The sequence below is a fragment of the Dasypus novemcinctus genome, chromosome 1 (genome assembly GCF_030445035.2).
Source record: "Dasypus novemcinctus isolate mDasNov1 chromosome 1, mDasNov1.1.hap2, whole genome shotgun sequence".
NCBI lineage: Eukaryota > Metazoa > Chordata > Mammalia > Cingulata > Dasypodidae > Dasypus > Dasypus novemcinctus.
Genome location: NC_080673.1, coordinates 205,834,886 through 206,096,247, shown reverse-complemented (window position 1 = coordinate 206,096,247; position 261,362 = coordinate 205,834,886). Strand labels below are relative to the sequence as shown.

General features: G+C 57.9%; 3 protein-coding genes and 1 pseudogene across 7 annotated transcripts; all 4 read left to right on the top strand.

The window, feature by feature from the left end:
• The first annotated feature begins 18,660 nt into the window (after window positions 1-18,660).
• Window positions 18,661-194,551, top strand: RGS12 (regulator of G protein signaling 12). Of its 5 annotated transcripts, none has more exons than XM_058301321.2 (18): window positions 18,661-18,759; window positions 54,091-56,061; window positions 78,854-78,970; window positions 120,825-120,846; window positions 178,027-178,196; window positions 178,434-178,526; window positions 179,236-179,379; window positions 179,949-180,128; window positions 180,419-180,557; window positions 181,996-182,072; window positions 184,337-184,537; window positions 184,669-184,742; window positions 185,056-185,182; window positions 186,791-186,887; window positions 187,428-187,498; window positions 187,807-187,960; window positions 188,956-189,468; window positions 194,181-194,551. In XM_058301321.2, exons 2-18 carry the CDS (start codon window positions 54,190-54,192, stop codon window positions 194,402-194,404), a joined length of 4,275 nt encoding a protein of 1,424 aa, XP_058157304.1. In that variant the 5' UTR covers window positions 18,661-18,759; window positions 54,091-54,189; the 3' UTR covers window positions 194,405-194,551. The 5 variants fall into 5 exon arrangements, with proteins under 5 accessions (XP_058157304.1, XP_058157302.1, XP_058157310.1 ...); XM_058301319.2 differs by having other exon boundaries at window positions 184,292-184,537; XM_058301327.1 differs by lacking the exon at window positions 194,181-194,551 and having other exon boundaries at window positions 188,956-190,441.
• LOC101419088 (CCHC-type zinc finger nucleic acid binding protein pseudogene) lies at window positions 113,805-114,616 on the top strand (annotated as a pseudogene).
• Window positions 194,552-196,637: 2,086 nt separating the features above from the next.
• Window positions 196,638-204,770, top strand: HGFAC (HGF activator). Its single transcript, XM_058304376.2, is given in 17 exon segments — window positions 196,638-196,861; window positions 197,255-197,421; window positions 197,494-197,590; window positions 197,761-197,840; window positions 198,516-198,638; window positions 198,729-198,766; window positions 198,768-198,861; window positions 199,100-199,210; window positions 199,303-199,480; window positions 199,662-199,747; window positions 199,906-199,922; window positions 199,924-200,162; window positions 201,496-201,547; window positions 201,549-201,636; window positions 202,456-202,596; window positions 202,712-202,860; window positions 204,506-204,770. Coding segments are annotated over 17 exon segments (2,049 nt in total). The 5' UTR covers window positions 196,638-196,655; the 3' UTR covers window positions 204,689-204,770.
• Window positions 204,771-214,470: 9,700 nt separating this feature from the next.
• On the top strand, window positions 214,471-244,277 carry DOK7 (docking protein 7). Its single transcript, XM_058301315.2, has 7 exons — window positions 214,471-214,585; window positions 214,651-214,696; window positions 221,764-221,994; window positions 224,486-224,686; window positions 239,016-239,135; window positions 240,722-240,832; window positions 242,552-244,277. Exons 1-7 carry the CDS (start codon window positions 214,532-214,534, stop codon window positions 243,304-243,306), a joined length of 1,518 nt encoding a protein of 505 aa, XP_058157298.1. The 5' UTR covers window positions 214,471-214,531; the 3' UTR covers window positions 243,307-244,277.
• Window positions 244,278-261,362: the final 17,085 nt, after the last annotated feature.

The window sequence follows — 261,362 nt, the reverse complement described above, 5'->3', positions numbered from 1 at the left end:
TCACCTGCAGCCGGGCCCCCACGCTGGCCTGCCCGTCCTCTCACCTTTAGAGCGTTTCCGTTCCGCCCTGCCGTGGGCCGCGCCGCTGCCTGCCCCCCAGCCGCGAGCGTTCTACTTCCCAGGGGTCTGTTAAACTTTCAAAAACCAAGTGAGGCGAGTTTAGCCTCATTTACATGCTTCTGAAGGTTGTCAGGTGCAGGGCTGTGACTATGGTGTCGTCCCCGCGGGTGAAGGGAAAGACTCACAAGCTACAATTTTGGCCGGAAACCCAGAAGGCGTCTTTGTCCTGAGGACGGCACGTAGCAAGCATTTGTTGCCGGGACACGTGGCTTTGAGGGTGCCAACAGAGGTGACATGCTTTGGAACATTCACAGAGTGTATCCGATGGTGTTAACAGCTGCCCAAAGACGAGACATCCTGATGAATCTGTCAGAGCTGACCTTACAATCACCCTTAGAACCATAAAAAGAATTCCAATTAGAAGCTGTTAAAGCAATTAGATTTAATTTATACAAGATTCAAGATGCATTAGGAGAGTTAAGTGAAACAGCAGAATATTCTCAAATTGTGGTCTTCAAAGAAACATGAAATTAATTTAAAATTTGCTCTATTCCAGTCATTTGGATGTTGATTGCTCTGTTAGCAAAAACTTATGGAAAGAAAGAAAGAAGACTATCTCATGTTTTAAAAAATTAAAAATATGGTTTTTAACTGGAGAGAAAATAGCTTTTCTCCATCAAAAAAAAAAACTGCATGTGAAATAGACAACAAAAATAGCATTCTAATACAATATAAGGAAATCAGATCAAGGAAATGAAAACATTTGCATGATGGTAAAGGAGATGATTCACATAAAAAATTCTAGATAATGCTGTACAGATTATTTACAGCCATTATAGATTAAAGCAAATTTCAATTGAATATAGATTTGAATAAATTGAGTAATAGCCTGGTATACTAAATATACCTCAGTACTGACACATTTGAAAGAAGGGCTTTAGAAAGAAATATGAATCTACATATTGCTTTGAGAGATGGTGAAAATCTTGATATAAGTCATAGTGATTTCTATGATTAAATTGGTTTTATTTTGTAATATTTTCCGAGGTAATAATGTATCATATGCAACCCTATAACAATGTTTGGACATGATACATAAACTTTGTGGTTCATTTCTGAATGTAAATAAATATTTGTTTTGAAAAGTGTGACAATTATGATTGCTTTAGCCTCAGCAGAAGGAGTCTCTAAATTGAAAATAAAGTGCAAATTACGTGAAAATCTAGATTATAATAGCATAATTAGAGATCTTTTTTTTTTAGGAGGTGCTGGGGAATGAGCCCAGGACCTCGTGCGTGTGAAGCAGGGGCTCAACCCACCGAGCTACCTCCACTTCCCAATGAGACTTGGAGTTTTCATTTGTATGTTTGTTTTTAGGAGGTACTGCGGATCAAACCTGGGACCAAGTCTGTGGGAAGCAGGCGCTCAACTCCCTGAGCTACATCCACTCTCCCATAATTAGAGATTTTGATGAAATAAATGCAGGAAACAAGTTTTTTGAATCAATATGTACTCATTTATAACTATTGTCTGTTGTTACCCATCACCAATCCCCAGACAAGGCAATGATACCATGTTTGATAATTTGCTGTTGTTTGCTCCTGTAAAAACCAAAGCCTTAGCTCTAGTTTTCCATTTTGTGGTTTTAAAGACGTTTTTGCCACGGTGGAAGTGTAGACGGTATTTCACTTGGGATTTTATCGGCTTCGTTTGTATTTATCGGCTATCTGGACACAAGTCTCCATTTGAGCTCTTGCTCTGGGCTCCTGAGTATTGGGGTGCTATCGGAGGGCTGAAGGCTGGGAGGGACCCTGCCCCAGATGCTGAGCGCTCAGGACACTGCCTGCCTGACGATGAGCTACACTGGAGAAGCTGAGTGGCCTGCCTGGGAGGAGGGCGAGCAGGGAGCCCACCCGCCTAGGACACTGGCTTTGAGAACCACAGCTGACCAGCGCCGGGGCCTGGGGCAGCCTCGTGCTGGCAGCTGGGGAAGGGAGGGTGAGGCATCGGGACGCCCTGCGGTCCAGGTGAGCCACCTGCTCCTCCTGGGAACGGGGAGGCCCGGGCTCTGGAGACGGGCACTTGGAGACCACAGGGCCCGTGGCGAGAAGCTTGGACGAGAGAGGCGAGTCACCAGAAGTGGGTTCTCGGTGGGCGGGGAGGGCTTCTACTGTGAAGGAAGGACGGCAAGCTCTCCAGGAGGCCACATCTCTCCCGGGAAGACACGGACGGGCTGGGGGCCCCAATGCCACTGCAGGGCAGGCTGTCCTTGTGACACTGGATACGCCAGAAGGGAGATTTACAAGTTGTCGTTGTTTTCTAAAGGCACGTCTTAATTTGTGCACGGCTTGGGGTGGCAGGAAACTGCTGTTTGAGGTTGTTGATGTCTAACAAAAGCAGTTGGAAGGACAGGGGGTGACCCTAGGGTGAAGGCAGCTTCAGAAGCATTGAGCACTCGTGTCTGTCCATAAACACTGCCCTGGCCCCTGACTGTCTTTTTTTTTAAAGATTTAAAAAAAATTTTTTCTCCCCTTCCCGCCTCCCCCCAGGTGTCTGCTCTCTGTGTCCATTCACTGTGTGTTCTTCCATGACCACTTCTATCCTTATCAGCGGCACAGGAATCTGTGTTTCTTTTTGTTGCGTCATCTTGTTGTGTCAGCTCTCCGTGTGGGCGGCACCACTCCTGGGCAGGCTGCACTTTATTTCGTGCTGGGCGGCTCTCCTTACGGGGCGCAATCCTTGCATGTGGGGCTCCCCTATGTAGGGGACACCCCTGCGTGGCACGGCACTCCTTGCGCGCATCAGCACTGCGCATGGACCAGCTCCACACGGGTCAAGGAGGTCCGGGGTTTGAACCACGGACCTCCCATGTGGTAGACGGATGCCCTAACCACTGGGCCAAGTCCATTTCCCCTGACTGACTGTTACACCGTGTGTGCATGGGGACACTCCAAACGTCACGAGAAAATGCAGGAGCTGGGAGATAAAAAACTGAGTAGAAATTTCAGTTCTTGCCAATTGCAGGGGAGACACGAGTCTGGAGCTCGAGTCCAGTAAAATTAACCTCCTTCTAGAATAAAATCAACACTTTTCGGAGGAACATAACAGAATCCAGAAGCTCTACAATATTTCATTCATTATGTCAAGTATAGAATAAAAATTCATTAGATATATGAAGAAATAGGAAAGCGTGGCCTGTACCCAAGAGAAAATGCAGATGATAGAAACTCACCTCAAGATGGCCCAGATGTTGCAATTAGCACTCAAGGATTTTAAAGCAGCTCTGATAAATATGTTCAAGGACTTAAATGAAAGTAGACTCCTAATGAATGAAAGAGTGGGGAATGTAGGTACAGAAATACAAACTATAAAAAAGAAACAATGAGGATTGTGGAAAGATAGAGTAAGAAGCTTTAGGAATCAGTCCCTCCACCAAAACAATGATTGAATAAGTAGGAACTGAAATCAACTATTTTGAAACTCTGGAGTCTAGTGGAACATTGTGCAGCATCCAGAAAAGAGCTGCAGGAAGAGGCTGGTAAATTGGGGTGAATATCAGTGAATTTCCCCATCTCTGCAGGCCACCAGCCTCCATTTCCAGGCAGCGAGGAGGCTGCAGCTCGGGCTCCTGGTGTGGCTTGCTGGTGCCAGAGTGGACGACAAGAACACGTCCTCCAAAACTCCCCGCGTGTGTCCTGACCATCAAGCGCTGCTTCAGCCACTTCAGATCCTGGGCCTGGCACTAAGTGCAGCCACGGATTCAACCCCTCAGGCAAAAGTGGTGGAGGAGTCGTAAAGAGGAGGTATTCCCCCCCCCCCTTCTCTTTCCATTCATTGTGTGAGAGCAAAATAGTTTGGAAAAATCACAAATTTGATGGCTCCAGCGCCCAACAACGACAATGACAATGACGACAAAAAAACTAGCAGCCCCAGAGGAGTGGGAGGATCAGATTTCCAGAATTATAACACCATAATAGCCAGAATGTCCAGGTCTCAACAAAAATCACAAAATACAAAAACAAACAGGCAAATATGCCACATTCACAGGAGGAAGAAGAGTTTTCCAGAAACCATTTCTGAGGATGCTCAGATTCTGGGCTTGTTAGTCAAATACTTTAAATCGACCATCAAATATGTTCAATGAGCAAAGGAATCCACAGAACTAAAGAAAATCAGGAAAATACTGTGTGAACAAAATAAAGAGTAAATGGGGAAGCGGACTTGGCCCAGTGATTAGGGTGTCCGTCTACCACATGGGAGGTCCCTGGTTCAAACCCCAGGCCTCCTTGACCCATGTGGAGCTGGCCCATGTGCAGTGCTGATGCATGTAATGAGTGTCCCCTGCTCAGGGAAGCCCCACGTGCAAGGAGTGCGCCCCATAAAGAGAACCACCCAGCGCAAAAGAAAGTGCAGCCTGCCCAGGAATGGTGCCGCACACACAGAGAGCTGACACAGCAAGATGACGCAACAAAAAGAAACACAGATTCCCGTGCTGCTGACAACACAGAAGTGGACAAAGAAGACGGTGCAGCAAATAGACACAGAGAGCAGGCAACTGAGGTGGGGGGGGGGAAGGGGAGAGAAATAAATAAATTAATTAAAAAAAAAAAAAGAGTAAATGCACACATCCATGGCCAGTTGAGTTTAACAAGGGCACCAAAATATATCCAAATATTCCAGTCTCCCACCGTTTGATGGGAGGAAGAGCAGCCTCTTCAACATATGGTGCTGGGACAACTAGAAAGCCACATGCAAAAGAATGAAGGTGGACTCGACCTCTCCCCACATACAAGTATTAATTAAAAATGGATCACCAACCTAGATATAAGAACTAATACTATAAAACTCTTACATGAAAACATAGGGAAATAGCCTCAGGACCTTGTGTTTGGCATGGACTTTCAGATTTTATACCAAAAGCACAAGCAACAATAAAAAACATTGACAAAATTGACTTGGTCAAATTTAAGAACTTTGTGCATTAAAGGACATTGTCAAGAAAGTGAAAAGGCCATCCAGAGAGTGGGAGAACAGGTTTGGAAACCATAAATCCAATAAGGGTTCAAGACCTAGAATATAAAAAGAACTTCTACAATTCAACAACAAAAAGAAAAACAAACCAATGGAAAATGGGCCAAGGAATGAATAGACATTTCTCCAGAGAAAACATTCAAATGGCCAATAAACATACGTAAAGAGGCTGAATGTCACTAGCCATTAGAGAAGTGCAAATTGAAATTACAGGGCGATGCCATTTCATACCCTCTAGGATGGCTTCTTCTTTAACAACAGCACATGAGAATGCCGTGTGACCAGGATGTGGAGAAGCAGGAGCTCGTGTGCGTTGTTGGTGGGTGTGGAAACTGGTGCAGCCACGTGCTGGTTTCTCAGAAAGTTAAACACAGAATTATGATACGATTTGGCCACGCCGCTGCTCAGTAGATACCCAGAGCCCCGAAGGCAGGGACACGGACAGATATTTACACCCCGTGTTCATCGCAGCATTAGTCACAATGGCCAAAGTGTGGACGCACCCCAAGTGTCCATCCATGGGTGAAAGGATGCACAAACGCGGTCTGTCCGGCCGATGGAACAGTGTTCGGCTATAAAAAGAAGCAAAGGGCTACGGCAAGAGTGACGCAAGCCAGCCACAAAAGGGCAAGTGTCATATGATTTCTCTTACAGGAAATGCTTAGGATAAGCAAATTCAGAGAGCTAGAAAGTCCATGGGGGAGGCGGCTGTGGCCCAATCAGCTGGGCTCCCCTCTACCACATGGGAGGCCCTGGGTTCGCGTCCCGGGGCCTCCTTGTGAAGGCAAAGCTGGCCCGTGCGCCGCAGAGAGCTGGCACAGCAAGACGACGCAACAAAGGGAGACAAGCAGATACAGAAAACAAACAGACAACATGCAGTGAATGGACACAGGGAAGAGACAAGCAAAAGAAAAGGAACAAGCCGCGAGGGGGAGAATAAATAAATAAATGAATAAATCTTAAAAAAAAAAAGAAAGAAAGTACGATGGTGATTGCAGGGGAGGAGAGGAGGCGGAGGGGAGTTTTGCTCCACGGGTGGGCGTTTCTGCCGGGGACGACCCTTCTGGACCTTGCAAGTGAGGGTGCCGCAGCCTCGCCCATGTGCTCCGTGCCACGGGGTTGCCCGCCTCTGGCCTGGGAGCCCAAGGGGGCGGGGTGGGCTCGGCTCCTCCCCATCCCTGCCTTGCGCTTCTCCTCCCTGTGCCGCCACGCTGGGCCCCAGCCGCCCGCTCTGGGTTATGTGTGTGTGCGTGTGTGTGTGTGTGCACGCGCAGCAGGGACCCGGGATTCGCCCTTGAGGAAGCTTTCGTGGCTGGGCCTGGATGTAGGGTCCACTCTCGTCCCAGCCGTGGCCCTCTGCCCTCGGAGAGGCCGGGCGGGGGTGACGACGGTGCCCCGTGCTGCTGGCCTGCGTGGGCAGCACCCACGGGCACCCCAGGCGTCCTTTGTCCCCACGGTCTCCGGGACCACTGGACCTCCTTGCCGTGGGGGTGTCCCCAGCGTCCGCCCCGCGGTGACGCCCAGCGTGTCCACTCAGGCACTGGGACCTCCCGCAGGCCCGCCCAGGGGGTCACTGGCCAGACCCTCGGCCCCCCCTCTCCCTCCTGGGCCCTCACTGTGCTGAGGCCGAGACTGTGCTGTCACCGGGAGGTGGCCAGATGTGGGGGGCCACGTAGGGCTGTGGTCCCCGAGCGGGTTCAAATCCCAGCCCTGCCCGCTGGCGGGAGGGGACGCTCGCCCTCTGGAGCTCCGGCGCCCTCCCGGTCACAACACCCACCCTATGAGGCTGGTGGGCAAGGACGAGGCCCGGAAAGTGTCCCACGTGGCACCCCTCGGGACAGAGCGCCCGCCAGACCCCTGCCGGGGGGCTGCCCTCCCCGGGGCCTCGTCTTCCTGCGTGCAGAGTGGATGGGGGACTCGGGAGGCCCCGGGGTGGGCGCTGGGCTGCTGGGCCTGGATGTGCGGGACCGCGCGAGCGCGCCGTCGGCTCCCAGGGGCCCGAGACGGGCATGCAGGAGGGCAGCAGGTGGCAGTGGACCATGGCAGAGCTTCCGGGCGCTGGCCAGGCTGCCAGGGGAAGGACGCCCATCCCTGGCAGCGCTGGGGCCTTCGCCGGCGTGGGGGTCGAGGGGCTCGGCTGGTTCACGGCCCGGGTGGCACCTCAGTCAGTCCCTCTCTCCATCCCGCTGCTGCCCACATCCTCCCAGCGCCACGAGCCAGGATGGCAGCTGCCCAGCTCAGCTCCCAGCAGCCTGATGCCACCTGCTGCTCACCTGCTCGCTGACCTACTGTGGCTCCCCACTGCCCCGGGAGGATGCCGCCTCCTCCAGGCAGCCCGGGAGGCGCTGGGCCAGCCTCGCCAGCCTCAGGCCCTCCTGTGCTGGGGCCCGCCGTGGCCACAGATGCCTCCTTCCCTCTGCAGGGCGTGGCCGAGCGGGCCTGGGTCCCAGGCAGAGCGGAGCAGGTGCGTGATGGCCGCTTGTCCCCTCCGGCCAGGCACGTGCTGCCCCCTCTCCCCCGAGTGGCCACGTGCACACAGGGCTTTGCGTGGTGCCCAGGCTCCTGGAGCGCTGTGGCGTGTGGGTGCATGCTGGGAGCACAGAGTCGGGAGGTGCAGGCCAGCCCGCCTGGGCACTGCACGCTCGCTTGGCTCAGCCCCGTCGTGAGCAGCAGGGACGTTTCTGAGGAGACCCCTCCTCGTCCCGAGCCTCAGTTTCCCCGGCAGTAAATGGGCACACGGAGGGTCGTGGCAATCAAACATGCCAAGATGCGGTCAGCGCCCGGTGCCCTCCTGTAGCTGGTGGGTGCCGCCTCCACGGGGCTGCTGGCAGGTCCCGCACGGGGGACCCTGCGCAGGACTGGGAGTGTCCCTTTTTTGTAGGGGAGGGGCGGGGGGCCCAAGAGGATGTGGCTTTGACCTGGGACTTGGTGTGCACACGTTAGGGAGTTATGAAGAGAGAGGGACACCCAGCGTTTTAAAAAAGGAACAGTCCTTTCCTTTAAAAACCTCTGCGGAAGGCTGAGTGCTGACTGCTGCCTGCTCCGCAGTTAGCGGAGAAGTGAAGGGACAGTGGGCAGCGGCTCGCCGCCCAGGAGCAGCACATGTCCCAGGAGCAGCGCGTGGCCCAGGAGCAGCTCTCGGTGCAGGAGCAGCTCATGGCCCAGGAGCAGCTCATGGTTCAGGAGCAGCTCGTGGCCCAAGAGCAGCTTGCAGTCCAGGAGCAGCTCATGGCCTGGGAGCAGCTCGTGGCCCAGGAGCAGCTTGCTGTCCAGGAGCAGCTTGCTGTCCAGGAGCAGCTTGCAGCTCAGGAGCAGCTCGCGGCCTGGGAGCAAGGCGCCTGCGTGGGAAGTGCCACCAGGCATGGGATGCACAAGGCTTCCTAGAGCAGCTCTTAGCTGGTGGAACGCCCGGCTCCCTGCTCTGGGCTGGGGCTTTCTGAGTCACCTCTGAGAGATTTGCAGGTAAGGGAAACACTCCTCTAGGACACATTTTCCCCGAATAGGGCTTTTCTGGGATGGTAGAGCTGTGCTGAGGTGCTTTGCTGAGAGGTGACCTGTCCCAGTCGAGCCTGCGCGGGAGGGGGATGGCCCAGTCCTCCAGGGGCCTTGCTGTCCGCCGACCGCCAGAGCCCGTGAGCGCGTTCCCCCAGGGAGTCCCAGCAGATTCCCTTGGGAACGGGCTCTGGTAGCAGGTGAGCTGTGCTCAGCGCAGGACCAGCTGTGGGTGTGCGCCGTGTGTGACCGTGTACCCAGCAGCCCCGCGCTCTATGAACAACCCGCTCCGCTCGGCTGAATTCCTATGTCCTGCTGGGACAGCGTTTGGCTCCATTCCGTGACTCCCCAAGCAGGGGCAGCCGGGGAGTTGGGGTCATTCAGGGCCCAAGGGGGGGGCCGGGCGAGTGGGCAGAATGTGCCAATGGGGGTGCGGGTGGGGGCCCAGGCCGGGGCCCGAGTGAGCTGCCCCTCATCTGGGGTCCAGTGGGGCGTTCCGGGAGCCCCCAGCCTGGTGGGGCCCTCAGCACCCATCTAACCTCCCGCTCCTCAAGCACTGGGGCTGCCCCCTCCCCAGGCCTGTTCGGCCCCCGGGCACTCTGCTCGGGGGCATCATCCCCGGCCCGGCCCTGCCGCTACCCCCACCCGGCCGGGGCCGGCCCACCTCCTCTCCAGCCCGCTGCCCCCTTCCGGCCGGGGCCGGCCCACCTCCTCTCCAGCCCACTGCCCCTACTGCTGACGTCTCCTGGGCCTGGTCATTGTGCCCGCCGCCCTCCCCCTGTTCCAGCTCACTGCCAACCCCCCCCATCCTCCATTCCCCTCCCCCCCCACCATGCAGTCTCCTGGTGCAGTGCCCAGACCCCCTGCCTGCTGGGAGCCAGCACTCCTGGAGCCTGTGCCCCCCTCTCTGGGGAGCCCTCCCCACCCCCAGCAGGGTGCACGGCCCGCTGGTACCCAGGAGAGTTTGACGAGTGAATAAACAAGGGATGAGCAGCTGGGGGCTGGGTGGGGGGCGTGGAACAAACATCTACCTGACCACCTTTCAGAGATGGGGCGGAGAGGCCCGGGCTGTGGGACCTCGTGCATGCGTGGGAGGGGGCCCATTTGCATCCCGGGGCGGGGCCAACCTGGCTCCACAGGGGACGTGGCCACAATGGAGCTGGGTATTGACAGGGGAGGCTGAAGGGGTAAGGGTGGCAGGCAGGTGAGGGTGGCTGACAGGTGTGGTGGGGTGGCTGCCAGGTGGCTGACATGTAAGGAGCTGATAGGTGAGGGGTGGCTGATGGGTGAGGGTAACAGGTGTAGGGGTGGCTGACAGGTGTGGGGTGGCAAACAGGTGAGGGTGGCTGACAGGTGTGGTGGGGTGGTGGGCAGTTGAGTGGCTAACAGGTAAGGAGCTGGCTGATAGGTAAGGGGTGGCTGACAGGTGTATGGGCAGCTGACACATGTGGGGGACTGACAGGTGAGGAGCTGGCTGACAGGTGAGGCTAAAAGGTGTAGGGTGACATGTGGGCTGAAAGGTGAGGGGTGGCTGACAGGTGAGGGTGGCTGACGGGTGAGGGGTAGCTGACAGGTGTGGGGTGGCTGACAGGTGAGGTGGTTGACAGGTGAAGATGGCTGACAGGTGAGGAGCTGGCTGACAGGTAAGGCTAACAGGTGTAGGGTGACATGTGGGCTGAAAGGTGAGGGGTGGCTGACAGGTAAGGGGTAGCTGACAGGTGTGGGGTGGCTGACAGGTGAGGATGGCTGACAGGTGAGGTGGCTGACAGGTGAAGATGGCAGGTGAAGATGGCTGACAGGTGAGGAGCTGGCTGACAGGTGTGGTGGGGTGGCTGGCTGGTGTGGTGGGGTGACTGACAGGTGAGGATAGCTGACAGGTGACAGTGGCTGACAGGTGTGGTGGGATGGCTGACAGTTATAAGGGTGGTTGACAGGTGGATGGCTGACGGGTGAGGAGCTGGCTGATAGGTGTGGGGTTGCTGACAGGTGAGGAGCTGGCTGACAGGTGTGGTGGGTGGCTGGCAGGTGAGGAGCTGGCTGACAGATGCGGTGGGGTCACTGACAGGTGAGGAGCTGGCTGACAGGTGTGGTGGGGTGGCTGGCTGGTGTGGTGGGGTGACTGACAGGTGAGGATAGCTGACAGGTGACAGTGGCTGACAGGTGTGGTGGGGTGGCTGACAGTTATAAGGGTGGTTGACAGGTGGATGGCTGACAGGTGAGGAGCTGGCTGATAGGTGCGGGGTGGCTGACAGGTGAGGAGCTGGCTGACAGGTGTGGTGGGCGGCTGGCAGGTGAGGAGCTGGCTGACAGATGCGGTGGGGTCACTGACAGGTGAGGAGTTGGCTGACAGGTGTGGTGGGTGGCTGGCAGGTGAGGGGTTGCATTCCCACAGGGGCAGCTGCAGCGGTGGTGACAGCCAGGCCCGGTGGGGAGGTGCTGGCGTGCGGCAGGGCCTCTGGGGAGGTGCTGGCCCTCGGGCCTGGTGTATCCTGCGGTGACTGGGAGCTGCCTGGGGCCCGGGGGGGCCGGGTCCTGCCACCACCCGTGTGATGCCACCCGGCGGGCGGCGGGCATGGGAAGTGGGACTGCAGGAGGGGCTGCGCCTGCTGGGGGAGGCGGCCCTCTGCCCCGCTCTCAGCTGGCACCTTCCCTCCAGGAGCCCTGGCTCTTGTCTGCAAAGCGGGGTTGACAGTGACGGCGCCTGGCTCCCTACAGGCGAGGCAGTGCCATGCTCGGCACCCGGAGCGGGTGGGGAGGGTGTCAGGGGCCCCACGCAGAAGAGGGGTGCTGAGAGGGCGGCGGGCAGTGGGGAGGTGCGGGAGCAGCAGGAGGGAGGCGGGGAGGGGTGTGGCCAGGAGGGTGACCTGTGGGGCCCCCAGTCCAGGGCAGAATGCCCCCCCTAGGGTGGGGGTGCAGCACTGCCTGGAGGGGTCCTCGGAGAGCCAGTGGGCCACGCAGACACAGGACGGGGCTGGAAAGGTGCTGGGTTTGGGCACCCCACAGTCGCCGAGGCAGGGACGTTTCAGTGCCTCGATGGACAGCAGGGAGACGAGGCCCTGGGGCGAGAGTGGTGGGTGGGCCTGGAGGGGCCCTGTGAGCCAGGTCCCCAAGCCTGGCCACAGCAGTTACCTGGTCCCCACACTTTGCCATGCATGGACTCACCTAGGGGTCTTTTTTTTTTTTTAGAGATTTTATTTTAATTTATTTATCCCCTGTTGTTGTGCTTGCTGTCTGCTCTCTGTGTCCATTTGCTGTGTGCTTTCTTTCTTTTTTTGTCTTTGTTTTTTTAATATTACATTAAAAAAATATGAGGTCCCCATATACCCCCCACCCCCCTCCCCCCACCCTCCCCCCATAACAGCAACCTCCTCCATCATCATGAGACATTCCTTGCACTTGGTGAATACATCTCTGAGCACCGCTGCACCTCATGGTCAGTGGTCCACACCATAGCCCACACTCTCCCACAGTCCACCCAGTGGGCCATGGGAGGACATACGATGTCCAGCAACTGTCCCTGCAGCACCACCCAGGACAACTCCAAGTCCCGAAAACACCCCCACACCTCATCTCTTCCTCCCACTCCCTACCCCCAGCAGCCACCATGGCCACTTTCTCCACACCAATGCCACATTTTCTTCAATTACTAATCAAAATAGTTCATGAACAGAATATCAGTAAATCCACTCTAATCCATACTCTAGTCCTCCATCCTGTGGAACTTGGAATGGCCATGTCCACTCCACATCTATATAAAGAGGGGGCTTAGATTCCACATTGATGCAATCCTCCTACTTTCAGTTGTAGGCACTCTTGGCTCTATGGTGTAGTGGTTGACCTTCTTCAACTCAATGTTAGCTGAGTGGGGTAAGTCCAATAAACCAGAGTGTAAGAGCTGAAGTCTGTTGAGACTCAGGGCCTGGCTATCACATGGTCAGTCCAGAGGTTTAGGTCCCCTGGGTATATATTAAACCCCAGCACCAACTACAGTTCTGGTAAAAGTAACAGGAGAGGCTTGTGAACAAAGATCACATCTGAGTCCAGCTCCATCACACAGAAACACAAACTCCAAAGTAGGGCCAACAGACATGGCACTGAATTCCATCTGCCATGGCCATAGAACCTGTGGGTCTCTGTAGCCCTTAGAAGAACCAATACCTGGAGTTGTATCTACTTTATCTGTCTCTGGGACTCTGCTGAGGTGTGCATAAGGGCAACCCCTCTGATAACCTCCCGGCTCTTTTTGGAGACTCATAGCCATATAAACTCATTTGTCCTTTCCATTTCCCCCTTTGATTCAGGTCAAAAAGCCTTTTTAACTCCTGGTATTATATGTAGATTGAGATATTCTGCTGGTCCGAGTTGACCCTTTTATTCACGGTCATTTTCTAGTTACATCATCAGCTGGTACTTGGTAGTGATCCCTCGGTGCCAGGGAGGCTCATCCCCGGGAGTCATGTCCCGCGCTGCGGGGAAGGCAACGCATTTACATGCTGAGTTTGGCTTCGAGACTGGCCACATTTGAGCAACACGGAGGCTCTCAGGAGGTAACTCTTAGGCACCCTGCAGCTCTAGGCCTTGTTCTTATTTCAGGTGCACAGGCTCACAAGCATAGTCATTAGTATCAAGGGCTCATTGTTGGACCTTCGTTCTTTTTTGGTCTTTGCTGTTGCACTTGGGGGATTGTTGCTGTTCCTTTAGGGACTGTGATAGAGCTCCCCTGGCTAGGATCTCAGCACTCCCTCAGTTGTTGTTTTTAATTGTATCCACTATGAAAATATCCAAACATTTTTATGTACCCTGGATATATGCCCTGTTGAACTCCCTACCAAACATGTGTCCCCCTGTCAATAACATCCCACACCAGTATTCCTCCCCTGCCATTGTTGAACCTCTCTGTCTGCTCGTTTTCTCCTTAGTAGGCAGGGAGAACTGAACCTGGGACCTCCCATGTGGGAGAGAGATGCTCAATCACCTGAGCCACCTCAGCTCCCTGCTTTGTTAAGTCTCTCATTATGTTTCCTCTTTGTTGTGTCATCTTGTTGCATCAGCTCAGCTCACTGTGCCAGCCTATTGCATCAGCTTGCTGTCTTGCTTGTCTTCTTCAGGAGGCATCAGAAACCAAACCCTGGGCCTCCTATGTGGTAGGTGGGAGCTCAATTGCTTGAGCCACATCCGCTTCCCCACCTGGGGATCTTGACCAAGAACTGATGTCTGGGGAAGCAGACATGACTCAACGGATAGAGCGTCTGCCTACCATATGGGAGGTCCAGGGTTCAAACCCAGGGCCTCCTGACCTGTGTTGTGACCTGGCCCACGTGGCGCTGCCATGTGCAAGGAGTGCAGTACATGCAGGGGTGTCCCCCAGGTAGGGGAGCCCCATGCACAAGGAGTGCGCCCCACAATAAGCTGCCCAACGTGAGAAAAGCGCAGCCTGCCCAGGAGTGGGGCTGCACACACAGAGAACTGATGCAACAAGGTGACACAACAAAAAGAGACACAGATTCCTGGTGCTGCTGACAAGAATGCAAGTGGACACAGAAGAACACACAGCAAATGGACACAGAGAGCAGACAACGGGGCTGGGGGGAAGGGGGAGAAATAAAAAGTCTTTAAAAAAAAAAAAGAACTGATGTCTGGCTGCCAACCAGACTCCCTGGTGGAGCTGGCGGGGGTGGGACCTGGGCATTGGGATTCTTAAAAGGGGAGAGCGGCCAATCAGGGCCCCACGGAGGAATAGTGCATCTCATGGCTTTCAGCCCAGGCGGGCCGAACGCGGCTGAGTGGTGGCGTGGGGTTCGGCCTGGCTCCAGGGGGTGCCCTGCTCTCTTCTCTCAGCTTGAATCGGCTGAGGGGCTGCCTGGACCCCAAGGAGAGAGGAGGCCTCCAGGCAGCTGTCAGCAGCACGGACCTAGGCTGAGCTCGGGCTGAGCTCCGCAACTCACAAGCCCGCGACGCTGGCGGGTGGCTTTGGCTGAGCTGGGAAAACGGCGCTAGCAATGGCCCAAGCGCCTACTATGTGCAGTCACTGTCCTAGCAACGGCCCAAGCGCCTACTATGTGCAGTCACTGTCCTAGCAACGGCCCAAGTGCCTACTATGCGCAGCCACTGTCCTTGCGTTTATGTCATCCGAGTGATTCACTCCTCACGACAGGCCCATGATTCGGGTCCTCTTGTGGCTTCCCCTTTACAGATGAGGAAACTGAGGCACAGAGTGCTCAAACCTCGGCCAGGGTGAGGTTCCCGCAGAGGGGCAGGACTGATTTAAGCCCCGACACTGGGCCCTGGTGTCTGAGCCCCGCCGCGCCGCGCGACGGAGCCTCTTCGGTGGGGTTTAGAGCTGACTTTGGGGGGACACTTGATCCCCATTATTTGTGGACTCCGTATTTGTGAATTTGTCTACTTGCTAAAATGTATTTGTAACCCCAGATCAGCACTCAGGGCACTTTTGTGGCCATTGAAGAAAGGCAAAAAATTCCAGTCGCCCGACATGCCCCTTCCCGGCTGAGGGCTGAGCCAGGCAACGGCGCTCTGCTTCTTGTTTCAGCTCCCAGACTATCGACAGGTGTCCTTTCTGTGGTATATCGGTGCCACGTGTTTTGCATTTTTGTATTTTTTTTGTTGGCAGTGGTCTCGTTGTTTAAAAAGGCCCCTGAGTGTAGTGCAGAAGTGCTGTCCAGCATTCCTAAGGGCAAGAAGGCTGTGACGTGCCTTACGGAGGAAACACGTGTGCCAGATTAGCTTTGCCCAGGCCTGAGCTCAGAGTTGACGAGTCAGCAATATCTTAACATCACATAAGATGTCTAAAGAGAAACACACCAAGCAAGGTGATACGTGGTTCAGCTGATGAAAGGTGCTCAGTGGCTGCCCCAAGGAGCAGTGGTTCAGCGTTTACTAATTCCGAGTTTGGGACAGCTATTTTTTTTTTAAGACTTATTTATTTCTCTCCCCTTCCCGCCCATCATCTCCTCTCAGTGTCCATTCGCTGTGTGTTCTTCTGTGTCAGCTTGCATTCTTGTCATGTGGCACTGGAAAACGGTGTAGCTTTTTTTGTTGTTGTTGCGTCATCTTGCTGTGTCAGCTCTCTGTGTGTGGGGCACCACTCCTAGGTGGGTTGTGCTTTTTTCCATGCAGGGCAGCTCTCCTTGCAGGGCGCACTCCTTGTGTGGGGGGCTCCCCTACATGGGGACACCCCTGCGTGGCACAGCACTCCCTGTGTGTATCAGCTCTGCGCATGGGCCAGGTCACCACATGGGTCAGGAGGCCCCTGGGGTTAGAACCCTGGACCCTCCATATGGTAGGTGGATGCTCTGTTGAGCCACGTCTGCTTCCTGTGACAGCTTTTTAGAACAGAACTATTGCAAATAACGAGAAGTGGCTGCGTGTATCTAAGCTCATAAACCTGAAGACCCGAGGTGCCCAGACACACACAGCTGCAGCTGCCTGTGCGCCCCTCCCTGCTGGTGAGGTGCAGGCAAAAGGCACCGTTGCCGAAAGGACGAGCTCCCCAACGGGCTCCGGGCCTGGGAACTAACTGAGATCTGCAAACCAGACGAGGGGTTGCAATTTCCCTCTGGGAGAGCAGACAGCAGCCTCCTGCTCCCCAGCTCCCCGTTTTTGTTCTAGGAATGAACTGCCCAGACCCCAGGGCCGAGGCCCCTGAGCCCTCTCCTGCCCTCCGGCCGCCTGGCTGCTCCCTCAGCAACTCCAACCCCCTCTCCCCCAGGAGGATGAGCACGTACCCCGCTTCTGCTCTCCTGGAACCCCACCATCCCTCCATCGGGGAGCCTGGCCCTGGAGGTGGGAGATGGCGAGCTCCTCAGCTTAGCACACAGCTGCAGGCTCTGAGCGTCGTTACCTAATTGATGCTCTTTCCAGAACTGGGACCCGGCCTTCCATTTCCGTCTGTTTTCTCGGCCTGGCGTAGGGCGTCTCTCTCTCTCTCTCTCTCTCTCTCACTTCCTGCTTCCAAGGGCCCTGAAGTATGTAAGATGCACACACTAGTTCAGAGAAGGCAGTGCCTGCCTTTTCCTGAATTGCCAGATCTCCCAAAGGCCACCTTCGTGTCCCCGCTTCTCTGTGGGGTGCACCAGTATGCAGCCTCCCCGGGGAGCTCCTAGGGTCACCCCAGAGGCCCCTCAGATGGGCTGGCCTCCCCCTCCCCAGTATCCCTCACCCGGGTACAGGGGGGCTGGCAGGGGTGGGGGAAGAGCCAAGGGGTGGCCGCCCTCTGGCCCTGAGCCCTCCCACCCTGCATTCCCGGAGGCTGAGCTGGGCTGCCCCCTCCGGCTCGCCTCTGCCTCCCCTTCTGTGGGGCCGTCCCAGGCCCTGCTCCCCGTCGAACGCCCCCTCTTGCGCGGTGTGCTCACGCGCGCTCTCTGAGTCCCCCGGCCACCCTGGTCCTGGCTCCTCGGGCCCTGGAGGTGGTCGCAGGTGTGCCCTCTGCGCTCAGCGGCCCCTGGCTCCAGGCCTTCCTGGCAGCGTCCCCGCTCCCTGCCCACGTGTTCGTGACTAGGAACCTTCCCGGCGTCTCCTCAGGTTACCCCTCTGGAGGACGCCACCCGTTTCCTCCCAGAGCTGCGCTTTTCACACAACACCTGACGAGAGAGAGCAGCGAGAGCAGTCCCGGGGGAGAGGGTGAGGGCTCTTCATGTCAAACCAGGAAGGTGACAGGCTCACGAGGGGAGGAGGCAGGCCGGGCCGCAGCCAGGCTCCAGGGCGCTGGGGCTCCAGGGCGCGTCAGGGGCTCAGAGGGGACAGGCAGGTGGGACTTGCTCAGGGCAAAGGAGGAGGAGGTGGGGGACACGGCACCCCGGGGAGGGCGGCCCCTCCCCATGCCTGGCGCTCGTGTGACAGCTGGCTCCAGGGCCCGGCAGAAGGAGGCTAGCCAGGCGGCCCCCGCGCGCCACGAAGGCTGCAGGTGCCTGGTTTGGAATTGGAAGGTAAGTACTGATAAAAGGCGGGTAGTGAAAGAGCCGTTTTTACTGTAGTTTTGGGAGCACCGGAGGGAATATGAAGCACGAGTTATATTCTGATTTTCATACAACCAGTGCGGGCCTTGAGAACGCCGGTGGATTTCCTCCCACGATGAACACACAGCCCAGGAAGGCTCTCGCCTGGTTTGGGTGGCGTCTGCGTAAGCCGAGGCCCAGCTAGCTGGGATTCCAGGACTTGACTTTTGTCACTTGTAGACTTTACAGCAGAACGCTCAGGGGACTGTTTCCTGAAAATACTTCGGTCCTTTTCTAAGAATAAATGGGAACGGAATTTCCAGAGAAATCGTGGTTGCTGAAGAAGGTGAAAACTGGAGGCGGGGGTGGCGGAGACTGGCGCTCGGCTTTCCCTTCAAGGGTGCCTCCTTGGTGTGAGAAAGGTGTGGTGTTCCGGAAAGGCCAGGAGAGAGGGCAGAGGGAACTGGAACGGCTGCTTCTCCTGGGCAGCGGCGCGGCCCCGGGGTGGGCCCAGCAGGTGCGCCGAGGGCCCGGGCAGGTGCGCGGAGGGCCCGGTAGGTGCAGCGAGGGCCCGGGCAGGTGCGCGGAGGGCCCGGCAGGTGCGCGGAGAGCCCGGCAGGTGCGCCGAGGGCCCGGGCAGGTGCGCGGAGGGCCCGGCAGGTGCGCCGAGGGCCCGGCAGGTGCGCCGAGGGCCCGGCAGGTGCAGCGCCCTCCGCAGGGGAAGCAGGCCGGGCCCGGCTGCAGGACCAGATCACTGAGCTTCTGGCCGGAGGGGAGATCACGCTTTCCATCGCGCTCCCCTCACGTAAAATCACTTCCCAGGTGAAAGACCAAGCTCCACGACAGGGACGAGGCCCACAGGTGGGAGTCCGCAGGTGCAGCCGCGCCAGCCAGGCCTCGGCCGGGAAGGCAGCGGAAGTCCCGCCCCCGGAGCCCCAAGGAGCGGCCCCGCCCCGCCGCCTGCGACCCCGCCCCGGCCTCGCCCCTCCCGCCCCGCAGGCCCCGCCCCATCCCCGAGGCCCCGCCCCGCCACTTGGCTCCGCCCGCAGGCCCCGCCCCGTCGCCTGGCCCCGCCCCCGCCCCGCACCCCCGGCCCCGCCCCGCGGGCCCCCTCCCGCCCGCCCGCCCGAGGCGCTGGCGGCTGCCGTGGCGACCGTTGGCGCGGGGCGCGGGGCGCGGGGCGCGGAGCCGGCGGCCGGCGAGGCGGCGCGAGCGGCGCGGCCCGGTAGGTGCGGGCCGGGGGCGCGGGGCGCGGGGCGGGGGCCGGGCCGCCCCGCCCCCGCCCGTTCTTTCTTCTGGGGCGCGCGCGGGCGCCCTGCGGGGTGCCCCGGCGCCCGGGCGGGGGGCGCGGGGGTCTGTGCGGCCCGGCGCCCTGCGCGTCCTCCCCGAGCTCGGGGCCGCCCCGCCCGGCACTTTCCTTTTGTTCCCAACTCCGGGAACTTGTCCCGGGCGACGCCGCTCCGCCGGGAGGCTGCCGCCGCCGGGGGTCGCCGCGGGGCGCGAGCCTTCCTGCAGAGCGGGGCCCCGGGACCCCCACGGCCGGACCCCCTCCCCCACGGCCGGGCCCCCGCCCCCAACCCCACTCCCCTCCCCCCCGGCCCGACCCCTCCCTCAGACCTCCCGCGGGCCTCGAGGGAAGCCGGCTGGGCCTTGCTCCTCTTGGGGAGCAGGGAGCGGAGGCCGTGTCCCTGGGGGGGCCAGACGGGAGGAAAGGGTCTCCCCAGTCAGGCAGTCGGGGTCCGCGGGCCTCTGCGTGAGCTCACTGCGTCCTGGGGCGCCTCTCCACCAAGGTTTGGGGGGGCAGTGACCCGGGAGCGGGCAGCCCCCCGCGTGGGCAGCCCTGCGTGGGGCTCCCCTGGCCGTGGCACCGTCCCCGGGGTCCTGGCTGTCCAGCTTGGAAACGCCAGGAAGCTGGTCCCCGTGTGATGGGCTGGGGGCCGGAGTTTGGCCATTTCCCCTGGACACTTGGGGCAGAGGGTCTCCGGGGAGTGGGAGTCTCAGCAGGGGGCACCTGGCGGCCTTGGGGGTGCACCCAGGGCTGGCCTAGGGCCCTGGCACCTGCTGCCCGCTTGCCAGGATGTGACCCGGCCTCTTCCCCGGGTGCCCAGGCCAGGCCGCTGTGCCGGACACGAGCTCAAGACCACGGGGGCCTTGGTGGCAGGAGGGGCGGCGGGCGAGGCTGGCGCTAACCCCAGGCAGCGGTGTGGGGCGCGGGAAGGTGTCGGGGCTCAGAGGAGGGTGCTTGGGCTTTTCTCCAGAAAGGTGGGAAGTTGCTTCCCCGGCACTTGGTACGAGTGCCAGGCGCCCGTGCGGGCCTCAGGCTCGGGGGCCCTGCGGAGGGAGCCCCCGCTGGCCCAGGCTGGGGTGTAGGCCAGGGCAGTGGCCAGGGCTGAGCGGGGAGACCCCGGGGAGGTGCCAGGGCCGGACTCAGGACAAGCAGGCGTGTGCCTGCAGGGACCAGCTCTGCCTCTCCTCTGCCCATCTGCCCGTCCATCCTGCTGCCCGTCCGTCCCGCTGCCCGTCTGCCTGTCTGTCCTGCTGCCCATCTGCCCGTCCGTCCCGCTGCCCGTCCATCCCGCTGCCTGTCTGTCCCGCCGCCTGTCCGTCCTGCTGCCCGTCCATCCCGCTGCCTGTCTGTCCCGCCACCCGTCCGTCCCGCTGCCCGTCGGTCCCACTGCCTGTTCATCCTGCTGCCCGTCCGTCCCACTGCCTGTCTGTCCCACTGCCCGTCTGTCCAACCACCATCTTCCTGAGCGGCTTCTTGAGGCTGGGCCTTCCCTCAGGCTGCGCCGAGCTGGTGGCCCTGGTGGCCCTGGTGGCCTGGGTGACTCCTGGACTCCTCTGGGCTGGGGACGAGGGCCCGGCGGCTGGCTCCTGCCGCCGCGGGGTCTCAGCCCGTCTGGCAGCCAGCAGCCCGAGGCCGCGGGGGCGGGCACGGCCCAGCACGGAGCCGGCCTGGCCCCCCCCAGCCCCATCTGCTGTGGGACCGTTCTGTGTCCCTCCTCCTGCTTTTCTCACAGCAGCCCAGGGAGCTTCCTAAGGGGGCACCAGAGACCCCTGGCGTGAGACCCCTGCCGCCCTGGCCCCACTCCAGCCCATGCCCGCCGCGGCCCCTGCCCATGCCCTGGTTGCCCCAGCTGGCAGGCCTCTCCTCCAGGCTGGGTCTCCCACCCTCTCGTGTGCTGCCCCTCTGCTCACGAGGCGGTGGGCTCCGGGAGGACGGGTCTGGGCTGTTTTGCCCCTGGTGCCCTCAGCGTTTGTCCCTGCAGAGGACACGGAGCTGGAGGTGGGGATTGGGTCCTGGGTGGTACTCAGCAGCTAGTGCAGGCCTGGGTCGGAGCTAAGGGGCAGCTGGGCCGGACCCCTGTGGGTCTGGGGGCAAATCTGGGGGCGTGGGCTGAGGAGGGGGATGCGCCCTCCTGAAGCCCTGCCTGCGAAGGGGACCGCGGTGGCCCTGCTGGGGAGGGGTGGTGGATGAAGAGATGGGGGCGGCGGGGTGGGGGTGACGTGTCCTGGTGGCAGAGAGCCCGGGAGGATGGCCGGGTGGCGGGGTGCCGAGGGACCCCTTGATGGGAGGAGGGGGCCAGCCCACGGGGCGCCTGCAACGGGCCTTGGAGGAAGGGGCTGGTGGCCAGGCCAAGGTGACAGCTGGGGGCTGGGAGGGCCCGAGGAGAGGGGCAGCACGTCCAGCGGGCGCTGCTGGCGGGAGCTCGCCAGGAGAGGCACAGGGCGACCCGAGCTGGTGGCCGCAGAACTGTCCTTGGGCACGGTCTTGGTCTGAAAGAGGCGGGACACGCCGCAGCGAGCTCACGGTAGCGTGAAGCCACGGAGCCGCGTGTGGCACGTCTGATTTAGTAGGTGGAATTGCTGTGAGCATTTGTTTCTGATGAGCGTCGGTATGAGTTTCCCGTTGCTGCTGTAACAAGTGACCACGCGTGCAGAGGCTTGAAGCTGCAGAAGTGCGTTCCCTGGTTTGGAGGCCAGATGTCCAGGTGGCTGGCCCGAGGCCACGTGTGGGCAGGCCGCGCCGCCCCGGGGGCTGGGGCTGCCTCGAGGCCCGTGCCACGCGGCCGTTCCTGCCCTGCCCCACACTGCGCCGCTGTCTTCAGACCGTTCTGTGCCCAACTCCCCGCCTCAAGAGCCTGATCCGGTCCTGTCTGCCGAGTCCCCGTTAGAACGAGGGGATGCCCCAGCTCCCTGGGCCCCTCCAGCCTCACAGGGTGCTCCTGACTCTTCTAGAAACGACTGTGGCGCCTCTCTTTTCCCGCTAAGGAGGAGCTGTCTCAGTACCTTCTCCAGCGGGCAGCCAAGGCCCTGCTGTGCTGAAGGGGCAACGCCTCGTTATCCCCTGCCCTGCCCTCGGCGGGCATCCTGCCCTCGGCGGGGGTCCTGGGAAAGGAAGATCAGCGTGCGGGGATGCAGTCCGAATGGCGGGGGCGTCGAGTGGAAGGGTCCACGCCTCCTTGGACAGTCCACAGCGTGCGGGCTCTGCAGAGGCACAAGCAGAGTGGGTGCAGCTCCCCCTGCCTTGCAGGGCCCCGCTCCAAAGCTCACCAGGCCCCTCCACGAACGCGTCTGCTCCACGGGAGGAGCTCCTGTGAGGTCCTGGGTCAGATGAAAGGGGGGAGAAAAGGCACCGCCCGTCCTTGGCTCGCTTCCTCCCGGCCGGCCTCGCGGTGCCCAGGCCCCTGGGCGCACCCGGGCCCTCCCCGCAGGGCCCCTTGCTCGCACAGCCGTTTACACACGCGCTGTCCCACCGGCATGTACATTTTTCTGCATCTTTCTTTCGTCCCTTCACCGTGCTTTTGGCTCTCTTTCCAGGACGGTGGACGAGGTGCCACCCCTCTTGCTTGTTCGCCTGCCCCCACCCCACGCAGTTACACGCCGGCGTCCCGAGACCTGGCCGCTGTCGAAGCCGCACTTGTAAAACTTCCTTTAGCGCTTACCTTGTGATTTCTGTCTAAGGCGGAGAGGAGCCCTTAGCTCTTCTCTCCCCACCTGGGCCTCCTCTCCCCCTTCTCCCCGCCTTCTGCTAGCTTTCTTTTGTTGTCGTTAAGTCCGTAGTCTTTGCTTACTTCCCCCCCGCATCCCGTAACTTAAAAAAAAATTAGATAAGTTATAAATTTATGGAAAAATCATGCATAGAAGAGTTCCCATACGCCGCCCTATCAGCACCTTGCATTAGTGTGGTGCGTTTACTGTTACACAGTTGATTTTTTTTTCTAAGATTTATTTTTTATTTATTCCCCGCCCCCCCTCCCGAGTTGTCTGCTCTCTGTGTCCATTCGCTGCGTGTTCTTCTGTGACCGCTTCTATCCTTATCAGCGGCACCGGGAATCTGTGTTTCTTTTTGTTGTGTGTTGTCGTGTCAGCTCTCCGTGTGTGCGGGGCCATTCCTGGGCAGGCTGCACTTTCTTTCGCGCTGGGCGGCTCTCCTTACGGGGTGCACTCCTTGCGCGTGGGGCTGCCCTACGCGGGGACACCCCTGTGTGGCACGACACTCCTTGCACGCATCAGCAGTGCGCATGGGTCAGCTGCACACGGGTCAAGGAGGCCCGGGGTTTGAACCAGGGACCTCCCATGTGGTAGGTGGACACCCTAATCGCTGGGCCAAGTCCACTTCGCTATACAGTTGACGTTTATACACACTTGTATAACTGCGCACTGACTCCAGTCCCGTGTTTGCTGTGGGGCCTGTGCCGACTTCTTTCTGACCTCGTAGGTGGTGCTCATGCAAAGCCGAGCGTTTACCAGCTCACCACCTGCTCATCCAGCTCTGGGTTTCGCTTGCCTGTCGCCTACTATCAAAAACACCTGTTTTCATTACAGCCAGCACCCCTTTTGCTGTTGGGGGAGCCCTCGCTCCCGGCGTCCTCTGCTCCAGTGCAGGGAGCTGGCGGCACGGCCATCAGCCGGAAAGCGCCTGCTGGTGCCCGCGCCCGGGAGCCCCTCGTGCTGCTGACGCTCGTGCGATCCCTCGGAACCCCGGTTTTGAAAGCACCTTTCTTCGCCCTGCAGTGAACGCCTAGTTTAGCTGGGTATAGAATGCTGCCTGGGCAATTTGTCCTCAGAATTGCCCTGGAGCTCCGGGCGCTTTGGGGAGGTGGGCGCCGTTGTGGTTTGTGCTGTGCCGTGTGGGTGCTGCCTCCTCCAGCACCCCGGAAGCCTGCAGGTGCCTCCCATTAGCCCCAGGGTTCTGGAGCGCCAGGGAGATGCACCTTGGGCGCCTGTTGGCTCTGTTTTGCTGTGTGCACTTTCTGGAACTCTGATTTGGAGGCTGGACCTCCTGGGCTGACCCTGCCATTCTCTTGCCTTTTTTCTCCTCTTGTTAATCTCTTAGATGTTTTGTTCTACTTTTTGGGAGGTTGCCTTGCATTGTCTTCTATCCCTTCCATGAATTGTCTTGTAATCCTTTTTTTTTTTTTTAATTTGCAAGAGTTTTTTATGTTTCAATTTTCCTTTTTTGTTTTTAAAAATAACATCTTGTTCTTCATTTAGGGATGTGAAATCTCTCAGAAAATAATTCAGGCTATTTTGAATTTTAATTGTTTTCCTTTTCCTCTTTTTCCTTATTTTTCACTAGACTTTATCTATAGCAGTTTGATATGGTTATGAATTCCAAAAATAGATATTGGATTGTGTGTGTAATCTGGACTGTACCTGGTCATGATTAAATTATGAATAGGGCTTTGATTGGGCCACGTCATTAGGGTGTTGAGTACCTGACGCATAGAATGAACACCGTAAAGTATTTACCTATTCTATATAATTATTATTATTCTGGGCTCGTGTTCTAGCACTTATGGAGAGAGGGTGTTAAAATCTCCAGCTGTGATTGTAGCTGTGTCTCTTTCTCCCTTTAGTTCTTTCAGTTTTGGCTTCATGCATTTTTTTCTTCCCTTCCCTCCCTCCCTCCCCCCGCCCTGCTGTTTTTGTGGTGTGTGTCTATTCACTGTGTGATCTTCTGCATCTATTTCTCTTTTTGTCTGCTCTTCTCATCTTTCTCTAGGTTTCAACAGGATTCGATCCTGGGGAACTCGGATGTGGAGAGAGGTTCCCTGTCACTTGTGCCCCCTCCATTCCTGGTCTCTGCTGTTGTATCTTTTGTTGCACCATTATCTTGCTGCGTGACTCACATCTACTGCGCGGGCACTCGGCTCGCCATGAGGGCACTTGGCTCACCGCATGGGCACTCGGCTTGCCATGTGGGCACTCAGCTAACCGCGTGGGCACTCAGCTAACCGCGTGGGCACCTACATGAGCACTCAGCTTGCCACGCAGGCACCCACGTGGGCACTCGGCTTGCCGTGCAGGCGCTCGGCTGGCCACACATCACTTGTGTAGGCACCTGGCTCACTGCATGGGCACTCGGCTCACCACGTGGGTACGTGGCTCACTGCATGGGCACCCACATGGGTCTTGGGCTCGCCGTGCGGGTACCCACATGGGCCCTCAGCTCATCGTGCGGGCACTTGGCTCACTGCAGGATCTTGGCTTGTTGTGTGGGCACCCACATGGGCCCTCAGCTCACCGCCTGGGTACTAGGCAAACTGTGTGGGCCCTTGGCTTGCCATGTGGGCGCCCACATGGGCACTCGGCTTGCTGTGCAGGCACTCAGCTCACTGTGCGGGCACTTGGCTCGCCACATGGGCACTGGCTCGCCACGCAGGCTCGCTTTCTCGTCTTCTTCACCAGGAGGCCTCAGGGATTGAACCCAGGTCCTCCCACGCGGTAGGTGAAGGCCTTACCACTTGAGCCACATCCACTTCCCAGCTTCATGCGGTTTGAGGGTCAGCTGTTAGGCCCACGCACGTTTGTGGTTATTAGGTCTTCCTAATGAACTGAGCTTGTATCTTGAAGTCTATTTTGCCTGATATTAAGACAGTTACTCCAGCTTTCCTGTGTTTGCTCTTTGCATGGTAGAGCTGTTTTCATTCTTTTAATCTCAACCTATTTGTGTCCTCATAGTTAAAGCCAGCTTCTTAGAGAAGCTTATAGGTGGGGCCTGCTTTTTGGTTTAGTCTGATAATTTCTTTTTAAATGTGAATGTTTTGTCCATTTACACATTTTAGTTTTTAAATATCCTCCAAATCAAAACCCTTTTTATGAGCTAGTAAATAAAAAGTAAACACAGATTCTTCCAAAGCAACATCAAGGTGTGGTGAGTATAAATAAGATTTGGAATAATCTTAAATCCAGTTTTTTTTTTTTTTTTTTTAATTATTTATTTATTATTTTTTTTAAATTACATTATGAAAAATATGAGGTCCCATTCAACCCCACCGCCCCCGCCCCCCACTCCCCCCACAGCAACACTCTCTCCCATCATCATGACACATCCATTGCACCTGGTAAGTTCATCTCTGAGCATCACTGCACCCCATAGTCAATGGTCCACATCATAGCCCAGACTCTCTCACGTTCCATCCAGTGGGCCCTGGGGGGATCTATAATGTCCCGTAATTGTCCGTGAAGCACTATCCAGGACAACTCCACGTCCCGAAAACGCCTCCACATCTCATCTCTTCCTCCCGTTCCCCACACCCAGCAGCCACCATGGCTACCGTTCCCACACCCATTCCACATTTTCTCTGTGGACATTGGATTGGTTGTGTCCATTGCACATCTATGTCAAGTGAGGGCTTAGATTCCATATGGGTACTGGATGCACTCCTCCCGCTTCCAGTTGTAGACACTCTAGGCTCCATGTTGTGGTGGTTGACCTTCTTCAACTCCATGTTAGCTGAGTGGAGTAAGTCCAATAAATCAAAGTGTAGGAGCTGAAGTCTGTTGAGGCTCTGGGCCTGGGTGTCATATTATCAGTCCAGAGATTCAGATCCCCTACATATATCTTAAACCCAGCACCGACTACAATTCCAATAAAGTAGCATTCAAGTCTTGTGAAAAGAGATCCCCTCTGAGTCCAATTCCATCACGCAGAAACACCAGGTCCAAAAAAGGGCTATCTGTCATGGCAGTGAACCCCTTCTGCCATGACCATAGAACCTGTGGGTCTCTTTATCCCTCAAAAGAACCAATACCTGGGGTTGTATCTACCTTATCTGTCTCTTAGACTCTGTTCAGTTGTACATAGGGGTATTCCTTCTGACAACCTCCAGACTCTTTTTTAGAGACTCACAGCCTTATAATCTCATTTCTCCTTTCCATTTCCCCCTTACATTAGGTCAAACAGCTTCCCGAAGTCATGTTATTATATGTAGACAGGTATATTCTGCTGTTCCGCATTGAATCTTTAATTCAAGGTCTCTTTATAGTTGCTTCTTCAGCTGGTATGTGGTAGTGATCCCTCGGTGCCAGGGAGGCTCATCCCCGGGTGTCATGTCCCACGCTGGGGGGAATGCATCGCATCTACACGCTGAGTTTGGCTGTGAGAGTGGCCACATTTGAGTAACATGCAGGCTGTCAGGAGGAAACCCCCATGCACAATGCTACTCTAGGCCTTGTTCTTATTGCAGGTGTATAGGCTCAAAAGTGTAACCATTAGTATCATGAGCCCCCTGTTGGGCCCTCCTTCCTTCCTCGTTCTTACCGTTGCACCTGGAGGATTGCCGCTGCTCTCCCAGGGCCCACAACAGTGACCCCCCGGCCAGGAGCCCAGTACCCCCCCAGCTGTTGTTTTTGTTTCCACTATGAGTATATATAGACATTACCATATACCCTGGGCATATGCCCTGTATAACTCCCTGTCAACCATATATATCCTGTCAATAACATCCCATATCAGTATTCCTCCGCTGCCATTGTTGAACCACTCTGTTGATCCAAAACTTCCCGTAAAGTGAATCCCAACGTAATGTCAGCTTCAGAAGAGTCTTAGATCACTGAAATTCATATATACAATATACAGTATTTCCCCAGATCCACCATAAAACCTTTTCCCTTGCACAGCAATAATCTTTTAACTTATTCATATCATATTTCCTGAAACTGATGTACAGATTCCAACACTATAGATTTCAAACAAGGTGACATTTGTCTTACTATGTGGTCCATATTTTAGGCTGTACAGTTTTCTAAATTTTTTAGTTATCCTATGTTTTGTCTTATGGTTTTCATTATTAGTCTGTCGTCCCCTATATGTTTTTGGTGTAATATTAGCTGTTTTATATTCATCCTCGTGTACTCTCACATAACTCCTCTTTGCCCCCTTATTTACCTTTGTTCCATCCATTCCACATCCATTTTCCCCTCCCCTTAGGGCCCACAACGCCTGCCAATCTAATACCCTGGGAGCCGTCCTTTCTCACGAGAGATACTGTTCTCTCTATTCGGTGGCATTAGTCTTCCCCAGGATATAGGTCCACCCCACCCAATGGTAGAACCCACCTTGGCAAAATGAGCCTTCAGCTATTCCCTCCGGAGTCCGTCACGCATCAGACCATACCCCCTGAGCGTCCTAACCAGGTAACCCTCCTACTTATACTTTGATACGTTTTACTCAACATTTAGTTCTCAACGAACTTCTGACACTCTCCCATATTCGTATGTTGCCCCTCCCTCCCACCTATTTCTTGGACAATATTACCCCTCTTCCCATCCCCAGCCCCCCTGAAACCCAGAAAACCCCACCCGAAGGTAACCCCTTGCCCCCATTTTGTCCCTTCTTTGTGCTCATACTTACCGCCAGCTCATCACAGATTCCACCCCTGCAGACATTAACTCACATCCTTCCTCCACCCCCCGATTTCCTGTAAGCCACTTTTCCAGACTCTAGCTCTCTGAGGCAGTTAACTTATTTCATATCATTGAGGTCATATAGTATTTGTCCTTCAATGCCTGAGTTGCTTCACTCAACATAAGATTCTCAAGGTTCATCCATGTTATCACGTGCAATTGTAGTGTATTTAAATCCAGTTTTTAAAATGAGTTCATTGTGGGAATTTTTGAATATATACAAATATATACAAAGGACACAAAAATATGTTCACACATGTACCTTTCATAGAGTTTTAACAATTATTAATGTTCTCCTAGTTTCATAGCATTTTAACAATTATTAATGTTCTCTTATTTTTGTTTCCTCTCTGTATACTCCACCTATTTCTTTTTTCTTTCTTTTTTTCCTTTAACTCAAGAATTTTATTGCCAAGGTACAGGAGGAAAACACGAGCTCTAAAATGAACAGTGGCCAGCGTGGGGCCGTGACAGAGACTCCGGTGCGGCGGCTTGCTCGGTCGGTAGAGGTGGGGTCTGGCTGCGGACGAGGGGTCGGTCCCGCTTGGGATGAGGGGTCGGTCCCACCTGGGACGAGGGGTCGGTCCGGCAGCAGACGAGGGATCGGTCTCACAAGGGGTTGCGCGGTTCGGCTGACGGGGTCGCCCGGCGAAGCCGGCGACGAAGGGGTCGCCCGGAGAAGCAGGCGACGAAGGGGTCGCCCGGAGAAGCAGGCGACGAACTGGGGACAAGGGAGGCCAGGCCCTTGTCGGGGGCTCTCAGGACTGGAGGGCGCACGGCAGAAGAACTACCGCGGAGACAAGGTAAACACGCAAGTCCACTTTACTGAGGGAGAGGCAACAGTTTTATAGGGGCTGGGGAAGGCTGATTGGTCGAAGCCACGCCCTGTTCTGATTGGTTGCCGGCAAAAGGTCAGTGGGCGGTACTGGACGGGGGAGGGGTGGTGGTTAGGGATTGGCTGTCGCTGTTGCTGGGGGAAGGGGCAGGGTTTAGGGATTGGTGGCTGCTGTTGCTGGGGTGGAGGGCAGACTTGAGTTTCCCGCCCACGCCTGGCTGTTGCTGCTGTCGGGGGAGGGGAAAAGGGCAGACTGGATTTTTCCGCCCACGCCTGGCTGTTGCTGCTGTCGGGGGAGGGGAAAAGGGCAGACTGGATTTTTCCGCCCACGCCTGGCTGTTGCTGCTGTCGGGGGAAGGGAAAAGGGCAGACTGGAATCTTCCGCCCTGCGCCTGCGCAGGGAGAAAGAAGAAGAAGGGTGCCGCCCTACAAGGCATCGTGTGGCGCTATCCGGGAGGAGGGGCGGCCGCGGAAGCATGGCTGCCGAGAAGGGGAGACCCGAGGGCACTCTGCGCCCATGCCGAGATTCCTTCAGGGGTGGCGGTGAGTCCGACCAGCCACCCTATTATGGGGGCAGCGGCTTGGCCTGCCGCGGCTGCTCCCCCGCCAGGCCAGCAAACCACACTTCAGCCCGAGGGGTGACCGCATTTCCCCCTTCTTTTCAAATAAGGGCCAGGATGGCAGCAGCAAGTAGCTGAGGCCCAAGAGGCAGTAAGCAATGAGGGAAGCGGGGCTGAAGAGGGAGGTGAGTATGACGGGGATATAAATGTACAATTTAGGGGACGGTATCTTGCCGTTGCAAGCAAGGGTGGCCAATGTCCAATTCTTGTTGATCTCGGTGACTATAAGGTCCATGTACTGTTAAAAGTCCAGGATGATAGCGCGTTACAGGTGGTTGATCTCTTCTTGGTGGCGAAGAGCGGCAGAGGCAGACTGTGTGATGGTCTGGAGGATCGCAGTGGTGAGGACAAGTTGCATCAGGGCACCAGCGACGGTGGTGGCGGCAGCGTCGGGAGTGGTGGAGACGTAGGCGAGGACAAGAAGGCCAAGGTCTCCACGGGCCGAGAGAGGCCGATGTTAACGGGGCGGGCCGACATGGGGCGGCCCAATCTGCAATGCAATGGGGGTTCAAGCAAAAAAGGAGGGGGGCGGGGGACGAGAAGGGATGCTTTGGATGGCTGAGAAGAGGAGTGAGGTCGAGACAGGAGGAAGCTCCGCAGAAGTATGGGGAGGCAAAAGCAGAAACGTTATTAGATGCTAGAAAGCAGGCCGCGGGCTGGGGAAAGCGGGTTGCGGGCCGTTTTGCGGGCCTGGAGCTGCTTGAGAGCGATGGTGGCATGGGGGGCCGCGGTTACAGAAGACTTGGGGTTGTTTCAGAGAGATCTTACACCGGTGAGTGTCTAGGAGACCGGCGAGGGCCCGAACTTGCGGGGCTTGCTTAGCAGATAGGATGTTACCCATTGCTAATGGCCTTTTGGAGCTGATAAGAAAAGGGGCCCTTACCTTGAGAGCGCGGCGATGGGAGCCGAGGTGCGCGGTGAGACGAGGGGTCGGAGCCGATGGGACTCCGACGGTGGTCGCAGGCCAAGAGAAGGCCCCGACGAGGGGAGGGCGGGACGACGAGCAGTGGAGCAAGGCAAAGGGGAGCAAGCACGGAGGGGAGGAGGCAGAGGTGAAGGCAGGGGTGGAGGTGCTCAGGCACGCGCTCCTGAGAGTTTTATTGGCGCCTCTTAATCATAGCGGGTCGGTATAAGCCCCCAACATGGAAGGAGAAAGCCATCCAGCGATTCTCCCAGACCGCCGTGGATCGTATGAGGTCGCCAAGGTTCAGGAGCAGCAATGCAGAGCGAAAAGATAGGGGTGAGAAGAGAGGAGAGCGTAGGGCTATGGTAGGGTTACTTCAGATGTGCAAGCGCGTGCTCCCGAGAAATCCAAGGCTCCTCTTAATCATAGCAGGTCGGTATAAGCCCCCGACATGGAAGGAGAAAGCCATCCAGCGATTCTCCCAGACCGCCGTGGATCGTATGAGGTAGCCAAGGCTCAGGTAGCAGCAATGTTGCACGAGAGAAGTCTCAAGGTGAGAAGAGAGGAGGGCGTAGGGCTGTGGTAGGATTACTTCAGACGTGCAAGCGCGCTCTCCCGAGAAATCCAAGGCTCCTCTTAATCATAGCGGGTCGGTATAAGCCCCCGACATGGAAGGAGAAAGCCATCCAGCGATTCTCCCAGACCGCCGTGGATCATATGAGATAGCCAAGGCTCAGGTAGCAGCAATGTTGCACGAGAGAAGTCTCAAGGTGAGAAGAGAGGAGGGCGTAGGGCTGTGGTAGGATTACTTCAGACGTGCAAGCGCGTGCTCCCGAGAAACCCAAGGCTCCTCTTAATCATAGCGGGTCGGTATAAGCCCCCGACATGGAAGGAGAAAGCCATCCAGCGATTCTCCCAGACCACCGTGGATCGTATGAGGTAGCCAAGGCTCAGGTAGCAGCAATGTTGCACGAGAGAAGTCCCAAGGTGAGAAGGGGGGGGGTCTGCCAGGTTATGGAGTGAGACTGTGGTAGAGTTGCCTTGCCCCACGTTGTGCTGTGGTGGGGTTGCCTTGCCCCACGTTGGGCGCCAACTGCAGCGGCTTGCTCGGTTGGTAGAGTTGGGTTCTGGCTGCGGACGAGGGGTCGGTCCCTCTTGGGACGAGGGGTCGGTCCCACCTGGGACAAGGGGTCGGTCCAGCAGCAGACGAGGGATCGGTCTCACAAGGGGTTGCGCGGTTTGGCTGACGGGGTCGCCGAAGCTGGCGACGAAGGGGTCGCCCGGAGAAGCAGGCGACGAACTGGGGACAAGGGAGGCCAGGCCCTTGTCGGGGGCTCTCAGGACTGGAGGGCGCATGGCAGAAGAACTACCGCGGAGACAAGGTAAACACGCAAGTCCACTTTACTGAGGGAGAGGCAACAGTTTTATAGGGGCTGGGGAAGGCTGATTGGTCGAAGCCACGCCCTGTTCTGATTGGTTGCCGGCAAAAGGTCAGTGGGCGGTACTGGATGGGGGAGGGGTGGTGGTTAGGGATTGGCTGTCGCTGTTGCTGGGGGAAGGGGCAGGGTTTAGGGATTGGTGGCTGCTGTTGCTGGGGTGGAGGGCAGACTTGAGTTTCCCGCCCACGCCTGGCTGTTGCTGCTGTCGGGGGAGGGGAAAAGGGCAGACTGGATTTTTCTGCCCACACCTGGCTGTTGCTGCTGTCGGGGGAGGGGAAAAGGGAAGACTGGATTTTTCCGCCCACGCCTGGCTGTTGCTGCTGTTGGGGGAAGGGAAAAGGGCAGACTGGAATCTTCCGCCCTGCGCCTGTGCAGGGAGAAAGAAGAAGAAGGGTGCCGCCCTACAAGGCATCGTGTGGCGCTATCCGGGAGGAGGGGCGGCCGCGGAAGCATGGCTGCCGAGAAGGGGAGACCCGAGGGCACTCTGTGCCCATGCCGAGCTTCCTTCAGGGGTGGCGGTGAGTCCGACCAGCCACCCTATTATGGGGGCAGCGGCTTGGCCTGCCGCAGCCGCTCCCCCGCCAGGCCAGCAAACCACACTTCAGCCCGAGGGGTGACTGCACTCCGGGAGCGTAGTTGGTTCCTTGAGGTGGCTGCGCCTCACCTCCAGCGCCCCCGTTAAGCCTCCCGCCGCCCACCTGCTCCCCGGGAGCTCGCGGGCCCCGCTCGCCTCTGCTCCCTCCGCAGCTGAGCGCCGGGTGCCGTCGCCCGGGAGCGGAGGGCTGAAGGCGCAAGAGGAGCGCACGAGCGGAGACAGAGCGTGGCCGTGCCACAGGGGACCACGCCTCCGCCTCCGCTCTCTACCCCATTACTTGATCGTTCTTCAAGTTGCTCATATTTAATGTGACTCGTGATAGAGCTGATTTCTGGCTACCGCTTCGTTTTCTATTTGTCCAGTTGTTTTTGCTGTTGCTGTTCTCCACTTTCTCCTTTCCTGTCTTCTGTGGGTTAATTGAACGTGTGGGTGTCCTTCTACTTATTTATATGTATTTATATATCTGTATCGATATGCACGTATGTATGTGTATACATACGTGCATATGTATATAAATTCAGTATTCCATCTTAATTCCTTTATTGGCTTTTCTTTTACGTCTCCTTACGTGACTTTTAATAGTCTAAAATGTGTGTCTGAAATTAGTCTATTTAGAGGAAATTTTGTAACACTTAAGATGGAAGAATTTGTAGTAATAAGGTTCAATGCCAGCCCATTCGCTGAACTACCATTTTTGTACGTATCACATTCTACATGTTGTAAGTCACACAATGCAGTGTTCAAATTTTTACTTTCTAGAGTCATATGTATTTTAAATGAATCGAAAGAAGCAGAATAATAGTTTTTTTATATTTACCCGTATGTTTGCTATTTCTGGTGCAGTTCATCCCTTCCTGTAGATTTGAGTTTCTATCTGATATTATTTCTCTTCAGCTTGAAAAATGCCTTTTAAGATTTCTGTTACTGTCAGATTCTCCCCATTCTCATTTATCTGAAATGTCTTTGTTTTGACTTCAATTTTTTAATATATATTTTTTTATTATAAAAGCAATAGGTTTACAGAAAAATCATGCAGAAAATTTAGTTTCCATGTATTCCCCTGCCCCCTATTATTAACACCTTGCGTTAGTTTGGTACCTTTGTTACAATGGATGAAAGAACATAGTGCTGATTTTAATTGTATTATTAACTTAGTCCATGGTTTAAATTAGAGTTCATATTTGTTGTTGTACAGTCCTGTTTTTTTTGAAAAAAAATTTATTCTAGTAACATATACATAACCTAAAAGTTCCCCTTTTAACCACATTCAAATACATAATTCAGTGCTGTTAATTAGATTCACAATCTTGTACTACCATCACCATCATCCGTCACTACAATTTTTCGATCACCCCTTATTCTGGAAAGTCTGTACCAATCAAGTGTTGACTCTCCATTCCCCCCCTCACCCTGATCCCTGGTAACCTGTATTCTCATTGCTGGCTCTATGAATTTGAATTTGCTTATTCTAATTATTTCATATCAGTGAGGTCATACAATATCTGTCCTTTTGTGTCTGGCTTATTTCACTCAACTGATGTCATCAAGGTTCACCCATGTTGTCCCATGTATCAGAAAGCATTCCTTTTTGGGGCTGAATAATGTTCCCTTGTTTGTAGATACCACATTTTGTTTATCCATTCATTGGTTGATGGGCGCTTGGGTTACTTTCATCTTTTATCAATTGAGAATGATGTAGCTGCAAACATTGGTGTGCAAATATCTGTTCAGGTTCTTGTTTTCATTCATTTTGGGTAACCCTGGAAGTGGGATTGCTGGGTCATACGATAATTGTATGTTTAACTTTCTGAGGAATCACTGAACTGTTTTCCACAGTGACCGCACCATTTTACATTCCCACTGACAACGAGCAAGTGTTCATGTTTCTCCACATCCTTTCCACCACTTGTTGTTTTCAATTTTTTGAATAGTATGCATTTATTTATTTTTAAAGATTTATTTTTATTTATTTATTTCTCTTCCCTCTGCCCCCCACCCTGGTTGTCTGTTCTCTGTGTCTATTTGCTGCGTCTTCTTTGTCCACTGCTGTTGTTGTCTGCTGCATGGGAATCTGTGTCTTTTTTTGTTGTGTCATCTTGCTGTGTCAGCTCTCCATGTGGGCGCCATTCCTGGGCAGACTGAACTTTCTTTTGTGCTGGGCGGCTCTCCTTACGGGGTGCACTCCTTGCGCGTGGGGCTCCCCTATGCGGGGGACACCCCTGCGTGGCAGGGCACTCCTTGCATGCATCAGCACTGCATATGGGCCAGCTCCACACGGGTCAAGGAGGCCCGGGGTTTGAACTGCGGACCTCCCCTGTGGTAGATGGACACCTTATCTGTTGGACCAAATCTGCCGCCAGTGTGCATTTTAATGTATGTGAAATGGTACCCCTTGTGGTTTTTATTTGCATTTCCCTAGTGGCTCATGATGTTGAGCATCTTTTCAAGTGTTTTTTGTCTGTTTATGCTTTGGAGATGAGTCAATTCAAGACTTTGCCCATTTTTAATATGGTTGTTTGTCTTCTTGTTGTTCTTTATATTCCCGAATAATAAACTTATTGATACATGGATTCCAAATATTTTCTCCTATTTTATAGTTTGTCTTTTTACTTTTATGATGAAGTCCTTTAATACACAAAAGTTTTTAATTTTGTTGAGGTCTTATGCTTTTTTCCTTTTTTCATTTGTTGCTCGTACTTTTGGTGTAAAGTCTAAGAAATCATTGTATAACGTGAGGTCCTGAAGATGCTTCCCTATGTTTTCTCCTAAGAGTTTTATATTTTTGGTTCCATATTTAAGTATTTTATTGACTTTGAGTTAAACTTTGTATATGGCATGAAGTAGGGGCCATCTTTGTTCTTTAGCCTGTGGATATCCAGCACCCTTTGTCAAAGGAACTTTTCTTTCCCAGTTGAGGGGACTTGGCACCCTTGTCACAAACCAGCAGGCCATAGATGTGATGGTTTATTTCTTAACTCTCAGTTAGATTCTATTGGTCTATATGTCTGTCTTCGTACCATGTTGGTTTGATTACTGTGGCTTTGTCATAAATTTTAAGACCAGGAAGTGTGAGTCTTCCACCTTTGTTCTTTATCAAGATGGCTGTGGCTCTTCAGGGCCCCTTACCCTTCCATATGAATTTGATGATTGGCTTTTTTATTTCTGCAAAGAAGGCTGTTGGAATTTTTGAGATTGCATTGAATCTGTAAATTGCTTTGGGTAGAATTGACATCTTAACAATATTTAGTCTTCCAGTCCATGAACATGGACTGTCCTTCCATTTATTTAGATCTTTTTTGATTTCTTTTAGCAATGTTTTGTAGTTTCTGCATACAAGTCCATTAAATCCTTGGTTAGATTTTCCTGGCTATTTGATTCTTTTTAGTTTCTCTTGTTCATGGGTTTTTCTTGATTCCTATTTCATTTGTTCACTACTAGTGTATAGAAACACTACTTATTTTTTTGTGTGATGATCTGATATTCTGCCACTTTGCTGAATTTGTTATTTCTAGTAGCTTAGTTTTGTATTTTTCAGATTTTTATAAAAGTTATTTATTTAATTTTTACTTATTTTAACTTATCTCCTCCCCTTCCCCCAGGTAGTTCTCTTTTCTGTCTACTCACCGTTTGCTTGCCTTCTCCAGGAGGCACTGGGAACCAAACCTGGGACCTCCGCCTGGGAGGCGAGTGCCCAGTGGCCTGAGCCACGTCTGCTCCACCGCAGGCTGTGGCGTCTGCTGGCTCTGTGGCTTCTGCCCGTTTAGGCCTCTGCTCGTTGCTGCAGGGTGTGGTGTCTAGTTCTTGCTGCAGCAGGTACAGGCGTCTAGCTCTCTTGTGGTGAGGTGTGGGCATCTGTCCATCCTCCCCAGGAGGCAGCAGGACCCAAACCCAGGATGTCCCCTGTTGTAGGTGGGAGCTCAGTTGCTTGAGCCACATCCGCTTCCCAGGATTTTTTATATATAGGATCCTGCCATCTACAAATAGAGTTTCACTTCTTCCCTTTCAATTTGGATGTCTTTTATTTATTTTTCTTGCCTAATTGCTCTGGATAGAACTTCTGGTAGTATTGAAAACAGTGCTGACAGTGGGCATCCTTGTCTTGTTCCTGATCTTAGAGGGAAAGCCTTCAGACTTCCATCGCTGAGTGTGATGTTAGTGGTGGGATTTTCATGCAAGCCTTACGTTATGTGAGGACATTTCCTTCTATTCCTAGTTCTCTGAGTGTTCTTATCAAGAGGGGGTGCTGGATTTTGCCATAAGCCTTTTTCTGATTCAATATTAGACAATCATGTGGATTTCCCCCCTTTGTTCTATTAATGTATATTGCATTGACTGATTTTCTTATGTTGAAACACCCTTGCACACCTGGTGTTTTGATTTTGCTAAAGGCTGCCGAGGCAGCACACCGCAAATGGGCTGGCTTTTACGGTGTACAATTATTAGTTCAAAAGCCTGCAGACAAATGTCTAAGTCGAAGGCTCCATCAGGAGCTGCCTTCTCCCTGAGCTGCACCCGTGGGTGCCAGGCACCTGGCAGGGCCCAGGGGCGGCGAGTGCTGGTCTCTGCTTTCTCCTCCAGGCTCTGTTGCTTTTAGCTTCTGGCTGCGCCGTGCCTTTCTGTGTGTTTCTTTGAGTTTCTCTGTTTCTGCAGCTCCGCCTATTCCAGTTTATAAAGGACTCTGGTAAGAGGCTTAAGGCTCACCCTGGCTTCTGCCGCGGCAGACGTCCAAGGGGCAGCGGGCGTGGCTCTGCGCTACCCGTGGCCATGGGCCTCGACGAGGGCCACGAGGTGACCAGGAACGTGCGCGGGCCGAGGCACAGTCGCTGCCGCGGCGCCTCGCCACGCACACCGTCTTCGTGCGGGCCGTGATCCGAGAGGGGTGCGGTTCGCCCCGCACGGGCGGCCCCCGTGGAGCTGCTCAAGGACTCCAAGGACCAGCGGGCGCTCAGGTTCATCAAGGAAAGGGGGGACACACACCCGTGCCAAGGGGAGGAGAGAGGAGCTGCCACGTCCTGGCCGCCGTGAGGACAGCGGCTGCCAAGACAGACCGAGCCCCTTTCTTCGTGAAATGAAAACTTGGAGGAAAAAAGAAAAAGACTCACCTGGGACTGCGCCTTACTGGAGTAATCTAATCAAACGCCCTTGATGGGATCTAGTCTAATCAAGAGTTCAGGACAGGTTACCACCCACGGAGCAGACTAGCCTAGAACACAATTTTCTGGGGTCCCGAAAAGACTCAAACTACCACACCTGGGATAAATCCCACTTAATCATGGTGTGTCTACGTCTTTTAAAGTGCTGTTGGAATCAGTTTGCTAATACTTTGTTTCAGATTTTTGCGTCTCTATTCGTAAGGATTATTGGTCTTTAATTTTCCTTTCTTGTGGGATCTTTATCTGATTTTGGTGTTAGGGAGTTGGCCTCATAGAATGAGTTAGGGAATGTTCCCTCTTCATTGTTTTTGGAAAAGTTTGAACAAGATTGGCGTTAAGTCTTCTCGGGATGTTTGGTAAAATTCCCTGTGAAGCCATCTGATCCTGGGCTTTTCTTTTTGGGAGGTTTCTGATGACAGAGTCAATCTCTTTACTAGTTACTGAGCTTTCGAGATCTTCTCTTCCTCCTCGGAGTCAGTGTAGGTTGTTTGTGTTTCTAGGAATTTGCCCTTTTCTTCTAGGTTATCTAATTTGTGGAGTATAGTTTTTCATAGTCTCTTTTTATAACCGTTTTTGCACTTTTATGGAGTTGACGGCAATGTACCCACTTTCATTTCTGATTTTAGTTCTTTGTGTCCTCTTTTTTTCTTTGCCATTCTCTAATGGTTTGTTGATTTTGCCGATCTTTCCAAAGTACCAACTTTTGGTTTTGTTGATTTTTTCTATTGTTATTTAATCTCTGTTTCATTTATCTCCACTCTCATCTTTATTTCTCCATCTCTCTGTGATTTACTTTGCTCTTCTTTTTCTAGATCCTTCAGATGTAGTGTTAGGTCTCTGATTTGAAGTTTCTTTTTTTTTCATATAAGCACTTAAAGCTGTAAATTTCCCTCTAGCACTGCCTTGGCTGCATTCCGTAAGTTTTGGTATGTTCTGTTTGCATTTTTATTCACCTCAAGGTATTCCCTAATTTCTTCATGATTTCTTCTCTGACTCATTGGTTGTTTAAGAGTGCACTATTTAATTTCCACGTATTTGTGAATTTTCTAGGTATCTTCCTTGTTACTGATTTCTCACATATCCATTGTGGCCAGATATGGTGCATTGTTGGATTTTGTGTTAGTCAGCCAAAGGGGCGCTGATGCAAAATACCAGAACTTGCTTGGTTTTTATATAGGGTATTTATTTGGGGTAGGAGCTTACAGGTACCAGGCCATAAAGCACAAGTTACTTCCCTCACCAAAGTCTGTTTTCACGTGTTGGAGCAAGACAGCTGCCGACGGCTGTGAGGGCTCAGGCTTCCTGGGTTCCTCTCTTTCTACGTCTTGCCTCTTCCTGGGCTCAGGGTTCCTCTGTTCCTAGGGCTGGCTTCTGCTTCCTCTGTGAGCTTATTTCCATGGGCTCCAGCTTAAGGCTTCAGTCTCAAACTCCAACATCAAAAACCCTCCACTCTCTCCTCTGCCACGCCTTTTATCTGGGAGTCCCCACCCACCAAGGGGCAGGGACTCAATGCCCTAATGATGTGGCCCAGTCAAAGCCCTAGTCATAACTCAATCATGCCCAGGTACAGACCAAATCACAAACATAATCTAATATCTATTTTTGGAATTCATAATGATATCAAACTGCTGCAGATTTCAATATTTTTTATTTTATTAAGAACTTGTTTTGTGACCTAACATATGGTCTACCCTAGAGAATGATCCATGTGCACTTGAGAAGAGTGTGTATCCTGCTGCTGTTGGGTGAAGTGCTCTATGTGTTCTGTTAGGTCTAGTTGGTTTAAAGTATCATTCAAGAGAAGCGGATTTGGCTCACCTGATAGAGCATCCATCTACCATATAGGAGGTTCAGGGTTCAAACCCAGGGCCTCCTGACCTGTGTGGTGAGCTGGCCCATGTGCAGTGCTGATGTGTGCAAGGAGTGCTGTGCCACGTAGGGGTGTCCCCCACATAGGGGAGTCCCATGCTCAAGGAATGCGCCCTGCAAGGGGAGCTGCCCTGTGTGAGAAAAAGTGCAGCCCACCCAGGAATGGCGCTGCACATACGGAGAGCTGATGGAGCAAGATGACGCAACAAGAGACACAGATTCCTGGTGCTGCTGACAAGAATGCAAGTGGACACAGAAGAACACACAGCAAATGGACACAGAGAGCAGACAACTGGGAATGGGGAGAGAAATAAATAAAAAGGAATCTTTAAAAAAAAAGTATCATTCAAATTTTCTATTTCCTTATTGATCTTTTGTCTAGATGGTCTATCCATTATTGAAAATGATGTATTAAAATCTCCTCCTATTAACGTAAAACCGTCTATTTCTGCCTTCAAATCTGTCAATATTTACTTCATATATTTTGGGACTCTGCCATTATAATCGTTATGGTTTTTAAAAAATTGGCCCCTTCATCAGTGTAAAGTGAACTTCTTTGTCCCTCCTAACAGTTTTTGGTTTAAGATCTGTTTTACCTGATGTTAGTATAGCTACTCCAGCTTTCTTTTGTTTACTATTTGCATGGTATATTTTAGCCCCTCCTTTCACTTTCAACCACTTCAATAGTTTACATGTGCACTGTTTGTTCCCCTCTGTCCCCTCACCTTTCTTTTTTGTACTTGTTACAGTTTATATCTTTATACATTGCATTTCTAAAGCCTAGATTGATCGTTGTTTTTACTCACTTGCATGTTGGAGTTTATAAGAAGCAGAGTTACGTAACTGGCGTACGTGAGCGCGTTAGTCCTGGCGCTGATAACCACCCGTATGGAGCCCTTTCTTGGGGGTCTTATTTCTTTACGCTGCTTCCATCTGCTGTCCTGCGTCCTCTCCTTTCCTTCTGAAGAACAACCTTTAGCACTGCTCGTGGGGCAGGTCTGGTGGGAACAGACTACTAAGGCTTTCTGTTTATCTGGGAATGTCTTATTGGCTTTCCAATTTTGAAAGGCAGTCTTGCCAGATATAAAATTCCTGGTGGGCCGTTGTTTTCTCCCGGCTCGTTACTTCATCCCACTGCCTGCCTGCCTCCCTGGCTCCTGATGTGAATCTGGCCCCGAGGCTCCCCGTACAGAGCACGTGCCTTTTCCCTGCCGCTTTCCCGGCTCTTGCCTTGTCCTTGGCATTGGGCGGTTTGGGCGCTGTGTGTCTGGGTGTGGTTCTCTCTGAGTTTGTCTTGTTTGGGTCTCACTGAGCTTCCTGAATGTGCATGCTCGTCTTTCTTTCTGCCCGGGAAGTTTCCTGCCTTTATTTCTGTGTCTTCCTGCTGACCCCTCCCCTTGCTCCCTCCCGGCACTCCCGTGGTGCTTCTTACGGTTCACTCGATGGGGCCCCGCAGGTCTCTTACACTCGGTCACTTTTTAAGATTCCTTTTTCTTTCTGCTCCTCAGCCTGAATCATTTTATTGTCTTGTCTTTGAGTTTGCTAATTCTTTCCTCTGCCAGCTCCAATCTGCTTCTAGGGAATGTTTCACTTCAGTTATTGTGGACTTCAGCTCTAGTAATTTTGTTTAGTTCCTTTAAAAATTTCTGTCTCTTTACTGAGATTTTCATATTGTTCATTCATTATCTCCTTGTATATTGAGTAAAATTTTAAAAAATCAGTTAGCTGGAATGCTCCAAGTGTGTTCCTCTTCATTGGTGGTTTCTGGATTTTTATTGGAACTTAATACCAGGTATTGAACAGTCGCATTTCCTTATGGTGCAGGTGGCAAGATAAATACAGGCGCCCATCAATTTGCATTTCAGAGAAACAGCGAATGATTTTTTAAGTATCGGTATGTCTCAAATACAGCATGGGGCATAATGATACTAACAGATTATTTGCTGTTTATCTGAAATTCAAATTTAACTGGGTGTCTTGTATTTTTTTCTGCCAAATTTGGCAACACCGTTTATCATCACATTTTGCATAGGTTTAAAAACTACCAACAGAAATAAGTAGCAAATGGGGATCAAAGTGGGAGGAAAGTGGAGTTTACTTGATGGTCGGTCCGTCAGGGACTCTGGATTTGGTGTTTGTTTGCAGAACCTGGAAGAGCCCGGCAGCTCGCTGGCCGCGGAGGCCTGTGCGGGAGCGAGGGCGCCCCGCGCCCGGGGGCTCCCCGGGGTGTGCTGGCTCCAGCGCAGCATCCCGAGCCCGCCGCTGGGCTGGGGCAGGCCTGGCCGGCCGCCGCTCCCGTCCCTGGCCCCGGGGGCCTGTCCTGGCGTGTGGCCTGGTGGTCCGGCCGGGGCTCGGCTTCTCCAGGCCCTTTGGAGTCTCCGTTTGGGCTGCGCAGGTGGAGGCTCGTGGGTGTCTGTGTGAACGGAGGGGATTGGCTCGGGGCAGGGGGTTCCGCGGGCGGCCTGCAAGCTGGGGCCTCTCCGGGCGAGGCTGGCCGGCTGCGCAGAGAGGGCCGGTCCCCCGCCTGCTGACGCTGGCAGGTCTCCTTCAAGGCCTTCCCTCACTGCTGGAGGCCGTCTCCTTGTTGACTGTAGATGCAGTCAGCCGTAGATGCAGCCAGGGGCTGTGGTGCAAGTCCCTGTGTCCTGTGTGCCCGGCGCCGTGTGTGGGGCCCGACCTTCGTGGCAGGCCTGACCCTCAGAGTGGAGGGTGCTCAGCACCTCGCAGCGCGCTCTCCTGCAGCCTCCTCCTGCTGCCCGCTGCGTGCACCACGCATCAGACCCTGCGCAGTCTGGGGCCGTGCGCTGCTGCCCTGCAGGGAGCGGGGACGCTGATGAGCGGGGGAGCCCCTTCAGCAGGGCGGCCGTGGGCCGCAGGGTTGGTGGGGATGGAGGGGTTTCTGGGGGTCTCGGCAGTGGAGGGGGCGGGCTGTGTCAGGAGGGGCTTGTCGTAGGTGGGGCTGGTGCTGTGAGTGGGCAGCCCGTGGCCCCCCAGCTGCCTCGGTCAGGTGGTCTACCTGGGGCCGGGGAGGAGCCCCGCAGCAGCGAGTGAATGAATGGACGACCGCAGGACGGTCACGGCCGTGAAGAGGCGGCCCTGGCTGGGGAGGACGCTGACCTAGGGGGGGACAGTGAGGGCCCCGAAGGCTGGGCCCAGTCAGAACCTGGAGGCATGGCGGGCTTTTGAGCTGGGGGTGCTGCGTTGCTTTGGGAAGATGTGTTGGCTGCTTGCCGGAAGGAAGCTGCGGGTGCCAGTTGGGGGGCCGGTGGCCTCGGAGTCCACCCTCCCCCAGAGGGCGCTCTTGTCCACCTGCTCGTTGTCTGCGCACATTCTCCAGGAGGCACCGGGAACCGAACACGGGACCTCCCACATGGGGCGAGTGCCCAACGGCCTGAGCACATCTGCGCCTCATGGGCTGCGGCGTCCGCTGGCCGTGGCATCTGCGTGTTTAGGCATCTGCTCTTTGCTGCAGGGTGCGGTGTCTAGCTCTTGTTGCGGCAATGTGGCATCTGCTCGTCTTCTCCAGGAGGCACCGGGACCTGAACCTGGGGCCTCCTGTGTGGTAGGTGGACGCCCACCTGGTTGAGCCACATCTGCTTCCCTATGAATTTTGTTTGATGCCAACTTTATATTATAAAGGATCAGACTCACTCAGATGTAATATGTTAATATTTTGAACCAGTGGAACAGACCTTTGCAATTGAAAATATTTCTCCCACTGAATCTAGACTTTCCTCTTCATGCTCCAGAAAAAGAACTGTCCAGAGTGAGAGGTACTCCTGGGGCAGGCCTGTCTTTAGGCAGAGGACAGCAGGCGCCTGTGCTCGGGATGCGGGCAGGCGTGCGGCGCCCTGCTCACCTGTGGCCGCTGCGCCCGGGCAGCCGGGCCCTCTTCCCCGTGCGGCTGGCATGGGAGCACGTGCTCGGGGTGCAGGGAGGGAATCGGGCCTGGACGCTAAGCCTGCCCGCGCCGTGACGTGCGCTCCTGGAGAGGGCGCCCGGGGTGGCTGCGGCTGGTCTCCTACGCCTGCCTTAGGACGCGTGCGTTAGCACAGACCCATGACTCTGAGCTCCGCCGCCTCCTCACAGCGGCGTAATATTCGTGTGTGCATTTGGCTCGCGTGCTCTAAGACCTGAAGTGTTCTTCAAGGCGTCAGTCTTGAATTTCCTCCCCACCTTTCTTCATTCTTCTCCCCTTCCCTAATCGCTGATATTTTCCATTCTTCTAATCTTGAGACCTGCGTTCCTCCTCAGAGCAGATAATTTTTGAAGCACCTAATCACTGTGTTGCTGCGATGAATCGACGCTTCTGACGGATGGGGACGAAGGAGGAAGGGGACCTGCTGCGTGAGGATCTAGGCAGGTGGCACGTGTGTCCATCAGGTGGCCTCTTGGGGTCACTGAGCCCCAAGAGTTAAAGCCTCAGAACTACAGAGAAAATTCCCATGAAGCCCTGCTGATAAGAGAACATGGAGGGAAGCTGACATGGCTCAACTGATGGAGCGTCTGCCTACCAGGTGGAGGGGCCAGGGTTCAAACCCAGGGCCTCCTGACCCGTGTGGAGCTGGCCCACGTGCAGCGCTGATGCGCGCAAGGAGTGCCCTGCCACCCGTGTAGGGGAGCCCCACGTGCAAGGAGTGCGCCCCACAAGGAGAGCCGCCCCGTGTGATAAAAGCACAGCCTGCTCAGAAGTGGTGTTGCACACACGGAGAGCTGACGCAGCAAGATGATGCAACAAAAGAGACACAGATTCCCAGTGCCGCAGGATAATGCAAGTGGACACAGAAGAATGCACAGCGAATGGACATGGAGAACAGACAGTGGGGAGAAGGGGAGAGAAATAAATAAAATAAATCTTTAAAAAAGAAAAGAAAAGAAAAAAGTAATTAAAATTAAAAGAAAGAGAGAGGACACGGAGCTCCCTGGGGAGCCCAGGACGGGCTGTCCAGAGGCGAGGCGCGCCGGTGGCTGTGGCGGCGCGGGCCTGCCTCCTGGAGCTGGGGCGCAGCGTTCCCGTGTGGGAGAGGAAGCCCCTGGGGGCCGGTATCGACTCCCGAGGACCAGAGCAGTGAGTTCTGGGAGAGGTGCTGGCAGAGAGGCCGTTTCCTGCCAGGGCTGTGTGAGCCGCTGCTGTGCAGAGGGAGACGGCCGGGCCGTGGCTGGGAGCCTGGGCGGGCGGGTCGGCCCTGGGTTCGAGTCGTGCCGTCGTGGGCAAGGACCCTGCGTCTTGGTTTCCCCATCTGTAAAACAGAGAAATGGAGTAAGCGTGGGAGGTTATTGTGTGTGGGCATCCTCCAGTGCCGGTCATTTCCCTGAGCGTTTTTCCAGTCGTACCGTTTATTCCTTGTGAATTTCTGCCGTGGCCTCATTATGGCTTAGATTTGGGGGAAATGCCCACCCCCACTGCCTCGCTGCCTACAAGGAAATAAATGGTGTGATTTCCACGTACTTAGAGCAGGAGTCGTAAATCCAATGATAGCATTCGTGTGGTGCCGTTGTCCACTGCTGGGTGACAAACAGGCCCCCAGGAGCAGCGCAGGACAACAGGTGTGCGTCCTCCCAGGCTCTGGGCGAGGCCTCGTCGGGTGCCCAGGCCCAGGCCTGCGGCCATCTCCAGGCTTGACCGGTGAGGATGCGCCTGCGTGCCGCGTGCCAGGGCTGGCCTCGGTGTCACTGGTGGCTGTGGCAGGCCGCGGGCCCGTGCCACATGAGACGTTAGGGGGTGCCTTCCCACAGAGCACGGTGGAGGGCGGAGTTCCCACGTGGGGCCCCCTGGGAGGGGCTCGCCCCCTGCGATGCGTCTGCTCCTAGAAGCACCCAAGGGGCGGGCTTGAGTGCCAGGGGCGGGGATCTGGGGACACATGGAGGCTGGTCCCCACCGTCCGGCAGGGCCTCCTGCGCTCCCGCGCTCCCACGCTCCCGCCCTCCGTGGGGCCCTGAGCAGCCCTAGCCTGGCCCCTCACCACCTGCCGCGGCCCAGGTGTGGCGAGGCCTTGGGGGTGGGGCCCCTGGACCTGTGGGGAGGACAGCGGTGTCGGCCCCCCCCAGGGAGCCCCTGGTTCCGGAGGCTCGCCCAGCAGGGGTCCGTCCTCCGGCCACCCTCGTGCCTGCCCTCCCGCCGCCCCGGCTCCAGCCTCCTCGCGCCGAGTCGCTCCGTCTCCATGAATGACAGCACGCGTTGGCCGTCGGGCCGTGTCCCCAGCGGCTTCCTGCTGGCCAGTGGGCCTCTCCTGCCCGGCGGCCTCTGGCCCTCAGCTCAAGCTGGTGGTAGAGGAGCCTCAAAAAATGCGTGGCCTTTGTGTTCAGCCGCCAGAGAAGCACACCGCCGACACGGGCGCCCGAAGGCCAAGGGCAGCTCCGCGAGCTTGCTGGGCCCCTCGTCCAGCGGTGAGGCCGGCAGCGCCGTGAAGCCCTCGGGGCCTGCTGCTCTCTGGTGGCTCGAGGTGCCCTGCAGCAGTGTTTGCTCGGTGCTGCGGGCGCAGGGCTGTGGCTTGGGCCGACGGGACGGCTGGGAGCTGGCCTGCGGCTGGAGCCAGGCCATGGGTGTGCGGGCAGGAGCGTGGGGGTGGGTGCAGGCGGGAGGGCGGGGGCCGGGCACTGAGGCCCACCTGGTGTGGCCGGGCGGTGGGGCCGCCCTCTGCTCCTTGGCCCTCCCTGGCCTTGTCGGAAAGCTCTCGAGGGCCGTTTTCGTCCTTGAAGAGGAGTCGAGTCAGTCTGGCCAGCTTTCGCCCCGTCCCTTAGGCCCTCTGGCCCCTCGGCGGCTTGAGAGTGTCTTGGTCTTGACAGCACAGCTGACCTTGACCGTGGGGCTCCCCACGGCAGGCTTTTGTGTGGGAGCCACGTCGCCTGCACACGCTCAGGAAACAGCTTCTGCTGTCTCGTGCACACGTGGAAGTGCGGGCTCAGGCGGCACTCGGCCAGGGTCACCCAGGCGGCCGCGCTGGGCGCCAGCCTCCAGCACCGTCTGTGGGCTGAGCTGAGTTGCTCAGCTTGACGGCTTGACTCCCCCTCAGCAGTCAGGAGATGTCTCCCCCAGGCGTGCTCCCCCAGGTGTGTTCCCCTAGATGTGCTCCCCCAGGTGTGCTCCCTCAGGTGTGCCCCCAGGTGTGCTCCCCAGGTGTGCTCCCCAGGTGTGCTCTCCCAGGTGTGCTCCCCAGGTGTGCTCCCCAGGTGTACTCCAGGCAGACATCCCTGAGTGGGCTCCCCCAGGTGCTCTCCCAGGTGTGCTCCCCCAGGCGGGCTCCTCCAGGTGTGTTCCCCTGGGCAGACTCTCCCAGGTGTGCTCCCCCAAGTGTGTTTGCCCAGGCAGGCTCTGCTGAGTGGGCTTCCCCAGGCAGGCTCCCCCGAGCAGGCTCCCCCAGGTGTGTTCCCCCAGGCGGGCTTCCCTGGGGGGCTCCCCCAGGTGTGCTCCCCCAGGTGTGCTACTCCAGGTGTACTCCCCCAGGCAGGCTCCCCCAGGGGGCTCCCAAGGGCCTGGTCCCCCAGGTGTACTCCCCCAGGTGTGCTCCCCCAGGTGTACTCCCCCAGGTGTGCTTCCCCAGGTGTGCTCCCCCAGGTGTGCTTCCCCAGGTGTGCTACTCCAGGTGTGCTCCCCCGGGGCTTCCAAGGGTCTGGTCCCCCAGGCAGGCCTCTTGTCCCACTTCCTGGCATAGAAGGTGCCCAGGGACCATCTGTGGAATGGGGGTGGTGGGACAGCTGCTTGTCCCTTGTGTCAGTGAAACTGCCCTGAGCACCCCTGCAGCTTAGGGCGGGGCGGGGCCCTTTTGGGGGGCTCTGCTGAAAGCAGGGGATCTTTCCTGGGTTTGGGCCCCGGCTCACCCCGGTGGGAGGTGCGGGCTGCGGCAGGGGGCGTGGCAGGTGTGTGTTGAAGGCGCGGGAGCCCCGGGTCTTGGGGCTGCCCGGTGCTGGCCTCCGAAGGTGGAGCCGCGGTGATCTGGGCGCGGGCGCCGACGCGGCCCCCCTCACCTCCCTGGTGCAGTTGGCTGAATTCCAGGTGCGGGCGGCTTGAAAGGAGGTGGCTGGGGGCCGCTGCGGATTCGAGGAGGCTGTGTCAGGACCCAGGTGGGCGGTGCCGATGGCCCCTGCACGTCCCCGCGGCACCTGGCGCTCGGGGGGCGGAGCCTGGCGCCCCTTGTGCCCACACGCTGGCCTCGCGGGTGCAGAGCGGCCGCTAGCTGAGGGCGCCCTCCCCTCGGGCCGCTCCTCCAGCCCCGAGCTGACAGCGCCTGCGTGGGCTCAGCTTCACGCCGCAGGACGAGGCGGAAGGCTGTCTCCTCTGGCTGGCTGGCTTTGGAGCCCCGGGATGGGGTTTGGAAATGCCAGCTTACCTACACCAGCCGTCGGGTGGGCCCGGCAGCTCTTGGGGTGAGCAGGTGGGGAGTCTGCCAGCGCGTGCGGCCGCCCCCGACTGCGTCCCCTCCTGTCCCCCAGCCCCTTCGTCCCCTGCCTCTTGCCCTCGGGAGTTGTCGTCGGGGTGCTGGGGGGCGTGCTGGCCACCGTCTGCCCCCAGGGGAGTCGCTCCCAGAGGGTGGGGTCTGCTCCCAGCAGCTGGCCCGCCCGCAGATGCCCGTCCACCCGCTGGCCTGGCCGCCGCGTGCTGGAGGTGAGGCCCTGGCCCCTCTTCGCAGCCCGGGTCCATTCCCGGGTCCCCGTGACAGCCCCGTGGCAGCTCTGTGCGTCCTCAAGGGGGTGCCGCGGCAGCCATGGCAGGTGGCGCCTGGCCCTGCTCTCTGGCTGCAGGACCGAGGGCGGCTTCCGGCCGGCCCAGCGCCTGCCTGGGTCAGAGCCACGGGCTCCCGCCGCGCCTGCTGCTGGGACACGCTGTCGTCCTGCTTCCCGTGAAGTCCCCGCGTGTCGCTGCTGGGTTGGAATCTGGTTTTACTTCGTGAATGTCGGAGCCTTCTCTTGCAGACACGGGAGGGCGCGCGCCACTGCTGTTCCCCTCGAGAGCCGGGTCAGTGCCTTGGACTTGAGCGGAGGGTCTGCAGCATGTGGGTGGGGGGAGGCGTCTGCACGGGCTGCGGGCGTCGTGGCTGGCGGGAGAGGTGCCTTCAGCCCGCGGGGGCCCTGCGTGGTGGCTGCCGCCAGGGTGGGGCGTTGGGGCGCGGCTTCAGGTCCGGCGTGCTCCGGCAGCGCAGCTCCTTGGAGGCTGCTTGTCGAGGCCTCCTGGGAGGCCGCCAGGTCCTTGCTCTTGCCTGGCCGCCGCCCGCCCGGCTTTCCCGCCACCGTCCTGGGGCCCTGGCGGCTCAGGGCTCAGCGCTGCTGCTCCTCGAGTAACCCTTGCTGGGTGGGGGAACCTGCAGCCTCGCCCGGCCGGGGCGGCTTGGCTCTGCCTTGGGCTGAGGGCCGGCTGAGGTGTGGAGGCCCGGCCCCGTGTCCTGCACCTGGGAGGCCTCGAGGTGGCGGCAGGGCGGCCCTGGGGCCCGGCCACGGAAGAGGCGCAGCGTGCACGGCACAAATGTGCGCGGGGGCACGTGTGGAGGGCAGGGTGTTCGGCAGCCTCGGCGCGTCCTGGGGGCGATGCTGGAGCACAGGCTGGACGGAAGGAGGGTTCCAGAAGGGGTGCTGCAGTCTTTGGGGAGGGGGCCGCTTACAGCCTGGTGTCCAGCACAGAGCCCCCCCCCACATGGGTGCTCAGCTGGGGGGGTTTGCTGGTGGTGGGTCAGGCCGGGGGTCGAGGGGGAGTTGGTGGGGAAGGGCTGGGGCGTTCCAGAACCTTCCCAGGTGTGAGGTGGAGCTTAGAGAGGGATGGCCCGAGAGGGCCTGGAGGAGGCACCAGCGGGCAGAGGCCCCCAGCTCACCGTGGCCTGGGGGCACCAGCGGGCAGGGGGCATCAGCGGGCAGGGGGCTCTAGCGGGCAGAAGCTACCAGCTCACCACGGCCTGGGGGCACCAGCGGGCAGGGGCTCCAGCTCACTGCGGCCTGGGGGGGCACCAGTGGGCAGGGGGCTCCAGCGGGCAGGGGGCTCCAGCGGGCAGAAGCTACCAGCTCACCACGGCCTGGGGGCACCAGCGGGCAGGGGGCACCAGCTCACCGCGGCCTGGGGGCACCAGCGGGCAGGGGGCACCAGCTCACCGCGGCCTGGGGGCACCAGCGGGCAGGGGGCACCAGCTCACCGCGGCCTGGGGGCACCAGCGGGCAGGGGGCACCAGCTCACCGCGGCCTGGGGGCACTAGTGGGCAAGGCCCCGCAGGCCCCGTGGTGGGGATGCAGGGGAGCCCTGGGGCGGTTCCCTGGGTCGGGAGGGGCCGGCGCCGGGCCCGGGGCGTTCTGCAGGTCTCAGCGTGGGGCCTGCTGCACGTGCAGCTGCGTGATGGGGCGGGGGGTGTCTGGTCTTTGGGGGTGCTGTCCCTGGCAGGTGGGCGTCGGCGGTCGGAGGCACGATGGCGGCTGGCACCGGGGCCGAGCAGGCGGGCTGTCGGCTCTGGGGCGGTGGCGGCCGACGGGGCCTTGCGCCCCAGCCCGACCTTCTCTGCTTCATGAACTCGCCCCTCTAGGCGGGGCCCAGCCCACCCCGTGCCCCCGGCCGCGGTCTGTGTCCTGGTACAGCCCCCGGCGCCGCTGCTACCTGCTGAGCGGGCCGCGAGAGCGCCCCCCGCGTGGCTGCTGACCACTGCAGGGCGGCGTGCTCCGGCCGAAGTGCCATGAGGCCCCCGCCTCCTTTCCGCTGCCCTCCCCACCACCCAGCCTGCCCCTCGTGCGTGTGTCCATGTGCTGTGCCCTCCAGGTCCTCAGACCCCCGCCCCAGATCGCGTCTCCGTGCCCTGGCACAGGGGGGTCTTACTGCTCGGCCTGTTTTACCTGGAGCGTCCATCACCGTGGTGGCCGGTCACAGAGCGCCGTCCTCACGGCATGTCACCTCTGCCACTTCCCCACGGGCGGGCCGCATGGCGCGGTGACGGGCTCCGGGCGGACGCGGCGCTGTGCGGGCCATCTGCGGAAGCAGCGTCGTGGCACGGCGAGCACCCCTCCACCTGGGCTTCTCTTCTGCAGAGGGGCGGCTAGAGGTCTCGTGTCCCCGCTGCAGGGGTCGTCCCCCAGTCAGTCCCTGGGGGCGGGCCGGGCTCAGGAGGCCGGGGGAGCAGGGCCCGGCAGTTTAGCCAGGGGCCCCTGTTCATGCAAATTCGGGTGGCCGCCGGTGCCTGAGTTTTGAATTAAGGCTTCTGCTCCGGTAGTTTTCTATCAATCGCTCTGATTCAAGGAGAAGCTAATGGCATAAAATGGGATTTCGCTGTTGCCGTGCTCAACAGTTGACTTCCGAGTCGGTGCGGGTTGCGGCACCGGCAACCCCGTCGCCCCGCCTGGCGTGCGCTGCGCCTGACCTCGGCGGGAGGGGAGCCAGCGCCTGGGGCTTTCTGATGCGGAGGAGGCCGTGCAGCCTCCCTGCCCCGCCCTGCGGTGTCCCGGTGGCCAGCACCTGCCGTGACGCTGACAGAGCAGCCGCTGGACATGCCGTGCTGCCATGGGCACTTACGGGGGCCGCGCTGGTGCTGTACGCGGAGACCCTCGCAAAGGGTCGCCGGCCTCGCGCCTGGAAACACCTCGACGTGGTTCTCTCCAGCGCTGCAGCCTAGGTGGGGTCAGCGGCCAGGCTGCTGGCTCAGGTGCCGCGCGATGGCCGTCCTGGGCTTGCGCGCGCCGAGCTGGTGGCCGCTCCTCCTGGCTCGGCAGCGCTCCGGCCGCCGCGGTCCTCGACATCTTGGCTTTCCCGCCCCCAGCGCCGTCCCCTCCTTCCCCTCCCGGTCCCCTGACGTCCACCTTCCGGCTCCTGGGCCGTCCTCGCCTGCTTTTCGGGATTTTTCCTGCTTACACAGGACTCTGCAGCCGGGTCCAGGCCACCCCACTCAGGTGGGGGCAGGAGGCGGCCACGGCCAGGCTGAGGTCAAGGTGTTGGCAGGGCCAGGGGCTCGTGGCCCTCCCCCCAACCCCCGAGCACGTCCCTCTCACCTCCACCTCCCCTGCCTCCCCCAGCCTCTCTCCTACGAGGAGCTGGTGGCACCCTGGGCCCTGTACAACCAGCCGTCACCTGGGTCAGTGTCCTGAATTTTACCGCCTCGGCAGAGTCCCCGCTGGCCACAGGCGCGTCCACAGGTCCTGGGGAGGGGGGCGTGGGTGTGCTTGGCCGCCACACCCCAGGACGCCCCTAAGACAGTCTTCGTGGGCGTGCTCACATGCACGTGCTTATGGACAGGCAGAAGATGGCTCAATGTATGCTCGTAATGCTTAAACATTTAAATCGCTAGTTGAGCACCCCTTGGATGTGACGTAACATAGCGATTTAGAAATCAGTGATCCTTTTATGCTCTTACACGTCCCAGACAGCATCTCCCTCAGCCCGGAGCCGCCCTGCGGGTGGCCTGCCGGTATCCTTCCCACATCCAGGTCTGCAGGTTTTCTCTTTTTGCATTTACATGACTTTGAATCTATTTATAATTCTGTTACTGGAGATTTTATCCCAAGACACAAGAATTTTTTCTATCCACTTCAGAACAGTTCTTTTAAGAGCATATACTCTTTCAAAAACTTACTCTCTCTATTTGGGATCTTCACAACAATTTTACTTTCTGCATTGCTTTTTAAAGTGATCTCCAAGGGTCTTTGGCAGAGAGGAGCTGGCACAGCCACGGAGAGGCCTCTTGCCGGGCCCCAGGCTTGCGCCTGGGCTTCGGGGCTCCCACCGCCCTTGCGGACACGGGGGTCCCTGTGCCTGGGCTCTGGCCAGCTGCGGCTTTGTGCTCACTGCTGTCCTCTGGGAGCTTGGTCTCTGTATGCGCCAGGCAGAGGGCCCCACCTGGGCAGACCCCAGCAGACCCCCTGGGCCTGGGTCTCCAACGAGCTTCCCTGGGGGAAAGCGTCTCAGTCGTGTGTCACACTCACTGGCGGACTCAGTGCGCATCGTGCGGACTGTGGAGACTCACACCTGTGTCCCTGGACTGGGCCCCCTGTGCTTCTTCCCTCCTGCTGCTGCATCCTGTGGGCCTTCCCAGCCAGTCCTCGACCCTGGGGTGGTCCTGGGACCTGGCAGCCGGTGCTTTCCCTCTGAAGCCATGCGCCCTGCGTAGCTGATGAGCATCGAATGCCTCTGCTTGTCGTCCTGCCTCTTCTGTTGGGAGGCCTTGATGGCGTCAGCTGAGCCTGTGTCAGACCACTGCTGTCAAGTAAGAGAGTGGAGAGAGGATATCAGGTGGCTGAGGAGGGGCTTTGGGATCCCACGATCCCATTTGGGCCATTTGGGGGGCCTTTCTACCTAGAGTCTGCCCCTTCAGCCCGCCCCACCCCGTGAGGAGGAGGAGTCAGCTGCTGCCAGTCTCCATCGGGCTCCGTCAGTCTCCACGCGTCTCCGCTGGTCTCTGTTGGTCTCTTCTAGTCTCTGTTGGTCTCCACTGGTCTTCATTGGTCGTCGTTGGTTTCTGCTGGTCCCTGTTGATCTCTGTTGGTCTCTGCTGGTCTCCACTGGTCTCTGTCAGTCTCCGTGGGTCTCTGTGGGTCTCTGCTGGTTCTGCCAGTCTCTCCTGGTCTCTGTTGGTCTCCATTATTCTCCCTTGGTCTCCCTTGGTCTCCTCTGGTCTCTGTTGGTTTCCACGGGTCTCTCTTGTTTGCTGGTCTCTGCTGGTCTCCACTGGTCTCTGTGGGTCTCCATTGGTCTTTGTTGGTCTCCGTTGGTCTTTACTGGTCTCTGTTGATCTCTGTTGGTCTCCATTGTTCTCCGCCGGTCTCCCTTGATCTCCTCTGGTCTCTGTTTTCCACTGGTCTCCATTGTTCTCTGCTGGTCTCCGCCGGTCTCCATTGGTCTCCCTTGGTCTCCTCTGGTCTCTGTTGGTTTCCTTTGGTCTCTGTTGTTCTCTGTTAGTCTCCGTTGGTCTCCATTGGTCTCTGTTGGTCTCCGTTGGTCTCTCTTGGTCTCTGTTGGACTCCATTATTCTCCGTTGGTCTCTCTCAGTCTCCTCTGGTCTCTTTTGGTTTCCACTGGTCTCTGTTGTTCTCTGCTGGTCTCCGCCAGTCTCCATTGGTCTCTGTGGGTCTCTGTTGGTCTCTGTTGGTCTCCGTTGGTCTCCGTTGGTCTCGGCCGGTCTCTGCTGGTCTGCAGGGAGCTGGGGTCTGTGCTTCCAGGCTGTGGTGGCTGTCCTGTGGGCTCCACTCTGAGATGGGGCCTCTAGCTCTCCGTCTTCACCCCATCCAGGCAGGGTGGCAGCAGTGCAGTGCCGAGCACCTGCCCCTCAGCCCAGGGAGGCTGGGACGGGCGCAGCTGCTGGGGACAGGGGCCTTCGTGGCATGGTGTTAAGGGTTATAGCTCCTGGGAATGGTCTTTCCTTCACTTCGATGTTTCAGGGTAACGAGAGAGTCTTATGGTGGTATTTATGATGAATGTCTTTTGATGTTCGGATGTGTTAGGAAACACCAGAAACAGGCCGTCTCAAACAGTGAGCTTTTTCTTTTTCTTCCGTAGGGCATTATTTCAAGAAGTAATATGGTGACATCCAGCATGGCCTGAGCTGCGGACCCCCTGGACGACTAAATATGCCCCTGGGCGTGGGAGCCCGTCACGATGTTGCGAGCAGCTGAGTCAGGCAAGCGCCCGCTGCCCGGGACGGGGCCGCTGCGCGCGAGGAGCGTAGAGGTCGCCAGGGGCAGGGCAGGCTACGGATTCACCCTTTCCGGGCAGGCACCCTGCGTGCTCAGCTGCGTCCTGCGCGGGAGCCCGGCCGACTTCGTGGGCCTCCGCGCCGGAGATCAGATTCTTGCGGTCAACGAAATCAACGTGAAGAAAGCGTCTCACGAGGACGTGGTGAAGTTGGTAGGGAAATGTGCCGGCGTCCTTCGCATGGTTGTCGCCGACGGCGCCGGCCACGTGGAGTCCTGCTCCAGCGACGAGGAGATCGGGTGCTACGAGGGCAAGGGCTGGCGGAAGCCCAGGCTTGACTCCAAAGCGCTGGGCATCAATCGAGCGGAGAGGGTGGTCGAGGAGGTGCAGTCTGGCGGGATCTTCAGCATGATTTTTGAAAACCCTGGCCTTGGTGTGAGTGGGTCAGAGCCCTTGAAGCTGAAGCAGAGGTCCCTCTCGGAGTCGGCTGCGTCTCGATTCGATGTCGGGCGTGAAGGCGCCAGTCACCCAAACCCCAGCGTGCTTTCCAAGGAGGAGGTGGCAAAAGTCATTCACGACGACTCGGTGTTCGGCGTCGGGCTAGAGAATCACGAGGACTTTGGTGTCGACGCGAGCATTTTGAACGTGGCCATGGTCGTGGGCTACCTGGGCTCGATCGAGCTCCCCTCCACCAGCGCCAACCTCGAGTGCGACAGCCTGCAGGCCATCCGTGGCTGCATGCGCCGCCTGCGGGCGGAGCAGAAGATCCACTCGCTGGTCGCCCTGAAGGTCCTGCATGACCGCGTGCAGCTGTGCGCCGACCGGGCCGGCGTGGTGGCTGAGTACCCGGCGGAGAAGCTGGCCTTCAGCGCCGTGTGCCCCGACGACCGGAGGTTCTTCGGGCTGGTGACCATGCAGAGCGGCGACGATGGGGGCCTGGCCGCGGAGGACGAGGGCGCCCCGCGCACCTCCTGCCACGTCTTCATGGTGGACCCGGACTTGTTCCCGCACAAGGTGCACCAGGGCGTGGCCCGGCGCTTCGGCTTTGCGTGCACGGCCGACCCCGACACGGGCGGCTGCCTCGAGTTCCCGGCCTCCTCCCTGCCGGTGCTGCAGTTCGTCTCCGTGCTGTACCGGGACATGGGCGAGCTGGTGGAGGGCCTGCGCGCCCGCGCCTTCCTGGACGGCGAGGCCGACGCCCGCCAGAGCACCAGCACCAGCAGCGACAGCGGCCTCGGCAACTTCACCCAGGAGGACCGCAGCGGCCGCGTCCTGGTGGTGGACCTGGGCGCGCGTGCTGGCAAGCACGCACCCGGGGGCGGCGGCGCGCGGGACGCCGCGGGCGGGAGGGGTGCGCACCCCCGGGGCCCTGCCTGGAGTGGCCCCTTCGGCCATGGCCAGGAGGGGAGCCCCCCGCACGAGGCCGCCCCGCACGCCGACAGGCTCCGCGACTCGGGCGCAGCTCTGGGGCCAGGGGTCGCCGCGGAGGGCCCCCCAGTGTCGGTGCGCGGCTCCGTCCCCGCCCCCGGGAGGAGCGCCCTGGGTGCTGGCTGCGGCCAGCGGTGGCTCCCGGTGCACGTCCTGCAGGAGTGGCAGTGCGGCCACGCCAGTGACCAGGAGTCCTACACGGACTCCACCGACGGCTGGTCGAGCGTCAACTGCGGCACGCTGCCGCCGCCCATGAGTAAGATTCCTGCTGACCGCTACAGGGTGGAGGGCAGCTTCGCGCAGCCGCCGCTGAGCGCCCACAAGAGCGAGTGGTCCAGGAGGGCTTTTGGGATGCAAAACCTCTTTGGTCCTCATCGAAACCTAAGAAAGACCAAGGAGGACAAAAAGGTAAGCCTGCGGCGAGCAGGGAGGGGTGCCCCTGATTTCACAGCGTGGCCAGTCGCCGGCGAGTTGCCGGGCGCGCCGATGGCCAGGTGCGCTGATGGCCAGGTGCACAGCCGGGCTTGCTGTGGCCGGCCCTGTGGCCTGCTGCAGTGGCCCTGGAAGGCTCACCCTGTCTCGGTGCTGGGCTCTGGCCTGGGAGGGACACAGAGCAGCCACGTGGTGACGAGGGGGAGCTGGCTACTGTGGGCGCTGCCCGCCGCCCTCCTGTTCTTTCCAGCCACTCGCCCGGGCGGCGCGCCCCTGGGGCGCGGTGGAGCCCGCCCCACAGCGTGCGTTCTTTGCGGCTTCCTCCTCCAAGATTCCCGCCTGGAGGCAGGACCAGTGGACGTGGGGCCGCGCTCAGGCTGGCCCTGCCTGGCAGCCTGGCGGGCACGGGCGCTGCGGGCCTGGGTCTTCGCTGGAGCCAGGGCCGGGGCACGGTGCGGAAGGGCGAGCCGAGGTGGGCCGCGAAGGGCACCGCCGCACCAGGAGGCCTGGGATGGGGCGCTGCCCCGGGGCCCCAGGGTGGGAGGAGGGCAGCACGCGGCTCGGCTTGCTCCGGAGAAACTTCCCTCGGGACTGCTAGGATTTAACTCGGTGTCTGCTCACGTTCTTGTTGTTGACGCTAACAGTGTTTCAAGAAGAGCCCCCCAAGACCCCAGGCTGGGGGGCAGGGCCGGGCGGCTGGGCACAAGGTGCCCCTCCCCCCACCGTTTTATTGTTTTCCGCTCTACAGCGTTAAAGGAAGTGCAGAGGTGGAGGGGAGACTCGCCTCCCGTGGTCCCCGTGCCCAGGTAACCACCGTGAGGTTGTGAGGACTCAGTGGATCTCTGCATCGTCGTTTTTTAAAACGCTGTAAGCTCACGGGTGTTCAGCCCAGCTCTGAGGCCGGGCACTGCGCGGGGCTGTGTGCCCCCCCTCGCTGGTCCCCGTCAGCTCTGAACCTGGCCGGCGCTCTCAGCGCAGTGCTCCCCGCGCCCTCCCTGTTCCGGCCAGGCTCTCATCTGTTCCCAGTGAGCCCCCGTGGTGCTCTCAGGACCCCTGCTGGCTCCGGAGCCCGGGACCCCTCTGCCTCTGCTGTCCGTGTCGGCGGGGGCTGGGGGCTGGGGGCTGGGCGAGGGGCGGGCCAGGCCCCGGCCCCGGGAAGGTGCGCAGTGATTTGTAATCCACAACTTCAGCCTCTTTTTAACACGCGTAAAAAATGCGTGTTTTCCTTTGCTGTTTGTAAACGAGTAATAGAAGTAAACCGTATTTGCAGGGTGCTTTGTGGGTTGGAGCGCACCGCGCACACCCGCGTTTAGGTGGAGTCATTTATAAATGGGAGGGCACTGAGCTGTCGGTCACTACGGGTCATTCTGGTCCTCGCGGACACCCAGAGGCGGGTGAGGCAGGAAGGAGGCGCCTGGGGACGGCGGGTGCTCCGGGGCAGGCGCGGGGCCGCCGGCAGAAGCAGCTGTGGCAACGCAGAGAGTCAGAGCCAGGCCCGCTGCCCTGGTGGGCGTCGTCCCGGCCGCACAGGGCGGCGTTCACGCACAGCACCCCTCTCGTGTTTGTGGGCTCCGCAGTGGGGGGACCCTGCTCCTACCACACCAGGGACAAGCTCGGCACCCGGGTGTGCGCCAGACGCCCCGAGCACAGCCCCTGCCTAGATCCCGGCCGTCTCCAGTGGGTGCGCCTGTGTGCTCGGGCAGTGGGGTTGGCCAGCGTGGCCTTTGGGCCCCCCGGCCGGCTCACCCCCAGCGCCGGCGGCCGTGCGAGTGGGGGCTTCCAGGGGACCGCCGGGCAGCACGAATGATGAGAATTTCCAGGGCGTCGGAAGGCACTCCAGCCCTGCGCTGTGCCTCCTGCGGGCCGCTAGGCTACTGGGGCGGTGGCAGGAGGGGATGGGCTGGGGCAAGGCCGAGCACGCGCACCCCGCGGTGCTCCTGGAGTGGACACGCCCGGCTGCTGAGGCCGGCGCTGCTTTTCCAGGGCTCTGGGAGAAGCTTCTGCCCATTTTGCCGCCGTTCGTGCTATAATTTAGGGAGGACCTTTTGCAGGGCTGTGCTCCACCGCTTTTTCTTTTTATAACTTTTTTGAAAGTAAGCGCTCCCCTCCCCGCCGCCCTTCCTTGATAGCCTCTGTGCGAGCTTCCATCTCCGTGCCTTGCTCTCTTGCAGCCTCACGAATGCTGTCCTGTTGGGCTCATTCACTGAGCTTGTTTTTAAGGCTCTTCCATGAGCCTTCATCGAAACCTCCTTCTTATGACCAAAAACTCTTCCGTCGTGTGCATCCGCCCCGTTGGTTGTCTGTTCTCTGCGTGGGTCTTGGGCTGCTTCTACCTTGGCTGCTGTGAGTAATGCTGCTGTGAGCGTTGATGTACAGCTCTCTGCTGAGCCTCTTTTCACCTTTCTGTGGCTATTTACCTAGAATTGGAATGGCTGGGTCATATGGTAACTCTATATTTACCTTTGAGGACTTGTTATATTGCGTTCCACAGTGGTTGCCCATTTTACCTTTCTACTTACAGTGTACTAGCTCTTCACTTTACTTGCATCCTCTCCAACATTTATTTTCCATTTTTTTAAAAATACTAGCGATTCTTGTGGGTGTGAAGTGGTATCTCATGGTTTTGAGTTACAGTTCCCAAATGGCTAAGGGTCTTGGACCTCTTTTCATGTACTTGTTGACCATTTGTACATCTTCTTTGGATAAATGTCTATTCAAGTCCTTTCCCCATTTTTAAATTGAGTGTGTTATTGAGTTGTAGGGATTCTTTATATATTCTGGATAGTAAGCCCTTACCCAAGATATAGTTTCAAGCTTTTTCTCCCATTTTGCTGGTTGTCTTTTTACTTTCTTGATAATTTCCTTGGATGTACTAAATTTTAAAAGTGTGATGAAGGCAATGTATGTATTGTTTCTTTGTTGCTTGTGATTTTGGTGTCTAAGAATCAACTGCCTAAGACCAGGTCGTGAAGATTTGCCCCTCTGTCGTTTTCTAACAGGTTATCGTTTCTGGCTCTTACATTTAGGTCCTTGATCCATCTCGACTTGGTTTCTGTATGTGGTGTGAGTTGGGGGCCGCATGTAGGTTTCCGGTTTCCCCAGCACCACTTTGTGAAGAGACCCTGCCTTCCCTGTTGCACAGACTCACAGCCTTGTCGAAAATCACCTGGCCGTGGATGTGCGGGCCTATGTGTGAACTTGGATTTCTGTTCCATTCGTCTGTTTGTCTGTCTTTATCTTGTTACCACTCTGATTATGTTATTGTTGCTTCGTAGTAAGTTCTGAATTTGGGATGTGTGAGTCTGCCAGCTTTGCTCTCCTTTCAGAGCCCTGCAATGTTGCAATATTCCATATGAATTTGAGGATTGGTTTTCCCGTTTCTGCAGAAAAGGCTGCTGGAATTTTGATAGGGATTGCAATATAAAGTCTTCCAAGCCATGAAAATGGTGTACCTTGCCATGCACTCAGGTCCTCTTTAATTTCTTTCAGCTGTGTTTTGTAGTTTTCAGTGTATAAGTCTTTTATATCGTTGGTAAAATTTATCCCTAGATATTTTATTGCTTTGGGTGTTATTCTAAATGGAATTGTTTTCTTAATTTCCTCTTTGGACTGTTCATTGCTACTGTATATCTTATTTTTTGTATATCTTATACTCTGCTACTTTCCTAAACTCATTTATTTGCTCTAATGGTTTTCTTTTGCATTTCTTTGGGTGTTCTATCTATATGATCTTGTCTTCTGCAAATAGAGATCGTTTTCCATTTCTGATGCTGTGCCCTGGAGTTGTTGTACCTGTGCTGACTCTAGTAATTTCTCATCAGGTTCTTGCACTAGTGCCCTGGGCTGTCGTTCCCTAGAGATGGAGTAACCTGCACTGTGCGGTGAGTGTGTCCCCAGAAGGCGTGCTGAAGTCCTGGCTCCCTCGTCCCTGTGCGTGTGGCCTTTTTGGAGACAGGGTCTTGGAAGATGTCATTGAGTTAAGATGAGGTCATACCAGATGAGGGCGGTTCTTGTCTCTATAAGAAAAGGCGGAGGCTGGGGCCCCGAGGTGCGGGGATGGAGGGCATGCACAGGGAGGAGCGCCCGTGAAGCTGGAGTGGAGAAGGCGCGCTGCGTCCACGTGATGACAAGCGCCAGGGCCGGTGGCCGTGGCAGAAGCCGGTGAGGCCGGGAGCGGCTCCCTCCAGGCCTTAGATGGAGCCTGGCGCTGCCGACACCTTGGGCTCCAGAGCTGTGAGACAAGTCTCTGTTGTCTCGTGCCACCCAGCTGTGGTGCCTCTTACGGCAACCACAGAAAACTAGTACCGTCTCCAGCAGACCTGTGGAAAATAGTGCGGCAGCTTGCTCGGTCGGTAGAGGTGGGGTCTGGCTGCGGACGAGGGGTCGGTCCAGCTTTGGACGAGGGATTGGTCCCGCTTGGGACGAGGGGTTGGTCCCGCTTGGGATGAGGGGTCGGTCCCACTTGGGACGAGGGGTCGGTCCGGCAGCAGACGAGGGGTCGGTCTCACAGGGGTTGCGCGGTTTGGCTGACGGGGTCGCCCGGCGAAGCCGGCGACGAAGGGGTCGCCCGGAGAAGCAGGCGACGAACTGGGGACAAGGGAGGCCAGGCCCTTGTCGGGGGTTCTCAGGACTGGAGGGCGCATGGCAGAAAAACTACCGCAGAGACAAGGTAAACACGCAAGTCCACTTTATTGAGGGAGAGGCAACAGTTTTATAGGGCCTGGGGAAGGCTGATTGGTTGAAGCCATGCCCTGTTCTGATTGGTTGCCGGCGAAAGGTCAGTGGGCGGTACTGGACGGGGGAGGGGTGGTGGTTAGGGATTGGCTGTCGCTGTTGCTGGGGGAAGGGGCAGGGTTTAGGGATTGGTGGCTGCTGTTGCTGGGGTGGAGGGCAGACTTGAGTTTCCCGCCCACGCCTGGCTGTTGCTGCTGTCGGGGGGAGGGAAAAGGGCAGACTGGAATTTTCCGCCCTGCGCCTGCGCAGGGAGAAAGAAGAAGAAGGGTGCCGACCCACAAGGCATCGTGCGGCGCCATCCGGGAGGAGGGGCGGCCGCGGAAGCATGGCTGCCGAGAAGGGGAGACCCGAGGGCACTCTGCGCCCATGCCGAGCTCCCTTCAGGGGTGGCGGTGAGTCCGACCAGCCACCCTATTATGGGGGCAGCGGCTTGGCCTGCTGCGGCCGCTCCCCTGCCAGGCCAGCAAACCACGCTTCAGCCCGAGGGGTGACCGCAAAATAGCAAGAGGAGGAAGGCACGAGAAGGTACATCAGTTTCAGTAAATATGGTATGAATATGTTAAAAGATTATTGCTATGGACGGGAAAAGGCTTTATGTTGAATATGTGGGAGTACTGTATATTGTATATATGAATTACTGTGATCTAAAACTCTTGTGAAGATAAGCTTAATAATTAGAAAAAAGAAAAGAAAAAGATAGGATGTAGAATTTTTCCAAATTAATATGTATTCTATATCTAACCTTTGAGCTCATCGCTATGTTCCATTTTGCTGTTAAGGGAACCTGGCAATATATTGGGCTTCACTTTTCAGGAAGTTTTGGATCACAGAGAGGTTCAACAATGGCAGCGGAGGAATACTGGTGTGGGATGTTATTGACAGGGGACACATGGTTGGCAGGGAGTTCTACAGGGCATATATTCAGGGTACATAAAAATGTTTGGATATTCTTATAGTGGAAACAATTAAAAACAACAACTGAGGGAGTGCTGAGATCCTAGCCAGGGGAGCTCTATCACAGTCCCTAAAGGAACAGCAACAATCCCCCAAGTGCAATGGCAAAGACCAAAAAAGAATGAAGGTCCAACAATGAGCCCCTGATACTAATGACTATGCTTGTAAACCTGTGCACCTGAAATAAGAACAAGGCCTAGAGCTGCAGGGTGCCTAAGAGTTACCTCCTGAGAGCCTCTGTGTTGCTCAAATGTGGCCAGTCTCGAAGCCAAACTCAGCATGTAAATGCATTGCCTCCCCCCCAGTGTGGTACATGACTCCCAGGGATGAGCCTCCCTGGTGCCAAGGGATCACTACCAAGTACCAGCTGATGACGTAACTAGAAAATGACCTTGACCAGCAGAATATCTCTGTCTACATATAATAACAGGAGTTAAAAATGCTTTTTGACCTAAATCAAGGGGGAAATAGAAAGGACAAATGAGTTTATATGGCTATGAGTCTCTAAAAAAGAGCCGGGAGGTTATCAGAGGGGTTGCCATTATGCACACCTGAGCGGAGTCCCAGAGACAGATAAAGTAGACACAACCCCAGGTATTGGTTCTTCTGAGTGCTACAGAGACCCACAGGTTCTATGGTCATGGCAGATGGAGTTCACTGCCATGTCAGTTGGCCCTACTTTGGAGTTTGTATTTCTGTGTGATGGAGGTGGACTCAGATGTGATCTCTTTTCACAAGCCTTTCCTGTTACTTTACCAGAATTGTAGTTGGTGCTGGGGTTTAAGATATACCCAGGGGATCTGAATCTCTGGACTGACCATATGATAGCCAGGCCCCAAGCCTCAATAGACTTCAGCTCCTACACTCTGGTTTATTGGACTTACCCCACTCAGCTAACATGGAATTGAAGAATGTCAACCACCACACCATGGAGCCAAGAGTGCCTACAACTGAAAGCAGGAGGATTGCATCCAGTATCCATGTGGAACCTAAGCCCCCTCTTGATATAGAGGTGGAGTGGACACAACCAATCCAAGGTCCACAGGATGAAGGAATAGAATATGGATTAGAGTGGACTTACTGATATTCTATTCATGAACTATTGTGATTAGTAATCAAAGAAAATGTGGCATTGGTGTGGAGAAAGTGGCCATGGTGGCTGCTGGGTGTGGGGAATGGGAGGAAGAGATGAGATTTGGAGGCGTTTTTGGGACTTGGAGTTGTCCTGGGTGGTGCTGCAGGGACAATTACTGGACATTGTAGATCCCCCCATGGCCCACTGGATGGAACGTGGGAGAGTGTGGGCTATGATGTGGACCACTGACCGTGAGGTGCAGCGGTGCTCAGAGATGTATTCACCAAATGCAATGAATGTCTCATGATGATGGAGGAGAATGTTGCTATGGGGGGAGGAGTGGGATGAGGGGGGCGGCGGGTATATGGGGACCTCATATTTTTTTAATGTGATATTAAAAAAATGAATAAATAAATAAATTAAAAAAAATAGTTAATGGATAAGGATGAATGTGACACGTAACCAACAAGGAGCAAATACGGATGCCACCACGGTCCTGGCTCTATACTTGGTGGCGAAACCATCGTAGCTAGGAGGGCCGGCTTCTGCCACTCACTGCGTGTCCTTGCCCTCGGCCGGAGCCTCGCTGGTCCTTTCTGGAAGGGCCCGGTTCTTCAGTGGCACTGACTTACTTGGGTGTCGTAGTACTCCACTCACCTTGGCTACTGAGCGTGGAATCGTGAGAGGTGCTACAGAGATACCCCCAGGTTCCGTTGTGCAGCAGCAGCCCCATTTTTCTCTGGTGGAGCCCCCTTCTTCTGTTGGCTCAGTAGCCCCAGAAGCCCACAGTGGCCTGGTGGCAGTCTGGTCTTCCAGTTCAGGTAAACTATTATTGTGTCTCCTGGTGGCAACTTTCTCTTTCTGGAAACAAAGACCTCCAACCAGCAGAGCTCCAGGTTTCTGGAATGGGAAGCGAAACTTCTGCAGGTGGTTTGCCAGGCACACTAGGGAGAGGAGTCCGTCCCATTCCCACCTGTTCATTCTGAGACGCGTGCGTTTGTCCAGTGTGCTTCTCCAAGTCTGATCATCCAGCCAAACCGCTCTCAACCACCAATGACCAGCGTAGAGCCACACCCCTTCTTCTCAGACCAGATGAAGTGGAGTCAGCTGGCTGCTGGGCGTTCTGCCCTCTGGGAGGATTCTTTGCCACTGTCCACCAGGGCAACCCAAGTGGAGCACCTGCTGCAGCTGCAGAGCCGTCCGTGAACCAGATTCAAGGTGTTTTCTTGCTCAGTCGAGAGATTGTAAGATGCTCCCCGTGGGCCTGTAGTGGTGGACTCGGCGAGAGGAGGCGTGCACCAGGAACTGGGACTGAAGGGCCCGGCCATCCTGGTTTCCTGTGCACCCTCCTCCCTCCATCGTGGACGGCTGCTTCCGGTGCTCGCCTGGGGGCCTGGGGGACCCGATCGGGGGATAGCTCGTGGTTTGTTGTGAGATGCGCAGGCGCATGGTCTCCTGGAGGCCACGGCTGGGGACTCTGCCTCTACCAAGGCCAGGAGCAGCCAGAGAGTGCTTCTCAAAAGGAGACTCGTCAGCAGAAGAGGGCACAGACTGCCACAAAGCCCTGGTGCTCTGCACCGTGAGTCTCCAAGCGGTGCTTGCTGGAGGCTTTGCACAGCACCCACATACGCCCTGGGAACTCCCGGTGTCTCCGAAGCCACCGGGCTGTGAGGGCCAGATGCAGAGCGCGTGCTCACCCTGGACTCACTACAAAGCCTTCCTTTCTCTCGTCTCCACTTGAACTTGGCAGTCTTTTGGGTGACGTGGTAGATGGGTGGAAGTAACATACTCAGATTTTGCCTCCAAAAGCCACAAAGGCCTACCGAGGTGGGCCCCTTTTTTCTTCAAGGTCGTGTGACGTGCAGCCTTAGAGGGGTACGCCAGCATCTCAGAACCGGTAGACCTGGGAAACTTGGCTGCGACGGTGGCCCTGAGGTAGTGTGGGTGGTCTCCCCCTCCTGGTCAGCGTACGTCTTACTAAGGCATGTAGGAGTCCTTGCTCCTTCCTGCTCGTTGAATCGGGTTGGGCTGGTGCTATCAGTGTAGACGGCCGGTAGTGTTCTGGAATGTGACTGTGTGGGTGGTAACGTGGAGAGAGCAGGAGAGAGCTGGCCCTGCCCTGCGGCAAGCCAAGGCCACCTGACTCGGGAACAAGCCACTCTGGCAAGGCAAATGGGAAGGGGCCACGTCTCACCACCCTGCAGCTTCCCAGTTCTGGGTGGGGGACTGGTCTCTGATTGCCGTGCGGACGGGGCGGTCTGCTTCCTCTCGTGGCGGGGAGGCTGCTCCGGGCCTTCCGCTCGCCTTCCCCGCCACAGGGGCGGAGCTGGGGGGCCAGGTGTGTCTCTTCCATCGTGGTCCAGGACCGTGGGCGGGCCTGCGCGCCAGCCGGGCCCTCCGCAGCCGCCCTTGCGCTGTGCCCTCTGTGGCGCTCCCCACCTGCCGGGCGGACACGGTGTGCTTGGACCCCCAGGGGTCCGCGCCAGTCCGGAGCCAGCGCCCGGTGCCCCCACGAGGTGCTGGTGGTCTGGGAGGTGGCGCAGGTTCCTCCGGGGAAGGCGTCCGGTGTATGCTCGTGTCAATTCAGTATCGAGGTTTTGGCTTTGTCTCCAGCCTGGGGAGCCTGGATCTGTGACCTGGCGCATGTGGAAACGGCGAGAGGCTCGTGGCCGCTCAAGTTCCGCGGTTGATCCTGAAGCTTCCGTTTTTCTCTTACGTAGCTCGTTGTCTTCTGGGACGAGGAAACGACCGAAGAGTGTGATTGGCCAAAGAATGTAACGGCGGCACATCCGTCCTGCCCGCCGTGGGAAGTGGCCCCGTCGTCCCAGCGGGGGTGCTGCCCTTTGTCTCCTGCCTCTCTGGGGTCCCAGATGCCTGAGCCCGCGAGGCTCCAGATGGCCCTGCACCCCTGCGCGGACAGGGCGGCAGCGCCCTCGCCGCGGCTCAGCTTCGCCAGCAGAGGGCACAGGAGGGACTGCACGGGCAGGGGCTCGAACCCCGCATTGGGGTTTTCCTTCGTCCTGTGCGAGGGCTGCCAGTGGTTCACGACTGGAAAATCCAGGGGTGCTTTTCTGAACTGCTACCCCCAGAGCGCACAGCACCTCAGCCGCCTACGGGCCCAGGTCGGGGGTTCAGGGCCTCAGCCGCCCCAGGCCCAAGCCAGCCCAGAGCCTGTGTTGCTGCTCCCCCCGCCCCCCCATGCAGATTCCATCCACTCCAAGCCCCTCCTGGCGAGTGGCCCCTGAAGCCCAGGTCCGCTGAGCCTGCCCTGCTGGCCGGGGCCCCGGTGCTCGGGCCCCTTCTGCAGGCCCAGCTGCCCCTGGCCCACCCGCACCCGGGCGGGGGGCTCTTCCCTGTGGCCACGCAGAGGCTCTGGCCGGGGCCAGCACCTGCATCCCTCAGGCGGCTGCGGGCGCTCCCCGGCAGCAGGAGGGCCGGCCCCCAGGAGCTCCCCCTCGGAGCTTCTCTTCACCTGGGAACCTCTTCAGGTTTCTACGCCTGCTAATTGCTTCCTGCCACACTTACCATCTCTCTATACCGAAGCAGCCCTTTCAGATGACTGCACACAGCCTTCCTTAACGCCGTGTGCAGAGGAGAGGCTAGCTGTCGAGGAGGCCCTGAGCGGGATTTCATACTGTTTGTTTCTACTTTCAATGCGTTCTGCATCCAAACTAGCCTGGATTCACCCTTTCCTGTTCCCTGCTAGTGTTTTTGCCACTGCCTCGTTGGCCCTTCTGTCCTCCGCGCTCAATCCAGATCTTGGCTTCCTGTAGCCGTCTCCCTCACAGAAGCCTAGAGAGAAACAACTCCACAGCCGCGGGGAGGAGCGGCCAGTACGAGAGACCTGGGGAGCCTGAGCCCGAACGTGGCAGGGTAGCAAAGGACCGAGCGGACGGAAAAATTAACTTGACTATTTATTTGTAAATACTGGATTAAATGTCTCCTTCAGATGGAATTCAGGCTTTGGGTTAGAAAATAAAATTGGGTCATATGAAATAGAAGTAAATTTTGTTTTAGGAGGTGCTGGGGTCCATCCCGGCACCTCGTACATGCGAAGCAAGTACTCAACTGCTGAACTGCAGCCGCTCTCAGAGGTACATTTTTAAATTAAATTTCCTGTATATCTGAGTTTATTATGAATCTAAATTTCTATTGTTTTAGTTGAGGAAAGAGTGAGAATGTTAATTTTCTTGCCTCTTTGTTTTTTTAATTCTCTTTGCAAGAACACAAATGACAGGATTAAGCCAGCTTCCCAAGAATTAATGATGTTATTGAGAAGAGGGCAGAGTAGATGCTCCAGGAATTGGTTGCTCCACCCAAACCACTACTGAATCACCCATTTTGGGGCCCTGGAGTCCAGCGGAGTACCGTGCAGTCCTTAGGCTGAAGTTAAAGTCCCTAGAGAGTAACTGAGAAGAAATAAACAACACTGGTACAGGTATAGGTGAACTAAAATCCTGTATTGCTGTAATTTTGGTTTGTAACTGCTTTTTCCTCCCTATGTGACTTAAAAGGCAAATATGTAAAACAGCATTTGAACTCCATGCCAACGAGCAGATGCTGTGCAGCCTGCGACAGAGACAGCAGCAGTGCTGAGGGGAGAGCACAGACGTTAGCAGTAGAGGGTTCACTGCTACTGAAACCAGCCTGGTACTTGTTGACCTCGTTGTTATTAAGATGTTCATTGTAATTACTAAGGTAACTACTAAATGAGTAACTAAAAAGTATAGAGGAAAGGAAAGAAGAAGGGAATAAAAATGTGCACTAAACTAAAGCTACTAAATGCAAAAGAAAGTAATAGAGTAACTGAAAGATCACGAATCAGTAAGCTAACTTCCCACCTAAAGAACCTAGAACAAGAAGAGCAAACTAAACCCAAAGTTAGTAGAAGGAAGGAAATAGTAAAGAGTGGAAAAGAGAGAAATGAAATGGAGAGGAGAGAAACAGTAAAGAATATCAACAAAACCAAAGGTTTTTTTTTTTTTATGATCAATAAAATCAACAAACCTCTAGCCAGATTAACAAAGAAGAAAAAGAGGAGACAAATAACTGAAATCAGGAATGAAAGTAGGGGCATTACTACTGGACTTACTCAATAAACAGGATTGTAATAGGGTGGTATGGACAATTATATGCCAAGAAATTAGAAAACCTAGGTGAAATGGACGCATTCTTAGGAACATACAAATTACCTAAACTGATGCAAGAAGAAACAGAAAATCTCAGCAGACCTGCAACAAGTAGAGAGATTGAATCAGGGTATAAAAACTCCCCAACAAAGAGAAGTCCAGGGCCAGGCTTCAGAATTCATTGCTGATATCTGCCAAACATTCGAAGAAGATTTAACACCAGCCCTTCTCCAGCATTTCTAAAAAAGAGAGGAGGGATTACTTCCTAATTCATTCTTTGAGGCCAGCATTACTCTGTACTAAAGTCAGATAAAGGCAGCACAAGGAAAGATTACAGGCCAGTATCCCTCATGAATATAAATGCAAAAATTTTCAACAAAGTACTGGAAAGCGCAATTCTACAGTATGTTAATAGGATTATTTTCCATGATCAAGTGAGATTTGTTCCAGGACTAGATGGATGGCTCATTGTTAAGAAAATCAATCAATTTAAGAGACTCCATTAGTAGAATGAAGGGAAACACCACACGATCATCGCAATTGATGCGGAAAAGGCATTTGACAAAATCCAACGTACTTTCATGATACAACTCCCCAGAAAACTAGGAGTAGAAGAGAGTTCTCTCAACATAATAAAGGGCATTTATGGGAAGCGGATTTGACTCAATGGATAGAGTGTCTGCCTACCACATGGGAGGTCCACGGTTCAAACCCAGGGCCTCCTGACCCGTGTGGAGCTGGCCCATGTGCAGTGCTGATGTGCGCAAGGAATGCCATGCCACGCAGGGGTGACCCCCGCGTAGGGGAGCCCCACGTGCAAGGAGTGCACCCCATAAGGAGAGCTGCCCTGCTTGAAAAAAAGTGCAGCCTGCCCAGGAGTGGCGCTGCACACACGGAGAGCTGACACAAGATGACGCAACAAAAAGAGACACAGATTCCGGGTGCCACTGACAAGAATACAAGTGGACACAGAAGAACACACAGTGAATGGACACAGAGAGCAGACAACTGGGGTGGGGTGGGGAAGGGGAGAGAAATTTAAAAATCTTTAAAAAAAAGGCATTTATGAAAAACCCACAGGAAGTGTCCTCCTCAGTGGTGGAAGGCTGAAGGCTGTCTTCCCTCGTGTCAGGAAGGAGTCAAGGACGCTGCTGTCCCTGTGGTTATCCAACATTGTGCCGGAAGTTGCAGTCAGAGCAGGCAGGCAGGAGAAGGAAGTAAAAGGAGGGGAGGGAAGTCACATTGTCCCTCTTTGCAGATGACATGGTCTTATAGATAGTAAATCCCAAAGAATCCACTAGAAATTTCCTAGAACTAATAAATGACTTCAGCAAAGTTTCAGAACACAAGATAAACATGCAGCAGTCCGTTGGGTTTCCATACACGAGTAAGGAATGATCTGTAAAGGAAATAAAGAAAACAATGCCATTTACAATAGGATCTAAAAGAATAGAATACCTAGGAATGCATTTAACCGAGGGTATGACAGAGCTGTATACTGAAATATGTGAACAATGCTAAAAGACATTAAAGAAGGCCTGCATAAATTTAAAGACATCCCGTATTCATGGATTGGAAGACAATATTGTTAAGGTGGCAATACCATCTAAAGTGATCTACAAATTCAATGCAACCCCTATCAGAATTCCAGCAGCCTTTTTTGCTGAAATGGAAAAACTTATTCTCAAAATTACAGAGTTGCAAGGGACTCAAAATAGCCAAAATTATCTTGGAAAGAAGAACAAAGTTGGAGGGCCCACCTTTCCTGATAAATATAAAGCTGCAGAAATTAAAACAGCGTGGTAATGGTGTAAGGATAAACATACAGACCAATGCAATCGAACTGAGAGTCCAGGGAGAAATCCACGCATCTGTGGCCAGTTACTTTTTGGCAAGGGTGTCAGATCCATTCAGTGGGGAAATAGCGGTCTCTTCAACAAGTGGTGTGGGACAGATGGAAGACCACGTGCCAAAGAATGGATGTGGACCCCGGCCTCTTGCCGCGCGTATGGTCAGGGTGCTCTAGGGAAACTGAGCTGATAGGAGAGAGCTGTAAATGTTACGAGATTTCATAAAAGTGTCTCCCGCAACTTTGGGGATGAATGAGTCCAAGTTCCACAGGACAGGTCACAAGCTGGGAGCTCCAACGAAGGTTTTCAACAAAGGTTTCCAGTGAATTCTGCAGGAGAAGCTGGCTGGTCGACGTCGAGGTGGAAAGTCTTTCTTCTGACCGCGGAAATCCTCGCTTCTGCTTTGAAGGCCGTCAGCTGGCTGGATGAGGGGTCCCTCACTGCTGAAGGCGGGCTCCTCAGTTGGTGGTAGATACAGTCGGCCACGGATGCAATCAACTTGCGATGCTTTAAGTTCACAGAACGTCCTCACATTAACAATTTCCCAGTGCTTGCTTGACCAAACGGCCAGGCACTGTTACCTGGCCAAGTGGACACATGCGCCTCACCATCACCCGTGCAGTTCTACAGGGACCAACGCCCTAAATGTCAGAACTAATACCATAAAACTCTTACAAGAAAACAGAGAAGTATCTTCAGCATCTTATGTTTGGTGATACAGTTTTGTTTTATAAGAAAAGTACAAGCAATAAAATAAAAAAAATAGATAAAATGGACTTCATCAAAATTAAAAAGTTTTGTGCATCAAAGGACATCATCAAGAAAGTGAAAAGAGTCACTTCAGAGTCAGAGAAAATGTTTGGAAACCGTCTATCTGATCAAAGTTTTATATGCAGAATATATAAAGAACGCCTGCAATTCAACAACAAAAAGACAGTCAACTCAATTAGAAAATGGGTCAGGATTTGAACAGCTTTCATCAGAGAAGACACTGAAATGACCAATAATATATGAAAAGATGCTCAGCGTCATTAGCCATTGAAGAAATGCATGTAGAAGCCAAGGAGATACCCCTCAGACCTACAAGGATCACTGTTTTGTGTGAGAAACAACAGCTGAAAGTGACAGGTACTGGCGAGGGTGTGGAGACAAAGGAAACCTCAGAATTGTCTGTGGGGATGTGCCACGGTGCGGTCACTGTGAAATGTGCCACGGTGCAGTCGCTGTGGAATGTGCCACAGTGTGGTCGCTGTGGAACGCAGTTTGGTGGTTTCTCGGGAAGTTTAACAGGAATTACCATATGACCCAGCAACTCCACTGTTAGGGATAGACCCGAAATAACTGAAAGCAAGGAACTGGACAGTCGTTTGTATCCCAGTGTTCAGTGCAGCGTTATTCACAATACCCGAAGGAGGGGGCAGCCGCCCAGGTGCCCGTCAGCAGATGAACGGTAAACCAAATGTGGTGACCCATGCCGGAGACGTCATTCAGCCGCAGAAAGAAGCCAGTGTGGCACACGCCACAACGTGGATGAACGCTGAAGATACCGCGGTTAGTGACAGAAGCAGGCAGAAAAGGCCACATGTGGCGTGATTCTCTTATATGAGATGCTTGTAACAAGCCAGTTCACGGGGATCGAGTGTGAGTGTGGTGACCAGGGGAGCGGGGCGTCGCTGCTGGAGGAGCTCGGGCTTGGGTTGGGACAGCGAATCCAGCCTGGAAGTAGGCGGGGTGGAAGGTACGCGGTGTTGGCACCCTACTTCACGCCAAGGCATCGTCCACTTGAAGTGGCTCAAGTGATTTTCAAGGTAGGTCTACTTACTGCAATCAAAAGTAAATTAATTATGCAAAAACATCTGTTGAGGATCCAGCCTTGGTGACGGTGTCTAGGAATTGTGAGCACTGCAGAAGCAAGAGGCATGCCCGGTCGCGCCGGCTCTTTCTGGCCGCCCCAGGACGTGCCGTGCCACCTAGTGACGCATGTGCTCACATCACGTCCACGCGAGCAAGCCGTGTTGTCGTGATGTGGCACCTTCAAGGGTGCCATGTCCCATAAATCCTAGAATTCCAGGTTTCTTGTTTCAGTCTGTCGAAGGCGGCCCGGAAGTTGAGTGCCTCCCGTTGGTTGCGACCTGGTCCCATGGCCACCGCTCGCTGCGAGGCAGGCTGGCAGATGTGGCCTTGCGCTGGACAGGCCTGTGGCGCTAACAGTGCTGTCACACACAGGGGAGAGGGGCTGCTGTGGGAGGGGCGATCAGCCTCTGTCCAGCTGCGGGGTCTGTGTGACTGATGGGGACGGCTCCCCACACATCAGGGGGCACAGCAGCTCACAGAGTGCTACGTGAGCCCGCCTTCATTGAAAGGTTTTAGCACCCCTCACACAAACCCATTCCATCCACAGTGTGTGTGTTTCCCTGCGGTACAGCAGAACGCGAAGGAGCCCTCCCAGCGTGGCCTCCAGGAGCGGGAGGGGATGACCGGGAAGGAGGCCGCCAGGTTTCCCTCGTGCTCTTTCCACTCACTATTAGGGGAACACGAGCAGACCTTATTTACAAAAACATGAAATTCTTTTGGAGAATAAAAAAACGTACAGGACCAAGTAAGCGGGCGCAGCAGTGGGCAGCCCCGGCGCGCGTCAGGGCCTGACCAGAGGCCGCCGGTCACACCGCGGGCGGCAGATCCTGAGCAGACTCCCGAGTACAACGAGGGCAAGTTTTACAATAGACGGCGTAAAAAGAACCATCGGGAGCAGTGGCACGCGGCCTCGGCAACGGCCCCGCAAACCCCTCCTGGGAAACAGCTGTGGTCATCGTCCTGGAAACCGTGGTCCCGGCCCAGCCTGCACCACTCCCGCGCAGGGACGCCAGGTCGTGAGGGCCCCTCGGCTGGCCCGTGGGCGCAGGCCGAGCCCCGGCTGGCGCCTGTTGCCCTCCAGGAGGCCGGCCGGGCCCCGGGTCTACCCGCCAACCTTATCCAGCCCCACCTCGGGAGGCCCAGGCGCCCTGTGCGCACGTTCGGGGCATCGGGGCCACGCAGCAGGGCTGTCGCAGCGTGGCCGTGTCTTGTCCTCTCCCCGGCTTGCGTGGTTCCCAGGAGGAGCAGCCCCCACGCTCCTCCCGGAACCAGACACGCCGAGAGGGGGAGCCGCGCATGTGTCCGTGACGTGGCTTCCTTTTTGGCTTCTCAAGGGGGCTTCTGACCCCCCACCTGCAGCCTTGGTCGCTGCGGCCCGTGTGACAGCCCACGCGGTGCTGGACGGGCGCCTTCCCTCCCTGGCTGCCTGCCCCCACCCCCGGCCCTCCGCCGTAGCAAGGGCTAGTGGTGCTCAGCCAGGACGCCCGCCCGGGTCTCCAGACGTGCGCAAGAGGCTCGGGAGTCACCAAGGTGCGCCCTGCGGGGAGCAGCGCGGGCGCGGGTTCGAGTGTCTGTGCTGGTTCGCTGTCCCGGGGCCGGGAGGCTGACCACGGCTCCCTTGAGAGCGCCGCCTGCAGGCCGCGGTCCCCACCCCTGCGCCCGTCGGGAGGAAGCCTGGAACGGGTGCCCGCCCTCCTGTGAGCAGCTTCTCCTCTGAGAGGCCAGGGGCAGAATGCTGGTTCCCAGGCCGCCCCCTGCAGCGCAAGCGCGTGTCCCCAGGAGGAGCCAAGACCAGGGCCGGCTCCGGGGCCTCCTTGGCCCCTCGCGCCCCACCCCCAGCCAAACGTCGAGGCGGGTCCCCTCGGGGCCCTCTTGGGTGGGCAGTCGTCCTCCAGGTCTCCGTGAAAGTGCGCAGGGCGCCCTCAGCGCGCAGAAACGTGCCAGTGTCTTCTCTGTCCCCACGCTGGGCATCAGTCGAGGTTGCGCCACGTTCTTGCCAAAACGCGACTCGGGCCGACTGCCACGTCGTTGGCGCCCTCCCGGCTGGGACGCGCCCCTGGCCTGGACGCCTGGCTGCGCGTGTCCACGCCGTGCCCCCCCTCCCCACGCTGGGCCTTGCCCTTCTCAGGCTGCAGGAGTCGGAGCTCCCGGCCCGTGGCTGGTCACGCGGCCTGCACCGGCCCTGCCGGCCGGCCTTGGTCTGTTCCGTTCCTTTCCAGTGTCTTTGGCCAACAGTCGTCCTTAACCTTGGTGTCCGCGTGCCGTGTTCCGTGGTCACACTTCTGGGCCTTGGGTCTAAATTCCTACCGCTCTGAACAGAAAGCCCTTCTCGCCTGTCCCTAAGCGTCTCCGTGAATGGGAGAAGGTGGGAGGAAGGTACTTTTTTTCCGTGTGGATGACCAGCCCCATCACTTGCCCCGGCTCCTCCTTTCCCGTGGCATGTTCCACGTGCTCACGTGTGCGGGCTTTCCCGTTCTCGTCTTTTCTGTTGCCGATCCCTCCAGCAATACTGCACGCTCAGCAACTGCCTGAGGTCTTCAGGCCGATAGGGCCGTTTCCTCCCCGGCCTCTTCTGCGCTTGGGCTTTGCTCTTTTAGGTCAGTTTTAAATCACTTTATAAATTCCCTCACGATGCTGCTGGGTGTTTTTATTGCAATTGTATTTTACTCTGCCAATCAGTTTGGGAGAATTGGCATCTTCAGGGTCTCAAACATTCTTACCTGTGGAAATGGTCCCTCTCTCCATTTAGGTTTTCTTTAATTTTATTTTCAATACAATTTTATAATTTCCTTTGTAAGCATCTTCACATCTTTAGTTAGATTTATTCCTAGGTACCTTTTATGTACTTTTTTTGCTGTTCTGAATGGTATATTTTTGAACAGTATAAATGCTAACTCTGGTGGGATCTGGAAGTGCAGATGATTTATAGCTCTTTATGTCTAGCTTCCCTGCTCCCCTCTTCACATTCTAATTGGCAGTAGCTTCCTTTGGGTTTTCTTTGTAGACAGTCGCACTAGATCTGAGTTTTGAGCTTTCAGTTCGCTCTGCCCAATCCTCGCATGTTTATTTCCTTCAGTGCCCTACTGCTGTGCCAGGACCTTCCGCGGGGCTTGCGTGGCGCAGTGACCCCAAGCAGTGGTTCTTATTTCTAATTCGAAAGGAGTTCACCAGGAAGACTCGTGTTTCCTGAAGGTCCTTGGTCATACCCTTTACTGGGTTAAGTAATTTCCCTTCCATTCCTATTTGTTAATACTTGTTATCATCAGTGGGCGTTGAATTTTAGCTTTTCTTTTTCGTTTTTATTTTTTGGCATTCATTGAAATGATCATACCAGTTTCCTCCTTTAATATGCTAATACGGCAAATTACAATGACAGATTTTCTAATGTTAAATTGTGCTTGCATTCCTGAGATAAACCTAACTTAGCATGATTATCTTTTCATACACTGAAGGATTTGGTTTGCTAGTGTTTTTATAGAATTTTCAAATCTGTATTCATGAGTGAGACTTTTGTAATTTTCCTTCTCTAATTGTCTTTGTCTGGTTTTGCTAACAAAGCCAGACAAAAATCTATGCTAGCCTCACAAAATTTTAAAATTAATATATCCCCTCCTCTTCATCTTCTCCCTCTCTTTCTAGTATGTGACTCTTTTACAATGTATGTAAGGGAGGGATCACTTAGGGATGTCTGTTCTTTTATTAACAGCTGTGCCAGCTTTCTCTGAGTCAGCATTTTCTATCTTTTGTTTCGACTTTTCCATAGCCCCATATTTTAGGATTGTTTCTTTAAGTGATAGTTGGATTTTCTTGCCCTAATCCAATGTCATTCTTTGTACTGCTCCAGAGTAAGATCAGAATAAATGTGCACGTTTACTGGTGTACTGAATACTGGTTTCTCGATGTTACTTTGCACTTTCTGTAATTTACTTTTTCTAGACATTTCTACATTTCCCCTGCTTTCTTGCCTTGGTTCTTTCTTGTTTTACCTGAGGCTCTTTTGGTTGGATTTCCTACGTGGCCTCCCGCGGTTGGTTTGGAGGCTGTGGGCTTTGTCGTCCGTTTAGAGGTCTGGTCGTGGCTGGCTGCTCGCGCCCGTGGGCGCTGACACTGGCGGAGCGTGGATGTTTCCTGGGTTACGTGCCCCTTCCCTGCCCTGGGCTCCGTGCTCTTTCTTCCTTTCTTGAGTGGGAGCCCAGGTGTGCATGCGTGCCCCTCTGCGCCCTGTGAGGCGACTGGCCGCCGGGAGGCCCTTCCTCCGCCGTCACACTCTGTCCCAGCCTCCTCCGTGCGTCTGTCCCGTGTCCCTGTGAAACGGGCCCTGTGGGTTCTGAGCTCCTTTATCAGGGGCTTAGAGCGCTTCCTGGCGTGGAGCGTTTTAGGACAGGAGTTAATCGGTGCTCGCCGGCAGCTGATGTCCTCAGCTCCAAACCTGCCCTCTGGCTGTGGGGCCCCTGGCCGCGGGGCGTCTGGCCCCCGCTGTGCCCGTGGTGGCCTCGAGGCGGCCGGGCGGGAGGACAGCGGCCCCTGGGGGATCCGGTCTCTATTCGAAACCACAGAGTCCTCTTGCTTGGTGTCTGTGTGTGCAGTCAGCGTTTATCGAGCGCCTACTGTGTAGCGGCCCTGTGGGAGGGGCGGGACAGGCGAGGACAGGGCCGGCCGGCGTGCGTGGGCTTGGGCCGCGGCCTTGGGGTGCTGCAGTGCGGGAGGAGAGTGGGCCTGGCGGGCCTGCCCCCAGCGGGGTGGTGGGGGGCCTCTGCTGGCCTCGTCCCGAGTCCGTGAGGAGGAGGCTGGACGGGCCGTATTCCTGGGTGCAGCTAGTGCTGAGCGCAGGCATCTTGGCCTGGGCACCCTGCGTGGTGGGCGGCCCGGCCCTGGGCACCCTGGCAGCGGGCGGCGGGCGGCTCCGTCATGGGCACCCTGGTGGCGGGCAGCCTTGCCCTGGGCACCCTGGGCGGCGGGCGGCTCCATCATGGGCATCCTGGGCGGCGGGCAGCTCTGTCATGGGCACCCTGGCGGCGGGCGGCTCTGTCATGGGCATCCTGGGTGGCGGGCAGCCCGGCCCTGGGCACCCTGGGCGGCGGGCGGCTCCATCATGGGCACCCTGGGCGGCGGGCAGCTCCGTCATGGGCACCCTGGCGGCGGGCGGCTCTGTCATGGGCATCCTGGGTGGCGGGCAGCCCGGCCCTGGGCACCCTGGCGGCGGGCGGCTCTGTCAAGGGCACCCTGGCGGCGGGCGGCTCTGTCATGGGCACCCTGGTGGCGGGCGGCTCTGTCATGGGCACCCTGGCGGCGGGCGGCCCGGCCCTGGGCACCCTGGCGGTGGGCGGCTCTGTCAAGGGCACCCTGGCGGCGGGCGGCTCTGTCATGGGCATCCTGGGTGGCGGGCGGCCCGGCCCTGGGCACCCTGGCGGCGGGCGGCTCTGTTATGGGCACCCTGGGCGGCGGGCGGCGAGGGGCGGCAGGGCCGGCGGCTCCCCCGGGCCTGGCTGCTTCACCTTGAGGGGAACCCGGGCTCCCCAGGGCCTCGTCTGCTGGGGAGGAGCGCGACGGCGCGAGCACGGCGGGCCGGCCCCGGGTGGTCTCGTAGGGCCGGGTCCAAGGAAGGGCCCTGTGCTTCCCCGGAGGCTCCCAGCACCACCGCCCGGCGTCACGGGGCGTGGAGCCGCGGTCCTGCTACAGGTGGGTCTGGCGGAGCTGCGCGCGGGCGCTGCAGCGGTGACAGCGCGGCGGGGCAGTGACAGGGCGGCGGGGCAGTGACAGCGCGGCGGGGCAGTGACATCGTGGCGGGGTGCCCGCAGCCCTCACCCGGCCTGGTGCCCACTCCCCTTCCCTGCGCACTGTCGGGTCACGTTTAGAAACCGGAGCTGACTTTGAAGAAAGCGCTTGTTTTCAGGTCCCGTTGGCCGGCTCCCCGCTGAGGGTCTTGGGGAAGAGGAGGGGGGTTTGGCAGCAGCAGGGCTGCTGGGCCAGCGGGGCCTCCCACCAGGACCCCCCCCCACTGTCCTCCCTTTCTGCTGCTCGCAGCCTCCCAGCAGGGCCGCCCGCTCCAGCCCGCGCTGTTCCCGCGACTCTTGTAAACACACAGCCTCTTTCCCGCCGCGGCCAACGCCCGGCCCCGCTTCCCGCAGCCCCCGCAGCGCAGCCTTGCCTGCCCGCCCCGCTGTATTGCCCTCTGCTCCCGACGGGAGCCCCGCTCTTTCTGAACGTCACCATTCCTGACCCCCCTTCTCTTCTAGAACCACCCGCGTGCTGTGTTTGCGCCCCGCAGCCGCCTGGGGTCCAGCCCCAGGGGGTCCCCAGGTCTTGCCGAGTGAAATTCCGACATAGGTCCCTTGGGTGCCCAGGGTACCCTGCTCGCCGTTGGCGCTCAGCAGATGCGTGCCGGGAACCCTGTGGCAGGGAGCCCGTGGGTGGGGCGGCGCCGTCGGCTCCTGCGGGCCCCGCGGGTGGAGCTGCCCTTCGGGGCGGGGGCACTGGGAGGAGAAGTTTCTTCTTTTTCAAGTGTTTGGCTCTTGGAGCCCCTTGCAATCCTATAGAATTTTGAGGATCAGCCTTTCCACTTCTGAAAAACAGGCTGCCGACAGTTGGCTCGGGTGGCCTTGCGTTTGTAGGTAGCCTTAAGGCTGCGTTGCCATCCCAGCAACACCGGGGCTCCCGGCCCGCGGACGAGGGGCGTCTTTCCATCGGAAGTGCCTGGTCGAGGGCAGGGGTCAGTCACCGGCCCCAGGACTCGTGGGGCGCGGGCACCGTGGCGGGAGCGCGGCGCTCCCCGTGTTCCCTGTGGCTGCTGGCCTCTGCCTCGCACGCCCCCGGACGCTGCCCACTGTCCCCCCGGCCCAAGTGCCCATGGGGCCCGCGGTCCAGAGGGTCTTGTGGTGGGACTGACGCCTGGCGCCCCTGCGCGACGCCTGGCTCCCCTGCCCTGCCGTCTTCCCACGGCCCGGGGGAGCGGCCTTCCGGGGTGGCGTTTCCATCCCGTTCTGAGGTCCCGGAGAGGAGGCAGGAGACGCTGGGCGCTGCGGGCAGGTGGGCCGGCGTGGCGGGCCGGGGCGTCCCTTGGCGTCCTCTTCGGGTGCCCCTCGGCGCCGTCCTGGGTGAGGCCACGGGACAAAACCGAGTGTCTCGTCTCTAGAAGAGAACTTGACTTTTTGAAAATCTTTCTTTGTGTTTAGGGCTCAAAGTTTGGGCGTGGACTTGGCCCCGTTCAGGCTTCTCAGCGCCCCTCAGCTCGGAGGTCCTTCGGGAGAGCCAAGAGGTTCAGCATCGCCCGCTCGCTCGACGACCTCGAGGTGAGTCAGCCGTGGCCACTTCCAGGTTTCCAGAAGTGGAAATCCACCGCACAGAGCCCTGAGACCCCCCTGGCCCCGTGCCTCCCACCCCAGCCACCAGCCCGTTCTCATGGGCAGGGCCCTGGCACCGTCCAGCCACTCCCTGCCCCCCCGCACGTCTGTGACCAGCGGTGTGCCTCATGTCCACGTCCTTGTGCCAGACACGGCCTGGTGCCTCAGGAGCCCCGGGTGGACGGTGCCCCTCCAGGGCTGGCCCCCGACCCCCTAGCGTCATGTCGTGCGTGTTCAGCTTTCCGTCGCCGCAGCCACACTGCGTGTCTCTCCATGCCCCAGCCCCACTGGCCTTGCCGTGTGTGTTTCTTCTGAACGTGCCACGGCTGCTGTCTGTTCCCCTTTAGACGAGGCCTCTCCTGTAAATTGGGGGTGCTCTCCCCAGCGTGAAAGACCTGCTGAGGGGCATGTGAGTGGCGGGGGGCCACTGCGCTCTGTGCCAGCACGTGTGTCCGCTCCACCTCCGTGCTGACCCTTGGTGCCGTCGGACCTGCCGGTGTCTCGGGGGCACGTGCCTGGCTTTGGTTAGCTGCGCCTTCTCGCACGGGTTTCGGCTGCTCAGGCATTTGCCCCTCTTTGCGCTAATCGCCTGCCCTGTTCTTTCTCTGTCGGGTTGTGTCTCTTAGAGAACTTTTAGTAGCACTTGGTGTGCTCTGGAAACTTGTCCTTTTTCAGATAAACGTTTTGAAAATATCTTCTAGGAGGCTTATTTCTAACTTGTGGCCATAGGGGTCTTCAGTTTTATTTTAAAAATTAACTCTCCATAAGGTGATTTCTTGCAGATTATAATAGTAGCCAACTGGAATGGGTTGACTTGGTTGTTTTTCACTTAACCCACCCCTAATGTGTGTTTCGGCGTGGAACTGGACTCGTGCCCGCCAGAGCTGGGGGTGCCCTGGAAACCAGCTCACTTCTCACGTGGGAAAAGCTCGACCCCGGGGGGCTCAGGCGGGGGGCGGGAGAGGAAGAGGGTGGCTGCGGCATGGTGGGCGACGTGGAGCGGGCGTGGGGCCCGCGCCGGCCTGGTCTTGGAGGAGACTCACGGGTGTGGTCAGGCAGTGCGCCGAGTAGGAAGGCGTGTGGCTTCTGCACGTAGTGGGGGTGCGTGTCCTGCTCGTGCGGCCTCAGTGGGCAGGCAGCCGCGAGCAGGGTCTGGCCTGCTGGCCGAGGACATCCGTGTGGCCGTGGCCTGACGGGAAGGTGGCCGGCCGTGCCTGGGCTCTCACGAGGACACGTGCCTGGCCCCGTCTGCGCGTTGTTGGGGGAGAAGGGCTCAGCTGGGCTCAGAGCCACGTGTCCAGAGGCGTCGCCGTGGGCCATGGGGCCCCACATCCTGGTCCTCTCAGCATCAGGGCTGCGTCCTCCTCACTGCGCACGGCCGCCAGGAGATCAGGCGCAGCGTCTCCCACCTCCAGCCTCGGGGTGTCCCCCAGGGCCTTGTTGTTTTCTCCATTCACACAAGAGGAGCACACTCGGCGGTCACGAGCCCCTCTCGGGCCACATGGGCTGTGGGCTGCGGGCTGCAGGCTGCGGGCCGCGGGCTGTGGGCTGGTGGACTGGTGGGCTGTGGGCTGTGGGCTGCAGGCTGTGGGCTGGTGGGCTGGGGCCGGTGGGCTGTGAGCTGGTGGGCTGTGGGCTGGTGGGCTGTGGGCTGTGGGCTGCGGGCTGGTGGGCTGGGGGCTGGGGGCTGGTGGGCTGTGAGCTGGTGGTCTGGGGGCTGTGGGCTGTGGGCTGGTGGGCTGTGGACTGGTGGGCTGTGGTCTGCGGGCTGGGGCCTGTGGGCTGGGGGCTGCAAGCCTTGCCTCCACCCCACCTCTCGCTGTGGCCAGAGTGCCGGCCCAAGCATCCAGGGAGGCCTGTTACTGGGGCCTGATGGAGACACTGTCCGTCTGTCTGTCCCCTGCTGCTCTTCGGCAGGTGTGTGGGGCAGCCCCGGAGGTTGTCCCCAAAGACCTGCACCTCCCGGTGTCACCCCGCGAGCAGGGGCCATCGAGGGAATCACAGAAGTGACTGATCACGGAAGGACAGGCGCGCGTCCTGGTTGCTGAGGCACCCGCAGGGGAGGAGGCGCCGGGGAGCCACGGTGAGCCCCAGGGAGTGACCCACCACAGCCGCCGCCGTCCAGGCGCAGCCCTGGTGCCGCCGGGCCTCACTCGGGGTGGTTCCGCTGACGCGCAAAGCACGAGCCAGAGGGCCCATGGCGGGAGCAGCGCCTGCCCAGGCCTGGCCCCCTCAGGCCGCGAGGGGCCCCGCTCCCCCACGCTCACCTCCAGCACACGGCATGGCCCCCTTGGTCCACGCTGTAGCCACGGGGTGAGGAGAACCCCGAGACGGGCTGCACAGTGGCCAGCGAGAGCCGGAAATGCAAGGGGCCATGTGGTGGCCAGCGAGAGCTGGAAACAGGGTCCCTGAAGGACCACGGCCCGCGTGCCTGGCAGGCCCCATCCCCTGCTCCACGTGGTAAGAGCAGACCTCGACTCCTGAGCAAGGGCCGAGGGCTGGAAAGAGAAGGGGGGAGGCCAGGACCCGGATCTTGGGGTGCAGGCGTTTTACCGGAAGGCCCCCAAGGCGGTGCTGGCCCACCTGGCCCCGTTAGCCTGAGATGGGGGCTGCTGGGACGCTGAGGGTCCCAGGTGTTCCGCTCCTTCCTGACCACTGGTGACCACTGGTGACCACTGGTGACCAGTGCTGGGCCAGGCCTGGCAGGGATGGGAAAGGCTGCCTGCAGGTGGACACGTGCATGTGTGGCCCGAGCAGGAGGGCCCACGCCCGCCACACCCGCCACGCCCACCACGCCCGCGCCCACCGCGGCCACTGGTGTCGGTAGGAACCAGCCTGGGTGTGACTTCGGACACTTTGACTTCTGAAATCTGTCAGGAGGGCTGCCTTAGTTTGCCAGAGGGAAAGTTCCAAAATGGGCTGGCTTTCCTAACGGGCATCTCACAGGGGTAAAAGCTTATTACAGTTCCGAGGCCGTGAAGTGTCCAAATCAAGGCGCAGCAGACGCTTCCCCTCCAGAGTCACCGCTGGGGGCCCTGGTCCTGCCACGGGCAGGCTGCAGCCACCTCTGCCCGGCCCGCCCGCCCTCCAGCATCTGCCTCCCGGAGCTCAGCCGCGGGCACCGGGCCTGGGCTCGCCCTGCGCCAGGAGCTGCTCGGGGGCCAGCCTCTCGGGGCTCCTCGCCTCTGCTCCGGCGGCCAGCGTGCCCCGGCTCCTCTCACGGGGCAGGGCCGAGGGTGGCGCCCCCTTTCTCTCTGTGTCTCCTTTTAGATCAGACCCAGCAAGAGGGCAGAGGCCTGACCTGAGTCACGCCTCCCGGACCACCGTCGCTGTCCAGCCTGAAGGGTCTCGCCCCGAGGCGTGGGTTGGTTCATGCTTGTTCATCTTTTTTGGGCTTTGTCGCATTCAGGCCAGCCCAGCGCTGACCCTGCTTTCCCCCGGCTGCAGCTTTGCTCTCCCTTGGTGGCCTGGGAGGGGCTGGGGCAGGAGCAGGGTCCAGCCTTCCCCGGCCCTGCCCACCTTGTGCTCCCCCCAGCCTCCTAGTGCCCGCAGGGACATGCTGCAGACCAGGCGGTGACCGCCGGGGGGCCGGGATCTCCTGGGAGCTGCCGGGGGCCGGGGGCCGGGGGCCGGGTGAAGGAGCCGGGGCTGCCTCGGGCCCGGGACAGGGTCAGGGCAGACCCCAGTGCCACAAGGCCCGCGAGGCCCGGCCCTGTCCCCGCCCGCGCTCAGGTCTGACGGGACGACCTGCCGGACGGCTGCCGACGATGTCCAGCCCACATGGTGGAGCCCGACGCCTGGGGTCCGCGGTGGCGGCCGTGCCCTTGGGGGCTCCGGGGGGGCTCCCCGAACCCGCTCCCCGGTGGCCAGCCCGCAGCGCTGCTCGGCTCGGAGCCGCCCCTGCAGCCTGGGGCCTCCTTCCCGTGTTTCCTCTCTCCTTGTAACGACCCCCCAGCCCTTGGGGAGGGGGGCCCCCGGTCCAGAGCGACCTCACCTGACTTAGTCACCCCTGCGGAGACCCCAGTTCCTGGCCTGACCGTGTCGGGAGAGCCCGCGGGGCGGGAGGGCCCGCTCGGGCTCTGGCTTCCGTGGGCAGCTGCTCCACGACCTGAGCACGGCGCGGCTCTGCGGGTCCAGCCAGGGCCCCGGCTCGGGGGGCGCCCGATCGTCCACCCGAATCTCCCCGACTCTCCCCTGCGGGCAGCCCGCGAGCTTGCGTCTGGGGGCGCCGTGTCTCCCGAGCCCCTCTGCCGTGCACACCGCGTCTCTGACCACGGAGCGCCACCCTGGCCTCTACCACATCCCCTGCTGTCCTCAGCCCTGCTGTCTGGGGGGGGCCCAGCATTGCCAGGGCGTCTGCTACCCTCGGGCCCGCAGGGAGCCGCCTCCTCGCTCCCCTCCGCGCTCCCCCCGCGCTCCCCCCCGCGCTCCCCCCCGCGCTCCCCTCCGCGCTCCCCCCCGCGCTCCCCTCCACGCTCCCCCCTGCGCTCCCCCCCGCGCTCCCCTCCACGCTCCCCTCCACGCTCCCTCCGCGCCCCCCTCTGCGCTCCCCTCTGTGCTCCCCCCCGCGCTCCCCCCCGCGCTCCCCTCCACGCTCCCCTCCACGCTCCCTCCGCGCTCCCCTCTGCGCTCCCCCCCGCGCTCCCCCCCGCGCTCCCCTCCACGCTCCCCTCCACGCTCCCCTCCACGCTCCCCTCGCTGCGGGCCCTCCTCGGCTCCTTCCCCGGCCTCAGTGGAGGCAGCCTGCCCTCGCATCAGCTCTCGCCTGCCCGCTGCTGCGGCCGCCCACGAGTGCCGGCCTTTCTACTCGCCTTCGTGCCGCCCTCGGCTGCGCTTCCCCCGAGCTTCCCAGGGCTGCCCTAGCAGTTAGTGCCACCGTCCCGCGGCCTGCCCCGGGCACAGGGTGCGTGGCCGACACACCGCTCCCTTCGCGGGCCCAGCGTGGCCGGACACGACCTCCAGCAAGGGGGGGGCACTCTTCCCCACCTGGGGGCGCAGGCCCCTCCCCAGGGCTCAGGGCCCTGTCCTCCTGCGAGGCCCTGTCCATTCGCGCTTCTGGGGGGCTGGCTCGTGCCCCCTCCCCAGCCCCACCGAGCAGGCGCCCTGGCTCTCCTGCTGCGCCTTCACCTGGCGTGTGATGTCTTGGACCCGTAGCAGCGTGGTGGCCCGCGGCGGTCCCGGAAGCCCGCCGGTGCGGGTGGGAGTTTGGTGCCGACCGTCGTAGGCCGGGTTGCCGGTAGACTCAGGTGACAGCTGAGGAGGAGGGTCTCCTGCGAGAAGGGCAGCGGGCAGCAGTGAAGATGGGCAGTGGCCGGGTTGCTGCCGGAAACTGGACAGGGCTTGGTTGGGTTTACGAAACATGTAAAATTAAGGTTCCCACGGCAACGGGACAAGAGCTGGAGGGTGAAGGGGTCCGGGTGCCTCGGAGGAGGCAGAAGTGCAGGGGACGAGATGTCCTGATGAGGCAAGGACCAGTGTCACCTACGGCAGGAAGTAAGGAAGGAGCGCGGTCAGCCAGCAGAAGAAAGAAGTGGAGTGAGGAGATGCTCAGCCCAAGGCAAGGGAGGAGGAAAGGAGAGACCAGGTGCAGAGAGCAGGTCCAACAAAGAGGCAGCACCTGGTAAAAGGGGGGTTTAAACTCAACTATGTCAGTAATTACGGCATTTTTAAATGAACTGAATTTTCCAGTGAAAAAGGAAAAAAATGTCAGACTGCACTAAAAATCCAGTTATGCCATTCACCACAGACACATTTAAAACTTAGGGCGATGGAAAGGAAAGTAAGAGCAGAAAGGACATAGTGTGCAAACACTGACAGAGGAAAGGGGGTGTAGGGCTGTTAATAGCAAAGTAGATTAAAAAAAACAGATTTATTTATTTATTTTTTATTTCTCTCCCCTTCCCCGCCTCCTCCCCCAGTTGTCTGCTCTCTGTCTCCATTCCGCGTGTGTGCTTCTGTGTCCGCTTGTATTCATGTCAGCAGCACCGGGAATCTGTGTCTCTTTTTGTTGCATTATCTTGCTGCGTCACCTTTCCATGTGTGCGGTGCTTTCTTCACACAGGGTGGCTCTCCTTGCAGGGCGCACTCCTTGTGCGTGGGGCTCCCCTATGCGGGCGACACCCCTACATGGCACAGCACTCCTTGCGCGCATCAGCACTGCGCATGGGCCAGCTCCACACGGGTCAAGGAGGCCCGGGGTTTGAGCTGTGGACCTCCCATGTGGTAGGCGGATGCCCTATCTGTTGGGCCAAATCTGCTTCCCTAAATCTGAATTTTTATGCATCCAGTGACATGGCCCCCATGTAGATAAGGCAAAAGCCCATAGAACTCCCAGGAGAAATAGGCCCGTGTAGGCTCACTGCGGGAGGTTTGCCTCTGGCTGAGGATGTGGGAGCTGGAGCAGAGACCGTAAGGCGCCGGCTCTCATCGACTTGCTTAGACTTGCTTAGCGAGTGTGAGCGAGTGGCCTCGCGTGCCCCTGGGCCGGGGGTGCCTTGCTGCTCTGCTTACAGTACCCTGCAGTCTGTGGAGACCCCTCCCACGAGTGCCTTCTCCCATGGCTTGCAGCTCCCTGAGAAACCAGCAACGGGAGCTGGCATCCCGTGTGCTAAGTGATTCGGAGTTCAAGGAAGAGATCGCTGTGGAAGCTAGAAAATACCTTGAACTGCATGGTAATGGAGACACTATGTATCTAAACTTGCGACATAGAGCAAAAAGTGTGCTTAGAGGGAAGCAGACGTGGCTCAAGTAATAGGGCTACCGCCTACCATGTGGGAGGACCTGGGTTTGATCCCTGGGGCCTCCTGGTAAAAAGAAGAAGAGAAAGTGTGCCTGTGCAGTGAGCCAAGTACCCATGCAGTGAGCCGAGTGCCCGCACATGAGCCGGTGCCCGTGCAAGTGAGTCACGCAGCAAGATGATGACGCAACAAAGGAGAGATGAAGGGGAGAGTCAAGGTGAAGCGCAGCAGAGACCAGGAACTGAGGTGGCACAAATGACAGGGAACCTCTCTCCACCTCAGAGGTCTCCAGGATCAAATCCTGATGAATACTAGAGGAGAAAAAATGAAAAAGAGAAGGCAAAAAGAAATAGATACAGAAGATCACACAGCAAATGGACACAGACAGCAAAAACAGCAGGGTGGGGAGGGGGGAGGGGGGAAATAAATAAATCTTTTTTAAAAAGTGTGCTTAGAGGAAAATTTATAGCTTCAAAATCTGTATATTAGAAATGAAGGAAACTGGAAAATCATCTCAAGAAGTTAGAAAAAGAAGAGTGAAACAAATTTAAAAAAAAAGTGGCTAGGCAATAATAAAGATGAAGGCAAAAATTAATGAAATCGAAAACTAACATATAATAGAGAAAATTTAAAAAGCCAAAAGTTAGTTTCTTTTGAAAAGACTGATAAAATTGGTAACTTCCTGGATGAGATTATCAGTACAAAAAAAGAAGGCACAAATAGCTAATTTAAGAATGAAGGGGACATTTTTAAAGCTCCTATAGATATTAAAAATATGATGGGACAATATTAACATTAAGCCTATTAATTTGAAAAACTACATAAAATGGACAAATCCTTGAAAAATAGAATATTTTAAAGCTGATGAAAAGAAGATAGAAGAAATCTGAATAGTTCTGTAACTATCAAAAAATCAAATCAATAATCAGTAATTTCCACCAAACATTTAAGGAAGATACAACATCACCCTTTCACAAAAGAGAAGAGAGAAAGGATGACTTTCCCACTCATTGAGTCCACCATAACCTTGATTCCAAAATCTGACAGAGACATTGGAAAAAAGGAAAATTATAAGCCAAGCTCACTAACAGATACAGGTGTGGATATCCTAACCAGAACATTATCAAGCCGAGTCCAGTTTATGAAAAGGGTAACACGTAATGTTTATTCAAAAACACATTATGTTTATTCAAAAGACAGTTTCTTTTGACATTTAAAAGTAATTGATGTAATTTATTATTGATTTAAATAAAACTTAAATTATTGATTGAAATTCATGTAATTTATAGTAACAGAATAAAGTAGGAAAATCATATATCATATTGATTGAAGCAGGATAAGCACTTAGATAAAATTCAGTATCCACTGAAGGATTTAAAAATAGCACACACACACTTAGCAAAATAGGAGTTGACGTGAACTTTCTTAATCTGACCAGGGTACCAAAACAACAATAACAAAAAGAACCCTGTAGCATGCACCATACTTAAACTTTCCCTTTGAGATCAGGAACAAGAGAAAGATGTGTGCTATGATCATTTTTATTTAAGTTTTTTTAGGAGGTACTGGAGATTGAGCCCAGTGAACCCAGGACTTTGCACATGGGAAGCAGGGGCTTAACCACTGAGCTACACTGCTCCCTCAGTTTAAATTTATATTGGAAGTCCTAGTTAGTTTAGTGAGACAAATAAAAGCAATAAACGTTAAAAGGATTGCAAAGAAGGAATGAAGATGTTATTATTCTTAGACAATACAATTGTGAACACAGAAATCCAAGAGGCTCTATAGCTCAATTGTCAAAATTAATGAGTGAGTTTAGTAAGGTTGCTAGCTATAAGGTCAATATACAAAAATTGTGTATACAGTTAAAATATGATCTATCAATGCAGTTTTAATAAAAATCCCAGCAGGTTTTTTGGGGGGAACTTGAGAAGAGATTCTAAAATTTTCTTGGAAATGCAAAGGACCAAGAGAAGCCGAGATACTCTTGATGAAGAATAAGGTAAGGAGCACCTCCTCTTGCAGCTGTCAGAACGCACAGCTAGAGCAGTGTGAAACCGCGCAAGTGTTGGCTCATCAGTAGACACATGAGCCATGGAATGGAGAGAGCTCACAAGCACAGAAGCACATCTAGCACATGCAGGTGCTCCAATTGTGTGTGCAGCACAGGGACTGAGTGTGTTAGTTCAGTGATTCTGGAATAAATCTCTCTACCTACCTATTTACCTACCTACCTACTTAGCAACCAATCTATCTATCTATCCATCTATCCATCCATTTATGCACCTATCTCTGTTTTAGTTTGCTAAAGGGCTGCTGACACAAAGTACCAGAAATGTGCTGGCTTTTATAAAGGGGATTTATTTGGGGTAAAAGCTTACGGTTCAAAGACCGTGAAAAGTCCGACTCAAGGCACCATAGGAGGTGCTTCCTCGCTAAGGCGGCTGCCTCATGTTGAAGCAAGATGGCGGGCATCTCCACCTGCTCTCTCCTTCCCGACCGGGAGTCCCCTCTCAGGCTCAGCTACTCTGCTTTCTTCCTGCTTTCAGCTGCAAGCTGGCATAGGGCTTGTCTCTTTCCTAGCCTCCTATATCAGTCTCACTGTTCCTCCTCCTTCCTGAGTTCAACTGTGAGTGTGTAGGCATTTAGCAGGGCTGGTCTCCTCTTGAGCTATTTTGTGGGCCCAGCCTCAGGGGAGTTTCGTGCTTAAGCAATCCTCTCTTTTCACATTGCAGAATCAAATATGACAGTTTCCTTGTTTTCCCTCGTCTGTCTGAGTGTCTGATTATATCAGACCCAGCAAGGGGGTGCAGACTCGTCCTGAGAAGCCACAGTCCAGTAGAAAGCCCTAGAGCAATCTCACCTAGTAAACTAATCAGTGGCCTGTCAGCTGAATTCAAGGCAATCAAAGGGTATCACACCCAGAGGAATACATTTTTCTTGTTTGGGGCATCATAATTTCAGACTGCCACACTGTGTATCTATCTATCCATCCAGCTATCATTTATCCATCAATCCATCTATCATCCATCCATCCATCCATCCATCATCCATCATCTAATGAGTCTGTCACGTATACATCTATCTATTCATGTACCTATCCATCTATCATCTGCTTATCTATCTAAGTAGCTAATTAGCTATCTGTCTGTGTGACACCTGATTATTCCCTGAACTATACAAACAAAATTAATTCCATGTGTGTTAGGAATTAAATGTGAAGGGTGGAACAAGAAGATTACCAGAGGGTAATATAGACACATATCTTTATGATGTAGGGGAGGGCAAGACTTTTGAAACAAGACATAAAAAGTACTAACCATAAAGCTAAGATTGATAATTTTGACTAAATGGATATTAAAAACTTGCATTCATCAAAAGACACTGTAACTAGAGTGAAAGGGGAGAAGACATTTGTGCAGAAGACTTACTTACCCAAAGAAATTCTACAAACCCATAAGAAAATGACAGTTTGCAAGAAAATGGCCAAGAGATTCATATAGACATTTTATAAAAGATGATATCCAAATAGCAAATAAACATATGAAAGTATGTTCAGCTACTTTAGTCATCAGGGAAATAAAGCAGTCACCGTGATGTACTCACAGAAGAATGGTGAACATTTCGAAAGACTGATGAAAAGGATTGTGGGAAGATGATGGGGCAGGAAGCTCCAGGAATCAGGCCCATCACCAGAACAGCCGTTGAAGTGTCAGCAAGTGCCTGAGTCAACTGTCTGGGAACCCTGGAGTCTGGGGGAGCACTGGGCAGCACCAGGGCGGAGCGGGAGGCGGCAGCGGGTGACTGCAGTGAATACGGGCAGGGCCTCTCCTCAGGGGTCCCAGCCCCCAGCCCCCCAGCCCCAGCCAGTGGCGGGCAGCGGGGGACAGCCGCTCCTGCGGCAGCTCCTTGGTGCCTGCGCGGGCCGTCGGGAGCTGATCCTCCAGGACTGGGAGAGCGAGGTCTGATCCCCGACCCCTGCCTTGGATCAGCCTTTCAGGTTGTGGGGACCTGGTCTGAGGGTGGCCACAGTTCCAGCCCCCTGGGGCAGGGGTGGCAGAGGCGTCTTAACGACAGTAGGAACCTTTCCTCGAACCACAGAGAACAGGTCAAGGGTGCAGGACTGGGCGGGGACGGAAGGGGCACGTGCGGCTCCGAAGCCCACAGCAGGTGCTCCTGGAGACCCTGCCGGTCCCTCGCGCAGCCCCCCCAAGGCGGGTGGAGCCAGCTTGGGTTCCCGTAGTGGGTCCCCAGCTCCGTTCCAGGGGAGCAGGCGGCCCCTCTGTGCACACTGGGTGCATGTATCTATCAGGGGAAGCCTGGGGGACTGGGCAGGGAATGTGGCTCAAGCTCTGCCCCCAGAGTTGGTCCCAAGGGCAGAAAAGCCCATGGGGACAGCAGGGGCAGCGTAAGGAACACTTCAGCTGCGGTGGCCTGGGGCAAAGAGCCGCCTGCTCTAAGTCACTCCAGAGAGCACCCAGGAGGGAGGAGGTCTATTCTAAAGGGAGTAGAGGGGGCAGTCGCTCAACAGCCCGTAAACGATAAACGGCAAAATTCCCAAGGCCACAAGCAAGCACGAGTCCAGGAAAAGAAGCAGGCACCCTGGCTCCAAGCAGGCTCGATGAGACAGAGAGGACCCTGCACTTCCCGTTTGCCTCGGCTGGTCTTTATAGGAGGGCTGAACTCAAGGATTCCATCAGCCAAAGCAGAGCCAGTTTGCAAAGACAGCGAAAGGTGCTTTTTGCTTTGGTTTATTTGTCTTGATTAGTTCCTGGCATTCAAGATAACCTCTGTCATATCACTAGCTGGATGCAAACTTAAGTAACAGACAACTCAGGGACTAAGTTCCAGAGTTAACACTTAAAAACCAAAGATGTACAGTATGCAACAAAAGAGTACAAGACAAAGAAACAGGAAATGATGGCCCTTTATCAAGAGTCACAGGATGAAGAGGAGTCTCTGGCCAGGCCCCGCGCAGGTCCAACTTCTGCCTTCAGGACCTGTCTCTGAGAGGTGTCTGGGGAAAAGGTCTGCGGAAAATCCAAGGTCTGTACCTCTTCATTGATGATTTCTGGATTTTTGTTTTGTACCTTTGGATGGGCCATCCTTTCCTATTCCTTTGTCTTGTACTCTTTTGTTGCACACTGTGTATTTTAGGTTTTTAAGTGTTAATTCTGGAATTTATTCTCCAGAGACGTTTTAAAGAAACGATCCTCACTGTGCTCAAGGAGATAAAGGAAAACATGGAGAAAGAGCTTAAGACTGTGAGGAAAGCAATGAATGAGCAATATGGGATTCTCTTTGAGATTCTCTATAGGAGCCAAACAGTAACAGAAATGAAAAATTCCCTAGATGGTTTCAACCACAGATTTGAGATGGCAGAAGAAAGAACCACTGATCTCGAAGACAAGACAATTGAAATGATTCAAGCTGAGAAGCAGAAAGAAAAACGAATAAAAAATAGTGAACAGTGCCTAGGAGACCTGTCAAGCGTAACAATATACGCATTGTGCCTGGCCCTCAGGGATCACTACCAAGCACCAGCTGGTGATGCAACTAGAAAGAGACCTTGAATAAAAGGGTCAACTCAGACCAGCAGACTATCTCTGTTGGATCGAGTGTTAAAAACTGCTTTTTGATCTTGAATGAAAGAGGGAAATGGCAACGACAAATGAGTTTATATGGCTGAGAGTCTTCAAAAAGAGTCAGGAGGTCATCAGAGGTGCACTTATGCACACCTCAGCAGGACCCCAGAGACAGCCAAAGTAGACACAACCCTAGGTGCTGGTTCTTCTGAAGGCTATGGAGATCCACAGGGTACATGGTCATGGCAGATGGACTTGGAGCTCTGTGCCATGTCAATGGACCCAACTTTGGAATTTGTGCTCCTGAGTATGATGGGAGTTGGACTCAGATGTGACCTTCCTACACACGCCTCTTCTGTCACTTTTACTGAACCTGTGGTTGGTGCTAGGGGTGGTGCATACTCAGGGGACTTGAATCTCTGGACCGCCCATGTGCCAGCTGGGCCCTGAGCCTCAGCAGAGTGGCGACTCCTACTCTCCAGTTCGTTGGACTTACCCAGGCCAGCTAACAGGGAGGTGAAGATGGTCAACCACCACACCAGGGAGCCAAGAGTGCCTACAACTGTAAGCAGAGGAATTGCATCCATCATCCATGTGGGATCTAAGCCACCTCTTGATCTAGAGGTGGAGAGGACATCAGCATCCCAGGGTCCACAGGATGGAGGAATAAAATATGGATTAGAGTGGACTTACTGATATTCTACTATAAAACTGTTGTGACTAGTACTAGAAGAATTTGTAGCACTGAGGTGGAGAAAGTGACTACGGTAGTTGCTGAGGGCAGGGAGAGGGGAAAAAGAGATGTGATGTGGGGGTATGTTTTGGACTTGGAGTTGTCCTAAATGATATTGCAGGGTCAGATGCTGGACTTTATATATCCTGCCATAACCCACTGAATGTACTAGGGGAGAGTGTGAACTACAGGGTAAACTATTATCCATGTGGTACAGCAGTGCCCCAAAATGTGTTCACTGAGTGTGATGAGTGTGCCACAATGATGGGGGAGGTTGTTAGTGTGGGAGGAGTGGGGTGGGGAGGTGGGGGGTATATGAGAATCTCATGTTTTTTAATGTAACATTTTTTGAGATGTTTGTATCTTCCAAAAAATACAATTTAGAAAAATGATGAGGGTGGGGTGTGGGGAGTGGGTTATATGGGAACCTCTTATGTTTTTTAATGTAATGTTCTTTTTGATCTATTAACTTTAATAAAAAAAAGTGTAACAAAACAAAACAATATATGCATTGTGAGAGTCCAGGAAGAAGAAAGAGCGGCGGGGCTTAAGGAATATTCAGAGAAATAATGGAAGTAAACCTCCCACTTAATGAAAGACACAAATATGCACATTCAAGAAGGCCAACAAATGTCAAACAGGAAAACTCAAAGTGAGCCTTGCCCACATAATAATCTAATTGTCCAGTGCCAAGGAAAAGGAGAGAGTTCTGAAAGCTGCAAGAGAAAAGCAAAAAGTTATGTACAAAAGAATCCCAGTTAGATTAAGTGATGATTTCTCATCAGAAACCATGGCTGCAAGGCATCAGTGGAATGAAATATTTAAAGTGCTGAAAGAAAACAATTGACAACCAAGAATTTTATGTCCAGCGAGACTTTCTTTCAAAAATGAGGTAGAGATGAAGACATACTCAGATATAGAAAAGTTGAAGGAGTTTGTCACCCCAGCCCTGCCCTACAAGCAATGCCAAAGAGAATTCCTTGACTGAAAAGAAAGGACCCTGGACAATGGATCAAAGCCACATAAAGAAGTAAAAACCTTCAGTAAATGTAACCATATGGGTAATTATCAATGCCAGTGCTATTGAATTGCTTCTTATGTAGCTAAACTTCTTACTTCCTATAGGTGCTAGAATGCAAATTCATAAAAAGGACTGATAAATCCATGGTTTTGGACATAGAATATATAAAAATATAATTTGTAACAAGTACCAAAAAAGGTAGAGGGAACAGAGGGGTATAGAAACAGTGTATGTGTATACTATGAAGATAGGTATCAAATCAAATATGATTGTTATAGATTTAAGATGTTCCCCTTGGTGTGATACCACTTGACTGCATTAGATTCAGCTGAGATGTCTGGTTAACTTACGTTAAGACTAGGGCTTTGATTCCACCGCATCGTTTTTGTGTGGCTCAGCGTTGAGTCCCCGCCCCCTTGGTGGGCTTTGTAAAGGGACACTCACTCAAGAGGACACACAGAAGAAGATACACAAAAGGAGAACCTCAAACAGCGTAAGCCCTGATAAGAAAGAAACAAGCTCTCTAGTCTGCAGCTGAGATTGGAAAAGGCTGTGCCCATGGAGCTTTAAGAGGTAGAAGGAAGGAGAGACCAGGCAGAGGCCACCTGCCATCTTGCTTCAGCGTGTGGCAACAGACTTTGGTGAGGAAGTAACCCTGAATTGGACGCTTGAGGTCCTCGTAACTGCAAGCTTCTACCCCAAATACATACCCTTTGTATTAGTTAGCCAAAGGGAGATGATGCAAAATATCAGAAATTAGTTGGTTTTTATAAAGGGTGTTTATTTGGGGTAGGAGCTTACAGTTACCGGACCATAAAGCATAAGTTACCTCCCTCACCAAAGTCTATTTCCACGTGTTGGAGCAAGATGGCTGCCGACATCTGTGAGGGTTCAGGCTTCCTGGGTTCCTATGTTCCTGGGTCTTGCTTCTCTCTGGGTTCAAGTTTCCTCTCTTCCCAGGGTTTGTTTCTTCCTGGGCTCAGGGACCCTCTCTTCCTGAGGCTTGCTTCTCTTTCCTCTGTGAGCTTACTTCCTGGGGCTCTAGCTTAAGGCTTCGGCATCAAACTCCAACATCAAAAACTCCAACATCAAAAACCCTCAACTCTGTCCTTTGCCATGCCTTTTATCTGTGAGTTCCCACCCACCAAGGGATGGGGACTCAACACCCTAATGACATGGCCCAATCAAAACCCTAATCATAACTTAATCATGCCCAGGTACAGGCCAGATTACAAACATAATCCAATATCTATTTTTGGAATTCTTAACCATATCAAACTGCTACACCCTTTATAAAAGCTCCAGGTTTCTGGTTCTTTGCTCAGCACGTCTCTGGTTGACTAATACAGACTCCTAAAAGAGAGTACAGGGAAGCATCTTCAGGATTGTGAGTTAGGCAGTGGTTTATTAGACTTTACACCCAAAGTCCATGCAACAAAAGAAAAAACAGGTTAATTTTATCAAAATTAAAAACTTTTATGCATCAAGGACTTTATCATGATAGTAAAATGATAACCTACAGAATGGGAGAAAATATTTGAATATCACATATCCAATAAGAGCTTAATATCCAGAATATATAAAGAAATCCTATAATGCAACAACTAAAAGACAAACAACCCAATTAAAAAATGGGCCAAGACTTGAATAGATATTTCTCCAGAGAAGGTATACAATTGACCATAAAGCACATGGAAAGATGCTCAACATCATTAGCCATTAGGGAAATGCAAATTGAAACCATAGTAACATACCATTTATACACACTAAAATAACTACTATTGAAAAAAAGAGTTGAGACATAAAAGCCCTTGTTCATTGCTTGTGGGAATGTAAAATGGTGCAGCTGCTGTGGAAGACAGTTTGGCAGTTTCCCAGAAAGTTAAGTATAGAATTCCCATATAACCTGGCAGTATCATTTCAAGATAAATACCTAAAACAGGTGATGGCAGAGACTCAAACAGGTATTTGCACATGGATGTTCATAGTGGCATTATTCACAGTTGCCAAAAGAGAGAAGCAACCCAAGTTTCTGTCAACCATTGAATAGATGAATCAAATGTGGCGTATATATATACACACATATACATATATACGTATACATATAGTAGAATATTACTCAACCATTGAAAAAAATGAGGTTCTGATTCATGAGACATGGATAAACCTTGAAGATCAAATCATACTGAGTAAAGTAAGCCAGATACAAGAGGACAAATGTATGATCTCACTGATATGAAACAATTAGAATAAGCAAATTAAAGAATCAGAAATAAGAACTCAGGGTACCATGGGCAGGAGAGGGCTAGGGGAGGGGACATCAAAGCTCAATTGTGCAGAGTTGCTCTTTAGGTTGATGGAAGAGTTTTGTAATGGATGGTGGTGATGGTAGCACAACGTTGTGAATACAGTTAACAGTGCTGAATTATATATTTGAATGTAATTAACTGGGAAATTTTAGGTTTATGTATGGTATGAGAATAAAAGTTAAAAACCACATGGGACTGTACAACACCAACAGTAACCTCGGTGTAAACCATGGAGTACAGTTACTAGTACGATTCTAAAAATATTCATCAGTTGTAACAAATGTGCCACGTTGATGCAGCATGTTAACAGTAGGGTGGTATACGGGAACTCTGTATTTTATGCATGATTTTTCTTTAAACCTACAACTTCTCTAGTAAGAAAATGCTTATGAGAGGCCAAGAAAAAAAAAAGACTGACAGCACCAAATGCTGCTGTGGCTATGATGAAGCCACTGGACCTCTTCTTACAGACTGCTGGGAGTTAAACGCCAACTCAGAAGAGTCCGACTCTTCTACATGTGAAGGCCCCCAGGCCCTTGGAGCCTGCAGACCATCTGCGGCTGTGTGTCCCACGGAAATGCCTGCTCGGGAGTACCAAGAGACAGACAGGTACAGGAACTCTAGCAGTTACTCACCGTGTCCCCAGACCGAAGCCTCATCTCTCTTGACCAGCAGTGCACGGGAAGAACAGGCTGTAGTTTCCTTATACAACAGAGCACCCCGTGGAGTCTAGAAACGGACGGCCCTCTCAGAAGGTCGGCAGGCATGAAAGGCTCCGCGCGGGCCCACCTGTGTGCATTCGAGAACAGGCAGGACAGGGAGAGGGTGTGAGGCTGGGCGCTTTGGTGGTAAAACTGCCAAGACAAGCTCGGACGCCCTCGGGCTTCCCCTGCGACCTTCTGGGTGGCGAATTGCTGCGCCATGGGTTTCTGTTTCATACTCTTTTCTGAATTTGTGAGCGTGCGTGTGTATGAGCGTGCCTGCGTGTGCACATGTGAAAGCCTGTGCGAGAGCATGCACATGCGTGGGTCTGTGTGGACGTGCACATGCGAGGACGTGCATGTATGTGCATCTGAGCATGCGTGTGAGCATACATGAGTGTGCATGTGTATGAGCATGCATGCGTGTGCACGTGTGAGTGCGCGTGTGTGGGTCTGTATGAGCAATTGTGTGAGCATGTGTGGCTGTGCACAGGTGGGGTCCACGTGAGCACATGCACGAGTGTGCACATGTGTGCACATGTGAATGTCCATGCATGTGCATGTGTGAGGATGCATGTGTGCATGACTGTGTATGAGCGTGCGTGTGTGGCCAGCAGCCCTCTCCTGTCCCTCTGGTCCCCTGCCTGCCCCCCTCTAAATCATCACGTTGTGGAGATGAGTGTCCTGTGAAGTCGCACCGCCTTAAAACAGAGAGCACAGGCGCTAGCTGGGGCTTGCCGCGGCCTCCGCTAAGAGGGCCTCGGCTGCCGTGAGAAGTTCCAGGGCAGGGCGGGGCCAGGGAGGCTGCCCGTGGTCCTCGCTCCCCGCCTCCTGCGTCAGAGCCTCAGGCCAGGTCCCCGCAGCCCCGAGCCTCGCGCGCCCCAGCTGTGGAGGCGCCTGGAGGGCCGTGGGGGCCTCGTCCCGGACCCAGGCGGCACCTCCGCTCTGGGGACCCCACCTTAGCGCCGGGGGCTGTGCCCGCTCCGCCGCCCGACCCTGGCCCTCTGCCGCCTGTCCTCTGCTCTGAGGGGCGTCGGGGCGCAGGTCACTGCCCGCTCCCCAGAAAGAGCATTGGTCATGCCGCCAGCGCTTCTGCTTATGTCCTTCCTGCTTTCTGAGAAAGAGAGAGGAGAGGGGAAGAGGGGAGAGGGGAGAGAGAGGGGGGAGAGAGGGACGAGCTGGACGGCAGCCCTGAAAAGCGAGGCCCACCCCTGGAGGGCAGCCTGGGGGAGCTGGCTGTGGGGGCGCCCCCGTGCGCAGCAGGGCCGCCGTGCTAGCAGCTGTGGAGGCTGCCGCCACTTTGAGGTGGCCTTTCCGGGGATTTGACTCTGACTGGAAGCTGGCACCTCGTGGCCGCTGTTGCGCTGCCGTTTGTCCCTGCCATGGACGTGCCGCCGCTCGGGGCCTCTGTCCACACTTGGCTGAGCCCCATGTTCAGGGCTTCCCTGAGGAAAGTTCTGGCAGCTCGAGAGATGAGGGCGGAGGCAGGAGGCGGCACGGAGGGGCGAGGCTGCGCACGCCCCGGGCCACCGCGCAGGCCTCGGGCCCCTGTGGGCCACGGCTGTGGGGGCCTCGGGGGCCGCGTGCCTGTGCCCCACGGGCCGGCGGGGTGTCCTGGAGGTGCGGGCCTCCGCGGGTGGGGGCGCCGCAGGTGGGGGCGCGTGTCCTGATTTGACGCATGGTAGTTTCAGGTCCCGCCGAGCTCGTCGCTCCCGCGGAGACGACAGGGGCCCCTTGGAACATCACGGCTGGCGCCGCCCCTGAGCCCCGCACGCGCTCGCCGTGCCCAGACGCGGGTCGTCCTGGCCCGCACCCCACAGCTCGCTGACCCGGGGTGTCTCCCGGGAGCCGTGGCCACAGTGCACGCCCAGTGGGCTGCACAGACGCTGGCACCGTCTCCTCCGAGCCCCGGCCCTGGGCAGCGGGCGTGGTGCTGTCTCCACCCGCCGACACCCACAGCGCGGCAGCCCAGGTGGACCACGCACCGAGGCCACGCGGCCGCCACAGGCACAGCGCGGCCGCCGAGTCAGAAGCCAGCCCTGTCGTGCTTTAGACTGACAGGAGCCCCGGGAGGGAGGCACCATTGCTGGTTCTGTTGTACAGAGCGGGAACCTGAGGCACGGCGCGAGGAGGGGCCGAGCAGGACGTTCCTGCAGCAGCAGACCACGGCGCGTGAGAAGCCGCGGCAGGTGCGGCTCCCAGGAGACGCTGCGTGCCGGGGGCTGACTGCCCTTCCAGCACGCTGCCCACACCCTTCCCAGTGCAGGGGGAAAAGGCTTCCCATCTCATCCAGGGTGAAGCTCAGGGTGAGAGACAGGGGCTCACGGCCCGCACGCTCCCCCTGCCCACCCCACCTGCTCAGCTCACCGCATCCTGCCGCCCCTCCCATGCCTGGCTGCTCCCACCCCCTCCCGCCTCTGCCCGGCTGCCCCCCGTCGCGCAGGGCCCACCCCCCGCACAGGGCCCACCCTCCACCGCGCTGGCCCATCCCGTCCCAAGCGGGCCCCGCCCCCACCGCGAGCCCGGCCCTCGCCTCCCTGTCCCCAGCGCCTGCGGTAAGGGCTCGGCGATCTGCCTGGGGATGGCGCAGCAGGGGATGAACGGGGCCAGCACACACAGGCGGGCATGACGACAGGGGGCCTGGGGAGACCGCGAGAGGACGCAGGGAAGTGGGCCGAGCGGGGCCTCAGGGGGCTCGGCTGCCATGCTTGGGTGCTGTGCGGTGGGGGTCGCTCTTGGGAGACCCCGTGGGCTCGGGGCACCCTGCGGACCAGCACTGTGCCGTTGTGTGGAGGCACGTGAGCCCAGTGGTGCCCTGCGCCGGTCAGCTGGCCCTAGGTTTGTTCTCCTGTCTCTTTGCAGGGGCCGATGAAATGCCAGCGCCACCCTGGCCACCCTTGAGAGGGACCTGGCCGCTGCCGACTGCCAGGGGCACGCTGGTGGGCACGCCCGTGCACCCTTTGGCAGGGACTGTGGGTCCTTGGCTCAGCCGAGACGGCAGGGGCCTCGGGGATGGGCAGGAGAGTGGGGGCCCCACCCGGGGGCAGGGTCCCAGGGAGCTTTGCCCTCCACAGGGGGCAGGGGCTCTCCAGACACTGCCCTCCACCTGCCGAGGGGCTGGGGGGACTGGAGGAGCCATTTCTAGGTGGTTCCGTGGGGGTACCGCTGAGTTTACAGGGATGGGGAGGAGAAGCCCTCTGCAGGCTCGGGGAGAGCTGAGGGCTGGCAGGGGCTTGTCGTCCCTGGGAGGAACCCCGTGCCGCGGGCACCATCCCCAGTGGGACCCGTGGGCTGTGGTTCCGAGGTGCGCCTCGGCCAGGCTTCCTGCCCGAGGCTGGCGTCCAGCCCGGCTCCTCCCCGGTAGGCTGCGCAGCCCTCCTGGCCTTGCCGTGGCCCCCGGGCCCCGCTCGCGGTCTGAATTCCGCTCCTCGTCTGAAGGCCTCCGGGGGCAGGTGTCGGGACCCCCTGGGGCCGCCGGGGCAGGGCCGCCTAGGCTGGGCTCACACCGGGGGGCCTTCGGGGTGAGGATGCGTTTTCCTGGGCCCCGACGGTTCACACCAGGAGACGGGCGAGGGCGGGGGCCAGGCAGGGCTTGCGGCGGGGCCTGCCCTTCCGGGTTACCACCTCCTCCCCGGCCCGCCGCCCCAGGCCCAGCCCGCCCCCAGGCTGCAGGCCGCCCACCGCCCAGGGCTGGGGTGAGGAGGCCGGGCTCCGGGGAGGGTGGGGGTGCTACCCCACCCCCGGCTGCGCCCTAGAGCATCCTGCGGACGCGGCAGCGTGCCCTCCAGCACCCGCCCTGGCCTCCTGCCTCTCGCCCACTCCCTCCCGGGGCCACTCCTGCGCTCAGGTTGTCCCATGTGCCACCAAGCTCCAGCCTGCGTCGGGGCCCCGCACTGCACTGTGGGGGTGGCGGTGCCCGTGGCGGCTGGCGTGGCCGTGGGCCCTGAGCTGGTGCAGCGGCTGGCAGTGCTGCGCCCTGGGCAGCAGGGGGCGCCGGGGCCACGCTTTTTCCTCCACACAGCTTTGCCGAGGAGGGTGGGAGGCGTGGAGGAGGGGCCTCTGCCTGTCTCCTCTCAGGGAGGAGACCACGAACTCCGTCCCGAGACGCCCTGTGGTCCCTGCTCGTCAGATGCAGACCCGAGCGAAGGCCGACAGAACCACGGCCCTCAGAGGCCCCCGTGGAGCTGCTGCCTTCCACGCCATGGCCCTCAGCTAAGCCCACATGGAGCTGCTGCCTTCCGCGCCATGGCCACGGCCCTCAGAGGCCCTGTGGAGCTGCTGCCTTCCACACCATGGCCCTCCACTAAGCCCAGGTGGAGCTGCTGCCTTCCGTGGCCATGGCCCTCAGAGGCCCCGTGGAGCAGCCGCCTTCCACGGCCACAGCCCTCAGCTAAGCCTATGTGGACCTTCTGCGGCCACAGCCCTCAGCTAAGCTCATGTGGAGCTGCTGCCTTCCATGGCCACGGCCCTCAGAGGTCCACGTGGAGCTGCTGCCTTCCATGGCCATGGCCCTCAGAGGCCCACGTGGAGCTGCTGCCTTCCGTGGCCACGGCCCTCAGAGGCCCCGTGGAGCAGCCGCCTTCCACGGCCACAGCCCTCAGCTAAGCTCACGTGGAGCTGCTGCCTTCCGTGGCCACGGCCCTCAGCTAAGCCTATGTGGACCTTCTGCGGCCACAGCCCTCAGCTAAGCTCATGTGGAGCTGCTGCCTTCCATGGCCACGGCCCTCAGAGGTCCACATGGAGCTGCTGCCTTCCGTGGCCACGGCCCTCAGAGGTCCACGTGGAGCTGCTGCCTTCCGTGGCCATGGCGCCGAGGCTGCTCGGGCTGCTCTTGAAAATCCGCAGCATGTCACGTCATCTAGGAATGAAATCCATCCTGACGTTTCTAAACAAGCTTGTTTTACCTTTAATTGGCTGTTTTACTTCCAGGAGAGTTGAACTTGGTCTCTGCTTGTTACTGTGTCAACTCCGTCTTTAGGAAATAATCTTAACTCTTTACCGGTACGGATGTGGGGGACAGGCAGGATTGAGCTCAAGCTCTCCTGCGCTCTGCGGGTGCCTGTCGCCCCGCTCTGTGGCCTGGGGAGCAGGTGCACGTCCGCGCCCTCCAGCAGCTGACGGCCAGGAAGCGGGTCCACGCGAGAGCGCGGCAGGAGTGTGCTGTGGGGCGTGGTGCCCGGGTGCTGTGGGCGGCCTGTGGGGCAGGCAGGGCGGGGGCATCGCGGCCCACCCTTGCAGTCCACGTTGGACTCTGTCTCGTGGCAGTCGTCCACGTGGGTGCCCGGCCAAGGAGGCGGAGTGAGGGAGCGGACAGGCCAAGGTGGAGGCGGAGAACCGGACCAGGCCAGCGCCCCCGGGGCCCCCGTGGGGTGGTGGCCTCTGCGTCGGGCCGCCGGGGGCCACTGGGGTCGAGGGCAGGAGAGCTCCCAGGCCTCTGTCCGCCTGGAAGCAGCGTGGCCAGCGCCTGTGTCCCAGGGCCACCTGCCTGGACCCTGCCTTGGCCTCATGCCTGTGCTCTTGCTTCAGAAAGTCTTTGCCGTCTCAGTGGGGAGGTGGGCTGGCCGGGGCCGCGAGGGCCCATGCTGCTGGGGGGCGCCTCCGCCCGCCGCCCTTCCCGCGACCAGCCAGCCGCCCTTGTGCCCTCGTGACCCCCTGCCCCTCGTGCCCCCCCACCCCTCATGCCTCAGGCTGCCCCTTGTGCCTGCCCTCATGCCCCACCCGCCCCTCATGCCCCTGGCCCACTCCTCATACCCCCAGTCCTCCCCTCATGCCCCCGGCCCACCCCTTGTGCTCCTGGCTGCCCCTTGTGCCCCTGGCCGCCCTCTGCTCTCCCCCCTCTGTGGCGGTCTGGCCAGTCCCTTCCCTGACCGCAGGACCAGAGTGGCCCTTCTGAGCCCGCCGAGTCCAGCTGTCTGGTCACAGGGCCTTGTGCCATGGCCGCTGTGGTCCTTTCCTGCCCTGTGACCCCGCCCCATGCCAGGGGCCCAGCAGGCAGCCCCTGCTGCCTCACCTGGCGCAATATTCTAGAAGCTTCCGGGACCAGAGGCTTCTATCCAGGCTCTGCCCTTTGCCGCAGTGGTCACGTGGGCTTCGTTCCTTTGTGGGACCTGTGGCGCTCGCGTGGCAGGCCACAAGGTGGAGGCCGAGCTACTCACGGCCCTGAGCTGGTGCCCGCCCGCTGGCTCCTTGCGTCCCAGCACCTGTCAGCGCTGCCTGCCCAGCCGGGTGCTGGGTCTCGGGCCCTGGGGTGGACCCCGAAATACACGCTGGCCCCAACGTACACCCACCGACGCAAGGAGGACCCGGCCGAGGTCGGGCGCGTCCCCGACAGCCCCTGGCCTCGGGCAGTCGTCGCTGGTGCTCCTCCACTGGGTGCTCCCTCTGGGGCAGCGGCTGCGCCGGCCGGTGTCCGGCCCTCGGCCCCGCAGTCCCGGGCGTCGCCTCCTCCACTCCATCCCTCCGCAGAGCCGGGGCGGGCCGAGGAGCTCAGCGCCCCCAGGAGGGAGCACGGGCGGCAGCGGGGCCTGGCGGGGTCTCACGGGCACGGCAAGGGCGCGGCCAGCCCGCAGGCCCGGGCGCCGTTCCGGTCGACGTGAGGCCGTGCGGGCGAGAAGAGAGTGGATCGGGCCCTTGGCTGACACGCAGGCGCGCGTCTATTTCCACTTCACAGCAGAGACGTGAAGACCAGGCGGCCGCTGCCCGCGGCCTCGGGGCGCTCAGCAGCATGGGGCGCGCTCGGCTCCAGGAGGGGTTTCCCCGCGGACGCGCTCCAGGGCGAGCCGCGGCCCCGCGCAGCCCTCCCGAGCCGAACTTGGCCTCGGTCACTGATGGCACTGCCAGGGCCCGCGGCCTGCGGGCGGCTGTCCTCCGAGCCGGCCGTGGCCCCTCTCCTGCCACACTGGCCCCTTGGCGGCAAGGGGGGGCGGGGTAGGGGCATGACCAGCGGCAGGCTCAGCTGACCGCGGGGAGAAGCGGGAAGGGGGCACCTGAGCGTGCGGGTGCGTGTTCATCTGTGCGTGTCGGGCGCATGTGTGAGGCACATGTGTGAATGTGTACGAGCGCACCTGGATGTGCGAGGGTGTGTGTGCACAGTGTGGTGTGCACGGGAGTGTGTGCTTGTGCATGAGTGCATGTGGGTGCCCTACCATGTGCATGAGTGTGTGCACCGAGGGTGCCAGCTGGCCCTGTGGGCGCCGGCCCTGGGCAGCCCTGCTCAGGTGGCCGTGAGGATGGCGCTGGCGCCTCTGGCTGTGCCCCCGCCTTGACGTAACTTCACCCTTTTATTTTGTGCCGACATCTGGGAAGAGCTGAGGGAGGAAGCCTGCGCAACGCCCACTGTCCTTAAAGTCCTCCCCCGGGGCATCACCGTGTGCCCGCGGCAGGGGGGAGGCCGTGTGGCCCCCTCTGAAAAGCGAGCGGAGGGTGGGCTGGCCCGGCGCGCCCCGCAGGCAAGGCCTGGCCCCAGAGGTCCCCGTCCGGCCGCGCGGGCGTGGGCTGGAGCCCTGGATAAGAGCCTGCCCGGCTGGGGGCAGGGGCTGGGGGCAGGGACTGGGGGCGGGGCGTCGAGGGACCCTGCGGTCGTGGCCTCCAGGAGTCGCCCTCCTGCCCTCTCCCTCCTCCCACCCAGCCGTCCTGTGGCTCCCTCAGCCCGTGGTCAGAAGCTCGGGAGGGAGGTGCCACGACACACGGGTGCAGAGGGTGCGGGAGCTTTTCAGGAGCAGGGCAGAGCCCGCTGGCTGGCACCGCACGACCCGCAGATGGCGCCGACGGTGGCACGCGGCAGCTGTAATTAGTGCCTGGCTGCGCCCGCCCCTGGAGAAGCTCGTTCCCCGCAGCTGCTGCCCTGCCCGAGAAGTGCCCGCAGCCGGGGCTGATTCGTCGCAGGAGATGCTCTAAGCGTGGGCTCCTAGCACGGCCGCTGCCAGGCGCCTCCCCGAGCCAGGCTCGGCTGAGATGCCGCCTGGGCCCCCGGCGGCCGCAGCTTCCTGCGGGGCCGCAGCTTCCCGCGGGGCCTGTTGCCATGGGTTACGGGGGAGCCGAGTGGAACTCGCCTGAAAGGTCTGTAAACTTTCCCGGCGAGCACGGGCACGCCGCGGCGTGAAATGGCACAGCTCAGCCCCGGCGCCTGGCATCGGACGCAGGTTTTCCGGTCTTAAGATGGATTTGGGAAGAGGCTTGTCCGCTGACACTCAGGATGCTTTTCCTGAGCAGCAGGTAAGGGGTTCCGGCTGCGTCTCGTCCCGGCCAGAGCCGCTGTCAGAAAGCCTGGCGTCCTGGGTCCTCCTCTCCAAAAGGGGGCCGCGGGATTCGCCGTTGCTTTTGGGTGTAAACTCCGGAGCTTTCCCAGTGTCTGCATCGCAGAGCTTGAGGCGAGCACTGTGGACCCCGGGCATGTGGGGGCCCGGCACCCACCGGGCGGAAGGGGCCGGGCAGGGGCCGCAGCCCCCTGTCGGCCTCTCTCACAAAGGTGGGGGCTCTTCCCCTTCCCGTAGTCGTTAGCGTAGGTTTTCAGGCTGGAGGTGAATGAATTTTGTTGAAATAGATTAATGTATCAAAATCTATCATGCTGTTTAAATTACTACTTTATATTTTACATTTTAAAATGTAGTGACTCGATCCTGCTATATGTACATTCATGTAAAATTGCCAGCAATCATCTAATGATTATTACACGATCTTAAAAAGTCTGACTTGTGTAAAATGTAATTTTAAAAGGTTTGAGATTAAATAGAAAGAACACTTGCGGTTTCCTCTTATGGCTGTGCCACGTTGATGTAGGGATAAAAACCTATTTAAATTACGTGCAGAAGATTGTCACGGAGTCCTGGGTACCAATTTTGAATTTGTTCTCCGGTGGGAATTGCTTCATCTTCGTATTTCCCCCTTAGCTCCTTATAACTTCTTGTAGAAAACCGGAGGGAAGCAGGGGTTCACAGCGACTGATCTGGATGTTGGGTGTAGGACAATGAGTTTCATCCTTTCTTTTAAAAAGAAAATATAAACTAGAACTAGGTCTCCCGTAAAGCCCAGGACTGCCCTCGTGAAGGCAGTGCATGCTTGAACTTGGCTGTAAATATCTCCCTTGAAAGCTGCGGGCGCTCGTAACGCCGGGGTGAGCCGGGCAGCGTTTGATCTTACGGGGCGGTGCAGCAGGGCTGCCCCCCGGCAGGTGCACGCCGAGGCGCTCCCCGTAAAGGCTGGAGCAGGGAGCTTGGCGACAGTGCGGCCTCTGTCAGGTGCGTGCTCGTCGGTGTGAGCAGCAGTTCCTTCGAGCACATTCAGTTTTAGATCTCTTTTTTATTTGGAGTAAAAAGAGACACATTTGAAATGCCTTGCACACACTCCGGCTGGCAAGTAAGTTGTGCTGAGAGTGGACCAACAAACCCTGGCGGCGACGACCGTGCTCGGGCGGTGGTGACGGAGCAGCCTGCACCCCGAGCGCACTGGGGCCCGGCTCTGCCCAGCTCGACCTTGGCCCCTGGGTGCTGAGAGCGGGCAGTGGGTGCCGAGCTTTTCCACCAGCCGCGGCGAGGGGCGAGCCCCTGGGTGCTGAGAGCAGGTGTGGCGCGGGAGAGGAGGCAGGCAGCCCGGGCCGAGCGCCAGTGCCACCCTCGCCGGGGGCTGGGCTGCAGGTCTGTCCTCTTAAAGTGGGGTCTCCCGAGGACGGAGCGCGCCCGCTGCGGGCTCTGCGCCAAGCACGCACGCGCAGGGAAAGCCGTGGTCTACACAAGCGTCTCTCAAGGTCCCTTCGCCTTGAAGGAGGGGCTCCTGAGCTTTTAGGAGCTGCTCTGTGGGCTAACGTGCGGGGCACCAAGGCCACCGGGGGCTCCCCTGGCCGCGCAGGCTGGGCACCGTCCCCCATCTTTTCTTTTTTATTATTAAATTGCCCTTTTTTAAAAAAGAACATAGATAAAAAAAATGTTAAATTAAAAAAATATGAGGTTCCCACATACCCCCCACCTCCTTCACGCCCCCTCCCACACCAACAACCTCTTTCGTCATCGCGGCACATCCACTGCACCTGGTGAACACGTCTCTGAGCACTGCTGCGCCACATGGACAGTGGTCCACATTGTAGTCCACACTCCCCCCCAGTCCACCCAGGGTGCCATGGCAGGACACACAACGTCCAGCACCTGTCCTGCAGTATCATCCAGGACAGCTGAGTGGACTGTGAACATGTCGGTGCCCCCTCCCCAGAACAAGCCCCCCAGGACTGGCGCTGGCGCTCGAGGGTTAAAGCGCACGGCCTAAAGCCCGTGACTGTCCAGAGGCGGCCAGCCCTGCCCGTGTGACTGTGCCCTGCCGTCTGGACCGGCTCCCAGGCCAGCCCGCGCTCCGAGCCGCCTCCGCAGCGCCAGAGGGCAGCGGGGGCGGCCGCCCGGTGCACAGGGTGCGCTGCGACGGTTTCGGGACATGCTGCTCGGGTGGACCTTTCTGGGAGGTCTAAGCACACTGGGCATCAGGGCTGTGGCGCCCGAGGACACCGGGGCCATGGCAACTGAGGACCCTGGCCGTGGCAGGGCCTTGCAGTGCGGCTCCATCTTTCCACGCTGCTTTGCGTCCCTGTGGGAGCCGCGCCCCAGCCCGAGGAAGCTGGGCTGAAGGCATCTTCCCGGGCGCCAGGGGCTGCTGAGCGCACACTCTTTCCCCGAGTCTCTGAGAAGCGGCGGCTTCCCGTGGCGTTTCCCTTGTTTTCACTTGGGATCAGCGCACGACGCTCAGTGCGTGTGAGCACAGGGGCTGTCCCCTCGGCAGGCAGGCGGTGGGCTCTCCTCCCTGCCCTGGACGTGAGGGCGCCTGCTACAGGCACGTCTGCGCTGCTGGCTGCCCGGTCCTGGCCTGCGTGTGGCCGGCGTGGTGGTGGCGGCCGCCGAGACCGGCCTTGGAGGCTGCTCGCCCTGTGGCTTGTCGCAGCCGAGACGGTCCTTCCCTTCCTCGTGCGTAACCTGTAAACTGCGCCGTGTTGGGCCTGGCAGTTTTGTCTCTCGAAGCAAAACCCTCCTAGCGATTTTGAAGGCCATCAGCTGTTGCAGGGATTTGTTTGGACTTCTGCTGGCACACGGGGGAGCACGGGCAAGAGCTGACCAGGGCCCGGGGCGGAACTATTTGAGGTTTGAAAATAAATGAGGGTTTCGCTGTTAAGGAGAAAGGTGAACGGTGTTTCCTAGGCAGCGCGGAGTCCCGTTGCTACTGAACAGAGATGGATGTTAGGAAACTGGGGGTCAGGCGTGATCTCGGGGAGATGCCGGCCAGCCGGCCAGCCGTGGCTTCCGAACGCAGAGGATGAGCAAACGCGACAGGCCCTGCAGAGAACGAGCTGGCCGCGCCAGGGAGACCGACCGCGGGCAGCAAGGGAAGGACGCTGTGCCTCAAGCCGGGAGGCGAGAGCCTGCGGGGAGGGGGGGGTCAGCGTGGCTGCTGGGCTGTGAAGGCGGGCCTGGCTCCGCCACCTTGCCTCCCCCTCCACCCTTCAACGGAAAACCCCCTGCCCCGCTCCTCTGAAGGGGGCTGCCAAGGGGGGCGATGGTGAGCAGACCCCAGGGCCAGAAGGAGGAACAGGCAGTGGGGGCTGTGGGAAGGAGGGGCCAGCTGGGCTTTGGGGGCATAAGCCCGCCTGCCGGGGCCTCGGGGGCACGAACCCACCCGCCGGGGCTTTGGGGGCACGAGCTCACCTGCTGGGGCCTCGGGCACGAGCCCACCGGCCGGGGCTTCAGGGCGTGGCTGCAGGTGCCCGCCCTGCCGGGGCCGGCCTGGGTGCCTGGGCCGGGCAGGAGCCCCGTGCTGTGCTGTCCTCTTAGCGCACGTTCGCGGCTGCTGCCATCCGTCCTGCGGCCTTTTCTCCATGGCGCACCGTCCTGGTCACATGCCTCCGGGGCCCTGTGGCAGGGAGGGCCTGGCGGGGGCCGGTTGGGAGAAGGCAGCGCCCACCGCCCTCGAGGCCCCTCTGCTGTGGGGCTGGCCTGCAGTGGCACCGGATGAGCCCCTTGGCCCTCGGCGGCCTGCGCTGGCCTGCCGGGCGCGCCACTCCTGCGCCTCGGTCCCCGTGAGAAGACCCCTGCCGCGTCCCAGGAGATGGGCCTGGTTCCTGCTTCTCGCGGCCTCGTGTCTTCCCGAGAGCTCGGCCCTGGTCCGGCAGCTCTCCCTCCGTGAGGGTGTTGCAGTGTGTTTTGTTAGAGAAGCTGCAGGCTGGCAGCGCAGCCACACAGCAAACAGGACCCGTCCACCCCCCACCAGCGCCGCGTGGGTGGGAGCCTTCGCCCCGGTGGAGGAGAGCACTTCTCAGAACATGCTTTGGGTACCCATGTGGCAGGCTGCTCACTGGGAACAGGTAGTGACGACAGCAGCAGGACAGCTGCTCTGCCCGGCCTGGCCTCCGCTGCCGTGTGCCCTTTCCTCGTCCTGCGGGATTCGGGACGATGGCCCCTCGGACTGCTTCAGCTGAGAAGGGACGGAGCCGTGACGGGCAAAGGGCCGGCTCGGCTGCAGCTGAAGATGCTTGCTCTCGGGCCGGGCCCTCTCCGTCGTCTTGTCCACCGTCCAGGGCAGGCCGGGGAGCTGGAGGGCAGGAGGTGTCGCTGCCGCTGGGTCCAGGGCTGCCCCGCAGAGGAGCAGCGCCCGGGCTGGCGTCCTGCGGAAACAGACTTACGGCGTAAACCGACGACGACGGGCTCGGAAGACGTGGAACAATCGTGCACGGGCAGTTTAGACCTGCGTGGCGCTGCCAGGCCAGGCGGGGGCCTTCCGTGCGCTCCCAGGGAGGGCGCACCCAGGGTGCTGCTGTCCTGGTGCGCCCCCACCCTCGGGCCTTCTCTTGGAGGCTCTGTTTACCGCTTTCCTTCCACGGCTGTCTGCTCCTTCCCCAGCCGAGAAGAGGCCGTGGGGAGCCAGCTCGCTCGGCCGACGTTTCCCCCTCCTCTTCACCCCGGGCGCCACCGTGGGCACAGCTTCCCGCCTCAGTTTCCCCACCTGGAGGGTGGGCCCTGCAGTGCTTCTCGCCTGGCCTGAGGCCAGCTTCCTCCTGGGGGGCTTCTGGAGTAGCCCCGTCCTGGCCCCTCGGGGTGGCCCGGGTGTTGGCTGGGCCGGCTGTGGCTCTGGGCGTCGCTTTGGAAGAGAAAGGAGGTAGTGAGGGTCCGGGCCCCGTGCAGCCTCCCGCCGCCTGCTCGCCTGCCTGGGCCCCGGGCCGAGTAGGGGAGGCGTGGTGGCGGGGGGCGAGCAGGGGGCCCTGTGGGCAGGAGGGTTGCAGGGCCGGGGTGCTCGGGCTGCAGGCTGCTAGGCAGACCGCACGGGCCTCTGGATGCCAGAGGATGGTCCGTGCTGCAGCAGGAGCCAGAGCCTGGGGAGGCTGAGGAGGGGCCCGGGGAGGGGGCCCGCCTCCCGACCTCTGCTCAGTTCACCAGGCGCCTCGGGCAGGCAGGCTGCAGGCGGGGCCAGCGCCCTCGTGCACACGCCTCCACACTCGCCACAGCACACACGTGTGCACACTCACCCCCCATGTGTACACACGCGCCTTACCTCGCACATGTGGTGCACTCACAGGCCCTGGCACGTGCATGCACGCTCAGGCCAGGCAGCTGTGAAACATCGCAGACCCGCGGGCGGCCGTCCACCAGACGCCCCTGATGGTTTCTCCTCTTCACTCTTCTCTGGGTTGTTTCAGTCAAAACCAAAGCACCTGCTGGCCACAGGCTCCTGGACAAGTAAGTGCTCAGCAACTCGAGGCCGAGGCATGTCTGGAGAGTCCGTGCTGGTGGTGCTGGCAGGCAGCAGTGGGCAGCGGGGGCCGTGGGGCGGGCAGCAGGGGCCATGCAGGCAGGGGGCGGGCAACAGAGGCCGTGCGGGCAGTGGAGGCTATGCGGGCAGTGGAAGGCTGTGCCGGCAGGGGGTGGGCAGTGGGGGCCGTGCAGGGGCCATGTGGGCAGTGGAAGGCTGTGCAGGCAGGGGGTGGGCAGCAGGGGCCGTGGGGCGGGCAGCAGGCAGGAGGCGGGCAGCAGGGGCCGTGCAGGGGCTGTGTGGGCAGTGGAAGGCCATGCAGGTAGGGGGCGGGCAGTGGGGTCCATGCAGGCACTGGAAGGCCGTGCGGGCAGGGGGCAGGCAGCGGGCAGGCAGTGGGGGCCGTGTGGGCAGTGGAAGGCCGTGCAGGCAGGGGGTGGGCAGCGGGGGACAGTTGGGCCGAGGGGCAAGGGGAGGAGTGGGCACGTGTGGACCCTGCCCAGGTCCAGTGGGGCAACTAATCAAATATCACAGGAAGAGGAAAATAAATATACAGTAGATGCAGAATGGACTGTTGAGTTTTAAGATTTTTCATCATTTGGATTAGTTGTATTTCTTCTCTTTATATTCAAAACATCTAATACATTTGGGCAACTCGCAGGCTTTGGGCTCCTATGGAGGAATCATATATGACTATTTTATATTTTTTATGTCCAAAGTAGGAAATTTTGTCAGTTGCCCAAAATTGAAAACTGTTTTACTGGATATTACTATATAAGAAAGTAATTTGGAAATGAGAATTCCTTTTGCCTAATGTTACTCACAGATTCAATCTTAATAAAGGTTAGAGTCATTGTACTCTGCATGTAAATCATCCAAAGCTTTCAAGATCATTAATTCAAAATAAAATATTCCCATAAAGTATGTAATCCAGATCAATTTCCTGCTAAGGACAAATCCAAGTAAATTTCCACTAAATGCTCACATTTAAGGGTCGACGTTTTAGGAGTGGAGATTGTCTAAACATAGAGTCTGAAATATTCCCTCAATTTCTTCGGGACAGGAGGTGTTTTACTCCCACTTGCAGGGTCATTACAGAGATTTTTTAGGGCGGTTCGATTTTATAGTCTTCAGTGTTACAGGTTAAAACGACAAGCCCAGAAAAAAGCGAACGGCTAGACATTTCCTCACTGCCAGCTTTGCTTCTGTGGCTGTCCGTGTTTGGAAAGTGTAACACGTAGACACGGGGTTTGGGAAGAGTCCGAGAAGTACAGGCCGATGAGAAAAGTTATTCACGCAAATTGTCCCAGCTCTCAGATAAACAGGACGAATGTTAAGTTTAGTTTACAAATATTTTATAGTGGCCACAGTTTGCAAGGATATTTGGGAGTGCCTAACTTAGAGGCACGCTGAGCTGCAGCTCGTTCTACTTGTCGTTTGTGGGGATGGATTTGGGAATTATCCAGGGCAGTTTCTGTGTCCTGGCCATTCTGGGTGGCTGGCCTCTGCCAGTTAGTGCCAGCTGAGCTGAAGCCAGGCAGGGGGAAGAGGCTTGGGGGCCTCCTGCATTGCCCACGACCCCTGCCGTCTGCAGGTCGCCCCTGCACCTCCCTTCCTGCACCCCTACACCCAGCGCTAACCGCCAGTCAGCCACGGGGCACCTGCTCTTTCCAGCTCCTTCCGGCTCCTTCCCTGGCCGCTGGAGCCCCGGGCCCCTGCTTCCCCTCTGCCCGGTGACATTGGGCACTGACATCTTCACAACCCTTTCGGCCCCCTGAGAGTGAAGTCCCCGTGCTCAGGTAATAACGGGGCCCCGACATGCACACGGCGCATCCTTGGGTAACGGGGCCCTGACGTGTACGCGGCACGTCCTCGGGTAATAACGAGGCCCCGACGTGTACGCCGTGCATCCTCGGGTAATAATGGGGCCCTGACGTGTACGCGGCGCGTCCTCGGGTAACGGGGCCCTGACGTGTACGCCGTGCATCCTCAGGTAATAATGGGGCCCTGATGTGTACGTGGTGTGTCCTCGGGTACCTGGGCCCTGACGTGTACACTGCATGTCCTTGGGTAATGGGGCCCTGACATGTACATGGCGCGTCCTTGGGTAATAATGGGGCTCCAATGAGTATGCAGCGCGTCCTCGGTTAACGGGGCCCGACGCATCCTCAGGTAATGGGGCCCTGACGGGTACATGGCCTGCCTTTGCCAATTCCGGGGTGTCTCACACATAGAACAAATCTTAAGAAGTGAAATAAAAATAACTATTAATGGTAACCATTTATGATTTATTAGCAAATTCAGTAATGTGGTCAGGAAAATCATCACCTGTTTTTCCAAAAGTGAGTTTGGAGGCGGCGGGCACTGTTAGCAGTGGCCCCACAGAGCTGAGCTGTTGGATGAATGTCTGGTTGGGACCCTCAGTGACCGGGAGAACAAGGGGGCAGGGAAGGCCGACGCCCAGCTCTCGGCCATCACGTCCCCGGGGCAGGTCAGCCTCATCTCATAACAGAAGCGGGGTGGCCCGTGACCTCGGCATCCTCGTCGGCCCCTCCCGGTGAGCCCTGGGTGCTGAGAGCGTGCGGCCCCCGGGTGCCCAGCGCCCTGTGGGGAAGGGGAGGTCGTACTGCAGCTGTTGGACACACCCGAACCCCGAGAGCCTCGTGGTCCATAACCTGGGCTCGGGGACGCCTGCAGACGCTCCCTGGGGGACGGCGCGGCCCTGCAGCGCGGCTCTGGCTCTAAATTGTCTTCATGCTGCTCTCTTTTCCCCTCCCCTCCCTCCTCCCTCTTGCTGTTCCTGCTGTCTGTGTCCATTCGCTGTGTGATCTTCTGTGTCTCTTTCTCTTTTTTTGTCTTCTCTTGTTCTCTCCTCTAGGATTCACCAGGGTTTGATCCTGGAACCTCTGATGTGGAGAGATCCCCTGTCAGCTGCGCCACCTCAGTTGCTGGTTCCTCTTGTGTCTCGCCTTGACTCTCCTCGTTGTCTCTCTTTCTGTTGCATCATCTTGCTGCGTGACTCGCCACGCGGGCACTGGCTCACCGCACGGGCATGCTTTTTTTTTTACAGGAGCCCCAGGGATCGAACCCGGGTCTCCCCATATGGTAGATGGAAGCCCAGTCACTTGAGCCACCGCCGCCCCCCCCCCGCTGCCCTCTCTTGGAGGGCCGCTAGGCTCCCGCCCCCTCGCGGCACCTCTCCAGCCCCTCCCGCTCTCCTGCGCTCTGATGAGGCACCTCAAGTCCTGCTCCGTCTAGGTGTGTCGTAATCTCTTCCTCTGATTTTCTGTCCTTTCTTTCTGTGCTGCCATCACTGTGACGTTTGCAGCTCTCTCATCTCATTCCCACATTCTCTTGTCAGCCGTCTACTGTTTAAGCCCTCTATTGAATCTTTAGTTTCAATAATTGTATTTTACATTGCCAAACATTCTAGCTATGCGGTTGTTTTTCAAATCTCCCTGGCAATTTTTATAGTATCCCCTTATTTCCTAATTTTTACTGCCGCTTACTTCTTACAATCGCATAGCCATTTGATATTCTTTATTGGAACGCTCCAGCACCTGGGATGCTGTCAATCATTTCTGCTGCCTCCCTTGTTCGTGGTGGTTTTTCCTTGGTGCCGGGTGGTTTTTGGTCATGAGCTCACAGCGGGTGGGCTCCCTCTGCGAACTCCTGAGGGCCCTGGCTGGGACGCCTTCTCCCCGCAGCGTTTGCGCTTGCTGCCGCCTGGGGCTGGGCGTCCCTGGCCCGGGATCTCCTGCCGCCTGGGGGCTCGGTGTGCCAAGACCTCTGCTTACCAGCGGGTGGCAGCGCCAGCCGCCCTGCCCTCCCTGCCACCCCTTCTCCCCCTCGCAGTCCCCGTACTTTTGGTGACCAGCTGTATGTTTAAAAACAACAGCATGTCTGTCTCTGTACTTTCTTTGCTGTTTTTCTAAAAAGTGAATCTGAAATGATCTCAAAAACAAAGGGGGCGTGTGCGGGGCCGTGTGCAGACCCGCGTGTGGCGCAGGCAAGGACCCTGAAAATAAACAGCCGCTTCCTTGCCAGTCGCGTTCCTGCCGGCCGAGTCTGAGTCTCCGCCGCTGCGGGTGCTCTTAGACGCTGAAGAAGATCTAACTGCAGCCATGAGCAGCACTGAGTGTTTCGAGTGTGGACGATCTGGCCACTGGGCCCGGGAATGCCCTACTGGAGGAGGCCATGGCCGTGGAATGAGAAGCCATGGCAGAGGTGGTTTTACCTCGGATAGAGACATCGGTTATCGCCGTGGTGAGTCTGGTCGTCTTGCCAAGGATTGCGATCTTCAGGAGGAGGAAGCCTGCTGTAGCTGCGGGAGAGGTGGCCACATGGCCAAAGACTGCAGGGGGCCCAAGAGAGGGCGAGAGCAGTGCTGCTGCAACTGTGGAAGCCGGGCCATCTGGCGCGTGACTGTGACCACGCCGACGGGCAGAAGTGCTATTCTTGTGGAGAATTTGGACACACTGAAAAAGACTGCACCAAAGTGAAGCGCTATAGGTGTGGTGAAACTGGTCACGTAGCCATCAACTGCAGCAAGACAAGCGAAGTCAACTGTTACCGCTGTGGCGAGTCAGGGCACCTTGCACGGGAATGCACAACTGAAGCTACAGCTTAATTGTTTTCCTTTGTCGCCCCTCTTTTTCTGATTGATGGTTGTATTATTTTCTCTGAATCCTCTTCGCTGGCCAGAGGTTGGCAGATAGAGGCTACTCCCAGGCCAGTGAGCTTTACTTGCCGTGTAAAAGGAGGAAAGGGGTGGAAAAAATCGACTTCCTGCATTTAGCTACAAAAAAAAAAGTTTGTTTATTTTGGTAGAGGTCTATGATAAGCTGGAAGTATGTGTACAAGGAAGGGATAAAATGGGGCATAGGGTTACCTTTGGGTGGGCCTTTGGGGGTTTGAGGGGGGCTAGGGATGGGCGGATGGGTAATATTGCCCAAGAAATTGGGGGGAGGGTGGGGCAACACACGAACATAGAAGATTGTCAGGTGTTGGTTGAGAGTATAATGCTGAGAAAATCTTTTCAAAATATAATTAGGAAAGTTACCTGTTTAAGATACTCAAAGAGGATAATCTGACACAGGACGGACTCCTAGGGAATATCTGAATGCTCATTTTGCCAGAGTGGGTTATACCATTGGGTAGAGACCCATATAATGAGAGTGAAGGTATACCCACATCCTGGGGAGGACTGATGCCGTCAAATAGAGGGAACTGTATCTCTCAAGAGAAATGGTGGCTCCCAGGGCATTAGGGCAGTTGAGCAAGTCAAGCTCTCAGCACTGTTGCAAGTATCTCTGAACATGGCTCCTCAAGAAATGAAGATGGACTGTCACTGTGGGGCCCAAGGGGAGGGGGAAATAGATATTGAATAGATGGAACCAAAGTAAATGTGAGGGCAAAAGAAGTGTTTCACAAGAGTATACAAGGACGGATGTAAAACATGTAATATTACACCAAAAACATATAGGGGACGACAGACTAATAATGTAAACCATAATGTAAAACATAGGATAACTAAAAAATTTAGAAAACTGTATAGCCTAAAGTATGAACCACAATGTAAACACAAATGTTACCTTGTTTGAAAGCTATTGTCTCAATATCTGTGTATCAGTTTTAGTAAATATATGAATAAGTTAAAAGATTATCGCTGTGGAAGGGAAAAGGTTTTATAATGGATATGTGGGAGTACTGTACATTGTATATATGAATTACTGTGACCTAAGGCTCTTGTGAAGAGAAGCTCAATAATTAGGGAAAAAAGAAAAGAAAAAGATAGGATGTAGAATTTTTCCAAATCAATATGTATTCTATATCTAACCTTTAAACTCATTGCTATATTCCATTTTACTAGTAAGGGAACCTGACATTATATTGGGCTTCACTTTTCAGGAAGTTTTGGATCACAGAGTGGTTCAACAATGGCAGCAGAGGAATACTGGTATGGGATGTTATTGACAGGGGACATATGGTTGATAGGGAGTTATACAGGGCATGTGTCCAGGGTACATGGAAATGTTTGGATATACTCAGTGGAAACAATTAAAAACAACAGCTGGGGGGATACTGGGTTCCTGGCCGGGGGGGGGGGGGCGGGGGCTCTGTCGTGGTCCCTAGGGGAGCAGCGGCAGTCCCCCAGGTGCAACGGCAAGGACCAGGAAGGAATGAGGGTCCAATAGTGAGCCCCTAATACTAATGACTATGCTTGTGAGCCTATACACCTGAAATAAGAACAAGGCCTAGAGCAGCACCGTGCCTAAGAGTTCCCTCCTGACAGCCTCCGTGTTACTCAAATATGGCCAGTCTCAAAGCCAAACTCAGCATGTAAATGCAATGCCTTCCCCCCAGCGTGGGACATGACACCTGGGGATGAGCCTCCCTGGCACCGAGGGATCACTACCAAGTACCAGCTGATGACGTAACAAGAAAATGACCTTGAATTAAAGGTTCAACGTGGACCAGCAGAATATCCCTGTCTACATATAATAACAGGAGTTAAAAATGCTGTTTGACCTAAATCAAGGGGGAAATGGAAAGGGCAAATGAGTTTATATGGCTATGAGTCTCTAAAAAAGAGTCTGGAGGTTGTCAGAAGGATTGCCCTTCTGCATACCTGAGCAGAGTCTCAGAGACAGATAAAGTAGATACAACCCCAGGTACTGGTTCTTTTGAGGGCTAAAGAGACCCACAGGTCCTATGGTCATGGCAGATGGAGTTCACTGCCATGTCAGTTGGCCCTTCTTTGGAGCTGGTGTTTCTGCATGATGGAGCTGGACTCAGATGTGATCTCTTTTCATAAGCTTTTCATGCTACTTTACTGGAATTGTAGTTGATGCTGGGGTTTAAGATGTATCTAGGGGATTTGAATCTCTGGACTGACAATATGATAGCCAGGCCCTGATCCTCAACAGACTTCCGCTCCTACACTCTGGTTTATTGGACTTACCCCACTCAGCTAACATGGAGTTGAAGAATGTCAACCACCACACCATGGAGCCTAGAGTGCCTACAACTGAAAGCAGGAGGATTGCATCCAGTATCCATGTGGAATCTAAACCCCCTCTTGACATAGATGCGGAATGGACACAACCAAGCCAAGGTCCACAGGAAGGAGGAATACAGTAAGGATTAGAGTGGACTTACTGATATTCTATTCATGAACTATTGTGGTTAATAATCGAGAAAATGTGGCATTGGTGTGGAAAAAGTGGCCATGGTGGCTGCTGGGTGAGGGGAATGGGAGGAGGAGATGAGATGTGGAGGCATTTTCGGGACTTGGAGATGTCCTGAGTAGTGCTGCAGAGACAATTGCCAGACATTGTATGTCCTCCCATGGCCCACTGGATGGACCGTGGGAGAGTGTGGGCTATGGTGTGGACCACAGGCCATGGGGTGCAGCGATGCCCAGAGATGTACTCACCAGATGCAATGGATGTGTCGTGATGATGGGGGAGAATGTTACTGTGGGGGCGGTGGGGGTGAATGGGGACCTCATATTTTTTGAATTAATATTTTTTAAAAAATGAATAAATAAAATAAAATTAAAAAAAAACAAAGGGCGTTAAAAAAATAAAAATAAAAAATAAAACAAAAACAAAGGGCGTGTTCCCGGAGGGTCCCTGTGCCCCGCTGTGGTCGTGCTGTGTTGAGGGGCTTCCCAGGGGCGGCAGCCCCTCGCCTTGTCCCTTGCCGCGCCCTTGCCGGGGGGCTCGCCCGGCCCCTGCTCTCCAGGCCCAGCACGGCCCCCGCCCCTCACACCGTGGCCTCTCTGTGCTGTCACGTGCCCGGTGGCCCTTCTTCACTGTCTTTGGCTTCTGGGACAACACTTGTCTGACTTCCTGAGTTTCAGTTAATTTTGAGGTGCAAAGTCTGTGCTAGAGAGATTTTCTAATGTACTTCTCAATCTGCTGCATGTTGAGATTTAGTTTTCTTATGACTGTAATGTGACACGAACTATCTCCTTCACACTTTGAAAGTTTACATTTTATGGTTCATTTTTCAGATATTATTGACAATATTTCTGATTTTGTATATGGTTTTGGACATTTTCTTCTTATAATTTCAAGGGGCTAATTTGCCTTGGTACTATTTGGGTTCATAACGGGACCATAGATGATTTATTGTGAGCATGGAAAAGCGTGGCAGCTTTCCGAGTGCGTGTGTCACCAGCCTCGCGGCGTCCCTGTAGGCTGAGGCACAACGGCCAGGCACAGGGCTGCCCGCTCTCTGCCTTTGAACTTCCTGTCTAGCTACATTAAAATTTAAAAACTGAACATATGACCAGTTGTGTTTTTATGACTGAGAAGTGTGTGGATGTGGTGCCGGGGTGCCTGAGACGGGATTTTCATGTTTCCGAGCCCGGGGCCCCGATGGCTCGAGACGGTGCGGGACGAGGGTCTGTTCTCGCCCGCCCAGAGCTGGCTGCCCCGGGGGCACTTGTTCTCTGGGGGAGGGAGGGGGTGGGCTCCCGTGGGCTGACAGGGGGAGGCCCGTGAGGCTAGGAAGGAGGGACCTCCCTGGCACCACTTCGGCTCGGCGTGGGAGGGCCAGGCTGGGAGGCGGGTTTTGGGGGCCTGGGACTGCAGGACCACCAACCAGCAAGGACGAAATGCCAGTTGGCTTGTAGAGCAGTTTTTGTTTTAGTTTTTTTTATATCCCCCCCTCCTTGTGGCTTTTTTGCGTGCTGTCTGCTCTGTGTCCATTCGCTGTGCGTTCTTCTGTGTCTGTATTTATTTCCCCTCCCCCCTTGCAGCTTGCTTGCTGTCTGCTCTCTGTGTCCATGTGCTGCATGCTTTTCTGTGTGGGTTTTTTTTGCTTGTCTCCCTTTTTTGTTGCGTCACCTTGCTGAGTCGGCTCTCCAGGGCGCTTACGGGCGTGGCGGCACTTGGCAGTGCTTACAGGCTGGGCAGCACTCTGCAGCGTGCGGGTGAGCCTGCCTGCACAAGGAGGCCCCGGGACGTGAACCCAGGGCCTCCCATGTGGTAGGCGGGAGCCCAACTGATTGAGCCACAGCCACTTCCCTGTACAGCAGTTTTAACACTGAAATGGCATTTGTCCAGGTTTACGCTCCGCTGGCGGAGGGCGAGGGGTATCTCTGTCTTGGGGAGAGGGGCTTCAACTAGAAGCCCTGGCACCTCTCCTGAAGAGTCCCCTTCCCCTCAGGAGCACCTCTGGGCTGCACCTGTCTGCTCCTTGGAGGCAGCCGGCGGTGCAGCTGCAGAGGTGCTGCTCTGCCTTGATGGCCGCCCCACTGCCCCTGCGCCCGTGGCCAGGGCTGCTTTTTTTTTTTTAATTTATTCTTCTCCCCCATCCCCCTGCCCAATTGTCTGTTCTCTGTGTGTTCTTCTGTGTCTTCTTGTATTCTTGTCAGCAACTTGGGTATCTGTGTTTCTTTTTGTTGCGTCATCTTCTTATATCAGCTCTCCGTGTGTGCAGCGCCATTCCTGGGCAGGCTGCACTTTCTTTCGCGCTGGGCGGCTCTCCTTATGGGGTGCACTCCTTGTGCATGGGGCTCCCCTACACGGGGACACCCCTGCATGGCAGGGCACTCCTTGTGCGCATCAGCACTGCACATGGGCCAGCTGCACACGGGTCAGGGGGGCCCAGGGTTTGAACCGCAGACCTCCCATGTGGTAGACGGATGCTCTATCAGTTGAGCCAAGCCCGCTTCCCATGCCAGGGCTTCCTGTGGCCCCGCCTGGGCCTGCCAGGAGGGCAAGTGTGCCAGCCCGGGCCGGGCAGAGGCCTGAGGCGCTCCCGCCGGGAGGGGTCCCCAGGCGGCCCTCTGGAAATGAGCGCGGGCCCTGGTGGGGGCCGCCCTGTGCCTGGGAGAAGCAGGCAGGCTTCCTTTACATTGGGAGGCCTGGGGGTCCCTGGCCCTCCTGGCCCTGCTGTGTACCCAGGGTCCAGAAGGGAGCCTGGGCCCGACCCCAGGCGGTGTCGGACGCCCCTGCCCAGCGCCCTGGAATTTGCCCACGACCGCTCTCCCCTCCCTGGAGCCCGGGCCCTACCAGGACGGGGCGCCTCAGGAGGCTGGTGCAGCACAGCACACGGCTGCAGACACCTGCGCCCCGACTCCCAACCCCGTCCTCCCGCCCTGGTGGGCGTCGCCTTCTCCCTGCCCGCGGGCCTGGCTGACCCCGACCTGCCGTGGGCGCCTCGCTGATCCGCTCCCGCCCCTTCCTAGGAAGCGCCCCCCCACGCCTGCAGGGAGGCAGGGCCGGCGGCCTCCGGCCATGGTCCTGGCGGGCGCCTCTGGAGGGTCGCCCTGTGAGCCCTGGTTCTGCCCGTCAAGCGGGGTGACATGAGCGCCTACTCAAGGGTCCTGAGGGCTGGGGAGGGGTGTGGCTGCAGGGCAGGGGCGTGGGCACCGGGTGAGGGGCGTGTGTGACAGCACAGGGTAGTGCCTGGCCCCCCCACCCCCAGCACTGACCTTGAAAGCAGCGCGGCTTCCCCCCCTCCTGCACGGCCCTGTGCAGTGCAGTCCCCCCCGCAGCATAGCCCCCCAAAAGCTTGCCTTGCCAGCAGCTCGCCCTCCCCTACAGCATGGCCCCCCCGCAGCTTGCCCCCTGCAGCACGCCCCCCCCCCCGGTAGCACGGCCCCCCCGCAACTCACCTCCCCCATAGCACGGCCCCTCGGTAGCTTGCCCCCTGCAGCTCGCCCCCCCCACAGCACGGTCCTCCCGCAGCTTGCCCCCCTGCAGCTCACCCCCCCACAGCACAGTCCCCCCCAGCTCGCCCCCCCACAGCAGGGCTCCCCCCACAGTTCGCCCCCCCCCCAGCTCGCCCCCCAGCAGCAGCGGGGCGGGCCTGGGGTGATGCTCCTGGGCAGGGGCGGGCGCGGCAGGGCGGGGCTCGGGCAGGTGGGGCGGCCCTGACTCACCTGCGCTGGGTGCGGCCGCGCCTTCCCCCTCTCCCCTCACCTGGATTCGGCTGGAGCTGGCCATGCGGCCTAATTAACCCATGTCTCTCTCTCTTTTCTTTCAGTCTGCAACGGTGTCGGACGGTGGTAAGTGAGCCCGCGTCTCTACCTGCTTTAGTGACGGTCTCCCAGGGCGGGGGCCTGCCTGCCCCCCTTCTGCCCGGAAGGACGCCCTGGCTTGGGGCGGCTTGGGGGCAGCGGCTGGGGCGCCGGGGGCCGCGGGGGGGCCCCGGGAGGTGCTGACGCTGCGCTCCGCGAGGGGGGCGTCCGCGGCGCGGCGTGGCGGCCTGTGCCCACCGTGCGGCCTCCGGGTCCCGTGCTGGGCGCGCTGCAGCTTGTCCCTGCTGCTGAGCGTTGCGTAGCCCGCTTGTGAGCCAGCGGGCTGCGGGGGCTCAGAGCTCCGGCTGAATGGGAACAGTTCTGGAAATTTCCTTTTCTCGGGGGCACCACAGCAGATGAATTGGGAGTTGGGGATGGAGAAGCATCAACAACTTTGTCTTTAGTTAACAGCATGCGTGGGGATTGTTTTAACGGCCCTGATCTGAACAGGGCACAGCAGAGTTGTCTTGTTTCACTTTAGAGTTCTCTGGTCTTGTTGTTTCAGTTTAGTGGTTTTTTAAACTAGGTGAGTTTCTCCTGGGGGTTCCTTGTCTCTGTGCTCACAAGTTTTTTCTGTCTTTGAGAATTGTTACATAATTTGTCAAAAGTTATCATTTTGCACTTCATCTTCACCTAATTTGCTGGGTGTGAATCTGCATTAAGACCCTGGAAGCGAGAGGTGTGGGTGCTGGGGCTAGTGGCAGGGCGCCCTCTTTATTGTAAGTTGAACAAAAACTAAGCAGAGTTTCTAGAAACTTTCCGTGGTCCCCCGACTGTGGGCTTTCATCACTGGCCTCCCAAAGGCTCCTAAAGAGCTTCGAGGCCCCTCCCGGGCCAGGGGCCCTCCCTGCCCGGCTGCCGGGAAGGCCACAGAGGGAAGGCCACGGAGGGAAGGCCACGGAGGGAAGGCTGCGGAGAAATCCTCCTTGAGTCACAGGTGGCCAGCACAGTCCCGGGTCTGTATTCTTTGTTTTCTGTTTGTTTTTTTTAAATAAAAGGAATTATGTTACCTGTTTTATATACAATACTGATCATGTCATTTAATCAGTCTTAATCTGGGAGTGGGAAAAATGTTCCAAATGAAAAGACGTAGGACCTGTAACAAAATCCACATAGAAGTGGGCGATTTCCCTAGTATTCTGTTGATACTTGCCATTTCTGCTGTGTTCTAACTGATCTTTTCTGGCAGAGGATGTTCGTTTTGCAGGAAATTTGTGAATTTGAGAGAATTACTAATAGGTTCCATTTAATCATGCGCATTTAATATTTATTCACCTCTACAAGTTCTCTTCTGTCAGCAGTAGATGCAAGGAACTCCAGGGAGTTTCCTGGCTGGGCTTCTGTGCCTCTCTAAGAGGTGAACTTCCCAAGTGTGGGACCCCTGACACCCTACCCACCCTAGGGTCTTGCTGGGGGCTGGGGGTCTCCCCTCCCCCTCCTGTGAGTCCCTGGCCCTCTGTCTCCTTCTCCTTCTCCGCCTCCGATCCTGGTGCCCCCAGGGACGGGCTCCCCTCCTCCCTGCAGACCCCCCCCGCGGAAGGAGGTGGGTAGGAAAGGATGGGTGCTGCTTCAGGAGCCCTCCCGGCACTCAGGCTGCATAGACAGACCCGTGTGTTTTAGCCACATTTCTAGACTTTTAATTATTTGTCCGTCTTGATTGTCCTTTCTGATCAGGAGCCTAATCACACTTCCGCAGTCTGATGTGAGTTCCAAGGGTGGCTCTGATGCTCTGCTGTAGTGCAGGTGAGGACACCGAGGCAGAGGGGTGGGGTGACCGAGGTCACACAGACACTGAGTTCAGAACGTGGGGCCCGACCTGGCCACCTCCTGCCTCCAGGGCCCCTGGAGGCCCCACTGGGCCCCTGCCCCCCTGCCCACGGTGCTCGCCCCGATTTCCTCAAGAGCCCCAGCGCCTGCCGGACCCACGTTCCTGGGGCCCCCACCATCTCTCCTGACCTCTGCCTGCCCCGCGAGGGCCAGGCCCGTCTTGCCGCGGGCCGAGAGGGGCTCCTCCCGGCTGCCATCCAGCCGTGGACCACGTGCGCTGGGGGATCTGGGCGGGCCCCGTCCCCCGCAGCACTGCGCTCGGGCTCCCCAAGGGCGGCCCGGGAACCCCTTCTGAGCTGAGCGTGACTTACAGGCCGGATTTGGGGAGCAACCTTCCTTCACAAGTTGGGGACCGTCCAGGCAAGTTTGAGTGACTAATAAATAATTCACGCAGAGGTATTTTGTGTTCACTCAACCATGGCACTGAGATAATTGGGCTCAGGCTTCTTTCTTCCACACTGCATGTTGTGCTTTCGCTGTAAATACTCGTAGTGTATAATTTTGTGGCTTTATCCCAAAGGAAGTTGCTCAGTGCTCGTTCTGCGATCTTTGTCACCTTGAAGGTACTTTTCACTTTCTCAGGGTGAGAGACTCCCTTGGCCAAAACCATCCTGTGCAAGGAGGGCCACGCTAGTGGCTGTGGGGGGCAGGCCAGACCCCTGGGGTGAGGTTTGGGGAGACTCAGGAGGCTCAGGAAAAGAACATTCTAGCTGTTAAAGAGGGGCTGGAAGATACCACGCTCTGCCTCATGGGGCATTGTTCACATGGTTATCAAACATACCAAAGCTCGAGGCTGACCTCGACAGAGGGGACAGGTGGCTGCCGCTTGCGTGTTCATGGAGAAAGAACTGCCCGCTTGTCCGCTTCTGGGGTTTTGCCCAGTGCAGCTCCACTGTAGTAAACGTTTGTTCTCACATTGTATTTCACGTTCTTTTTTGCTCTGCCAAGCAGCTGTGCCAGAATCCCCCCTTCCCCCCAACCCGTGGAGCCCAGCACAGGTGGAGTGTTCCTGCCGTTGCGGTGGAGAAGCGGGGCTCAGCAGGAGCGGCGTGCCCGTAGCGGCCACATCCGCGAGCCGTGCTGCCTTGGGATCACCGGCCAGTGAGAGCTGGCCCAGGCTTTAGGGGACCCTTGCCGCGACACCTCGGTTTTGGCTGCTTCGTACACACGCCAGATTAGCTCGAGTCTCCCCTCCCAGCGTGCCTGCCCTAGCCTTCCGGAAAGGCCCTGTGAAGGCACAGCCGTGCCCCGGCTCCGCAAGCCCCTCGAGGCGCGGCTGCTGCCCCACCCTTTGCACCCCGAAACAGAGCTCAGCCGGCGCCTTTCCGGGTCCCCCGCTGGCCCCCGCCCCTGTTAACCCCGCCCCTCCCGGGCCCCGCCCCAGCCCTGCAGCTTCTCTGCCCACCGCCCCTGCCTGGACTCCAGGCAGCAGTGACCTGCCTAGAACTTACGCCCTGCCCTCCTCATCCCCCAGGGCTGGGGGACGGTGTTGGGTGTCACGGCCCAGGCCCAGCGGCCTCACCGGGGGTCCTCCCACCTGGTTTCCGGTGGGCGCTCGGGTCTGCCGGTGGCACGCACTGTTCACTGCCCACGCCTGCCCCTGTCCCGTGTCCTTGTCCTCCCAGCACGACTTTCAGCCGACCGGGGTTTAGCCGTCAGGGCCCTGGCTTGTCTGGCCCTCCGCCCACCCTCCGGCCCCCACGCTAGGAAGGGGCCTCCACGCGGTAGGGGCCGGCGCTGCTTGCGAAACGGGCCATTTCTGGGACGTGGACTCCCCAGGCGCTGGGCTGGAGGCGTCCAGGGGCCCAGGCGCCTGACCGCTTGCCACTCGCTGGCGGAGAAGAGCGTGCCCGTGGAGGCTCGGCGGGGGTTCACGAGTTGAGCTGCTCTCAAGGCGGCGGCCTCCAGGTGGTGGTCAGCGGAGGCTTGATCCTCGGCTTCCCACTTCTACCAAGACGGCCGCTGGCCTTTCTGTTGCATTGCATGAATCTGTACATGGGTTTGCGCAGAATCGACGTCTTGACAATATTTAGTCTTCCAATCCGTGGGCATGAAATAGCCTTCCAGTTATTTAGATCTTAGCAGGGCTTTGTAGTTTTCTGTGTATAAGTCCTTTACATCCTTGGTTAAATTTGTTATTAGGATATTGGGTTCTTTTAGTTGCAATGTATTCTTATAATAAACTATTTTTAGAGAAGTTTTGGATTACAGAAAAGGATAGGGGATTCCCATTTAGCCCGCCCCTCCCCCACCTACATTTGCTCTTGTTAATACGGTGCTTTTGTTACAATGATGAATCAATGTTGAGGCATTGCCACTAACCAAGGTCTGTAGTTTGCATTATGGGTTATACTCTGCTGCGTACAGTTTTGTACATTTTGGCAAATATATAATGACATGTATGCATCATTGCAATATTGTACAGAACAATTCCAATGCCCTAAATATGCCCTGTGTTCTACCCGATCTTCTAGTTGCAATTTTAAATGGAATTTTTTTCTTGATTGCCTCCTCAGATTATTACTAGTGTCTAGAAACACCACTGAATTTTTTGGGTTGATCGTGTACCCTGCCACTTTACTGAATTCATTTATTATCCCTAGTAACTTTCTTGTACATTTTTTCAGGACTTTGTATATATAGAATCATGTCATCTGAAAATAATGAAAGGTTTACTTCTTTTCTAATTTGGATGACTTTTATTTCTTATCTAACTTCTGCGGCTCGGACTTGCAGTGCAATGTTGAATATCAGTGGTGACCGTGGGCATCCTGTCTTGTTCCAGATCTTGAGGGAAAGCTCTGTCTTTCACCCCTGAGTATGATGGTAACTGTGGGTTTTTCATTATGCCTTTTATCACGTTGAGGAAGTTTCCTTCTATTCCTAGTGTTCTAAGTATTTTATCAAGAAGGGTGCTGGATTTTGTCAAATGCCTTTTCTGCATCATTTGAGATGTGGTTTTTTCTCCATTCTGTTAATGTGGTGTATTATATTTATTGATTTTCTTATGTTGAGCCACCCTTGCACACCTGGGACGAATCCCATTTGGTTGTAGGGTATAATTCTTTTAAGACACTGTTTGATTTGGTTCGCTAGTATTTTGCATAAGAATTTTGCATCTGCATTCATTAGAGATATTGGTCTATAATTTTCTTCTCTTGTAGTATTTTTATCTGGCTTCGGTATTAGGGTGGTGTTGGCTTCAAAAGTGAGTTAGAAAGTGCCCCGTCCTCTACAGTTTTTTGGAAGAGTTTGAGTGGGATTGGTGTTACTTCTTCTCGGAATGTTTGGTAGAATTCACCAGTGAAGCCGTCTGGTCCTGGGCTTCCTTTGTTGGGAGGTTTTTAATAACGATTCAATCTCGTTTGTTTGTTTGTTTTAAATTTATTTATTTATTTCTCTCCCCTTCCCCCCCACCCTGGTTGTCTCTTCTTTGTGTCTGTTTGCTGCATCTTCGTCTGCTTCTGTACTGGAATCTGTGTTTCTTTTTGTTGTGTCATCTTGCCGTGTCAGCTCTCCGTGTGTGCGGCGCCATTCCTGGGCAGGCTGCACTTTCCTTCGTGCTGGGCGGCTCTCCTTACGGGGTGCACTCCTTGTGCGTGGGGCTCCCCTACGCGGGGACACCCCCGTGTGGCAGGGCACTCCTTGCACGCATCAGCACTGCACATGGGCCAGCTCCACTTGGGTCAAGGAGGCCCAGGGTTTGAACCGCGGACCTCCCATGTGGTAGACGGACGCCCTAACCACTGGGCCAAGTCCACCGCAATCAATCTCTTAACTTGTCATTGATCTGTTGTAATCTCCTATTTCTCCTAGAGTCCATGTAGGTAGTTTGTGTGCGTCTAGTAATTTTCCGTTAGGTTGTCTAATTTGTTCCTGGTATCCTTTTCTGATCATTTTTATTTCTGGGGCATCAGTGGTAATGTTCCCCCTCTCATTTCTGGTTTTATTTATTTGCATCCTCTCTTTTTGTTTGTTAGTCTAGCTAAAGGTTTGCCAATTTTAATGATCTTTTCAAAGAACTAACTTTCGGTTTTGTTCATGCTATTGTTTTTTTATTCTCTATTGATTTATGTTCTAATTATTGTTTTTTCTTTCTTCTTGCTTTGGCTTTAGATTGCTGTTCTTTTTCTAGTTCCTTCAGGTGTGCAGCTAGACCTTTTATTTGGGCTCTTTCCTCTTTTTTTAATATAAGCATTTAGGGGTTTAAATTTCCCTCTGAGCACTGCCTTCACTGTGTCCCGTAAGTTTTCTTGTTTTCAATCATCTCAAGATAATTACTGATTTCCCCTTTAGCCCATTACTTGTGTAAGAGTGTGTTATTTGATTTCCATATATTTGTGGATTTTCCATTTCTCCACCTGTTAGTGATTTCCGGCTTCATTCCATTATGGTCAGAGAAGATGCTTTGTATAATTTTCAATCTTTTAAAAAATTTTGGGGCTTGTTTTGTGACCTAGCACGTAGTCTGCCCTAGAGAAGGATCCATGAGCACTTGAGGAGAACGTAGGTCCCGCTGTTTCAGGGTGCGGTGTTCTGTGTGTCTCTGTCAAGTCCAGTTCACTTATCATATTATTCAAGTTCTCTGTTTTCTGATTGATCTTCTGTTCTAGATGTTCTATTTATTGATGAGAGTAATGTATTGAAATTTCCAATTCTTATTGCAGAGGTGTCCATTTCTCCCTTCAGTTTTGCCAGTGTTTGTCTCATGTATTTTGGGACACCATGGTTAGGTACATAAATATTTAAGATTGTTATTTCTTCTTGGTGGATTGATCCTTTTATTAATATATAGTGTCCTTCTTTGTCTCTTGTAACAGATTTTAACTTGAATTGTGTGATTGTGTTTTATCTGATATTAGTGTAGCTACCCCAGCCCTCTTTTGGTTACTATTTGTATTGATTATCTTTTTCTGTACTTTAACTTCCCACCTTTCTGTGTCTTTGTGTCTAAGGTGAGTCTCTTGTAAACAATATATAGTTGGATCGTGCTTTTTAAAAATCCATTCTGCCAATCTGTGTCTTTTTATTGTATTTTTTATTTTTAGGAGATCCCGGGGATTGAACCCAGACCTCGTTATGGGAAGCAGGCGCTCAACCACTGAGCTACACCCACTCCCCAAATCTGTGCCTTTTGTTTGGAGAGTTTAATCCGTTAACATTCAGTTTTAAGACTATAAAGGCAGTACTTCAGGCATTTTTTTGTTTCTCTTCCTTTATTGCAGCCTACTTTTCTGTACAAGTGACCTTTCGGGATGTATCTGGCTTATCCCATTCTCATTTCTGTTTCTGTGTATGTTATAATACTTCCTCTACCTATGTTTATAACCTACTAATTTGAAAAGATACAAATTTAGCTTCAATAGCATACATATCCTCTATTCCCATCTCTGTTTCCCCTCTTTATGTTGTTTTGTCCCAAATTACCTCTTTATGTTTTGTATGTCCCTTATCAGGAAATACGATTATTTCTTATTGGACTCTAAATCTTATAGGAATTAAAGGGTAGCGTTATAGATTGAGGATATGGTACTATTGGGTTTTGCATTTACCTATTTAGTTCCCTTTACTGACCATCTTCACTTCTTTACACTGCTCCAAGCCCGTCTCCTGTCTTTTCCTTTCAATCTGAAGAATGCCGTTTAGCAATTCTTGTAGGGCAGTGTTTTAATTTCCTAGGCTGCTCAAGCAAATAGCATGAATTGGATTGTCTTAAACAATGGGAAATTATTAGCTTATGGTTTTGAGGCCAAAAGAAAGTCTAAATCAAGGTGTCATCAAGGTGATGCTTTCTTCCTGAAGACTTTGGTGTTTTGGGCTGCTGCTGGCCGTCCTGGGGCCCCTGGCTTGTCACATCGCAAGGCACGTGGTGGCGACTCCTGGTCTCTCCCTTCTCTTCCCGGCTCAGCTTCTTACCTCCTGTGGCTCTCTAGCTCTCTGTGTCTGAATTTCATTCTGCCTTAATCTAGTAATTAGATTGGGCTGGGTCACACCTTGCCTGAAGCAGCCTCATCAGAAGGTCCCACTTAGAACGGGTTCACCCCAAGGAATGGATTGGATTTAAGGGCATGTCTTCTGGCGGTGCTCACAGCTTCATACCACCAGCAGGTCTTCTGGTGATGAACTCTCTCAGTTCCTGTTGATTTGTAAATGTTTTAAATCCTCCCTCATTTCCGAAGGGCAGTTTTGCCTGATAAAGAATTTTTGGCTGGCAGTGTTTCTCTTTCAGTACCTTAAATACATCCTGCCCCTGCCTCCTTGCCTCCATGGTTTCTGATGAGAAATCATTATTTTGTCTTTGTGACAACTTGCTTTTCTCTTGCTGCTTTCAGAATTCTCTATTTTCCTTTGGCATTTGACTTTCTGATTAGCATGTGTCTCGGAGTTGGTCTATTAGGATTATCCTTTTTGGAGTACATTGTACTTCTTGGACATGTATATTTATGGCTTTCATAAGAGTTGGGAAACTTTTGCCATTATTTTCTCAAATATACTTTCTGCCCCTTTTTTCTTCTTCTGAGACTCCTATGATACATGTTTGTGCACTTTGTGCTGCCAATCATGTCTCTTTAGATGCTGCTCAACCTTTTCTATTCTTTTTCATGTTCTTCTGTGTGATTTTGATTGTCCTGACTTCCAGTTCACTGGTTCTTTCTTCTGCATGTTCAAATCTGCCGTTGTATGCCTCTAGTGTATTCCCCCACCTTGTGGCTTTTTGCATGCTGCCTGCTGTGTCCATTCGCTGTGCGTTCTTCTGTGTCTGTATTTATTTCCCTCCCCCCTTGTGGCTTGCTTGCCGTCTGCTCTCTGTGCCTATTCACTGCATGCTCCTCTGTGTTCTCGCTTGTCTCCCTCTTTTTGTTGCGTCACCTTGCTGAGTGGCTCTCCATGGCTCTTGTGGGCTGGGTGGTGCTCCCCGGCACTTGAGGACTTGGTGGCACTCCGCAGCCTGTGGGCGAGCTGCCTTCACAGAGGCCCTGGGACATGAACCCAGGGCCTCCCATATGGTAGACAGGAGCCCAGCTGATGGAGCCACAGCCGCTTTCCCTCTAGTGTATTTTTAATCACCATTATTGTCCTTTTCACCCCCATAATTTGTTTTCTTTTTAAACTTTCTAATTCTTCTTTTTGAACACACATTGTTTTCTTAATATCCTTTAGTTCTGTATCTACCATTAGTTTATTTCTATCCATATTTCCCTTTGTCTCCTTGAATTGATTCAGGAGATTTGAACTTCTTGATTAGTTGTTCCAAAATTTGTGTTTGCTCTGAAGTTTTAACTTGTTCATTTGACTGAGCCGTATCTTCTCATCTCTCAGTATGGCTTATAACTTTTTGCTGGTGTCTGGCATCTGGTTGTCTTGCTGTGCTAGCTCTGAAGGTGAGCTTCTCCCTCCTTACTAGGGCTTTACTCAGCTGGCTGTGTTAGAGCTCTTCTCCAACACCTGGCCGGCTTACGCTGCCCCTTTCGAGCAGCCTGTGTTTCACTCTCAGATTTTCCTGCGTCTTCTGCACCTGCTTCTTGCCCGGGACGCGCAGTACGACGTTAAAGACTGCCCTTTTACCTGCAGCTGTTTCCTCTGTCCCTTCCCCAAGAATCCTGATTTGTTCTGTTTGTTTTTGTGCTGCTTTTGTGACAACTTCTCTGCCTCACTCAGCGTCCCCTTTTTATTACACTTTTCAGTTCTGGGACTGGTTCTTCCAGCAGTCCTGTTCTCTCTTACCCCCCCCCCCCTTTTATTTTCCATGGGGCTTTTCTGTCTCCTGTTGGTTAATTTCTCAATAGGGTATCCCACCACAGGGGGCCTGCTGGGGTCAATCCATAAAGGTCCACGTTGTTTCGCTGAGGTGGGCCAGCAGGTCACTGACGGGGTTGTGTGTCCCGCTTGCTTCCGGGGGCCTTTTTGTAGGTGTGTGCTCGCGCAGCCACGCGTTCCTCCCCGGGACGGGCGTCCTCCGGCGCCTGGGCCTGCCGCGTGGGGCTGCCGTGAGGCGCGGCTGTGTGTGCGGGCAGGAGGGTGGCCGCGGGCCTCCGTGGCGTGGGGACAGCCAGGCCCTGGCCCGCCTCGCTTGGCGCGCGCCCCGCCTTTGAGCTGCGTGCCTGTGGTCGGCGTCCAGCCCCTGCCCTGCCAGCTCTGCCCCACGGGCCAGGTCCTCGCACGTCGCACGTCGATCATCGATGCGTGCACCGCGCCGCCTTGGGCTCTAAGCCCGCCCTCCACCCCCCAGCGTGGCCTCCCCGCGGGGCGCTGGACACGGGGCGGCCTGGCTGCGCTGAGGCCGGTGGCCCAGGCCCAGGTTGTGTCACGAAATGACCGCATCAAAGACCGCTGTTGACGAGAAAGGATTTTACATGGGTTCCAAGAAAATATTTTTTGAAAAGGGAAAAAGAGGAAAGTAGACTTGGCCCAGTGGTTAGGGCGTCCGTCTACCACATGGGAGGTCCACGGTTCAAACCCCGGGCCTCCTCACCCGTGTGGAGCTGGCGCATGCGCAGTGCTGATGCGCGCAAGGAGTGCCGTGCCACGCAGGGGTGTGCCCTGCGTAGGGGAGCCCCACGCGCAAGGAGAGCACCCCGTAAGGAGAGCTGACGCAACAAAAAAAGAAACAGATTCACGGTGCTGCTGATAAGGATAGAAGCGGACACAGAAGAGCACACAGCAAGTAGACACAGAGCCCAGACAAGTGGGGGGGAAGGGGGAGGGGGAGAGGGAGGGGGAGAGGGAGGGGGAGAAGTAAATTTTTAAAAATTAAAAAAATAAAGGGAAAAGGAAAGGAGTTCCAGTGGTCATGCCCCAACCGCCCTGCGCGGTGACGGCGCCCGGGCCCGGCGCTTGTGCTTTGCGGGCGCCTCGTCACCGCTCGAGGGCCTGCGGTGTCTCAGCCTGCGCCCGCGACCCAGCGGGCGCCGTGCGGGCCGGGTTAACACAGGAGGACCCGCCGCTCACTGTGGTGTTACAGGCAGTCCAAGCCCTGAGCGGAGCACCCAGAGGTGGTGGCGAAACCAGCCCCAGTGGAATGACCCCGAGGAGGCCGCGGGTCCTTGGTGGGGGCGCCCCTGGGCGGTGGGCGGGCGTGCCTCAGCGCCTCGGGCCACAGGGGCCCTTCGGGCGGGCGGGCCACCACCTCCCCCTCCCACGCGCTGCCCCAGTCATCCCAGAGCCCTGACCTCCCCAAGGAGCCCCCTGGCGCCACCTTCCCCCCCGCCAGCAAGGGTCAGAGGGGCCAGGGGAGCCCGCCCGGTGCCACCCACGCCTTCACAGGCCTGGGCCTTGGGCAGACGGGGCCAGGGGGGCCAGGGGAGCCGGCCCGGTGCCACCCACGCCTCTGCAGGCCTGGGCCTTGGGCAGAGGAGGCCAAGGGAGCCGGCCTGGTGCCACCCATGCCCCCGCAGGCCTGGGCCTTTGTTCTGAGTCTCCTGGAGACTCTTCAGCGCACAAAGGGTGCTCTGTTCCCGAGGGGAAGTCAGCGCTCACGCTCGAGACGGTTTGGGAGCGAGTCTTTTCTCAATGTCAGTTACTTGATTTGCAGACACACGTCTTACTCCTAACTCTTCAGTGGTTCAGTAACGGTGTTTTTGTCCTCAGTTTATTTCCTTAGCTCTGTTTTCTCCCCCTTCTCTCCCAGAATGTGAAGAACTTCTGAACTTCCTTAGGCTGTGTTTTTTCCCAGAACAGCCTTCGTGTTTGTCTTTTGCATGCTAGAATCTTCCGTCCGTCGTGCATGTACTCGTTCAGCCCCCATCCACCTTGAATTCCCCGTGTCTTCCCCACTCTCCCGCATTAGTGAGAATGTTCAGGATTTGCTGATCCTCCTTCCCCACAGTAAGTGCTGGGAACTCCTGGGGCAGGGGTGGGGGTGTGGGGGCGGCAGACAGACTCACACATCCTACCAAAACCTTTCGTCTTTACTCAACTTTTCTTGGCTTCCTTTTTCTTTTTTTTCTCTGAGGTTCGTGGCATGAGATAGTGTTCTCTTCTCTGGGTGCTTTTTTTTTCTTAAAAATAGAATTTTAAATTTATCTCGTTATTAGAGAAGTTGCAGGTTTACAGAAAAACCGTGCAGAAAATACAGAGTTCCCATATACCTCCTGTTTTAGTTTGCAAAAGGCTCCCAAGGCAATCTACCAGGAACAGGCTGGCTCTGCACGGGGGTTGTTAGGGTGCTGGCTTACGGTCCTGAGCGGCGGAGTCCACGTCGGGCCTCATCGGGGACGCGTGCTCCCGAGACCAGCTTGTGCAGCTTCTCCTTCTCCCCGGGTCTCATGCGTCGGGTCTGGCTTCCTCTCTGCTGGGATCTGTTGGTTCCCGCTTCTTGGCGTTCCCTCTGCTCCTGTGGCTTTCTCTCTTTCTCTGTGGCCTCCTCGCTTTGTATTACTCCAGTTTATAAAGGACTCCAGAAAGAGGATTAAGATCCACCCTCGATCATGCCCTACTGAAGTGATCTAATCAAGACGAAGATCCCTTAACAGCCTAATCAAACGGTCCCACCTACAACAGGTTCTACACCCACAGGAATGGATTAGCTTAAGAACATAATTCCTGGGTCCACAAAAGACCCAACCACCATATTTCCCCCACCAACACAGTTTTCCCTCTTCTTAACAACCGTCACAGGTGTGGCCCCTTTATTACAGTTGAGGAGACAATATTATTATAATTATACTATCGACGGTTGTCCGTAGTTTACATTAGGGTCTGCCGTTTGGGTTGTACTGACCTGTGGTTTTTTAAAAAAATTTATTCTAGTAGCATATATTCAACCTGAAATCTCCCGTTTTATCCACTTGCAACTGCTCAAGTCGGTGGTGTTGCTTACATTCTCCGTGTTGTGCTGCCATCCCCACCATCCATCACCAAAACGTTTCCGTCACCCCACACAGAAACTCTCTACCAATTAAGCCTTGATTCCCCATTCCCTACCCTCACTGTGGCCTCTTGTAACTTTCTGACTTTATACATTTCCTTATTCTAATTATTTCATGTCAGTGAGATCATACAATATTTTCCCTTTTATATCTGGCTTATTTCGCTCAACATAATGTCTTCAAGGTTCATCCATGTTGTGGCATGTGTCAGAACTTCATCCCTTTTTATGGCTGAATAATATTCCATAGTATGTATATGCCACATTTTATTTGTCCATTCAACTGATGATGGACACCCGGTCTGCTTCCATCTTTAGGAGACTGTGAACAATGCCGCTCTGAACACAGTGTGCAGATGTCTGCTCAAGTCCTGCTTTCACTTCTTCTGGGCATGTATCTATCTAGTAGTGGGATTGCTGGGTCATATGGTAGTTCTATATTTAGCTTCCTGAGTAACTGCCAAACGGTACCAATTTGAATTCTTTCTCATTTACTTCTGTGTATGTTTTTCTGATATTCTCTCTGTGGGTATCATGAGGCTTAACTTTAACATCCTAATTCTCTAGCATTACTCATGCTTGACCTGGTGCCTACTTAACTTCAGCAACCTGCACAAACACTGTTCCTACCCCTCTCCGTCTCCCCACCTTTTAGTTGCACATGTTACAAACTGTATCTTCATACATTGTATCCCGAAACCTTAGATTTATCATTACTTTTATTCATTTGCATTTGGAACCTCTAAGAAGCAAAGAGTGGAGTTATGTAACTAAAAATAACGCGTTAGTCCTGGCGCTGATAAACACCCGTATGGAACCCTTTCTTGGGGGTCTTATTTCTTTACGCTGCTTCCATCTGCTGTCCTGCGTCCTCTCCTTTCCTTCTGAAGAACAACCTTTAGCACTGCTCGTGGGGCAGGTCTGGTGGGAACAGACTACCAAGGCTTTCTGTTTATCTGGGAATGTCTTATTGGCTTTCCAATTTTGAAAGGCAGTCTTGCCAGATATAAAACTCCTGGTGGGCCGTTGTTTTCTCCCGGCTCGTTACTTCATCCCACTGCCTGCCTGCCTCCCTGGCTCCTGATGTAAAGCTGGCCCCGAGGCTCCCCGTACAGAGCACGTGCCTTTTCCATGCCGCTTTCCCGGCTCTCGCCTTGTCCTTGGCATTGGGCGGTTTGGGCGCTGTGTGTCTGGGCGTAGTTCCTGAGTTTACTGTTTGGTGTTTGTTGCGCTTCTCGAATGTGCATGTTTGTGTCTTTTGTTAAATTTGAGAAGTTTCCTGCCATTATTTCTGTAACTATTCCTTTTGTCCCCCGCTTTGGGGACCCCCACAATGTGTGTATTGTTACATGTTATGCGGTCCCGTGGGTCTCCTAGGCTCTGTTCCCTCTTAAAGTCCTTTCTTCCACCGCTCTGCAGCCGACTCGTTTCCAGTGTCTTGCCTTCGATTCCTCTTACTTTCTTCTGCCAGCTCCAACCTGCTGTTGCAACCCTTTATGGATTTTTTCATTTCATTACTGTAGTCTTCAACTCCAGTGTTTCTGTTTGGTCCTTTTTACAATTGATGTCTCCTTAAGGAGATTCTTATATTGTTCATTCATTGTTTTCCTGATATCCTTTAGTTCTTTCTCTATGCTTTCCTTTATCTTCTTGAACATTTTGAAGGTCATTTTTTTCTGTAATTCTTTGTCTAGTATGTCCAAAGTCTGCTCTTCACTGATGGTTTCAGAACTGTTATCTTGTTCCTTTGGATGGGCATCATTTCCTGTTTCTTTGTTTGCCTTGTAATCTTCTGTTGTACACTGCACATTTTAATATTTTGATGTGTTAGCTTTGGATTTGCTCTCTCAGCTGTCTGGTCCTTATGCTTGTATTCAGCTGGTGATATGGCAGAGATTTCCCTGAGTACCAGGAGCTGATGAAAACAAACTCGTGCAAAAAATACCTCTCGTGATCTTTGCAAATTGGCTCTGTTGGCAGGTGGCCTTGACAGAGCCTATGTCCAGGAGGGGTGTCCTCTCCTGGGCGTGTGCTTGCTTGTGTCCTTAGCGATTGTCCCATTTACAGGAATCCACATGCCCCGCTGCTCTCTGCAGTAGAGCGGTGGACCCCTCCCCACACACACCTGGTCTAACGTGTCTCTAAGCTGTAATCCTTCGCCCCTTCCTGCTTTGGCTTAATTGCTTCCTACACTGGCTTAACTGTCCACTGGCTGCTTCTGCCTGTAGGGCAGTTCGAGGGGGGGGCGAGCCTGAGCAGCATTTCCTGCTTCAGCCCATCACGCTGCACCGACATGCATGCACCCCAGGATGTGCGTGGGGTCGCCCTGCTCCCCGCGGACCAGGGCCCGGGCCCCCAGGAGGCACAGGCTGGCTCCACGCCTCACCAGCAAGCGTGCCACGGCTTCTCCTACCACTTCTAAAGCTGCCGTTTCTTGCTCTCGCATCTGCCCGTTACTGCAGCCCGCTAACTGTCTTCTGGAGTTCCATGGAGGCGGGCTCTGGCGTTTGTCTTGGTTGTTCAAAGATTTGGGGGCGCAGCTCCCTGGACCGTGCGGCCCTGCCCACGTGGTCCTGGCTCTCCTCCAGGGGCGTCTGTTAAGCTTGCGGCTGACTTTTCACTCCAGCCCCCTGCACACCCGCCTGCCCTGGGCGTTGGGTAAAGGGGAGTCGGTGACCCCTCCTCACTGGCCCGTATCGCTGGGAGCTGTCACGCGCGGCTGCTTCCTGCTGTTTTCAGGTGGGGCTTAGGGCCTACAACGGGAGAAGGAAAGTCAGCCCCCCGCGATCGCAGCCTGGAGATTGTCGGTCCTCGCCTCAGCCCGGTCCCCCTGGCGCTGGGTGGGGCGAGGCTCTGGTCCAGCTGCTCCCTCTCCAGGCCCCACAGGGGCCCTCCCCAGTGCTTGACCAGCCCTGACCGCCGGGGGCGTCTGTCCCTCCTCTCAGCCAACTGCGTGTCCAGTTCAGGACAGTGGCCACGTTTGAAGGCCAGAGCTGGCGGGGAATCCCCGGTTCCTGCTCCCAGCGTCGGGCTCCTCCGCCCTCCGCAGTGCAGTCTGCACCTCTGTATCTGGGCCGCCCCCGGCTCTCTCGTCCATTCGCTTTACAATTTCGTATTACATTTTGGTTTCTAGAAGTGACCTATCACTTTAGGTGTTTGCGATCCGGAGGGCTTTAAACGTCTGCCTGGGGCGCAGGAGTCCCCTTCACTTAGAGGAGAGCTCCGTGCTCCTGGGGGTTGTGACGGGCGCGTGATGTGTGCGGCTGCACACCTGTCAGAGCTCCTTAGCCGGCTCCACACGTGGAGCGAGGACCTACCTGGGCATGGAAGGACCCAGGTTCTCTCTGCCGCTTGCCCGCGGGCCTCGTGGGCGAGGCGTCTTCTCTTTCATACTCTCATTTCATCGTCTCCCCTGGCCTGATGGAGGTTTCCAAAATAATTTCAGGAGAGGAATAATTTGACGTAGCTCCCGCGGGTGGGAGGGGCGGAGGGCCTTCTCCAGGGCTCTACCCGGGTAGCTTGTGCTGGGTGCGTTTTGTTTGTGTGGACCCAGTTTGGGGTTTGTTGAGCTTCAGACACTTTCCACCCGTCCTTGCTTTTGGAACATCCCTTAGCCACTGCTGGCTTCCCACAGGCCTTTGAGGCTTGTCTGTTGCTAGTCATTTTTCTCCCCTTCGGCAGCTGGGAATTGGGTTCTCCAGTGAGACCTCTGCAGCTCCTTCTCCCTGGTTCTTTTCTCCTGGCACCCACAGAGCCCCGAGCCTCAGCCTCCCCTGATTTGACTCTTGAAGGGGGTGGGACCGCCGTGGCCTTCCCGGCTGCCCTGCCTTCATGCGAGCCGTGGAATCCTCCCGGCAGCGGCCGGGCGAGCGCAGGTCTCGCCTCGTCTTCTCCTCCCTTCAGGAACCCCAGTCTCGCCGCGCTGCTGGTCTGCTTTCCAAGCGCTGTCGCGTCAGAAAGAGACCAGAGGCAGGGAACAAGGCCAGCCCAGCCGCCCCTTCGCGGCCAGACGCGGAGTCATCATGACATGGCCGCTTTGCCTCATCGTATTTGGGGACTAACAAAACTCAGGTCATGACATGTCCTTGCGCAGAGAACTTAGTGGCTGCCCTGTTAGCTGAAGTGTAAACCTGGCCGCACGGCCTGGGGAGTGACCCTTGCCCACCGGCCCGGCCGCGGGGTGCCCGGTGCCAGTGTGGTGGGGCTGCAGGAGCACTGGTGAGGGGTCGGCGCCTCGCCCGGGGCCGGGCTGCTGAGCGCCTCCTGGCCCGCATGTCCTCGTGGACGCCATCAGGGCCTCCCCCGTCAGGCTTCACGGCGGCAGACGGGACGAAGGCTGCCTGAAGCCGCTGGGAGGTGGTCTCTGTCGTCGTGTCCTGAGCCCTAGCTGGGGGCGCGGCCGCGGCTCCCTCCAGGACCTGGTGCGAGGGGCTCGGCGGTGGCTGCGACGCTGCCCTCCCTCTGTTTGTGGGACTTGGGGCAGCTCCCTCCTGAGGGGCCCTGCCTTGCACAGCCCTAGGGGAGCCCAGGGAGTGCCAGGGGTCGGTTCCATGCCTGTCACGCCAGCTTCTGCGGAAAGCGAGAGGCCGGGGACGGTGGCCGGGCCGAGGTGGAGGCGATGAGAGCCGACGGCAAAGCCCCTAGCCGTGTTTCGCTGCTCGGAGCGAAGCTTCACGACGGTCCCTTGTCCCGGCCCGGCGGTGGGGGAGAGCTCCCGTGCAGATGTTTTGAAACATCCAGGGAAAGCCGAGTCGGACAAGCCTGACAAATCTGCTTTTCCCAGGCTTAAAGGCCCCACCAAGCCCCAGCTCACAGGCCAGCTCGTCTCTGAAGAGCCGCCGCGGGGCAGCGGGCGGAGCGGGGCGCCAGGGGCCGTTCTGCTCTCGTGCCCGGCCTGCTCGCCGGCGTGCAGAAGGGGCCACGGGCAGAGGAGCTGCTGCCCTTCTGCCCAGCTGCTCGAGCTCGGGCTCCCCGTGAGGCCACCACAGACCACCTGGTCGTACCTGCCGCGTCCTCCTGCCATCCGGTCAACCAGTCCTGCTTGGTGCTGGCCACTCTCCTGGGTGGTGCCCAGGCAGAGGCTAAACCACGGGTGCCAGGGCCCCTCCCCGCCCGCCTGCCGGGCTGGCCAGGGGCACCAGCATGCCGCAGTGCCCACCCATGCCGGCCCCCCTCTCCAGGACAGGCCACTGTGAATGCAGTGCCGGTGACAAATGTCTCATCGTTTCCTTTATTCTGTTATATGAAGTTACACTTTATGTTAAATGACCCTAATTTAGAAATGCCACTTTTCTCTTACATTTCATGGTACTGTTCTGTTCAAGCATTTCAGATGCGTTTGTTATAACCGTGTGTATTAGCCAAAGGAGCACTGATGCAAAATACCAGAAATCTGTTGGCTTTCATAAAGGGTATTTATTTGGGGTAGGAGCTTACAGTCACCAGGCCATAAAGTGTGAGCTACTTCCCTCACCAAAGTCTCTTTCCACGTGTTGGAGCAAGACGGCTGCCGACGGCTGCGAGGGCTCAGGCTTCCTGGGTTCCTCCCTTCCCAGGGCTTGTTTCTCTCGGGCTCAGCTGCTCTTTTCTCTCCACAAGGCTGTAGGCTGTCAGTGAACGCTCTGCCTCTCTCCGGGGCTTCTTCCCGTCTAAGGAGCCGTGTCTCCTCCTCTGTGTTTTCTCCTGTGTGTTCAGTTCCCGGGCTCCAGTCAAAACTCCCACCTCTGCCCTCTGCCGTGTCTCTTCTCTGTGAGACCCCCCACCACGGGCCGAGACTCAGCTCCTGACCTGGCCCAGTCAAAGCCCTAATCATACTTTAATCAAGTAAACCTCTGAATCCGATATAATCTAATATGCCCAGAAGAAAAGACCCGTTCACAAACATAATTCAGTATCTGTTTGTGGAATTCATAAATGATGCCAAACGGCCCCCTGGTCTTGAAGCAGCGGGAACCGTTTATTGCGTAATTTACTCTCAGAAGACGAACCACGGCCAGCGGGCAGCTGGAGGGGATTTCCTCTGCAGCCAGCCCCAGGCCAGGAGGCAGAGCGGGGCGGCCCAGGACCCCCACGCCCCCCCAGTCCCCGCACCGCAGGCGGCCACGGGCTCGGCGCCTTTGGCCTGGCTTTCAGTTTAAGGCCGCGCGCCCTCTTGGTGCTGGTCTCTTGGCGCAGGGCCAGGTCTGAGCCTCGTGCGGCCGCGGGCGGCGCTCCTTCCTGGGCAGCGCGTCTCGCCTGTTGGTCCCGCCTTCTGCTGGCCTCGCTGTGGCGTTAGGGCGGTGCTGCCAGACCCGCGTGCACAGGCCTGCGGGGACGCTGCGCACGTCTGCGGCGACGGGCCTGGGGGGCTGGGCCACGATCCCGCCCGCGGCGTGGGAGCCCTGGTGCTCCTGCTCAGTGCACCGCGCCCGCATCTTCCCTGGCACCGTCCTCGGTGGCACACCCGGTGCTCGTGGCTGTGGCTCTGCTGTCCTCTGATGAGCGAGAGCTTGGGTGCCTTGCCATGTCCATTGGCCATTCGAATATCCTCCTTTATGAAGTATTTTGCTCGTTTTTCTATTAGATTGTCTTCCTTTTCCTTACAGAGTTGTAGAAATTTTTTTTTACTTTCTGAAATTGGTTCTTTGATTGGATTTATGTATGTGGCTCTCTTCCCTCTCTGTGGCTTACTTCCTTAATCTCTTAATAGTGTTTTTTGATGACCGGAAGTTCTTAATTTTAATATAATCCAGTTTATCACCTTTTCCTTCACTGTGATGCTTTTTGCGTCCTTTTAGAGCAAACTTTGCCCCTCCCAAGATCATGAAGGCAAAGCCGGGATTGTTTCATTTTCCACGTTTAAATCCTGGACCCACTGGAATTGGCCCCTTGTGTGTGTGATGTGGGTGCATGTGGCGCTCGGCCGACCGCTCCGGGCTGGAGGACGAGGCCCTCCTGCTGCACGGGAGTACGCGTCCGTCGGCCTGCTGCTCACATGTCTGTCTGGCCTCCACTCTGCTCTGTTGGTCCAGCTGTCCAGCCTTGTGCCAGGACTCACCTCGCCATCCCTGAGGCTTGGGGATGCACTTGTGCTTCTCCAGCTTTGATTTTCTCCAAGCCTGACTCGGGGGTTCCTGGCCCTGTGCGATTCCTATAGATTTTATTTATTTATTTATTTATTTAGGGTCATAAAACAGTTTATATATTTTAGAGCCAACTTTTAAGTCATCAGCAGAGTCATCCACAGCCATCCCCACTTCTGTCTAAGCGCACTGGGATGTAGCAGATTTGGAATCTGCGTGATGCCTTCGCTGGAAATGTTACCACAAGCCACAAATAGCTTCTGTCATAACAGTCGGACAGTTGAGTTTTAAAAATTGTTCCATGGTGTGCATTTGGGTCTCGGTTACATAACCACATGCTGTCTTGCTTCCCCCGGAATTAAACGCTAGCTCTGGGTTGCTGGCCTTTCTGAACACCCGTTTCTGTGGATGACTGGCCTCTAGTCACCTCACAGCAGCACTGAGTGAGATCATCACGGGCAGCTGTCCCCCCACACGCCTTGTCGGGGGCAGGGAGAGGGAGAAGCCTGCAACGCAGACTCTTCGGGGCTGAGTGTCGAGCGTCGCCCGGGGGAGGCCGCGCCCGCCTCCGGGTCCATGTGCTGAGCTGCCCGTGCCGGGGCAGGACCAGGGGCGGGAGAGGCCGTGGCCTGCCCGGCCGGGGGAGGAGGGCAGCAGGGGCCGCGGGTGAGGGGCTGCCCCGCGTGGGCGTGAGGCGGTGGAGGAGCAGTGCCGAGTGGCGGGAAGCTGGGAGAGAGCTGCAGGGCGCGCACGCGGTGGGGGGGCAGCTGGCTGGGGGCAGGAGGGACCCCCGCGACTCCCGGGCACCGGCTGGGGCAGCGCGGGGCGACGGGGCGTCTGCGGGGTGGGAAGGACTAGGGCAGAGCAGCCGACGGTGCCATGGCAGAGACGTCTGCTCCGGCCGTGCTTCTTTCGAGTGTTCATTGAGCGTGCGGTGGGATCCGTGGACGTCGGGCAGGCGAGGGTGGAATGCAGGGAAGCGGTCGGGGCTGGAAGTTTAAATCTAGGAGTCATCAGCGTGTCAATGTAATTTAACGACCTGGTCAATCTGAATCATCAGAGATCTTGCAGAAAAGGTGACTCTCAAAGAGGACAGGGCGGGAGCGGCCCGTGAGCTAAGGGGACACCGAGACATCAGCTGGAGATTCTGATTAGAGAGGTAATAGGACGTACATTAAATTAGAGAATGGGCCCTGCGGCAGAACTCGCTTGCCTCGCGCCCTGGCTCTGCTCACCTGGGAAATGGGCGCACTGAAAGGACCCTCCCTGCGTGGTTACGCGAGAGTTAGCGGTGAGCCAGCACGCGTGGTGCCTTGAGAACTCCACGGCACACAGTGACAGCCGCGTGCGCCAGCAGCCGCCGCTGGTTGTGCCTTTGCTTTAGCTGCTTTACCAACACGCACCGGAAGTGGACGGATTGCCTGGGTGGGCTGGAGGAGAGGAGGCCAGGGAGAGGGGGAGGGCTCAGGAGACAGATGCTCAGTTCAGTTTGTTAAAAGTCACGCTCAAAACAGCACAGGAAGGTTGAAAATAATTGAATGAAAGAAGATATATCAGGCAGATATTAAGGGCAAAGAAAGCTGGTATAGCAAAATTAATATCAGACAAAAAGGCAGCAAAAAAAGAAGAAAGATGGTGACGTTCAACGAAGCCGTAGCATCACATTTCTCAAGCAGAACCAGACGGAGCCACAAACACAGCCTGAGCTTGATCAAGCAGAACCAGACGGAGCCACAAACACAGCCTGAGCTTGATCAAGCAGGGCCAGACGGAGCCACAAACACAGCCTGAGCTTGATCAAGCAGAACCAGACGGAGCCACAAACACAGCCTGAGCTTGATCAAGCAGGGCCAGACGGAGCCACAAACACAGCCTGAGCTTGATCAAGCAGAACCAGACGGAGCCACAAACACAGCCTGAGCTTGATCAAGCAGGGCCAGACGGAGCCACAAACACAGCCTGAGCTTGATCAAGCAGAACCAGACGGAGCCACAAACACAGCCTGAGCTTGATCAAGCAGAACCAGACGGAGCCACAAATACAGCCTGAGCTTGATCAAGCAGGGCCAGGGGGCAGGCGCTCCTAGTGTGCACTGTAGTATATCGTTTTCAGAAACTGAGAGATGAAGCTTATAGGAAATTAGATTACAGAGGATTTGTATTACAAAATAAACCAATTAAATCTCCATATATATGGAGAGAGAGAGAGAGAGAGGACTTTACAGCTGATAGTGAATATGCTTTAGGTACATGGAATATATACCAACTTGACCATATCATATGCCACAAGTGTGGACTGTGGTTGCTACAAATTAAAATAATTTTATTACATACAGATCACATCTCTTGTTACCAATCACAAAAGAAAACAAAAATAATCCATATGTTTGAAAATTTAAAACCATACAGGAGAAAATTAAAATGGAAATTATAATACAATTTAGAACTGCTTGACAATTATAGTACTGCTCATCAATACCAGTTGGATATAGCCAAAGTGGTTTTCAAAGAAAATCATGTAGCATTAAATGTATATATTAGAAAAGAAAAAAGTTTGGAAATGTAGGAAATAAACTTTCAACATACTAGGAAGGGAAAATCCCAACAAAATAAATGCAAATTAAGACTGAGGCAGTAATAAGGGTAAAAGCAGAAATTAACAAAATAGAAAACAAAACAAATAGTATGTAGCTGGTTAATAAAACAAAAAGGTAAATATTTGGCAAGAATAATAAAGAAAGAGGGAGAAGACAAAAACAGCACCAAGAATGCTCAGAGAAGACCTGAGAGGACATGTGCTCTTAGTCAGGCTGTTCCCAGGCCCCTGTGAGGCTGGCTGCGGGCTGAAGGGGAGCCGAGCGCAGAGCCCTGTGCAGACCCACCGGGCTCTGGCTGTCATTCGCCCCAGCTCCTGGCACTCAAGGACGTCTCTCCCTAACGCTAGCTGATTACAGTCTTGAGGATCAGAGACTGCAGTAAACAAGGAGACTACTATAGCCTTCAAGAATAAGAATGAAAAGGGAAAATTCCAGCAAACCCTGGGTGATTTCTGATTTCCAGAAGGGAGAGAACCTAATTTCCAGGATTAATATTATGAAGTATTCAAATGTCCAGATTTTGACTAAAATCACAAGGTGTAGCAGTTTGATAGAGGTATGAATTCCAAAAAGAAATACTGGATTATGTTTGTAAACTGATCTTTCCCTCTGGGTGTATTAGATTATGTTGGATTCAGAGGTTCACTTGATTAAGGAAACGCCCATAGGGCGTTGAGTCTGCACCCCTTGGTGGGTGGGGACTCACACAGATAAAAGGCACGGCAAAGGACGAGTTGGAGGGGTTTTTAATGTTGGAGTTTTGATGTTGGAGTTTGATGCTGAAGACTTAACCTGGAGCCCCAGGAAGTCAGCACGCAGAGGAAAGAGAAGCCAGCCCCAGGAAGGAGGGAACCTTGAACCCAGAGAAAAACAAGCCCCAGGAACGTAGGAACGCAGGAAGCCTGAACCCTCACAGATGTCGGCAGCCATCTTGCTCCAACACGTGGAAATAGACTTTGGTGAGGGAAGGAACTTATGCTTTATGGCCTGGTATCTATAAGCTCCTACCCCAAATAAATACTCTTTATAAAAACCAACCGATTTCTGGTATTTTGCATCAGCACCCCTTTGGCTGACTAATACACAAGGCATGCAGAGAAACAAGATAAGATGGCCCATTCAAAGGAACAAAATTAACAACAGAAACAATCAATGAAGAATACCAGACACTGGACTTTAAAAATATATATATCTTAAATATGCTTAAGGAACTAAAGGAAAACACGGGCAAAATATATACATATATGAACAAAATGAGAATTTTAATACAGAGATAGAAATTATAAAAAGGAAACAAAATAGAAGTACTAAAACTAAAAAGTATAAACATGGACATAAAAAAAAATTCCCTAGAGGGGTTCAATAGCAGACTGGAGCTGGTAGAAGAAATAATTTGTAAATTTGAGGATAGGGCAGTTGAAATTATCCAGTCTGAGTAGTGGAAAGAAAAAAAGAATGAAGAAAGAGAAACTAATAGACATGTGGGGCACCGTCAGGTGTACCCATATATGCATTATTAGAGCCCCAGAAGAAGAGAGAGCGAGGGGCAGAAAGAATATTGGAAGAAATAATAGCTGAAAACTTCCCAAATTTAGCAAAAGGTATGAATATATAAATTCAAGAAGTTCAAAGAACTCCAAATAGGATATACTCGAAGAGATCCATACTGAGGCACATTATAATCAACCTGTTGAATGTCAAAGACAGAGTCCTGAAAGCAGCAAGAGAGAAACAATTTGCCACGTACAAGGGAGCCTCCGTAAGATTAAGTGCCAATTTCTCATCAAAACCACGAAGGCAAGGCAGAAGTGGGATGACATATTTAAAGGGATGAAAGAAAAAGATTGTCGACCAAGAATTTTATATCCCACAACATTGTCCTTCAAAAATGAGGGAGAAATTGAAACATTCCCAGATACAAAAGTTGAGGGAGAGGTTAAGACATTCCTGCCTGGAAAGAGTCCATCATCACCAGGCCTGCCTGCAGAGCAGCGCTCAAGGACCTTCTTCAGAGGGAGAGGAAAGGGCTGCCCCGTTGCTCAAAGCCACGTGAAGATATAAGACCTCTGGTAAAGGTAACTGCACGTGTAAATGTAACCGCTAGTATTTTGGAATTGAAACTCCTATACTTCTTATAGGAACTTAAACACAAATGCAAAAAAACTAATTATGAAACTATCATGTTGGGCACACAATGCAGAATGATGTAATTTGTGACAAGAGCTACTTAAAGAGGAGAAGATGGAAGGATATAGTTTGTTTATGCTATGGAAGCTAAGTTGATATCAAATCAGTGAAAATTGTTACAGATTTAGGAAATTAAATTTAGGTCCCTAATAACCACAAAGAAAATATACAAAAAAATATATATATACAAAAAAGGAACTTTAAATGGCTCACTACAAAAGATTAGTAAACACAAAAGTAGGCAATAATGGAAGAATTGAGGGACAAAAACGGTATTAGACTTATGAGAGCCAAGTAGAATGGCAAAAGCAATTCTTCATTATCGGTAGTTACTTTAGATGTAAATGGTTTAAATGCCATTCAAAAGGTAGAGATTGACAGGATGGATTTTTAAAAAACACGACCCAACTAACTAGGTACTGTTTAAAAGAGATTCACTTTAAATTCAAAGACTCAGGGAAGCGGACTTGGCCCAGTGGTTAGGGCGTCCGTCTACCACATGGGAGGTCCACAGTTCAAACCCCGGGCCTCCTTGACCCGTGTGCAGCTGGCCCATGCGCAGTGCTGATGCGCGCAAGGAGTGCCCTGCCATACTGGGGTGTCCCCCGTGTAGGGGAGCCCCACGCGCAAGGAGTGCGCCCCATAAGGAGAGCCGCCCAGCGCGAAAGAAAGTGCAGCCTGCCCAAGAATGGCGCCGCACACACAGAGAGCTGACACATCAAGATGACGCAGCAAAAAGAAACACAGATTCCTGGTGCTGATAAGGATAGAAGTGGTCCCAGAAGAACATACAGAGAGCAGACAACTGGGGGGGAGGGGGGAGGGGGGAGGGGAAAGAAAAAAATAAAAAATCTTAAAAAAAAAATTCAAAGACTCAAATTGGTTTAGAGTGAAAGGGTGGAAAAAACATTCCATGCAAATAGTAACCAAAAGAGAGCTGGGGTTGCTATGCTAATATTAGATAAAATAGACTTTAAGTCAAAAACAAGGGACAGCAAAGGATATTGTATCTTGATAAAGGGTCAATTCAGCAAGAAGGGTTAATGCTTATAAGCAGGTATGCATCTAAGAACAGAGCCGCCATATATGTGACAGAACCGAGGGGAGAAGTAGATGGCTGTCCAAGAGCAGGAGACTTTAATACTCCACTTTCAATAACGGCTCAAACATCAGGCAGAAGATCAGTAAGGAAAGAGAAGGCTTGAATGAAGCTACAAGCCAGCCAGACCCAACAGACACACCTGGAGCACAGCTCCGTTTCAAACCCAGGTTTTGTAACTCCCAAGCCACAGCGTGAACCACCCCGTTCTGTGCAGGTGACCTGGGTTGGAGAGCCTGGCTCCTGGATGGCGCTTGCCATAGAGCAGACGTTCAGCTAAGACCTGCTGCATAAAGGAGAATGAGGTGGTGGTCCCATTTACCTCCTATCCGAAATGCCCCCACCTAATTTTAGAAAGAAAACCTGGAGAAGGTTTCACTCCCTCCCCTTAGGGCGTCCTGCCGCTTCTGTTTCTTCTGTGGAGGAGCCCGAGGCTTCACAGATGCTGAAGGGGCTGCAGGAGGGACAGAGCCCCAGCCCTTGACCCTGGCCCCACCCACTGGGGAGGCACAGCTGGCTCTCCCGGGAGGCGCAGGGGAGGGGCCTTCCCTCCCCAAGGACCACTGCCCCCGGGAGGGTGGGGGTGGCTGCCAGGACCGGCAGGTGACCAGATTCATGGACTCCCAGTTTAGGTGAAATGACCTTTCAACTTTGTTGTATGTTAAAAGTCATATGAAAGGTACAAAAATTACATTGTGTTTAGTTACGCATCTAACATATCATCTTTGCTATTGTTAGAATTATGTGAAATCATAACTGTCCTAGAAAATCCAGGGTGTATGGTGGCCATCATGCGTGACGTGAAGCAGTTCTGTCTTATGCTTTGTCTAGTTTTACCTCTTTTCAGTGAAACGAGGTGGCCGCTAGCTAAGTGTCCTCCTCGGTGAAGGAGCCGCCTTCTCCCCGTGCGCACCTCGTGACCGACATCCCTGGGCCACGCCTGCTCTCCTGGCGGCCGCCCTCCAGCCCCGGCCTGGGGAAGCTGCCCTTGCCTGTCGTCTTGCCGCTGCGCAGTCAGGGGTGTCTTTACTCAGGAGTGGGTGGCCCCGCTTTGGCTTTGGGTCTTCCTGGTGAGGCCCAGCATTTGGGGGTCCTTGGCCTCTGCGCTGACCAGTGTCCTCCAGGCAGGGGCAGGCCACAGGTGCAAGGTCTAAACTTGAGGGGTGGCCCTTGACGCTGGAATAAAAGGAAAAAGCGCAAATTTTTTATTCATTGAAGTGAAAAGAAATCTGCCTCACAAAGAAATTGTTCAGTAAGGGAATAATGCAATTTATTTTCCGTTCACAGCACATGAATTCACCAGGACTAATGCTTACAAAGCGTCTTGCGTCCCTTGGGGGCGAGCCCCGGGGCTCCCGTCCGCCGGCCGCTCTTGCTGGGAGCCGGAGCCCCGCACACCGCGGGCCTGCTCTCGCCTCTGCTCCCCGCCCGACACTTCCCACACTGACCCTCTTCGGGTGCTTTTCGGCCCACTCTCCCGGCCTCGTGAGATCATCCAGCATTTCACCCCATCTGCTTGGCATTTCACTCTCCAGAAGGACCCGGTGTCATTTCAGACGTGGAAATTGTGCTTTGCTCTGCTCTGCCAGAACATTTATAAATGAGACTTTTCTAGTGCTCACTCCCGGCAAGACAAGAGTTTGGCTTTCTCCTGGGTGGGCCCCGCGTTCCCTCGGCCCCCTGGAGTTACAGAAGCACCCTACTGAGGGCTCCACGCGGCTTGCGAGCTGTTTCGCCTGCTCTGCCGGCCGTGAAAGCGGGCTGTGGAGGTGGGCGGTGCCGCGAGCATGCGGCGGCGCTGTCCAGTAACTAGGACCACTCCGGGCCAGAGAACAGCTTTGGACCTTGCCGACGTCGTTTGTAAAATGGGCCGATTGAATTAGAGAAACGGCTCTTAGGCTCTATTCTGAGGAGGTGCTTTAGGGCTCCGAAAACATTTTATTCTAATTATCAGGAGGGCTCCATAACTAGAGAGAAGCCCAATTTTGGTTCGGACAAGGCTCTCAGTTGAGCTTCGCGCGGGCCAGAGGTGGGGTGAGGCCTGCTCCAGCTCCCTTCTCTTCGTGTCTTCCTGCCCCAGCGGTCCCAGCTGTCTACTGGGGCTTGAATTAGACTTCCCTGGGGAGGAAGGCCTCCTCCTTTACATTTGAGCAAACACCGCCCAGTTCCCAGAGGGCGACTGTGTGTGTGGTGGGGTGATGTGACGGAACGCGGAGATTCGGGATGGCTGAGGGTGGAGCTTGAGTGGGAAGAGAAGGCAGTGGGCTGTGGGCCAGGGGCCAGCCCTCCGTGCTGCCAGGTTTTGGTGCAAAATTCAGAGAAGTTCCAGAATTCTAAATTCAAATTTGACCTTCCAGGTTCTTTGTAAGTGGGAGGATAGAAAGTGTTTTATTTAACACTATGTTAACTTCTTTTATAACTTTTAAATATTTAGACATATGGTATGGTATCCTTCATTTGTACTCTTGCTCCAAGCCTGCAAATGTTAGTTTCTTCCCTAATGAGAAAACTGAGGCACAAAGAGATTGAAGCCCATGAGACATGTCACGTCACTTTGGACCCAGAACCGGAGTGACCATTCGGGGCTTACGGGGTGCTCTGAGCTTTGTCCTGGAGCTGAGTTTTGCCATTTTGTAACCCAGCTGTGTTTAAGGGAAGAAACATTGGCGAACAAATAGACTTTTAAAAAATGATGATATGCTTCTAAAACTATTGAATTATTCACTTAAGATTTGTGCATTTCATTATATGTAAACTGTATCTAAAAAAAACAACAAAAGAAGTGCAGGTACATCTCCCCCTGCAGCACACCTGCAATCTATGACTCAGATTCTGTACTGCTTTTCTTTTTTGGCTTCTTAATAAACTTTTTACTCCCTTGCTGCCACCCCTCCCCCCCCCCCAGAAAAGAAGTGTAATAAATATTGAACTCTAGTTTGTAGGTTTGCTCTGTGCAGTGGTGTGACTCATACTGATATGCTGCCTTCTGTGTATTCAAGACCTGAGCAAATGATTAAGCACAGTGGAGACGGTGGGAGCCTGGTTCCCCTCTGGTGGAACAAATACAGCAGAGAAGAAGGCTAGAACTTGGGGTGCTGGATTGGAAGTGAAGGTATCAATATGAAGGTATCAATTTGATGTATAGATGTAGAAATCAATATACAGATATGTGTGTATGAATTCATATGTGTATATGTGTTTATGTATATTCCCGAATTCTGTCCACTGAGAAGCCAGGAAGGAATGAAACCCCCTAGCAATGACCACTCCTCATGACTGCATCTTGGTTTCTAAATATCAGGGAATTGATGCTCCTTGGAGAAAAGACTAATTCCAGGGCTAGAGAAAGGAAAGTGTAAAATGAGCATGGGACACTTTTTAAAAAATTTATTTTTCCCTCCCTCCCCTCCCCTCCCCCGTTGTCTGCTCTCTGTCCTTTCACTGTGTGCTCTTCTGTGACCGCTTCTATCCTTATCAGTGGCACCGGGAATCTGTGTCTCTTTTTGTCGCATCATCTTGTTGCGTCAGCTCTCCGTGTGTGCGGCGCCATTCCTGGGCAGGCTGCACTTTTTTTTGCACTGGGCGGCTCTCCTTACGGGGCGCACTCCTTGCGCGTGGGGCTCCCCTACGTCGGGACACCCGTGCGTGGCACGGCACTCCTTGCGTGCATCAGCACTGCGCGTGGGCCAGCTCCACACGGGTCAAGGAGGCCCGGGGTTTGAACCACGGACCTCCCATGTCGTAGGCGAACGCCCTATCCATTGGGCCAAGTCCGCTTCCCAAGGACACTTTTTTTAAAACCAGAAAATCAGACAGTGCTCCATCCATGATGAGGACATTGAGAAAGACACCTGCCAGCTTGAAGTGGCTGAGCATTAAATATATATGTGTGTGTGTGTTCATGTATATATACACACACACACCACTGATTATGTCAATGAATAAAATTGAAATCTACTTAGTCTACTCTGATATAAATAAATGAATTAATGATAAATAAGGGAGAAGAGAAAGCTCTTTCTTACCGTAGAATACCCCCAATGAAATTCAAAGAGAAAGAATAGAGTTAGAAAATCATCAAAGGATAAAAGTTTGATGAATTAGATAGCAGAGTGTGACACTCAAGTGTTCCTCCACAGAATCTTTGAACAACTAGCCGACACTGGCAGAATCATCTTCTTCAGGGCTTCAGAAAGCACTTAAAGGGCTGCAGTAATTGATGAGCACTGAACCAAGGAAAGGGCGACTCTAGAGCAGTCGGAAAAGCTTGTAGCCCCCGAGCTGGCCCCTCTCCAGACCCTCCCTGGCTTGGTATGGAGCTGGCTTGTGCTCTCAGTCCAGGTCCCAGGTCCCATTCCAGAGAAAGCAAGCAGCCCCTGTATGCACACTGTGGTTACGCATGCAGGGTTATGCACGCAGCCTATCTGGTGGCAGCCTGAAGGGCTGAACCAGGACGCTCACCTCTGATTTGCCATCCCAGAACTTGCCTTACACACAGAAGTAACTTGCAGTCACCTACATCAGTGTAAAAGTAATTGTAACAAATAAAACACAGGGGCCTGGGGCAAAGGGATAATGGCTTTAAGACATACAATAGCACACCCAAGATGGGGAAAGATTTTTTCAGAGGGAGAGGAGGGGGCATTTGGATCTCAGTAAATTCTAAAGCAATAGCACATGCGCAGGAAAAGACACGTGTTCAGAAAAGACCACGGAGGACCATGTGCATTGCCTCCGGCTGGCCTTCAGGGTTGTTGATAGGAGGGGCTAAGTTCCAAAGGAGATCACACCCAACATAAAGTCAGTTTTTCAAAGTCTGTAACAGGTGTTTTTTTGGTACTTCATGGATTATTTTTATATATTCCTGACATTCAAAGAAATCTCTGGCATATGACTGAACAGATACAACTTAAAGAACAGACAGCTCAGGGACTAAATTTCAGAGTAACACAATAAATATGAAAATATACAATGTGCAAAAATTACTACAAGGGAAACCAAGAAATAAGGAATGATGGCTCATCCAAAGGAACAAGATAAGAAATCAGAAACTGTTATTGAAGAACACCAGACTTGGGACAAAGACTTTCAATAAACAGCCTTAAATATGGTCGTGAGCTAAGGAAAACAGGGACAAAGAGCTAAAGGAAACCAAGAAAATGCCAGATGCACATAAAGAAAATACCGAAGAAGAGAAATCTTGAAAAGTAACCAAGCAAAAGTGAAGACCACAGTAACATAAATTTTAAAAATTCCCTAGAATGTTTCAAAAGCAGATTGGAGGGAAGAGGATGTGGCTCAAGTGATTGGGCTCCTGTCTACCATACAGGAGGTCCAGGGTTCTAGTCCCAGAGCCTTCTGGTAAAGGCAAGCTGGCCCACATGGCGAGCTGGCCTGAGTGGTGAGCAAGCCCACCTGGAGTGCTGGCCCGAGTGGAGAGCTGGTGCAGCAAGGTGATGCAACAAAAAGAGACACAGAGGAGAAACAATAAGAGACACAGCAGAACAGGGAGCTGAGGTGGCATAAGAAATTGAGCACCTCTCTCCTACTCTGGAAGGTCAGTGTCAGTTCCCAATGCTGCCTAAAGAGAAGACAAGCAGACTTGGAAGATCACACAGTGAATGGACACAGCAGACAGTGGGGCATGGGGGAGAAATAAATCTTAAAAAACAGAACAAAACAAAAACAAGGGCAGCTTGGAACTGGCAGAAGAAAGAATCAGTGAACTCAAAGGTAAGGCTATTGAAATAATTCCAGCTGAGTAGAAGAAAGAATTAAGAATGAAGGAAAAGACACAGAGCTTATGAGACCTCTGAGACACCATCAAGCAGACCAGCATATGCATTATGGGAGTCCTGGAAGGAGAAGAGAGTGAGATAGAGGCAGAAGGAATATTCAAAGGAATAACGGTTGTAAACTACTTGAAATTAATGAAAAGACATGAATATACACATCCAGGATGCCTAATGAACCACAAACAATATGAACGCAAAGAGATCCACATCTAGACACACTATAATCAAAATGTCAAATGCTAGAGATGAAGAAAGAATCCTGAAAGCTGCAAGAAAGGAGCAATTTATCATGTACAAGGGAACCTTGGTAAAATTAAGTGCTGATTTCTCATCAGCAGCCATGGAGGCAAGAAGGCAGTGGGAGGAAATTTTTAAAGTGCTGTGAAAGAAAATAATTTTCCACCATGAGTTTTATTTCTGGCAAATCTGTAGGAGCAATTAAGACCTTCCTAGATAAACAAAAGCTGAGGGAGTTCGTCCCACTAGACCTGCCCCACACGCAGTGCTAAAGGGAGGTCCTCAGAATGAAAGGAAAGGGCACTAGAGAGAGAACTGAAGTGGCATAAAGAAGTAAAGACCTCTGGTAAAGGTAATCACATGGGTAATTATAAATGCCAATATTGTTGTATTGTGCTTTTGGAGTGTAGCTACACTTTTTACTACTTGGGGGATCTAAAATGCAAGTACATAAAAAGCAAGGATATATCAATAGTTTTGGATGTACAATGTATAAAGATATAATTTGTAACAAAAACAACAGAAAGGTGAGGGAGCAAAGGGGTATGGGAACAAGTTTGTGTATGCTTTTGAAGTTAAGTTGGTATCAAATCAAAGATTGTTACAAATTTAGGGTATTAAGTTTAAGTCCCATGATAAATAACAAAGAACAATCTGTAAAACATATAGAAGGAAATGAGAAAGGACTCAAAATGGTTCATTTATATAAGATCAAATAAATATGAAAGTAGGCAGTAACAGAATTGAGGGGCAAAAAAGATAAAAAACCCAAACCAAATTGCAGAATGTCAGAGTATGTCCTATATTATCAGTTGTTACATTAAAAGTAAGTGGGTTAAACTGTCCAATTTGAAAGGCAAAGATTGGCAGAATGGACAAAAAAGCACGACACAACTACATGCTGCTTACTACATGCTGTTTACTACTGCATGAGACTAACCTTGAATTCAAAGACACAAGCAGCGAACAGACAGAAAGTGACAGGAGAGAAAAAAAATATTCCATGCAAATAGTAACCAAAAATGTACTGGGATGGCTATGTTAATATCAGATAAATAGACTTAAAATAAAAAATGATTACAAGGTCAAAGAATGACACTATATGGTGAAGAGGTCCATTCACCTAGTACAATTATTAATATACATGCATTAATATGCAGAGTTCCCAAATACATGAGCCAAATATCGACAGATTACAACAGAGGAATAGACAGTTCTCATTACTACAGGAAACTTCATTATAGCACTTTCAACAATTAATAGACCCTCTAGACAGAGACCAATAAGGAAATAGAAGACTTGAACAATACTGTAAACCAATGAGACCTAACACATATATGGAACACTTCACACAACAGCAGCAGAATACACGATCCTCTCTAATGCACGTGGAGCATTTTCCAGGACAGACTGTATGCTAGGTCACAAAACAAGTCTCAATAAATTTTAAAAAAGATTGTAATTTTGCATGGCATCTTCTGCAACTACAATGGAATGAAACTAGAAATCAGTACCAGAGGGAGAGCTGGGAAATTGGCAAATATGTAGAAATTAAACCATACGCTTCAACAACCAATAGATCAAAGAGGAAGTCATAAAGGAAATTTGAAATATCTAGTAGTGAATGAAAATAAAAACACAATATTTTAAAATGTATGGAGAAAAACAACAACAACAACAAAACTATGGGACACAGCAGAGGTGGTGGCAAGGGGGAATTTTATATAGCTTTAAAAGCTTACATTTAAAAAGAAGAAAGATATCATATTGGTGACTGAGCCTCATACTTGGAGGAACTAGAAAAATAAGTGCAAATTAAACCCAAAGTGAGCAGAAGAAAATCAAGATTAGAGTCAAGGTAAATAAAACAAAGAATAGAATCAATGGAAACAAAAGTTGATTCTTGGAAAAGATTAATAAATTCAGCAGACTTTAAGCTAGACTGACAATGAGAGAGGATACAAAAAAGAAATCAGAAATGGAAGTGGGGAGCATAACTACTGACCACACAGAAATGAAAAGAATCATAAGAGGATACTACGAGCAACTGTATGCCAATAATTAGATAACCTGGATGAAAAGGCCAAATTTCTAGAAGCACACAACCTACACTAACTGAGGAGGAAATAGAAGATCTCAACCAACTAATAACAGTAAAGAGAGCGAATCAGTCATCAAAAACCTCCCCCAAAGAAAAGCCTGTGACTGGACAGCTTTATTGGTGAATTGTACCAAACATTTCAAGAAGAATTAATACCAATCCCACTCAAACTCTTCAAAAAAAAAAAAAGGAAGAGGAGGGAATACTTCCTAAGTTGTTCTATGAAGCCAGCACCACACTAATTCCAAAGCCATATAAAATATCAGAAGGAAGGAAAATTGAAGACCAATATTCCTTTTAAATACAGATGCCAAAATTCTCAACAAAAATACTGGCAAACCATATCCAACAGCACATTAAATGAATTATACACCATACGCAAATGGGATTCATCCCAGGGTTGCGAAGGTGGTGCAACACAAGAAAAATCAATCAGTGTAATATACCACATTAATGGAATGAAGGGAAAAAACAGCATGGTACTTCACTTGAAGCAGAAAAGGCTTTTGACAAAATCCAGCATTGCTTCTTGATTGGGAAAAAAAACACTCGGAAACTTGTAATAGATGTAATTGTACTCAACATGACAAATGACATGAAAAGCTTACATCTAAAACATTGTACTCAATGGTGAAAAACTGAAAGCTTTCCCTCTAAGATTTGGAACAGGACAAAGATGCCTGCTGTCACCCCTTAATCACTGGAAGTTCTGATCAAAGAAATTAGGAAGAAAAGGAAATAAAATCCTTACAAACTGGAAAGGAAGAAGGAAAACTTTCCTTATTTGCAGATGACATGATCCTATATATAGAACCCCCCTCTCCAATACACAACAAAGCTACTAGTACTAATCAACACATTCAGTCAAGTGGTGGGGCACAAAGTCAACACGCAAAAACCAGTGGTATTTCTGTAGTCTAGTAATGAACAATCTGAAAAGGAAATCAAGAAATCAACTCCATTTACCATAGCAAGTAAAAGAAAAAAAGATCTAAAAATACATTTAACCAAGGATGTAAATGTCTTGTACACAGAAAAATATAAAACATTACTGAAAGAAATTAAAGAAGCCCTAAGTAGATGGCAAAACACCCATGTTAATGGATTAGAATATCTGTATTGTTGCAATGGCAATCCTGCACAAAACAGTCTCAACCAAAATTCCAATAGCCTTAATTACAGAACTGTAAACACTACCATCAAGTGCAAATGGAAGAGTAGGGGGCCTGAATAGCCAAGACCCTCTTGAGGCAGAAGGAGGAAGCTGGAGGGCCCCCACCTCCCAACTTTAACCCTTACTACAGACTTCCAGGAAGATGGCAGATTGGAAAGATACGGGACTCTCTCATCTCCCAGAAAATTAGCTAGGGGACGGGCAGAAATGCCTGGTGGGGAAATCTTCCAGGGTTTAGGACACCAGGGGAAGGCTGGACACCACCCAGCAGAGAGAGGGGCGAAGGGAAAGAATCGCGACGGAAAAGCTCTAAGTTGAAAGTGGTGCCAGCACCTTCCTCCACAGTAAAGTCACTTGAATCCTCGGGCCTCAGGGCCTGCGGGCCCCAGGGGTTGACGCCCCAGGAGAGAGGGGAGAGAAGGACACAGGCTACGGCTGACTCAGCTTCCCCCGCAGATTTGGTCTGCTGTGTCCACAGGCCCTTCCAGGCCGAGTGGGGCTGCACCACTGTTTGTCCTGGAGCCAGCAGGGACTAACGAGATCTGGGAGTAAAGAGATCTGGCCCTCGCAACCTCCCTCTCTACCGCCCAGGACGCAGAGGGGCGTGGAATTACTCCCTACCTGGGGAAAGGGAGGAGGCTGCCAGAGAAGGCTGGAGAGCTGTCTCTGAGAATGTTTGAATTACGAGGCTCTCAGCCTCCAGGCAGCACCCTCTGTCACCCTGGTCCAGTCCATGTGGCAGCCAACACTCTGGCCAAGCATTGCACTGAGGGGGCTGCCAAAGTGTGCCATCTGCTGGCAGAACAAGGAAGTGCGTGTGAGGAGACTAAAAGTAAATAAGAGGCTTTTTCCGGCCTTTACAGCCTGCCTCCCCAAGGCCCTTGGAAGTGGGGGGGGCAACTCATTACTGGCTCCATGGCCCAGATTTGAGCAACTGATATGGGTAATCCTAAAGACCTAGGATAGGTTGAACCAAGAATCAAAGGGCAGCAGTAACAGACTGCTGCCACTAAAACCCCACAAAAGAGAGAGAAATTGAGCATCGGAGTTAGCCCACCATCATAACCAGATGCCTAGAGGTCAGCAAAAGAGAACAAGCTTGCTAAGAAAATGGAAGAAATGGCCCAGGCAAAGGAATATATCAAACGAGACACAGGATTTGTGACATCTAAGCAAGTTTTATAGTTATCTCCTAAATCAAATCAGTGAGTTGAAAGACAAAACGGCTAAAGAGATAAAGGACATCAAGAAGACACCGGGTGCCTAGTGGGTGTGGGTCAAGTGACTGAGCTCCCGCCAACCACATGGGAGGTCTGTGGTTCAGTTCCTGGTGCCTCCTAAAGAAGACAGCAAGCTGGTGTGAGGGCAGGCACAGCAAGCTAGCACAAGATGATGCAAAAGAGACACAAGAAGAAAAAACATAATGAGAGAGACAACAAAGCAGAGAGTAGAGGTTCCCGGTGACTCCTAAAGAAAGTGAGCAAGACAGAAAGCTGACTTGATGGGCAGGTGTGGCAAGCTCATGCAACAAGGTGATGCAACAAGATATATGAGGAAAAAGATAATGAGAGACACAGCAAAGCAGGGGACAAAGGTGGCTTAAGCGATTAGGCTCCTTCCTACCACATCAGAGGTCCCAGATTCAGTTCCTGGTGCCTCCTAAAGAAACAAAGAAGACAAACAGATACAGCAAGTGTGAACAGTGAGGGGGCGGGGAGAGATAAAAAATGAAAAAAAAATTTTTTTTAATCTTAAAAAAAAAAAAGACACTGGGTGAACACAAAGAAGAATTTGAAAACCTGAATGGAAAAATAAAAAAACTTATGGGCAAACACCAACCCCAGGGTAGACTTAAATCTCTGGACTGTCCTTGTGCCAGCTGGGCCCTCGCGGACGGCTGGGCTCAGTTGGCTCAGGGGAAGCTGCCGGGGGCCGGGGGCCCTTCGAGCCGGGGGCGGGGGCCCTTCGAGCCGGGGGCCGGGGGCCCTTCGAGCCGGGGGCCGGGGGCCCTTCGAGCCGGGGGCCGGGGGCCCTTCGAGCCGGGGGCCGGGGCCCTTCGAGCCGGGGGCCGGGGGCCCTTCGAGCCGGGGGCCGGGGGCCCTTCGAGCCGGCAGCAGGCGGCTCAAGGTGTGGTGGGGACGCGCAGCGCAGTGGACGGGCGCTACGGAGACGAGGGCTGTGCGCAGGTCTGCTTTATTGAGGAAGTGCACTTGGTTATATAGTGCTGGGTAGGGGAGGGGTTAGTGCGAGGGCGGGCTAGCTACGGGGTGGTGATGGATAGGTGGGTAAAGGCGGATGGCTATGAGGTAAGCAGTGGCTAAGGAAGGAGGCAGATTATGAGTTGGCAATGTGGGCGGGACTGGCGGGAAGAACCGCAACGGCTGGAGGGGGAAGATAACAATGGCTGGGAGGAGGGGTGAAGGGAGGCAGCAGCATAAGCTGCTGCTAAAAAGGGCTATAGTGCAACGAGGTTACTAAGGGCCGGTAGGCAGGGGACTTAAGGTGGGGAACAGGCCCTGAGCCTCAGCAGAGTTGCAGCTCCTTCTCAGGTTCATTGGACTCCCCAGCTCAGCTAACAGGGAGGTGAGGGAACCAAGAGAGTCTACAGCTGCAAGCAGGAGAATCCCATCCATCAGCCACGTAAGAGCTAAGCCCCATCTCGGCTTAGGGGTGGAGTGGACATCGCCATCCCAGGGTCCTCAGGATGGAGGAATAAAATATGGATTAGGGTGGACTTACTGGTGTTCTACTATAGAATTATTGTGACTCTAGCCTTGGAAGAAATTGTATCATTGATGTGGAGACAGTGGCCACGGGACTTGCTGAGGGTAGGGAGAGGGAAGAAGAGGTATGATATGGGGTCATTTTCAGGACTTGGAGTTGTCCTGAATGATATCTCACTGACAGATACTAGACATTATATATCCTGCCATAACCCGCTGAATGTACTGGGAGAAACAGTAAACTATAGTGAAACTATAATCCATACTGTATAGCAGTGCTCCAAAATGTATTCATCAAATGCAATGAATGTGCCAAAATGATGAAAGAGGTTGTTGATGTGGGAGGACTGTGGGGGCGAGTGGCATATATGGGAACCTCTTATATTTTTTAATGTAACATTTTGTGTGATATATGTATCTTTAAAGAAAAGACAACAAAAAGTATATTTTAAAAAATGCTTATGGGAATGAAAGACACAATAGATGAGATAAAAAACACATTAGAGGCATACAACAGCAGAATTGAAATGAAAGAAGAAAGAATAAGTGATGCAGAAGACAGAACAGCTGAAGTTGAAGAGGGAAGAATAAGAAAGAAAAGAATGGAAAAAAATTGAGCAGGGGCTCAGGTAGCTGAATAACATGAAGCACATGTGTATCATGGGAGTTCCAGAAGGAGAAGAGGAGGGGAAAAGGGCAGAAAGATATTGAGGAAATAATGACTGAAGATTTCCCAACTCTCATGAAAGAAATGAATTTATACGTCCAACAAGCACCGTGTACCCCAAATCAGAATAAATCCAGGAAGCAGATTTGGCTCAACTGATAGAGCATCCGCCTACCATATGGGAGGTCCAGGGTTCAAATGCAGGGCCTCCTGGCCCATGTGGTCAGCTGGCCTACACACAGTGCTGATGTGCACAAGGAGTGCCGAGCCATGCAGGGGTGTCCCCTGTGTAGGGGAGCCCCATGCACAAGAAGTGCGCCCTGCAAGGAGAGCTGCCCAGTGCGAAAGAAAGTGCAGCCTGCCCAGGAATGGTGCCGCACACACGGAGAGGTTATGCAGCAAGATGACGCAGCAAAAAGAAACACAGATTCCTGTGCTGCTGACAACAACAGAAGCGGACAAAGAAGAACACACAGCAAATAGACACAGAGAACAGACAACCAGGGTGGGGGGGGAGGGGAGAGAAATAAATAAATAAATCTTAAAAAAAAAAAGAAGACAATGGTATAATATAATTAGGATTCTGAAAGTGTTCTTTTTTTTTTTTTAAGATTTATTTTTATTAATTTAATTCCCCTCCCCTCCCCCAGTTGTCTGTTCTCTGTGTCCATTTGCTGTGTCTTGTTTCTTTGTCCACTTCTGTTGTCATCAGCGACACGGGAAGTGTGGGCGGTGCCATTCCTCGGCAGGCTGCTCCCTCCTTCGCGCTGGGCAGCTCTCCTTATGGGTGCACTCCTTGCGCGTGGGGCTCCCCTACGCGGGGGACACCCCTGTGTGGCACGGCACTCCTTGCGCGCATCAGCACTGCGCATGGGCCAGCTCCACACGGGTCAGGGAGGCCCGGGGCTTGAACCGCAGACCTCCCATGTGGTAGACAGACGCCCTAACCACTGGGCCAAAGTCCGTTTCCTGAAAGTGTTCTTTGTCTGGCAAAATTGTACTTCATATATTAAGGTGAATTTAAAATATTCACAAATAAACAGAAACTAAGGGGGTTTGTAAAAAAAGAATCTGCCTTTGCAGGAAACATTAAAGGGAGCCATTCAGCCTGAAAGAAGAAGACAGGAGAGGCAGGCTTGGCGGAGAACCTAGAAGGCAAGACTAGCAGAAAGGAAAACCAAAAGAGTAAAAAGACAGATGAAAGTAGGATATGACACAAGAAAGCCGAAGAATGAAATGGTGGAAGTAAATAAGACATTTAAAGAAATATCATTGAATGTGAATGGATTAAACTCCCCAACAAAAGACACAGGCCTGACAGAACGGATAAAAAAACATGAGCCATCCAGATGCTGCTTGCAGGGAACTCACCTTAGACCCAGGAACGCAAACCGGCTGAAAGTGAAAGTTGGAAAAAGACACTCCACATGAATAGCAACCAGAAAAGACCAGGGGTAGCTACACTAATATCAGACAAAACAGACTTTAAATGCTAAAAAGTTTTAAGAGATAGAGAAGGCCATTAAATATTGATAAAAAGGGCAATCCTCCAGGAAGATATAACAGTCATAAATACTGGTGCACCTGACCAGGGTGCCCCAAAACACATGAGGCAAACTCTGGCAAAACTGAGGGGAGAAGCAGACACCTCTACAGTAATCGTTGGAGACTTCAACACCCCACTCACATCACTAGATAGAACAACTAGACAGAAGATCAACAAGGAAACAGAGAACTTGAACAATATGATAAATTAACTAGACCAGACATGTACAGAATGTTGTACCCAAAATCAGAGGGTTGTACATTCTTGCAAGTGTTCATGGATCTTTCTCCAGGAGAGACCACATGTTTGGGCACAGTGCAGCTCTCAATAAATATAAAAAGACTGAAATTATACAAAGCACTCTCTCAGATCGTAATGGAATGAAGCTGAAAATCAGTAATAGACAGAAAAGAGGTAAATGTGTAAATGTGTGGAGGCCGAACAACATGCTTCTAAATAATGAGTGGATCAGAGAAGAAATCGCAAGTGAAATCAGTAAATATACGGAGACAAGTGAACACAAGAACACAACTTATCAAGACTTATGGGATGCAGCAAAGGCAGTCTTGAGAGGGAAATTTGTAGCCCTAAATGCAGATATTAAAAAAGAAGATAGAGCTAAAATCAAAGATCTAATGAACAACTGGAGAAACTAGAAAAAGAACAGCAAACCAATCCCAAAGCAAAGAGAAGGAAAGAAATAATAAAGATTAGAGTGGAAATAAATGAAATTTGGAACAAAAAACAATAGAGAAAATCAACAAAACCAAAAGTTGGTTCTTTGAGAAGATCAATACAATTGACAAACCTCTAGCTAGACTAACAAGAAGAAGATGCAAATAAATACAATCAGAAACGAAAGGGGGGAAGCTGTGACTACGAATGGATGAGCAGAATGTGATCTGAGCACACAACGGAAGAGTTTTCAGCCCTAAGGAGGAATGAAACCCTGACGCGCGACAGCAGGATGGGCCTTGAAACTTCACAGTGAGGGGAATGTGCCAGCCACAGAAGGGCACGTGCGGTGTGACCTCGCTGGGCTGAAGTAACTGGACTGTGGCCTTCATGGGGTCAGAAGCTAGACTTAGCCTGTAGTTACCAGGGGCAGGGCCGGGGGGGAGTGGGGGAGAGTGTTTAGTTGGTGGTTTCTTCTTGGGGTGACGGAAACGTTTGTGCGACAGGTGGTGGTGATGGGAGCACCGTGCTGTGAGTGTCATCTACACCGCTGAACTTTGTGCTTGAAAGGGGTTCACGTGGAATGTTTTAGGTTGTATTTATGTCACTAGAATAAAATTAAGGAAAATTATAGAACTGTACAACACAAATAATATACCCTCACGTAAATCATTGACTAGAGTTAATACCATAATTATAATAATAGTCTCAGGTTGCAACTATGGCACCACACCAATGCTAAGTGTGAATAATAGGGAAAATGGGGCAGAATCTGTACTTTCTACCTGATTTTTCTGAAAACTTACAGCTGCTCTAGTTTTAAAAAAAAGTTCAGTGAAGAGCAAGATACATCTCTAAGTCTCAAGATGTCTCCCCTGCAAATCTTGCCATCACCAGATGTGTTTGTGTTAACCTTTACCCATGTGTTGGGAGCGTTCCCACTGCAGTGAGCCGGCCTCAGGCGTCCCTGGGCCTCAGGAAGAGGCGCCGAGAGCATGCAAGCAGCCCTTCTGGCACGCTCCTGCCGGGCTCGAGGCAACTTCAGACCAGCCCAAACCAAGGCACTGTCTCCAAAATAACGGGCCCTGGTCAAGGCCTGGAAACACAATGAAAGGCTGGAATTCCTCCAGCGACGTGGCGCCTGAGAGCCCCTGCATCCAGTCTTGGCCCACGGGGTGTGAGCGCTACACAGGTGTGATATGGCGGTGGAGTGCGGGCTGTTAAACTTCCCCGTTTCCCGCATGCGCTGGGGTGGCCGAGAGAATGCCCTTGTTCTCAGGAGGCGCACGCGGGAGCTGTGACGTGTGATGAGGCGCAATGCTCCGGCTTCACCTCAAAGGTTCAGAGGAAACGGCGCGCTGCGCGTGTGCATGCCTGCACCTGTGCACGCGTGTGCATGCCTGCACCTGTGCACACGTGTGCATGCGTGTGTGGAGAGAGAACGGCGGTGGGGGGAGAGGGGAGCGGAGGGACAGCGACAAGTCCCAGGAAATAGGCCGGCCCGGGCCGGGGCACGTCTCGTCACTGGCGTGAGGCAGAAAGTCGCCCCACAGAAGGTGGCACGTGGCGCCCTGCTGCGTCCCAGAGGGCGGGCTCAGCCGCAGCTCCTGCGCTGGAGGTGCTGTGCGCGTTGCCCTCCCTGCGCTGTCCAGGTGCCACCCGGGCCCACAGCCCCCGTGCCCCGAGAGCCCCCTCCCTGCCAGGCGGCCCCCTCAGCGTCCCTCCCGGCTTGGAGGGCAAGGCCTCGGGGGGGGGGGGGTGAGCTGGCTGGCCCGAGACCACCCGCCAGCAAGGGCAGAGCCGGGGCAGGCCCGTCCCGCCGCTGCCCTCGTGACCCCTCGTGAGGCTGCTCCCTGCGGCCTCAGAAACGAGAGGTGACAGCGGCGCTGGACCGGGGTGAAGGGTCATCTTCAAGGCCTTTTCAGGGGGTTGTTCTCGCAAAGCGCGGCGCTGAGCGCAGGGCCTTTCGAATGCCGCGGCCGTCGTCGGTGGTTGTGCCACAGCCTCCGTCCAGGGCTCAGCAGCAGGGGCCACCACTGCGGCCGCGGCCACCCCGCCCCGGCCGGCTTGTCAGTAAAGTTTTACTGGGACACTGGCCATTCCTGCGGGAAGCGCTCAAGGCCGCCGCCGCAGCGCAGAGGCGGGTCCACGCACAGCGCAGGGGGCCGCCCTGGGGACAGTGGCTGCCCGCCCGCACTGAGGGCCGGGGGCCCTGGCGTCTCCCGCAGGTGAGGGGACCAGCGGCAGCCAGGCCGGCCCTGCCCTCCGGGAAGTGGCGGTGAGCTCGCCCCGGGCTCTGGGCAGCGGGCCCCGGTGCCTCCGAAGTGGCTCGACTCGCTGTAGCTGCGCATTTACCTGCGAAATACACCCGCCTGGCCCTATGCTGGGTTCGGTGATCAGCTTGTTTGAAAAATAGGTTTTATATGATATTTAACTGAATTTTCAAAATTTAGAAACAGGAGTGCAAAAACCACATAATTATAATAAAATGCTATAAATGCTTTTCCCTTCCCTGCTGCTGGCTTATCAAGAACAGTTGCTGATGCCGAGCGCAGCGCCGAAGCCCCGGCTCCACCGGCCGTGAATAATTCAGGTCCCAGCCACCGAAGGCCCTGCGTAAATTATGCATGTCCCTGGGAGGGGCTGGTGCCGCCGAGCTGCCGCGCTCCGCTCTCCTCCGCGGGACCAGGGAGGGAGCCACCGCCTCCCCGCCGCGGCCAGGTGCGCCGCGGGCTCGCAGCCACCCCCCCCCCGGGCAGGGCCAGCACAGGAACCATGCAGGGGGCGCCCTGGGCGGTGCTGGCTGAGGGGCATGGAGCCAGGGGGCTGGCTGGCGGGGACCGGGTGGAAGTGCCTGGTGAGATGGCACCACAGCGGCTCTTACCAGCTCTTCCCAGGTAAGGCCCGCGCCCCGCCCGGGCCGGCCTGGCGTCGGCGCCGCGGCTCGTGCTGCCCTGAGGTGTGGGGCGCACGGTGTTCCTGTGCGATCAGGGCTTCGTGGCTGCTTCTGAGCTGTGATTTACGTATTTAAAATCCACGAGGTAAGGACTCGGGGCGCTATTCCAGCGAGAGAATATTGGCGTTAAGCCCGTGTTGTGCGTTACAGGCCGCCTCGTCCTTCCAAGGTGCGTGCGACGCACTGGGCACCTGGAACCTGCCTGTTTAACCAGTCAGTGCAACGTGAGGCTTCTCCAGGTTCAGCAAGTCCAGCACGGACTGTGAAGTCGCTCTCCTGGGAAAGCAGCCCTCTGCCTCCTCGGCCCGTCCAGCAGCAGCCACGCTGTACAGCCGCAGCATCCCGACGCTGGGGTGCGGCGGCTGCTGGCGTGGGCTGGCGACGCTGGCGGGCGTCTCAGGCACGGGCTCTTGGGCTTGGAAAAAAGCCCCGGGTTTCACCACACCCCGAGAAGCAGGCCGGCCCCTCAGAGTGGGCCGCTCGGCCCCAGACCAGGGCCAGTTCCAGCCTCGCAGGCCTTGAACCGGGGGAGAACGTGGCGTTCAGGGCAGTCGCTTCAGGTGCGCGCCGCTCGGTGTCCAAGGTGAATTCCCGCACATGTGCGCGCTTTCACTGTGCCTGGAGCAATGCCTGAGCCAGCGGGGAGGCGTCGGCAGTGTTGAAATTCACCCTTCCCAAGTGGAGGAGGTGGCCCTCCATGCACAAGGGCTACGTGGCGGGTGGAGGAGGTGGCCCTCCACGCACAGGGGCCACGTGGTGGGTGGAGGAGGTGGCCATTGCGTGTGTGGGTCACATGGCCACGTGGAGGAGGCGGCCCTCGCGTGTGTGGGCCACGTGGCCACATGGAGGAGGCGGCCCTCGCGCGTGTGGGCCACGTGGCCACGTGGAGGGGGCGGCCCTCGCGCGTGCGGGCCACGTGGAGGAGGTGGCCCTCGCGCGTGTGGGTCACATGGCCACGTGGAGGAGGCGGCCCTCGCGTGTGTGGGCCACGTGGCCACGTGGAGGAGGCAGCCCTCGCACGTGTGGGCCACGTGGCCACATGGAGGAGGCGGCCCTCGCACGTGTGGGCCACGTGGCCACGTGGAGGGGGCGGCCCTCGCGCGTGTGGGCCACGTGGCCACGTGGAGGGGGCGGCCCTCGCGCGTGTGGGCCACATGGCCACGTGGAGGAGGTGGCCTTCCACACACAAGGCCCACCTGAGGAAGGTTTTAGCTTCAGTAGGCGCCTCCCAGGGTGGCCCAGCTGCATGGGGCTTGGCCATGTGCAGCCCCTTCTGTAAACCCTCTGCACGTGTTTTGTCCACGTAGTCCGGATGGTTCACTCGGAGCGCTTCCGACAGGGAGCCCTGTCTGGATTTTGCGTGTCGCCACCATCCTGTCTGCTTTGGAGGACGCGTGTGTCACCTTGAAGCGAGGTGGGGGAGGGAGGGGGTCGGATGGGGGGAGGCGTGGGCGCCCAGGCACTGGGCACGGGGACGGGACTGCGTGCCTTGCTGCTCGGGGGCCTGGCAGTGGGGCGAGGCGCTGGGCCGGAGCTCTGCGCCCGCCATCGGAGGCAGGGGATTGCTGGGCGTGGGGCACCATCGCCAGGGCTCCCTTCCTCCACCTCCTCCCACGTGCGCGCTTGGCCCGTGGTGCTGAGTTGGCGCTATGCCACACGTGGTCCCACGCGGTCAGAGGGGAACTATCGAGTCTCAGCGAACAACCTGCCGCTGGTGAAGCGGGTGCAGCTGCTTCCACGTGGAGCCTGCAAAGTGGCCGCAAGCTCCCCTCCCCACAGGGGCAGGGGCCATGTCAGGGACCCAGGGCGCCTCGTGCCTCCAGTCCCGCATGGACGTGGTCCATTTGCAGCTAAAACGGCCCTTGTTGGCCAGCCACGCCTGAGTGTCCACTGCGCTGGTGCTGGAGCCTGTGCCGGGCAGGGCGCAGGGGGGCGAGTGCGGGCAGCCCCCGGGCCCTCGGGCATCTCTCTGCTGGGTTCCTCGCCCGCAAAGGGTGTTCAATGGACCTTAAAAAACATTTGTGAGACTCCAAGGGCGCGGGAAGTTACAAGCACCAGAGGATAAACCGCTTTCAGAAGGTGCCGGCGTCCCCTGGCCACAATGGCACCTAACACACGGGGAGGGGCTCAGTGACGGCCCTTGCTCGTGTGTGTGTGCGCACACGTATATCTTAAAGTCTCCTGCCAGGTTAGAAATGTTAAGTGTCATTTGTGATTTAAGTTGATTTGTGATTCCAAGAAAATAATATATGTGGAATCTTTTAAAAGTGACTTTAGCCTGTATGTGGGTCGTCTTTCACTTAATTTTTTAAAAAAGATTTTATTTTTAAAATGTATTTCTCTCCCCTTCCCCCCCCATTGTCTGCTCTCTGTGTCCATTCACTGTGTGTTCTTCTGTGTCTGCTCTCATTCTCAGTGGCACCGGGAATCTGTGTCTCTTTTTGTTGTGTCATCTTGCTGTGTCAGCTCTCCGTGTGGGCGGCACAATTCCTGGGCAAGCTGCACTTTCTTTCACGCTGGGCGGCTCTCCTTACGGGGCACACTCCTTGCGTGTGGGGCTCTCCTACGCGGGGGACACCCCTGCGTGGCAGGGCACTCCTTGCGCGCATCAACACTGCGCGTGGGCCAGCTCCACATGGGTCAAGGAGGCCCGGGGTTTGAACCGCGGACCTCCCATGTGGTAGACAGACGCCCTATCCGTTGAACCAAATCCACGTCTCTCACTTAAAATTCTATTGATATTCCACCCATTTTCATTCACTCATCCCAGCGGAAAAACTGACCCGCCGGCAGCCACGTCCTCGGGAGTCCCCAGGTGGTTTAAGCTCTGGCGTCTGCTCTTCTCCTGTTCCATGCCCCGCCCCCCGGGGACTCCGCCGTGTTGTGTGCTTGCGCAGCACCAGGCACCGCTGATCCCACGTCCTCTAGCCCTCACGTGGTTGTGTCTTTCCAGGAGACCCGCTCTGAGGCTGGCTGCAAGAACACCGGCATGCTCGCGTGCTCAACACACACAAACACACACACACAGACAAAGAGCACTGGCATGCTCGCGTGCTCAACACACACACACACACACACACACACACACGTCAGCTGTTGTTCAGAAGTGAAGGCAAAGGGAAGCGGACTTGGCCCCGTGGTTATGGGAGGTCTGTGGTTCAAACCCCGGGCCTCCTTGACCCGTGTGCAGCTGGCCCATGCGCAGTGCTGATGCGCGCAGGGAGTGCCGTGCCACGCAAGGGTGTCCCCCGCGTAGGGGAGCCTCACGCACAAGGAGTGCGCCCCGTAAGGAGAGCCGCCCAGCGCGAAAGAAAGTGCAGCCTGCCCAGGAATGGCGCCGCACACACGGAGAGCTGACACAGCAAGATGATGCAGCAAAAAGAGACACAGATTCCCGGTGCCGCTGACAAGAATGTAAGTGGACACAGAGAGTAGACAATGGTGGGGAAGGGGAGAGAAATAAATAGAAATTCTTAAAAAAATAAAAATAAAAGCGCACAGTGAAGATGCTGCCGTCGTTTGCCAGGCCCGACAGCCGGGAGCACACGGGTTGGCTTAGACAGCGGGAGCTGACGCTCGGCTCTGGAGCTGGGCGCCTCCTCGGTGGGCAGCGTGCTGGTGCTGGCTCCCCGCCGCCCGGGGCTTCCTTGTCTCGCACCTGCCTCCGTCCCGTGGCGGTGTCCACCCCGCAGGCTCCGGCAGTCCAGCCGAGGCCCACCTGACCCCGTCGGGTCCCGCCTTCGCTAAGATGCCTTAACTAAGGTGAGACCTCCAGGGGTTCCGCTTGCAGGGCCCACACCCAGGCGTGCGGGTAAGAGCGCGCTTGCTGGGGACGTGGTCCAACCCACCCAAGGCCCGTTTCTTCTTCTTTCTCTTGACTGATTGAAGAAGGCAGCCGTATAAAATGATATGCAGTGATGTATTCTAACATACAGAAATGTAGTACTTGTGTAATGTACTTGCCAACAGCAGCCCAAAGGAGGTGGATGGGCAAAAAGCTGTGTCAGGTAAGGAAGTGGCTGCAGGTGTGGCGTGGCCATTGTACCCATGTGTTGTTGGGTTCGTGGCATTGGTAGATATAATATGTGTGACAATGGTAACAGGAGGCGGGAAAACGGGGGAGGGCTTTATGGAGTGCCCTCTATGCAGCACTGTAAAGCTGAAGCCAATTGACAGGACGGATACGGGAATCCCTAGTGCCATCTCTAAAAACACTCAAAAATATAGAGCAAGAAAATAAAATGCTACATTAGAAAATATTCTCTTCTACATTTACTGCCAAAGAGAGCAATAAACGTGGAAGAGAAGAAGAGAGATATTTAGAAAACAAAAACAAAACGGCAGGTGTATGTCCAGCACTCTCGATGATGCTGTCAGGTGTGGATCCAAGCAAAAGGCAGGGGTCAAAACAGAACAAAACAGGCTCCAGCGATACGCTTGCTCCAGGACACAGCCCGTGGATTCAGAGATACAAATAAATGAACGTAAGCCCATGGGAAAAGGTCTATCATGCGAACAGTGAAAGGAGGGGAGCTGGAGTGACTCTGCTAGTATCCCACAAAATATGGCCATGACAAGTCTATGTGCACCTGGTAGCACAGCACCCAAACGCAGGAAGCAGGCGCTGACCGGCGGGAAGGCAGGGCTGCCAGGGCGCAGGAGTGGCGAGCGGCCCGCCCTCAGCCAGGGGCAGGGGCCGCGGGAGGCAGGGCCAGTGCGCCGAGCCCACCGCACCCAGCAGGCGCCGGCAGAACACACCTGGGCCCGGGCCAGGGTGGATAGGGCAGCGATGACTGCTGGGGGAGCGAGGTTTCTTTCTGAGGCGACAAGAATGCTCTCAAGCTGACGGTGGGGACGAGTGGCACTCTTTAAGCAGGTGGATTGTAGGGCGTGTGAACCCTACCCCCGTGTGTGGGCCAGCCGAGGGGCCGATGCCAAGCACCAGCCCTGGGGGCTTCTCTGAAGGGTGTTTATTTGGGGTAGAAGCTCACGGCGGCCCTGAGAGTCCAACTCAAGGTACCCGAGAGGGACTTCCTCGCCCAAAGTCACGTGTCATGTGTTGAAGCAAGAGGGCAGTGACGTCTGCAGGGCTCAGCCCTCCTCTTCCCCCGAGGCTCCGGGGCCCAGCCTCTGCCCGTCTCCGCTGTCGGCTGGCACGAGGCGCGCTCCCGGGCTCAGCGCTCTCCAGGCCCCGCTGCCCTGCTCTCTCCACAGGCCAGCTGTGGTCCCGGGCTCGTCTCTCCGGGGCCTCTGCCGGACTGAGGCGCTTCTCCTCTGCTCTCTGCGTCTCCTTCCCCGTGAGGGCGTGTCGTGCCCTCGAGGGGGCACTCGGTCCTGCGCACCCTGATGGCGTGGCCGCGCTGAAGGCCTTATCTTGATTTGCTCGAGGAAACCTCTGCGTTTAATACAAACAGCCGGAGGGACAGTCCAGGTTACAAACATAATCGACCGCCTTTTTCCGGGAATTCATAAATAATATCGAACTGCCACACCCAATAAAGCTGTTTTTGAACAAAGTATATGTGCTTGCGGACCAGCGTTCAGATGGAGCAGACAGAGCCGCTGCCTTGCGCTTCCAGCGCGGGCGCTTGCGCCACGGACGCGCCACCGCGTATTTGGCTCTCGTGGCCGTTGGTGTTCCAGGCCAGGCTGGACTGAGCAGCTCTGCCCGGTCCCTGCGCGTGTAGCTCAGTGTGGGCAGCTGGACATGGCCTAGTGGGCACGGCCACGGGCGCGCCGTCGTGCGGCGTCTTCGCTTACACACCTGCCAGCCTTGCCTGGGGTGCCCGCTTGCTCACACGGCCGCGCGCAGGGACCCCAGCCAGCAGCACGGGTGAAACGGGCTCAAGTCAGATTCACTGACCTTACTGCCGAGGAAGCCGGACAGGCGGGGGTCATGGCACGTGGTGACGAGCATGCTCGGTCCCGTTTCTCTTCTTGTGTGGCGATCTGTGCTTCGCGGCTGTGTGGGCGTCTCACGTGGCGGCACGGCCAGCGCTTCCTCTTTGATGGTACGTTTTCCTGCAGCGGACAGCGACGTCTGCATGGGGGCGTTTAAAAGCCTCTTGTCCCACAGGTCAGTCTTGTGTCGTGTGACTCGGGGCTGGCTTTCTCCAAAAGGCTTACTCGGTTTCTTTTAAATGCATCCCGTGTCTTCTTCTAGTAGTTCTCTAACTTAATTTTTTGCATTTAGATCTTTGGTCCACGCAGGGTTTATCGTAGTGTATGCTGGAAGAAGGGCTCCAGCCTGCGCACGTTTGAGATGACCGCCCGCTGCTCCCTCTCCTGGTGACTGTAGAAGCCGTGTCCCAGGCCTGGGAGGAGACGCCCGCTTGGCCGGGAGGGCGGTATGTTTTGGTCATTTCCTGGACTCTCTGCTCTTCCTGCGAGGGGCCTGTCTCTCGGCAGCACCCAACTCCCCCGACCGTGTGTCCTGGGCTGTGCCGTGGCTGAGGGCAGGCCCTGGCTCGTCGCTCTCCTGCTTCCCCTTTCGGAGTCGGCACGCTTGCTTCCCACCAGCACTTCCGAACTCGCGGGGTCTGGTTCTCAGAGCCTCCTGGGAAGCAGGTTGTGACTGTGCGAGTAGGGAGCGTTGCTGGGTTTTAAGCGGCCTCATCACTCCCGCTCTGGACACAGTGCAGAGCAGGACCCCAGCCCCAAGCCACGTGTGTGTGTCCTGCAGGCACACCCAGAATGCAAGTGGAGCTCCCCGGGGGGGTTCTGGCATTGGGGTTCTTCAGCGAGGCCCCCCCAGGTGGTTCTCGGTGCCATGGCAGAGCGGCTGGCATGCCGGGCATTGCCTTGCCCTCCGCCCGGCCCCTGCGCGTTCCCAGCGGCCTCCCTGGGGCGCTGCTGCTGGAGCCGCCCGGCAGCACGGCGTGTCCACGCGCGGAGGAAGGCTGTCCACTCGCAACCCGCTTGCGACCTCTCCTTCTGCTCCTGGCGGCCGAGCGGCAGCGCGTCGCAGCCCGCTGGCTTCCAGCGTGGCCAGGGAGACCGGGGGACCCTTTCCTGGCCTCGTCCTGTGACTGCTTGGACTCTATGTGCGTATTCCTGCTGCCCTTTGAATTCACCGACGGCTCCGGCTGCCCGCTCCCCGTCTCTCACCTAAACGCTCCTGGGGCTGCTCCCGGAGCCCCTGGTTTGGCTCTCCCGGGCCCTGGGGGCCCCCTCCTCCCAGAATTAAGCCGCGTCCACACCACGGCCTCCCTCACGGCCCCAGCTCGGGATTGGGCTGCACGCGGCTCTGCGGCCCAGGGGCGCAGGCTGGGCCCTGCCCGCTCCACTGACGCCCGCTCGCCGTCACCGCCCACCAAGGCGCTGAGAACGTGCTCCAAATGGCCAGCCGAGAGCTGCGGGGAATGCGCTGTCCACGGGGGTGCGCCCTGTGGCCTCGACGGGCCACGAGACCAGCCAGGGCCATGCGGGCCGCCGCTGAGGCCGGCCCAGTGCTCAGGAGGAGCACGGCCCGTGAATCGTGTTCATTAGGACACGGGAACGTCGTGGGGTTCCGGCACTCGCCTTTGCCACGGAAAGCCCTGGTCACAAGCCCCCCACGCCGGGGCCTCATGGCCCGAGGCCTCGCCCCTTCCCAGGTCATACGTCCCCTGTGGTCGGCAGCCGTGGGCCTGCCGCTCTCTGGCATGAACACGCAGTGGCTCCTCCAGCTTCCGTGCAGAGCTGGCTGGAGCCCTCCCTCACGCCCCCTTGCCCGGCTGGCCCTGGGGAGCCCTTGCTGTCCCCAGAGGGGGTGCTTGGGAACCGGGAGACATACCTGCTGTACAGAACCCCAACCGAGTTCTGCATGTTTGTCACGTAGCCTGCAACTTTGCTGAACTCATTTATTAGTTTTAGTAGCTTTCTTGGATGTTCTTTGGTATTTTCTGCATATAGGATCATGTCAACTGCAAATAGGGATAATTTGACTTCTTCATTTTCACTTTGGATACCTTTTGTGTCTTTCTTTTGCTAATTGCACTTGCCGCAGTGTTGAATAACAGTGGTGACAGTGGGCATCCTTATCTTGTTCCTGATCTTAGGGGAAAGCATTCACTTTTGCCATTAAGTGTGATATTTGCTGTGGGGTTCTCATAAATGTCCTTTATCATGTTGGGAAATTTCTGCTCCATTCCTAGTTTCCTGAGGTTTTTTTTTATGAGAAAATCTTTTCTTTCTAAATGCTTTTTCTGCATCAGTTGAGATGACTATGTGGTTTTTCCCCTTTATTCTATTGTGGTACATCGTGTTGATCCATTTCCTTGTATTGAACCATCCTTGCCTTCCTGGAATAAATCCCACTTGGTATGGTGTATGATCCTTTTAATATACTGTGGTATCAGTTTGCCAATATTTTTCTGAGAACTTTTGCATCTATATTCTTAAGGCATATTGCTCTGTAATTCTATCTTCTTGTACTTTTTCTGACTTTGATATCAGGGTAATGCTGTCCTTATAAAAGGACTTAGGAAGTAATTGCTCCTCTTTTAGTTTAAGAAATATTGGTATTAAACTTTTAAAAAATATTTGGTAGAATCCAGTAATGTGAAACTATCTGGTCTTGTACTTTTCTTTTTTGTGAAGTTTTTACTGATTCAATCTCTTTACTTGTTATGGCTGTGTTGAGGTTTTCTATTTCTTACTGCATCAGATTAGGGCATCTGTATGTTTCAAGGAAAAACATTTCATGTAAGTTTTCTAAATGGTTGGCATATGTAATTGTTCACTGTATCCTCTTAAACTTCTTTTAATTTCTGTAAGGTCAGTGGTAATGTCTCTTCTTTCATTCCTGATTTTAATTATTTCTGTTTTCTTTCTCTTACTCTTTGCCAGTGGAAAGATTTGTCAATTTTATTGATCTTCTAAAAAACCAACTTTTGATTTTGTTGTCTCTTTTGCTTTTCTATTGTCTATTTCATTCATCTCTGCCCTGATGTTTATTATCTCCCTCTTACTATTTTGGTGTAGTTTGTTGTTCTTGTTCTAGTTTCTTTAGGTGTGAAGTTAGATTATTGATTTATGATATTCTTTTTTACTATAGGCATTTAGAGCTATAAGTTTGTCTCTGAGCCCTGCCTTCACTGTATCCCAAAAGTTTTGGTACTTTCTGTTTTTGTTTCCATTTGTCTCAAAATATTTCCTAATTCCCCTTGTGATTTCTTCTTTGCCCCATTGGTTGTTCAATAGTGTGTTGTTTAATTTCCACATATTTAAAATGTTTATCCTTCTGTCATTTATTTCTAGCTTCATTACGTTGTGATCTGAAATGATGCTTTGTATGATTTCAATCTTAAAATTTATTAGGATTTGAGATGTGGCCTGACATATGGTTTAGCATAGGAAAAATGTAACGTGCACTGGAGAAGAATGTGCGTTCTGCTGCTGTTGGGTAGAGTGTTCTACACATGTCCATTAGGTCTGACTGGTAAGTAGTGCTGTTCACGTCCTTTGCATCCACATTGACCTTCTGTTGAGATACTGCCAATTATTAAAAGTGGTGTATTGAAGTCTCCAACTTTGTTGTAGCACTGTTTATTTCTTCTCCCTTCATTTATGTCAGTTTTTGCTTCATGTATGTTGGGGCTCTGTTGTGAGGTGCATATGTGTGTATGATCATTACATGTTTGCATTAGTCAGTCAAAGAGGTGCTGATGCAAAGTACCAGAAATCGATAGGCTTTTTTTTATCTGTCTCTGTCTCTGTCTCTGTCTCTCTCCCCTTCTCCACCCCAGTTGTCTGTTCTCTATGTCTGTTTGCTGTGTGTTCTTTGTCCGCTTCTGTTGTTGTCAGTGGCACGGGAATCTGTGCTTCTTTTCGTTGCATCATCTTGTTGTGTCAGCTCTCTGTGTGTGCGGCGCCATTCCTGGGCAGGCTGCACTTTCTTTCACACTCTCCTTACAGGGCACGCTCCTTGTGCATGGGGCTCCCCTGTGCGGGGACACCCCTGCATGGCACGGCACTTCTTGCGTGCATCAGCACTGTGCGTGGGCCAGCTCCACACGGGTCAAGGAGGTCTGGGGTTTGAACCACAGACCTCCCATGTGGTAGACGGATGCCCTAACCACTGGGCCAAGTCTGCTTCCTGGTTGGCTTTTATAAAGGGTATTTATTTGGGATAGAAGCCCACAGTTACCAGGCCATAAAGCGTAAGTTAACTGCCCTCACCCAAGCTTATTGCCATGTGTTGGAGCATGATGGCTGCTGACATCTGCAAGGGCTCAGGCTTCCTGGGTTCCTCTCTTTCTGGGGCTCACTTCTCTCTGGGCTCAGCTGCTCTGCTCTCTCCACAAGTCCAGCTGTAGACTATCAGGCAAACGGCTTGTCTTTCTTCCCAGGGCCTCTGTGTGTCCAATCCTTCCTCAGTATCTGCTTCTCTGTGTTTATTTCCCAGGCTCCAGGATCAAAACTCCAAACTCCCTTATCTGTGATGTGGTTTCTCTGGGACTCAATGTGCTACTGATGTGGCCCAATCAAAGCCTCAATTATTATTTAATCAAGTAAAAGTGAAACCTCTGAATCCAATACACCTAATATGCCCAGAGGAACAAACCAGTTTATAAACATAATCCAATATCTATTTTTGGAATTCATAACCAATATCAAACTGCTACAATCTTCTTGCTGGATTGAACCTTTTATCAATATATGATATCCTTCTTTGCCTTTTGTAATCTTTGCTGACTTAAACTTTATTTTGTCTGACAGTAATATGGCCACTCCAGCTCCCTTTTGCTTACTGTTTGCATGGAATATCTTTTTCCACCCTTTCACTTTCAGCCTCTTTGTTTCTTTGTTCCTAAAGTGTGTCTATTGTGGACAGCATAGGGTTGGATAATGCTTTTTCATCCAGTCTGCCAGTCTCTGCCTTTTAATAGGGTAGTTTAATCCATTGACATTTAAATTAATAACTGAGAAGAAAAAGTTTACATCTGCCATTTGGCTATTTGTTCTTGTATGTCTTGTATATTTTTTTATTTCTCAGTTACCCCATTAATGCCTTTTTATAAAATTGTGTTGCTTTTTTGTAGTGTACCAATTTGACTCCACTTCTTTCCTTTTGTCTGTGTTTTTATTTATTTTCTTAATTGTTACCTTTGTAATTGTAACGGACATCTTGAACTAGTAACCTAGTTCTACCAGTGCCAACCTATACAAGCTCTCCTGTGTATCTCTGTCCCTCCCCCTTTATATTGTTATTGTGATAGATGACATCTTTACACATTGTATGCTCATTAACATGGATTTTAAATGTGTTTTGCACATTTGCCTGATAAGCCAAATGGGGGGAAAAGCAGTTACACACCCAAAGAACAGTAATACCGAATTTATATTTACCTAAACCACCATTCTTTATTTCTTCGTATGGCTTCAAGTTACATCTAGTATTCTTTTATTTCAACCTGAAGGACTCCCTTTAGCATTTCCTGTAGGACAGGTCTTCTGGTAATGTGCTCTTTCGGCTTTTGTTTATCTGTAAATGAATTTCTCCGTTTGAAAAGATAATTTTGCCAGATACAGAAATCTCGGCTGATGTTTCTTTAAGGACTTTGAGCATGCTGTCCTATCTTTTGGCTTTCATGGTTTCTGATAAAAAATGGGCTGTTCATCTGACTGAGGAGCCCTTGTATGTGGCATGTTGCTTCCCTCTTGCTGCTTTCAAAAATCCTCTTTTTGTCTTTGAATTTTGAGGGTTTCATTCTGATGTGTTTTGTAGATCTCTTAGATTCTATACTGCTTGTAATGTGTTGAGATTCCTGGATGAGTATATTCATCTTTTCACCAGATTGGGTCAGTTTTTAGCCATTATTTCTTCAAATACTTTTCTTTTTTAAAAAAAAAACAAGATTTATTTATTTATTTCTCTCTCCTCCCCCCCACCCCGGTTTTCTGTTCTCTGTGTCTATTCGCTGCGTCTTGTTTCTTTGTCCGCTTCTGTTGCTGTCAGTGGCACAGGAATCTGTGTTTCTTTTTGTTGTGTCATCTTGCTGTGTCAGCTCCCAGTGTGTGCGGTGCCACTCCTGGGCAGGCTGCACTTTCTTTCACGCTGGGCAGCTCTCCTTAAGGGGCGCACTCCTTGTGCGTGGGGCTCCCCTATGTGGGGGACACCCCTGCATGGCCCAGCACTCCTTGCGCGCATCAGCACTGCACGTGGGCCAGCTCCACACGGGTCAAGGATGCCCGGGGTTTGAACTGTGGACCTCTCATGTGGTAGACGGACACCCTAACCACTGGGCCAAGTCCGCTTCCCTCTTCAAATACTTTCCCTGCCCCTTTTGCTCTCTCTCTTCCTTCTGGGCCTCCAGTGATGTGTGCTGGTAGCTTGATGGTGTCCCACAGGTCCATCAGGCTCCACTCATTTTTCTTCCTTTCTTTCTTTACTACCCTTCACACTGGATAAACTCAATTGTCTCGTCTTCATGTTCACTAATCTTTTCTTCTCCTTGTTTAAATCTGCTGCTGAATCTGATGAAGTTTTTTACTTCAATTACTGTATTTATAGCACCCAAATTTCTGTTTAGTTCCTTTTTATAATTTCCATATCTTAATTTTGTTCAGATGTCATTTCCTAATTTCCTTTAGTTCTCTGTATAAGGATTCCTATAGTGCATGAACATAAGACAGTTGATTTAAAGTCTGACTAATAGTTCCAATGTATGAGCTTCCTCAAGGACAGTTTCTGACAAATTCTATTTTTCTTGTAAATGTACCATACTTTCCCATTTCTTTGTGTGTTTTGTAAGTTTTTTGTTGAGAACTGGATATTCTGAGTGTTGTGGTGTTATGACCCTGGAGTTCTGGCTTCCCGCTCCTCCGGTATTGCTAGGGTTTTTATTGTGGCTGTTGAGAGCTGGATCCATCAAACTGGGACTTTTCCAAATGATTTTGTCCCACATGGAGACTGGAAAGAGAAGAGGGGAAAAGTCCTGCCTCCTTAGGCCTCTCTGCCCCTTCTCCCTGAGGGGGTGGGACTCTGGCTGCCCTCAGAGCGGCAGGGCTGCAGTAGCGGATCGAGGGCAGTGACCAGACCAGACCCTGGGGGTTAGAGCCCTGGGCCCTCATGGCCCCCAGGCTGCAGCAAGCCCCCCAGGAGCCGGGCTGCTGCCCACCGGGCTGCTGGGGCGAGGGGGCAGGGGCTGCTGCAGGAGGGGGGCTCGGCAGGGCTCTGCAGGGGGAGGGGGCTGCAGGGGGGACACTGCAGGGGGGAGGGGCCTGCCGGGGGAGGGAGCTGCAGGGGGGCACTGCAGAGGGGAGGGGCCTGCAGGGGGAGGGAGCTGCAGGGGGGGCACTGCAGGAGGGTGGGGGGCACGGCAGGAGGGTGGGGGCCCTGTAGGGAGGTGGGGGGCTGTTTGGAGGGCAGGAGCACTGCAGGAGGGTGGGGATGCTGCACGGGGGTGGGGGGCTGCAGGAGGGCTGTTAGGAGGGCAAGGGGCACTGCAGGAGGGCCGGGGGCTGCGGGGGGGGTGTGGGGCTGTGGTGAGGGCGCTGTGGGAGGGCGGCCCTTGCCATAGTCGCCGCAGTCTGGCGCCTCTTCCCCGGCCCGTCTGCGCTCCGCCAGACCCCAGGCTAAGTCACTGGTGCGCACAGTCCGGCGCGCCCCAGCGCATCTGTGGGCGCACGGGTGCTTCCCTGCATGGCAGCCCTGAGCGCATTGGTCCCGCAGAGCTGGACGGCGCGGAGCTCAAGGACGGCGCGAGCAGCACCAGCCTGAGCAGCAACGCCAGCCTGCCCAGCGTGCGCAGCTGCCGGCGCCTGCGCGAGCGGAGGGCCGCCAGCTGGGCCGTGTCCTTCGAGCGCCTACTGCAGGACCCCGTTGGCGTGCAGTACTTCTCGGTGAGCGCCGGAGCCCCGCCCCCGCCCCTGGCCCCCCACCCCGAGGTCCCACCACAGCAAGCTCGCCGGCCCCCGTGTGGCCCCCAACAGAGCTCGCTGGCCAGTCGGGATTAGAATGCCCCGTCCTGTAAAAAAAGAAAACACTGGGAGCTGACGGCGGTGGCGGTCCCTCCCAGCGGCCAGCGTCTCCCCTCTGGCCAAGGTTGTGTGAACGTTCATCGCTGGTGTTTCTCTTAGGATTTTCTAAGGAAGGAGTTCAGCGAAGAAAACATTTTATTCTGGCAGGCCTGTGAACACTTCAATCATGTCCCTGCACATGACAAAAAAGAGGTAAATTTCTTTGACCCTAGGAAGGGGAATTTACTAAAGAGCAGTGCAGTTGCATGCCAGGTGATTTTAGCAAAGGTACCATCTAGTACAGTGGGAAAAGTTCATTTTAAAATAGTTTCACGTGACTTTAAAACATCACTGCTCTTTCAGCACTTCCTTCACTTGTGTGGCATTTAGCTTTGTTCATAGCCGTCCGCTGGCAGCCAGCGCCTGTGTGGCCAGCGCTGCGTCGCCATAAGAGGGGCCGTGCTTTAAAGGGCATCTCAGAGAAAACCGTTAGAGGAGCAGCCCAGGAGCAGTGCTTTCACGGCCCGCCCTCACGGGGACCTCGGGCAGCTGGGTCAGGGTCCCCCCCCCCCCATCCATGAGCGAGGCGAGCGAGTCCCCGGGCGGGTGCCTCAGAGCCGCCGCCGCTGTGGCCCGCTGCACCCTCTCTCCAGGCAGCGCAGCCCACCCCCCCACCGCACCTGGGGTCGGAGGCCCACCGCACCTGCTGGGGAGACGCAGGGCCATCACCGCCCTGCGCGCCACGGCGGCACGACCGCCTGCGCCTCCGGAGCGCCTGACCCGGCCAGCGCAGGCGTTAGTGGTGGCCAGCCGCCTCAGTGCTGGCGCATGAGATGCAGGCGCCCGGCCCAGCGGGCACGGCAGGGCAGGGCAGGGCAGGGCGCCCGGGCCCGCGGTCAGCAGCCCCCGCGTCTCCCCGCAGCTTTCCTGCAGGGCCCGCGAGATCGTCAGCAGGTTTCTGGGCAGCAAAGCGGCCACGCCCGTCAACATCGACAGCCAGGCGCAGCTGGCGGACGACGTCCTCCACGCCCCCCACCCCGACATGTTCAAGGAGCACCAGCTGCAGGTGAGGGCCCGCGCTCGGCACGGGCGGCCGGCCTCCTGGGGCCTCGAGGATTCAGCAGGCCTGTGAAATGGGAAGTCCCCGACCACTGCAGGTTCGCTCAGAGGCCGCCAGCCCTGCACGCCCGCCTGGGTGCCCACGCCTGTACACGCGCACACGGATGCATTCGTGCGAGGTGCACGTGGATTTTTTAAAATTTCAGGACACAGCTCTGATGACCAAGGGCCTTGAGGTGGTGCTGGTCCGAGCACCTGCTCTGAGGCCCCTCTTCACCCGGCCAGAGCCGCTCCCGGGCTGAGTCGGGTGCAGGGCGCGGAGGACGAGGAGGGAGCGCGCGGCAGTTCTCCCCTCCAGGCTGCAGCGGCTCTCCAGTCCCCTGGGTGCTCGTGCGGGTCCTGGGTCTGGCTCTCTGCCGTGCTCAGGACGCGCCGCCTGAAAGCTGGCAGGCACGGGGGACAGTGACCAGACTCATGGAGACGCGGGGCGGCGCCGGGCGGGAGGGGCTGGAACGACGTCCTGGCCGAGCGGTCCCCCCAGCGACCTCAGAACTCCGCTGTGCTGCGTCCCCCCAGATTTTCAACCTGATGAAGTTCGACAGCTACACGCGCTTCCTGAAGTCGCCGCTCTACCAGGAATGTGTCCTGGCTGAGGTGGAGGGCCGCTCGCTGCCCGACGCGCAGCAGGTGCCCAGCAGCCCGGCCTCCAAGCACAGCGTCGGCTCCGACCACTCCAGCATCTCCACGCCCAAGAAGGTCCGCGCACGGCGCCGGGGCCCGGCCAGCCGCTCCCAGGAAGGGGCTTCGTGCCGGGGTGGTGGGCTCTCCCCTGGACCGCCCGGGGACGCTGAGGCCACACAGAGCCAGCCCGGCGCTGTGCCCGTGGGGGACCCAGCCGCTGCCTGTGTGGCGCCGAGCCGCTTGCCCGCTGTGGGAGCTGCGCAGTCCTGGGAGGGCTTTCGGGGCGCAGCTGGCGGGAACGTGCTGGCTTCCGGGCGGTGTTCTAGCAGCCTCAGGCTCTCCTCACCGTTCCCCGTTTCCTGCAGCTGAGTGGGAAGTCCAAGTCGGGCAGGTCCCTGAACGAGGAGCTGCGGGAGGAGGACGGCGAGAAGAGGCGGAAAGGGGCGCTCTTCTCCTGGTCGCGGCGGTCCCAGAAGAAGAAGGAGCACGGCGAACACGCCGATGGTCCGTGTGCCAGGCTGGCTGGGCGAGGGCGCCGGGGGGGCCGGGCCGGGAGGGCCTCAGAATCTTCTGGAAGGAGCGAGGGCGCCTTCCAGCCCCTCCACCCCGGCAGGCCGCGGCACCCGAGGACCTGAGCATCTGCTCTCTTCTCCCGCCTTTTTCTTTCTTGGTATAAAAATAATAGCTGCGTATCGTAGAGAACTTGGCAAGTGCAAGCAAAGGGAAAGGGAAAGGAGCACGTCGTGCGGTTTCTCTGTCCACTTAGCACCTTGCTTTCTCCCGCGCTGCTTCTGGGTGTGTGTTGTCATACGTGCGTCTCCTCCAGCGCTAGGAGAGCGTCATTCCATAGTTCTGTCATCTCGCACCCCCTCCGTTAGCGCCTCAGGCCACCGCCGCCCGCAGCGGAGGGCGAGTGCGTGCTGGAGGACGGGCGGGCCGGGGCGCGGACGCCGCGTGGAGGGCCGCGCCGGAGCAGCGCGCCTGGTCCCGGGGTGCAGACACACTTCCCGCCGGGCGAGGAAGAGGGAAGCGGCGTCGCGGCGGGTGCCAAGGAGCAGGAGCAGGCGGGCCGTGGCGGGACCCCCCTCCGTAGAGATGGTCGTGAAGGAAGGAGAAGGCTTAATTTTTCCAGGAATGAAGGTCCAGCCTGAGAGGCAGGGCCCGCGGCCCCGGCTGCGGTCAGGGGTGTGTCCATCAGCGCAAGGGCGGCACTCGAGGGCCAGGCTGTGGGTGCGCGGGGCTGCCGGCGCTAGGCCGCTAGGGGGCGGGGGTGCTGATGCCCCCACGCCGTCCCTTTGTGCGGAGCCCCCCCACTGGGCCCGCCGTCCGTGCCTCTGCAGGGGCCTCGGGGAAGGACTTGGGAAGCGCAGCTTCTCGCTCTGAAGCCCCGGGCCGCGGCACTGGGGAGCCCCCGCCTCGGCGACCTGCCCCCACCCCGCGCCCCTCAGCGCACCCCAGCGCCCCCCAGCAGCTGCAGCATTTGGAAGCGGGCCCTGTGTCGGGGAGTTTTAGTTTAGCATAAGGTCACCCGTAGTCCAGGTGGGCGCTCCGGGGAGACGCAGGCCGGGCGTGCTGGGCGGGGGCGAGGGCGAGCGGCATGGGTCCGCAGGGGCCCCTCCCTGGGGCGGCCCCACGTCGCGCCCTGCCCCGAGCGCCACCCCAGCCTCACGGGGCACCCGCCCCAGCTGGCAGCGGGCTTCAGAGCCAGGCCTGCCGCTCACCACGGGCGCAACCCCTGTGTCCCTCGGCGCCCGGGCCCGTGTTGGGAGGTGCGCTGGCCTTGCCGTGAGCGAGCTGGCGCCCGGGCGCCTGTGCCGTCCTGTACGTTGGGCCGTCCCCTGAGAGGGCTTGGGGACGTGACCGCCGGGGGTGCTGCGTGACGAGGCAGCGCAGCTGGAGGCTCTGGTCGCGTCTGAGCCCCTCGCTGTGTTTCTCCCTCAAGACGCCGCTGCCGCCAACGGAGGCCTGCGCCGCCGCGAGTCCCAGGGCTCGGCGTCCTCGGCGGGGAGCCTGGACCTGGTGAGTGGGGCCGGCGGCTTGCGTGGGGCTGGTGGGGAGAACCCAGGCCGGCAGACACCAGCCTCCTCTGACAGCGCGAGGCCCGCGGCGCGCACGCGTGCATCCACTCCCGGCATGGGCCGGCGCCTGCCCCACACCCGCCTTGGGCCGCCCTTTAGCCGGCGTGGGGGGGTGGGCCCTGAGGGCGCCTGCCGGCCACGGCCACGGCCACGGCCACGCCCTGCTGGGCGCAGCGCAAGCGCCCGAGCCTGGCTTGCCGGCTTCTTCTGCGCCACCGCGCAGCCTGCCAGGGAAGCCGGGTGAGGGCAGGCCGCGTGGGCAGCAGGGCAGGAGGAGGCATGTGCCCCCGTCACAGGGCTCTCGGACCGCGACTCTGAGGCAGGGGGCTACAGAAGTTCCTCGCCCAGGAGGGACGTGCCTCGGGCCCTCGGGGGGCTTCTGTTGACGGCAGCGGCAGTGTGGAGGGGAGGCAGGCCCGGAGAAGTGGCCGCCAGGGGAAGGGGAGGCGTTGGGAGAAGGGGAGGGCGTGGGGTGGACACGGCCACCCAGAGGGGGCGCGTTGGCCCTGGTGCAGCTCGGCTTCCTCCCTGGCCTGGGGCTGGGCTGCCCGAGGACCGAGGGCCTGGCTTGACTCAAGCGCGGCTGCTTTCCGCGCCCGTCACAGGCACCGCGTGCAGAGCCAGGCCCTGGCGCCCACCAGGCTGGCTCCCCAGCCCGCGCCAGCCCCAGCCCCGGGCTCCCGAGATGGCGGGAGAGACAGTGGAACGCCTGAGGGGGCCCTTCAGGTTCTAAAAATAAGCCTTTCGTTAAATGCCGCTGGCCTGCGTTCAAGTCTTCTTGTTCTTCAGTTAACATTTTTGGAGCTCCCACCAAGAGCCACCAAACCGTGCTGGGCCCGGTGCCTTCTCTGTCTCACCACCTGGCGCCCGCTAGCACACGCTGGCGCTTGTGTGCCCGCCCCAGCCCAGGGCGTCCAGCCCGGGGCCGCGCTGAGCCCTGCGGCTTGTCTCCCTCCTGCGGCTCGTCTCCCCGCGCCCCACCCCCCGCCCTGTGGCTCATCTCCCCCTCACCCTGCGCTCGTCTCCCCCCCTCCCCGCCCTGCAGCTCGTCTCCCCCCCCCGCCCTGTGGCTTGTCTCCCCCTCACCCTGCAGCTCGTCTCCCCCCCCCGCCCTGCGGCTTGTCTCCCCCTGCCCCGCGGCTCGTCTCCCTCCCCCTGTGGCTCATCTCCCCCTTGCCCTGCTAATTTGGTTCTGGCTCTGGTTCTGGCCCTGGGTTCCAGTCTGGTAAAGGGGACGGTCTGCTGTGGTCACCTGCGGGGCACTCTGGGGACAGCCGTCTCCGCGGTGGCCTCCTGGTCGTCTGAGGTGGTCAGGAGCCCTGTGGGCACTGGGCATTGTCTGCTCGTGGGTTAAACCGCTGGCACCTAAAGCTGTAGGACTGCGCAGGCACGACCTGCTGGCGGTGGCGGCCCCGCGCCTTGGCGGTGAGGAGCTCGAGGCTGCGCGTCAGCTGCTGGCCCTGTGGTGCCCGGCAGGTTGGCAAGGGGCCACCTGGCGCAGAGAGCTCCCTCACCCACCTGACCCTCGGCAGCTGGCTGGGCCACGGGGCCGTGGGGCTCCCCCTGCCGTGTCCAAGATCCCGTCCCAGGGAGCAGAGGCCTCTGGGGGCCTGGCTTGCCCCGTCCTCCGCTCTCCGCCACTTCTGTCCCCCTGCACTGGCCAGAGGAGGTGCACGGAGCGGGCGGCGCGTGGGGAGGGGCGAGGGGAGGGGCCGTGTGTGGGGCAGGGCCCGGCATGGGGCAGGTTTCCACGTGGGGAGGGGCAGAGTGTGGGAAGGGGCTAGGTGTGGGGAGGGGAGGTGCATGGGGCACGGTGGGGGGCGGGGCCGTGTGTGGGGCGGGGCCGTGTGTGGGGCAGGGCCGGGCATGGGGCGGGTCTCCACGTGGGGAGGGGCGATGCTTGGGGCAGGCCAGGTGTGGGGAGGGGCTGGGCAAGGGGAGGGGCCGTGCTGTGCGTGCCGCGCGGCTGGGTGGGGGCAGGTCTCCACGTGGGAAGGGGCGGGTCTCCACATGGGAAGGGGCGGTGCATGGGGCGGGCTGGGTGTGGGGAGGGGTCGTGCGTGGGGAGGGGCCGCCTCTTCCTGGGAGGGGCACGGGTAAGGGACGGCGGGCCAGCACCCCCCACGGCTCCCGAGTGATGACAGTTCCTCTGTCCGGCAGATAGCGCGTGCTCGCTCAGCGCGCTGCCTGTCCTCCTGTCCGCAGCCGGAGGCGCGCCCGAGCCCGGCGCCCGACAAGGAGAAGGAGAAGGCGTCCCGGCACTGCCGCGTGCACCTGCCCGACGGCACGTCGTGCGCGGTGGCGGTGAGGGCGGGCTGCTCGGTCAAGGACATGCTGGCCGGGCTGTGCGAGCGCCTTGGCGTCAGCGGGGCCGCCGTGGACCTCTTCCTGGTGGGCGGGGACAAGGTGCGCAGCGCCCCAGCTCAGCTCCCCTGCGGCCACGGGCGGGACGCGGGCGTGGGTTGAGCTCCAGGGAGCCCCGGGGGGCGGGGGGGGCACAGCCCCCCGCTGACCACCAGCAACCCCCCCCTCCCCAGCCCCTAGTGCTGCACCAGGACAGCAGCATCTTGGAGTCGCGGGACCTGCGCCTGGAGAAGCGCACCCTGTTTCGGTAAGAGGTGGCGCTGCCTGCGGAGGTTCCCTGCCGGGTGCTCTGCTGCTGGGCGGCCTTGGGCCTCCGGGCCGTGCGTGTCTCTTCTGCTTTCGCCAAGCAGCCGCCGACCCACGAGCGGGCAGCAGGGGAAGATGCGAGGCCCCAAAAGCCGGGCCTTGGGGCGGTGGGGCGGGCAGCCCCCGCCGCCGCCCGCCCCAGGGAGCTGCTCCTGGCAAGAAGGGGGTGCAGCTCTGCGGCGGCCGCAGAGGGCGCCCTGGCTGGCTGGAGGCTCAGCGGGCGTCGCGTGTCTCCCCCTGCCCCCCCCGACCAGGCTGGACCTCGTTCCCATCAACCGGTCAGTGGGACTGAAGGCCAAGCCCACCAAGCCCGTCACAGAGGTCCTGCGGCCGGTGGTGGCCAAGTACGGGCTGAACCTGAGCAACTTGGCCGTGCGGGTGGTGAGTAGCCGCCCGGGCCGGCGCGGCCGAGGGCCCGCTGGACGCCGCCTGCCTTTCCCGCGCCGTGTCTGCTGTCCACCGGCAAGGCTGCGGCGCTCCCCAGAGCCCACGCGGGGCGGCGCGCCTCGGCCTGCCTCGGGCTGCCTCGGGCTTTCGTGGTCGTGGTTTGCTTCCATCTCGGTCGTTCCCAAGAAGGTGTCGGGTTTACGTTTGAGATGAGGTGCAGGGCGGCAAAAGCCTCACCCAGCGAGCCGGAGCGCAGCTCCCCGCCTTCGTGCTCGTGCCCGGGGGCAGGCGGGGCACAGCCCTGGCCGCTGGCCTCCGTCTTCGCCACCCGTCAGAGATGAGCGCATCTGTTCAGCTTCCCGGCCGGGCAGCTCAGCGCGTGGGGCGGCCTAAGGCACTGCGTGGGGCAGCACGAGCAGGCGAGTGGGACCGGGGCCGCGCCTGGTCCCTGGACCACACAGCCCCGAGGAACGATGGAGGGTCCCCGTGGGCCTGGAGGCGTGGTGGTGTAAGGCGTCAGTGGCACAGCATCCGGGACAGCTCGGGGTCCACTGCCGGCCTTTGTTGGTCTTTCTTTGTAAACTCTTACCAGAGCCCTGGTTTTAGTTTCCTTTGGAACGGGCTGGAACGTGGGCGAGAGGAAGGCGGTGTCTATGGAGGGACCGCTTCTTGGCACAGAGACCGTGCCAGCCTGACCCTGCCCTGGCCCCGCAGGTCTAGAGACTGGCCTCTGTCCTCGCTGTGTAGAGACCCTGGGCCTCAGTGTCCCCGCCTGTAAAGTGGGCTGGTTGTGGAAGCGTGCTTGGGGCCTTGCTGGGGGCTTCCACTGTCTCCCACTGTCCACGGGCTACATGGGGGTCTGTGCCCCTTCCCAGCGAGCTGGAGCTTCCTCTCTGGGGTGCAGGCGAGCTGGCAAAGGTGCGGGCAGAGGCCAGAGGCTGCGTCTTGAACGTGGTGCGTGGCTGCGGGGTGGCTCCTGCGGGGTGGGCTGCCGGGACCTGCCTTTGCCCTCCCGGCCTCAGGATCTGGGGGTCTGCCGAGCCGGGGCTCCCTCAGTCAGTCCACTGCCCTCTGGGCTGGGGTCCCAGCCCTGGCGTGGCGCTCTAGTTCTGCACTGCGGCCTCCGTGGAGGTCTCGGGCCTCCGGGGCCTGCTCCTGGGGTGGTCTGCCCTTGCTCCTTTGTTCAGAACATGAGCGCGCTGGGCATTCGTCGCTGACCCTGTAGCGGCTATGAGGGCCAGCGCAGCGGTCTGTGTCCCGCTAGCAGCCGCCATGGGGTCTCGGCAGCGCTGAGACCTCCCTGCCCCCTGGAGCTGAGAGTCAGCAGTTTGCGCACGTTTCAGCGGCGCACGTGTGGCCCGGGGTGTTCTCCTTCCAGGCCCAGGGGCTGAGGCCCCCTGCCGGGGCTGTCGCCCGGCCACCCACGGGTGGAGGCAGCACCGCCCTCAGCGGCCACGCCGGACAGGCCTGCAGCGCAGAGCGCGCCTCAGCCACTCGCACACCCGCTAGGGGATGGCGGGAGCCTGGGGTGGGCCTGCCCCCAGTGGCCGGCGCAGGTGTGTGGGACGCTCGCTGGGTCACTGAAGCCACCTCTGGCCTTAGAGCGGGGAGAAGGAGCTCCTGGACCTGGGCGCCCCCATCGCGAGTCTGGACGGACAGCGGGTCGTCTTGGAGGAGAGGGGCTCCCCCAAGGGAAGAGGTGAGTGGGGCCCCTGCTCCGCCCAGCCCAGCACGCCTCCCAGGGCTGGGCGGCGCTTGCCTCGGGCTCACCTGGTGCAGGTGAGTCTCCCGGGAAGGCTGCAGGTGGGCGTGGCAGCGTGTGCTCAGAGCCGCTGTCCCCTCCGTGCCGGGGAAGGGGCCTGGAGCCCGCTGTGCCTGGCAGGAGGCGCGCTTGGGCTGGACCCGAGGCCAGGCTGTTCGCGAGCGCGCGGGGCCAGCAGCCACCCCTGTCTCTAGCTCCCGGGCCGGCGGCCCGTGCTGCGAGCTTTCCCTCCTGGGCTCCTCCTTGCAGCCCCCCAGAGCGCCCTCCATGCGCCGCCCCTGCAGGTGGAACCCCACTTGCCCCCGTGGCGGGAAGCGGACGCGTTCTGTGCCGGCACGCGGGTCCAGCCCAGGGCTCACTGCACTGGCTCCCTGGAGCTCTGCTCTGTCAGCTCCCACCTGGCCGCGCGGGGACGCTGGGGCGGCACTGTGGCCGCTGTCGTCACTGAGCGCGTCCTGTTTTGTTCATTGTCCACAGAGAAGCAGAAAGGTGCAAACGTCAAACAGAGCGTGGCCGTCAAGTCCGCCTCCAGAGACCGCGCGGCCACGGTAATTCTCCCCACCCCTCGCCTGCGTGCCCCGGCCCCCGCGGGTGCGGCCAAGGGCGGCCCTTGGGCTCCTGCGGGGTCTTTCTCCCCAGCAAAGACGGCCCGCAGCAGCCAGCCCCGCTCCTGGGTGGGAGGCCGAGCCCTCGTGCTGCGTGCCTGTAGGTTGACCGTTGCACTGGCTCTTCCTGCGATGCCTGTAAACTGAGTCGCAGATCTGTACCTCGGGTTCCTTTTCACCGAGTGACGGTTAATTGTGTGTTGTCGTGTGCCTGAACTGCCAGTAGAACTTTGACTTTCCTTCTGATGCAGGGAGAGGAAAGAACACTAGGCAAGTCTAATTCTATTAAAATAAAAGGAGAAAATGGAAAAAATGCTAGGGAGCCCCGGCTTTCAAAGAGAGAAGAATCTATTGCAAAGATGGGGAAAAAAAAATATCAGAAAATTAATTTGGACGAAGCAGAGGGTACGTGCACTTTTTAAAACTTCCACGGTTCTTAGTAAATGCGGTATCCGCTCTGAGCACGGTCATTGACACTCACCCTGCCGTCCCCACCCCCCGAGGGGCCTCGCGCCCGGCCCCTGCCTGGGCTCCTGCGCAGTGCGGGCGTGGTCCCGCGGACCTGGGGCCAGTGTGGGGAGGTGGAGGCCCGGCCGGCCAACCCTCGTCGCCCCAAGTCCCTGGTGAGGAGGCCAAGGTTGGAGGGGGCGGCCCCGGCGGCGACTCCAGGAGGGCCCGAGGAGGGCTGCACCCCAGGACAGGTGTGAGTGTGCCGGGCCCACCGCGGCAGGTGGGGGCCTCCTGCCAGAGCCGCCGCCTCCCCCGGAGCATCTAACAGAGATCCCCAAGTCAGCGGGTGCCCCGGCCGAGCCTCAGCCCCGGCCACTCTGGCGCCTGCCCTCAGGGTCCAGCTGGGGGATGGCACCTCGGCCTGGCCGCCGCCGCAAGGGGCCGGCCGCACCCCCAGAAGCCTGCGGGGGCCTTCTGGGAACCCTTAAAGTGCGAGATTTGGAGGCTCCCAATGATTTTGTAAAATCTGCAGTTTTTAATTTAAACGCTGGGGGCAGCGGTTCAGTGCGTCCCCTATGAACGGCGGGCTCGGGGTGCCAGTGGAAGTGACAGCGCAGAGTGGGGAAGGGGAGCCCGGAGACCCAGGGAGGCGGGCGCGGCCGCAGGCGGGCGGGCTTCGGGGCTCCGTGGGGCGGCCGCCGGGGCCCTCTGCACAGAGGCGGGGGCGTGGGGCCATCCTGCACGTGCCCCGTCCCCGGGGCCCCCGCGGCCCTGCCCCTGGCACTGCGGGGGAGCAGCGCTGTCCCAGGAGCCCGCAGCCGGGGACGTCACAGAGCGCTGCTCTCAGGGAGGTTAGCCCCGTGGCCCGCACCCCGCGCCAGCCGCTCCGGGCGGGGCCGCCCCGAGCCCGCGCCGAGGCTGAGCCGGTCCCCGTGCCTTCTCTCTGCTAGAGTTCTTCGAGCTCATTTCCAAAGCCCAGAGCAGCAGAGCCGACGACCAGCGGGGGCTGCTGAGGAAGGAGGACCTCGTGCTGCCCGAGTTCCTCCGCCTCCCCCCCAGCGCAGCGGGGCTCGCGCAGGGCAGCAGCCAGGAGAGAGCCCCCCGGCCCCCCGAGAGGTGGCCGTCGACCCAGGACTCCGCCGAGGGCCCCATGTCCAGCCCCAGCTCGGCCGACAGCCAGCCCAGCACCACCACCCCCAGCCCGCCCGGGCCCAGCCCCCCGGGGGGGCCCCAGGAAGGCGCCGCGCAGCTGCAGAAGCGGCAGTCGTGGGATGCCGAGGCCGAGGGCGTCGAGACGGTGGGGGACGGGCCCGTGGCCGACCTGACCCTCGTGGGGGAGGGGGACATCAGCAGCCCCAACAGCACCCTGCTGCCGTCGCCCCCCGGCCCGCGGGCCGAAGCCCACCGCCCGCCCGCAGCCCCGCTGCCGGACGCACAGGACACGCCGGGACCCCCGCGAGCAGGTACCTGCAGGTTTTGAGCCCGGCACCTCCCAGCTGTCTCTGCTCCTTTCTCCCCTCTGTGCCGTCACCCGGTTTTCAATAAAAAGCAGACGCAGCTCCGGTAAGTTACCCTGAGCTCCTCGCGCCCGGCACGGGCGTCTCGGCGGGACGTGCTCGGCGCCGGCTCCTTCGGTGGCAGCGTCTTCTGCCCTTTCTGAGGACAAGGAAGCAACTGGCCGCCGAGGCCCGGGGGCGAGGGCGGTGGGCGGCGCTCTGGAGCGCTGCTCCGGCCGGGCCTGCGCTGGGGCCGCCTGGGGAGGCTGAAGGCAAACGTGTCGCCTCCGGAAGCCAGTGCTGGCGCGTTGGGGGCCCCGGCTGAGGCAGAGGCACCGGAAGCGCTTCCCTCCAGTGACCCCGGGAAGCCCCCGCGGTTTACCGTGGAAGGCGCGAGCCTGTGCGCACGCCTGGGTGGCAGCCCCTCTGCGGAAGGGCCCGTGCTTTGGGTCGTGGCCCCGTGGCGGATGCTAGGGAGTGAGCAAGAGGCCGGCGCGTCCCACCTGGAGCATGGCGTGTGGGGCGTGGGGCACGGGCTCATCCCCGAGACTCGCCTGGACATGGAGCGAGGCTCGTGGCCCCGTGGCTTGGCGTGTCCACGGGCAGCCGTGGCCGGCTACCTCCTGTTCACTCTCCTGGTGCTGCGTGGTGCCCTTGGCCACCTCTGCCTGCCCCCTGCCCCACGCCCTGCCCCACGCCCCACGCCCTGCCCCACGCCCCACGCCCTGCCCCTCTCCTCCCAGAGCCGGGGGCTCTCCGGGCACGCGGCTGTGCACACACCTGGGCGCTGCCTGGGAACCCTGACTGCGCGGCCCCGACTGCCGTGGACCCCGCCGTGCCCGCCCCTGCCCGTGCCCCCTGCCTGCCTCTGCCCTGTAGCCACCTGCACGCGGTCTGTACCTGTGCCTGTTCTGTTCTAGAATAAACCCTTGATCTCATCTCTGCACTTGCCTAAACTCTCTCCTTTCTCTTTGAAAAACCTGTTTCTACTTCTGGAAACTGTCTCTTTCTCTTAACCCAGGAAAGACGTGGCATGTTTAGGGAGTTAGAGGGAATGTTATGGAATGCGCTGAATGCAATCTGCCCTCCAGTCCATGGCCGTCCTTCAGCCCTTGGGGTCACCTGCACCTGGCGTGGTGGTGTGGGCAGCAGCAGATCCCCAGGGGCTGTCAGGAGGCTGAGCCCTCGGCTGGCGGGGACCTGGCGCCCGGCTCCGTGCTCACGGCCTCCCCGTCCATGGGCGCCCCGGCCCACCGCCCCGGCTTCCTGGCTCTTCCTCGGGGACACCTCGGGGTGGGGGATGCGGGCAGGCAGGGCTGGTGCTTCCTGTCTGACCTTCCAGGCCACGCAGGCTGGGGTGGCCGCCCCGAGGGTCGGGCCTGCAGAGGGGCCCTCCCCTGGCTGGGGGCAAGGCCAGGCCCTGTGGCCCTCCTGGGCATCCATGGCAGAGCCCCCTGCCCAGCCCCCACTCGAGGGCCCTGGGGGTTGCAGCCTCACAGGAGGACCCTCGAGGGCCCAGGAAGACACCGGGGGAGCGGTCCCGAGATGCAGGTGCAGGCGCGCCCTGCCCGGAGCTGGCTCTGCTGCCATGGCCCCTCCAGGGGCTCGTTCCCCGCTCGTGAAACCCGGGCCCAGGTTTCCTGCCAGAGGCACCGCCGCCCATCTTGGGGTTCACCAGGCAGCCCGCAAGGGGAGGGGCCCAGCAGCAGCATCTGCCCCGTGCCAGGCTCTGCAAGGACAAGGCCTCCTGGCATGGCTGGCCGGCCGGGGGCCGAGCCGCTCCCCACAGCATCCGCGACGCTCAGCCCAGGGCTCTGCCTGTCACCCCCACTGGCCTTTCGCCCAAGACCCTCCCCTGTCACCATCTCCCTGGATGTCTGCACCCCCTCTGCACATGGAGCACCCCCTGCAGCACCCCACCTTCCCCCGCAGGTGCCCAGCCCTCGCCCCGCGGCTCAGACCTCCCGGGACTTGCTCCAGGTTCCCTGGTGGCCCCCCAGTGCTCGCCTTGGGGCCTCCCCACCCAGAAGCCCCCCCAGGACCCCCGGGCACACCCCTGGGCCTCCCCACAGCGGGCGGTGACTCTTCCTCTGCCTGGCCCTGCACACCAGCCTGTCCTCCAGCTGGCGGTCCAAGAGGGACCACCGAACCGGCCCCTCGGTGCCCCCTCACTTCGCCCCCCCCGCTGTAAGTGGGGCACCCTGGGGGTGACAAGGAGCTTCCCCGAGGGTCGCGGGTCGCTTCGCTGCCCCGCCAGGCAGGCCGCCCCCAGCTGCACCGACCGCCAGCGCGGGGCGGAGCCCACGGCGAGGGGCGTGGAGGACAGCGGGACCCCCCGGGGCGGGGGGGCGGGGCAGCTGGCGCACCGTGGGGGTCTTCACCGCCATCGCCTTCCGCCGGCCCTGGTGTCCCAGGTGGGGTGGCGAGGGTGACTCAGAGGGCCTGTGGCCAGCGCCAGGCAGCGTCCAGGATGGACAGACTGCCGGGGGAAGGCCGGGGCCGGCGAGGGCCCCCGCGGCTCCAGGTGGGGGGAGGCGAGGGGCCTCGGAAGGGCCGGTGGGCGCCGAGGGCAGGGGCCCGAGGGGGGCAGGGCGGGCTGTGGTCGGGGAGGGGAGGGTGGTGGGCTGGCCTGGGGGCTGGAGATGCCGCGGGGCTGGGGCCGGGCATGACCCATGGCTCCCGCGCACAGGGGGAGCGCCGCTAGGAGCTGGCTTAGCGGGGGGCGTGGGCGGCCCAGGAGCCCCCGCCACTGTCTGGGAGGCAGGAAGCCGCTCCCCGGAGCCCGGCCTGGAGCCCCCGCCCACGGCTGAGTCACGCCAGCGCCACTAAGAAAGCGAGCCTGGGCCCAGCGTGCGCCGCCCCTCCTGTGACAAGCGCGGCCCTGCCGGCATGGGGGCCGCCCTGCCCCTAACAGCACCCCACCCCGAGCGGCCGAGCGGCCCGGGCCCCCTGGGAGCAACTGCGGCCACAGCCCGCCCCCCAGCAGGCCCCACCATGGAGAGCAGGCCCAAGGCTGCGGGGTGGCCGGCCCCAGCTCCCCGCAGCTCCAAGCGGGAAGGCAGCCTGGGGACGCGGACCCCCGCAGCTCTCCATGGCTGAGCCCAAGGTGATGATGGCCACGCCCGTGCCCCCCGGGGCCTGCAGCCTGGGGTGGCCCCACGGGGTGGGGGGCGGGGAGGGCGGCCCCCAGAGGGCCCCGGGGACTCAGCTGAGCTACCGCTGCACTGACCCGAGAAGCTGCTGCCCGTCCCTGCTCCACGCAGCCCTGGCTGGGGGCGGGGGGGCAGGGCGTCTAGGGCGGCCCCTGGAAAGCACCTGGAACCCGCCCCGGTGCCCGTGGGGCTGCCCCGGCGGCTCGCCCCCACCCTTGCCTGCACCCCTGTGTGCCCCCAGCCCCTGTCCCCTGTCCCCTGGAACGCGAAGGACGCGGGGCGGGCTGGGCGGAGGCTCCTCCGCGTCGGACTCTGGGTGACCTGCGCCTCAGGGGTGGGCGCACCTGGGGGCTGGGGTGGAGGCCCCTTGCCAGCCGCCCCCCCCCCCCCGGGGGTAAGGACGGCTCGGGGCACGCCTCCAGGGAGGGTGCTGACGACGCCCGGAGACCTGCCGCTGTGGGTGTGGGAGGCAGGGCCCAGAGCGGCGGGGGTGCCTGGGGGCATGGGTGGCAGGGGCAGCACAGGCTCCCTCTGCCAAGGGCCCCCTGCCACAGCTGGGGAAACTGAGGCCCAGGGAGGGCCGGCCTGGAGCAGGATCCCTGTCCCCAGGGTGCCTTGGGGCCCTCTCTCCAGGCTCCCTGAGGCAGGATGTCCCCCGTTCTCCAACCACAGCTCTCCGAGGGCAGTGCAGCCACCCACTCCCCAAGAGGGGAAGGGGCTGGTGCAGGGTCCCCCACCGAGCGCACAAGTGGGCGGCCCTCCACAGGGACACGCCCGGCTGGGGCTGGCCCTGAGCCCTGCCGCACCCCCCACGAGCCCACCTGTGCTGGCCCCTGTCCCCGAGGGTCCCCAGTCCCCCAGCTGGACCCCCAAGTCACGCTGGCCTAGGCAAGCAGCCTCCCAAGAGGCCTGGCCCTCCCACGGCCTAGAAGCTTCCAGACAGGTTGGGGATGGCCCAGGAACGACGGGAAAGGAGGGTCCTGGAGCCAAACGTGCTCTGAGCCGCCTGGAGTGGGTGCTGGGACTGGGGGGCAGGGGCGGGCTTAGGCCAGGGAGGGGTGCAGGCAACCTAGCCCCAAGCCCAGCCCTAGCACCCACCCACACCCTGTGTGGCCGCTCCCGCCCCTCCTCCCACTTGCCCCTGGACAAGCCCTTCCCAAGGCCCCGATTCCCCCCAGTCTCCCCTCAGCCCCCCTTCACCCCTGCCCCCGGCCTCGCCCATAGCCCCTCCCCTCCCTGCCTGTTCCCCCCACTCATCCCCGCCTCCCCCCAGTCGGCTCTGCCTGGAGGAGGGTCAGCTCTGCACGGCCAGGTGTGCCGGTGGGGCCGCAGGGTGTTGGGGTGTCCACCGAGGACTCCACGACACGGCCCTCCCCTGCGGCTCGCAGGCCGGTGTCCGCAGACGGGGCTCCGCCAGCCCCACCTGCTCACACACCTGTCCTGGGCGCCCCCCCACTTGGGTGTCTCTGGGCGTCAAGCCCCTCCCGCATCTGTGGCGGGCAAGTGACCCTGCTCTCTCCTGTGCAGGCGGCGGGGCCCGTGGCCACCAAGGCCTCCGGTCAGCAGGGTCATCGACGTGGACCACGTCGTGGGCTCAATGCCCCAGCTGGACGGCGGTGCCCCGGGAACGCGGGCGGGCCGGGGGCGGTCGCCGGCGCGCACGCCCCCCCACCGCCGGTGGCCCCGGCCGCTCCCCCCGCGCCCGGCGAGCCCCCCCAAGGCCGGACGGCACCTACACCACCTTCGTCTGAGCCACCTGCCTGCCCCCAGCTGGCGCCCCCTCGCCCCGCAGCACGGCCGCCGCCCCCCTCGGACGAGTGCGCGGAGCCCCGGGGGCCGCGAGGGGCCACCGAGTCTGACGAGCATGCGGAGTTCCAGCAGGAGCGGCCGAGGGGACTGTCACACCGGGAGGGGACGGAGGACACAGCCCGGGAGGCTCCCCAGGGCTTCCGGGACCCGTGCCTCAATAAAAGCCTTTCGAGGACCCCCTGCGTCAGCCTCACGCTGGGAGCTGGGCACCTGCCCCCAGGGGCGGTTCCCGGGAGGTGGGGGCCCAGGTGGAGGGCCGCTGGGGATGAGCTTGTGGGGGGGCTTGGCTCAGGGCTGAGGGTAGAACCCCCTCCTGCCCCCACCGGGGCTCCTCGTCTGTGGGCAAGGTGCCGCCTCCGCGCTGGGCACTCGCTGCACGCAGGTCAACACGGGGGCTCTGGGGCGGCCGGGGCCTCTCGCCGGCACAGGGGCCCCGGGCTCGGGGGTGACAGTCTGGGCTGACCCTGCCTGGAGGTCTGGGGACGGGTGTCGGCAGCGGGAGGGCACGTGCAGGCCCTGGGGCGGAGCGGGGTCCACCCCCGCGCGGCTCGCACCTCGGTGGGGTGGCTCGGGGCGGCTCGAGCAGCCGAGGGCGAGGGGTCCCTCACGCACCCCTCCGGAGTCAGCCGGGGCCAGCAGGCTCGTGGCCAGGCGGGGGGTCAGGGTCAGGCGGCCTCTGGGCCGGACCCTGCAGAGCGTGAGGACTTGGGGGCGCCCGAGCCCCCGCCCCCAGCACAGGGCCTCTTCAGGGGAGCCCGCGCCCACCCTGAGAGTGGAGGGGCCAGGGTGCAGGGGTACTTTGGAGAGAGGTGCCTCAGAGTGGGGGCGGGGCTTCCTCCGGGGCGGGGGGCGTTGGAAGCCGGGGGTCTGCCGGGACCTGGGGTCATGGGGCAGGCGGCAGGGATTGTTCACAAGAGTTCCAAGCGTGTCAGACTACACACGGGCCACACGGGACGGCGAGCGGGCGTCGTGAGGGGTCTCCTGGGGGCCGGGGGCCGGCGCGGGGCAGGAAGGTGGCCTCCGCCCAGCAGGAGCCCTGAGACCCCGTGGGGCCCCCAGCCCCTTCTCAGAAACGGTGGGAGCCAGGCGGGGGGAGTGGGGAGGGGGCCTGGTGAGGGACCCCACCTGGAAGGATGAGTGCTCCACTGCGGTCGCACCCTCTGGGCTCGGAGACTGACCCAGCCTTGGGGCAAGAGGTGGTGCTGGGGGCTGGGGGCGAAGGGCCCCCGAGTGGAGCCAGCCTGGGACCCGGCTTCCAGGTGTCACGGCCCAGACGAGGGGAACCCCACCCCAAGGGGGCCCAGAGCGCAGGGCAGGGCCGCTGGGGGCCTTCTGGATGCTTCCCCGCAGAGGCCGGGGAGCACCCGAGCGCGCAGGGCCTGGGGCGGGCTGGGGGCGCGGGGGCCCACTCAGTCTGCACGGCCCGAGTTGGTGGTCTGGGGGGCGTCTTGGCAAGGTGGCCTCAGAGCCTGCTGGTCCCCAAGCCCCAGGCCAGGCCAGCAGGGCGCCCCCCTCCCCCCCTGCTGAGGGGCTGCAGAGGGAATTCCAGGGCTGGGGAGGGCCTCCCGGCAGGGGGTCCGAGCTGGGTCCAGGTGAGGGAGGAGGGGTGGGGCGGGTGGTCCTGGGTAGAGGGCACAGGGCACTCGAGCATTGGCAAGAATGTTGGGGGTTTGGGGCTCCCCGAGTTAGGACAGGCTGGCAAGCAGCTCTGGAAACGGTCCCCCCCAGGAGCCCCTACCAGCCCGGGCGGGGGCAGGCTGAGGGGCTGGGGGCGGTGGAGGGGGCCCCAGTGGGGCGAGTTGGTGCACCCGGCCAGGGGCCCACACCCTCGTCTAGCCGTTGCCTGGCCTTTTGCTGGCCACAGGCCCCCCACGGAGGACTCCACTGCCCCCAGGAGCCCCTGTTCTCCCCCACGGATGGGGGCACGCAACCTGCAGAGTGGGGCGCTGCTCACGGAAGACTTCCTGGAGGAGACCCCCTAAGGTGGGACGGAGGCAGAGGGCGAGGGCAGGGCCAGCGCAGCCAGGGTGGCGGCCAGGCCTGGGGCAGGGCAGCGGTGAGTCAGCCGTGGGGTTTGTCCACCGTGGCCCATGGGGAGCCGCAGCAGCAGTTAATCATTACCGCGTGGCCCTGACCCCAGCCCGCCCAGCTCGGCCCACCTCCCGCCACCCCCTCGCCTGCCCAGGAGGAGCCATGGGGTGGCTGGGCCCGGTCCCCAGCCCCTGCCCCCCGCCGGGGCCGCACCTGCTGCTGCTGCTGCTGCTGGCGGCTCCTCGCGGGGCCCAGTCCCAGGCCGGCGGGGTGAGCCCCCAGCCCCACGCTGCCCGCGGCCCCACTCAGGTCAAAGGCCCCGCGGGTCCTCGGGCGGCGGCCAGAGCAGGCACCCCAGCCGGGCAAGGGTGGGGACGGGGCTGGGGCCCGGGTGGGCAGCCTAGGTGGGGGCAGTGGGCTCTCGTGGGGGGAAGCGGGTGTGTTTGGGGGGACGCCGGGGGCCCCCAGTCCCCGTGGGCTTGCTGTGGGGGTGGGGGAGGCTCCCCTCTGAGCCTCCAGGGGGACCTGGCGATTGAGGCCCAGAACCGAGCCCAGAATTGGGCCCTGGGAGGGACGGTGGCGCCTCTGGCCGGAGGAGTGACCCTGCGCCGGCCTGGGGTGGGGGCAGAGGCCAGGGGCCCCCAGCCCTGCAGCCTCGCGCCGGTGTCCCCTTGGCTCGGGCCCTGGGGGGCCTGTCGCTGAGCGTCCAGCTCAGTGGCTGGTCCACCGGACACCGGCCCAGCCCTCCTCGCTCCTCCCAGAACCTCACGGAACCTCCAGGGCTCAGCGCCCACGGTGACCCCTGCAACCCTGGGGACTCCCCGCGACCCCGGGGACCCCCGCCACCCCCAGCCACGCTCTCTCCAGGGCCCGGGGGGAGGGTCCCCACCCTGGACTGGCTCTCCCACCAGCAACCCAGAGGGCCAAGGTGGGCCAGGGGCCTGGTGGGGGGGGGGTCGGGAGGGCCCGGCTGGCGCCCCCTGACCCCGGCCCCCCGCAGTGCTCACCGAGGACGGGCGGCCCTGCAGCTTCCCCTTCCGCTACGGCGGCCGCATGCACCACACCTGCACCGCGGAGGGCAGTGCCCACAGGAAGTGGTGGGTGCTGGGCTGGGGGGACCCCACGCCCCACCTGCCCAGCCAGTCCGTGGGCAGTGAGTGAATGAATGAATGAACGAAGAGAACGAATGAACGAGCCCTGGACCCAGGCTGTCAGGGGCCCTGCCTGGGCGGGACCCCGCGTCATGCCTGCGTTACCCGCCCCCCAGGTGCGCCACGACGCACAACTACGACCGTGACCGGGCCTGGGGCTACTGCTCGGCGGGCGCCACAGTCTGGGAGGGCACAGGTGGGTGACCCGGGCCCCGGGCAGGAGGGCCTGGGCCCCGGGACCTGCCCTGGGCAGCGCGGGCTGAGCCAGCTGGTGGGGGAGGTGTCCAGGGGATGGGGAGGGGGGCTGTGAGGACAGCGGGCGGGATGGGGGGGCTGGTGAGCATGGGAGCCTTGCCTGGACTGGAGGGAGGGGGCGGGGGGCGGGTGGGGACCAGGGGGAGCATCCTACCAGAGGAGGGGTGCCCAGGAGGGAGGGGCAGGGGTGTCCCCCTGCCTCTCAAGAACCCTGGGCCCTGGGTCCCCCCCTCCTGCCGCTGTGGGGCCAGCGCTGGAGCCGCGGCGCCCCCTGGTGGTCCCGCCAGACCCTGCACCCTTGGCGGGAGTCCTGGACCGAGGACCAGGGATGGGCTGCCCCAGGGCTAGGGCGCAGAGGGGCGTGGGCACGTCGCCTGGCTCGACGCCCCCAGGCGCCCGGCCCACGGGAGGGTGGCCGAGGGACGACAGGGCCTGTGGGGCCGGCGGTGGGGTGGGCGTGGGTCCTGGGGTCCCAGCCGAGGAGCCCGAGGGGCCGCGCACCCGCCTGCGTGCGGGCCGGGGGCGCAGGGAGGGAGGAAGGGAAGGAGGGCTGGGCCACGCCGGCCGGGGTTCCCGAGGGGCCCCGGGTCTGAGAGGGGGGCGCCCGCCTGGCCAGGTACTCTCGACCCCTGCGCCTCCGGGCCCTGCCTCCACGGGGGCTCCTGCTCCCACGCCCCGGGCCACGCGGCCTACCACTGCGCCTGCCCCGCGGCCTTCACCGGCAAGGACTGCGGCTCGGGTGAGCGCGGCGGGGGCGGCGGGGGGGGCGGCGGGGCGGCGCGGGGGGGCGGGCCGGGGCTCGGGCCGGGGCGCTCACGGGCGTCCCCAGAGAAGTGCTTCGACGAGACCCGCTACGAGTACTTGGAGGAGGGGCGAGCGCTGGGCCCGAGTGCGCCAGGGCGGGCTGGAGCAGTGCCAATGCGCGGGGGGCCGCGCGCGCTGTGCGAGCGCCCGCCACACAGGTGAGGGCGGGGGGCGGCGCGCGGGGGGGGCGGCGCGCGGGGGGGGGCGGTGCGCGGGGGGGGGCGGGGGCGGCGCGCGGGGGAGCGGCGCGCGGGGGGGCGGCGCGCGGGGGGGCGCGCGCGGGGGGGGGCGGCGCGCGGGGGGGGGGCGGCGCGCGCGGGGGGGCGGCGCGCGCGGGGGGGCGGCGGACGCGCGGGGGGGGCGGCGCGCGCGCCCAGCCTGCCGGCTTCCCCGCAGCGTGTCTGAGCGACCCGTGCCTCAACGGGGGCTCCTGCCTGCTGGTGGTGGCCACGGGCTCCACCGTGTGCGCCTGCCCGCCGGGCTTCGCGGGGCGCCTCTGCAACATCGGTGAGTGCTCGGGCCGCCCGCCCGCCACCCCGGGGCGCGGTGGTGGGGAGGGGTGCCCTGCGGGCCGGCTCACGGCGCCCCCACGCCCCCAGGTCCCGCCGAGCCGCTGCTTCGTGGGGAACTCGGCTCCGACTACCCGCGCGTGGCCAGCACGGCGGCCTCGGGCCTCGCCTGCCTGCCCTGGGACTCGGACCTGCTCTACCAGGAGCTGCACGTGGACTCGGTGGGCGCCGCCGCGCTGCTGGGCCTGGGCCCGCACGCCTACTGCCGGTCAGCGCCGGGGCCCGCCCGCCCGGGGTCCGCCGCGGGGTCTCGGGGGCCCGAGGTGGGGTCCTCCGCATCCGCCCAGGGAGCCCCCCAGCCCTGGCCCGCCCCCGGGCTCCCCTGCCCTCCCGAGCTGCAGCCCTGAGTGGGGCGGTGGCGACCCCTGCCCATGTCCGTGTCCCCCCAGGAACCCCGACGTGGACCAGCGGCCCTGGTGCTACGTGGTGAAGGACAACACGCTGTCCTGGGAGTACTGCCGCCTGCCGGCCTGCGGTGCGCGGCGGGCCCACCCAGGCCGCTGGGGTGGGCGAGGCCGAGTCCCCGGGTGGGCACCGGGGCCGCCAGGACCACCCCGGGCTGGCTGTGCCTCTGGAACCCTGGCGGGGCCGTGGCCACCTGGGGGCGGTGACCGCGTGGCCCGTCGCCCCCAGAAGCGCTGACCAGGCGGGCCGCCCCTGGCCACCGCCGTCCTGCTGGCCCTGCCTGAGCCCGCGGCCGCCGGGCCACGCTCCTGTGGCAGGAGGCACAAGAAGCGCACGTTCCTGCGGCCCCGCATCATCGGCGGCTCCTCCGCCCTGCCCGGCTCCCACCCCTGGCTGGCCGCCCTCTACATTGGGGACAGCTTCTGCGCAGGCGCCCTGGTGCACACCTGCTGGGTGGTGTCCGCCGCCCACTGCTTCGCCACCAGGTGAGCCGGCACCGCCCCGCACCCCCGCGCTGTGCAAGCCCCCGCCTGTCCTTCCCACCGCCCACCCCACGCCCAACCCGCCACCCCCTCTACTCGCCCAACCACCCATCTAAGCGCCATCCATTCACCCACCCACCCACGCCTCCATCTCACACACACCTGCTTAACCCCTCACCCGTGTGGTCCCCCACCTCCCCCACCAACGTGTGAGGCCCCATCTTCTGGTGCCTCTCTTCACGCTTTCGTGTCTGCCAGTCACCGCCCCCTCCTCGCTGGGACTTAGCCCAGCCTGGTGCTAGCTTGGGTGCTGGCATGGGTGCTGGCATGGGTGCTGGCCTGGAGGTGCCAAAGATCCTGTCCCGGGAGCTCGTGGACTGTTGAGGGACCCGGCTACTTAGGGGCAGCCTAGCAGATGTGCTTGAGGGGGCTGGGGTGGGCGCCAAGGCAGCAGGGCTGGGGGGGCACCAAGGAAGCAAACGTAGGAGAGTTTAACGTCACCCACCGTGCCCAGACATCATCACCAGGCACCCATGAGAGCCCACCCCACGGGGCACCAGGGTGCACAGCCACAAGGCTGCAGCTTGGGGGTGGCAGAGCCCTCAAGGCTCCTGAGTCCAGCCCTCTCTGCCCAGCCAGGGAAACTGAGGCCCAGCCCCCAGCTGCATCCTGCAGGGGGGTCAGGGTGTTTGCCTGGCAGGAGGCAGGCTCAGGGCTGGCAGCTAAAGTGGGGGCACCCCCGTGGGGGGCGAGCCAGCTGGGAGCCCAGGCCTGACGCCCCGGGGGACAGCGTCCTCCCCCCTGCCCCTCTCACCCGCTCCGGCCTTGCTGGGGCAGGCACCTGCTGTGCACCAGCCCCAGGAGGACATGGGGCTGTGGGGCAGCAGGCCTGGTAGCCTGGGGGCCAGGCAGACTCCCCAGGAGAGGTGGGGCGCCCTCCAGCAGCGGCGGGGTCCTGCCCGGCCTACCTCCCACCTGTGAGGGGAACCACTGGGTCCCCAGGTAGGGAGGAGTGGGGGCGGCTGGGAGGGGCCAGACAACGGGCAGCCTCAGGGGCCCTGGCCCCCTGCCCTGGCCCACCAGCAGGGCGGGTGAAGGCGGTGGAGCAGGCAGGTGTGGCCGGGGGCGGGGGCAGGCCTGGTGCAGCGCTGAGGCCCGCCCCTGTTGCCCCAACCCCCCCTGCCTCCCTTAGCCAGCCCCCCCATGCCGGCCCGCTCCTGGGTGCTGCCGGGCTGCCTCGGGCCCTGCTGGGGGTGCTGTGCTGCCTGGGGGGCTGTGGGGTGTAGGGGCTGGCCCCGCAGCCCAGCGGAGCCTGGAGTGGGCCCCCCGTGCACAGCCCCCGCAGGGAGAGCGTCTCGGTGGTGCTCGGCCAGCACTTCTTCAACCGCAACGACGGACGTGACGCAGGTGTTCGGCATCGAGAAGTACATCCCGTACCCCCTGTACTCGGTGTTCAGCCCCCGCAACCACGACCTCGGTGAGCACAGCCCGGCGGCCGCGGCGAGGGGCCGGAGGGAAACAGAGGCAGAACAGGGGCAGGGTGGCGCAGGTGTGCACTGTGCACCCCGAAAGCACAGAAGAACTGGGGCAGGCGGTGCGGTATGCCTTCCGGCCATGCACCCCGAAACAAGGCAGGGCTGGGGCAGGGCAGCACGATGTGCACCATGCACCCCAAAAGCACGAAGGAACCGGTGCAAGGCAGTGTGCTTTGTATACCCCAAAACTAAGAAAGTACAGGGGCAAGGTGGCACAATGTGCACCATGCACCCCTAAAGCACAAAGAACTGGGGCAAGGCAGTATGGTATGTCCAAAACTGAGACAGAATGGGCAGGGTAACACGATTGTGTGCCATACACCCCAAAAAGCACAAAAGAACTAGGGCAGGGCAGCACAATGTGCACCGTGTACCCCAAAACCACAGAAGAACCAGCACAAGGCAGTGTGGTGTGCTCCATGTACCCCAAAACTGAGACAGAACAAGGGCAGAGCAGCACGACGTGTACCATGCACCCCAAAAGCACAAAGAAAGGGCAGGGCAGTGTGGTGTGCTCTGTGCACCCTGAAACCAAGGCTGGGCTGGGGTCCAGGCAGGCCTGGCCGAGGTCTCAGAAGTGGGGGAGAGGAAGTGGGGAGGAGGGATGGGTGAGAGGGAGGAGGTGTTGCAGGGGCAGGTGAGTGAGGGGCCCGGTGTGGACAGAGTGGGCCCAGCAGGGCGCCCCTGTGTGACGCCTCAGCCTCCCCCCCCCGTCGTGCCCCCTGCACCCTGGGCTGAGCTCTGCCTTCTCTCCCCGCCAGTCCTGATCCGGCTGAAGAAGAAGGGGGAGCGCTGCGCCGTCCGCTCCCAGTTTGTCCAGCCCATCTGCCTGCCCGAGCCTGGCAGCACCTTTCCCACTGGACACAAGTGCCAGATCGCAGGCTGGGGCCACGTGGACGAGAGTGAGTGGGGGAGGGCCAGGTCACGTGGACGAAGGGGAAAGGGCAGGGCCACACAGACGAGAGTGGGGGGGGGGGAGGGCGCGGCCCCGCGGCCCCCACGGCCCTGTCCCCGCAGACCTGGAAGGCTACGCCAGCTCCCTGCGGGAGGCCCTCGTCCCGCTCGTGGCTGACCACAAGTGCAGCAGCCCCGAGGTGTACGGCGCGGACATCAGCCCCAGCATGCTGTGCGCCGGCTACTTTGACTGCAAGTCGGACGCCTGCCAGGTGAGCCCCAGGCCCCACCCCACCCCCACCACACAGGTGAGCCCCCAGGCCCCACCCCACCCCCACCACATAGATGAGGCCCCCAGGCCCTATCCCACCCCCACCACACAGGTGAGGTCCCAGGCCCCACCCCACCCCCCACCACACATGTGAGCCCCCAGGCCCCACCCCACCCCCACCACATAGATGAGGCCCCCAGGCCCTATCCCACCCCCACCACACAGGTGAGCCCCGAGGCCACATCCTACCCCCCACCACACAGATGAGACCCCACTCCACCCCCCACGACACAGGTGAGCCCCCAGGCCCTATCCCACCCCCTACCACACAGGTGAGTCCCCAGGCCCCACCCCACCCCACCACACAGGTGAGCCCCGAGGCCACATCCTACCCCCTACCATACAGGTGAGCCCCAGGCCCCACCCCACCCCCACCACACAGGTGAGCCCCAGGCCCCACCCCACCCCTACCACACAGGTGAGCCCCAGGCCCCACCCCACCCCCACCACATAGATGAGACCCCCAGGCCCCACCACACAGGCACAGATGAGCCCTGAGGCCACATCCTACCCCCCACCACACAGATGAGACCCCACTCCACCCCCACCACACAGGTGAGCCCCGAGGCCACATCCTATCCCCCACCACACAGGTGAGGCCCCACCCCACCCCCCACCACACAGGTGAGCCCCCAGGCCCCACCCCCACCCCCTACCACACAGGTGAGCCCCCAGGCCCTATCCCACCCCCACCACACAGGTGAGCCCCGAGGCCACATCCTACCCCCCACCCCACAGGTGAGGCCCCACCCCACCCCCCCACACACAGGTGAGGCCCCAGGTCCCACCTCACCCCCACCACACAGGTGAGCCCACCAGGCCCTGCCCAGGACCACTCAGGTGTGGTCTCGGTTGAAGCTGAGTCTCAGAACCACTCACCCCAGGAATGTCAGAGTGGGAAGTGACCCTACCCTCTCTCAGGGCCAGCCAGGGACCCTTGGGCAGACAGGGCCTTCGGCTGCTACTCGGGTCTCCACCGAGCTGGGAGAGGCCCCGTCCTCACGCAGGTGGGGAACCGAGGCTCAGCTTAGCAGAGCAGAGCAGGGCCTGGCGCTGAGCCCCGCGGCGCAGTGCACGTGCCTGGGGAGGCCGAGGACAGCGTCGTGGGGAAGCGGCTTCGGCATCGCCCGCAAGGCTGGCTGGGTGGTCACATGGCAAGGGAGGCTCACAGCCTTCAGGAAGAGCCTGTGCCCATCTCGGGGTGTCTGGATAGTGGGGCGCAAGCCATGGGTGGGGCAGAGGCTGGGTGGAGGAGCCGCAGGTGCTGGGCGCTTTGGGAGGGCGGGGGCTGCTTGGACCACCTGCTCCTGCCTCCTCCCTGGACAGCAGCTGGGACTGGGGCGACACTGTCTGGTGGGCTTCAGGGCTGGTGTCCAGCTTCCTTTCTCGAGACTCCTTTGTCACCCATCCCTGCGCCGTCTGAATGTCCACGTCTGGTGCCACACAGGGCCCCAGATTAGAGGAGCCTGTGGAAATTTCTGGGTCTCAGGCTCCACATCAGGCCTTGTGGGGCTGGGGTGAGGGGGCAGGGGGCGGGGAGGGGACGTGGGAGCCTGGGAGTGGTCTGACAGGTGTCCCTGTGGCAGGGGGACTCGGGCGGGCCCCTGGCCTGTGAGAAGAACGGTGTGGCTTACCTGTATGGTGTCATCAGCTGGGGTGATGGCTGCGGGAGGCTCAACAAGCCAGGCGTCTACACCCGCGTGGCCAATTATGTGGACTGGATCAATGACCGGATATGGCCCCCCAAGCGTCCGGCAGCTCCTGCCTGAGACCCTGGGCCAGGGTCGGCTTCCTGCCTCATCCTCATCCTCTTCCCTGCCATGCCAACAATAAAAATGTCTCTGGAGAGTACGTGCTGGCTGCAGCTGTGCTGAGATTCAGGGCTCAACGGGCACTGCAACAGCTGGAGATTGAAGTCTCTGGGACTTATATTTAATGGGTATAGGGATAATCAAAAAAAAAGGGGTAGGAGAACCATGCCTAAGGAAATATCAATGAGCCTAACTCTGTTGCACTGGGGATAGGTTATCATACATTCCAAGGTAAAGCCCACCAGCAGGGTGCTAATGTCCTGGGGTTGTCTGCCTTGTCTATAGTGTACAGGTGTCTCTAGAGCCCTTGGGAGCACCCCTGTTTGAGGCTCTGTTTACTGTGGCAGTCAGATCCTCCTGAGACTTGCTTAACTGTAACTTCTGGAATGACTCCTGACTCACTCTGAAATATCCTAGTTGTAAAAAATCTTTTGTATTTAATGTTTTCCCCTTTTGGTCAAGTCTTTCCAAAGTTGGAGCTTGGTAATAATCATTCAGTGCCAGGGAGGTCCATCCCTGGGAGTTATGTCCCACACTGGGTGGAAGGCAGTGAGCTTATATGCCAGGTTTGGCTTAGAGCAGGGCTTCTTAACCAGGGGTCCACAGACCCAATTTCAGGGAGTCCATGAGCTGGAATTGAGAAAAATCAACTTTTACTTCTGATGTTGAGTTTCATAAAACTCTCTGACGCTACATTCTGAGAAGTGGTTTGTGGTTTTCAGACTGGCTTTATGGAACCAGAAAGATTAAGAACCCTGGCTTAGAGAAAGGCCACGTTTGAGCAACGAGGAGGCTTTCAGGAGGTAACTCTTAGGCGATGTATATTACTAGAACAAGGCTCGTAAGTACGAGTGTCACTGTCAAGGGCCTGGTGTATTGGTCTGTCCTCCTTTGCTAGGCACTGCCCATGAACTCTGGAGATTCTTGCCATTCTATTGGAGAATGTAGCAGGACCCAGGATGGAAATTCAGGATTCTTTAGATTATTGTGTGGGTCTCCACCCACCAAGACAGCACCCCATGACCACACCAACACATTCCTGTTCCAGGAAGGCATGCCCAGGCGCACCCCTCCCCACGCATCCCCCCTCCACAGGCACCCTGCACCAGTCGCCTCTCTGCCCTAGTTACAACTTTCCTGTAAGCCAAAGCCTCCCTATGACAAATCCAAAAAAATACATATTTTTTTTTTTTGCGTTGTGCTTTTCACCACTGTAAGGTCTGTAGATATATTTACAGTTTCTCCTGTATCACACCTAGTGTCTCTTTTTTTCCTTCACTTTATTTTCAAAGAAGCTTGAGATTACAGAGAAGTCACACTGAAGATCTAGGAAGGGTTCCCATATGCCCCACCTGCCCCACTCTCGTTTCCCCCTCCGAAAGGAGGTGCAGCTGGGGGGCAGGGGTGGGGTGTGCAGAGGAGGGTGTGGGGGCAAACCAGGCCTTGAGGACGGCAGTGGGGGCTGGGCGTACCCCAACGGCGCAGGAAAGCCCTGATGGGTTTCGGCAGGTGCATGCCATCTGTGGTCAGGAGAAGAGGCTCTAGTGTGTGGGGGGGCGCGCAGAGAGGGGGCAGGGGCGTCAAGTGGGCTGGAGCAGGGCGGAGGAGGTCAGCAGGCCGGGCCGGGCACGGGGGCCTCGGGGAGCCGGGAGCCTGTGGTCTCAGGGAGGGGCACCAGGTCCCGTGGCCCCAGGCCCAAACCCACCCGGGCCAGCCTGCTGACGGGACCCTCCCCGGCGCAGCCCCCGATTGTGGGGGTCCTGCTCCAGGCAGCTCTCTCTGGGGAGACCGCGAGCCTCCCCCACGCCCTCCGGTGCCTCCAGGGGCCGGTGAGGGGCTTCTCCTGGTCACGGTGCTCCTTGCTGTCCTCGGGGCCTGCCCAGGTCACCCCCCCGCCTCCAGCCCCTCTGCTCCGCTGCCCTCCAATCTGCACTCAAAGGCCACACGGAGCTCTTTTCCCGTCCTTGGAAGCAACCCAGGGCCTGTGCATGTGTTCCTGCTCTCTAGAAGGTTCTGTCCTGGCCCTTCCCTCCTCCCCTCAGCCTTGGGGCGTGGCCCCACCCGGGTGTCCCTGTCACACCTTATGTCATCACGTGCGTCCCCGTTGTGACCACACGTCATTGCTCTCTGGCTCTGCCCCCGCCTCCCATGCGGTAAGCTCTGGGAGGACGGGGACTGCTTCCTGCTGGTGCTCAGTGCTGCATCCTGGGTGGCTGGTGCAGGCAAACGCGCAGACGCGCGGCAGGACGAGGGCTTTCCCAGATGCCTCCCTCTCGGTCCTGGCTCAGCAGGACTGTGTTCAGGAACCCGTCAATACACAGGTTTGTTAAGAAAATACCTGGGAGAAGCAGATGTGGCTCGAGCGATTGAGCTCCCGCCTACCACATCGGAAGTCCCCGGTTTGGTTCCCAGTGCCTCCTAAAGAAGACAGCGAGCAGATGTGGTGGGAGGCACAGTGAGCTGATGGAACAAGAGACATGACACAACGAGACACGGGGAGGGAAAACATAACGAGAGATCAATAAAGCAGGGAGTGGAGGTGGCTCAAGTGAGTAGGTGCCTCTCTCCCACATCAGAGGTCCTGGGTTCAGTTTCTGGTGGCTCCTAACGAAACAAGGAAGGTGAACAGATGCAGCAAGTACAAACGACAAGGGGTTGGGGAGAAATAAAAGAAACCTTTAAAAAAGAAAAAGAAAATATATGGGAGTAAATTTAAAACAAGTGCAAAATTCATACTTTGAAAACCACAAAGCATTCTTGAAAGTCATGAAAGAAGCTCTGAGTGAAAGGACAAAGAGCCTGTGTTCACGGAGGGAAAGCCTCCACCTTGTTGAGATGTAATAGCTGCAAACTGACTTACAGTGTCAATGCAACCCCTAGCAAAATTCCAGCAGTCTTTTTGCAGAAATGGAAAGGTCTGTCATACAATTCATGTGGGATTTCAAGTCACACAGAACAGTCAGACAGTCTTGAAAAAGAACAAAGAAGGAGGGCTCCCACTTTGCAATTTCAAAACTTAGTACAAAGTGGTGATCTTCCAGGCATGAGGACAGGCTCGTGGAAAATGGGGGAGGACTGAGAGTCCAGAGCAATCCCATGCATCCAAGGTCAACTGATTTTCAACAAGACTGCCAAGTCCACTCTATCGGGAAAGAACCTTTCAACAAACGGTGCTGGGACAACTGGATCGCCACGCACAAAAGAATGAAGGAGGATACCTACCTCACACCACGCACAAAAATTAACTCAAAACGGATCAACCCCTACATGTAAGAGTTAAAACTGTGAAACTGCTAGAAGACAACACACGGGTAAATCTTCATGACCTTGGATTTCACCAAGGATTTTGAGATCTGACACCAAAAGTATGAGGATACAAGAAAAAATAAAAACCTTTCTGCATTGAAGAACACCATTAGAAAGAGAGAAGATGATCCACAGAATGGGAGAAAATATTTGCTCATCATATATCTGATAAGGATTTAATATCCAGAATATATAAAGAACTCTTGCAACTCAATCATAAATAAGACAATCCAATTAAAAAATAGACACAGGATCTAAATAGACATTTCTCCAAGGAAGATATGCAAATAGCCAATAAACATACAAAAGACTCGCATCTTTAGTCATCGGGGAAATGCCAATCAAAACCACAATGATGTACCACTTCACGCCCACTAGGACGTCTAGAATAAAAAAGCCAGATAATATAAGTGTTGACAAGGACGTGGTGAAAGCGGAGCCCTTGGGCATTGCTGGAGAGGAATGGTGCAGCCGCTCTGGAGGACAGTCTGACAGTTCCACCAACAATTAAATATAGAGTCAGCATATGACCCAGCAGTTTCACTCCCAGGTATATACCCAAGAGAAGTGAAAATGTCCACACAAACGTGTCCACAAATATTTATAGCAGCATTATTCATACTGGCCACAGTAGGTAGGGCCATATTACTGATGCCTGCCAAAAAGAAATATTGGTTGTTTGTAAACTGGACTGTTTCCCTTTGACTGTATTAAATTCAGAGGTTTCACTTTTACTTGATGAAATTAAGATTAGGACTTTAATTCGGCCACGTCAACAGGATGTTGAGTTCCCACCGCCTTGATGGGCAAAGACCCACGCAGATAATGACACAGCAGAGGAGAGAAATTATTATTATTATTTTTTGACATGGAGGGGAGAAAGCTGAGCCACGCGTGTGATAGTTTACAGCTGGTCTTCGGAGCGAGCCTGGAAAGAGACGAGCGCGGGGAGAGAGTGAGCCTCATGCCCGCCCACAGCTGTTATCAGAAGAGGCTGGGACCACAGAGCCTTAGGAGGAAGAGACGCCTGAGCCCTCGCAGCCGTCGGCAGCCGTCTTGCTCCAGCACGTGGCAACAGACTTTGGAGAGGAAAGTAACTTATGCTTTATAGCCTGGCGACTGTAAGCTTCTACCCCCAAAAAATACCCTTTATAGAAGCCAACAAATTTCTGGTACTTCACATTGGCACCCCTTTGGCCGATAAGATGGGGGAAACAGCCTTTAAGTCAGAAACAGAGGCACCCATTACCCCTCCAGAGGAGGGGTCTTACCACATGGGGGTAGCAAAGAGCACAGCCATGCCTGCCCCTGGAACGACAGGCCTGGGGTCCCAGCCCACTCAGGCTTGCAGGTGCCAGGGTCACCAGCAAAAGGACAACTCTCACAGGTGGGAATGGACAAGTGTTCTACTCACAGAGTGAAGAGGTGGCTCGAGGGCAGCGTCACTGCTGGGCATCGTCCCCCATCGCCCGTGGGTCTCACTCCATGGCCAAGGCAGAGTGACGCTCCGTGTGTGCCGTGGTGAGGAAAACCTGCTCCCGCCACACCAGGACCAGATTTGCCACCGGGGGGTCACCTGGATGTCATGAAACCTGCCCACTTTAGCCAGACTGTCTCCAGTGACTATTTACAGGACACTGGGGGATGGCATGTGTGGCAGTCACTATCTGAAAGGGGCTGTGTTTTATCTCTAGGCGCTCCCATGAAGGGAGTCAGCCCCCATTCACCATCCATTCTGGGCACCAGGCCAGCACAGCTGGTCCCGAGCAAAGGATTAATTTGTGGGACCCAGGGAAGGGCAGCAGGCTGCACTTGGACCATCCCATACCAGAGAGCCCAAATGCCCATCAACCAATGAATGGATTTTTAAAAATGTGGTCTATATACAATTGAAATATTAATCGGCCATGCAAGGAAATAACATATTGATGTATACTATATGGATGAACATCTTGAGAGTAGCTGTGACCTTCAGTTAAGGGATGTGGTCAACCTGGGAGGACCCCGAGGGGAGGGATCCAGGGAAATAAATGCCAAGGCCTCACTTTTCTCCTTCCCTCTGACCTGCTGCTGCATCTCCCCAGTGGCCAATAAAAACCCAAAGGGCACAGGAGTCCACTGAGCAGAACATTTAGATCAGCCACCTGGGGCAGAAGGCAAGGTGGAGAAAGTAGGTAAATGAACCTGGTGAGGCCCGTGGGAGATACCTGGTTAACATTATGACTAAACGTGGGTCACTCCAGGAATGCAAGGTTGGTTTGACATTAGAACATCTATACATGTGAGACATTTTATTACCATATCAAGGAGAAAATTCATATCTTATCTCAGCAGCTTTAGAGAAACCATTCGAAAACACTCAGCATTCTTAGGGAAGAAGAATCAGGGAGCGCTCCCCCGGGGTGCGGGTCAAGGCTGCACTGAAGCTCCCCCGGGGTGTGGGTTAAGGCTGCACTGAAGCAAGGTAGTTCTCTGACGCCTGAGAACAGGCCACTCATTCATGAGGAAGAGCTGCCCAACCCTCTATCTCCTGTGCCGTTGGCACCAGCCTCTGTCCCTGTAATTACTTCCCTGGCCTGTGATCAACATGGTTGGGGGCTTTAGTCGGTGGGTTTCATTACCTGAGCGTTCTGAGTCCGATCCACAGCACTCAGGACACTTGGGAGAAGGGCCTGGGCACACTCTGCTAGTTACCCTAGCTCCTTGCTCTCTGGTTTTGCTTCAGCCAGCAAATGCCCGGCCCCAAGCAATGGACCATGATACACCTAAGCCATCACGACGAGCCTGTTCCCTGCCCTCCCAGCCTCCTATGCAGTTGGGTGTGGTCATGTGACCCCATTCATGCAAATCTGCTAGAGAAGAGCATTCTGGGAGATTTTTCCTTTCCTGTTAAAAGGGAGCATCTAGAACTGGCAACCCAATGTCAGCAAATGACTGATCGCTGGACTTCTTCAGTGATAACACGAAATCCTTCTAAGATACTGTTGGATTTAGTTTGTTAGTATTTTGTTGAAGATTTTTGCATCTACATTCACAAGAGATATGGTCTGTTGTTTTCTTTTCTGGTGAGGACGATCTGGCTTTGGTATGAGGGTAGAGCTGCCCTCATGAAATGAGTTAGGAAGTGTTCCCTCATCTATTTGTTAGGAGAGTTTGAGTAGGATTGTGTAAATTCTTCTTTAAATACTTGCTAGAATTTAGCAGTGAAACCATCCGGCCCCAAACTTCTCTTCATTGGAAGGTTTTTGATTGCTGATTCAATCTCTTTACTTGTTAGAGGTCTATTGAGATTTTCTATTTCTCCTTGAGTCCAATTATGTTATTGGTATGCTTCTAGGAATTTGTCCATTTCACCTAGGTTTTCTAATTTTCTATTTGCTCACATACCCACTTATAATCTTTTTTTTTTCTGTGAGGTTGGCAGCACTGTTCCCACTTTCATTCCTGATTTTAGTTATTTGTGTTCTCTCCCTTTTTTTCATTCTCAGTGTAGCTAAAGTTTTGTTGATTTTATTGATCTCTTCAAAAAAAACAGCTATCAGTATTGTTGATTCTCCCCATTGTTTTTCTATTCTACATTTCACTTATCTCTGCTCTAATCTTTACTATTTTCTTCCTTCTACTAACTGTGGGTTTAGTTTGCTCTTCTTTTTCCAGTTCCTCTTGGTGTGAAGCTAGATTTTTGATTTGTGATCTTTCTCTTTTTAATGTAGGCAATTAGAAATATAACGTAGGGAATTTCCTTCTGAACAGTGCTTACGTTACATCCCATAAGTTTCAGTATGCTATGTTTTTGTTTTCATTTGTCTCTAGGTATTTTCTAATTTATCTTGTGATTTCTTTTTTGACCCATTGGTTGTTTGAGAGTGTGTTGTTTAATTTTCACTTATTTGTAAATTTTCCAGTTTTATTTCTGTTATTAAATTTTAGCTTCATTCCTTGTGGTCAAAGAAAATACTTTGAAAATCTCTTAAGATTTATTGAGATTGTATTTATAACATATTATATTGCCTATCTTGGAGAATGTTCTATGTGCTCTTGAGAATAATGTGTATTCTGCTCTTGTTTGGTGGAGTGTTCTATAATATGTCTGTCAGGTATAATTGGTTATTATAGTGTGGTTCAAGTCTACTATTTCCTTATTGGTCTTGTGTCTAGATGTTCCATCAATTACTGAAAGTGGTGTATTGACGTCTCCAAATATTATTGTGGAACTACTTATTTCTTCCCTATATTTTGGGGCTCTGTTGTGAGGTGCATGTATATTTAAAATTGTTGTATCTTTCTAATGGATTGAATGTTTTATCAATATATAATGTCCTTCTTTGTCTCTTGTAACCCTTTTTGACTTAGAGTCTATTTCATTAGACAGTAATATAGTCACCCGTGTGGCTGTGATGCCATATCCAGTAGCAGCATGGCTGTGTGGTCAGTGGGGTGGTGGCAAGTGAGACCCATGGCCAAGGTGTCCAGCAGTGCAGTGGCATGAGGCTGGACAACATTCTGTCTCAAGAATGTGTCTGGCTTCCCTGCTACCCCACCTCCAGAGGCTCCTGTGGACTCTTCAGCCTCCCCCTTGATTCCACCAGAAACCTGACTTCTTTCAATAAATTCCTTTCTACTTTCGTGACCAAAGTCAGTTCCTTCTCCTTGCAGCCAGCCACCCTTGCTGTAACGGCCAGGGAAGCTGAGGGTCAGAGAAGAGCAGGGGCGGCAGAGTGAGTTTCTGGCCAAGCTGCAGTGGGCGCCAGACCTCCTCCCCCTCCTGGCAGGACACTTCCTCTGCCTTCCACAGCCCAGGCTGCTGCAGAGCCATCCGCTCAGGCCACGTGGGGAGGGGGAAGGGAGGGGTCTGTCCCTTGCAGTCCACATTTCTGGGGCCAGCGGGGGAGCAGGTGCAGCTGCCAGGCATGGCAGGAGCCTGGCCCAGGGCCCCCGGGCTCGCAGGAATGCAGCGGGGCACTGCCCCTCCCCGCAAGGGCGGCCAAGTGCCAGTGCCCCCACCGCCACCCGACTCCATTCCGGCTGTGCTGGACCGGCCCCTCGGGGGCTCAGTGGGCGCATGAATGGGCTCCGTGGCGGCAACTGTTCTGAGGAAGGCGGCCGGCCGGCTGGCCGAGACACAGGTGGCGGGGAGGAGGGGGGCCGCGGGGGACACCGAGAGCAGCTTCCGGGCCCCGGAGCGACCCTCCTCCGCATCAGCCCCGGGGAAGGCATCACCGAGGCGTCAGATCAACCCTTGGGACCCATCTTGGGGACCTGCTCTCTCGGGGGTCCTTGGGGACGGTGGGGAGGGGCATGCTGAGAGGTCCGGCCCCCACGCTGGACGACAGGAGTCCAAGCCCTGGCTGTGAGCCCCCAGCTGGGTCTGGCATCAGCTCCTCCGTCGTGACAGGGCTGGAGGCCCCCGGCACGTGCTCCAGGAGCACCAGCTCTGCGTTCACGCCATGAGCCCCTGGACGGCAGGGCACTGGCTCATGCAGCTAGAGCTTAAAAAACCTGAATTGACTGGGGGACGACACACCGCGTTTCTAGGGCGCCCTTTCCCTGGTTTCAGAGGCCCGCGCGCTGCTCTGCTCTCACCTAACAGTGCAGGTGGTGGAGGGCGATGTACAGATGGGGGCCGACCCCGGGGAGCGCAGGCCAGCCCCCCGGGGCAGCTGGACAGAGCTAGGGCAGCTCAGAGGCTCCAGGAAGGCTGGTGGGAGCGGGGCCGGCCCTCCGCTGGGGGTGGGGGTGGCGCCGAGCAGACGGGGGGCCTGGGGCGCCAGGACATCTGCAGCACCTGCTCCGGGGCCCCCGCTGCCCGGGCTCCGGGAGCAGGGATGCGAATGGACAGGTAACGGGGGCCGCCCGCCTGGGGAGGCGCCAGTTCTGGGTGTGAAGGAGCTGGGCGGAGGGGAGGGGTGTCCTGGGCCAAGGGCAGTGCGGTCAGGCTTGGTCTGGTGACAAGCCCTGGAAGCTGGGAGGGCAGAGACCAGAGACGAGAGCAGCTTGGTGGATGAAAACCAAATGGACAAATCGACCCGCAGGGCGCCCTTTGCTGGGTGCTCTCTGCCTTGGGAAGGGAAGGGGCCCTCTCCCCGTCCATGCCGTGGGAGGGACACTGAGGTGAGCAGCAGGTGCGCCTGGGAGGGTGCCAGCCTCAGGTGGCCGTGGGGCACTCAGTGCCACCACCGCACAGCTGGAGCCCGCGCCTCTGGGGAGGGGGCCGCGGCGCCCCGGCCACTTCCCGGTGAAACAAGGGGTTCGGCAGGACCCCCGCCCCTCGGGCCATCGGAGCGACGCAGCCCCCCGCCCCCCGAGGACGGCCCGGGCCGCCCCGGGCCAGATGGGCGGCGGCGCCGCGTCCCGGCCTCTGCAGAGCCCGCCCCGCGCGCGCCCCGGGCCCGCCCTCCGCTGGCCCAGCCCCGGCCCGGCCCCGGGAAGCTATTTTGAAAGTGACCCTGGGCCCCGGCGCCGGCGACAGGGCGCCGCCCGGAACCATGCCCGAAGATGACCGAGGCGGCGCTGGTGGAGGGCCAGGTCAAGCTGCGGGACGGCAAGAAGGTCGGGGCGCGCGGGGGGCGGCGGGCGGCGGGCGCGGGCGGCGGCTCACCCCCCTCTCCCCGCAGTGGAAGACTAGGTGGCTGGTGCTGCGCAAGCCGTCGCCCGTGGCAGGTGAGCGCGGCGCGGGCCGGGCGTGCGGGCGGCGCGGGGCCGCGGGGGGCCGGGGCCGGGGCGCGGGGGCTCGCGGCCTCCCGGCGCGGCTGCGGGCCCGGAGCGCGGCCCGCTCGCCCGAAATAGCCCGCGGCGCCCGCGCGGCCGCTGGACCCGCGCCGCGGGGCCGTAACCCGAGAGCGCCGCGGGCCGCCCGCGCCCCCCGACCCGGGCCCGCCGCGGGGACGCCGGGGCGCGGGAGGGGGCGGGGGCGCCGAGGAGGCCGAGGGGGGCCCCTGCGGAGGAAGAGCAGGGGAGGCTGGAGGGGATGGAGGGTGGCGGGTCTGGGGGGGGGCGTGCAGAGGGGGGCGGGGGCCGGTGCAGGGCCTGCACCCCCTGCCCCCCAGGAAGTGAACGCCATGCTGCTGACGGGCGGGGGGGTGCTCACGTTGCGTCTGTCGGATGCTCTGAGCGGGAGCCGGGAAGGGGGCTGCCCCAGTGGGTGGTGATCGGAGACCCCGCCCCCCCCCCCCCAGGTAGGGCCGAGGCTGGGTGACCGGGCGTGGCTTCTCTGTGCCCGAGGAAAGTAAAACCCCTACTGTTTGGGTGGGAACAGCCCCCCAGGCGGAGGGAGTGCTGCCCTCGCGTCCCCCCCGCCCCACCTGCCAGGCTGGACCCCCCCAGCTGGGAGCAGGCCGGCAGCGAGCCCCGGAAGTCTGGCGTCCAGCTTCGGCCCTGCGGGCGCACTCGGAGCCCTGCAGCTGTCCCGGGCGACAGGTGCCTTGGAGCCGGCCCAGGCCCCCGGGCGTCTGTGGGCGGGTGGGGGGTGCCGTCTTACGCGGGGGTCGCCTTGTGTCTTCCAGGACACCTGGGGGTCTGTAATTTCCCAGGAAGTCTGAGGGGGGGGCCTTCCGTCCTCGGTCTCCTCCTCTGTCCCCTCCTTGGTCTCTTGGCCTGTGTCTGCTCAGGCATCGTGGGTGGCCGGAGCCCGCTGCTGGCCGTGGGCAGCCACCCCCGTGCCCGGGCCTCGGGCGCCTGGCCCCCAGGCCACCCTCATGCACCGACCCTGCACTCCGGGCTCCCCGACAGGGGTCCTTGTTGTCGGGAGCTTGGGGAGTGGAGGGGGGTAGGGCCAGAAGGTGGGGAGCCCCCGGCAGGCAGGGGACGGGGCGGCCCGGCCAGCCTGGGGGGGCAGGCAGCAGGCGGGGGCGGCAGAGGGCACGGGTGGGAGGGCAGGGGGTTGGAGGCAGAGTCTGGTGATTCAAGGGTGGGCTGGAGCCTGTGGGGGGCCCCAGAGGGGCCAGGGGCCTGGGGGAGATTCCTGGGGGGCCCCCTGGAGCAGAGCCTGCGTGTGCTCTTTGTGCCTCTTGGAGTAGCAGTAGGAGCGGGTGGGATGTGCAGCTGGTGGCAGCCTTTCACCTGAGTACCGGGCGAGCTCCCTGAGGGGCAGTGCTGGGGTTCGGGGGTTTGGCGGCCAGGGGCTCCCTGCCCTTGGACGGTGCTGGGGGAGGGCCTGCCTGCACCGCGGGGCTCTGCCCGAGCTGCACCCCGACTCGAGAAGCTGTGCGTCCCCAGGCGGCGTGGTGTCACCAGCACAGGCGGAACCGCCCGGGCTGCACGCGCTCGCGGCGCACGCGGCACTGCAGGGGGGTCTGGGGAGCGGTGTCCAGGCCGGCGGGGGGGCAGCCTGCCTTCTTGCCTTAGAAGTGGCGGGATTCTTCTCCTCTTTTAAAAATATTTCCTTTCCGGAAGGAACCGGAGGGGCGGGGGCGTCGCGGCTTTGCGCCCTCCCTCTCCTGCCCTTGCAACGTGGTCGGTGAGGGCGATGGCCGCCGAGCTGGGCGGTGGCGGCCCAGCGCCGGGGTCGTGACCGCGGGGGCGGTGTGCTGGGGTGGAAATGCTCAGCTGCATTCGCGTTTATTACCAAAAAGTCTAGCCAGGGAAAGGAAGGAAACATCCAGAACAACGGGCCTTTGTCAAAGGTGGCTCGTGCTCAGAGAAGAAAAGCCGAGAAGCCGGGAGCCGCCGGGAGCCCCAGGCCTGGCCGAGCGCTGCCCGTCCCTCTGCCCACCTGTCTCTGCGCGGCTCGAGGGCGTGCTGGGGGAGCGTGGCCCTGGGCGCACGTGCTGGCCTCCTCTCGGGCCGCATCGGGGCAGGGGCATTCTGGCCCAGGGCCTGTGGACTCTGTGGGTGGTCCTGGGCGGGGGGCGCATCGTCCGTCCCCTGTGGGGATGCGGGCGGCAGGGCTGCTTCCGTGGGGCCACCCCTGTCGGCTGCCTCCAGCTCCAAAAGGCCGCCCGGAGGGGCCCCGAGCGCTGGCGCAGGCAGGACGCTTGGCAGTGGGCAGGAGAGCTGAGTGGCGCGAGGCCCGCTGGGACGCCCGCGTGCTGATGGTGGCCCTGCCTCGGGGGCTGCTTCCAGTGCCACGGGCTCCTTGCCACACCCCGGGGCCGCGCGGGTGAGTGGGCTTTGCGGGGGCTGGACCCTGGGGACAGGGCATGGGTGGTGGCAGCTCTCCTCCCCGTGGACCCCTTGGGGAGCTCCTCACGCGCAGCCCGTTTCGGGTGGGACGTCGGCGAGTGCTGGAGGGGGAGCTCGCCTGCGGGAGGGGCTGGGCCGCCCACCCCCTGGGCACACACCCGACTCGGGCAGGTGGGCCCTGGGACTCAGGCTGGGCACGTGCCCGTGACAGGCTGGAGGGGAGCTGCAGACACAGGAGCCTGGCGTGGATGCCCACCCCAGGGCCACGGCAGCCCTCCGCGACCCCCGCCTCCCCTCCTGCCTCAGGCCTGCGCCTGTCCCCGCGGCTTTGCGCACACGAGGGGCCCTGCCTGGCGCATCTCCACTCTTCCCCTCGGGAGCCAGCTCCAGCGCCCTGTCCTGGGGGGGGGGACCCTGCCCGGCCCGGGCTCCCGCTCCCCCAGGTGCAGCCTGGACGCTTCCACCTTCTCCAGGGGTTTCCTGGCCAGCGGCAGGGCCCGGGAAGTGCCAGCAACAACGGCTGGGGACGCGCAGCTCCTCGCGTCGGGGCTGGCGCTGGGGCGGCGTGCACTGTGCCCGGCAATTCTGCTCCCCGGAAGCCCTGGGCGCCGTCTCCGGCCCTCGGCCCACTGGGCCTCAGGTCCCCGCCCTGGAATGTCCATTTTCCCGAGCCTGGCGCCCCGCATGCTTCGGCCCTGCCCGTGGGATGGGCCTGCGAAACGGCCGGTCTATCGCCAGAAGGCGATGGCGGAGAGGGCTGGGATGCGACACGTCCCACACGGGGTCCCACCCTGGGCACCGCGCACGGCCGCGCCCCTCTCCGCCCGCCGCCCGCCACGGACACCCCAGCTCAGCCCCTGGAGTTGCTCCGAGCGTGGGGATCCGGCACTGAGAGGCTGGGCCATGCCCCGGGTGTCACCCCGTATTTCACAGAGCTCGGTGGCTTCACGTGGCAGCCTCGGGCCTCCTGAAAGCGGCACGCTTGGCGGACACAGACGCAAAGGCTCGAGCAGGCAGGAGGAGGGCGCAGGGCAGCAGGAAAAGGGACGTAGGGACAAATACCGGGCCGCCGAGTCAGTGGCGCAAGCCCCGAGGTCCCAGAGCAGGAAGGGCCTGCCCGGAGCAGGGGCGAAGGCAGGCGTCGGCAGCTGGAGGGCGGCACGGTGTCCTTTGCCCTCAACTTGGCAGAGCCCGGGACCAAATCTGGCCCACTGCTTGTTTTTGCTAATAAAGTTTTATTAGGATGCAACGACGGCTGTTCGGGTATGAGCTGTCATGGCTGCTTCTGGGTTAAGTTGTTCCCACAGAGTCCAGCCAGCCTACAAAGCCAAAGACGCTGGCTCGCTGTTTGTTGGTGGCTGCTCTCGGCTGTATCGTTGGGAGCATAGCTCCCGGAACGCAGGAGGTGAGCGTCTCACCCGCTGGCCCGCCCCTCTGGGCCCAGCACCCTGCGCCCACGCAGGAGCCAACGTGGACCTGCCTTGCCCGGGCTCGCCTCCCCCAGGGGGGATGGCAGCTAGGAGGGGGACGGACGGTGGCAGGGAGAACCGTGGGGAGGGAGGCCGGAGCGGGCCGCGGCAGAGCACAGGAGGTGGCCGGTCCTCAGGGGCCTGCAGGCGGAAGCGGGAGGAGATGTGAGGGCGCGAGGGTGGGGGGTGGGCCTGGGGCGCTGCCGGGGCTGGAGGAGGGGTGCATGGGGCCCTCGGTGCTGGGGGGTCCGGACAGGACGAGACACACGTTTTTGGCCTCCTCTCGCTGCCCTGTGGGTGCCGGGGAGGGGCGCTGGTGAGTCAGGGGAGACGGGGTGGGATGCTGTGTCCGGGTGGAGCCGCAGGCCCCCCGCCCCTGCCGTGGGAGGCGGCGGCAGAATGTCCGGCTTGGGGTGGGACAGCCCAGGAAGGAGCATCTTCCCCCCAGGGGGTGTCGTGCTCGGCTTCAGCGAGGTGGGGCTGCTGGCCGTGTGTCAGCTGGGGAAACTGAGGCCGGAGAGGTGGGACGTGGCCAGATGAGAGCTGTGGGGCGAGCCACGGATTGGCCGGGCCCCCGCATGGGGGCAGCCGTGGGGCGCGGAGGTCCGTGGGCAGCCCTGGTGGGGGCCCTGCAGGCTTCACAACTGTGACAGCATTGTGGGGGGGTGTCCCGGCACCCCATGTCACGGATGAGGAAACGGAGGCTGGGGGCTTGGGAGGCCTTGAGGCCACGTGGCCCGGAGGGGCCAAGGGAGGGCCTGGGGCGCAGGGGGCCTGGTGTAGTGGACCCAGGCCTGAGCCTGCCGCGGAGGGCCAAGGAGCGCGTCCCAGCGCCGACCCCACGCCCGCGGCTCAGCCCTGCCCTCCGTGCCGCACGCCTGCCGTGAGGCTTTCTCGGGGCACCTGCAGCTGATTGGGGGGCACGTGTATGGCGTGTGCCTTTGTGACACCCCGCCCCCCCATTTCTCTCCCTCTGGGCTGGGCTTCTGGTTTTTGTCCTAAAACCTCCACAGGGGACCCGGCTGATGCCCACAGTCCCTTCCCGCGGCCACGCTGCGGAGAGGAAGTGAACGCGGGCGCCCCCGATGGGCGGAGCGGGCGCGGGTTCCGGGTGTGCTCTCTGTGCGTTTAACGGCTGCTTGGGAGCGCCAGGGCCTTTTTCTGGCCACGGACCCCCAACGCCCTGACGCCCTGGGCGGGTCCTCACCTGGGAAGCAAGAGCTCCCCCCCCCCCCCCCCCCCCCCCGGCGAGGCCCCCTCCCGAGAGACACCTGCCGCTCCCCGGCTCCGTGAGGGCCGCGGCCTCCTCCGTGCGGTGATGCGCTCGTGGCTGCGCGGCAGTGCGGGTCGCTCGGCGTGCTGAGCACTGCGTGGCTGCTGCCCGCGCCGCCCCTCCCCGCGTCGGGCACCTGCCCCTGCCCAGTGCGTGCGTCGTCCCGGGGGCTGGCTGGCGCATCCTGGCCGGCGTGGCGTGGCCTGGTCTGCCTGGGGTCGAGGGCCTGAGGCGCGTCCTGGAATAAGCTGAGCGGCCGGGCTCGTCCCCGGGGCCGGCCCCCAGGCCTGTGGACCCCACCTGGCCTGGGGCTGCGCGGGCGACATCTGCTCACCTGTCCCCTGCAACAGGCAGAGCCGCCCTAGAGCGTGCGCCCCGTGGTCACAGGGCCCCAAACTGGGACGCTGCCGTGAGGTGCTGCTGCTCGAGCTGGGGGGGGCCAGTGCGGGGTGGTATCTGCCCCTGCCCCTTACCCATGGGACGTGGATATCCCAATAGGGGTGGCGCACCTCAGCCCCTCACGCCAAACTAGGCCCTCATCTGGTTTTGTAAATAAAGTTTTATTGGCACGCGGCCCACCCACGTTTTCACTTTCTGACAGAGGGGGCTCGTGTTATAATGAGAGGCAAGTTGCCGTGACACAGACCCTGTGGCCCCGAACACCGTCTGGCCTGGACAGAGAAGACGCACTGGCCATAACCTGGGTGGTCACTTGGCCCCTTGCGCCTGCCTGCTGTGACCCCTTGGCTGGTTTGGTGGCTTCTGGGAGGGGCCAAAGCTCACACGCGCGGCTCTGACCCAGATCGCGCCCGGTGATTAGGGTCTGAGCCCAGCCCGTTTGGGGTCTGGGGTCTCAGCGGGGCTCGCTGTGGGGGGTAGTGGGTGCTTCTCGGAGGAGCAAAGCGAGGACATCCTGTGTGCCCCCTGGGGGTCTCCCTGACGTTCCGTCTCCCCCCTCCGCCCCTGCATCTCGACCAGGAAAGGGTTGGGGGCTTCTCACGCTTAGACATGTGGAGAGCCGGCCTTAGGCCCCGTCGTCACAGAGGGTATGTCACGCAGCCAGGCTGGACGAGGACGAGCCTGCGCAGCGTAGGGCCTTTGCACGCGCCAGCACCGTGTTCCCTCGGGACAGTGTTCACCCGCCTCCAAGTGGGCTCGGGCGGGGAGTGGGGCCCCGGGCACAGGGTCCTGTCCTGCCTGGCCAAGCGCCGGCGGCATCCAGGGCCTGCCGTGCTGGGGTCACCAGCTGGGATTAGGGGGTGACGGAGGCGGGAGCCGAGGCCCGAGCCGGCGGGGACAGCCGGGGGCAGGGGGCCTGTCCAGGGTCTGCTGTGGGACCCCTCCTCCTCCCCGGGGCTCGGGGCAACCCTGGAGAGCAGAACAAGCGGAGAGGGGGTCTCCGCGTGCCGGGAGGCGGGGCCGGCGCAGGTCCGTGGTGCTGCGCCCATGCTCCATGGCGCCCAGTGTGGCCGCGCGGGCAGGGGGCTGGGGCGGGCGGAGCGGTGCTGCGTCCTGTGGGCGCCCGGGCTTCTCAGCGCGTGCGGCAGGGTGTGGCCGCGTGGGCGGGGTTCTCGGTTTGTGGGGCCGGGTGTGGCCGTGTGGGCGGGGTTCTCAGCGCGTGTGGGCGGGCTTCTCAGCTCGTGTGGCCGGGTGTGGCTGCGTGGGCGGGGTTCTCGGCTCGTGTGGCCGGGTGTGGCCACGTGGGCGGGGTTCTCTGAGCGTGTGGCCGGGTGTGGCCGCGTGGGCGGGGTTCTCGGTGTGTGGGGCCGGGTGTGGCCACGTGGGCGGGGTTCTCCGCGTGTGGGGCCGGGATGGGAGCGCGGGGGCGCGGGGGCGTGGCCGCACTGACGCCGCCCGTGTCGCAGACTGCCTGCTGATGCTGGCCTACAAGGACCGGGCGGAGCGCGCGCAGGGCCTGCGGGAGCGCAGCAGCGCCACGCTGGAGGACATCTGCGGCCTGCAGCCCGGCCTCTTCTACGAGGGCCTGGCGCACACGCTCGCCATCGTCTGCCTGTCGCAGGCCGTCATGCTGGGCTTCGAGAGCCGCGAGGCCATGTGCGCCTGGGACGCCCGCATCCGCTACGCGCTGGGCGAGGGTGAGTGCGGGCGCCGGGCACCTCGGGGCGGGGCGCCGGGCACGGGCGGGGGCCTGCGGGGGCCGCCCCGGAGGCCAGGCTGGTGGGCGCGGCTGGGCCGGCCCGCGCGGGGACTCGGGCCCCCACACGGGGCTGGGGAGCGCAGCCCAGGCTGGGCGGGGAAGCGGGGTCCCCGTGCCCCCACCAGTCCCACCCTGGCAGCCGGAACTGGGCCCTGCGCCCCGCGGGGGCCGCTGGAGCCGAGTGGGCCGAGGGTCCACTTGGCGGCGATCAGGGGGCTGAACCCCGCGCTGGGGCCCAGGCTGGGCCGGGCAGACCAGGGGGGCGGGCGCGGGTGCCCCTGGGAGGCGCGGGTGGGGGGCAGGCGGGGGAGACAGGGCCCCCTCGCCCCACCTCTGCAGGCCGCCCTGCTGGAGACGCGGGGAGCAGCCCCCCGAATCCCAGCAGTGGGGGGGGCCGGAGCCGGGCTGCCGGACCTGGGCGCCAGCAGGGGCGTGACGGGCCGGGGCAGCAGGACGGGTCCTGGGGCGGCAGCTTTGGATAGGAAATTCCAGAGCAGCGGACCTGTAATAGGAGATTGAAGGAGAGCAAAGCCCACGCCCCGGCCCACGCCGAGCTCAACCCCGCACCCCGAGCCCCCTCCCTCCCCAGCCCTCCTCTCTGTCTGACCCTGTCTTGACAGTATTTTTTTAAGAAAGGTATTTTCGTCGTCGTGGAGGCGTTAATTTTGAGTTTTAAAACATGGCACTAAAATGTTACTTAACGCAGTTGCTGCGTTTTTGGGCGTGGAGGTGGGTGCCTTGCTGGCGTCACCCTACGCCTGCCCTGAGGTGCAGCTTCCACCGTCCATCTGTCCATCCACGGGGAGAGGCTAAGGGCCAGGGGGCGGGCGGGCAGTGAGGGGAGCCGGGGGCAAGGCTGCGGGGGAAAGGAAGAGCCGGGCCTTTCCAGAAGGTCCTGCTGGCCCCTGATGCTGGGGTCCCTGGGCCGGTTGGGACCCCCTGGGGCGTCCAGCCGTGGGAGGGGTGGGGAGGCGGTGGGCCTGGGGAGTAGCTCAGAGCCACCTGCCGAGGCTCCCGCGTGGGGGCGGCTCCCCGGCCTGGAGGGCGCGGAGGCCTCTCCCCCAGGGTGGGGTCGGCGTCCCCCCAGAGGCTGGGTCGTGGACACTGAGCCTCTCTGTGAGGGCTGGGTCACCGCCCAGTGTGGCCCAGTGGGCTCTGGGGACGGCTGGGGAGCGGAAGGGGAGGCCCGAGCCGCGCCCGGTGTCACCTGACCCCAAGTGGGCGCGGCCTCTCGTGGCCGGCCTGGGGGCACAGCAGGACCCTGACACCCCGGGCCCCTGCCTTCCCGGGGAAAGACGAGGCGGGGGCCGGGGTGGGCTGCGGGTGGGGCAGGTGGGGCAAATCCTGCCCTGATTGGAGCCTCCCCGGGCCTCGGTTTCCCCGTCTGTGGAAGGTGGCATGGGGATTCCCTGAGCAGCGTCAAGCTGCTACTGAGGGCAGGACGATGGTCGTCAGGTGGGGTCTGGGCCGAGCCCCCCTGGGCCCCCCTAGTCCCTGAAATGAGGTAGACAGGTGCATGCAGCCGTCCCCCACCCGGGGGTGCTCGGCCCCGTGTTAGCGCACCCCGGAGGAGCATGTGCAGTTCATGCATGTGAACACGTGGGCGAGCAGCCCGGCCTCCCCCCGAGACGCCCTCCCCCCATGCCCTCCCCCGTGGCATCTCTTCCCCATGCCCTCCCCCCTGGTGCTCCCCCCATGCCCTCCCCCCTGTAACACCCTCTCCCCCCATGCCTTTCCCCATGCCCTCCCCCCATGACTCCCTCCCCCCATGCCCTCCACCTCGTCCTCCCCCTGTGACGCCCTCCCCCCCGTGACACCCTCTCCCCCATGCCTCCCCCATGCCCCCCCTGACGCCCTCCCCCATGCCCTCCCCCCCATGACACCCTCTCCCCCATGCCTTTCCCCATGCCCCCCGACACCCTCCCCCATGCCCTACCCTGTGACACCCTCTCCCCCCATGCCCTCCCCCATCCCCCCTGACGCCCTCCCCCACGCCCTCCCCCCTGTGACACCCTCTCCCCCCACGCCCTCCCCCATCCCCCCTGACGCCCTCCCCCACGCCCTCCCCCCTGTGACACCCTCTCCCCCCACGCCCTCCCCCATCCCCCCTGACACCCTCCCCATGCCCTCCCCCCTGTGACACCCTCTCCCCCCACGCCCTCCCCATCCCCTCTGACGCCCTCCCCCACGCCCTCCCCCCCGTGACACCCTCTCCTCCCACGCCCTCCCCCATCCCCCCTGACGCCCTCCCCCACGCCCTCCCCCTGTGACACCCTCTCCCCCCATGCCTTTCTCCATGCCCCCCAAGCCCTCCCCCATGCCCCCCTGATGCCCTCCCCCATGCCCTCCCCCCCGTGACACCCTCTCCCCCCAAGCCCCCCCAAGCCCTCCCCCATGCCCCCCTGACGCCCTCTCCTCCCCCGCCCCAGTGCACAGGTTCCAGGTGACGGTGGCCCCGGGCACCAAGCTGGAGAGCGGCCCCGCCACGCTGCACCTCTGCAACGACCTGCTCGCGCTGGCGCGGGAGGTGCCGCCCGCCGTGGCGGGGCAGTGGAAGCTGTCGGACCTGCGCCGCTACGGCGCCGTGCCCCACGGCTTCATCTTCGAAGGCGGGACCAGGTGTGGCTACTGTGAGTATGGGGGCACCCGGTGCCCCCCCTCTGCCTGGGGCCCTCGGCTCCAGGGCCTCACCCCCTTGCCCCGGCCCCCGGCCTGCTCGGCCGCCCCCGCACCCGCCCCCTGCGTCCCTGTTGGCGGGAGGGGGCTCGAGGCCGCCCCAGCTCAGGGCGCGTCACACTCAATGGAGACACAGTCAACGCCCATGACCGGGCCGGCGAGTCCCCGCAGGACACCCGGTGGTGGGGGAGTCCGCCCCCGCCCCGCGCCCCGCGCCCCGCAGGGAACAGGGCCCGAATCCAGGGGCTGCGCCTGGGTGGGCAGGGCTGGGGCTGGGCCCCTCGTCCCGCGTCTGAGGGTCCCACGGCGGGAAGGGAGGGACCGGGCTGCGCAGCCTGGCCTCTCGCGCCTGTGGGCGGCCGGGAGCCCCAGGCCCCGGGGACGTGGGCACATGGCAGCGTCGCCGCGTCTCCGTGCCTTGGGGGAGGGAGCCCAGGGTCCCCACGTCTCTCTGCTCTTCCCTGGAACCTCGAAATTCCTGGGCACAGGAATTCCCGCCCAGCGGGTGGACGCTCGGACGGGGCTGCTTGGAGAGCCCGGGGCCCGCCTGGGGGGCCGGCGTCAGCTGGGCGGGGACGAGGCGGGGGACGTGTCCTGGAGACCTGGTCGCGGCCTGGGCAGTGTGGCCTGGACACTTCCTGAGCCCCAGGCTGAAGCCCGCGCCCCGGGCCGTGGGTGTGCGCCCTTCCTTTCCGCTGTAAAAGCTCTGGGCAGTGCCTGCCCGGGGACGGAGGGCTGGAAGGCGCCGCCGGCTCCCCGGGTGGCCAGAGGCCCAGCAGAGCCGCCCGCAGAGCTGTGCCCACTTGTGCCCGGACGGAGGCGCCCGACCCTCTGCCTCCAGGAGGGCCCCTTGGCTCTCTCGTCCGCAGGGACAAGCCCGGCGATGGCTAGGCCCCATTTTGGTGGGCTGGCGGTGGATGGAGGGCCGTGCGTCCCTCCCGCGTGGCCGGGCCCCGGCTCCACCCAACCTGGGCCTGTCCTGGGGGGCTGCTCTGCAGGGTGGGGACTCAAGACAGCAGGGGTCTCCTCTCTCCCGGGCCTGGGGCTGAGGCCCCCAATCGAGAGGTCCAGAGGCCCCAGGAGGCCGCTGCAGCGCCCGGCATGGCTCGGGAGGCCGGGGCCCCATGGGGCGGCCTGGGCTTAGTGGACGCCGGCCCAAGCCTCCCCTGTGCAGGGGCTGTGACCTTAGCGAGCGCCACTGGCTGCCCGCCAGCCGTGGTCGCCCTGGCTCGGGGGTCCCTCCTCCAGCCGGGTCCGTCGGGGCCGCGTCGTCCACCTCTGGTCTCGCGGCTGCTCAGGGTTTCAGAAGTGGTTTGTCGTCCTGGTGAGCACAAGGCGAAACCTCGAGGGGGGACTGATTGGTTCTCAGGGGCTGGCGCTGGCCCTCCCGGACGAGGGCGACTGCCCACGTGGTCGTGGCGCGGTGGGCCAAGGCCGGCCTCTAACCCGGGCTGCGGGGGGTGGCGGGAGAGGGCTCAGAGCCCCCCACGGGAGTCCCGAGGTGTGGGAAGCAGACCCCGCAGCTGCCACGTGTCGTCTTCGCACTGACAGTCAAGGCGCAGGGGCTGCAGAAGGAATGAGAGTGGGCACAGCCGTGGAAGAGCATGGAGGGAGGGGCTGAGGGGCACAGCAAGGAGGGGCGGCCCACGAGGCGTGCGCGGGCCCCGTTGGGGAGGGGTGGCGGGGGCGAGGTTGGAGGAGGAGGGCGTGGTGCCCGGTGCCTGCGGGCCGGGCCAGGGTTTGCGCTGTGAGCCGGGAGCAGCGGGGAGCCATCGATTGTGCTCCACCAGGGCAGTGACCGCAGCAGCAGAGCTGCGATTCGGAAGCGCATGTTGTCCCCAGGGTGCAGATGGGACGGGAGGAAGAGGCGGGGGCAGGGGGCCAGGAGAAGCTTCCGGGCGGGAGGCAGCAGCTGTGCGGTGGGGGGAGCCCGCGGATTCCAGAAATATCAACGGGGCGGTGACCGGCCAGGGAAGCGAGAGGGAGGGGCGAGCCTGGTGGCTGGAGAGCACAGGCTGGGACCAGGCAGGGTCCCAGTGAGGCGGCCCCCCGGCCCCGGGGCCAGGCAGGGGGTCCTGGGCGGGTGCTGAGAGACGAGATGCACCCGCAGGCAGGCCCCCCGAGCGCCCTCGGGCAGCCGAGGGGCAGAAGAGAAGCAAGGGGCCGGAGGGGGCCTGGGGTCTCGGGAGGTCTGGGGAAAGCCGGGGAGGTCCGGGACAGGCGACATTTGAGCAGACCCTGGTGGAAGGGCAGGAAGGGGCCTGGGGGCGTCCCCGGTGGAGGGAGGAGCCCCCTCCCAGCCTCAGGTCCCCTCGGCCTGGCCGCCAGCATGCGCTTTCTAGCTTGTGATAGGTTCAGTTTGGCCTTTCCAGGTGCCAGTGCACAGGCCCCGTTTTATTTTTGAGATACGGGGGAGCCAGGGGTTGAACCTGGGACCTCATGTGTGGGAAGCCGGTGCTCAACTGCCAAGCCACATTGGCTCCCCTGAGTTGGTTTCTCATTAGTCTGCTTGTTGTTTGCTTTTAGGAAGCAGTGGGGACCGAACCTGGGACCTCCTGTGTGGGAGGCGGGTGCTCAACTGGGTGAGCCACATCCGCTCCCCTGGCCCGCATTTTAACGTCCTGCCCAGACCCGCGTTTGGGTCCGGGCCAGGCTGGGTGGTCGGGTTTCCCCGCAGCCCTGCGGTTTCCCCCGTGCCCTGGAGCCCCTCTGGACCTGGCTGCGGGGGAGGCGTCGGCACCCCTTCGAAGTCCCGCTTAGGGGCCCTGGGCATGTCCACGGAGACGGCCAGGAGAGAGCCTGGGCCGACAGCGATGGGGGCCCCGGGAGCAGACCTATGGGGCCCCAAACACCCTTGAGGGGTCTGTGCACATCCCATTTTGCCGGTGGGGAAACTGAGGCAGGCAGCAACCGGCCCAGATCTGCCCGCCTGTGCCCTGCAGGGTCCGGATTTGCCCCGACGTCCCCAGAAGCAGCGCCCCACCCCTGGCGCTCGGGGAGACCCAGTGGGGACCCAGTGGGGGCCCCCCGGCGCTGCTGCCTGCTCAGGGCTGCCAGAGGCCACCCTCTTTCCTTCCGGAAGGGGGACAGCTCTGTCCCAGCAAGCGGCGGGTTTCAGTCGAGGAGGCGTCTGGTGGAAGAATCCGAACTCGCAGCCCTTCCTCGGCATCGCGCCCTCCCCGCTTCTTCTCGGGGGGCCTCCTCCAGGCCGAGGGGGGCCGTGGCACGGGGGGGTCTCACGCCCGCAGCTGTGCGGAAGGCGAGTCCTGGGCCGTGGTGACACGGTAACACCTGCACATTCCTGGGCCGCGGCCGAGCCTCTGGATCTCGCTGGGCCTCGATTTCCTCATTGGTGCTGCAGGGCTGGGAGGACTTGGCATCCTGGAGCCTTGGGGCCCCCTCGGGCGCCCCGTTTCTGAGCCTGCAGCCCGCCGTGTACGGGGAGCGACGCGCATTGGGCTGGCGTCGGGCCGTGAGGCTGTGCGCGGGGCTCGACCTTGACGCTGCCGGGCCGCTGGGCGGCGGGTGACCGTGTTCCCAGGGGGGTCCCCGAGCAGGAGGGTCCCCGGTCCCGCACTCCTGGCGAGAGGCCTCGGCGTGGGCCGTGCCGGCCCCCAGGGTGGAGTGGGCCACGCCTGCGGGGCTGTCCCGGGGCACAGCGTCCTGGCGTCCTGCCTGGCTGAGCTGCTGAGGGGCGGGGGCTGTGGGGAGGGCCGGGGCCTGTGGGTGGGCTGGGGCGTGACCCCGCCTGCGGTTCCCCGGTCCCCGTCCCCGGACGGAGCCCTCGGCCGGGTCGCCTGCCTGCGTCACGCCTCCCCACGCCCCGGCAGCCCTGCGCGCCCAGCTGCCGCTGAGGGGGCCGGGCGGGCTCCGTGTACGGGAACGGGCAGTGCGGGGGCTGCCGGCCCGGGTGTGGGAGATTCGGAGGAAAGTGGGGTGCAAGGGCTGCCTTTGGAGCCTCTCCCCTGTGCAAGCTGTGCCTGGCGGGCAGGTGACCCCCAGGCCAAGGGCAGCGGGCAGTGTGGAGGTGGCGGGAAGGCGGCCACCACGGCGCGGCCTTGGCCGGCCTCGGGGCCAGCGGGACGCCCAGGGCTGGAGCCCGGGACGTCGTGCGGGGTTTCGTCACTCCCGTTCTCTGCCTGGATGGCCATGCAGTGCGTGCCGCAGGGCGCATGGAAGTACATGTGCATGTGTGTGTGATGTGTGTGCTTACACGTGTGTGCAGGAATGTGGAGTGTATGCATGTGTGTGCATGTGTCCACGTGCCAATGTGCACACTGTGTGGATGTGGGTGTGGTGGGTAGTGTGTGTGCCTATGTGTCCCTGTACAAATGTGTGCGTCACGGTGTGCTTGTGCATGTGTGCACTGCGTGGGTGTGGTGTGCGTGCCCGTGTGTACCTGTGTGCACGTGCATGTGTGTGCAGGTAGTGTAGTTTGTGTGCACGTGCATGTGTGTGGTATGTGCATGCACACGCGTGTGTGGAGGGGTCATCGTCCCCGGGCCTGGGGGTGCAGCTGGCGTTGAGGGGGTGGGCAGGGCTGTTGAACGCGCTGTGATCTGCGGTGCCCAGACCCCCGGTGACCCGGGAGGGGCCGGCGCAGGCGGTGCAGGCGCCCGGCCGGGGCGTGGACAGGGTCAGGCAGAGCCTGCTTCTGGGAGGAGTTATTTTTTAACACTGAACTTCAGATATGAACTTGATTCCTTGAACACTGATTCTTTTTTGCAAAGTGAAAGCGCAGAGAAGAACAAAAGCTCGTTGGTAGCTGTCTTCTCCACGGGTTGCCCCGTGCTAAGCAGCAGCCCGATCTTGCAGCTGGGCAACTTTTTTTTTTTAACCTTAAAAGTTGTACAGCTGTTTATTTTTTAAAACTATTTAGTTGTGGTAAAATATACATAACATAAAAATAACTTCAGCCGTTTTAAGTGGACCGTTCTTTGAAATGAAGTACTGATTTAGTTTCTTTGTGGCTACAGCAAATACCGTGCAATGCGTTGGCTTAAACAAATGAACTTTATTAGCTCATGGTTTTGGGGTTAGAAATTAAAAATCGAGGCATCGGCCAGGCACCGTTCTCTCCCCAAGACGGAGGCGCTCTGGGGCAGGCTGCGGCGGCCCCGGTCCTGGGCTCCCCGTCTCCGGCAGTGCACGGGGTGGCCTCTCCTGGCCTCTCCGAGCGCCACTGAATGCCGTTCTCGCCTCCTGTGGCTCCTCTGTCTGCATCTCCTTCTGCTGGAGCCCCCCTTCACTGAAGCACCTCATCCCAGGGTCCTGTTCACAAAGGTGCACCCCACGGGAGTGGGTGCCGTTCAGGAACAGGCTCTTCTGGGGTTTGGGGCTCCAGGCCATCACAGGTGCACTGACACTGCTGCGTCACTGTCACCACTCCCTCTTCCAGATTGTTTCCATCGCTCCAAACCCAAACTCAAATTCCCTCAGCGGGAACCCCCCCTCCCGCTCCCCCACCCCGTAACTGCTGGTCCGCTCTCTGTTTCTATGAAGTTGCCTATTCTCAGAATTTCATGGAAGAGAAAGCACACGGTATCTGTCCTTTCGGGTCTGGCTTCTTTTACTCGTCAGCCATCAAGCTTCCTCCGTGTTGTAGCTTGGGCCAGCGCTTCCCTTCTTTCATGGTTGAATAATATTTCCTCGTTTAGACGTGCCATTCGTCTGCCGGTGGACACTGGGGTCACTCCCACCTTTTGGCTACTGTGACTAATGCCACAATGAACACTGATGTACAAATATTTGTCTGACTCCCTGCTTTCAGTTCTTTTGGGTATATGCCTAGGAGTGGAATTACAGGTCATATGATAATTCTATGTTTAATTTTCTAAGGAATTGCAAAACTGTTTTCCACAGTGACGGCACCATTTTCCATTACTACCAATAATGAGTGAGAATTCCCATTTCTCCACATTCTTCAACGCTTGTTGTGGCAGTGTTTTTTTAAAATAATAGGAATTTAGTGGGTGTGAAGTGGTATCTCATTATAGTTTTTTTGTTTTTTGTTTTTGTTTTGAGGTACTGGGGCTGGGAATTAAACTCTGGACTCATATGTGGGAAGCTGGCACTCAACCACTGAGCCACATTGGCTCCCTAAGTTGGTTTTTTGTTTCTTTGCTTGTTGTTTATTTTTTTGTTTTTAGGAGGCACTGGAAACTAAACCTGGGACCTCCCGTGTGGAAGCAGGTGCTCAACCATTTGAGTCACCTCTACTCCCCTCACTGTAGTTTTAATTTGCATTTCTCTAGTGGTTAAAGATGTTGAACATCTTTTTTTCCTACATTATTGGCCATTTAAATGTCTCCTTCAGAGAAATGTCTATTCAAATCCTTGGCTGATTTTAAAAATTGAACTATTTATCATTTTGGTGTTGAGTTAGGAATTGTTTATATATACTGATATTAAGCCCTTACCAGCAATATGATTTCCAGTTATTTTCTCCTATTCTTTAGATTGTCTTTTTACTTACTTGCTAATATCCTTTGATGCCCAAACTTTTTTTAAATTTTGATCAAGTCCATTTTATTTTTCTTTTGTTGATTGTGCTTTTCATGTACAATCTAAAATCCATTGCCTGCTACAAGGTCTGAAGATATTTTCCTGTTTTTTCTTGTAAGAGTTTTATTTTATTTTTTAAAGATTTATTTTTTATTTATTTCTTCCCTCCCCCAATTGTCTGCTGTCTGTGTCCATTTGCTGTTTGTTCTTCTGTGTCCACTTGTATTCTTGTCAGCGGCAACCAGAATCAGGGTCTCATTTCATTGCGTCATCTTGCTGCATCAGCTCTCCGTGTGTGTGGCGCCATTCCTGGGCAGGTTGCACTTTTTTTGCACTGGGTGGCTCTCCTTGCAGAGTGTGCTCCTTGTGCTTGGGGCTTCCCTATGCGGGGGACACCCCTGCATGGCACAGCACTCCTTGTGCACATCAGCACTGCACATGGGCCAACTCATCACACGGGTCAGGAGGCCCTGGGTTTGAACCTTGGACCTCCCATGTGGTAGGCAGATGCCCTATCCATTGGGCCAAATCCACTTCCCATCTTGTAAGTTTTAGAGTTAGCTTTTAAATTTAGGTTATTGATCCATTTTGAATAAAATTTTTGTGCATATAAGTGAGAGTTTGGGGTCCACATTCATTCTTTTGCATGTGGATTTCCAATTGTCCCAAAACCATTTGTTGAAGAGACTATTGTTTCCTGTTGAATGGACTTGGCACCCTTGTAAAGACTGAACTGGCCACAGATGTGTGGATTTACACTGGATTTTCAATTCTGTTCCATTGGTCTGTATGTCTATCTTTAAGCCAATACCACATTGTTTTAGTTACTGTTGCTTTGTAGTTTTGATATTGGGAAGTACAAGTCCTCCAACTTTATTCTTTTTCAAGATTGTTTTGGCTACTTAGGACCCCTTGAAATTCCATATTCTATTGTGTTACATTGCATTGATCCATTTTCTCTTATTGAACCATCCTTGCATTCCTGGAATAAATCCCACCAGCCATGGTATATAGGCTTTTAATCTACTGCTGGATTCATTTTGCTAGTATTTTATTAATGATTTTTGCATCTATACTCATAAGGAATATTGGTCTATAATTTTTTTTTCTGGTTTTGGGATCAGGGCAATGCAGCCTCATAGCATGAGTGAGGAAGTAATCCCTCCTCTTCTAGTTTGTGGAAGAGTTTGAAAAGGACTGGTGTTAAATCTTATTTAAATGTTTGTTAGAATTCAGCAATGAAAACTTCTGGTCTTGAACTTTTCTGTTGGAAGGTTTTTAATGACTGCATCAATCTCTTCACTTGTTACAAATCTGTTGAGATTTTATGTTGGGGGTGACAGATTAGGTAATTTCTATGTTTCAAATTTGTCCATTTCATCCAGATTTTCTAATTTGTTGGCATTTTACTGTTCATAGTACCCTCTTATAATCCTTTTTACTTCTGTAAATAAACATCCTACCTTCCTTCCTGATTTTAGTTGTGTCCCCCCTCTTTTTCTTTGTCAGTCTGGCTAACAGTTTCTTAATGCTATTGACCTTTTAAAAAAATAATTTTCATGTTTCTTTGATTTTCTATTCTCTATTTCCTTTATCTCTGCTCTAATCCTTGCTATTTCCTTCCTTCTACTAACTTTAGGTCCAGCTTGCTCCTTTTGTTCTAGTTTTTTTAGGTGTGAAGTTAGGCTATTGGTTTGACATCTTTTTAATGTAAATGATTAGAAATATATATAAATATTTCCTTCTGAGTACTGTCTTTGTTGCATCCCGTCAGCTTTAGTATGTTGTGTTTTTATTTTCATTTGCCTTGAAGTATTTTCTAATATCCCTTTTGATTTTTTATTTGACCCATTGGTTGAGAGTTGTGTTATTTAATTTTTACATATTTGTAAAATTTTTAGTTATCTTTCTGTTAATTGCTTTCTAGCTTTATTCCAAGAAGATACTTTGTATGATTTTGCTATATTTAGTCTATTGGATTTGATTGTGGCCTAACATGTGGTCTACCCTGGAAAATGTTTCATGTGCATTTAAGAAGAATGTGTATTCTGCTGTTGTTGGGTGGCGTGTTCTAAATATGCCTGTTAGGTCTGTTTAATACTGATGTTCAAGTCCTCTATTTCCTTGCTGATCTCCTGTTTAGATGTTCCATCAGTTATTAAAGTGGTGTATTGAGGTATTCAATTAGTATTGTGGAACTCTCTCTTCCTCCCTTCAATTCTGGCAATTTCACTTCATTTATTTTGAGTCTTTGTTGTGAGGTGCATATGTTTATAATCATGATGTCTTTTTACCATGTTGAATCTCATATCTGTATTTTTCTTTGTGTCTTATAATCTTTTTGGACTTAAAGTTTATTTTGTCTGACAATAATATAGCCACTCCGGCTCTTTTTTTGATTACTGTTCGCAGGGAGTATTTTTCCCAACCCTTTTTCTTTGTATCTTTCTGTGTCTTTGTACCTAAACTGTGTTTCTTGTAGACAGCACATAGATGGGTCATGCTTTTTTTTTTTAAGATTTATTTATTTCTCTCCCCTTCCCCCCCACTCCCCTGCCTGGTTGTCTGTTCTCTGTGTCTATTTGCTGCGTCTTCTTCTTTGTCCGCTTCTGTTGTTGTCAGCGGCATGGGAATCCGTGTTTCTTTTTGTTGCGTCATCTTGTTGATGACATGTATGTCCATGTGTGTGGCGCCATTCCTGGGCAGGCTGTGCTTTCTTTTGCACTGGGCGGCTCTCCTTACGGGACGCACTCCTTGCACGTGGGGCTACCCTACGTGGGGGACACCCCTGCGTGGCATGGCACTCCTTGCGTGCATCAGCACTGCACATGGGCTAGCTCCACACGGGTCAAGGAGGCCCGGGGTTTGAACCGTGGACCTCCCATGTGGTAGATGAATGCCCTAACCACTGGGCCAAGTCTGTTTCCCAGGTCATGCTTTTTTAAACCAATCCACCAATCTCTGCCTTTAAATAGGGGAGTTTAATCCATTTATGTTTAAGGGGTTAACTGAGGACTGAGTTACTTCTACCCTTTAGCTATTTGCTTTCTGCCTATCTTTTTCCCTTCAATTAATCCACTTTATAGTGTACTGGTTTGATTCCCTTCTTTTTCCTTCACTGTAATTCTTATTTTCTAGTGGTTACCAGTGTGATTGCGATGAACATTTTAAACTAATAACAATCTAGTTCAACTAATACCAACCAAGTTTTAGTAACATATGTAAACTCTTTGTACTATATAGCATGTCCCTCCCACTTTATATTATTTCCTCAGATGACATCTTTATATAAATACGTCCATTAACATAGATTTTAAATGTTACTTTACACATTTGCCTGTTGTTGTATAAGTGAGAAAAAGCAGTTACAGAGCAAAAGTAAAAATATACAGGACTTTGTATCTACCATGTGTTAATAGTTACCTTTACCAAAGTTCATTTCTTATGCCTTTGAGTTGTCATCTGGGGCCCTTTGATTTCAGCCGTAAGGACTTCCTTTCACATTTTCTGTAGGGCACGTCTTCTGGTAACAAACTGTTTCAGCTTTTTAAAATCTGTACGTGTCTTAACTTCTTCATGTTTGAAAGATAATTTCGCTGGATATAGAATTATAGAATTCTTGGTTGACAGTTTTTTTCCTCCAAGGACTTTAAATATGCTGTCCCAGTGTCTTCTGGCCTCTATGGTTTCTGGTGAGAAATCCACTGTTAACTTATTAGGGATCCCTTTTATGTGACAAGTCGCTTCTCTCTTGTGGCTTTCGAAATCCTCCTTGTCTCTGGGTGTTGACAGTTGCACTGCAGCGTGTCGTTATGGAGCTCTCTTTTAGTATTTTGCTTGGAGTTCATTGACATTCCTGGCTGTGTATATTCGTGTCTTTTATCCAGTAGGAGACATTTTCGGCCATTATTTCTTTGCATACTTTTTCTGCGCCTTTCTCTCTCTCTTGACCTTCTGGGGCTTTAATATTGCATATGTTGGTGTGCTTGATGGTGACCCACAGGTCCCCGGGCTCTGTTAAGTTTTCCTCATTATTTTTCCTTTCTGTTCTCATGCTGGATAAACTCAATTGTCTTCCTCCAAGCTTGCTGGTCTTTTCTTCTGCCTGTTCAAATCTGCAGTCAAGTCTTTCCAGGGGGGGTTTCCTTTCAATTTCTGTACTTTGCAGCCTCAAAGTTTCTGTTTGGTTCCCTTTTATAACTTCTGTTTTTTAGACACTGTTTTCCTAATTTCTTTCCTTCCTTGTCTAGGAATTCCTTTAGCTCAGGGAACCTATTTGAGTGTGATTTAGAGTCTCTGACTAATAGTTCCTGTGTCTGAGCGCCCTCAGTGGTGGTGCCTGCCAAATTCCTTTCTTCTCATGAATGAGCCACACTGTCCTGTGTCTTCGTGTGTTTGTAATTTTGTGTTGAGAACTGGACAATCTGTGTATTCTATTGTTCTAACTCTGGAGATCTATTTGTCCCACTCCCCTGCGATTGCTAGCTTTGATTTTTAGGTTGTTGAGGCCTGGCACCATCAATTCATGGCTTTTCCAAATGATTTTTGCTCCCAAATGGGGAATAGAGAGAGACGAGAGAGGGAGAAATGGGCCCTGCCTCCTGGCGCCTCCTCGGCCACTGTCCCCCTGGGGGAGATGGAACAGCGGCCACCCAGAGCTGACCCCCAGATCAGAGCCCCTGGGACTGGCTGCGCACGACACGGCGGGACCAGCTCAGTATTTATTCTCGAGGAGCTGGCATCCTCACCCCTTCAGACACTGAGATGGCAGAGGCCTGGGCAGTAACCTTTGCTGTGGGACTGGCTTCCCGGAGGTGGACGCATGCCCAGATCTGACTGCTCTTTAGCACTTGAGGGGTAGCCTGTGCTGTGCGTCACAGCTGGCGCGTCTCTGGTTGAATGCAGCCACGTGCTCGTCGGAGATATTTTTCCCAGGACAAGCCTGCTTCTGTGATGTGGCGGAGGCTAGCCTGCAGCCCCTGAGACACCCCAGCCTCTGTCCAGGGGGGCGCTGCCCGGAGCCCAGGCAGCATGTGCCTCTGCTTCCTGCAGGATCTCGCTGCTTGTCTTACTCTCCTGTGCTAGCTATTGCAGCGTGACGGGTATCCCGAGGCTTAGCGGCTCAAAGCAAAGGCTGCTTCACCGCCTTCCGTGGCCAGTTCCGTGGACTGCCAGCCTGGACTGGGTTCAGTGGGGACCGCATGAACCTACTCCACGTGGGGACCGCCGGGCAGTGGTGTCCAGCTGCGGGCCAGGAGGAACTCAGTGCGTGCCGCCTGGGTGCTGGCCAGCGGCAGGGACGCCTCAGCTCTCCCCCAGCAGGGCACCCTGGCTTCTCAATGTGACGGCTGGCCGCCACGGGTGCAAACGCGGCCCCTACGCCCTTGGCCCTAAACCGGCACAGCATGTCTCCTGCCAGGTGTCGAGGGCGGTTGCAAGCCCCTGGCTGGCCAGATTCCAGGGCAGGGGGCGGACCCTGCCTTGGGGAGGGGGAGGCCAGCCTGCTGGCTGGACAGGCATGAGGGAGGTGGAAGGTCGGGGTCCTGGGTCCCTGCCCCGGGGAGGGCACGGCGAGCGAGCAGGTGGTGTGTCCTGGCGGCCGGTCGGCTTTCCCGAGAGGGGTGTCAGAGGCCGGGAAGGTGTCATGAAAGGTGGGGTCACCAGCTGGGCCAGGTGGCCACGGGCAGGGATGGTGGCCCCCCAGCCAGGACTGTGCTGGGTGGGACGGGGCCTGCTGGGGGAGCTCGGGGAGACAGCAAAGCCTGGGGCAGGAGAGGGGCGATAAGGGGGAACCGAGGGCGGGGACTGAGGCGTGAGGGCTGGAGAGGCGTCGGCTGCGCTGGGCCCTGGCGGCCGCGTCCTGGTGCTAGTGGGGCGCGCTCCGCGGACGCATGCCCTCCTGCAGGCCACCTGCTGTCAGCTCCCCTGGCGGGGACGCCGCTCTGGCGATCAGGGCGCAGGCCCGCTGTGGACTGTGCCAGCGGCGGGGCGCGGCGACTTCGGGAGCCGGAGGAATGCCGGGCGGGCTCCACTGCCTTGGGTAATGTGGTTTTTTATAGCCAAGGGACTAATTGTCCCACAGCCTCTGCCAGCTGCTGTAAGGGGATTAGAGACCTCAGTGAGGGCTGGGCCAGCCGGCTGAGCCCCTCCCCCTGGGCGGGGTGCAGGGCGGGGGGCCTGCGGACAGAACGGCCCCCCCCCCCCAGCGGGACGGGGGGGTGGGGCCTGCAGACAGGATGGGGCGGGGGCCTGTGGGACCTGACGGCGGGGGGTGGCTGGGCAGGGGCCAGTGGGACGGGGGGCCTGTGGGATGGGGTGGGGGGGCCCTTGGATGGGACGGGCGGGGGGCCGCAGGACGGGGTGGGAGCTAGCGGGCCACGGGCCTGTGGGACGGGGCGGGGTGGGGGCAGGACGGGCTGGGGCCCCCTCCTAGCCTGCCTTCCCTTGAGGGCTGGGCCAGTGCTCCTCGCCCCTGCAGCGCCTCCGTCACTTGGGGCCTCATGGGGTGTCCTCCAGGTGGGCACGGGCAGTGGATGGGGAGCAGCCCATGCCCAGAGCAAGACCAGCGCCGGGGCCGGGAGTGGGGCAGGGCGGGGGGGCGGGCGCACGTCCACTTCTTGCCGTGGGGCCGCCACCAGGAGCCTCGCGCTGGGCCCCCTAGAGCAGGACGCCGCCGCGGGCCCATTCTGGGGAGGTGGAGGACCGGAAGCTCGCGGGCGCAGGTGCCCTCCGCCCCCCACGCCGTCGCCAGTGTCGGGGTTTGGGCGCTGGACTCCCGGCCCTGCACGTGGGCTGGTGGGCGCCGCCCCTGCCTCGGCTCGGGGGGGCAACTTGGAGGGCCCACGCGTCCTGCCTGGCCCCGGGGGGCCCCTCCCACCCTGGGTCCCTCCCGGCGGCTGCGGGGGAGCAGCAGGCGTCCATCAGCAACAGTGGGGCCTGCGGGGACAGTCCCTCCATCCGCACGTTTTAACCCTCACATGGGCCCCGGGTCGCGTCAGGGTTGAGGCCGTGCAGCCTTTGGGGTCTGGGATGTGCCCCCCAACCGGGCAGCCCTGACTCCTCAAGGTCCCTGAAGAGCCCCAGATGGGGTGGGTGGTGGGCGCCAGGCTCTGGGGTTTGTCTGTGCCTTGTGTCCCTCAGGACCTCCCTGTGGACAGAGGGCTGCTCACACATGGAGGAAACTGAGGCTGGGAACTTGGGACTGAGCTGGAGGGGAAGAGGGAGGGGGAGAAGGCCGGGGGCTGTGAGGTTGGGGGGGCTTGTGCCGGGCCAGCAGGGGTGGGGTGGGGAGGCATGAGGGGGCGGGGATCATGTGGAGCCAGGGTGTGGGGGTGTGGGGTGGGGGTGTGGGGGCAGGGAGGGAGGGAGCATGTGCAGGGCAGGGGCTGGGAGGGCGGGGGGCACCCAGGGCTGGGAGGGCAGGGGGCAGTGCAGGGCCGAGTGCACAGGGGCCGGAAGGGTGGCGGTCTGGGGTGGGGGCGGGCACTGCTATTCCCTTGCCGGCGCCCCCTGCGCCTGCCCGGGGACCCTTCCAAGCAGCCGCTGAGGCAGGAGGGGCGCGTGGAGAAGCCCCCGGCGTGCCCCTGCGCAAGCGTGGCCGAGGACGGAGCCCCCCGCGTGCCCCTGCAGCGCTGCTTCCAGCGCGGAGTGGGTGGGGACGCGGTGGGGTCCCAGGGTGGAGGGGCTCGGGCTCCGCCGTCTCCAGCGGGCCGGGTGCTCGGGCCCTCGGGCGCGTTCGGGGTCCCCGGGGCCCAGCTCACGGCGTCCCGCTCTCCGCAGGGGCCGGCGTCTTCTTCCTGTCGTCGGCCGAGGGCGAGCGCATCAGCTTCCTGTTTGACTGCATCGTCCGCGGCCTCTCCCCCACCAAGGGCCCCTTCGGGGTGCGGCCGCTTCTCCCCGGTGCGTGCAGGGCATGGGTGACGCGGGTGGGGACGCTGGGCTCGGAGCGCATTTGGGGCGGAGCGCAACTTGCCTTCTCGCTGCTTCTTGGTGGAGAAGGGGGTGGTGGTGGAGAGGGGTGGGTGGAGGGGTGGGTGGAGGGGGGTGCAGTGGCTCTCCCAGGGTCCTCGGAACCAGGCCCTGTGGGCGCAGGCAGGGGGCTCCTCCAGTTCTGACCTGGTCCTCCCAGACATGAGGTGTGTTCTTTCTTGGGGATGGCTGGGGTGCAGCGAGGAAGGCGGGGTGCAGCGAGGAAAGGGTACAGCAAGGAAGGTGGGGTGCAGAGAGGAAGGGGTGCAGTGAGGAAGGTGGGCTGCAGTGAGGGAGGGGTGCAGTGAGGAAGGTGGGTGCAGAGAGGAAGGAGGGGTGCAGTGAAGAAGGTGTCCAGCGAGGAAGGAGGGGTGCAGTGAGGAAGATGGGTGCAGTGAAGAAAGGGTGCAGTGAGGAAGGAGGGGTGCAGTGAGGAAGGTGGGCTGCAGTGAGGGAGGGGTGCAGTGAGGAAGGTGTCCAGCGAGGAAGGAGGGGTGCAGAGAGGAAGGAGGGGTGCCGTGAGGAAGGTGAATGCAGTGAAGGTGGGGTGCAGTGAGGAAGGTGGGTGCTGTGAAGAAGGGGTGCAGTGAGGAAGGTGGGTGCTGTGAAGAAGGGGTGCAGTGAGGAAGGGGTGCAGAGAGGCAGGGGTGCTGGCCATTGTCCAGGCCTGCGGCCTGCAGGGGTGTCAGAGGTGAGCCTGGGTCCGGGCCGCTCGGGCCGCCTGCCTGGACGTCACCCAGCGGGGCGTTGGCAGGCGGAGGCTACCCAGGAGGCCTGGGCAGGGCGCGCCGAGCAGGGGGCACGTTGGGCGGGGGGCGCCGGGCTGGGGACGCGCTGGGGGGGGGGGCAAAGGCCCCACGCGGGCACCCAGGACTCCCTCCCCCGCGCAGCTGCCCACCCCCTACCCGGCCAGCACGGGTAGGTCAGGAGCAGGGGCAGGGCCCGGGCAGGAGGGTGCGGGTAGGGGCAGGGGGCGCCTGGGGCCGAGCCGGGGGCGGCCGGCTCTGCGGGGCGGTGCGGCGGCGCCCCCTGCCCAGGCCCCTGTCCGGACCCCGCCGGCGTCCGCAGAAACCAGAGGCGCCGGGGGAGGGCAGGGCCGTGCCGAGCTCCTTCAAGGCGCGCAGCCCCGCGGGCTGCGGGGGACGCGAGGGAGGAGACGGGGCCACGCACCCGGGCTCCGGGACACGGGGGGGGGGGGGGGGGGGGGGGGTTGGGGGTGTGGCCGAGGAGGGGCGGGGCAGAGGGGCGGGCCGTGGTCAAGGTGGGGGCGGGGCGGGGGCGGGGCAGGCCGAGGCCGGGGTTGGGGGCGTGCGATGCTCCACGCGGGCGCTGGGGAGGGGGCGCCCGAGCCGCCAGGCCAGGCTGAGCACGATCAGCCAGGGGTGAGCGCACCCGTCCGGGGAGGAGCGGAGGGGCCGAGGAGGGGACACCGCTGGGAGACAAGGTCAGTAAGGCTCGGAGGGGGGGTCCTGGGACTGGGCTGGGGGCGCCGCGTCCCGCTGACCCTCTCTCCGCAGACCCCAGCCCCGGGGGGCCCTCGGCCCTGGAGGAGCGCGCGGCGCACGAAGCCCTGCAGCTGGAGAGGCGCCTCAGCCTCCTGTCGCACGCGGGCCGCCCGGGCAGCGGAGGTAGGCGCGGGGGGCGGGGGGACAGGTGGCGGTCACGCGGCTGGCGGCGCGCCGACCCCGGCCTGGGCCCCTGCCTGCTGTGCGGCCGGCGCCGGCGCCTCCTTCCTGAACTTGCGGCTGGAGACGGTCAAGGCTGCCGCGGGCAGCCGGGGACAGCGCCCCTTTCCCAAATGCCGGGGTGCCCCGGCTGGGCTCAGCTCACTGGAAGGGGGTGGGGGCCCAGTCCAGTGAGGTGCCGGCGGGGGGCCTGCCCCGGGGTCTCCCAAGCCTGTCTGCTCCCCCCCTCCACCCAGAAGCAGGGGCCTCCGTGTGCCTTGTGCTGTTGCTTTTGGGGGGGCTCTGCCTGCTGCTTCTGCTCTATCCTGACAGGTGGGAGAGGGCGGAGCAGGCAGGGGAGAGGGCCTGGGGGGGGCAGAGGGCCCTGGGTCTGCACCCCAGCTGCAGGCGGGGTTCTTGTCCTGGGGGGCTTATGGTCCAGATGGGGGGGAGAACAGTAGTGAGGCACGGGGCGGGTGGGCTGGGGGGGACATCCCCGGGAAGGGATGGGGGGTGTGCCCCAGAGGAAGGGACAAGCGCTGGGGTGCGGCGGGCAGGCTGCTCTGGACCTCAGGACGGGAATGCGGTGGGCGTGGCTGGACAGATGTGGGGGAGGGGCACAGCGAGGAGAGGGGGCGGAGCCAGGAGCTGGGCTGGGGGCTCCGGGGAGGGGCTGGGAGCCAAGGGAGGTTTGTGCAGTGACCTGAGGGGGGGCAGAGGTGGGCAGGGGACGCTGAGGCCGCGTGCAGTGGGTGACAGAGCCGGAGCCAGAGCAGTGGCCTGCGGGGGAGGGGGGTGGGCCCCAGGGAGACTGGAGGTGGCCAGGCCAGGGGAGGGGGGCTGCAGTGCGCTGCGTGTCGGCCTGGCCTCCGGGTGGGTGGGGCGCTGCTCATAGGGGTGGGGGCGAGACTTCCATGCTGGGCCCGGCCCACCCCAGGCCCACCCTGGCCCACCTGAGTGTACCCTGAGCCCACCCTGAGCCCATCTGGGTCCTCCCCAAACCCACCCAGGCCCTCCCAGCACTCAACCACTGGGCCCACTCCAAAGCCCCCCCCCCCCAGCCAACCCCAGAGCCCCCTGAGCTCACCCCAGCCCTCCCCAGCCCCCTCAGCCTCCCCAGCCCCCCCAAGCCCCCCTAACCCTCCCCAGCCCCCCCAGCCCCCCTAACCCTCCCCAGCCTCCCCAGCCTTCAACCCTCTCAGCCTCCCAGCCTCCCTCAGCCCCCCAGCCTCCCCTGGCACCCCTTAACCTCCCCAGCCTCCCCCAACCCCCTTAACCTCCCCAGGCCCCCCAGCCTGCCTAACCCTCTCCAGCCTCCCGCAGCCCCCCCTAACCCTCTCCAGCCTCCCCCTTAACCTTCCCAGCCTTCCCAGCCCCCCTAACCCTCCCCAGCCCCCCCCGGCCCCCCTAACCCTCCCCAGCTTCCCCCAGCCCCCCTAACCCTCCCCAGACTCCTCCAGACCTCCTTACCTCCCCAGCCCCCCCAGCTTCCCCCAGCCCCCCTAACCCTCCCCAGCCTCCCCCAGACCCCCTTAACCTCCCGAGCCTCTCCCTAGCCCCCCTTAACCTCCCCAGCACCCCCCCAGCCCCCCTAACCCTCCCCATCCTCCCTGGCTCACCCCCACCCCAGCCTGCCCGGGCCCTCCCCGCAGCAGCCTCTCAGGCCCCCGCTCTCCGTCACAGGGGATGACCGCAGCCTGTCCAGCTCGTCGTCCGAGGCCAGCCACTCAGACGTCAGCGCCAGCAGCCGGCTGACCGCGTGGCCCGAGCTGTCCTCGTCCTCAGCCAGCACGTCGCAGGAGGGGCCGGGGCCGGCTGCCCGGGCCCTGCACCTGGGGGAGGGCGAGGCCCCCGGGGAGGCGGCGCTGGGTGCCTCCCGGCTGCCCCCCAAGCCGCCGCGGCCCCGGCAGCTGCAGGACGTCGGCCGCCAGGGCTCGTCGGACAGCGGCATCGCCACCGGCAGCCACTCGTCCTGCTCGGGCAGCCTGTCGTCCTACGCGGGCAGCAGCCTGGACGTGTGGCGGGCGGCCGAGGAGCTGGGCTCGCTGCTCAGCCTGTGCGCCTGCCCGCCCGGAGCCGCCCCGCGCGCCGAGTACCAGGTGCCCGGGCCCCCGCGCCACCACTACGACACGCCGCGCAGCCTGCGCCCCGCGCCCAGGGACCAGAGCCCAGCCCTGCAGGGGGGCCCCGAGCCCCGGGCGCCCGCCGCCGCCCCCGACACAGTCGCCGCCGAGGACTCGGGGGGCCAGGGCCCCTGCGGCTGGCCAGGCGCAGGACGGCGGGGACCGGGCGGTGAGGCGCCAGGTGGCGAGGCCGCACGGCCCAGTGGGGGCCCCGGCGAGCCCTGGGAGGCAGGCGGCCCCCACGCTGGGCCCCCCGCGGTCCTCCCTGCCGCGTGTCCGGTCTGCGGGGGACTCCAGGTACCGCCCCCTCCCTGAGCTGTGGGCCGGGGCCCCTGTTGGCGGGGGCGGAGGGGCCTCGGCCTGCGCAGGGGCTGCTGCTCTGGCTGCATTGGCGAAGCCCGTGCACCCTGTGTGGCCCAGTGGGTGGACAAGGGGTGGCGACCCCATGGCAGCTCCCTGGGCAGTGGGGAGCGCAGAAGGGGGCACGTGGCCGGCAGTGGACAGGTGCCTGCTGGGGAGGATGAGCTGGACGTGCGTCTGGAGAGCGGGAGGCTCTGGGCGGTCCCCAAGGGCCGGCTTCCCCCGCGCACCCCGAGAATCAGGCTGGGAAGCATCTGAAGGGCTTGGGGTGCTGTGGCCCTGCCGGCCCCCGGCGCCTGGCTTTGGGGTGCCGAGGGGGACGGCCAGGCAGAGGCAAAGCTAGACCGCGGCGTGCTCCGGGCCTCCCCCGCCTGGCGGGCGACCCACGCTCACACCTCACTCCCGGCACCTCGGGGTGCGCAGTCCCTCGGATGGCAGAGATGAAAGCCACTCCCATGACCGCAGCCACAGGCACCCGGGTTCCAGGAGGCCCGCGTGGTTTTGCGTGTCTGGTTTTTCTTGGGTCCCTCCCTCCTCCTGAGCCCGCCGAAAAGGGTCCCGGGTGGGGTGGGGGCGGCGGGGACAGGGGCCAAGCCGGTCGGTGTCTGCCACCCTCGGGGGGGGTCCGGGGCGGGGCTGGCGAAGAGGGCTCCCTGTGCGGTGAGGGGCGCTGGCCGGGCCGGGAGGGCGGGGGCCGGGGCAGCGCGGGGCTGGCGCGGCACCGGGAGCGGGGCTGCCTGCTGCGGGACCCCACGTGGCCCTGGACGTTCCCCTGCGCTTTCCGAGGCGCCCGTGGGAGCCCCGGCCCGTCCCCCGCGGAGCTTCGCCCTGTCCTTCCCTGTGGGTGCCCCCGTGGCTGCGCTGATGTTTGGGACTCTCCGGTCTTTGTGATACCTTCTCAGCCTGGAAATAAAGCCATCTTTTGTACCGCCTTGTCCTTTCCCACCCGCGCCCGCCCGGCCGTGGTGCCAGCCTCCCTGCCCTGCGCAGGCTCGGCCTGGGCGCCTGACGGGACGGAAGGCAGGGGCCTGGGTGTGTGCGTGCACACGTGGGGGTGAGCGTATGTGTGCATGTGTGACTTGCGTATACGTGAGCACGTGTGTGTGAACAGTTGTGAGTGCATAAGTGTGTGCAGGTGCGCATGTGAGCACATATATATATATGAACAGTTATGTGAGTGTGCATGAGTGTGCAACTTTACATGTATATGACTAGTTACCCATGTGCATGAGTGTGCACCTGTGTTCCTGTGCATTTACTGGAGGCTGGATGAGGTCCCCGGGGGTCCCCTGGGCCCCCCGTGGGGGCAGTGGGTCCTGCGCCGAGCCGCGTCCCTCCCGCGTGCCCCTCCTCCGTGGCAGGCTGAGCCCCGGGCAGCCGACTCGGCCCCGGCCCGGCCCCACGCACGCCTCCCACTTCCTCTCCGAGGCCACCAGGGCCTACTGACGGCGACAGCCCCAGGGGATGGCAGGCTGCGGTGGCTGAGAGGGGCCCGTGCCCGCAGCCCCCAGCCGGCAGCCCCAGCGACCGGGACACCTCCCTGAGCCTCAGTTTCCTCCCCACTAAACGGGGGCCAAGTCCTACCCCCCGGGCTGCGCCGAGGGCTTTAGGGAGACCACACCTGCGGCCGTCACAGGTGAGCAGTGGCAAGCACCTTGGGCACCAGTCAGCTGGCGGGGTGGGCCAGCGTCCCTGGAATCCACAGCCAGCTCTGGGGCGCCCCCTCTGCCCACGGAGCAGACTGAGGCCCCGGGGGGTGGCTTGTCCCCCGTGTGAAGTCGGGGGGGCCGTGAGGGACATGCCGCTTGTCCCCACGCAGTGCGGGGCAGCCGCTGAGGGTCGGCGCCTCGGGGCTCCACCGCCCGGGTAGTGGGCAGGCTGATGGGGAGGCCAGTCTGGGGTGGGCAGGAGGGCAGCCGTCGTGGGGGGGAGTCTAACAGTGGGGGCGGCGGCCCCAGGTGGGGAGCCCTTCCAGGGTGGGCAGCCTGCACTGCACAGGGGGACTGCCTGCCGTGGCCTTTGGGGGCTGTTGGGGTGACTCAGGAGGGGGTGCTGGACCCCCACTCCGAGAGTGGCCCAGGGGTGGGGGCACGGAGCTCTCACCTGGGGGCCCTCGCTGCCTCGTTCTCTTCCCAGTTCACTTTTGGGGAGGGGCCTGTTGCATCTGCCTTGGAGTGCTGCTCCCCGCTCTCCCCCGCCCGCTGCGGCATGCAGGGCGCCCAGCCTGGCCCCCTGGGGGTGGGCTGTGCCATGGGGGCTTCTGGGGAGCAGGGGGGATGGTGCCCTGGCGCTCGTGGCGAGTCAGGCTGGGGCCGCCAGCTGGGCAGACTCTTGTTGGGGACCCCTCCTCCTGGGGCTGCCCGCAGCACGTGGCGTGTCCCTGGCTGACGCCCCCCATGTGCGGCCATGGGCCTGCCCTCGAGGCACCGCCACCGGAAGCTCTGCTCCCGGAGGTCCTCGGGGGCCCCTTGAGCGCAGGGTCCTGGCAGGGGCTCTCCTGGATTCGCTCGGCTGCCCTGGCACCCGCCTGCCTGGACCCCGGGCCTGCACTTAACTCTCCTCTGCGCAGTGACGAGGCTAGACCGCCTGCCCCAGGCCTGCCCGATCCCGCTGTGGGCCCTGAGTGTGGGTGCCCCCTCTGCGTCCCATCTCCAGCCCTAGGCCCTCCCCTGCCTGGAGCCTGAGGGCTGGTCCCCCCGTGGCCGCCAGGGGCCCCAGGCTTCCGCAGGGGCCTGCCCCTTCTCCTGGGGGTGGGGCACTGCCCGCCTGGTCTCTCCGGGTGGTGGGGGCCGCCTCGGGGCCGGGACTGGGTCAGGCCTCCATCTCCCAGCTCTGCCTGTTCTCTGAGTTCCACCTGCCCCTTTGGGGTGATGGGCTCGTCTCAGCTCGTCTCTTGGGGGTCCCCGAGAGCTGCTCAGAGCAGGAGTGGGCCCGGTTTTGTGCAGGGCCAGTGGGCCAGGCTGTTTATGAAAATCGGCAGGGGTGCCAGCCGGGACGCCCCTCCCCAGAAGCCCCCAGCCCCCTCCACCTGTGGGCAGGGGCTCCGAGAGGCACATCGGGCATCCCAGGCTGTCACCACGGCCAGGACCCATCTTGGGAGGGGACAGGTGAGCAGGCGGACGGACACGCTGACGTGTGCCCCCTCTGGGGTGCGGCCGCCATGGCCCCTGGGCTGCCAACAGCACTTTCAGGTAGGTGGTGGGGGGGGCAGAGGCCCCCACGCCCAGACCCTCGGGCTGCGGCGGGGAAAGTGGAAAGCCCAGGCGTGGCGGGTGCACTTCACGGCCAGCAGAGGGCCGGAACCCGCTGTGGCAGCGGGCAGGAAGGGACGAGGTGACAGTGGACGACCGTGGGCAGTGGTGACAGTGCATGCCTGGACTGGGCACTGAGTGACAGTGGGCGGGGGGTGACCACGGGCAGTAGGTGACACTGACAGTGGACAGTGCATGATGGTAGGTAGCAAGTGAAAGTGGGCAGTGGGTGACACTGGGCAGCAGGGCATAGTGGGCAGTGGGTGACACTGACAGTGGGTGACAGTGGGCAGCAGATGACAGTGAGTAGGGAGATCAAGTGGCAGTGGACAGCAGGTGACAGCGGGCAGTGTTTATGGTGGGGGCAGGTGACAGCAGGCAGTGGGTGATGGGCAGAGTGGTAGTGGGAAGGAAGGGATGGCAGGTGACAGTGGACAGTGGTTACAGTGTAGGGCAGGTGACAGCAGGCAGTGGGTGACAGCAGGTGACACGGGCCAGGCGACTGCAGAGATTTGGAGACAGGCAGTGGGCTCCGCGGTGGCTGCCGGGTGGGTGCCGCCCGAGCACGGCCTGGCCTGGGAGCCCTGCGGAGGGAGGTGGGGCCAGGCAGGGCCCGCGGGCGGGGAGGGGGCGCCGGCGGAGCCCTAGGGACGCTTCTCCCGCTGTCCGCCTGGAGAGGAGGGAGACGCCAGTCAGGGGTGGCTGGCGACCACGGCGGCGCGCCTGCTCCAGGGCGGGGAGGGGGAGGCACTGCCCGGGCGCGGTCCTGCGGGCAGGGCCCTCCCATCCTCCTGCGCTCCTGGCCCCGCCCCCTCCCTCCACCGCGGGGTGCCAGGCTGGGGCGCGGCCACACGGGCGCAGTCGGGTCCCTCCCGGACACGTGTCTGGGCCCCTGCTCGCCGGGGACAGCAGAGGGTCCCCTTCCCCGGCGGGGTGGGCACGGCGTCCCCAGCCCCTGGCCCGCCCCCCGGGAGAGCTTTCCTTGTCCCAGCAGGTCCCGGGCCCCAGGCCGTCGAGTGCTGAGACCGCACGCAGCCCGCAACCCGGCCCCGGCCGGCTGCCCTCCCCGAGCCCCTCCCGTGCGCCCAGCTCCTCTCTGCCCAGGAGCCCTGGGCCAGGGGTCCAGGGGTCCCAGCGGCGAGGCGCCCCCTAGGCGAGCCTGCCCGCCAGCGCGCCCTGCAGGACGCCGCTGCCCTGCTCGGGCTGGAGCCGCGGGAGGGGCCGCGGGGTCCCACGTGGGTCCCCAGCCCAGCGGGTCCTGACCATGGCAAGTGCCGCCGGCTAGGGGCGCGGGCAGGGGGGCCCGGTGGGCCCGGCTCTCGGCGGGCTCTGCGTGCGGGCGGCGCCTCCCGCCACACCCAGGATGTCGCAGCCACCGCGGGAGCGCACGGCATGGGAGGAGCCGCTGCCCCAGCTGGCGCGGGGACGGGGGGCGCGGGATGCCCCATCAGCCCCAGGCCCCCTCTGGTCTCCGGCCTCCTGCCCGGCCTCAGCGTCCCCCGCCGACCCTCCCCGCGGCCTTCGGGGTCCCCTCGGACCCCAGGCCAGTGGGGGGACTCCTGCTTCCAGGCGCCGGGCAGCACCGTGGGCTGCCGGTGGCCCCGAGGATTTGGGGCCCCCACCTCTGGCCGATGTGACTGGTTGATGGAGTTTGGACGTGTTTCTTTGCAAAATGCGTGCCCCAAACCACCAGCAGGCTGCCAGGTGCACCCCCACCCTGGGGAGCTCCCAGCCCCCCTCACCCCCACCCCCGGCCCCGGCAGCGCCCAGCCTGGCCCCTGGGCCCCCCCAGCTCTGCAGCAGCCTCGCCACAGTGGTCTCTGGGTCGCTTTCCTGCACGTGGGGACCGGCGGCCCTGCCAAGCCCCGAACACGCGAACTGAGCGGACGTCTCCCGCCTGCCGGCCAGTGAGCACCACCTCCACGCCGGGCTGGGCCGGCAGTGGCCTCTCGGGACCCAGGACAGTTGTCACGTGAATGGCTTAAAGCCGGCAGGCGCCGTTAGCTCAGCTGCGCGTCACTCTGCAGAAGGGCTGAGGTGCCTTCTTTCTGGGGTGCCTGCTCTGGGCGGCGGCTCTGCCTGGTGGCCTGCCACCCCACTCTGGGTGGGTGAGTGTGGGGGTGCGGCTAGCAGGTGGGTTCTCACGCCCGGCCCAGGCTGGCGGGGCAGGTGCCCGCGGGTCTCCCCGTGTGTGTCCCCATCAGGGGTGCCCACACATGGGAGTGGTCATGGGGGGTTCCCACGGCCCAGAGAGCCAGAGGAGTGCTCAGGGGTCTGGACACTCAGAGGTTTCCAGTGGGGGGCCCTACCCTTGTCCCTGCAGCATGAGACGGACGCACTGGGGCGGCCTCTCCATCCTGGTCTCGGAGGCGGGGTGCCTCTGCCAGGGGACCCCTGGGTACCCCTACTCCTTACCTCCCTTCTTTCCATCTGTTGACCCCCCACCCATCTGTCCACATGCCACCTGCCCATCCACCCACCCATCTGTCCACATGCCATCCACCCGTCCACCTGTCCATCTACCCACCACCCACCTCTCCACCCATCTGCCCATCTATCCACCCATCTGTCCATCCACCCACCTGTCCACCTGTCCATCCACCCACCACCCACCTGTCCATCCACCCACCCGTCTGTCCATCCACCCAGCACCCACCTGTCCACCCATCTACCCATCCACCTGTCCATCTACCCGCCACCCACCTTTCCACCCATCTTCCCGTCTATCCACCCATCTGTCCACATGCCACCTGCCCATCCACCCACCCATCCGTCCACATGCCATCCACCAGTCCACCCACTCGTCTGTGCATCCACCCGTCCACCTGTCCATCCATCCACCCACCCATCTGTCCATCCACCCAGCACCCACCTGTCTACCCATCTACCCGTCTATCCACCCATCTGTCCATCCACCCACCTGTCCATCCATCTACCTGTCCACCTGTCCATCCATCCACCCACCTCTCTGTCCATCCACCCAGCACCCACCTGTTCACCCATCTACCATCTATCCATCTACCCACCCATCTGTCCATCCACCCCCCACCCGTCCATTCATCCACCCAGCACCCACCCGTCCACACATCTACCTGTCCACCTGTCTATCTACTCACCACCCACCTGTCCACCCACCACCCATCTGTCCATTGTCCATCCACTCCCCCACCTGTCCATCCATCCTCCCACCCGTCCATCCATCCACCCAGCACCCACCTGTCCACCCATCCGCCTGCCCACCTGTCCATCCATCCTCCCCCCGCCCCTCCAGCTATCCCTCCTTGCCTAGCCAGCCCCCCGCCACGGTCACCTGAGCTGGCTTCATGGGTGGAATCTGCTGAGGAAGCTTCAGGCAGAAGCTGCAGGACGCGGGGCCAACCCCGAGCCAGCTGGGGAGCCAAGGCCAGCACCCCCGGCTGGAAGCAGGGGCCCTGGGTTTTCCCACGGCTACGGGCAGGGCCGGGTCTCAGCTTGGAGGCCCCTACCCCCCCGCCCCGGGCAGGATGCTAAGGCAGCAGGACTTGTCTTTCCGTTTTCTTCTGATTGCAAGTGGGGGACGTGTGCCCGGCACACTCCCTTCCAGGAATCTGGCCCAGGCCCCAGTGGGGTCCGAGGTGCCCCTTTGGATAGAAGCAGGGCTGGGGCTAGCCCCCCAGGCCCCTCTCGAGCTGTGACGGCTCAGGGACAGGCAACGAGGCCGAGCCCACTTAGGCCCAGCCGGCCAGGTAAGCTGGGGCCAGGGGTCCACTTCCGGAGATGTGGTGGCCGTCCCGTCCCTCCTGGGCCTGGGAACGCTGCAAGGCCAGTCGGGACATGTGGTTCTCTGGGATGGGGGCGCAGGGGTCTGCGCGCTGCAAGGCCAGCTGGGATATGTGGGTCTCTGGGATGGGGGCGCAGGGGTCTGCGCGCTGCAAGGCCAGCTGGGATATGTGGGTCTCTGGGATGGGGGTGCAGGGGTCTGCGCGCTGCAAGGCCAGCTGGGATATGTGGGTCTCTGGGATGGGGGTGCAGGGGTCTGTGCGCTGCAAGGCCAGCTGGGATATGTGGGTCTCTGGGATGGGGGTGCAGGGGTCTGCGCTTGGACCTGGGCCCTCCGCTGTGGGACTCTCCTACCCCGCGCATTACGGGGCGGCCAGGTGGCCCCTGGTGAAGCTCCGTCCTCCCGGTGCCATGGGGGTGGGGGTGGCAGGGGCCGGGAGCCGGGAGCAGGGGCCAGCGCCTGCCGAGAGCCTCCCGCGGGCGCCCAGACCGGCTAAACGCCAGGAGGGGGCGGCGGCGTGGGTGGCAGGTGTGCGCCTCGAGGACTCTGAGCAGAGGCTCCGGCGCAGCCGTGCTGCCGTCCACCCGGGCCGGGCCGGGTGCTGGGGCGGCCCCCGCGAGGGGCGGGCAGTGGAGGCACAAAGTCCGCCCGCTGGGCACAGCCAGGGCGTCTCGGGGCTCCGCCGGGGGGTCCCGGCCAGCCAGGGCGGTGCTCACGGCCTGGGTGGCCCCGGTCGGCAGCCTTCCTTGCCAAGCTGAGGCTGGCACCTGCCTCCCGACGCTGATACCGGGCGCGGCTGTGGTGGGAACGGCGCGTGGGGCAGCACCCCTGGCCTCAAGAGGCCCAAAGAATAGGAATCGCACCCATCACCCACGTGGGATCTGAGCCCCCTCTCAATGGAGAGGAGGAGTGGACGTCCCCATCCCAGGGCCCACAGGCTGGAGGAATGGAGTGTGGATTAGAGTGGACTTACTGATATTCTACTATAGAACTATTGTGCCTAGCAATGGAGGAAACTGTAGCACTGAGGTGGAGAAAGTGGCCACGGGAGGTGCTGAGGGCAGGAGAGGGAAGACGAGATGTGATGTGGGGGCATTTTCAGGACTTGGAGTTGTCCTGGCTGGTGCTGCAGGGACAGATGCTGGACATGATATATACCCACTGAATGGACTGGGGGAGAGTGTGAACTCAGGGTAAACTATCATCCACGTGGTGCAGCAGCGCTCCAGAATGTGTTCACCAAGTGTGATGGGTGTGCCACAAGGATGGGGGAGGTTGTTGGTGTGGGGGGAGTGGGGGGGGTATATGGGAACCTCTTATGTTTTTTAATGTAACTTTTTTTGTGATGTATGTATCTTCAAAAAAATACAATTTATAAAAATGATGGGGTGGGGGGTGGGGAGTGGGGTATATGGGGACTTCTTACGTTATTTTTTAAAAATGTTTTTTAATGTAAAGTTCTTTGTGATTTATTAACTTTAATAAAAAAGTGTAAAAAATAATAAATAAATAAAATTGTGCTGAATTAAAAAAAAGAAAAAGAAATGGCTCACGGCCCTTCCACGGGGCACTCGCTGCAGCAGCTGGACCCGCCCGTCTGACCACGGCTGCGCTGAGACACGGCTGCAGGTGCACCGGGCACGCCCGGGGAGCCCCGTCTCCCTCCCAGGCCTCAGGAGCGTGTGCGGCCGCCCGCCCGGGGGGCTCCACGCCGCGGCCACACGCCCGGGGGGTCCACAGTGCACTTCCAGCTGGGTGTTAGGACCCCAAACTGGAAACAACTCAAATACCCCTCAAGAGCAGGAAGCATGAGAAATAAAGCCGCTCCGGGGGCCGGGGGCCCTGGCGCCTCCCCTCGGCCAGCGGCCGGGGGCCCGCAGGTGGCACGGGCCACGGTGGTGGCTGCTCTCGGCCACGGCCGCCCCGCTCTGCGGCCTCTGCCCCGCGCAGCCGGTCAGGAAGCTGCCCTGCGCAGCCCAGGACACCGCGCGCCAGCGGCTCCTTGGCCGCTCCGCCAGGGGCCCCAGGAAGGGCCGCTGCCTGCGCTGGCCGCCCCCGCGGCCGCCCCTCCAGGGCGCCTTTCTGAAGTTCCTCCTGCGGGGGTGAAGAACCGGCCCTTTCCTAGGAAAAGCCGGAAGCGCTCGAGGCGGGGCCCCGCGGGCTGCCAGGAGCGGCGTCCCCCCTCCTCCCCCGGCCCCGATCTGCATTTCGTGATGGAAATGCCGACCGCGTGGATAAGCCAGACAGACCTGACGGCCTGAAGCGGCTCCTGCAAACACCGTCTCCGTGGGCGGGCTGCTCCGTCACGGCGCGCACTGACCAGCCTCTGCCGGGTATTTCTGTGACTGCCGCGCCCCTCTGTGGCACTGCGTTGGTGGCGTGGACCAACTGCACTGGAAAACCCAAAGGCAGCGACAAGCACTGACGGTCAAGAAATGACGAGAGGGAAGCAGACTTGGCCCAGTGGATAGGGCGTCCGTTTACCACATGGGAGGTCCGCAGTTCAAGCCCCGGGCCTCCTTGACCCGTGTGGAGCTGGCCCATGCGCAGTGCTGATGCACTTAAGTAGTGACATGCCACGCAGGGGTGTCTCCCGCGTAGGGGAGCCCCACGCACAAGGAATGCGCCCCGTAAGGAGAACCACCTGGCACAGAAAAAGAGCAGCCTGCCCAAGAATGACGCCACACACACAGAGAGCTGACACAACAAGATGATGCAACAAAAAGAGACACAGATTCCCGTGCCATTGACAACAACAGAAGCGGACAAAAAAAGATGCAGCAAATAGACACAGAAAACAGACAACCCGGGGTGGGGGGAAAGGGGAGAAAAATAAATCAATCTTTAAAAAAAAAAAAAGAAATGACGAGAGGGAAGTGGACTTGGCCCAATGGATAGGGCGTCCTCCTACCACATGGAGGGTCCAGGGTTCAAACCCCGGGCCTCCTTGACCCGTGTGGAGCTGGCCCACACGCAGTGCTGATGTGCACAAGGAGTGCCCTGCCAGGCAGGGGTGTCCCTGTGCAGGGGAGCCCCAAGCACAAGGAGTGTGCCCTGTAAGGAGAGCCGCCCAGCACAAAAAAAGCGCATCCCACCCAGGAGTGGTGCCGCACACGCAGAGAGCTGATACAGCAAGATGACACAACAAAGAGACACAGATTCCCGGTGCCACTGATAAGGATAGAAACGGACACAGAAGAACACACAGTGAATGGACACAGAGAGCAGACAACTGGTGGCGGGGGGGACAGAGAAGGGGAGAGAAATAAATAAAAAATAATTCTTTAAAAAAAAAAAAAGAAATGAGGAGAAAGGGAAGATGGTGGCCTTCTCGGTCCTCGCAAGCCGACGTCTGCGGCCGGCTGCTGGGCGGCGGTGACCTGTTTTCCTTTCCTCTACAAATGGCGGTTTACGCAGCGAGAGCGCTTTCCGGCGCAGCAGCAGCACTGAGTCTCGCAGCACGAGTCCGACTCCGTGTGGACGGCGCACGCGTGCGTGTCGTGGCCGAAGCACGGAGCTGACCTCCGCTTCCCTGTGGCCCGGCACAGCCGTGGCTCCGGGCTTCCAAGTCGAGACAGGCCGGGCTTTCCCCGGCTCTCCGGGAGCCGCTCTGTCTGAGCCTAACTCCAGCACAGAAGTCACCCAACTGCCCGTGACATGTGGCCTCCAGGCCTTCGCCTCCTCCAGGGTGTCTTATTTTATTGTTATTTTTTCATGAACAAGGGTGTTTCCTCTCTTATCAGGAAGTCCAGAAACAGTGGAGCTTCAGGCTGGTTAACTGAGCAGCTCTGACGTCATCAGAGCCCAGGACCCTCGGCCTTTCTGCCTGCTGACCCTCACAGCCGCCTCCCCTGGGGCTCCAGGTGGCGCTCGTGACACGGGTGTCGCAGCGGGACAGATCCAGAGAGGGAAACGAGCCTGCCTGCTGGCGTTCCTTTTCTTTTTTTTTAGGAGGGACCGGGGATCGAACCCGAGACCTCGTACACGGGAAGCAGGTGCTCAACCTGAGCGACACCCGCTCCCCTTGTGTGAGCGGAAGAACCTTTCGCAGGAACTCACTGGCATTTGTCCCTCGCCGGCTCTTCGTCCGAACGCTCCCTTTCGAGGGGATGTGGTGTTGCTGTACTTGACTTAGCCTTACCCCGCGGCGCCCGGACGCCCTGGCAGGGCAAGGGCTAGTGGCAGGAAGCCAGGGGTGCCGCCTCTGGCCGCCAGACCCTCGCGAGGCAGCAGGGAAGGGGCAGGGCTCCCGCTCAGCGCGCAGGTCCCTCGCCTTCCCACGGCCCCACCCCTGCTTGTGGGGAGGAGCCTCCACGGTGCCTCGCTCCATGACACTTCGTTTCCATAACCCCATTCTCGTTGGAGAACGGCGACAGCCCCAAGGCTGACCGTGCACTGCACCTCACGGAAATACTGAGGACGGTGGCAGCTCGGTGGAGGCCACCCAGGAGAAACGACCAGTGGACACGGGGGCACCGGGGCTGGGATGCGTCTCGGGACGCGCGTGGCCCCCGCGCAGTTGCAGCGCACTGCTGCGGCGGCCCGCTGGCTGCACGCGGTGAGACCCGATGCGCCCACGGACCATGCTTCCTCCGCGGGGGCCCGTGTGCAGGGCCCTGGTGCCGATGATGAGCGGGCAGCTGCCCGCCGGTTTGGTCCCTGCACACTTGCCGCTCCCCCGACTGCTGCTCCGAGACGCCCAGAAACGAGCACATTCTGGGAAGGCAGCAGCTGTCACATGCCGGCTGGGCAGCCACAGGAGACCCCTGAAGGCTGCGGGGAGGATCGTCCAGCAGTAATGCTCCGTGGATGTGCAACGATGTGTCGTGCTGCTTCTACAATAATGACGATCTGAAAAACTCTTCAGGGGTATGCTTGCAAAAAATATTTTCATGAGGTGGTATGATAGTGGCAGCCTAAGTAATTAAAATGCATTTGCTTTCCACTATGTGCAAGTTGTGTCTTCACACTAAATAAAGCATATGGTCTGCATAATTTTCAAGATAGTTTTCTAAAAAATGCCCTGACCCACTTCTATACTTTTCTGGCTGAAATCTGTTTCTTTTAACTCTAATGGTGATACAGTGATTTATCAGAGTGAGTTCTGGAACAAACTTTACTGTTAAAGAAGTATTCGGGGGAGCAGATGTGGCTCAAGCAATTGGGTGCCCGCCTCCCACATGGGAGGTCCTGGGTTTGGCTCCTGGTGCCTTCTAAAGAACAACGAGCAGACGCAGTGTACAGACACAGTGAGCAGACAAAACAGCAGACAATGAGCAAACAGACAAGGGAGCCATGTCGGGCTGGGGGAGAAGTATGTCAACTATAGACATAACTGTATAAGATCACACAAGAAGGCAGTTCAACAGCGTTATGAAAATCTGGACCTATCACTGCAGAGGTTAGAAATGTATAAATTTGGGAATAGAGTATAAATACATATTTTTGTAGTATAAGTTAAAAAACCCTGGTTCTTTTTGAAATGGAGAACATAAATTACTTTGGAGAACATAGATGTTATATTAGAATGTTTTTCCAGGTATAGAGAAACGGAGAGAAGTAGTCATTAAGAGGACCAAAAAAAACCTGAAATCTAGGAAGCAGATTTGGCTCACCTGATAGAGCGTCCGCCTACCACATGGGAGGTCCGCGGTCTAAACCCAGGGCCTCCTGACCCATGTGGTGAGCTGGCCCATGCGCAGTGCTGATGCGCACAAGGAGTGCAGTGCCACGCAGGGGTGTCCCTTGTGTATGGGAGCCCCATGCACAAGGAGTGTACCCCATAAGGAGAGCTGCCCCGTGTGAAAGAAGTACAGCCAGCCCAGGAGTGATGCTGCACACACTGAGAGCTGACGCAGAAAGACGATGTAACAAAAAAAGTGACAGTTTCCCGCATGACAAGAATACAAGCGGACACAGAAGACCACACAGCAAATGGACACAAAGAGCAGACAACTGAGGGGGGAAGGGGAGAGAAATAAATAAATCTTTTTTAAAAAGTAAAAAAAAAAATTAAAGCCCCAACTATATTTTTCTTTATAGTATCAATAAACATTTTGCCAAAATATAATGTTTCTAGAGAAATTATCAGCAATCTTATGCCAACTTTTTTTCTTTGATTTAAAAAATTTTTTAAATTTCTTTTTCAAGGCAACATTATAATACTCAAAAACCTTAGCCACATTTTATGAAGAATGTTAAAGAAAAACAATGGGATATTATACTACATTGAAATAAGACAATTTCTCAAATAATTTGGTTTCATGTAACTGGAATAGTAGTCGTTAATATTTTAATTTCTAAATCTAGGTTTTGCTGTAGAAGTGCATATTGTGCCGAGAACATCCAGGAACTGGAAACTGAGTTCTTTATACAGTTCTATCATGTCCAACCATTAGTTATCAAGGAGGTAAAATCTTGTTCTAGCTCGTCATTAAAGTCCTATTGCTCAGGACTTCTGGGAAGATGGTGATTAGAGAGACGCAGGACTCTTCCCTGCCAGAGAAACAGCTAGAGGACAGGCAGAACCAGCCTGGGAAAAACCTTCCAGGCTTTAGGACGGCAGGGGAGGCGGGATACCACCCAGGGGAGACACAAAGGAGAGGAATTGCAACGGCAAAACTGGGAGTGGACGCTACGGCGCCCTTCCCCGCCCTGTGAGTGGACCGTTTTTAATTCTCCAACCTTGGGTGCCGGCTACAGACAGCAGGGGCCCCAGGGACCCCCTCCCCAGGAAAGGAGAAAGCGGGGGACATGGCCCAAGGCTGCCGGCTCTTGACCCACAGTCTGGTCTGCTGTGCCCAGGAGGCCGTCCAGGCCAGGTGGGGCCACACCCTTGCTTGTCCTGGGAGCCAGTGGGACTAGAGACAGACAAGCCTCCAATCTCCCTCTCAGCAGACCAGGACGCACAGGGGAATGGGAGGATCTCCTACCTGGGAAAAGGGAGGGGACTGCCCTGAGAAAGCCGGAACAAGGAGGCTCTCGGCCTCCAGGCAGGACCCTCCACCACCTGATGTGGTCCCTGCTGCAGCCAACGCACTCCAAACACTGAACCGAGAGGGCTGCCAAAGCCGCCATCCACTGGCAGACCAAGGAAGTGAGGTGAGGACATCAAAAGTAAAGAAATGGGAGTGGCTGGGGCTCAAGCAGTTGGGCACTCGCCTCCTACATAGGAGGTCCTGGGTTTGGTTCCTGGTGCCTCCTAAAGGAGACGAGTATATGCAACGAGCTGACGCAATGATTTAACACAACAAGCAGACACAAGGAGAAGGCAGTTGATGTGGCTCAGGCGGTTGTGTACCCACCTCCCACAGGGGAGGTTCCAGGTTTGGTCAAGGTGCCTCCTAAAGAAGACAAGCAGATGATGAGCAGATACAATGAGGATAGACAACAAGCAGACAGTGAGCAGACAACAAGCAGCCGAGGGAGCCACTGGGAGGCGGGGGCTAGTAAATAAGAAGTTTTTTTCTGGTCTTTACAGCCTCCTTGCCCACCTTAGAAGTGAGTCTGCAACCCACTACTGGATCCAGGGCCCAGATCTGAGCAACTACTAGAGACAGTCCTAATGACCCAGAACAGGCTGAACCAGGAATCAAAGAACGGCAGTAACACAGCCTCCCACCACCAAATCCCTACGAAAGCGACATTAAGCATCAGAGTAAATTCACTGTCCTAATCAGATGCCAAGACATCAGCAAAAAATTATGAGCCATACAAAGAAAATGGAAGAATGGCCCAAGCAAAGGAATATATCAAAGCCCCAGATGAGATCTGAGACAATAAATGAAATCCATACAAATTTACAAAATCCAATTAATGAGTTGAAAGACAATATGGCTACAGAGATAAAGGACATCAAGACACTGAACAAACACAAAGAAGAATACAAAAACCTGAATAGAAACTAAGAGAGCTCATGGGAATGAAAGACATGATCGGTGAAATAAAAAACACATTAGAAGCATACAACCACAGACTCCAAATGATAGAAGAAAGAGTAAGTGACACAGAAGACAGAACACCTGAAATGGAAGAGAAGAGCAGAGAGAGAAAAGAATGGAAACAATTGAGCAGGGGTTCAGGGAGTTGAATGACAACACAAAGAGCAATAACATAGGTGTCACGGGAATTCCACAGAGAGAAAAGAAGGAAAAGGGGCGGAAAGAGTATATGAGGAAATAACAGCTGAAAATTTCCCAGCTCTCATGAAAGAAATGAATTTATATGTCCAAGAAGTGCAGTATACCCCAATCAGAATAAATCTGAATAGACCTACTCCAAGACATGTACTAATCAGACTGTCAAATATAGAAGATAAAGAGTAAATTCGGAGAGCAGCAAGGGAGAAGCAAACAAGGGATGCCCAGTAAGATTAGTGGGGATTTCTCATTGGAAACCATGGAGGCAAGAAGAGAGTGGTATGATATAATTAGGATACTGAAAGAGAAAAATTGCCAGCTAAGAATATTTGGAAATCACACATTTGATAAGGATTTAACATCTATGATACATAAAGAGATACTATATCTCAACAATAAAAAGACAAATGATCTAATTAAGAAATGGGCAAAGCATAGATGGGAAACATAGAAATTAGTAAATCACGTGTAATATCATTTAATAATTGTTGAACTGTATTTCCATTGACAGAGAACAGTGAAATGATTTATTATGAAATGAAATAATTACTCTGACCTGATCATAATATAATTCAAAAAAACTTAGAAATTCAATTTTAAAAACGGACAAAAGACTTGAATAGACATTTGTTCAAAGAAGGACTACAAATGGCAAAAAACACATGAAATAATCAACATCACTAGCAATTAGGGAAATGCAAATCAAAGCTACAATGAAATATCATTTCACACCTATCAGAATGGCTGTTACTAAAGACAGAGAACTCCAAGTGCTGGAGAGGATGTGGAGAGATGGGAACATTTACCCACCACTGGTGGGATGCAGAATGGTCCAGCCGCTGTGGAGGACTGCTTGGCGGTTCCTGGAGAAGTTGAATATAGATTTGTCACATGACCCTGCAGTACCACTACTGGGTATATACGCAGAAGGACTGAGAGCAGAGACACAAACAGACACCTGCACACCGATGTTCATAGCAGCATTATTCACGATTGCCAAAAGATGGAAAAGCCTAGGGGTCCATCAACTGATGAGCGGATAAACAAACTGTGGTCTAGTCACACAATGGAATATTATGCAGCTGTAGAAGAAATGAAGTTGTGAAGCATATGACAACATGGGTGAATCTGGAGGACATTATGTTGCACAAAGGAAGTCAGACACAAAAGGACAGATACTGTATGATTGTGCTATTATGAACTAAATATATTTTGTAAACTCATGGAGCTAATAACTAGCATATAGGTCACCAGAAAATAGAATGAGGTTAAGGAATAGAAAGATGAGGGTTAAATTGTGCAGATCTGGTAAAAGGGTTGTATGTGAATCTTTGGAAATGAAAGGGTGAAAGCACATGCTAATGTTGTAACTAGCAGAGCTATTGCATGAGTATGACAGGGGTTGAAACAGGTAGTCTAAGGTCACGTGTGTCACTAGAAGGATAGCTAAAAACTTTAACATGGGACTACCTAGCATAGCAAAACAGGTCAACTATGAAATGGGTAAGGGTGCATATATGACTGTTTTTCTTTGATACTGAACAAATGTTAATGTTTTAAGATGTTAATATCAGGCAAAAACAATAAAAACCCATTATGCTAAGAGAAAGAAACCAGACACAAAATATTACATATGATATGATTCCAAGTACATAAATTCTAAATACAAGTCAATTTATAAAGATGGAATTAGATTAGTGGTTATGTAGGGCTGGGGAAGGATAGCGGGATTAAGAGGTAATTGTTAAGGGGAAGTGGACTTGGCTCAACTGATAGAGCATCTGCCTACTGTACGGGAGGTCCAGGGTTCAACCCAGGGCCTCCTGACTCGTGTGGTGAGCTGGCCCACGTGCAGTGCTGATGTGTGCAAGGAGTGCCGGGCCATGCAGGAGTGGCGTGCCATGTAGGGGTGTCCCACGTGCAAGGAGTGTGCCCCGTAAGGAGGGCTGCCCCACACGAGAAGAGTGCAGCCTCCCCGGGAGTGGGGCTGCACACGGAGAGCTGATGCAGCAAGATGACACAACAAAAAGACACAGATTTCCGGGCCACTGACAAGAACACAAGCAGACACAGAAGAACACAAAGAGAATGGACACAGAGAGCAGACAACTGGGGGGGGGGGGTGGGGGAGAAGGGGAGAGAAATAAAAAATAAATAAATAAATCTTTATAAAAAAAGAGGCAACTTTTAAGAGGTGTGTTTTTCTTTTTGGAGCAAATCGTTCTAAAATTTTTTGTGGTGAACGCACAACCCACTGTGATCACACTAAAAGCCATTGGAGAACATTTTGGATAGACTGTATGGGATGTGAATACACCTCAGTAAAACTGCTTTAAAAATATTACTGCTTAAATAGATGTAAGATATAAAAAGGAAAGTCCCTGAATTTCTTCAATATCAACTTTATATTGTATTTAACTAATCCTTTTAGCAATGTAGCTGGAAATAGAGAATTAAAGTGCAGAAATACCTTTGCGGGGGAATCAGAGTGGACAAAGTTAGGGGAGATGAAAATTGGCTTTAAAAGCCAAGCTCATTTTCTCTTCCTTCTCTTCCCATCCCCCAGTCACTTTAAGGGAACTCGAAGTTCTTTTTTCCTAAACATGTCTTAGAAACAAGATATACTATATTTATAATGACTTACTGGGGAAAAAACCACATTTTTTTTTCCACTTCTTAGTTCCCTATGAACATCTTTATAGCTTATCAAAGAGAAATCACTAAATATCACCAAATTGCATAAATTGTAGTATAGATTTTTTTCCAATTTAATTCAGCAGAGATCAATACGTATTTTTTTGGGGGGAGGGGATAAGACCTTGACATTCTAATACATTATATTTTCATCTAGCTTGTACACAT

Coding starts and splice junctions, on each gene's coding strand:
- RGS12 (XM_058301319.2), top strand. CDS start 54,190: ATGTTGCGAGCAGCTGAGTCAGGCAAGCGCCCGCTGCCCGGGACGGGG. Junction 185,183..186,790: donor GCAACTTGGCCGTGCGGGTG/GTGAGTAGCCGC, acceptor CTCTGGCCTTAG/AGCGGGGAGAAGGAGCTCCT. Junction 187,961..188,955: donor TAATTTGGACGAAGCAGAGG/GTACGTGCACTT, acceptor TCTCTCTGCTAG/AGTTCTTCGAGCTCATTTCC.
- DOK7 (XM_058301315.2), top strand. CDS start 214,532: ATGACCGAGGCGGCGCTGGTGGAGGGCCAGGTCAAGCTGCGGGACGGC. Junction 224,687..239,015: donor CGGGACCAGGTGTGGCTACT/GTGAGTATGGGG, acceptor CGCTCTCCGCAG/GGGCCGGCGTCTTCTTCCTG. Junction 240,833..242,551: donor GGGCCGCCCGGGCAGCGGAG/GTAGGCGCGGGG, acceptor TCTCCGTCACAG/GGGATGACCGCAGCCTGTCC.